Here is a 288358-nt window from a genome sequence, read left to right as displayed (position 1 = left end):
ATATGAATGGAAAATTATTAAAGAGTAAAAGAATACGGCAGAAAAACTATATCAATTTGTTTTTTCTCCAAATTAAAAAAAATGTCTAATTTTGCGTAACAGACTTGTAGTGACCAGGGAATATTCGGTTTATGTACGTGTGTTCCTTTGGTTTTGCATGTAACCTTGGGCTAGAAACATACTTTTAAAGCTAGATTTATACAGTTGGTTGTGCGACTCGTCAGTTAGGTACCCAAACAAACATCTTTGAGGTAAGAACGAAAAACTGTTAATATAAGATACCATAACCAGCACAGAAAATTATGAATCTCGATAAAATAAGAAAATAATTTGTTACCTGGTATTTTATTTATATTTTCACGTATAAATAAGTCGAGTTATTTCCTATCGCTTTTTTATGGTTTTATAGTTCATTCAGATTAAATTTTCATTTCCTAAATTAAATTAATTTTAAATTAAAATTTCTTTAAGTATTCTTTTTCTTGCCAGGCAGCACACATCGAGACACTTTGTATCTTTCCACATAAAATGGATATTTTGGACTGGAAATTGTGCTGCCATCTAGTGAGGACTATGTAACAATAAATAAGACACATAAGAAATATTTAAATCAAAATAAAAATATAAAGTTGTTTAATTGCTTCCTATTTTTGAAAACAAAATGCATGTTAATTTTTTTAATTCCTTGTAGTTCAATTATTGTAGGAAACTTTAAATAAAATTGTTTGTACCAGACAACTAATTTAAACTAGAAATTGTTACAAATTCAACACATAATGTGATAAAGAATAGAAGTATATACAGTCCCAGAACCATAAACAAATAATTTATAGTAAACATATAAAGCAAAGGTACAGTTCGGCCTTCTACAATACTAAACACGTTTAAAGATAGATTCCAAATTAGTCTCTGAATCACCCATTTTGATAAGTTGTGAGGATGAACACCACAGATCCAAAATCTTCTCTTTAGCTTCCAGAATATTAACAATTGACGTAACCGGATTAGGGCGCTACACTCGCAATCTACGGTCCCAGGTTCGAATCTCGCAACCAAACATGCTAACTTTTTTAGTCTTTAGGGACATTATATGGTTATGGTCAATCCCACTATTTGTTGGTATAATAGTAACCCAAGAGTTGGAGGTGGGTGGAAATAGCTGCCTTCCCTCTAGTGTACTAGTGCTCAATTAAAAACAGCGGACCAAGATAGCCCTCGCGTAGCTTTGTGCAAAAATTAAACAAAAAATTCGCAATACTAAGCAAGAGCAAACCCTTGGTTTTGTTCTTTGTCAAACCTTTCGGAAGTCCCTTTCATGAATTGAGATATAAAAATATGTTCTTTGTCAAACCTTTCAGGAAGTCCCTTTCATGAATTGAGATATTATAATATTTCATCCTGTTGGCCTCATCTGGTGAATCCTCACTTGAAGTTGTCAAAGAACAGAGTCTTTGGTCTTTTGTTGTTGTTGTTTTTCACAGATTCTGCAGGGTATAACCTTTCTTTATCGTACCGAAATATTACAATAAGCTAGATTAAGGAACTATGACAAGAGTGTTCTTCTGATAATTTTCTCCACAGAACAGAAGGAAATACTTTTAGGTGGACTAATTCTGTCACTCAGGTCTTCTGACTGCCATCGCACCCTGCTGTTTTTTTGGTCAGAGTCTGATTAAGACCACGGCGGAACTTTAGATACTTAAAAGTGGAAGCCAGCTTTTAAAATGTAAGCCCTTTCATCGCACCTGACAATAATTGAAGAAAATATTATATCATGCACCAGAGGCCCACAGAACTGGTCGACCATTCCAGTGTGACAGCTACCAACATGTGTAAAACAAGTTGATTTTGATGTTATCATTCACTCTTTTGCTGGGAGCGGCATGGCCAGGGGTGGGTTAAGGCGTGCGACTCGTAATTTGAGGGTCGCGGGTTCGCATCCCGTCGCGCCAAACATGCTCGCCCCAGCCATGGGGCGTTATAATGTGACGGTCAATTCCACTATTCGTTGGTAAAAGAGCAGCCCAAGAGTTGGAGGTGGGTGGTGATGACTAGCTGCCTTCCCTCTAGTCTTACACTGCAAAATTAGGGACGGCTGGTGCAGATAGCCCTAGAGTAGCTTTGCGCGAAATTCAAAAAACAAACAAACAAACAAACTTTGCTGTGAAATCTTCAAAGATTTCAAAAGAAGTAATTAGGAAATCAGTCTTTTCTTCCATCGCTTTGATTTGTTTTTAAATAAATCTACTGCTTGCTTTGAATTTTCATTACTGCAAAGAAGGTCCAAAGAGATAAAAAATATAACAGATGAGGTAGTAAATGGTAAAAGGGATTGAAGGTAAAGTTAGTGATGGTGGTTGTGAAGCTAGTGGTGGGATAGGGATGAGGGTAGAGTGGAAAAACAGTAGTGTTAGAGTTGGAAAAACAGTAGGGTTAGAGTTGGAAAAAACAGTAGGGTTAGAGTTGGAAAAAACAGTAGGGTTAGAGTTGGAAAAACAGTAGTGTTAGAGGTGGAAAAAAACAGTAGTGTTAGAGTTGGAAAGAGTGAAAAATTGTGCCAAACTGTGGTCAGTAGGAGGCATCTGAGAGAGGCCTATTAAAAGAAGGTATAAAGATTGCAGACCCTAAGACACTGTGACCTCATTAGAAATTTCTTCCTTTCAATATATAACTTTAGATAATATATGTTGCTGTCCAGTACTAAGTTTTTTGTTTTGTTTTTTGCTGGTACTCAGAAACAAACATGTTTTTTTCCTGCTTTGTTTTTCATTAGTCATTTGCTGAAGGTTTCTTCATTTCAACATGTTTCTGGAGTGCCATAGCATGAACATTTCTTCTGGAGTGCCATAGCATGAACATTTCTAGATAAATAATGCTGTCTACTTGCGATAAATTTGTCCTGTTTGATGTCATTATATTTTTGAAGTTAAACTTTTGTTTTAGTGAAATGAAAGAAGAAAATGTCTGATTTTTTTTAACTTTTTCGACTAAGGTGTCAAATTCAACATTGATTATCAAATATTGAAACGATTTTAAAAGCGCAAATCAGCTGGAAAATACAGTCGTGGTGGAACGGAATTTATCGGAACTACATTTAAACATTTATTCAACGTATTATAGGAAGTTTCATACCAAAAAAAGTTACCGCTCTTGGGAACGGTATCTAACAGCCCTTCCTGATGCAAAATGCCCATATCATAAAGGTGTGTTCAGATTAGTGGTTTGGAAGTTAAAGGATGGAAATATCCTTTGCACTTAATGACTCTGGAAAACCAAAGAACTTAGTCGGCTTGGAGGACCATCCAGAAAGAGACATCTGCAACAAGTCGCAGTAAATATCTTGTAACTGAAGAAAAATCCATGAACACACAGGTCAGTGACTAAAGAGGGTCGCAGGTTCGCATTCCCTTCGCGCCAAATATGCTCACCCTTTCAGCCGTGGGGGCGTTATAATGTGACGGTCAATCCAACTATTCGTTGGTAAAAGGGAAGCCCAAGAGTTGGCGGTGGGTGGTGATGACTAGCTGCCTTCCCTCTAGTCTTACACTGCTAAATAAGGGACGGCTAGCACAGATAGCCCTCGAGTAGCTTTGTGCGACTTTAAAAAAAAAACACAAAAAAATAGTGACTAAATATGTCCACGTTGCTCAGGCAACAGTACGCAACATAATCATTAACAATATTTGTCTGGAATCAATACCAAAATTAGGCTTCCAAACATGCTCAGCAAGGATGTTTGTCTGGAATCATTACCAAGAGTAGGCTTCCAAACATAATCAGTAAGAATATTTGTCTGGAAATAAGACCAATACTAGGCTTCCCTTTATATCTCCAGTATAACGGTCGCTCACCTGTAATGGCTAAAGAGTGACACAGGTATTAATTTTGTTACATACCAAAACATATCGGTCAAGTGACTGGATGCAACGCCTGTACAATCAGACAATTGAAATGAACACTGGAAAACATTGCCCTCGCACACTAAATGTATTATGAAAACATGGAGTGGACGGAGCCTTTCCAATGAAAATTATGACGTAGGATTATTTTGACGATAATCGAATGTTGCGACATGGACAACGATATAATGAGGCTCCAAACTCATTGTCTTATAACGTACTTAGTCAGCCCTCTGTAAAAAAGTATTTGGTTTTTATGAAGTTAATATGCCAATATATTTTCAACGTTAGAATATACGTGAAATGACACATATTTAATATGTGTTTTATTTTACGAACTTACAAAACAGGGTTTAACCATTTCATAATGTACGTCGCCACTGTTACAGTGTTTCACATTCATTAAGTATGATTATATTTTCAATAACTTCCAAGCGTGCTTCAGGAAATAACATTCTTAATTAAAAGGGTAGCCTAAGAGCTGGCGGTGGGTGGTGATAACTAACTACCTTCCCTCTAGTTTTACACTGCTAAATTAGAGACGGCTAGCGCAGATAGCCCCTTGTGTAGCTTTGCGCGAAATTCAAAAATAAACAATCTTTTACTCAGTGTGAAATATGAGTTATTTTATTGTTGTGATGGTGTTATAAGCCTGAAATACAACGGAAGAGGCATCCACCAAAAATAATAATAAAAATAGATTTTTGGTGCGGTTTACTGAAGAGCACAAAAGACGTAAAATAATTTTTCTATTTATTATTAATTAAACACAATTTTCAAGTGTGTAAACCGTAACTCAAAACATTTCCCTTAGTTTGAGAGTAAGTATATCTCGTCAGCAGGTTTCAACTAGCCTCGCCACACTTCTTCCCCTGTCGCTCTAAACGTTATGTTTCTTGGTTACTTTTAGTGAATGTGATTGAAAGAATAATACTATATATATATATATATATATGTATGATAACAGACAAAACTACCCTGTTACAACATATTTTGCAACATTGTTACATCTTCATTTTATGCTGATATGACTATAAACAATATTATTCATCTATTGATAATATTCTGAAGTGACTATAAAATGATATCATTTATGTCTCAATTTTTATTTTACCAAAATATTTAGAAACTGTTAAAATAAAAAAAGGAAAAGGGATAGTAAAAAAAATAGAGAAACAGATGAATCAAAACCCGATTATTATATTTTTAGGCCTAATCTAGTGAGTATATTAAAAAAGTAACCAAACTAGGCTGGAAGACTTCATGTTTACAGTACTTATCAGCTTTAGCCGCTCAAAACAAAATCTCATATATTTTGTATTTATAGCCACGTAACTAAAACTTTTTAAATAGGTTATGGAGGTTCGCACCGTTTTATATAGTACACCTGTATAGGTTCTGGTGCAAAAAAAAAACTAGCTGATTTTGCTGTAGGCTTGTGAAGCAAAAATATGAATGATAATAAAAAAGGTAAAAGGTAATTATACTAAAATACACATTCACAATCCAGTGAAGTACGAAAACCAGTATAATAAATCAACACTCACAAGGGAAGAGAAAGTTACTATGGTAATCATCTGCTGTTAGAAATCTTACTGAAATAGTCGCAGAAAACCTTGTAGAGACAAAGTAGAATAGCGAACTCGAGAAATGATGAATCTTCAACTAACAGTTTCCAATTAATGTGCTATAAGTTGGACAATTCTTTTTTTTCAATTAATGCACATTTGTAAAACAATGGATATTTTTCAATGAAGGAAAATGAAGGACTTAGAAAAAATTCTCCGGACGAAAAAATGAAGGCGCTTGAATTAATTTTAAAACTACCTATAGTATACTCGATACTGTATTCATTATTATTGACTAGGTTTCAATAAAATATTCGTAGCCATTACTTTTGTTGGCTTTTAAAACTAAAATAAATAATAATAACAAAGCTGAGGACAGTGTTATAAATACAGATTGCTTACTCTTATAAAATAAAGCCTTTTCAACTAGTATAGCAGTGCTTAAATAACTTCTACATTTCTACGATGCTTAAATGGCTTCAAAGAGCTTATGTTGGTAGCGGAGAACTTAGAAAATTTTATAGGGTGGGAATTTCGGCTTTCAAGAATCAACTTAAAAGTAGTCCTACAACAGTTGCTGGACTTTGTTTAGTAGCTGTGCGTGAATTTTAGTGCACTATACCAAGCCGTTTTTGCTGTAGTCTTCGGTGTTTGAATCGCTTTGCAAAGAAACTTCGTCAGTAGTCAGTACAGGTGAAAAAAACAAAACTGATATAATTTCTCTTTCAAAAATCGACATAAAATAGTTCTGCCCAGGAGTTTTTTATTTCTTTTCAGTAGATTTAAATGAAATATTCACAGGAGTTTTTTATTTCTTTTCATTAGGTTTAGATGAAATATTCACAGGAGTTTTTTTTATTTCTTTTCAGTAGGTTTAGATGAAATATTCACAGGAGTTTTTTTTATTTCTTTTCAGTAGGTTTAGATGAAATATTCACAGGAGTTTTTTATTTCTTTTCAGTAGGTTTAGATGAAAATTTCACAGGAGTTTTTTCTATATTTTTGGGAAACAAGAATAATATGAAGAATAAATGGGTGAACATTGAATTTTATCTAACAATCGGAAATCACTTTTTTTTTTATTATCAGATTTTACCAGCTTTAGCCATCGAGGTCGAAGGTTTTTAGTGTTGGTTTCATGAACAAGTCTGTTTTTTAAGATGTTTTTGCTCTGTGTTTTGTTAGAATTTTTGCAAAATTTCTGGGCGAACGTTATTAGTGTTATAAACCAGTATGTGTATTTTGATAAAGTGTCTGTAAATTCATCTGGGGTCACTTCAACTGAATATAAGCACAGAAGATAAAAATATATTTATATAAACTGTCATTACAGTTGTAGTAAAGTTGATATTTAAAAGCGTTTCATTTATTATATTCCAAAAATCTGTCCCTTTATTTTAATTTTATGGTAAAATGAGGGTTGTATATTGAAAGAAAATTTTGGTCATAACCACATTCGTTTTTGTTTGAGATGCTAATATTTGAAAGTTGCTTAAATTTAACAGTTTGTGATGCCAATATATCTTCATTTAGACTTTCACGGCATGGTGTAATTCACATTTACGGAAGGCTGGGACCCAGATTGAAAATATTGAAGACGATTTTCGAAATGGGCTGAAGCTTATGTTATTGTTGGAGGTAATATCGGGGGAGACTCTTCCTAGACCAGATCGAGGCAAAATGCGTTTCCACAAAATTGCTAATGTGAATAAAGGCTTGGAATTCATCGAAAGGAAGGGTGTAAAGCTTGTTTCTATAGGAGCTGAGGGTAAGTTTGCTAAGATATTCCAAGTATACTTGATGGAAAATAAGACAAAATGCAACTGAATTTATTTTTCCTTTTTAAAAATTGTTGTTCACAATTTAATAAATTGCTCCCATGGAGACTACAACCGCAACAAAACTTGTATTTCTAGGTTCTAAATTTTAATTTGTCAAAATTTAGAAATAATCCTGTATAGTGCCACTACTTTTCCACAAGCTATTCAGTAACAACACACTTCCTGTGCAGAGTAAAATCTGACATTTCAGGTTTTTTTTAAAGTTGTTCATTCTGGAAGGAAAAGGGAGTTTCTGTGCTGTTGGAAATTATAGTTAATATTTTTATTAGGATCATGACAAAATTATATACTGTTTGTTTTGTGTTTTTCTCAAGATAACATGCTTAAATTTAAAAATAATTAAAACATCTTTGTTCACACACATGGTCAACAAAGTAGTATAGTTTGTTGTGAAACGCTTTTACATTATAATTGTTTTACTACAGAAATCACGATAAATTATGATATACCTACAAAGGAAATGTTGTACTCATCTGTAATAACTTGAAATAGAGAATTTTTGCTATCCTTTGGATTTCATTTGTGTCCATGTTTGGCTAAAGTATATGAAGGTTATAAGAACATTTAATTAGATTGTTGTTTAGATTTGTAAAAGTATGTGTTTTGTTTTGCAGTATATGATATTCGTTATTTTAATAGTAAATGTCAGTCAGCAAAAATAATTTTAGTCTGAAAAAGACGTGTAAATATATTCTTTTGTATATTATTGATTATTAATTTTTGACAAGTATGGTGTCTGTGGATATATTTCAAAAGCAAATTACACAGTAGAAAATCAGTGTTGTTTAACACCCAACATGATGTTATAACTCTGAAAATATTTACGTGTGAGGTGGATGAGGTATGATTTTGTTATTTCCAGTTATTGGGACTTCTTTTGTTACTTTTATGTAATATTAAATGTGAAAATTATGTTTTCCTGATGAGTATAGATTGAACTGCATATATATATCAAAATATTGCTATTGTAAAATTATTTACAATTAAGAATATAAAGATTGGTGTTTCTACATATCCATGTTGCAAGCTGGAATATTAAGTTAAGTATTACATTTGATTTGGAAATTTAAAAAAAAAAATCTATTTTCAGAAATTGTGGATGGAAATGTAAAGATGACTTTAGGTCTTATCTGGACCATCATTCTTCGATTTGCCATTCAAGATATTTCTGTGGAAGGTAAATGGTCATTTTTTCTTTTAAAACCTAACACTTGGATGTATTGACAAAGATGAAGAGTGTGTGTCATTTACTAGCTTATTTTAAAACATCTTAATTTATTGAATAATTTGATTTACAGATTTATAAATCCAAAAGAAACATCCACATACGTTATATAATTTATGTAGTGTATATTGGTGTTTAGAAGATGTTTTAAAACTACTAATAAACGACCTTATAATACCAAATTTTTTTATTTTTCTATAATTGGACATCTAACGTTTCACTTCTACAGTTTCTTCAGGAGCATTCTACTAAAACAACTTCTGGTGATAAAACTTCCAGTATAAATAATTCTGAATTTAATCTTACCTCAGGATAATCAAGAAAACGTGATTGAGTAGTAGTTGTTTTAAAGATTAAAAAAAATAAATCAAAGGAACTGTTTTATACTAATTAAGGTAGTGACTTCTGTGTGAATGAGAGATTAAAAGGAACTTTTTTTTAAAACAGTGTTTCCAGTATGAAAAAACTTTGAACGTGTTGTTTATACATCAAGTTGTATTAACTTATGTTTCCATTATAATCCAATAGAGAAGTATGTGCTAAGTTGATAAAATAATTTGAAAATATAAAATCAAAGTGCTGATTATCAGCTGATTTTTTGTTAACAAAAAGCTAAATGGGAAAAACGTATAATTATCACCTAGCTTTGCTCGCTTAGAATAAATTATTTTTCTTTAAGGAAGGTTTATTTTCATTATATCACTTTTTTATTCAGAAAGGACTCCAAGGGAGAAATTTAACTTCAAGATAATCTTCAAAGGAGAGTTGTATGTTGTATATTAAAATTATTTTGAATATGCAAATTATTAGCTCATCTGACTATCACAACTGATATACAATCATAGTGGAACAGATATATCAGAACTACATTGTTTGGCATTATGTAGGTAGTGTAATGCCACTGAAAATTTGTTACTTTTGTAACAGTTCTCCAGTGTAAAATATTCATACAATAAGATAATAAAGCTGTGTCCAGATTGAGGGTTTAGAATTTTGAAGACAAATGTATCCTTGTGCTTAATACTATGGATCAACTTTAGTCACCATGGTAATGCATGCAGAAAGAGACATGCAACAAGTTATTTTCCAGCCATGGTAATTAAATTGCAGTGTGTTGTAAGAGGTGAAAATCTATAAATGCAAAGGTCAGTGTCAAAAGCAGTTACATGTCTCAGAATGAACTGTCTTTGGAAATGAGGTCAACAGGATACAGTTTCACTAAGAAAAGCCATTCATTCTTTATATCTTGCTTGCTGTTGTGTATAGCTCAAGCAGCTGAAGAATGAAACAGGCAATGGGAAACCACAATCCTCATACACTAAGAAAGATTATAGAAACTCAGCAGGGAGCAGTACAGTGCTTTGGGCATGACAGCTCTAAGACGGAACTTTTGCAAATAAAACTGTGCTATTAAGTTATTATCAGTAATGGACAGTAATGATATAATGAAAGTTTGAGGAAGAATTTTAATATCACATTCATCTTCACGCATATAACATATTCATCTTCTTTGTGTGAAGAGATGACTCTTAAGGAGAAATTGATGTAATTCTTTATATGTTTGTATTTCTTCAGAGATGACTGCTAAAGAAGGCTTACTTCTCTGGTGTCAACGAAAACTGCTCCATACAAAATGTTAATGTTCAAAATTTCCATCTCAGGTATGAAAAAATTTCATTTTGGTGAACGAGTTTGATAATCCTCTAATGTGATCTATATTATAAAAGTTCTTAGAGTTCTGCTAAGTTAATATTGTTTATATGCTTTATATTTTATTATTAGTAGTAGTTTCATAATTTGACAGTTTCTCAAAAATGAAACCAAAGTCTTGTAAAACTTTCATAATTTTTTTTTAATATGATTTGGACTCAATGTTTTCATTTTGATACTTAACTATGTAAAAAAATAAATCTGTGATACTTTACTATTTTGTTTCACAAGTGTAATTACATTCCATACAGTGGTATTTTTAAATTATTATAAAAACATTTGTTACATACATAATTAAGAATGCTAACAGAAGGTACATTTAAAGAGTCATAAAAAACATATGACTCTTGAATAAGTATTTGATTTTGAGAACAAAAAAAAAAGATTTTGATCACCTCTTTGTGAAAATTTTAGAGATCGAGAAGAATATTTTTGAAATATTCAAATATAAATTTTTCTGCAGAGCTATAATGTACAAAGGTCTCTGATTGGTTGATTAGTCATGTCCACTTTATTCTGTAATAATCAGTATTATCTGCTGATTAGTTGATTGGTTAAAACACGTTTTGTAATCACCAGTATTACGTTTTGAAATATTAATGAATAAAACATACATGGTTTTTTATAAACTCTTCTATCAAGTTTTGATTGATAAAATATGATATCTTACAAATTGTTTGTCTTATTTACTGGTTGAATTTAGCTGGAAGGATGGGTTAGCCTTCTGTGCTCTAATTCACCGTCATCGACCAGATCTACTAGATTATGGAAAGCTATCTAAGGTATTTAGTTATAAAAGTTTATGTATTGTAATTTTTGTTTTCTAAAGCTATGAAGATCAAAAACTGTACTTAATAATTCTGAAAGTTATTTTTCTAATATAATGCAGATATTTCTTAAATTATACATTAAAATTGACAAAACTGTCATTCTTCAGTGGTGGTAGGAGCCAGGATTTAACCCTTGGTATTCTTGCTGAAAGGACTGTGTGCCATCCATTCAGGTTACTAACCACAGTGGCAACTGATGTCCATAAAATATTTTTGCATTAATGAAATTTGCTTTCATGAAACAAAACCAGAAAACCACTATATTTTCAACTGATGTTTTAAAATCTAAAAAAAAACAGGTCTTAATGAGAAACTTGTGTTACTTTGTTAATTTTATTTAGAATTACTATTTATTTTGCTTTGCTATTTTTGTTATTGACTTGGCATGAATGTTTAAAACAAAACAGTGCTCTGTAAATATAAATTCATTGTATTTTGTCTTTTTTTAACCATCAATTCCAACATATTTTTTTTAGTTTTAAAATGCCTTTGAATCAAATATCTATTGAGTTGTGTACTGCTTAGGTGGAAATAGTTCTGAAACAAATATTTTATTATTTTTTGTTTCATTAAATATTCAAACTTTCCTGTTCATAGGACAACCCCATTGAGAACTTGAATTTGGCATTTGATATTGCTGAGAAATATCTGAACATCCCAAGAATGTTGGATGCTGAAGGTAAGAGTATTGTTACATCACCATGGTTTGATCAAAAGATAAGTTTTTCTCTACTATGGTTATAGATTGGTGAAAACATGAGAAGATAATTATCATGTTTCATATTACCATGACTACACTTTGAACCTAAGTAATCTTGCATATTAGCATGGTTACAGATTAAAAACATTGAAGAATAGTGTGTCCTTTGATCAAGGTCTCATGATGGTTATTATTTGAATTTAATTAATAGAATTTCCTGACATTAGAAATGAATCAAAACGTTTTTTTGTTGTTGTTTTTTTTGTGAAACAATATTCTAAGTTTACTTTCTACATATGGAGTAATTGTGATACACTATCCTTCTATAGCCCTTAACACGACTTTCTGTAACATTCGATACTCACTCTCGATTGGTTGTGCAGTCACAAAAACATAACTTTAATTTTTTATATATAGAAGTGCTTGAACTTAACGTACCTTAATGTTGAATATTGTTTTTCAAATTAAACACAGTTTTTCCAAATCTATATAAAACAAACTTTTATGTACAGATGCAAAAACTAACCATAAGTATGATATTTATATATACATACAAAATACTGGGCATGTTTTCTAGATATGGTGAATACACCTAAACCTGATGAAAGGGCTGTGATGACATATGTCTCCTGTTATTACCATGCTTTCCAAGGAGCTCAACAGGTATTGTACACATGTTAATTACTGTGTTTTATGTTACTCCTACACTTTCTAAAGAGTTCAACAGTATTGTACTTATCTTAATAATTGTGTATTACTTGTGCCACTCTAACACCTTCCAGAAATCCAGTAGATATCATATATGTTAATGGAATGCCGTATGGGTACTTTAAATAATCCTTTTGCTCGATATGTAAGAACTGTATACAGTTTGGTTCAGATAAAAAACGGTAGAACTTCTGTAATACTTCACAGACAAAATGCGCAGCATGTTCTCACTTTATCATAAGTTGTATGTATGCTTTTCATGTGTTAATTAAAACTTTTGTCTATGGTTAACAAAATGTAGACAATTGGTAGTTAAAGATACTAAAGAGAAGTAATGCAGTAAAACCCCAAAGTGAAGCATAAATGTGTATAAAGGTAAGTTTAATTATTACCACACATAAATTAGTTGTGGGTACATTTAATTCTGCATGCAGAGTTAACCACAATCTAAGGAACCCCTATTTAACATTAAATGAGTAAGGTTAGATCAGACTTATTAAAACAGCTTCGTAAGAATAATTAGCTTGTCTACCTCAAATACATAAAATCAATGGCACTCATCTGACATCTTTCCATTAGTAAACTTACTGACACCAGCAGATATTGTCATTTTCTAGGTCCTTTAATGAACATACTGTTATTAACTGACAAACTTACAAACAACAGCAGAGATACAATAGTGAATTTCTTAGACCATTGAAAGAACATACTGTTATTGACTGACAAACTTACAGACACCAGCAGAGAGACATTAGTGAATTTTTAGACCCTTGAGTGAACATTTTGTTATTGTTTGTCAGAGATACAGACACCAGCAGAGAGACGTTAATGAATTTTTATTTTAGACCCTTGAGTGAACATTTTGTTATTGTTTGTCAGAGATACAGACACCAGCAGAGAGACGTTAGTAAATTTTTAGACCCTTGAGTGAACATTTTGTTATTGTTTGTCACCTTTGCTTTTAAGAAGATGCTACTAACAGCATGCTTGCATTGCAGATGAAATTGGGAGATGTTTTGATTTCCATACACTCTTCGGTTGTGTCTAACATACTTCCTTGTGATGAGAAAGGGTGAGAACAATAATCAGTTTCATAACCATGTGAATGAACTACACAGGTAATATATATGTATATATATAGATAGATAGATAAATAGTTAGATGTAATGATTGATACTCAATATAGAAGAATTTTTCAGTGTTCACATTTACATTATAACAAAGGTTTCCCATAAATCTTGTTAAATTATTAAATATTGCAATAACAGTTTGTTTATGAAAGTTATTACACTTTAGAAAATATAATAATTCAACATGTTTAAAAACATTATTAAAAATTTCATTTTATGATAATTTACCTGCAAGTCCATACGTATAGTTTTTGTATGTTTAAAACGTGCACCACCAATGTTTTCACTCACCAGTAGGTTTCTGTTTATTTTTTCTGTTATTTTGAGTTTAATGTATGTAATATTCAGCACATGTACCTGTTACTTTGGTTTTAATCAGGCCGAAACAGCTGCAAACCGCATCTGTAAAGTACTGAAAGTCAACCAAGAGAATGAACGTCTCATGGAAGAGTATGAACGTCTTGCTAGTGATGTAAGTTGACAGAACTGTTATCCTTTGTGCAGCAATGGAAACATAGCTGTGTACGTCATTTTGGAAATAAGAAACCAATTGCTGTCATCTTTATGACTTTTTTAAAGTAATAGAAAACAAGCTATAATCAGTGCTACTTTATATTTTATACCTGAAATATAATACTGTTGTCTAATCTTGTTGTACAACCAACTGAAAGTAAAAGTACAGATCAGAAATTATTATGTTTCTTAATAATACTCTCTAAACATAATCCATAAACCAATACAACATAGTTAGCCATATTTCATAATAATAATCTGCATTTGGTAATGGAGTGGCTTTCGTTGAGGTGTAAGTGTCGACTACGTGAGTGATACATTGCAATATCACAGTAGTCTTACTTACGACTGGAAGTTATATCACAACCCTTTCCAACTGAAATGATATTTATATTGTGAAATAGTCCAAAATGCAAATTCTAGAACACACGAGGGCATAGGTCTAAGGGTAGCATGTATCTGGAATATTTTATATAGAACAATTAGTTATCTGCCTGTGCGATTCAAATACCGAATTAAATTTGTTTCTGTAAGTCTTTACAGTAACAGTTTAAGTATTACGCTGGTGTTTCATAAAATTGTTCTCTGTATATACCTCATACATCTTTAGCATATAAAATACTTTGAAATATAAAAGGCTGTTAAATAAATCAAGTTAATCCAGTATCTGCCAATCTTCAGTATTTAAAATTTAAATTTTGTGATAATTACTGAAATTGAACATTTAGTTGTCACTCATCACTAAATTAAAACATATATTTCTATTTATCCCATATGCTGACAAGTGAATAGTTATCTTTTCTTGGTCAAGATAATGTGTCTGCAAACACAACAGTTTTATCTTTATTTTACATTCTGTGTTTACTTATTGTAGCTTCTCGGTGGATTCGACGAACTACCCCTGGTTGGAAAACAGAACCACAGATAACACATTGAATGGAGTACTGAAAAACTGAATGAATTCCGCACCTACAGAAGGTCACACAAACCTCCTCGTAGAGCAGAAGGCTAAGCTAGAAACCAGTTTCAACACGCTTCAGACTAAGCTTCGACTCAGCAACCGCCTGCATACTTGCCATCAGAAGGAAAGATGGTCTCGGTAAGGCTCAGTAAGAAAAAAGAGTAATTTTGAGGAGGACAGATGGTTTCTGTAAGGGTCAATAACATAAAAGTAATATTGAGAAGGACAGATGGTTTCTGTGAGGGTCAGTAACATCAAAGTAACATTGAGGAGGACAGATGGTTTCCGTGAGGGTCAATAACATAAAAGTAATATTGAGGAGGACAGATGGTTTATGAGGGTCAGTAACATTGAGGGGGACAGATGGTCTCCATGAGGATCAGTAATATTGAGGAGGGCAGATGGTTTCCATGAGGATCAGTAATATTGAGGAGGGCAGATGGTCTCCGTGAGGGTCAGTAACATTGAGGAGGGCAGATTGTCTCCTTGAGGGTCAGTAACATAAAAGTAATATTGAGGAGAGCAGGTGGTGTCTGTGACAGTCAGTAATATTGAGGAAAGCAGATGGTCTCCTTAAGGGTCAGTAACATTGAGAAGGACATGTGGTCCCCATGAGGGTCAGTAATATTGATGAGGGCAGATGGTCTCTGTAAGGGTCGGTAATATTGAGGAGGGCACGTGGTTTCAGTGAGGGTCAGTAATATTGAGGAGGGCAGATGGTCTCCGGTAAAGTCAGTAACATAAAAGTAACATTGAGGAGGACAGATGGTCTCCTTGAGGGTCAGTAACATAAAAGTAATATTGCAGAGGACAGATGGTCTCTGTGAGGGTCAGTAACATGAAAGTAACATTAAGGAGGGCAGATGGTCTCCTTGAGGGTCAGTAACATAAAAGTAATATTGAGGAGAACAGATGGTCTCCGTGGGGGTCGGTAATATTGAGGAGGGCAGATGGTCTCCTTAAGGGTCAGTAACATAAAAGTAATATTGAGGAGGGCAGATGGTCTCCTTAAGGGTCAGTAACATAAAAGTAATATTGAGGAGAGCAGATGGTTCCGTAAGGGTCAGTAACATTGAGGAAGGCAGATGGTCTCCTTAAGGGTCAGTAACATTGAGAAGGACAGATGGTCTCCATGAGGGTCAGTAATATTGATGAGGGCAGATGGTCTCCGTGAAGGGTCGGTAATATTGAGGAGGGCAGATGGTCTCCTTAAGGGTCAGTAACATAAAAGTAATATTGAGGAGAGCAGATGGTCTCCGTAAGGGTCAGTAACATTGAGGAAGGCAGATGGTCTCCTTAAGGGTCAGTAACATTGAGAAGGACAGATGGTCTCCATGAGGGTCAGTAATATTGATGAGTGCAGATGGTCTCCGTAAGGGTCGGTAATATTGAGGAGGGCAGATGGTTTTCATGAGGATCAGTAATATTGAGGAGGGCAGATGGTCTCCGTGAGGGTCAGTAACATTGAGGAGGGCAGATTGTCTCCTTGAGGGTCAGTAACATAAAAGTAATATTGAGGAGAGCAGGTGGTGTCTGTGACAGTCAGTAATATTGAGGAGGGCAGATGGTCTCCGGGAGGGTCAGTAACAAAAGTGATATTGGAAACATTATAAGTGGTTTTAAGCTGAAGTATTAAGAAAGTTTGCTTGTGAAAAGGTTTACAAATCTGGATACATGAAATGTAAAATCAGTTGTTTTTTTTAACAGAGAAAACGAAAACCTTCTAATTAAGACAATAATATAAATATTCCTTTTCATTAAGTAAAATTGTGAATAAATATTTGTTTGTACTTTCTTTCTTAACAGTTTTTTGTGTTGTTTTCCAGTGGGTCAGCTGTAAATTCATGGACTTTCAATGCTAATATTCAGAGTTTGATTTCCCATAGTGGATGGAATGGAGATAATCAATTATATAATGTTGCACTACAAAAAAACCCTAAAAGGATAAACAAATTCTTTTGTTGTTGTTTTCCCTTTTCATATGTAATTCATGTGGTAACTCCTTTTGAAATATCTGTTAACTAACAACCTTTTCTTATGATCATTAGGACATTGCCAACGCATGGAAAGGACTGGAGACTGCTGAAAAAGGCTTTGAAGAATGGCTGCTTTCTGAAATGATGAGGTTAATCCTGTTTTGTTTATACAATGCACTGTTAAGACAAAAACAAGATTAAACACTCTCCAACTGATTACATAGCACTTTCAGTTGGCACACTGAAATTAATTTTATATAACTTCCAAAAAGAACGTTTTGATTTAACTGAAATAATTCTTTGCCTGGTATTATTTGTAGGTGGAGACAGTAATATTTGTTCCACATTTTGAAATGTTAATTTACTCACACTGTGGTCTTTGTTTTGTTCTGTTAGCAACAAGGAAACAAAAAACTTCTTGTGATTTCTTAAGAAAAAGAGATAGATATTCTGTAATAGGATTAAAGTAAAGTCAATCATGATGTTGTATTTCCTCAGGCTGGAACGTCTCGACCATCTTGCCCAGAAGTTCAAACACAAAGCTGATATCCATGAAGATTGGACAAAGGGAAAAGAGGAAATGCTGCAAAGTCAAGACTTTAGGAAGTGCAAGCTCTATGAACTTAAGGTATGAACTCAGTTTGCCACGTATAAAAGTCAAAGTTTTTGTGAAATTTTTCTGACTATATTTTATTTTGTTAATATATTTTATATTCAGTAAAAACAAAAGTGCCAGATTTACACGTATTTGTATTCATATCATTTTTATTTGCCAGCCAAAACATATTAATATAACAACATTCACATAATTCCTCCTAAACTACTGGTTGTACTGACTTCTAAGTGGTACCAAACGAATTGTCTTGGTCTTGAGGTTTCAACAAAGGTAAAGTTTATAACTCACCCCTTAGGGAACCTAGGGATTTTCTGAATAAGCTTTTAGGGGGATTCCTTGAAAGTGGATCCCAAATTTGGCATTGATTTATATTAGGGCACATAAGTAGGCCTACTAATTACTGTTTGTGACTTGGAAAACATTAAATTTGCATTATAGTGGTCACATAACTGTGGGCTATATCGGCTAAAACGGGTTTGCTTATAACATAACAACATGAAACTCAGTGTCTGTTTGTGTATAATGTGTCATGTATCTTCTCCTGAACTGCTGGACTCGCCAACTTCTAAGTAGTACAAAAGGAATCTTGTCAGCCCCAAGATTTGCACTTAGGTAAATTTTTCACCCAAACCCTTAGAGAAGCCAGGTATTTCATAAAGACACTTTTACAAGGATTCCCCAGAAGTGGCATTAAAGCATGTAAACAAGTAGGCCTACTAATTACCATTTGTAACATGGTTAAATAAATTACATTTGCATTACAACAACCCTGTAGGTGTGACCATAGTGACTAAATAATGGGTATACTATGATATGAAACTTTAGGCAGAGTACATATGGTGGGTTTTAGAATATTAACAAACTGTAACAGCCTGTTTAAAAAGAAAAAAAAGAAAAAGAAATTAAATATCGTTTCTATATCAAGGCCTTTTTCAGGCCTCAGTATAGACACTGAAACATTGTCTACTTTCCTTTCAACAGGCAGTTGCAGTCCATTAAAGTTCCCAAACATACTATGATGCAAGTGCGATTCCAAACTTAGGTCTCATGTGTTTTCAAATTTTCAGGCCCTCAAGAAAAAGCATGAAGCATTTGAAAGTGATTTGGCTGCTCACCAAGATCGTGTGGAACAGATAGCTGCTATTGCTCAGGAACTGAAGTAAGTCTCAACTTGTTAATGGGTTCTATCCATGTGATATTTCTGAAGAAGGTATATAATGGTATAATGTTAACATGGTGATGTTTTTTTCATTTGGTCCTTCGAGGCTGTCCTTGCCTATTCATGTATGACAAAAGTAAACAGTTTATACCAACCCTTTACTATTTAATAAACTAATTGTATAAATCAGTCACTCTGTTAAAAAAAAACAACAACAACAAATCTATCTGAACTGGAACCTGACCTATCACTTTCCAAGTATTAAAGTTGTGACCTCTCACCCTGTTATCTTCAGAATATAGCACACAGAAGCTTTATTCAGTTGACTGACTGTATGAGTGGTTTTGTCAAATTTCTGTAATTGTCTTAAAACACAGCACAACCAAATTATTTTGGAAGCATGGGACTACTGAATTTTTCTCCTTAGGGTGGTTGTATTTATGTACATAATGTTTGTGGTGTATGTCTCTGTATGTAATGTAATATATAGCAGAGTATGGACAGTGCATTTGTCTGTCTGTTAGTGGATCTTAAGATTTGTATCTAAATATTGGAATTAACAAAGAAGTATTCTGAAGAACAGTTTAAATGGAGCAGGAGGCAGCAAAGGTTTTACTCCAGGCCCCTTTAGGCCTAGTTAAACACTGATGTATGTGTGTGTGTAAAGTACTTAATGCTTATTGGTGTCTGTATATATAACGTTATTAATTAAAAATCCTCATCTTGACTTGCAGTGCTCTGAACTACCATGATGTAGCTAACATTAACTCTCGCTGCCAGAGAATATGTGATCAGTGGGATAGAAAGGTTTTACTCCAGGCCCCTTTAGGCCTAGTTAAACACTGATGTATGTGTGTGTAAAGTACTTAATGTTTATTGGTGTCTGTATATATAACGTTATTAATTAAAAATCCTCATCTTGACTTGCAGTGCTCTGAACTACCATGATGTAGCTAACATTAACTCTCGCTGCCAGAGAATATGTGATCAGTGGGATAGAAAGGTTTTACTCCAGGCCCCTTTAGGCCTAGTTAAACACTGATGTATGTGTGTAAAAGTACTTAATGTTTATTGGTGTCTGTATATATAATGTCATTAATTAAAAATCCTCATCTTGACTTGCAGTGCTCTGAACTACCATGATGTAGCTAACATTAACTCTCGCTGCCAGAGAATATGTGATCAGTGGGATAGAAAGGTTTTACTCCAGGCCCCTTTAGGCCTAGTTAAACACTGATGTATGTGTGTGTAAAGTACTTAATGTTTATTGGTGTCTGTATATATAATGTCATTAATTAAAAATCCTCATCTTGACTTGCAGTGCTCTGAACTACCATGATGTAGCTAACATTAACTCTCGCTGCCAGAGAATATGTGATCAGTGGGATAGAAAGGTTTTACTCCAGGCCCCTTTAGGCCTAGTTAAACACTGATGTATGTGTGTGTAAAGTACTTAATGTTTATTGGTGTCTGTATATATAATGTTATTAATTAAAAATCCTCATCTTGACTTGCAGTGCTCTGAACTACCATGATGTAGCTAACATTAACTCTCGCTGCCAGAGAATATGTGATCAGTGGGATAGAAAGATTTTACTCCAGGCCCCTTTAGGCCTAGTTAAACACTGATGTATGTGTGTGTAAAGTACTTAATGTTTATTGGTGTCTGTATATATAATGTTATTAATTAAAATCCTCATCTTGACTTGCAGTGCTCTGAACTACCATGATGTAGCTAACATTAACTCTCGCTGCCAGAGAATATGTGATCAGTGGGATAGAAAGGTTTTACTCCAGGCCCCTTTAGGCCTAGTTAAACACTGATGTATGTGTGTGTAAAGTACTTAATGTTTATTGGTGTCTGTATATATAATGTCATTAATTAAAAATCCTCATCTTGACTTGCAGTGCTCTGAACTACCATGATGTAGCTAACATTAACTCTCGCTGCCAGAGAATATGTGATCAGTGGGATAGAAAGGTTTTACCCAGGCCCCTTTAGGCCTAGTTAAACACTGATGTATGTGTGTGTAAAGTACTTAATGTTTATTGGTGTCTGTATATATAATGTCATTAATTAAAATCCTCATCTTGACTTGCAGTGCTCTGAACTACCATGATGTAGCTAACATTAACTCGCTGCCAGAGAATATGTGATCAGTGGGATAGAAAGGTTTTACTCCAGGCCCCTTTAGGCCTAGTTAAACACTGATGTATGTGTGTGTAAAGTACTTAATGTTTATTGGTGTCTGTATATATAACGTTATTAATTAAAATCCTCATCTTGACTTGCAGTGCTCTGAACTACCATGATGTAGCTAACATTAACTCTGCTGCCAGAGAATATGTGATCAGTGGGATAGAAAGGTTTTACTCCAGGCCCCTTTAGGCCTAGTTAAACACTGATGTATGTGTGTGTAAAGTACTTAATGTTTATTGGTGTCTGTATATATAATGTTATTAATTAAAAATCCTCATCTTGACTTGCAGTGCTCTGAACTACCATGATGTAGCTAACATTAACTCTCGCTGCCAGAGAATATGTGATCAGTGGGATAGAAAGGTTTTACTCCAGGCCCCTTTAGGCCTAGTTAAACACTGATGTATGTGTGTAAAGTACTTAATGTTTATTGGTGTCTGTATATATAATGTCATTAATTAAAATCCTCATCTTGACTTGCAGTGCTCTGAACTACCATGATGTAGCTAACATTAACTCTCGCTGCCAGAGAATATGTGATCAGTGGGATAGAAAGGTTTTACTCCAGGCCCCTTTAGGCCTAGTTAAACACTGATGTATGTGTGTGTAAAGTACTTAATGTTTATTGGTGTCTGTATATATAACGCTATTAATTAAAAATCCTCATCTTGACTTGCAGTGCTCTGAACTACCATGATGTAGCTAACATTAACTCTCGCTGCTAGAGAATATGTGATCAGTGGGATAGAAAGGTTTTACTCCAGGCCCCTTTAGGCCTAGTTAAACACTGATGTATGTGTGTGTAAAGTACTTAATGTTTATTGGTGTCTGTATATATAATGTTATTAATTAAAATCCTCATCTTGACTTGCAGTGCTCTGAACTACCATGATGTAGCTAACATTAACTCTCGCTGCCAGAGAATATGTGATCAGTGGGATAGAAAGGTTTTACTCCAGGCCCCTTTAGGCCTAGTTAAACACTGATGTATGTGTGTGTAAAGTACTTAATGTTTATTGGTGTCTGTATATATAACGTTATTAATTAAAATCCTCATCTTGACTTGCAGTGCTCTGAACTACCATGATGTAGCTAACATTAACTCTCGCTGCCAGAGAATATGTGATCAGTGGGATAGAAAGGTTTTACTCCAGGCCCCTTTAGGCCTAGTTAAACACTGATGTATGTGTGTGTAAAGTACTTAATGTTTATTGGTGTCTGTATATATAACGTTATTAATTAAAATCCTCATCTTGACTTGCAGTGCTCTGAACTACCATGATGTAGCTAACATTAACTCTCGCTGCCAGAGAATATGTGATCAGTGGGATAGAAAGGTTTTACTCCAGGCCCCTTTAGGCCTAGTTAAACACTGATGTATGTGTGTGTGTAAAGTACTTAATGTTTATTGGTGTCTGTATATATAATGTTATTAATTAAAATCCTCATCTTGACTTGCAGTGCTCTGAACTACCATGATGTAGCTAACATTAACTCTCGCTGCCAGAGAATATGTGATCAGTGGGATAGAAAGGTTTTACTCCAGGCCCCTTTAGGCCTAGTTAAACACTGATGTATGTGTGTGTAAAGTACTTAATGTTTATTGGTGTCTGTATATATAACGTTATTAATTAAAATTCTCATCTTGACTTGCAGTGCTCTGAACTACCATGATGTAGCTAACATTAACTCTCGCTGCCAGAGAATATGTGATCAGTGGGATAGAAAGGTTTTACTCCAGGCCCCTTTAGGCCTAGTTAAACACTGATGTATGTGTGTGTAAAGTACTTAATGTTTATTGGTGTCTGTATATATAACGTTATTAATTAAAAATCCTCATCTTGACTTGCAGTGCTCTGAACTACCATGATGTAGCTAACATTAACTCTCGCTGCCAGAGAATATGTGATCAGTGGGATAGAAAGGTTTTACTCCAGGCCCCTTTAGGCCTAGTTAAACACTGATGTATGTGTGTGTAAAGTACTTAATGTTTATTGGTGTCTGTATATATAACGTTATTAATTAAAAATCCTCATCTTGACTTGCAGTGCTCTGAACTACCATGATGTAGCTAACATTAACTCTCGCTGCCAGAGAATATGTGATCAGTGGGATAGACTCGGAACTCTGACCCAGAAACGTCGCACTGCACTAGAGGTGGTTTCTGACATGTCTATTTCTGAATTTAAAACATTCTGTGTAGTTTTTAAAAATTTCTTCAGTTAGGTGTAGCACATGTGCAAAATTGAAAGTAACATAATTATTTACTATATTGTTGTAAGCATTGATTTGATATACATATTGAAATAACTGTGAATAAATCAAACTGTTTAGTACTTGTACACGTGAAAATAATGAAGGATGTTGTGTATACTGTTGGTAACATCTATTACAAGTATTGAAGTGTGCATCAACAAACTAAGTTGTTATATTTGGATATCACAAAAATTTTAAAATGGGAATTGTTTATAAAACTGTTTTCAAAATCTTTGTTGAAGCAAATTTTGCACTTGTACCTTTTATCTGTAAAGTTCTTAAAGAACATTTTTTGGATTAATCTATAATTGGATTTAAAATAATTAATTTATTAATAGGAAAAAGCTTAGAAGTATTCTACTTTCACTCCAGTTTAATATTGTGTTTGTTTCCTGTAGGAGGCTGAGCGTGTGTTGGAGAACATCGATCATTTGCATCTGGAGTTTGCTAAACGAGCAGCGGTCAGTAAATGTTATAATAAACTTTTATTATTATCAAGTGACCCTACAGGAAAGATTTAGTTATTTAAATATTTAATATTCAAAGAAAAAACTGTTTAGTTAGTTAAAGCATACTTGTTTACATACAAAATCTTTGAGAATAAATATCTGTGTTAATACTGTGCAACATGTAATTAAGAACTACAGTCACACCGAGTAGGTTTCTGAACTTTTAAATTTTCTTCTAGCCCTTTAACAACTGGCTGGATGGAGCACGTGAAGACCTGGTGGACATGTTTATTGTTCATACTATGGAGGAAATTCAGGTAAAAATTCAAACTGTTTTGTGTCACATAAGTTTGTATAATATAATCCAAAATGTTAACATCGTTTGATGGGTACTCTCTTCTTCAGCTTCAGATACTGTTTGAACCCATTTCTGCATTATGTAAAGTTTTATTTACTGTTATTTCACTTCTAAGTGTCATATATAAATAAAGATTTTACTGTTCAAATTTCCAATTGTAACTTTAATCAGTTAGTTCACCATTAAAGTATCAAAATATTTTGAGGAAAATATCAAAGTTAGTCTTAAATGAGTTCCTCAATGTATCACTTTTGCATTATACTACAATGTTACAGAAGCTTTAACAAAATTTTGTGTTTTATCTTTATAGTTAAAAATTGTTAAAATATTAACACACAAGCACACATTTTTAACCTGTTAACTTATAGTATACTATTAAGAACCATGATCAATGCAACACTGAAAGCTTGTTGTAAATGTTATCCTTTTTTTCACTAACATCATATTTTGTCAAACTATTCGAACTTATCCAATGACCAGAGAATCGGGGGCAGTCCCACTCCTTTGGAGAGCTCTGCTTCCCCAATATGAGAAATAATCTATTTTTAAAATTACCCAGATCATGATATTCACTGACAAGAAAAGGAGTAATTTTTCTGCTTCTTCCCCCAATAAAAAAACCCTAAAAGTACCACTGAATGAATTATAGGAATATTTACTGAGTAATCAAGGATGATGGCCCCCCTCCCTTCAAGAGTTTTTGGGCTGTTTGGTTTCTTTAACTGTGTCTGATTATTTTTAATCCAACACGTTTTCAGTTGTCATTTAAGCTAAATCATTCTTAAGCCTAAAAAGAATTATTTACCTCATGTTAGAGTAAGAACCATTTAGATAACTTTATTTCTTATAATTGTAGGCTTTAATCGACGCTCACGAACAGTTTAAACAAACACTCGGTGAAGCTGACAAGGAACACAAGGCTATCATTGCCTTGACACAGGAGGTTCAGACCATTGCTACACAATATCAAATCCCAGGTGGCATCGAGAACCCATACACAACCATCACTTCAACCGTAAGTAACCAATTAAATAACTTCCAATTTATCTTGCATGAAATGCTGATATGGAATAAAATAACTGAAAAGTTCCATGTTGCTTGTAAATAATATTATAATTAACCAGAAATATTCATATTTTATTAAATTACTTTTGTATGGGTGTGGCCCAGTAGTTAGCTTGCCTGAACTGTAGATCCATGGGTCTGCCATTTTTGTTCTGTTTTTACAAAATTAAGGCTGCACCTGAGGAGCTTTGTGTGCATCATAAGAGTTACAGTCAAACCCCAAAGTAGCCTAAGAATCAGCAGTGGGTGCTGTCGACTAATAACAATCTTACCCTAGTCCAGCAATTCAAAAGTTGATATGAAGGTATGGGTCACCTCAAGTCAGGACAGTTATTACTGTCCTAAACTAACAAGTCATCAAACCATAGTGAGTCTTGAGGTTCAGAAAGATTTAAAGCATTGCTCTAGTCTGTCACTTCAAAATTACAGATAGCAAATAGTCTCGAGTTAGATTTGCACAAATATTTAAAACAAACCTTACCATCTTTTTTCCTGCAGTATTGTATCCTAAACATGCAATTAATTGATTATTCTAATAAGAAAGTTTTGGAAAGTTAAACACACACTCAGTTTCTTTAATGTATCTTTTGACATACGTTTTTTTATAAATATTAAGAATTTCAAAAAGTTTCTAATCATTTTAAAATTTCACTGTTATTCCAGACGATTACCAATAAATGGGGAGAAGTTAAACAGCTGGTTCCTAAACGAGACCAAGTTCTCCAGACGGAGATGATGCGTCAACAATGTATCCTTTTGTGTTACGATTAATTACGTCTTGAAAGGCTGAATGACACCATAAATGAAATGAATAACCATATCTTACATACACAGTGGACCAAAAGATGTTACTTAATTCTTCAGAGTGCTACAATTATAGCTTACATAAATAAGTGACGTATAAAATATTACCTATACATTGCTGTTATCAGTGGCATAGCTACAAGAAATACCCCCCCTACATTCATTTCTCTATAATTGTAGTTATGATTTAGGCTCCTGATGAGCTTGGATATACTTACGTCACTGGCTGTTTCTAATATATCATGGTGACAGGTTCCAGATTTAAAAAGATAAATAATATACCTAATGTTTCATACCTGAGCATAGATAAAAGCTCTGTTACATACAAGATTTTTGTTGACTTCAGCGTTGTTTATCATTTCTGATGATTAAACGTGTACATGTCACGTGTTAGCTTAGAACTTTCATTCTTTAATATCTATCATTTCATTTATTCACCCACTACACTAGTTTTATTTACACAACTGTTAAATATCCAATAATACTTCTATCTACAAAGTACTGGATGTCATCTGTAATTTCAATAATACTTTTATCTACAAAATACCTGATGTCATCTGTAATATAATTTCGAACTTTATGAAATTATTTATAAGTACAGTTGTTTCAGTCCTCATAGATTATGAGTGTGTTTTAATGTCGGTAAAGGCTAAACCCAAAGTTAGTTATTCACAATAATGTTAGCATGATTACGTTCAGAAAACAGTTACAATTAGTTTCAGTGTAAATTGTCTTATGTCACTACACACTGGGAGCATCTAAATTGTTTACTTACAAGTGTATATGCATATGCTTCCAAGGTTTTCCATCTTTGTACTGTACAAATGACTCTTTGCTATTACTTTGGTTCCTTAATTTGAACTTAGCTAACGAACGTTTGCGACGCAAGTTTGCCGAGAAGGCTAACGTTGTTGGACCTTGGATAGAACACCAGATTGACGCTGTTTTAGCAGCTGGAATGGGTATGCAAGGTACACTAGAAGATCAGCTGAACAAACTTAAACAGATGGAACAGAGTGTAGTACAATACCGTTCACACATTGATGAACTTGAGAAGTTCAACCAGGTGATATTAAGTTCCTTTTTTAAACCAGTTTAACATGGTAGTTGTTTAAATAAAATAAATGATAATTATAGATACAGGAAGACATTCACTTTTCATTTTGACTTAATTTACAGGAGAAGTTCATTCTACCTTTTCATATAGAAACTGAATTTTGTAATACATCGTGTCCATTATTTTGTAAAGAATTTTCTTTCTTCCACTTTAAATATGTCAAACAACGTAATAGTCTCTTGTCATTGAGTTTTATGTTTTCGAGCTGAACTTGTCATGATTTATATTTGTATTTAATCATAACTCTGTCCTGCTTTCTTTACAGGAGGTGCAAGAAGCCATGATTTATGAAAATCGCTACACTCAGTACAGTATGGAGGTAGGAGATTACACTTAAAAATAAACTGTGACAACTCATTCTCTCAACAGTTCCCTTCCTGTGAGCTGTAATGACTATACATGTATAACTGGCTTTGTAAATTTAATTGATGCTTCTAACTGTTTTATTCCGCTGTATTTCATGTTTCTTTAGTCTCTATCATACATTACACCTTTTTCAAATAGTCTAACTGTTAATTTTGTTTCTAACAGACGTTAAGAGTAGGTTGGGAACAGCTGCTGACGTCCATTCATCGTACAACAAATGAAATTGAGAACCAGGTGAGAATTAAACTCTGAAGTTTTATTCCTGTAACATACGAGTTACATGAAGATCTCAAAGTTCACTTTGACCACAGTATTTCTGTTCCATCCTAAGCTTCTAAGTCACATTTTGTTTTGTTTTTCATCATACTACTCATGGGATGTTGGAGTTATTTTAAAATATCACAGGTCTTCCTAGCAACATTACTTAAATATCATTGTTGACGTTTGTGTCAGTTCATTTAGCACTTTTTTCTACACAACTATTTAATTATTTATTAACAAGTTGGACAATAATATTAAAAATTGTAAGCCTAACGAAAGTTTAGTAACAGTAATATCCAAGATAGTTGTATCTTTAACTTAAAGTAATATATCTTAACTAGTAATGTTACATCATATCACACACCCCACTGTTTCATAACCAGTTTTCACTATCCATAATCAGAGCTTAAATTAACATGTGGTAAAACCAATATGCTAAAGTTATTTACTTTCACTCCAAACATATCAAGGAATCAAAATAAGGATGTGAACATTTATGATACTTGTAAAAGTTTTCAAGTTGTAATCTGTACCAAGAATACTGTTGGATTTTAAACAGAACTGAATGAATTTTGTATTAAATTTGTTGTAACGAAAGAAACTTAATTATGAAAAATGTAAGTTTAGAAGGTCTATCACTAAGATATTTCGATAATGATGGACTAAATTGTAGCAGACATTTAAGGCCAAGCACTCTTAAAGTTGTAGACTAAAAATCAGTTTAATGAAGTAAGTGTAACTCAGAATTTATGAGGAACAAATGATCTTTGTTACCAAAAAACACCCACAAAGCTATCAGAATGTTACATTCTGATAGCAGTAAGGGAGGTTCCATCCATTGAACCCCTGCACTCTAGAAGCAAAATATCTCAAAACTTGGTTAATAGTAATTAACTGGTAACACACTTTGTTATATGAAAGACATAATTGTATACCATTTTTTCTGCTTCAGATCCTCACCCGAGATTCTAAAGGAATCACACAAGAACAGCTGAATGAGTGTCGTACTTCGTTCAACCACTTTGACAAGACTAGATCAGGACGGTTGACTCCGGAAGAGTTCAAATCTTGTCTTGTCAGCTTAGGATTTAACATCAGAAATGACAGACAGGTAAATTCAGAGAACTATCACATTCTGTGGAGAGTATCATAATTTATTACAGGAAGTAATGTGATACAGTAACTTGTGTATGATTTTGAAATTTCCATTAAAATGTAAAAAGGAATGTTAAAAATATAGTCTCACATTATTACTGTTTTCAGATTAACTGTTAGTATTCTACTGTTTAATAATTTAATGAATATATTAGCATATAAATTAATTTATATATATTCTAAACAAATGGTGTATTAGGTAAATAAAATGAGTAGCGGTCAGCTTGTAGAAGCTTCTGAGTGTAAGCATGGCCACACTCTCTAGAATCAAACTGACTCAAAAGCGCGCTTGTTATTTATTAAGTATGGCATCGATTCCAGGTTCAATAGTTCTTCCATTGTGTACACTTTTTTCCTTTCTTCCCTTAAGAATTTTCTCAACATTGAATATTAAAATTCCTTCTGAACAAAGGTTTTTGAAAGTAAACTGTCTGATTTTTTGTGTGACCAATATTCAAGAAAATAGACATACCCCTAATGTTAACATAATTACCAGTTTAATAAATATTGAACTAGTGCATCCGTTACTGTAAATTAAAAATTCTGTGGTAAATGTAATAAAACATTCATACACTTCATAGAAAACGTTCTATATACCCTATAATATGTTTCCTAGAGAATGTTCTGTACTTTTAGGGAGAAGCAGAGTTCCGTAGGATTATGAATATCGTGGATCCCAATAACACAAGCATGGTCCAGTTTGAAGTGTTTTTGGACTTCATGACAAAAGAAAGCTCTGATACTGACACAGCAGAACAAATTATTGAATCCTTCCGTATCTTGGCTGGAGACAAGGTTAGAAATGTTTCAGGATTGTTAAACAGACTTTCTTAACTCGGTTGTGTATGATACAATATATGAACCAGTAACCCTCCTATTTCTGTATAGTACCTACCTGTGTTTTCAATAACCTCCTTTTTTTCCAGCCTTACATCATGCCTGACGAACTAAAGAGGGAACTTCCACCGGATCAAGCTGATTACTGTATCCAGAGAATGCCACCTTACAAAGGACCTGGGGCTGCACCTGGAGCCTTGGATTACATGTCTTTCTCAACCTCACTTTATGGGGAAAGTGACCTGTAATTCATTCTGCACCACCACCATAGCTGGGCAGTCACAGTAGTAGCTTCTTTGTTATGGTTCATGAACAAGTCTTTTCCTTCCCCATGGTGGCAGCTTGAATCTCACTGCTGGCATTAATATGTTGTGATTTTTTTTTTCTCCCTGTTTTTGTCTTTTGTTCTGTGTGTTCCTCAACAGGTGAGGATTAATGTGTCAGACTACAAGTGTCATAGGAAGTGCTCTCTCTAGTGTTGTAAGTAAAGTCTAATTGCCTCATAACAAGTTTATGCAGTTGATAATTTTTGTTGCTTTTTGATGTATTTTTGTCCATTTGGGATAGGGGAGTCAGTTCATAATAATGTAGACAAAAACTACTTAACGTGCAGACCCTTGTCACAAGAAGTGATGTTTTGATTGAAATGACTGGTTGGTTTATAGTGTCGTTATTCAGCTTCACAAAGATACCAAAATAAATACTTCCTCCCAGTTGAGTGTAGCACTATTTTTTTGCTTGTAATGTTCAGAGTATAACTGTATTTATATATCTAGGACAGCTATAAGTTGGTATAAGGAATATTCAATGATCAGATATTAAAGAATTAGCAATTAATAAATAGAGTTCTTTGGAAATCTTGCATATAGGTTTAGCTTTTACTGAGACATCATCTTGTTCTTAAAAGTACAAAACCTTAACCAGTTTTAGTTCAGCAGAATACTGTAGATCTAGTAATATTAACAATATTTCATTTAAAAACTGGGTAGTTGGTAGTCAATTTTTTTCTGCAAGTTTTTATTTGCTCTTTTTCACATCAAAATAACACTTCAAATTACACAAAGTTCATTTTAAATAACTGACCAGAAATGGAGTTGATGTTTATTAACATAGAAAAAGATACTGAAAATTAAGATGAAAACATTTACACTGTTCCAGACAAAATGGAAAACTGAAAATATTCCCCATCTCTAGTCCATCACCCCCTTGTACAAAACTGTTTAAACAATCCTACAGATTAAACTTATTCATAATAAAAGTTTTGTCATGATGGATTTCAACATATTTCAATATCAAGAACCACATGGTTGTTACTTTTTACAAATCTGTAACATATTATTTGTTAATCATTTTACCCCATCACTTGATTTATAAAAACACATTTTCCAACAACTGATTGAAAACAATGAAGTCACTATGCTCAAAACTACAAGACTGCATAATTCAACAAGTACATATACATTGTGTGAGATTTTCTTTAACAAACATACCACAGTAACAATCAACAGAAGGACCTGAATTTTGTTTTTGTGTGTAACAATAGACTTAGTGCACGTTCACATTAAGAACTGTAAATAAACCAAAAACAGACTGCCTTTAGTAAATCACTGTAATCTAGTACACTAAACACGCCCAGTTGTTACTTCAACACTCACACTGTTATTTAGTAGCATTATTTCACACAAAGGTTGTTAAACATCCTTTAACCGATTAAGAATACACAGAACTGATTGCAGCTATTATAAACATAATACAAGATCACATTACGTTTTGTAACATTTACAACTTGGTTTCTCTGTGAGCTGTTTTCTCAGACACTGGAAGTATTGTTTAAACTATTATCTCAATTTTACTGTCCTCAAATACTCTAATCGGACTAAATACTCTAAAGGAGAAATCGGACTAATCCATCAGCTGATATTTTAAAAATTTTGATAAATTACAACAAACCTTCCACCACTTCAACACATTTGTCTGGAACTATTTATTTTTCTTGCTGGTCATTATAGGGTTAAACTTCCAGTTTCTATGGTACAAACATACTGTGAACTGCTTAAAGTATGTTATTGCTTTTGAAAAGAAACACCTATATATATATATATATATTACAAGTTCTTTGATAAAACTACATAACAACTAACTTTTAATATTTTATTTAAAAGGTCACAAAGCCCAGTCACAGTTCAAATTACAAAAACATAGAACATCATAATTAGTCAAATGGTAAATGTTAAAAAGCTTGATGACACATGAAACGAAATCTATTTCAACAAAAGAACATTATAAAACTCACGTCGACTTTGTTCTTACAACCATTAACAGTCATCATCTACCTATGATATAAAAAATTCAAACTCTTGCAGAGTTCAAAATGAGAGGTTAATATCAACATTCTACCCAACCACAAACAAAGATCAACTTTGTTTTTAAAGATGTAATGTATATACACAAACTTATCTTGTTAAAGTAACCATAACATGTTGGAGATATCTCTGTTTAAATAAAAGTTGGCAAATACTATGTTAACTGTGTTTCAGAAAACTTCTAAAGAACATTTAAAACTATGAATTAGAACTATTTGACAGTAACATATGGTTGAGTTTTTATTTCTTCAGAGACAACCTCATCATTGTCTTTTTGAACTAATAACATTACACAGAGTTTACTTCATGTGTTTGTCCATCTAGAATGATGAAGCACGCTAATGTCTATTCTGTTAAAACTTAAAAACTTAAGTAATATGAAAAACTAACTCAAAATTAGTAAATCTAAAAATACTGAAGAGACTTGTAAATTCATCAAGAATGTTTTGTTGGTTACTTCAACACTTCTGAAGAAAAGCATTTATTTATATATATATATAAACATCAAATCATATTCCAAAATTACCATATATAAAAAATGAAAGTTACATAGCTTCGACATGGTAAAATGTTAAAATAAATAATAAACCAAAAGCCACAAGAAACACAGAACACTTCACTGTAACATCTTTTTTCTTTCAATTTTTAAACCTTTGAATCAGTTCGTATTTTCAGACTTCCTAAGTAAACAAAATGGGAATGTTTTGGTACAATATTGGATGTGGAATGTTTCACAAGTTGTACAAATAAAATATATTACCCAATACAGAGAAAATACTTCACACAAAAGCCATGAGTTATAAAACAATGCTGTTACTAGAAAAATTATCTTTAAGTAACAACTGTGAACTACATGGACATAAATCTATAGAAAGGGTTCTAGAAAAAAACTGGAATGCTTCAGATCAGATCTCGAGTTTCAGGATATGGAATGTCACTGACAAAATCTAAATTATTTTCATAAGGCAGAAGGTTTCATAGTTCAAACGTCAATAAGTCAAAAGGAAAAATTTGGACTTTTTAAAGTTTTTTTTTAATTGCCATGTTTTTCATTTGTTCAGTCATCACAGAATCAGGACAATAAATGTGTATGTGTTTAAAGTTTAGTAATAAATCATATTACAAGAGTGTGCGACATGCAATAAGTGAATACTGATAAAGTTATGCTAATTCTCAATAGATGGCAGCAGTTTGTTCTAACTGTATCTAAAATTTGGAGAATCCTCCTATTTTCTTCTTCCTTCATTATTAATGAAGATCAAAACATACCAGTCTAACTGTAACTACCACATGACCTTAAAAGATCCAAAATACTGTTTCACTTTCCAGTTTTTTTTCTTTTAAACCATTATTCTTGATGCCATAAAACACTCGTCTGTGTCTTTTCTTTATAAGAACTTTCTTAAGCCTGCTTTTCAAATAAATCTCAAACATGCAAAAACAGCATGGGAATAAAATAACTTACTTAGTCTCCTGAAAATTAAAAATTCTTTGGTAGGAAAGATGCAAGCTCAAATGTTCGATAACCCAAGTACAAGAAACATAAGAAATGCATATTTAGAACAGGAACAGCAGACTAGGTAACTTCAAGAAATATAACACTCAAGTTCTGGAATAATTATCAAACATTATATTAATTATTTAAAATGGTTTGTATTAAATATATATTTTTTTCTGCTAAGTACAAGAAAAAACATACATCATAAAGTATATTATTTCAGCAAGTATATAAAAGGAAACTTGAATAACCACACTATGACAGGTGCAATTAAATTATATATACATGATTAACACTCAGAAGTGTTATTGGTAAAATGTGTTGGTTGTATAACATAACCCTGAACACCAATTATTTAATTTAAGCAACACACACACATATGGAAATGTATAGGAAAAATTTCATACAAAAATCATTTGAAACTAACTAAAATTACTTGTATGTAACATGACCTGGCTTCACAAGTTTTTAGCAAGGGCCTTATATGATATCCATTCAAACGTGCGTCAACTTTTCACGAGGACTTTACACGGTATCCATTCAAACGTGCGTCAACTTTCTACGAGGACTTTACACGGTATCCATTCAAACGTGCGTCAACTTTCTACGAGGACTTTACACGGTATCCATTCAAACGTGCGTCAACTTTACACGGTATCCATTCAAACGTGCGTCAACTTTCCACGAGGACTTTACACGGTATCCATTCAAACGTGCGTCAACTTTCCACGAGGACTTTACACGATATCCATTCGAACATGGGTCAACTTTCCACGAGGACTTTACACGATATCCATTCGAACATGGGTCAACTTTCCACGAGGACTTTACACGATATCCATTCGAACATGGGTCAACTTTCCACGAGGACTTTACACGATATCCATTCGAACGTGGGTCAACTTTCCACGAGGACTTTACACGGTATCCATTCAAACGTGGGTCAACTTTCCACGAGGACTTTACACGGTATCCATTCAAACGTGCGTCAACTTTTCACGAGGACTTTACACGGTATCCATTCAAACGTGTGTCAACTTTCCACGAGGACTTTACACGGTATCCATTCAAACGTGCGTCAACTTTCCACGAGGACTTTACACGGTATCCATTCAAACGTGCGTCAACTTTTCACGAGGACTTTACACGATATCCATTCAAACGTGCGTCAACTTTTCACGAGGACTTTACACGATATCCATTCGAACATGTGTCAACTGACACATAAAGAGTTTACATGGTATCCATTTACACGTGTCAACGGACATATGAGAACTTTACATGACCTATATTCCAGTATATGTCAACTCCCACAAGAACTTCAGGTGGCTTAAATTTAAGTGTGTACCAACTAACGTACAAGTTTTTTGTCAACTGAAATATGAAATTACAGTTTGTGAAGTACCTGGTCTTACATTAAACATTGTGAAATATTTTTCAATTTGCACACAGCACATACTGTTTAATGAAATTATAATAGCAGCCAAGTAACTAAACATTGTAAGACTTAATATAAAAAGTTACTTTGAAATAATAATAAAACAAACACTGAAAAATAAAAAAATAAATAGTCCTAGGATATTTCTCAGTATAAAGATTGATTTATGTTTCACTAGATTTTGTCTGTTGGAAATATGAGAATAGCACACTTCACAAACACGTATACATTACTAATCGATGTGTTCAGAGAAAAACTAAGACACTGTTTGTTTATTTAAAGATGGAAGTAGATAATGGTTTGGAATCCTAAAGATTCCATCTTCAGAAACTGGAATAGAATATAGATATTACTATAAAAACCTTGTATGTCACTAAAATTACCTTGTTACATTTAATAACAATTAAATGTATGTAAAGTTAATACAAGGAGAATCTAGAATAAGAAAACCACAAAAATTAGAAGACTTGTCACTATTATTTCACGTATCAAAAAATGTGCAAGTTACGTGAAGATTGTGCAATATTATTCAGGGTTTCATAAAATCGATAATTGTATATCAACACTGGCCTTGCAGAGGATAGTGAAATTAGCTGTGCCGAGTTGTCCGATCTCTTAACTATACTGGCACACAGGGGTTACTAGAATTCCCAAACATTCACTCGCTTTAACACATTTGGATTTGCCAAAAGAAGAGCCCCCACAGTCTGAATGCATAAAAACATACAAGATAAGAACTACAAGGAACTCGGAGGAAGTCCTTTGTAATGAAGGAATCTTGTATGTGCGAAATCAATTTGATAGTAGCAACTTCCTCTATGTACCACCACAGTGAAGAACCAGTTCAACACAACTTCCTCTATGTACTGCCACAGTGAAGAACCAGTTCAACACAACTTCCTCTATGTACCGCCACAGTGAAGAACCAGTTCAACACAACTTCCTCTATGTACCACCACAGTGAAGAACCAGCACAACACAACTTCCTCTATGTACCACCACAGTGAAGAACCAGTACAACACAACTTCCTCTATGTACCACCACAGTGAAGAACCAGTACAACACAACTTCCTCTATGTACAGCCACAGTGAAGAACCAGTACAACACAACTTCCTCTATGTACAGCCACAGTGAAGAACCAGTACAACACAACTTCCTCTATGTACCGCCACAGTGAAGAACCAGTACAACACAACTTCCTCTATGTACCACCACAGTGAAGAACCAGTACAACACAACTTCCTCTATGTACCGCCACAGTGAAGAACCAGTACAACACAACTTCCTCTATGTACCGCCACAGTGAAGAACCAGTACAACACAACTTCCTCTATGTACCGCCACAGTGAAGAACCAGTACAACACAACTTCCTCTATGTACCGCCACAGTGAAGAACCAGTACAACACAACTTCCTCTATGTACCGCCACAGTGAAGAACCAGTTCAACATAACTTCCTCTATGTACCACCACAGTGAAGAACCAGTACAACACAACTTCCTCTATGTACCGCCACAGTGAAGAACCAGTACAACACAACTTCCTCTATGTACCACCACAGTGAAGAACCAGTACAACACAACTTCCTCTATGTACCACCACAGTGAAGAATCAGTACAACACAACTTCCTCTATGTACCACCACAGTGAAGAACCAGTACAACACAACTTCCTCTATGTACCACCACAGTGAAGAACCAGTACAACACAATTTCCTCTATGTACCACCACAGTGAAGAACCAGTACAACACAACTTCCTCTATGTACCACCACAGTGAAGAACCAGTACAACAGAGCAAATTTCATCATCCTCTGCACAAAACTCTCCATATTAGTGTATGCTCCAATCCTGAAATAAATACAGTATTAATGAATGTTCTCTTATTCTAGTTTCTCTTCTTGTTCACTTTCTATAATTTTCTTTCAGCCTAGTTGTTGTTGTTAAATGTAGTAATATGCTTTTTCATTCTACTGATGTCCATGGATTGAAGTAACTTTTCTATACTGTGCCTCAGAGACTGAAAGTGGAATCTACAGAAATCCAGAAAGTGTATCTGCACTCATTTTTAAACAAATAAAGAATGGTTTTCACCATAAGTGTCCTAATTCTCTGGTGAACTTGAGTATCTAAAGACCATGCAAATACAAATGCCATATTAGTAAACATTAAACATTCAGTTATAGTTCAGAATATCAAAACCCTTTAGAAACTTTCTCCACTCTGGAAATCATAGTGGAAAAAAATTAATGTGTTTTCAACTTATCAAAAGGTTTATTTACTTACATACATTATGTACCTCCTAGAAAGTTAATAAAATAAAGTTTTATTTCTTAAGTTAGAATGACAGAGTCTTAGACAAGCATTCTCTTTGATGTTATAGAAATAAACAAACTAGAATCTAACCTACTTCTAAATATGCTTCTTATATATATACGTGTGTGTATATATATATTAAAAAGTTACCTAAGTATTTCTGGTTTTCAGGTTTTGGAACATGAATTTAAATAATACCCAAGTGTAATAGAACTTATAAACAAAATGTGTATCATTTTCTCTATCAACACAGTTCGTTTTGAAGGTTATAACACTTAAACTGAGGATATATACGTATAATGCACAGTAGTTTTAAAAAGCCACAATGCATCATGATCTAACTCAACACGGTAAACACATAGTTAATCAATTGAATGTTTCCATGTAATACTGTAAAAAATGACAACAAAATTACTTGCATGTTGTGATGAATAAAAATACATTTTAGCTTTTTGTTTCTTATTTGCATAACCAAGCACTCTTCCAGCATATTTAACCACAGGCATAGCTCATTACGATTCATATGTATACAAGACAACACCTCCTATTCACTAGTATAAAAAAAAAAAAAACCACTTATTTTTAGCTTTAATACTTACTTAAGGTATAAGCTACATTATCACATCTAACAGACTATAAATGACAACATACATAATATACATCGAGTTACACACACCCATACTCAAACCAGATAGAACTATCAGTATTATGTCCTGAAGCCGTCTCTGGAACGGCATTCTCCGAGTCTTTACCAGGTTTAGAGCGATGCAGCTTAGACAATTCATAGTTCCTGTTACGGACCTTAGCAATGTCAACAGAGCTTCTCAACGCTGACCCAGGATCCCTGCTGCCAGACGAGTAGGGGTGAGGTAGTGTCTGCCGCAGTGCAGATCTTTCTAACTTCACAGGACTACCTGTATTAGATGGAGAAGACTGTTTGGATTCAGGTGATCCCAAGTTAGTTATAACATTAACAGTTGTGTGGTTCTGGATGGTAGTTTGGTGGGAAGATTTGGATGTAGCTGGTTGGTTTGACGATGGGGATTGTCCATCGAGTTCCTGACGATAATAAAAACATGGTTTAAAAATGAAAATCTTATTCTTTAAGCACAACATTCTGTTTCACATGCTCATAGAAACAACAATACTGTGTCCATTCAAGAGGATTCAATGTGTTTCAAAGACACAACTAATCTTTATCTAAACCATTTTTTCACAAGAAACTGAACGATAAAAGAGGTATTTAACCTTGAAAGTCTTTCTCGTTTGTCATAGATCATTCATAACATCTGACTCACCTATTTCTCTTAAAGACATATAAATACACACACATCAACCAACCTGATTCGTGCAGGGTGACTGTGGGGTGCTGGGTTGAGACTGAGACAACTTAAGGAACGGTCCAACATCTCGAACTGGAAAATCATCATCCCAACTCGAGGTCCGTTTTTGTAGGCCAGAGTCTAACACATTTAACAAAAAGAATTCACACACAGTAGAATTTGAAACAAAAATCTATAAACTAATAACACTATATAACACAAATTGTGTTTCTAGATAGTATATGTTATTTCTTAATTACTTATGTTGTAAAAATACAGAAAACAGCCATTATTCCCTTCAAACTTTGCTTCTGTGACCTGGATAATGAAGTTTAGAAATTAACCTATTTTTTATGTAAAAACAGGAAAATTTACACATTTTCATTTACATAAGGTCTGAATAAAATAACATATGAATCAAGATTTACATGTATTTATACTAAAGTTATACAAAAATGTTTAGAAGTGAGTAGTTTTTCGAGATTTGCGACTGTAATGTAAATCACTTTCACGTATCAGCCCCCAAATATAGTCTCCCTTCATGTTTTAGTTATAAGCTCCCAGGTCACAAAAGCAAAGTTTGAATAGAAAAAATGGGTCTTTTCCATTTACTTTAGGCATAAACAACTGGGAAATAACACACGCTGCCCAGGAACAAGAAAAAGTAAGAATTTTGTTACATAGTGTTGTATACAGCTAATAAATGACCAAAATAAATTAAAACAGTACAATAGAAACAACAACAGGCAGGAATAAACCTTATACCAACCAAGACCTACAAAATAAACAAAAGTACAGGTTACAGCCCATCAAAAGAGCTGCTATTCGAGAATTTCATCTACCAGTTTAGATACATTCAAGGGAGATCTGGCTGTAAGGTTACAGTTTCTCAAAACATTAGTCACCTGGCATAGTTCAGGAGAAAGTCATCTATGCACTGAAGTGGTAACCATTGATAAATTTATATGCAAAAACGGCTCGTTTGGGTTGAGAAAATATTTTACATAGAAGAGCGAACAACGTTTCGACCTTCTTCGGTCATCGTCAGGTTCACAAAGAAAGAGGTAACTGACCGGAAGCTGACCACATATTTGAAAGTTGTTGTGTAACTGTGTGTCGAAATGTAGAGGGCGGTATTAGATGTTTGAATATATAATTTTATTTTATTATATTAATATAGGTACGTACCTACGTAAAACCGACTCACACACACCGCAAATATACGGCATCCCCAAACCTCATAAACCAGATTGTCCATTACGACCAATAATGTCCACATATGAATCGTTTAATTACAATCTTGGCAAATACATAGCATGGGCATTCTCCAAATATGCAACATCAGCCAGCTCATTCATCAAAGACTCTTTTAATTTCAAGTCTAATCTAAATCAACTTAATCATAAAGCCTTAATGGCTAGTTTCGATGTTATATCCCTCTTTACAGAAGTTCCAACCACTGAAGCCTGCAAGATAGCCTTAGAACTCTATATCCGAGACCCTAACCCAACTATAGAAATTCCCAGTAACCAGTTAGCAACCCTCATAGAATTCACCACAATAAAGACAAACTTCATGTTTAACAACCAAAACTATATACAAACAAATGGCCTAAGCATGGGCAACCCAGTATCACCAGTCCTAGCCAATATTTTTATGACACAAGTTGAAACACAAGCAATTAACACAGCATTACATCCACCACTATACTGGTACAGATATGTAGATGACACGGTTGCGGGATTCAAATCTACAGAACACATACTTAATTTTTTCAATCACATTTTCTATTTTCCGAGCAACTAAGACAAATGTAATATAAACAGTTCATCTTTCATAACAATCTTTTTATCAGGATTGTTAATTATTACATAGGTTTCATTAAACTTACATGTATGGACAAGGGCCAAAACGTACTGTGTCACGACCTTTTAAAAACTATATTAAATATTCTATTAAAAATACATAAACTTTTGTTGATAAACTTGACATGAAAATGTAGTTTGTAGTTCAAGTTGTAATAAAAGTAAAATGTAGTTTGTAGTTCAAGTTGTAATAAAAGTAAAATGTAGTTTGTAGTTCAAGTTGTAATAAAAGTAAAATGTAGTTTGTAGTTCAAGTTGTAATAAAAGTTCTAATTTTTAATTCAAAATATTCCAATAACTTTTTATCACGTGATATTTCTTTGCTCCAAATTATCTTTCTTCCCTATATAAAATTGAAATTTAAAGTGAACATCAATTATTCAATACAAGGTTGGTCCCTCCATACCCTAGTGATAACAAGAACAGACAAGTTCTATCCTTACTCTCTGCATTGCAATCAGTATGTAACCATTAAAGTAACCATGAAAGTCACACTATAAATTTTGATAATTTAAGCATACATTCACAAAGTTTTTGAAAATTATCAGTAAACACTACAAGGATTAATTCTGAGACATGATGACGCTTAATTAACATAGCTATATAAATAGGTATCTATGGGCAATATTCCTCACAAAGCATGTACTGGCTCTCTCGTAAACATTTCTGTAGCTTTGAAAAAAATTCAGTTAGTGTTCTGAACAATTTTTATAAATTTAATAAGTGTTAAACTTTTTAAAGAAAATCTTTCATTAATAACCGAATAATAATAAAACACCATACTGGTTCCACAGTTACGTACCACACACATACAAAGACAAAATATACAGTCAATTTTCACACCATACGTGCAACTAAAAAATTATTTGTAAATTTTCACAAATCATCAACATTTGAATAGTATGAAGAGTTTCAACATCTTAAAACAATTTCACTACAAATATTTTAATGATTAGATAATAAAAGGTCAGCATTAGTAGCTCGACATGCTAACTTCTCACGTTACAATGAACTGAGTAACTACAAATCCATAACTTCCCTTATATATCACGATGTTCAGCAATTAAATCTTACTCTTATGAGAAATACTGAAATGAAACAACTGGTTTCAATCCAGCCAACATTAAAAACGTGTGTATATAATTAACAGTAATAAGCTAAAAACCACCTGGTGGCTGACTTCCTCAATACAGATAAAGCTGTTGTTTTGTTTACCACAAATCATGATATTGTAAAACATAAAAAAAGAATTCACTATTAGTTGAAATATCCTTAACTTATTCATGAAGCTAAAAACATACCACCTCTAAGATTACTGCCTACTAGTCCACTGCCTTCAAAAATGTCACACGGATTACGGCTGCTGTTGTTAAAGGTTATCTCCAGGTTTGCACTTCTTACTTTACCCTTATCCTGGTAGGATCGACCCTTCAAAAAGATTAGTAGTATACTTTTGTAGCACAAAGCATGGTCAAGGAAAAAACCAGTTAAGTCTACTTAAACAGAGTTTGACTCTCAGGTTACAAGGTATATCTTATTTGTTACGTCTTTTCACACCTTTTTTAATGCTTTGCAGCCTGGAAATTATGGGGGAGGGGAGTTACTGATGACAATGGCATAATTTTTAAAGTATCTCCAGAGGTTTTCTCCCAGATAGGTTTAAGAAATGTGTAGATTTTAAATTTCCTTTTGTTATAAGTTTTATTAACAGTTGTTTTTCATGAAGTAATTAGAAAAAGTTGAAATGATAGCCCTAACTGTTGATATTTGACTTTCCGTTCCATTGAAATCATTATTCAAATGGTCAAAGTTATTAACTTTCAAGCCTGCACATGTACAACTTGTTCCTGAATTAATCTTCATTTGTACATTCACTGGAGGCTTTATTTTGACTCAAATAGTTTAAAAACAGTAATTTATACAGCTAAGAATGTTATGAACTAACATCCAGATGTTGTTGTTGTTTGTTGTTTTACATTTTCATGTTTTTGAAACATACAAAATTGTAAATAATATCCTCTGGAAATCTGTAATGATTTACTTTATTGGCAGCCTATTCATCCAACAACTTCCTTAAGTGGTTTCAAAATGTACAACTCCTTATGACTTTCAACTTGCCTGAATGAGTTTTTAAGGATAAGTGAGACAATTGTCAATTAGTTACATTATTTGTAATCTGTAGAAATGAAACAAATTAATTTAACGAGTTTCTATCCATGTTTGTTTATTTTACTAAAGTAATTGTTTTGCAATTAATTTTGTGTTCACAACTTAAGTTTTATAACTTGATGCCTATATTAACACTATGACCATATTTTGCCCTCAGGTGAAAGGTATGAGAGACAGCACTTTTTTTTTTTATCTAAATTAGTAGAAGGAAAACATGGGTGAGTTTTACATATGAAATAGAGTGAGGTAAATACTATCTATTAAACAGTATCTTCCCTCAGATCACTGGACACATGAAGTAAGCACATCATTGTAACAGGTATATTCTGTCGGGATTCGATGGAATTACAAATAAAAAACTGGAAAAACACATATTTTACAGTTATTATGCCATGAACTTCTGGGTATCTGTTTCAGAATTGGTGATGTTTATTAATGCCAAGTCAAAATTGTTGTAATAAAGAATACAGGTTTTAAACTTAGTGTTAGTGTCATGACTGTTGTTACTTCAGTTTTACAGTTACCTGATGTGTTAGAGTATCATGAATGTTATCACTTCAGTTTTACAGTTACCTGATGTGTTAGAGTATCATGAATGTTATCACTTCAGTTTTACGGTTACCTGATGTGTTAGAGTATCTTGACTGTTGTTACTTCAGTTTTACAGTTACCTGATGTGTTAGAGTATCTTGACTGTTGTTACTTCAGTTTTACAGTTACTTTATGTGTTAGGGTGTCATGACTGTTGTTACTTTAGGGCAGGTTTTCCATTATTTGTTAAATTACACTTCAGGATTATAGTATATTAAAAATAACTAGAAAATACCAAACTGTTTTGGAATATTACGTATCTCAATTTTCCATAGAATGTATTTTCAAAGAAGATTTCTTTGTTCTAATTAACTACATTCAGTTTGAAATGTTTCTCTCTGTAACAGATCCTGTTAAGGATCTAAATGATTGTTTCATGAAAGTTACATTGTATCCTACTTTATAATCTGTACATAGACTGGTCATTGCCACACTAAATATATAACTTTACTGTGTCTGTTTTCTGATTGGTCAGCGAATAAAGTTAAAGTACATTAAAGTTGATCTATTTTTACTTCAATAAGAAGCCCAAATATATATTAGAGGCCTCATGTTTCAGCATTCTGCCTATCACATGCTATCCTATACTTCTAACACAACAACCCTACCAGTAACATATCAACTATATTTTGAATTATTTATAACTTAATGGTGCCTACTTTAACAGTCACTTCAAAAGTGTTTCGACTCTTTCGCTCCACCTGTGACAAACAATTATATTCATCGTTTCACATGCTAGATCATCAATCTTCTCCTTTCTGAAGAGGTCGTGTAGTTGTTCTAAACTAAATGTAACCTCCTGATTATATTATTGTAATAACAGGTTCAGACTACTGATCATTCCTAAACAAAATCCTCATTGATAATGTTTGATTAATACCAGTTGGAGTACAATACAATAACATAATTTGTGAAGAACACGTAAACCAGAAGACAATATTAAATCTGGGAAACACTTTGGCTGCTCTTTTCTAACCAGCTGAGTTTTTTATTTGGTTCACAAATTAACATATATAAAACAAATTGTATGATTTTTATCAGCTGTGATAAAGTATTAAAAACAGCAAGGGTATTCAAATGATGAATTATTGCACTCTAATCATTACATGGTTTTCTTATTCAATACTGAACATTCCCATTTAGACCAGTGTAATAAATTATCTACACTACATGCCGGAAAAAACTTTGGTTTGATACACCTGGATAGATAGCTCTGATCGGAAATTATAACAATTTCAGTTCTGTAAGTATATTGATAAACAGTGTCAAATTTTGTTGCTATATCACTCTTTTCCAATTAACCTACAATAAAACTTTGATTAAAGTACAGAAATACAAGATTAAATTCTGCACACAAACTTGTCCAGAGGTGTAAGGTTTGTTTTATATCGGCACAAGAACAGCGAAGAACAAAACATTAACTTACCCTCTGGAACCTGGACAATTGTTCAGATCTTGTTCTTCTCATAACAGGAGTAAATGCAACAGTTCTGTTAACTCTGTTGATGAAATTATACAGTAAAACAATTACCTGGTATAAAATTTAAACACCTTACATTATTTGTACCAACATAAGTTATGGACAATAGTTTTATTCCACAAGGTTTTTAACACACTACTTACTACCATAAAAATAATAAAAAGGCACTGATTCTCATGCTGATGAAAACATATTTTGAAACATCTGATGTTAATACATTAGTGGAATTTCAGAATATCTGAGGAAAATAAAATGATAAAACTATAGTGTATTAGTTGTAAAAAATTATAAAATTATTTTTTCAATAAATTCTCAAAACTTTTGATGAGAGGAAGTGCATACAACTTTGGAATAATTCTACAGCAGGCAAAAAAAAAACACGAACCTTTTATCAATGTCGTTAAGTTCTTGTTGAAGTCTTGAGACCAATTTGTCTCCTTTCTTTTTCTCTTGTGTTAACACATAAAGTCTTCTTCCTCTGCAATCAATAATACACACATTCAGGTTTACAGTAATGATTTTCTTTTATTCATTTGTTTTATACAATTGTTTCATAGTTTTACTCAGATGTACGATTCATAAAATGCCATTAGTTGAACACTTTCACCACAGAAAGAAATGGAACTTGAACAGATGTAAACTCCATCTTTAATAATTACAACATATGCTGACTGTTACAGAAGACATGTATTTTAGAACTGCTGGTATAGGTATTAACACTTTTACTGATAAGTAGCAAACAACATTTCGACCTTCCCAGGTCATCTTTAGGTCAACAAAGATTACAGAAGACAATTATTACAAATGCTAATTATTACAGATAACTATTATTAATGGTATTAAGTACAGGTGATAAATATTAGATATTATACCTATTACAGGTCACAAGTAGTACGTATGACACCTATTAGAGATCATAATTATCCCAGATGCTTATTTGTTAAAATTCATTTCTCAACAGTAACTGGACAATAACAAAATGTGAAAAGAATTATTTGATTTTCAACACAGTCACATCAGATTAGTTTTGGATAATGGGCATCCATATTTATTTACACATACACTGTTTAAAACATTCGAATATTATTATTACTAACATCCTAGTAAAACATAAAAATGTAATAAAAATCCAAAACCAGGATTTCCACTGGAACGAAACAAATAGAAGATACTAAAACATTAATTTAATATATAAACAAAAGTATATAAACCTCAAATGTTGAAGAACAGATAAAAAAACAACTCACAATTCTGTTTCTGTGACAGATGGAAATGAGTCCCCGCTCATTGAAACTAAGTAATTCTGATAGTCAGCAAGAAGACTGAAAATTTGGTCTACAAGAGTTCCTTGTTCATTTTCAATACCATTAGCCTGAAACAAGGCCTAGAAAAGAAACAGAAGTTTCACTTATAATACAACCAAACTGAGAATTAGAAATTAAGTGTTCATTTTTCATACCAGTAACCTGACACAAGGCCTAGAAAAGAACTAAGTATTCACTTTCAAGATACTAAACATAATAAATAAACCAATTTTTCAACTCAATTGAGAAACTGCAAATACTTCAAGTGTGGTGAAGTGTACGAAATATTCTAAACGTACTTTACAATACCCGATGAGCTTTGAAACCTGGATGTCCAAAGTAGCAGCTTGATCTTGAAACTCTACAAGATCTCCTTTAAGCCTAGTGTTTTCTAGCTTCAAGTTGCTGTCCTCTGTTCTGAGAGACTTATGGGCTGCTTGCAATTTTTTATGTTCCACCTGCAGACTGTCAAAACTTTCCTTCAAGCTGTTCCACTCTTCCTGCTCAAATCACAATAGTTGGTGTAATAACAACAATTTATTTTATGATAATGTTGATTAATAAGCAGAGATCAGAGATGAACTTCAATATATACACACACACACACACACACACACACCCATGGTATTATTTCCATAAAACTTTATACAGTCACTTAAGTTCCAACACCTTTATTTCTTTTTATTACCTATATTCTTCTGCACTAGCAATACCAAGCATGTGACAAGCACATGCCTGATTTGTTATTACTCATTAAGATTTCTACTAGCTTTACTCTCAAGTTAAAATTCTTTCAGACAAGATTAGAATAAATTAATCTATGAGACCTTGGGCATGGTCAAATACATCAATAAAAAGTGATATGATCTCCTGAGTCCAAAGCTGTAATCAGATCTCAAATTGGTCAAGAGATGGAGCTACAAACTGAAAGTTATACTTGAAAAAAACAAAAAAAAACAGAGATGTTCTGTGAGCCACTGTGCTGTGGCTAGAAACATAGGAGAACAATAAATATTAGAAAAAAAAAGGCATTACTCAATTAATGTATTATTAAATAATCTAGAATATTTTTAAAGTAATAGATTCAAACTAGGAAATTACTCTTTATGGACAAGTAATGTCTGTAAAAAATCTCAAAACTGTTGTTAATCCACTTCTTACATATCCTTATTCCATGAAGCTGTTTTTAGTAATAAATAAATGTACAAGTCCTCAATACTATAATTTAACATAATTAATCAACTACCCCCAAATTACCTCCAAAGTAATTTATCCGTTTTGAATCAATTCAAACTCAATAAAGGTTTAGTTTATTTAATTTTAGTCTATTTAGAACTAAATACAAGTTACAGTTTGCAGAAATTAACAAAACTTTACCTATGAAAAATACATTTAACGTGCCTAATCAACTGTAAAAGAAAGTGCTGTTAATATATTTCATGCCAACAGTTTTAACATGTTGAAAAATTTGAAATAACCTGCAAAAGACAAACTTAATTTAAATTAGAGGTTATAAACAGCTGCTTAATGTCCTAACAAGAATATAAAACGATATAATTCAACCCGATTATTTACATGTTTGTTTTTAACATTACTTACTTTCTTAAGTAGATATTACTTTCTAATTTATACATACTTGGATAGTTTCTAAACACATACTAGGAATGTTTCACATGTACAAATTCAGTTCATTAACCTTTTAACCTGAATATCAACCATTAACTCTACACCAGTTGTGCATCACTCACTTTCAGCTCACAATATTTACACTGCAGGTCAACAAAACTTTGCTTGTCTACAAGATGTTTTTCCTGGTCCAGTATCTCTCTCAGCTTCTCTAGTTCTTCTTGTGAAAATATTTCTTTCTCTGATCTTTCCTGTTAAGAAACATTTGTTACACATCTGAAGACAACCAAACAATTCCTATCTACCCTTGTTACATTATTTAACTTTCCAACCTGCTTCAACTTTTCCACTCCAAAGTAATTTATCCATTTTGAATCAATTCAAACTCAATAAAGGTTTGGTTTATTTAATTTTAGTCTATTTAGAACTAAATACAAGTTACAGTTTGCAGAAATTAACAAAACTTTACCTATGAAAAATACATTTAAAAGTAGCTTTCTCTGATTTCAAATTTCTGTGAAAAGCCCAAAATAATAAACCTTTAGATCAGTTACCAAGGGCTTTAGGTTTCTGTGAAAAAACAAACAAACAAAATAACAAACCTTTAGAGCAGCTAAATCAGATTTCAAGCTTCTGTGACTAGATTTCAGAGCATTGTATTCTGAAGAGAGATTTTCATATTCTGTTGTTAACTGATCATGAAGCTTCTGAAGAGCCTCGTGGTCCGAAGAGATGCTGTCATGGATTGACTGGAGGTCTTTTTTTTCTTGTTGTAACTATAAAATTAATAGAGTCCCTACTGTAACATGCCAACAGAAACTGGTAAGAAAACCTAAGAAGTACATGGTAAGCTTAATTTCTAAAATTAATCAAAACTTAAACTCAGAAAACAATTTCTCTATAGTACAGATTTTGTAATATAATACTGATTACATCTATGTACAATTTTTAATTTACTAATGTCTGACGTTACCAAAAGTTTAAAATAAATACTCTTTACATGGATCACAATACATTCCTAAACATACTAGTTCTCAATAAGCAAGATTTTTTATATTCCTATTCAACAATTTTATATCCTGTTCTACTAACTTATCACTTAAGTATAAATCAAATAAAGTACTTTTTTATTCCACTAAAATATAAAAAAAACTGAAAGACCAAAAACCAGGAATACTTAAGTTAAAATATACAAGTTAAAGATTTCTATTCAAGGTTAAAAGTTTAAATTTAATACTTTTTAAATACTTGCTATAATAAAACAGATAAACAGCTTATGATTAAAAACACTGAGTGAGAGCTGCAATCCAACTATCCAGTATGCTAATGAGCCTTCCCAAATTTATTGAAGTAACTCCTGGTATTTTCAAGAATGTGTTAACCAGATTTACACCCAACATGGTGTTATTGAAATGCCTTAAGTATATACTTCTCACACTGCGAATACTGCATAAAATATTTTAAACAAAGTGATTAAACTTTATTAAAGCTAATAGAAAACTGTTTGTACTGAGAGTTAACAGCTTTCTAGTTGGATGATGTTGATGCAGTTAGATTCACATACAAGTAAAATAAGTGTTCATAACATAAGATAACGCTTTTAAAAATAAAGCTATTCATGTGCACATTTACAGTCTGGTCCAATTAAGATAACGCTTTTAAAAATAAAGCTATTCATGTGCACATTTACAGTCTGGTCCAATTAAGATAACGCTTTTAAAAATAAAGCTATTCATGTGCACATTTACAGTCTGATCCAACTAGTGTTCATAAGGTAAGATAACACTGTTTAATGGAATGGTTTAAATCATTTTTACTGTAACAAAATAAATCATAAGTTAAAAAATATGTAGGAAAAGCTTCATGACTACAAACCATATTACTGGACCTATCTTTGAAGAAGCATTTCAATCATCCACTTGAAAAATATTTTAAAACATTTATCTATCACTGCTAGAAGCTGCTTAATGTTAATCTTTTATCACCTTTTCCTTTTCATCCTCTGCAGTGTTTAGTTGTGCTTGTAAGGTATTAACCTGAACACATGCGGATTCCTTCTGAAGTTTCAGTAGACAATGTTCGACTTCCAAACGTGCATACTGGGATTGGAGCGTGGTATGCTGACCATTTAAACGACTCATGCTTTCTTCCACAGATACCAATTTGGACTGTAAACTAGCATTACTTTCTTTCAAGAAACTTCCTTCAGTACGCAAGCTTGCATTTTCCTCCACAAGAGTTGAGTTCTGTAACGATACACCACTGAGAATTATTTCAATCGTCTCTGTCAAGAAACAGTACTTTTTTACTTACCTGTAAAGAATCCATCTACATAAAATATTAATAAACCACGTTCCTTACCTGTAAAGAATCCATCTACATAAAATATTAATAAACCACGTTCCTTACCTGTAAAGAATCCATCTACATAAAATATTAATAAACCTCGTTCCTTATAACTGATTCACCAAGTTGACAAAAAAAAGAAAAAACAAGTCAGAGAACCTGATACACCAAAAGCTTACATTCCAACCAACTCCTAATAAAATAAGTCAAAGGTGCTTCAATAGTTTTTTAAATTTTAGACTTATTTTTGATAATAACAATAAAAATAATTAATGTTTTTTCATAAACAATGTTAACATTTAACAAAATGTACGTCTTTTAGATACCTCTTCTCTAACAGTTTTCCCAATTCAGTGCTGCCCTCTATATGCAAAGTTTTTCGTTTGCCACTGGCCTCAAGGTTCCCACCAAAACACGTTTCCAGTGACATTGCAGAGTATTTGCATGCAAATGAGCATGTGACAGCCTTCTACAAACAATAATGCAAAATATCCTCCTGGTGCAACTGAGTGTTCAATCACTATTTTAAGATGAGGCATGAAACAAATATACCAAAAATTGGGGAAGACAAGTGAAAAGTTTGAGAAGAGGTAATTATTGGAAATACATTTTTAGTGATGGAAAATGTTAACTTCTGTACAATACATAACCTCTTCTCACATACAGCTAGAAACCCACATCAAAGTGGAGGAGAGATAAGTGCAAAATTTCCTAAATGATTCCTATTTTGGTAAGACCCCAAATGGAAACTCATGAGAGTGCAACATCCCATTCTATGGAACCATATAAGAGCAAACATGTTAAAGACCACACTTCACCTGTAGCAGGGTACACTCTTTGCTAAAAAAAAATATGTTTCTAAGTCAGTACAAGTTACAGTCCAGATTTATATCAGTATCACAGGTGTGCCAATTCATGTAGTGTGATTAGGACACATCAGATTGTATGTAGTGGCTCAAATTCAATCCAAAACTACAAGCACCAGGTATTGTCCATTCAGTTCATGGTAAGAGGAAGATACCTACCATCTTCACCTACATCCCAGTGAAGTAGAGCTTAGAAGCGACGTATTTCCCGTAAACTGAGTAATAGGTTATGTTGGCTAGTTCTGCACCATTCCAACACTAGACCATCCAGGAACCAACACGTAAGGAAGTAGAGGGTTAGTAGAAAGCCAACTGTAAGGATGAACTGAATTATACCAACAGAATACATCTGCTCTATTCTCTACTGCCACATTCAGGAGGAATACTCCATGGTCCACTACCCCAACAACTAGGGAATGTTGAGAGGCAAATACTCCCTTGCTCCACTAGAAGAAAAGGGGGTGAAAAAATTTTAGGAAGTCGGGAAAAAAGCAACATCAGAAAGTAGCTGAAAGAAAGCAAGATGCTTTATTTGATGGGAAACCAACTAGAAGTTTTGACGAGTATCCCCATTCAATGACAAACAGTTGAAGTGATAATTTCATCTAGTAAGGTTAATGGGAGAAATATCAGAGGTGTAAGAGTGATTCCAAGTAATGTATCGATGGGAATGGGAACCACAAAAATAAAGAGCAGTGTGGGCAAAATATCAACAGATCATACAGTCAGGACAGAATAGATGATCAGGATCTGAGCAGAAATAACAATGAGAAATAGAGAGGAGAATGCACTGTTACCCTCACATGCTGCAGACATTTTAGGGAGAAAAACTCGATCAGAATAAAGAAGGATATAGAAATGAAAGAAAAAAAAAACGAGTGAAGGGTTAATGGGATACCTGTGAAAACAATGTTGCCCAAAGGCAAAAATAGAAAGTAGGTGTTAACAGAGAGAACAAACAAGTAACAGAAAGTAAAAGATACAAATGGAAGGAAAGTAAAGATCATGGAGAACAAAATTCAGGTCCCTACCTGAAAAACAAGATGGACAGGAATAATGGTGGTGGTGGTGCACAGCAAGGATGACAAAAACTAGACAATAACTGGAAAACTAGAAAGTGTGAAAAAGAATACTGTGTAGTAACCAGCAAAGGTTGATACCAATAAATCCTGAGCAAAAAGCCATTTGAAGAATTCAGAGAGAGATGGTGAACAGAGGGATCTCATACGTCACAGGAGCTGATAAACAAGAATGGAGAATAGGTAAACAGAAAGGAACATTCTGCAAGGGACTTGACATATCTCATGCACAGAAACTAGAGTGACAATTAAGTCTGAATGGAAGAGAGAGGAACTAGAATGAAGAATAAGAAAATAATAGGATGAAAGGGGGAACTGTAGAAGACTGGACAGAGGAAACAACTATTGAGCTGGCCATTAGGGTGCTCCAAACAATTACCCTGAATGAGGGAGAGAACAAGAGGGTGAAGACAAATAGGAGGTAAGCATAGAAAAAAATGTCAGACTAGTCCTGACTGGATGTGTCCACTTCTAGATCTAATAGATGCAAAAAAGGAAACCAAAAAAGGGGAAGCTTGGTGGGAAAAAAAATGATGAGAAGGGTGTCCAAATAAGAGAATTTCATCCAGAACATGACAAAGCACCAGTCAGATCTGTTCATCCAAAACATGACAAAGCACCAGTCATATCTGTTCATCCAAAACATGACAAAGCATCAGTCAGATCTGTGTAAAGAATAGATCAACAAGGTGAGGTTGAGAGAGTGGAAACTGAGAGAATAAACCTTTTGGTAAAAGGATACAGTAAACCACAGTTGGGTTGTTCATATATAACATAACTAAAGCAACCATGCACAACCACAAGTCTGACTAAATGCCAAGAGTTCCAAGAAAGTAATATTAAAAGTCATTTCATCTAGAAAATAGACCTAAAACAACCAGAGTTGAAACTAGTGATCCAACCCTTCAAAAAAGCATCTGTAAAAAGGAGGAGATGCAGACACGAGGGAGAAAGAGGAAGACAATTCCATGGTGCTGGTGCTGTTGAGTCACAAGGTAATATTAGTGTGCAGTGAAGAAAGATAAGGGAAGCCAGGAGATCCTGAGAGAGGTCACAATAAATATGCAGAGTCCATAGCAAATGGAGCATAAGAACAAGGGGATAAGAGATTTCAAGGAAGCTGAAGTCCCAAAAAGACCAAGAGCCTCCCATGCAGGGAAAGAAAGAGATGTGGGAATAAAGGAAGCTAAATGCACCATGTTCCTCAAATGAAAAGAAGGTTGGATCCTACTGTAATGAAAACTAGAAACATTCCCCAAAAGAACCAAATATGGAATGGGTACGAGATGATACTTCTCCAACTTTACAAACCAACCAAAATGAGATGCCTCCTGAAGGAGGAGAAATGTATAGCTACAGGAAGCCTGATGGAACAGATGCTAAAAGAAGCCAGTAGTCCATATAATGTTGGAACCACAATCCCAAGTCATAACTGTGAATATACAAGGCTGAAAAAAGAAGATCATGGAATTGATAAACCTGAGTTTGACAAACAAACTGAAGGTAAGGCAGAGGAGATATGAAATTGAAAATAAACACCTGAGACCTCCATCTTTGTCATCCAAAGACTCAAAGCAAAAGACCACTGTAGGGTCTAAAAAGGCTCCATGGGAAATCAAGGTAGGTCAAGAAACTGATTAGGATGTGAAAGAACTAAAACTAGATGCCAATCCCCAGTTTTCTTGGTAATGAGCAAAAGACAGGAACAAAATCCTAAAGAAAGATATGAATCCAGTAAAAAAGCAACTTTGGCCAACAGATCCAATGATACCACTGACATACACAAGTGAAAAAATGGATTCCTTGGACAGCAAATAAAACGAACAGGAAACAAGGAAGGGAGCAACAGAATAAAGGGTAAGGCCCTCTAACAAAACCTAAATCATCCAATGATCAGCTAAGGCCCTCTAACAAAACCTGAATCATCCAATGATCAGCTAAGGCCCTCTAACAAAACCCGAATCATCCAATGATCAGCTAAGGCCCTCTAACAAAACCCGAATCATCCAATGATCAGCTGAGGCCCTCTAACAAAACCCGAATCATCCAATGATCAGCTGAGGCCCTCTAACAAAACCCGAATCATCCAATGATCAGCTGAGGCCCTCTAACAAAACCCGAATCATCCAATGATCAGCTGAGGCCCTCTAACAAAACCCGAATCATCCAATGATCAGCTAAGGCCCTCTAACAAAACCTAAATCATCCAATGATCAGCTACAAATAGACTCCAAATACTTGCAAACTGAGCTAAATGGTTCCTATTGCTGCTGAGCAATGTTAAGATAAAAATAATCCAATACAGACATAAATACCTGGAGAAGAGAGAAAAATATAAAAGTCAGAAGCAAGGAAGAAAGAGGTGCAGGAGAGAAAAAGAGCGAAAAAGTAATGTACCTGAGAAACCATGCTGCAAAATGACAAAAAAAAAACTGTCAAAATCTCCTTCATCATAAAGGGGAAACACAGGAGGTATATCATATACAGAAGAATGTCCAGGTCGCATGAAAGACTTCATTTCTATTACACAATGGCTGTCACGACCTCAACAAAGACAAATATGATGCCATTTTAGTTGTTAGTGCAATGCATACAATGTCTTGTTCCACTCCAGACAAAGTGGAACTTACCATCATTTATGAATTAAATGTAGAAAGAAAAGACCACAAAATGTAAAGGAATGGAAAACAAAAATCCAAATTTAACACCATTACAACAGTAAGTGTTTTAATTGATACTTTCACACACAAAAAATACCTATATCTCAAATGCAAGAAAAAACAAAAACAACAACATACTTTTACTCATGAGTGTCAAATTGAGAAGTAATAATTTTGGACAATTAGAATAAAGGGAATCACAGCTGTACTAGGATAGTATGTGATACTTCTACTAGCAGAGGACTGTCACATGCTAATTTGATCACAAAAAAACATCAATACCACATGGAAATATATAAATTTAGGTGGAAGGCTCAAGACTAGTGGCAAGCAAAAATATCTGTATATAGAGGGCAGCACAGAATTGGGAAGGTTTTATGTGAGTGGAGGTTACATATTGTACTGGAATTTCAGTTTGATTACCAAGGTTATCAATAACAGATAAGATAATTTATGCAGAAAACTAATGCTTACCTTAAAAAAAAACAAAATAAAATTCTGATAGAACAAAAATTTAAAACTCAAGAAAAGCTTTCACATTCACCTAAACCCTAGATTCCAATTAACTCACCTGCTTCTCTAAGTTGCATATACTGATTTTGAGCTCTGATATTTCTTTTGTCAAATACCTTGTGGATTCATCTTCTTCATTCCTACAGAAGCTGATTATAAATAAAAAATAATCTAACCTGTACATACGAAACTACAAATTTCAAAATAACATTTATTATGACTGACCATTTTTCTGGTTCACGAAGTGCAAGTACGTGACCAAACATTGTTACCAAATGTTTCTCTTTGCAAATATTTTTCTTAAACATTAAAGATCTATGAAGAGGATAAAACAAAGACAATGAACAGATGCTACACTTGATAAGCAAATAACGCTAATTTTCATCTCCATTTCACTTACATTCCACTGTCAGATTCTGTTAGGTCATCGTTCTGTTGATACATTGCTTGTTTTTCTAAATTACTGGTTATCTGATGACTGCGGATTTTTTCAGACACCAAGTCCTAAACAGATAAATATTTATGATTTTCAACAACATATTTAAGCCTATCACTAACACTTTCACACTTAGTAACTATGTATCACCTGACTGTTCATCGGTCAACTTTGGTGTTTATGTTGAATGTCTTAATATTCATGGTGATTAGTTAGAAAGGTTTGTTTTTATCTTTTTTTTAATAACTTAGGTAATATAACAGTAAATTAGTTTAATGGCATTAAGTTGTGGCCAATAGCAAAACAAAATTAGCTAGTTAAGTTTTACCTTTTGTATACGTATTAGGCCTAATGCTTAAATTACACTACCAGTAGGCCTACTGTGACTAACATTATGAGTCAGTGTTTAGAACATTTTAAGTTGTAAATAAATTTTAATTAATAAATATTCTTTTAGTATTACATGTGTTATCTACTTGACCTTAAAACATAGAGAAAATTAAACATTCATTACTACCAATTATTTCTTATTCTTTGTATTGTTGAAAGAGTTGAAAATCTGTGTTGGAATGTCCTCACTGTTTTCTACTTCCTATCCTAAAATATAGTGAAAATGCTCGAGAATGCTAGATAAATCTCTTTCAGAATGCACACACATTTTTGTTCATGATAACATTTCATTTTTCTGCATATTTTTACTCAAAAATGTAGTGATTAAAGAATTACTTTGTGACTGATGAAATAAGTGAAGAGTAGGTGTATTTTAGAGGACAAAGTTGTTTAAGTTATAGATAGAACAACTTTTATAGTAGTATTTAATTTTACCTATACAAAACAACTCACTGGGTTTCCATATTCTAACTTTTGATACACATTATGATGGTATGTCTGAAGGTAATGACTTAAACCTTTTCAACATCAACCAAACACAAATATCCAACTGTACAACAAAAATATTATTTTACCAAACAATAAAAGTATAATGTATAATAAATATATAATTTTTACAAGTTCTTTCCAAGATAGCATGAAGTCACTTCTCTAAAGATAACAGTTCAAAGTTACTGTACTTCAACAGATTACAGTTTAGTCACTAAACCGTCAATAGATTACAGTTTTGTCACTAAACCTTCAATAGATTACAGTTTTGTCACTAAACCTTCAATAGATTACAGTTTAATCGATCAAATTTCAATAAATCAGTTTAAAAGATCATTACAAATTTCAACATAAGAGAGTTTAAAGTCACATCTAACAGCTTTTACAGAACTGATTATATAATGGCTGTCCAAAAACCTGTTACCATTAAGTATTTTAAACATTATTGGTATAAATGAACCAAATTATCTCTTTATAAATGATGACAGTGATCTTCAAGGGATTCAGTAAAAATCACATCTTATGGCTAATAGGTTACTGACTTCACTTCATAGGTTTCCACTTATCTTCAAATTAAAGTGAAAATCACATCTCATTACTAATAGGTTACCGACTTCTCTTCATAGGTTCTATTTATCCTCAAATTAAAGTAAAAATCACATTTCATGGCTAATAGCTTATCAAATAACCTCTGTGAGACTAAAATAAGTTATCTCTTCAGAATAGCCAGTAAAAGTCAGCCATGACTACTGGCTCACATAGGTGAAAGTGTCCAATGATAACTTTGAATGAAATAAATCTATCAGCTGGTTGTTTGGTGGCATAGGTAGTCCCCATAAACTCTAGAGCTGTACATGTTCTCAGATGCATTCAGGGTTGTTTCAGACATTTTTTTAAAAATCAAATTTTAAATTGAGTTTGTTGATAAAAGAAATTCATAAATCACTTACAACTCATCATGTTACCAAATGGATCAACCTGATAATCACGAGTTTTTAAATGTTACGTCTCACACTTTCTACATGCATGCTTAATTAACTCTACAACGATTAGGCCATTTTTAAAACCATTTCTGTGTACGTTACAAAGTTAATTAAACCACTTTACTTTCAATGTAATTATATTATTATTATAAAATACACTATATTATCTAAGATTTTATCCCTTTATATCAAAAGAAACCTCTAAAACATTAGTTAAAACTTGTGTTATCGTATGACATGCTTTTAGTTATAGATCTCAACATCAAGAGGTGGCATAGAAGAAACTGTGAGAGTATAATAATATAATGTAGATGATTCTGTGCAGGCATTCAATGTACACTATACAGGTTATTGACTAATAACTAGAGTACATTTCAAGAACTTAGTCTCACAGAAATCTGTTGTAAAAACTCCTTGGTTCAAGATAAGCTATGCCCACTTGCAGTGTAGAAGCTGTGTTGCTAAGTGACAGTTTTAAGATTACATGTTGTAATGAGTCAGTGTATGCATTGTATTAAGAAAGGAAAGTGAACTATTAGTCCATGGTCACCAGCACTTGGCTACTTTCTTATTTATCTTATTACACATTAATCTGATAGGCAGTTAAATTACATTTAGGTTTTACTTTTACATCTTAGCTAAATACATATTATTTTTGTTTTAAAATTTAAATCTGAAAGATTTATTGATTTGATAATAACTGAAACAATTGTTTACAAACTTATGAATAAACCATCTCTGCTGATGTTAGTATTATACCAACAACAGCATGACAAGAGAGAAGAAAGGTGGGTGGGGGGGCTACAGTCCTGGGGCCCCGGGAAATATGGGATAAAGAATAATGCATTTTCATTTTCGTAATATACTTCAGGAAATGTTGCAGTACTGCAGGAAATTGCTTTCCCTCAAAAAATGTAAATTCTCAACACATTTGGTTTCTACCCACCAGAAAACAATTTCATACGCCCATGAATGTACCACGAATTTATGAAGACTTCAAAAGAGGTCCGGGGATATAACTGACCCCAGACCCTACCTAACTTTCGACACCCCTGCATCAACCACAAACACCTACTGATCTGTGTTGATATAAACACAGGTAAAGAACAAGAATGTAGATTAAGTGAAAAGATATGAAATCAGGCACATGATCAAAAAGTTATTTCAATATTATCAAACAGTTAAAATGAATATTACTTATTTCTATTTGTCAATTTTAAACATTTCGTTGCACTATTCATCAATGATAACTAGAGTTAGTTATAAGGTAGGGAAATTAAAGCTCTATCTACAAACAATTTTGATATTGATTTAAAACATCTTAGAGAATATGCAAGTAAAATGTGAAAACTCTAAAGTTATGAATAGTACTTTTATACTCAAAATAAAAATCACCCGAACTGTTCAGAGTCTGAGTGCAAATAACTACATTAAATAATTAATTATTTATTAGAAATAACAGAAAAAAAAACAAAGTATCTTTCTCAAATTACCAACTTTTATGAAAGTTCCTGCAAGTTTTAAACAATTCTATCCACTAGTTTTATTAATGGAAATGAAATTTAAGAGTTACATAACAGAGAATTACTGAAAAATGGTAAATAGATTAGACAGTAGAAAAGAAACTGAGAACAAGTGTCACAACACTCATACTAGGAGAGATCTGATTTATTAAATATGTTTTGATGCCTTGTTTATTTGTATATAATGACAATAAAATAGTTCTGTATCTCAGAACAGCTGGTATGGGTATTAACACTTTTTTGTTAACCTGGAGATGACCTCGGAAGGTCAAAACGTTGTTCCATGCTTCATTAGTAAAAGTGTTAATACCCATAACAGCCGTTCCGAGATACATTTTTACTTCAAATGGGTTTCTTGTCAGATAGAATAAAGTAGTTCTATCACATTTACATGTAACTCTCTAAAACAAAGTCATGACATGTACCCCCGAACCTACCTGGTGAACTACTTGTAGCAAGAGGAGTTTCTGTTGTTGTTTTATTTAATGCAAAGCTACATGAGGGTTATCTGCACTAGCCATCCTTAATTTAGTGTAAATTAAGGACAAGAGAGAAGGCAGCTAGTCAGCACCACCCACCACCAACTATTAAGCTACTCTTTTACCAACAATGAGTAAGACTGACTGTCACATTATAAAGCCCCATGGATGAAAGGGCAAGCATGTTTCTTGTGACGAGTCACATTATGTGTCAAGCATCCTAGCCAGGCCTAGCAAGAGGAGAAATTAACTTTAAACTGTGCTTGATAATTTCAATCATCTCATTGCAATTAGTTATTCATAGTAACACTGTGTCCACTTTATTATTAGTTCCTTGGAATTTGAGACTTACATTAACACATTTTAATGGAACACAGTACATACACATAACATACTGTAGAAGTGTGCACATGTATTGTGAAAGTATTTTTATAAAGACATGGACGTCTAAACCAGTAATACAGCTTTGAGTGTAGGAAGATTAATTGTGACTACCATATTACCAACTATCCTCCGTGAGCTTCATCAATTTTTAGATTAATATAATCTAATATCTTATAGCTACTAGTTTACTGACTTTCCTTTGTGAAACTGGTAAGAATAATCTTTAGACTAAAGTTAAAAAGCACACCTCATGGTGACTTGTTCACTGACTTTCCTTTGTGAAACTGGCAAGAGTAATCTTTAGACTGAAGTTAAAAACCACACCTCATGGCGACTTGTTTACTGACTTTCCTTTGTGAAACTGGTAAGAGTAATCTTTAGACTAAAGTTAAAAAGCACACCTCATGGTGACTTGTTTACTAACATTATGAAATTGGAAAGATTAAAGTCACACTCATGGTGAGTTAGTAAATAGCTCACCTCTGTGAGACTGATCAAAGTGCTCTTCTGATTAGCAGCCTGTTGTGATAAATCTTTATTTACTAACTCACCTCTGTGAGACTGATCAAAGTGCTCTTCTGATTAGCAGCCTGTTGTGATAAATCTTTATTTATCAACTCACCTCTGTGAGACTGATCAAAGTGCTCTTCTGATTAGCAGCCTGTTGTGATAAATCTTTATTTACCAACTCACCTCTGTGAGACTGATCAAAGTGCTCTTCTGATTAGCAGCCTGTTGTGATAAATCTTTATTTACTAACTTACCTCTGTGAGACTGATCAAAGTGCTCTTCTGATTAGCAGCCTGTTGTGATAAATCTTTATTTACTAACTCACCTCTGTGAGACTGATCAAAGTGCTCTTCTGATTAACAGCCTGTTGTGATAAATCTTTATTTACTAACTCACCTCTGTGAGACTGATCAAAGTGCTCTTCTGATTAGCAGCCTGTTGTGATAAATCTTTATTTTCCCGTTCCAGCTTCTTCACACGACGTGATATATGATACCAGTTCTCCATCTCCTTTTGAAAATGCTTGTTCTCTCTTTCTAAGGTAGAAATCTTTGTAGAGCACTCATCTATATGTTTGTCTTTGAACTAAATTAAAAAAAATATATATCTACATATTGTTCTTGACCTTTAATAAAAGTCTCAGTCACATGTAAAAATACACAAGGAAAGTACTCATTTTCTGCTTGTTTGCTATAAAGCACAAAGCTATACTATGGGCTACCTTGTGCTGTGCCCATCATAAGTTCTAAAACTCAGCTTTTGGTGAAAGCCCTCACACACTTACCATTTGAGCCATAAAAGCATCAAGAACAGAATATTCACTTAGATTTTTAACTAACTTTCATGTCATCTTATTAAAAAGTAAAAATTGTTAACAAGTCAATATTTTTTTCACACACGTGCGTATGTTTTATGATTTACAAGATGGTCCACGTTTCATTAGATCCAGTTTTACACTTTAAAACAAATTTATTTAGAAATATAGTAATTTCTTAAACAAGTTTCAAACACTATATAATAAATGATCAAAATGAACTTACCATACACTAATTTTAATATTCCCATTTCTACATACAGCTGTAACAAATTCTTAAAATTTAATAGCTTAACAAGTAAGACCACAACTAACTTCAATAGAATTCTTCAGTCTCAGAATTTCTTTTTCCAGCCCTTTCTTTTCCTGTTCCAGTTTATAATTTTTTGCTTCTAATTCTGTGACCTCTAGTGTAAAGTCCTGAAGCTTGCTGGTACAGGTCCTCAATTCAGCTAATGTCTCCTTCATTCTCTGATTTTCATTCTCAGCCAAGTCAAGGTTATTCTGACATTCCTGAACTTTCAGTCGCTGTGCTTCAAGGGTTCTGTGCAAACGTTGATTCTCAGAATTCAGCGATATGGAGGAGATCTTTAAATCTTCACAACTACTGTGCTCTTTCTGAAAACCAAAACTAAGAATAAACTTTAAAACTCTTGTATATAGTACTGCGCTCTAGATCCACTTTGCTCTAAACCCACATTTCCAAACCTCAACCAATAACTGATTAATCATTTATTTTTTTATGTAAAAAATAACAAACAGACTAATTCCAGTATTTCATAAACTAACGGTACAAAAACAATAGAGTCCAACAAAAAAGAATTTAAGGACTTGAGAACGTTATGTCAATCATGTTAAACATTTCTTGATATTTCCACTCATATAGATTTCAGCTAGTCCTTTATAAGGTCTACCTGGTGTTAGAATCAGAAGCAATGAAAGCAACATTTACATTTGAGTCTCAATATGTTTATCTCACCTCCAAAGTACTTAGCTGCTCCTTCTGATGTTGTAACTGAGCACAAAGTCTTTGTTTCTCCGACATTACTTCATCAAGCTTTGACTTAGATTTTTGTAACTCCTCAATAGTTGACTTCAACTGATGAACCTCAGATTTCATTTTTTGGTTCTGACGTTCTAATTTTATAGTCTTTTCTTCCTGCAATAAGAAAGACCAAACAATTTACAGAATACCTCTCTGGTGCTCATCAGCAGTACCGATGTAATTTTTTTAAATTGATGTTTCATGTACTAAACTAAAAGTTTATTAACAACACAAACTGGATTGAAAATATTAATACATAAACACTGAATCTCATTAAAATTCAGCCATGAGAATTAAACAGTCAAGGCTTGATTTTGTACATTTTAACATTGTTTCATGTATTGATTGGCATACACTACAAAGGTCACATGGCATTCCTCTCATAATTATTTTTTAAATTAACATTGTAAAGTAAAATCATGCAAATGTGTAGCATGTGAAAATGGAAAAAAATGTACTATAACCATATTAGCTTTTCTGATAATTTTGTTCTGAAATACAGGCAGGCTTCATGTATACATAGACATGTAACCACAATCCTCACCTCCAAAAGACTGGAAGAAAGAGAAGATGTTTTGTAACCATCTAAGAGTCCCTGTAACCTCTGATTTTCCAACTCCAGCTGGAGTGCTCTGGTCTGAGCATCTGTGTTTAGTTGTTCATGAAGACTGTTTTCTAATGCTAAATGAGAAAGGAACGAACATGTTCTTTTGTGAGAAAATGTAGTTGATTTTAGTTTCCATATTTTTCATTTCAATTTAAGTAACAAATTTAGAAACCAAAAAGCTATATTTTACAACATTAGTGCTAAACAATACATTGTGAGAGAATATATTAAGTTAATAAATTAAGTTATATTGTTAATTCACTTTCATTTGTGAGGCAGCCAGATCGAAACAAACATTCACAACTGAGGACAAGAAACGTTTTTTTTAGTCAATAACATTTGAATGTAGTAGCGAGACTATTAATGGTCAAATATTACACATTAATGCACATTTGATAAGGTACAATAATGTTACCAAGTAACAATTACTTATACGTAGACAAACATGTTCACATGATAATACAGTGACATCATGTAAAGACTATCTATTAACACACCCACATGTTTGACATGTTAATATAATGGTATTTTCAGGAATCACTTCAGACTTTCATAACAAGCAAAAGTGAAATTTCTCTCCAGGTGCCAAGAGAAATATGTTTATGAAAATAAGGAGGCTTCAGATTTCTACATCAAGTGCATTCACGATTGAACAAAATTTTTTATTTTAATATATGTGTGTGTGTGTGTGTGTGTGTGTGTGTGTGCACGCACTAGTATGATTTGTCTACTCTGCTACAAACTAGTGCTTTACCACTATAATAAGGGTTGGAATGACAACTTCAGGAGGCACATTTATCTTGCTTACCCCCACGTGGTGGTACCTTATTTTAGGTTATGTTTTTCTTCTTCTTTAACTTAGACAGCAGTCACCTTCTCACAACTGTCTGCAAGCAGTGAAAAGCGATATAGGTGTAGGACATTGTGGGCTTGAGCACCCACATTTTACTCTCCTAATTTCTAGTTCTTTTGATTATTTTATTATTATTATTTATTTTTATGAATTTCTTCATGTGAGACTGGTGTACAGAGGTTAAGACTGATAGACGGTGTCTAGGTTTCCGCTAGCCATTAGCCACATCGCCTTTGGTGAAAAGAAACAGCCTGTGGCTAAAAAATCTAGTGTTGGTTTCGCCACAGTGGTGAAAGATAATAATTTTTTGGTCTTGGATGAATTTCCTTGATATATTCTGCTCAAGTTTCGGTCTTGAACAGCTTTCGTGGTTTTTAATCACTATCCATGCCATTAATGATGACAAATGGCCAGAGGCACCCCCCAGCAAGTTGAAGAGACAAGAAACGTCTTTAAAAACTACCACTGACTGTAATATATATTTTCTTCATATATGTATTTTTATGATTTCAGGGATATGACAACTAACAAATTAAATTTTAAAAAAATATATTATTCAGCTGTGCTAATGATTTCTTTTATTTTCATTTCTTATGCTACATGTCTGATTCTGCCCGTGGTACACAAACAGTAATCAGAGAAAACCTGACTTTCGTCAAACCAACATATGGTCTGTATCAAAGTGGAAATCCCAAGTTTCGTTTGACATGTGTTTGAATTGAGATCATGACAACTCCTAGATCAGATAAAAAGACGTCTACACAATTAGATACATAAAGTTTTTTTTCAAAAGAAGGTTGAAGCAACAACATCAACTGATGATGGGAAATCCACTTCCAGAAAAAAAGACAGCTCTGAAGAAACTGAAGCTTGCAGCAGTGATCAGACTGTCGGTGTGAAAAAAAAATATAGCCACGATTTTCACAGAGTTGTTAAAGAAACTTGGTTTTCACAGTTTCCTTGGCTGGAACGTGTTTCCTCAACAAAAATACATTTCATTGCAAATTATGCAGGGACAACAAGAAGACAAATATTTATGCTACCACTGGGAAAACTGCTACTAAGCCTAGAAAAGACAACTTGGTGAAGCATGCACGGTCAGAAGATCATCGCAATGCAGTAGCATCACAAGTTTTGAAGAAGGACATGTCAACTTCTGCTGTGAATGTGTATGTGGGGTGTAAAGGTGACATTCAGGCACAGATGACCACATTACTTGTACAAACAAAGGAAGCCATCGTGAAGTTTCATTCCCTCCTTTCATTACAAGTATTCAATGTAAGAATATTCTTCATTCTAGTATTAATAAGATACTCTGTTTTCTACAATATTTCCTTAAAACAAAAGGCAATTTGACAATTTTCTAAAAGTGAAACATTTTGAAAATATCTATCAAAAATTAAGTAGCTAGCCAACTCTTTAAAATATCTTTGTTTATTACTTTAATTGGTGGTCTTATTTCAAAACACAAGTTCTTATATATTTTTTAACAGAGAGTGGCCTCTCTAAAGAAACTACAGACTCAGTCACAAAGTGGAACAGAGAGCTTCATATACACCCACAGCCAGTCTCTGGATTATATTTACAGTGCCCTAAATCATGTAGTTCAGGATGAAATGCAGGCAGACTTTTGGGCATTGCCTTTCCCATTATTTGATCTTGAAGCAGATGAAGTAACTGATGCAGGAAACACCTCTATACTGATATACCTCTATATCAGGTATCTTTCATCATTAGGTGAGGTTACAAGTCAATTCCTTGCTGTGCATGAGCTGACCAACACTGGGGCTGATTCTATCTACAACACAATGTGATCAGTCATGGCAGATCGAGGATTGTTTGGACTTGCAACTGATGGTGCAAATGTCATGGTGGGAATAAAAACAGGTGTTGCTACAAAATTTAAGGAGGAATGCCCATGGATAATAACAAGTCATTGTTTGGCACACAGATTACAGTTGGCAGCTGAAAAGGCAGCAAACCAGGTGCCATACCTTGTGAAGTACATTTTAGTTTTAAACCAGTTTGCAAAAAGCCTGAAATATTTTCCCAAGTTGTGTCAGGTTCTGGAAGAGAGCAAAGCACTGCATGGAGAGAAAAGTAACAAAATCAAGCAAGTGTTTTTCACACGATGTCTCTCTTTTAATGATTCCGTCCAAGCACTAGTCAACTGTATTGCATCTGTGATAAGCTACCTGCAGGTCGTAGCAATAGAACGTGGTACTCCAGGCCAAGCCTTGCTACATGGTCTAGTCCAGCAAATGTCATGTTACAGCTTTGTTATGATGACACATGACACTGTTGGCATTCTTGGACTTTTGACAAGATCTCTACAGAGAGCTGATTTATCTTATGATCAGGCTACAGCAATTATTGATGGGTCAATTCTGTCACTGGTACACATCCCTGGTCCTAACACACAGACTACACTGAAGGAACTCCCACAAGCTCCTGATGCCAGTGGTTACACTTCTTACAGAGGCCATGACAAAGATATTGATAAACAATGTGAAAAGTAGAGATCAACTGCTGAGTCATTTGTTGAAGAGGTGGTCACAAGACTACAAGTAGCATTCCCAGACACTAACATCATGTCATTTTTTTCAATATTTAGCCCATGTCACAACAGATCAGTATCTGATAAGGATGATCTGAAGAAACTCATCCAGCACTTCTTTCCTTTCATCAATGAGAATGAGGCACTGATTGAATGGCTACTACTGAGGAACATAATGGAACAGGATGCTCACAAAAACAGAAACATGAAGAGCTTCTGCAAGAAATACATCCACCAGACCCATCAAACTTTTCCAAATCTGTCTGAGCTTGCAGCAATTGGATTAACAATTCCAGTTACATCTGTTGACTGTGAGTGGGGAATTAGCAGGTACAACAGCATCAAAACAGGTGCCAGGAGCAGCCTGTCTGTGGCCAAGACAGAAATGTTACTGAACTTATCCATGAAGTCCAAACCTTTACATCATTTTACCTTTGTCTTTGTGAGTGACTCAGTATCTGAATGCAGAGTCAGACATGGGTACCATTTCCTTTTGAAGAAATGTGCTTCGGACCTCAAGTATCAACTTCTACCACATCTTCTGTTGAGATGATTTGGCTGAAGAGCTGCCATTGGATTTATCTACTTACTAGTCATGCTACTGTATTCTAGTTTTAAGTCATTTTTTGTTTCTGTGTTATTTTGAGAAATGTACCTCTTTATTTTCCTCTTTATCATGTTTATTTTATTTTGTTTTTTTTAGGCAGGGAAAATTGCTGGAGAATAAAAAGATAGTACAAAACTTAAGGTCTTGTAGACTTTCACATAATTACAACTATTTTTTACTGGATAGAATTAATGCGTATTAAAAGCCACGCACTACACAGTTTTTGGCGACCTAAAATTGTGGCTAAACAACTGTCACTGTGGCTAAAAGAAAATTACTTTGTTTAGCCACAGTGGCTAAGAGAGTTATTTTTCTAGTGGAAGCCCAGGGTGTATCCCCACTGCAATGTATGTTCTACCTCCACAGTCATCTCCAAAACCTAGGGTACATTTTATATCTCACATAATCTGTACCTTTTGATTTCTTTTTGGGCTTATTTTTTGTTTATTACAATACACACACACACACAGTTTGAAGCATTATTTTTTTAAACATATTTAGCAATGAAAAGAAACAGATTTGGTAAATATATACAAACATAAAAGTCACCTTGTAAGTATATATCATTTTATGACAAAAAGTGTTTTCCACTCAATAACCCCTTGTAAATAAAGGCCATACACTACAGTAACCAGTCTACTTGGAATATTTACTAGCAAGAGTGTTGGATACACAAGACTTCTTAGCTTAACAGTTTAGTTTATTTAGTGATTATTTAGTTTTCATACTAACCGTTAAAAGAATACTTTCAAAGAAATAGGTGTGAGAAGTTTTATTACATAACTCTGTATGAATCATATGTTGTGTACACAGCTTCACTGTTGTTCTAGGCTATTGTAATATTTTTGGCATCATCTTACTTGAACTTCCCAAATTTTTCCCATGAATACTGTTGTCATTAGAGGGTTAGATATTTCTAGAGTTTTCTTTGATACATCATAAATACATGCAGACTTTGTATTCTAAAGTAATAACACATGCTTGTGTAAACTTAGTGCTCTAAAGTAATTAAATCCCCTGTGTAGAGTTCTGAAGTAATTAAACCTACCTGTGTAGACTATACTGAAAAGGAAATAATTCAAAGTTCTGAACACAACTGTAGTAACCAACAGGGTAACGTAATTGAATTTACTGCAAACTCTTTAGTTGGAAACAGAGTAGAGAAAAATTATTCCCCTTGACAATTGGGTTCCAAAGGAAATGAACCAAACTATGTGGGGTTTTGATAAGAAAATAGAATTATTATATATTTAAATATAACTGTGACATCCTATAGTATACAGAGTTTTTGACCTGTTTTGAATATATATTATTTTAAAACAAGTGGATTGCAGGCTGTTCATTTATTGTTCAAATTGATCACCAACAAGTCACAGACACCTACCGTAAAAGAATCCCAGCCATATAAAAAATCTGATAGGGATACACATTTATACCACAAACCATAAACAATATCAATACTTCTCTCTAACAATGTTATTGATCACCCTTATAACTAATAGAAAAGGCAAACTGTATACTGTCGCATCTAGTCCAAAGTTCAGTTCAGGATGAAGGTAGGTTACCTGTCAGGGCTTTAAATAAAACAGAACATAAAAAACTTTTCAAAATAAATATGTAAAAGAATAATGAAGTATGCCATAGTGTCAGAGCATTCACCAAGGACAGGAACACTACTGTCCCACAAGCAATGTGATGTGTTGGCAAGGTGTACTACAAGATCAGCAAAGGTGGCTAAAGAAGAGAACTTGGAAACTAAGGATAGTAATGTAGAATGTTAGTGCAATGACTGGAAGGAGCAAAGAACTAGTAGATGCACTAAAAAAAGAAGAGTGAAGATTGCATTTATTTGAGAGACCAAATGGAAAGAACAAAGTACTAAAGAGATAGGTATGAGCTACATATAGTTCTATTCAAAATAAAGGAATGGAACTGAAATTGTATTAAATAAAAAATTTAAGAGGAACATGACTGAAGTATAAAACACATTGGACCAACTAATTTGTGTGAAGGTAAAAAATGAGGAAGTGTTGCTGAATACAGTGTGTAACAGATTTAGTATTATGTATTTATTTTATTATCAATGTTTATTTTAGTTAAAATTCCCACCAATTCTATAAATTTGAAGAAGATTCTCAAGTGTAAGAATCAATAATAATGTTTTACAAAAACAATAATGTATCTTCAAATACTGTTGCCAAATGAACATTCGAAAATCTCACCCTAAAAATTTATAAATTGAAGCACCAAGAGACAGTTGTATATTGTTGGTTAGTTAGTATAGTTAGTATACTATAAACCTTGTAAGCTACAATGGTGATTAATGCTTATCAATTGGGAAACTACAAATATTTGACCAGAAGCATTTACAGATTTCATTCATCACAAACCATTTAACTTCATTGAATTAACTTTGGATATTAGTATTTATACAAAGACATCAGATATTTTTTGTCAGAAAAACTCGCATGTGAAGAAGCAAGCTAGCTTCCTGTCAAATGAAGCATGCCTGTGAATCAACACATAATTAATTTGCTCATTGTGAACTGTTGATAAAATATTCACTTCCAGACCAGATAGAAGACTCAGTATTGTTTGTAAGTTTGAAAACTTTTGCTTATAAATAATTAGTCATTATTACAAACTGTACGGTTGTTTTTATATTGAAATATATCTGTGTTAAGTATGCAGATAGTGTAATGTTAGACAAACTAATCTGGAAATGTTGCAGTGGATTGACCTGGATAATTATGAGATGCAACTGATTGATTTACAAAGCAGCTCAATCCGGAGGCAAAAATTTGTCGACTTTAGAGCAGAACTAGAAAATATTGAAAGAGATCAGTTAGTGACTGGAATAACACAGAATATTAGGTTCTGAAACTGTGGTATTCTGTTCCTGAAACTTTTAACTGTCTGAAAAACCTTGCCTTGGCAGTATTAACAGTTTTTTCATTAACATGTTTATATGAGTCATTATTTTCAGTGATGAACTTTTTAAAGTTTAATTATAGGGACAGACTTGCTGATGAAACTAGTGTTGCATGTATAGCTCTCAAAACAACCAAATACAAGCCTCATATATAATATGTCATCGTTGGTGCAGCAGCAAAAGTCTCACTGAGAGTAAAATATGATTATTTTCCTTTCCTTGTTTTTATTTTTATGTGACATTATATGAACCAAAGCCTATCATTTCACAAAATGCTTTCTGTTAATAATAAAACAACAAATAAACATAAATAAGCAAGAGGACTCTTTCCATTTCCTTTAAAAATAAAAAACAACAACAACCAGGATTTACTTTCACGCGTATGATGCACCTGGAAGTGTGAAACATATTAGGCAATATCATGTCCCAAATCAGAGACCCCAAGATCTCTAATCCAAGATGTTAGGCTATGCTTGGGTCTTTAATATTGTTAAAAGCATCATTTTAACACAACAAAGACTAAAAATATTTTGAATGGTTTATAATCTTAAACTTCAAAAGAATAGTTTCACAGATATTGTTTTTTTTTTTAATATAATATTATGATTTAACTCACATGGGGAATCCGATAAACTGTGGTTCTTCATTCTTTCTTCGACTTCACTCACTTCATCAAATGCTAGTTTCTTTTCCATCTGCAGTGTTGCATTTTCCTCCATTAACTCATGAAGTTTTATTCTGTGTGCATCTCTCTCCTGCATATTAGTAAATGTAGATTAATACATGTATGAGTTTTCCTAGATGTACCCTGAGGTTTTTCTGGTAGTGTACCAAGAACAAATTTTTATGTCTGTTATTAGAGTTTTCCTAGATGTACCCTGAGGTTTTACTGCTAGTGTACCAAGAACAAATTTTTATGTCTGTTATTATTTTATCTTTGTAACAATCACATTCACTTATACAGTGAACAAAATGTTAAAAACATCTGAATAAAGTGCTACAAAGTTACTGAAGTTTCTTATAAACATTTTCCCATTAGTACAGGTTAAAGTATAAAACGGTTGTACCATCTGTGAGCACCATGTAGTGACAACATACAAAGACAAACAATTTAGATAAATGATAAGGTTAACCTTAACAAGTGACAAAAAATTTCACGTCCATGCAAAAGAGACAGTCACTGCCATGGTAACTATTAGAAAGAGATTAGAAAATGTGGCAATAGTTTTGATGATTCAATAGAGAGAGAGAAAATATTACTATTTATTAAAATTCCCCACCTGTTACTTCAGTATTGAGAGAAGTGAAGCAAATACTTCTATTTTCTCAGATTTTTAATAACAAACACTATATATTAAATAGAAAGTCTTTCATGTTAACATTTAAGTACGTTATTTGTTGTATAATTGTCATGTAAGAACCAACATCGATTTCAGACACTGTTTCAGATGTTTTCATTATTTCCAAATTAATAATAAATGTTTACCTCACATAGTTCATCAATACGTGCTAGATATTTCAAGACGTCACTTTCAAGTTCCACAACTCTCTCTGCCCTCTTTCGGCTGGTGTCCAGTTGCTCTTCCAATAAGTCTTTAGTGTCATGAAGAATTCTGTTATCTTCCCGAAGCTCCTACACAGAAAAATCTCAGTTCATCCAAACAAACATTTACTAACTTAATACTGACCATTTGCAGGTAACTCCTCTGTTAACTGACTTACAATACTTCACTAATTACTCAACAAAATGCATTTCGTTTTTCACTCAACACAATTTCTTGTTTCTCAAAATCACAAAGGACCTTAACAATTGTTTCAGAAAAATATGATAAGAAATAATAGTTTTTTCTTCATTTATATATTTTCACCCGAGAATAATTTTGTTTTATCTTTAAATTACTCAGTACAGAATAGGATTACACTATGTAACAAAATTTTTACTTTTCCTTGTTCGTGAGCAGAAAGTGTTATTTCCCAATTGTTTATGCCTAAAGTACTTTCTGTACTTTTACAACATAAGCAATTAAGAAATAACACATATTATCCAGGAACAAAATTTGTGTTGCACAATGTTATTTGTTACACATTACGTTACACCACATAAAGTCCCACATGTTAACGTTCCAATGTTGTTTAGTTCTCAGTTTTAAGATGGCAACTTTATTAATTTTGTGACAGATCTGTAATATTATCATATGAAAAAGCTAGAATTTTAAAAGGACTAAGGAAGACCAAATGGCACATGAAATAGTTTCCAAACTTTTATAGAAAATATAAGAGGTATGGCAACTGACTTTAGTTAAAGTAAAAGAAATCCACCAGTCTCACAGTATAGAACTTTCTTTCATGAAGGAAAGTAAAACTAAAAATATGAAATATTAACTGATACCCAGAAGAGTATAGTTAGAGATAAAAGTATTTTTACTATCAAAGTTATACAAAAGCACTACTTCACAAACAAGCATGAATAATACACCATTTTCCACTCAAAGATTGATTCATAACCTTTTAATTATATGTTTAAAAAAACAAAAACACTATCACATTCTCTCATCCAATATCAAAAGTGTGATTAACACAATTTATTCTGGTTTAAAAAGCAAAATAATAATATAGCAAATGGATCTACAGAGGATCATGCAAGTAAAAATGGCTGGTACGGATAGAGAAAGCACCATGTAGAAGAGAGGACAACGTGTCAACCTTCTTTAGTCATTGTCAGGTTCACAAAGAAGGAAAGGGTTACTCAATGATAGCTGACCACATGTTTGAAGGGGGTTGTGTAATTGAGTGTAGGAATGTAGAGGGCATGCTTAGATGTTGGATATATTTATTAATATAGGTATAAAGGTGTTTCTTTGTATTGGTTTATTTTGGGCTTCAGCTGTTGTATAAGTGAGGCTTCTTTAATTTTGCATTTGTTTATACCTATATTAATAAATATATCCAACATCTAAACACGCCCTCTACATTCCTACACTCAATAACACAACTGCCTTCAAATACACAGTCAGCTATCGGTCAGTAACCTTTTCTTTCTTTGTGAACCTGACGACGACCGAAAAAGGTCGAAATGTTGTTCGCTCCTCTATATAGTGCTTTCTCTACCCATACCAGCCGTTTTTACGTATATAATTTTCTCTGCAAATGGGTTTTCTTGTCATCACATATCTACAGAAAAGTATTATAGCGAGCAGAGGTATTGCGTATATAGGCACATAAAAATGTGAATTTAAACTAGGAAATCATACTCCATAAAGCCTAAAACCTACAACAATCTTCAATTACATCAACATGAAAAATCTATCTTGGACAAAAAAAATGTTGAACATTCCAAATAATTCAAATTCAATCTACTTAAACATTAATGTTTTTAGAACACTGCAAAAGAGGGGTGAAAAACTTAATGGGACAATTGTCAGGCCAAAAGTTAATAGATCAAGAATTAAGAAGTTTGTTAAGATAGGATCAATGAATAATGTAGTGCAACCTTAGTTTTCACAGTAATATTTACTTCATTGTTTAGTTTAAATAAGCAGGAAATCTTGTTGAAATTGAGCTGCTTTCCAAAACTGTTAACCTTAGCAAGAAGATAAAAAATGTCAAACTGTAACTACTCATGTTAAAAAAGTATAAATGTACCTCAACTCTCGACTTATAGAACTCCAGTTCCGTAATTTTGTCACGATATCTCTGGACCTCATTTTCAAGCTGGTCTAATTTCTGTGTCTGGAAAAAAAAAAAAAAAACTTTGGAAAATACATCTTTCCCCAATAGCACAATATTCTGGTGGAAATACCGATATATTTAACCTTTCAACATCGAACAGCACATTATCAAAACACCATTCGTGACTTTGAACAAATAAGACTAGAGGAAATGAAACTAGTCAATGATACCAACACTTTATTAATGCATTTATTACCCCAAAGTACAAAATTCCTTTTTGAGTTAATAGTGAAAGACTCATGAATCTTTGTATTCAGTCTGGATATGCTAATTACTGAGCCACACCTAGCCAATGTTTTTAATATTTTGCATGCATTTTGATTAAGTGTCTCAAATTATGAAATAATTTTCAAATAAATTTGTGTGTAGAACTGTGTTTGTATTTCAGTATCTTTTTTAATGGTTGTTACTGTCAGGTGATTTATTTTTAGTTACTGAAAAATCAGGTCCCAGAAAGTCTTGAAGATAATTGTGATCACCTGTATTTTAATTAAAAATTATATATATACACACACACTAAAAGTTTAATTAACTAAGAATAAACAAAAAATGTTAAATATTGTAACTCTTTTATCCTTAGCCATACAATTATGGGCACCCCTGTACTATATATGTCATGAAATTTTATTTTGTAAATTCAAAGCAACTAAGCACCTTTAGTGTAAATTTAAATTAATAAAATCAGAAATGTACATTACTGTTTAAAGTTTTATATTATTTAAGTTTTAATTTCTTTATTTCACAAGAAACCAGAAAAAAAATCTCAAACTTTAGTTTCGTACACAATTTCAAAACATTTTAACTTGAAAATGACCTGACTATACTAAACCTTTTGTACATAGAAAGAATCTAGGTTGTGTGCCTTGTTTTCACATTCTTCACATGGTTCTTACGGGATGTTGGGAAAAAATAAATTTTTTGGAACTCCTGACAGGTGACATACCCACTTTCTCTACACATAGTTGCAATTTTTTAGCTACTTATACTTAGTTGAATAAGATGTCTGTAACCAGTAGAAAGACCACATACTGAAATTTCATCCAACAGTTAGTTTAAAACTGGTATGAATAATTTCACAAAGAACTTATCAAACTGTCTTAACATTGTTTCTGCTTTGCCCTCCTAGTGCTTCAGCATTGTTTCTCACCTATAAATATGCTAGTTAGATTGACAATTAAATTTCATTTAGGTTTTAGTTTTATATTTTTACTTAATTGTGTGTTAGTTATACTTCAAAATGTATATTAGAAAAGTTTAATATTTTTTTTAAAACATAAGCTAAACTGCTTCAGTTTATTTAGGTTAGCATAGTAGGCAAATGTCTCAATGTTCTGAGAAAGGCTAAAGTTTCACTGTCAAGAACACCCCAAGAATGTCTATTGATGTGTGTGTCACAATAAGCAATAATGCTGAAGAATAAGAAAGGAAATGAACAGTCAAAAATGAACTGTGTGTTAAAAAGTAAAAACTTAACACATTAACTCCCAAGCCTATTTTGCCAATACTTTCCAGGATTCCTCTAGTCATTTTACAATTACTTTTTTAGGAAGAGTGTATATGTGGCCGTTGTGATCCAGCCACTAAGTGGTCCTTTAAAAAAAAATATAGAGCATGACTCTTCAATGGGTCTTACTGGAAGATTATCATGACCCACTGGTGGGTGTCATGTGGGAGCCAACATTTAATAATTAAAAATATAACCAAAGAAAACTTTCAGGATCATTTAACAAAAAATCAAGAAGTTGTGTAAATTTTGTCTGTTTTTAACTTTAAACATTTCACTACACAATGCATTGATAATAATACTCCAAACACCCAGTCTGAGTGCAAAGAACCAGAATAAAAAAATAACAAATCTTTAATTAAAATTCTTAAATAAAACAATCTCAGTCTTTGTGTACAAAATACTTGTAATCTTTAACAAAATCTTACCAACTGTTGTGAAGATCTTAAAGTTCAGAGTTGTTCTTAAGTATTATTGAAATGTATTGTTCTCCACAAGGCAAATGGTTTCAAACCATAAACATACAAGTTAACAACAACATTATAAAAATAGCTACTATACTGAAAAACAAACAACAAATAAATGTGCAAGAACTGTATCATTGTTTTCTTTTAATAAAATCATGAATTATGCTGTTTGAAAGTTTGACATAAAGTTACCTTTTCTTTCAGAATATCAATTTCATCTTTGTAAGCCTTGGCTGCTCTGGCACTTTGTAATAGTTCCACATTCTGTAAAATCATACAATAAACAGGAACAAAAATGAATCATATAAAACCATTAGGGAAATTGTACAGGTTACTAAAACTGCATAGCTAGGCTGCTGTAAATATCAGCACAGATGTTGATGAAGTTCTGCCATACATCAGTCCCTCCTTTTCTAGTTAGAATACTGAATAACTAGGTTGTCATAAACATCAGTGAAAACACTGAGTTAGGTACTGAACAACTACACTGTTGTACATGTCAGCCCAGTCACCGAGCCAGTTCTTCCGTACATGTCAGCCCAGTCACCAAGCCAGTTCTTCCGTACATGTCAGCCCAGTCACCGAGCCAGTTCTTCCGTACATGTCAGCCCAGTCACCGAGCCAGTTCTTCCGTACATGTCAGCCCAGTCACCGAGCCAGTTCTTCCGTACATGTCAGCCCAGTCACCGAGCCAGTTCTTCCGTACATGTCAGCCCAGTCACCAAGCCAGTTCTTCCGTACATGTCAGCCCAGTCACCAAGCCAGTTCTTCCGTACATGTCAGCCCAGTCACCGAGTCAGTTCTTCCGTACATGTCAGCCCAGTCACCGAGTCAGTTCTTCCGTACATGTCAGCCCAGTCACCGAGTCAGTTCTTCCGTACATGTCAGCCCAGTCACCGAGTCAGTTCTTCCGTACATGTCAGCCCAGTCACAGAACCAGTTCTTCTGTACATGTCAGTCCAGATGTTGAGTGAATTACATTACTAAATAACTAATACATGTCAGTCCAGATGTTGAGTGAATTACATTACTAAATAACTAATACATGTCAGTCCAGATGTTGAGTGAATTACATTACTAAATAACTAATACATGTCAGTCCAGATGTTGAGTGAACTACATTACTAAATAACTAATACATGTCAATCCAGATGTTGAGTGAATTACATTACTAAATAACTAATACATGTCAGGCCAGATGTTCAATGAATTACATTACTAATACATGTCAGTCCAGATGTTGAGTGAATTACATTACTAAGTAACTAATACATGTCAGTCCAGATGTTGAGTGAATTACATTACTAAGTAACTAATACATGTCAGTCAAAATGTTGAGTGAATTACAATACTAAATAACTAATACATGTCAGGCCAGATGTTGAATGTATTACATTACTAAATAACTAATACATGTCAGTCCAGATGTTGAAGGAATTACATTACTAAATAACTAATATATACCAGTCCAGATGCTGAACGAATTACATTACTAAATAACTAATATATGTCAGGCCAGATGTTGAATGAATTACATTACTAAATAACTAATATATGTCAGGCCAGATGTTGAGTGAATTACATTACTAAGTAACTAATACATGTCAGTCCAGATGTTGAGTGAATTACATTACTAAGTAACTAATACATGTCAGTCCAGATGTTGAGTGAATTACATTACTAAGTAACTAATACATGTCAGTCCAGATGTTGAGTGAATTACATTACTAAGTAACTAATACATGTCAGTCCAGATGTTGAGTGAATTACATTACTAAATAACTAATACATGTCAGTCCAGGTTCTGAGTGACTTACTATTTTAAGAAAACAAAACTGTTAGAAAAAGAATGGTATGTTATTACATTATAACTGTATACTTCAACTTATAATTGCACAACATTGCTGTGGCAGTTCCTTTATCACAAGTATAGATTTCTTCAAGGTAATGCATAATTACATATAAAACTGATTTGGTTTGAAATCAGGAAACTAAATAACCAGATGTCAGTTCACTACCTCATGTTTTGATTTCTCTAAAGCTTCTTTAGTCTCTTGTAAGTCTTCCTTCAGTTCATTGACACATTCAGTCTTCTCCACACTGTAGAATTAAATATAAATATCCCATGAGCCAAACCTGTGTCTGTTGCAAAAACATTCTTATGACTAGTACTGCATAAAAATCACAAGAAAACTAAATCATCTAACTCTCTCAAAGTTTCTGTTTGTAACCTAAATCAAAATTTAGTCTATAAGTCAATAATGTATAAATCATCAATAACGAAACAATGAGAAAACCACAACAGAGCTACAAATTAAACAAATCTATACTTCTGTTTTAGAAGCCATACCATTCTTGTTGAAGCTTCCTTAGACGAGACTTGACTTCTGCTAGTTCAACTACGAGGTGAGATTTTTCAGACTTGATGACAGATGCGCTGTTAATATGAGCCTCTTGTTCCAGGACTAGATTAATAACCCTCTAGAAGACATTAGAAATTATTATCTGTTAACTCTATTGAGTCTGGTGGATCAAAGTCTACCTTTCAGAAAGTTATATTCAAAATTCAGTTGAACACCTTTATTATCTATTTATATCAATAAATTGGCATCAAGGTGTAGTTCATATTTCAACATAAGTTTCATCTTTTTATTATCAAAATGAAACAGGATAGCCTCTCATTCTTCACTTCTTTGTTTCTAATTGTCCATTTTAAATTTCTACCACTTTATGATATTCTCAATCTGCCACTAATTACATGTTTATACTATAACTATTTGTGTAAGGAAGAAGGTTACACTAACATAATAGTAAATTGACACAACTAACAACCACAATGAAGTTATTTCAGCCTGTCGAATCTTTAGTGTGTTCACCATAGACAGATCACTTAATTAAGTTTATAAATCACAGTTTAACAGTTTTACTACTGTATATTTTGCTAAGCCATAATATAAAGTTATATCTTCCAACCTTCATACTTTACTGTGATATAAACACGTGATATAAAGCCAAACCCACATGCTTCTCTTATCCTACTCTGGGTTACCAAAAAATGACATTTGCTACTGTATTATTCATAAACTATACTGCTGTTCACTAGCTTCCTTAAGAGGTTAATTTGTTCAGGCATCAGGTTAGAAAAGTTTAGCCTCACTTTCAACACTTCCCTTTGTGACACTTCACTTTCAACACTTCCCTCTGTGACACTTCACTTTCAACACTTCCCTCTGTGACACTTCACTTTCAACACTTCCCTCTGTGACACTTCACTTTCAACACTTCCCTCTGTGACACTTCACTTTCAACACTTCCCTCTGTGACACTTCACTTTCAACACTTCCCTCTGTGACACTTCACTTTCAACACTTCCCTCTGTGACACTTCACTTTCAACACTTCCCTTTGTGACACTTCACTTTCAACACTTCCCTTGTGACACTTCACTTTCAACACTTCCCTTTGTGACACTTCACTTTCAACACTTCCCTTTGTGACACTTCACTCAACCAACTAAAATATTTTTTACCCTGTTTACTGCTTAGTTAAGAAGACAATTAAATTACAATAGTTTTAAAACATTCTAATCTTTGTGAGTGATATCTTTGTTATAAATTGCATATTTAAAATAAAATTAATTATATTTTTACCAACAACACTACCAAAAGGTAGGCCCACAGTGTTCCATCATGCATCACACGTCCAGACATACGTATTACATTTTATGTACGTATACGTCTTATATTTATTGCCATGAAATGAAATGTAGAATCTATAAATTTATAAAGGTAAGAAAACTCATCAGAAAAATGTATTAAATACTAAAATTTATTGTAATACTCAATGTCTTAGTACAAGCACGTAATGTTGTGTTAATATAATTAATTGTCGGGAGTACACTGGAGTACGTATCTCAATCATTTATTTACACAAAGCTGTTTAATTATGATAAGTGGCTTTTCTAGATAGTCCGAGAAAGTCCTAATGTAACTGTAAAGCAACGAAACTAAATAAACCTGGATTGGAAAAGTCCATTAGCTTTAACATTAAATATAAATACTATATTACAATATGTAAACATGTTATAAAGATAAATATCATTTTAAAATTTTTCCAAGTTTTCATTTTACACAACATTACTAAAGTTACTAGTTAGAATAAAGAAAATAATATTACATAAGTTTTGTTGAGAAAAAAACAGCATTTGATATTTATTTAAATGTTTGTAGGGTTTGTGCAAATGAAATATGAAACAGTATTTTTATTCTTAAGATGAAAATCTTTATACTGATCCAGCAGGGGCTTTGTAAATCCACAGATATATCTGTAAGAGTAACTCATTAAAGAATTTGAGTTTTTGGGTACAACAAATTCATAATGGTCACTAAAGGCTTACTCACTTTTGTGAAGATATATTAAGTATATTCAGTTAAACAAAATATCGTTTCACAGTTACAAATTTAGTCAAAATGTCTGAACCACTTGTTGTACATTTACCATGTGCCCATTGTTCAAGGACTAGATTAATAACTCTATAGAAGAAAATGGAATTTTAGTATCTTTAGTAGTATTAATAACAACAACAAAACAACAATCACAATCCCAGTTTCTATCGCACTAAAAACAATGTCCTTTTTTACAACAGGGATACTCTGATTAAACATGTTTCTTAAGTTAATGAAAAATTTCATTTTTAAAAATAGGTTTTAAAATTAAATCTCTCAAAATTGACAGCTCGATATTAAACAATTAATACTGAAGCGTGCACATACAAATATGTATATTACAAAAAATATTTACTTTTAATAAGTAGAACTTCTATAACAGACACATGCAGTTAATATTACTTAGTCCTAACATTCACAATGTTTAAATCAATCATATTTAATAACTAAAAAATTGCACCGTAATTTCTCCATTGATCCACGTCTACTTTCATAACTACCTAATCTAAACACACATTCACTAAGGATATTGTTTACCTTTAATACAATACACAATATTTTGTACAACATAATAAATATACCTGTAGTAACTCATCTCGTTCTTTTGTTAGTCTCTGAATATGTTGTTCAAGCAACATTAAAACCTGTTCATCACCAGAATTTTTATCCAAGTCACTATCCAATGTCCAGACTGCCTCAGGATTGTCAGTAACCTAATTTATATAAATAAAAGTCAAGCGCCTCAGTGAAAACAAATTAAAATAATGTGCATTTGAAACAAATGTTGCTGAACGATTATGTGCTTCCATATATGAACATCTTCATAGCACCCTGTACTACATACCTGATTTTAATATGCTATACATTTAACTGATTTAAAACTTAAGAGAAATGCAATACTTATAGTCAAAGTGATCAAGTGTATTAGATTTTCATAAGTTATTCAACATGTCTTATCTTACACAAAAACTAGTGTGATGCTGTCATACACAACTGTCTTAAGTCTGTACCAGTCATTATTGACAAGAAATTGAAATCTACCCATTCTAAGTTTTTCATGCAAGTACATATTGGTAAATAATGGATGATTTTGTTTCTTTTGTCCAATACAGCTAGAAATGTTCTATTAAAATAACAAAAGGTAAGAGAATTAGCATCCTTTGATAGAATCCCAAAACACATTTTTGTATAGTGCTCGTTGTACTTTCAGAAAAATTGAAAAATATCTTAGCAGTTCACTGTAAAAGAAAAACTGTACAGGTACAAAGAAATCCAGTTTTATAATGTTAAATAAGGAATAAGAAATGTTACATATTTAAAAAAATCAATTCTCTGAAAAACTGAAATAAAACTACAAAAAAACCTGGTTCACAACACAACTAAGACAGGAATAGACAAATTTTCAAAAATGCTGTAAAAATGTTGCCTCTGGGGTAGAATAGCAGAAAGATAGCCCTTGTTCCACAAAGCTGTGAGAGACTATCTTTTACAAAAAAGAAAAGTATCTCTGGAACAGTAAGCACAAATACTTTTGATACTGTTTGGTTCCAACTAACATGTATACGTTCAGAGTCAATGACAGTTTACGAGACTTAAACATTTAGGAAATTATGTAAAAATTTGAAGAGCAAAATAAGTAAACGTGTTTCCACATTTCACAAGCCCAATGGAATTATGGGTCAAGAAATAGAACACTGTACATCAGTCCAACACGAGAAAAGTTGATTTGAAACAAGTTCACGTTTCAAACAGATAATGATTACAAATATACTTCTAAGAAAGGTTGGGTTTATAGGGTAAAGAAAAAAATAAGACAAGGAGACATCCAATGAATGGATTCATCACCCCAAGGACAAGACCTTAACTATGTAGAACAAATCTGATATCTGTTGGACTATACGTCTCAAACAGAATATTCACTGACACAGCTTTGCAAACACAGGAATCCAAGGACTCCAGAATAAATATAAACACAAAGAGGAACATTAAATATCAGAAGCAAAGAATGGTACATTACAATAAAATTTCTAATCATTTCCTGTAAGATTAAATCTCTATATTTAAAAGATGCTTTCTATAGCAAATAAAGTTCATAAAATGTTTTCATAAATTTGACAACTGTGTGTATATTTCTTCATACATTCCTGTAACACATGTGCGAAAAATCGACTGAAGTACAGATATGCATGCTGAGTTTGAGATCTCCCATAAAATAATTTTACTATGTCTAACCAAATAATGCTGTAAGTGTCAGTCCATCTGTTGAGTGGGATACTAGCTAGTACTACTAAACTAGACTACTGTATGTGTAAGTACCAGTTGAGAGAGATACTAACTAGTACTACTAAAGTAGACTACTGTATGTGTAAGTACCAGTTGAGAAGGATACTAACTGGTACTATTAAAGTAGACTACTGTATGTGTAAGTACCAGTTGAGAGGAATACTAACTTACCAATAGTATTAAACTAGTCTGCTGTACATGTCAGTCAACCTGTTAAGAGGAATAACTTGCCTACTAGTACTACTAAACTAATCTACTGTATGAATCAGTCAATCTGTTGAGAGGGATACTAATGTTACCTACCTGCTGAACAAACTAAACTACAAGGTTACCTACCTGTTGTACAAACTAAACTACAAGGTTACCTACCTGTTGTACAAACTAAACTACAAGGTTACCTACCTGTTGTACAAACTAAACTACAAGGTTACCTACCTGCTGAACAAACTAAACTACAAGGTTACCTACCTGCTGTACAAACTAAAGCACAAGGTTACCTACCTGTTGAACAAACTAAACTACAAGGTTACCTACCTGTTGAACAAACTAAACTACAAGGTTACCTACCTGTTGAACAAACTAAACTACAAGGTTACCTACCTGTTGAACAAACTAAACTACAAGGTTACATACCTGTTGAACAAACTAAACTACAAGGTTACCTACCTGTTGAACAAACTAAACTATAAGGTTACCTACCTGTTGAGCAAACTAAACTATAAGGTTACCTACCTGTTGAACAAACTAAACTATAAGGTTACCTACCTGTTGAACAAACTAAACTATAAGGTTACCTACCTGTTGAACAAACTAAACTATAAGGTTGCCTACCTGTTGAATGTACTGAACCATTGCATGCTGAGCATCAAGGTCCAAAGTTTTGATTGCCTCTATGAAGTTTTCCTTCTGTTCACATTGGACTGCAGCACCCAAAATTAGTAATATTAACTGTTTCATGGCCACAACACTTTGTTCTGCAAATTTAAAAGTATCATTGTTAATCTCCAGTAGTTTTTAATGAAAGAAAAAACAGATTTTATATAAAATGTATAAAACAGTTGGAATAAAATTATTCAGATAAGTTATAACAAAGAAAACTAATTAAAAATGGTCATATGACAAACTTTCTGGAAGAATCATGAATCAGCAATCCCTGTTGAGGGTAAGTAGTTCTTCAAACCACATATTAGTTTATGCAATGTCAAACTTGGTAATAAGACATGTAAAACGCTAAGCAGAAAAGAAAAGCATAACATTTTGAGGCTATCTTATCCTACACTTGGTGTTTATGCCAATCTGTGGGAAGTAGCAACTTTCTCTCTCTGACATATCAAACCAAAACTGAAACCATTACAACCAGCAAATATTTATTACGCACTGTGTTAAAAATAGACTTACATGAGAATCATTCAGGAGAGTACAAAATGGAAAGTTAGTCTATAATCCTTATTACTATGTACAAATAACCAGTAGAACTTTCTCAGCTGTTACGTGCAGATAATTTTGGTTTCCCACAAAACATATACTTTACAAAACAATTCAACACCTATCTCACAGTTAAAAATAAATAATACACACTAAAGTTTTAGTTCTTGAAATAAAATTTGTGAAAGTTATCTTATTCAAACATGAATGAATGTTTTTTTTAAATACTTCTCTCCTTGATGTACCATTTCAGTAAACTTTTCATCTAAACTATACATAATAATGAAATAGCCTCTGCACTACTACCGTGAACAAAAACACGATAACATTCCAATAACGCACTATTTCTTACCAACATTTGGGTTCTTCACAATAGACAGTATGTCTGGGAGAGGCATTAGGAGTAACTGTCCCAGTACACTCTGAAATAAAACCAACTATGTCTTTAAACATTATTTAACTAAAAACAGCATACTGAAAATCAAAGTTCAAGAGAAGTAATACTTCAATTATGAAATTATTCTTTTTAATGGCAATAAGAAATAGATTAATAGCAACATCTTTACAATATCAATGAACAGGTTTTCTGTTTTATTGTGCCATACATGTAATATGCAGTTCTCTTGAATTAACTCAACAATAAACAAGTCCTAATGATCATGGAACACCTTATTTTGTTATGAAAGTTTTATTCCTGTTACACCTTCAAATGATAACCACACATGGTTTACACAGATTCTGTTTAAACTGTTGCAATACAACACTGGCCTTTACTGAGCAGAACTTATTTAAGTATATTAGAGATATTTCTTGACTTTATGAAAATAAGTTAATTTATAGACAATGCTTCATTCTTTAATAATTATTACGTACTTAAACACATTTCCTCAAAGTGTATATACTGAAAAAATTTAATGTATTTTTTTTTCACTACACTATAAGAACACCAATAATATTCAGTGGTCACATTTATGCAAAACTTTGTATCCTACACCCAAAGTAAATCGATAAAATAAAGCTCGTTCCCTATTCATGGAACTTATAAAAATGATAAGTGGGTACAATAATAATGTAAAATAATGAGTCTTAACCCATTTCACACTGGGAGGATGACAGTGATAATCTTAGAATTGTTTCATTCTGCTAGTAAATCAAATTATATTAAGTTTAAAACCAACTTACTAAATACTTAACTGCATTTTAGTTCTGACTTATAAATTTATCTGTACATATAAAGCAGAAACATCTGTGTGTTTCTCTGTTCATTATCTAACTACTTCTATGTTACTTGGCCAATCTAAACCAAACTTTGTGAGATAATACTTTGGAACAAGGAGGCATGCTAACTCATCCAATATGGAATCAGTCAATTTGACCAACCATGTAACCTCCTTGCGTTTGTTCAGTTTTTATGGATCTGACACCACTAACTTTTAATACAGTGTGTATATCCTCATGAAAGTTGACAGTGTTTCAGTAAATACAAGTCTTTTTATTTCAAACTGATCCTGACAAAAAATAGTACAGTTGATAAAATTAAAATACCTTGACACTGAGCACTTACTTTTTATTCAAACCTGAATTCAATTTAGAAAATAAACCTATGTTATAAGAATTGAAAATATTCTAAGAAAACCAGTTCTACAACTTATAAAACTGATAGAAGTTTAAGTTAGACTTAAAGTAATACTCTTCAAAAACAATAAAACTATCAACATAATTTTCATGAAAATAACAGTTCTATAAATTAAATCAAAGTAAACTTAATTATACATATATCCTTCTATTGTTTTATGATAAGCTATGTAAGAAATTATCAGCCTTGGGTTAGATGCAGTGTAAATTTATATTATTTATAATACTAATGAAGTTGACATTTCTTAAAATCAACATTTTTAAGGTTTAACTGTAAAAAATAAAGAAAAATTGCACACGTAGATTTACTTGTTATTGTTCAAAAACTTACAAATATATGAATGACTGGCATACATTATTGAAGAACATGTTTCATAGAATCAGTGATGTCGAGAAAACCCACTTGTAGAGAAAAATATGTAGACGTAAAAACAGCTCGTTTGGGTTGAGAAAATATTTTACGTTGTTCACTCCTCTACGTAAAATATCTTCTCAACCAAAACGAGCCATTTTTACATATATATGTTTCACAGAATGATCCTAACCAATATATGGTTTAGGAAAACCTCATTTTGACAACCAGAAGATTTGAGCCAAAAGGTCACGAAGTTGCATATAGTCACAGTCTACATAATGAAAAGTGATTGTCACAACAAAATTGACATAATTCTGTTCATACTGTGCAGATGAAAATCTGAATGCAGCTCCTGAAAGATGGAATATAAATATCTGGCATCCACATTTTGCAGTGCATGCAAAAAACAAAACAACCCTAATACAACCACTGATATTTATAAAGAATAAATATTTCAATGTGTTGTTTCTTTAGACTTACATGAAAGCTTTTCAACACTTAAATCAACCACAGTAAATTAAAGAAATGGCCTTTAACATTTTTGTGGTTTATGATATCCCAATGTCAGACCTTACTATTTGTTATTGAAGTGCTCCAAATTCAAAATACACTATTCATTTTATCAATTTGAACATCCTGCGTGTATGTAATACACCAATGTACAAACTTAGTCACATTCTATAATTGAACCTGTAAAAAATTTTATGATCTTCAATATTTTCATTTAATTAATATACCATTTATTACACTTTGTAATATTCTAACCTAAATAACAGATAATGATAAATGACTAAATTACCACTAAACACAAATAAACTAGGAAGTCTCAAGTGTGTGTTTACTCTTATGTTAGTTTATATGTTCACAAAGAAACTGTTGAATAAAAGAGTTCAAACATCATGTTGATTTATAGTTATTGATTGTTGGCCATTAAATCCTATATTAGTTTCTGACAGAGCTTAGGAGTGTGAAAGTCTCACAGGTTCATCCATACATTACACTAGTTAGATCAATTCTTCCATATGGATACCAAAGTTGGTGCAACAATGAATATGTGTAAAACTCAAAAAGGAATAAACATAGTTCTAAGAAGAACTCTGAGTTAAACTTATCAACTGTGTATGTTCATATGTGTTCAGCATATGAGAGAAGTTACACAATAACCCTGGACTGATGATTTTATGAAGAGGTCTCAAAGAACACCAATTGGACACGTTGTGCAGATGAACAGCAAAAAAGTGAAGTAAACAGTTAAATTGAGACCTCATGAAGCTCAAAGAAAAGAGAGACCAAGACCAACCTGGTCTGGTACTATGAAAAAGGTTTGTTTGTTTGGTTGGTTTTAAAATTTGGACAATCTACATGAGGGATATCTGTGCTGGTCATTCCTAACTTATCAGAGAAATAATACAGGAAAAGCAATCAGTCATCACAGCCCACAACCAAACTCTGGCTACTCTTTTACCAATGCATAGTTAGATTAGCCTTGACATTATAATGTCCCCCATAGCTAATAAGGCAAACATGTTTCATGGGACAGGGGTTTGAACACGACCCTCAGAATGTGAGTCGAGCACCCTAACCATCTGGCTATGTCAGGCCCTACAAAAAGGGAAGCTACAGATCGGTGAATTGATGGCATGGATTCAGCTTGGGGTTAAAATGACTGGACTGAGTTGTCACTAGATAAGGAGAGCCATAACCCTTTAGCAATAGGTCAAAAGTCAAAGACCATATCATCACGTTTGTTGACTAGCATTCAAAATTTTATTGAACTACTATGTTAGGAAATTATGCCAATAAATTTGGAATCAAATTGTACATTATAATTCAAACTTTAGTATTATGAGAGTTAATTTCTTAATTCAAAAGTAAATATTAAAAGAACACATAAATATAGATTTTAGTGATTCACATGGTATGTTGAATGTAGCACTGTTTAAAATCAGATGTTTCTGATGTCAAAATACTAGTTCTATAATTTCATACAAATTAGAAACTGAAATTACTAATACTGACAAGTTAGAATATAAAATAAGAACCTTGTATCTTTTTATTTTGCCGAGATACAGCTTATGTACTGAATCAAACATGGTGGCCCCGTTCAACTCTTCTTGTTGTTTGAAAGAATTCCTTCTATACACTTGCTTCATGTAAATAACCAATCAACAGCTTAGAATGTCCCCTTGTGGTGTTTTCTGTGTAAAGGCCACCATGTTCTTTTGAACCAAGATTTAAAGAAGGTAGGTTGTGTCTTTAGTCTCCTCAAAGTTTCGTATTTTTCAAAATCTAAAATCTTAGTTAGTAAGCTTAATAAATTATAGTGGAAATCTACGGTATCAGTGTAGTTATTGATAATTTTGTTGGTTATTCAACTATGTATATTAAACAAACAAAAAACATTTTTGTTTGATATTCTCCAAGTGCAAAATTTTAAAGGGCTAAGCAACCACGTCCAGCATCAACCGAGTACAAAGGTCATAGTGAGAAGCAATAATTGTTTGCTTTATTTCTTGTTCTATATTTTAAGTAAAATAAGTTTAATAATTTATTTCTAAATAGTAATTATATATAATGTATAATAATTGAAATGTGACTGTATATTACAAACTACTAATGCACTGAAACACAGCCAAGACAGGGAAGACTAATGGTCAGTTTCATATTATTGGACATGTAACATTAATGCATGTGCAATGCATCAATGTAAGCTATGTACTTTTAGCTAGGCATGACTGGAAGGTCAATATAATAATAAATATAAATGTTCATATATAGGGTTATAAGACTTAAGCTACTTAGACTAAACATCTGTATTTTTGTGTTATAACATGTAGTTATTCTAGTGTGAAAAAAAGCATATTTTATATTTACTTCCCATTTTCTATGATGGTTACGAGGTTGGTCAAATGACAGGCCCCACATAGTTATAGAAAATAACAAAATATAAAGTCTTACTGAAAACATATGTTTGAAATGTATTTAGGAGGTTTTAATGATTACATAAATAATATTTGAGATTGTTGTGATGGAGAATAATTTTTTATTCAAAACTAAGACTTGCACTTAAACAGACTATTTTCAAAAACAAATCTTTAGTAAAAATTTATTAATAAAAAATATTTTTCTTGTGCAAAAAGCTTGTAATTTTTGCTAAAAATCTACCTAATTTTGTAAAGACACACAAACTTTATCAAAAGTTATAATGCAAATAATTAATGTGTGCAAGTGTGTAGACAAACTTGTGTACATTATATCAAGCCAGTTGTGAAAGAATTAAGTAAGTAAATTGGTTAACTAAGTATTAATATACAAGTAGTTATGTTCAGGCCTTACTGTGCAAAAATCTTCTTTCAAAGGTTAAAGAATAAAAATTTGTGAATTTCAGCAAGTTGAATCTTTTTTTGCACTAACTGAATAATATGTATACCTCATAATAATTCCTTATATTATTGATTAGGCAACTGTAGTTGCGAAGACGAACACATATGTCCGTAGAACCAGTGGTTACTTCTCCAACTGCTGATAGAGGATCTCTAAAAACAATAGAACAAAAAACTCTAAATGACGTGATAGCCAATACCTTGTAGAAACATGTTTAAAATAATATAATAGTGTTAACATTTACTAGTACTGAAACATTTAACTTTTAATAAGAATAAGTTCTGATAAATTCTTTACCACTGTATATCAGAGCTTTTTCTCAAATATAACTAACTGTTCTAACATATATCTTCTCAATTATTATAGGTAAAGTCTATTTAATGTCAGAGAAAAACACTTAAAATACACATGAAATGCACTATTGAATTTAAACAATAAAAAACAGTTTAAAAAGTCATAAAAAACTTTGGACTTCAGCCAGTCTAGGTTGACTTAACCCACTATTTAATGGCATCATCTTAACCTGGAACTACTTAAAGCCGTCTTAATTCAGAATTGGTTTAATCTAATTTTAAAACATCTTTTCACACAGTCTAATGTTCAAAGTACAAGTTATTTGGTTTAACAATAGAGACTTACATTTGCTGCCAAACACCCAGGAGCAATAAACCCTCACATAGTTGTTCATAGTCTACGTGCTTTTCTCCTGCAATCACTTTGACCTCAAGTAGAAGAAACAAATGTAATTACATAGAGAACAGTAAAACCTCCCATCACTTAATCAACCAAGAATACAGTGAGAACCAACATAATTTACATTTTATAACTACTAAATACTTTGTCACACAAGTCTGAACTCTTTACATTTCCAGAATCCTCCAAACTTCCATCTGTCAAACAATATATAATTTATAAGAAACAAAACATACTTCTCTATTAACTTACAGAAACTCATATAAAAATGTAACTTCAAAAATAAGTTTTGATTTTTCTAATTTAAACATTATGTAAACAAACTGTCAAAATACAGAGTGGTAAGATGGAAGATCCAATTTAATAAGAAGTTATAAGATTTATTTTCAATACTAAAATTCAGAATTCTTAGAGAAACAAAATTTGCTCTTTCAAATCTTCACAATTATACATACCCACAAAACAAGAGGGCTCTCCATCAATGAAAATGGTGAACAGTTTTCTTCCATGACTTTGTATAGTGGTATCATACAATACTACTCTCTGGACTTCCACACCAGGAGACCCACACAGTTTAACAATGTTCAACTTGTACATCTTCTTCACAGCACCATTCCACTGTCTCTAGACAGTGCTACAAACAACAAAACAACATTTACTGTAAACATACAGCACCATTCCACTGTCTCTAGACAGTGCTACAAACATCAAAACAACATTTACTGTAAACATACAGCATCATTCCACTGTCTCTAGACAGTGCTACAAACAACAAAACAACATCTACTGTAAACATACAGCACCATTCTACTGTCTCTAGACAGTGCTACAAACAACAAAACAACATTTACTGTAAACATACAGCACCATTCCACTGTCTCTAGACAGTGCTACAAACAACAAAACAACATTTACTGTAAACATATAGCACCATTCCACTGTCTCTAGACAGTGCTACAAACAACAAAACAACATTTACTGTAAACATATAGCACCATTCCACTGTCTCTAGACAGTGCTACAAACAACAAAACAACATTTACTGTAAACATACAGCACCATTCCACTGTCTCTAGACAGTGCTACAAACAACAAAACAACATTTACTGTAAACATACAGCACCATTCCACTGTCTCTAGACAGTGCTACAAACAACAAAACAACATTTACTGTAAACATACAGCACCATTCCACTGTCTCTAGACAGTGCTACAAACAACAAAACAACATTTACTGTAAACATACAGCACCATTCCACTGTCTCTAGACAGTGCTACAAACAACAAAACAACATTTACTGTAAACATACAGCACCATTCCACTGTCTCTAGACAGTGCTACAAACAACAAAACAACATTTACTGTAAACATACAGCACCATTCCACTGTCTCTAGACAGTGCTACAAACAACAAAACAACATCTACTGTAAACATACAGCACCATTCTACTGTCTCTAGACAGTGCTACAAACAACAAAACAACATTTACTGTAAACATACAGCATCATTCAACTGTCTCTAGATAATGCTATAAACAACAAAACAATATTTAATGTAAACATATAGTGCCATCTTACTGTCTCTAGACAGTGATATAAACAACAAAACAATATTTAATGTAAACATACAGCATTATTCCACTGTCTCTAGATAATGCTATAAACAACATTTAATGTAAACATACAGTACCACCATCACTAGATCATAAAAACAATGTTTTTTTTGGTTTTTTATAATTATGTTACAAACACTAAAACTATACTTAACTAGATGGAATACCTCTGCCAAAGTAACAGTTAGAATAACATATAGCACCATTCATCTGTCTAAACAGTGTTATACACAACAAAACAATACTGAGTGTAAACATACAGAGCTATTCATCTATTTCTAGACAGTGTCATAAATAACACTTAATGTAAACATACAGCACAATTCTAATATTTAATTCCATGTTATTCCCTATAAAGATTATAACCAATAAAACCATAATTTAACAATATTCACAACTCCATTCCACTGGCTCTACAGACTACAAACAATAAAACAGCTTTAGAACACCAAATCAACTTCTGCTTTTGTACCGTCTTCAAACGGTTTCATATATAATAATGTGCACTATATGAGATTCATATGTACGACACTATTAGTAAAATTCACAGGCAAGTCTTTCTTGATGACGAGAAACCAACTTGAAATAAAAATGTATCTTAGAACAGCTGGTATGGATGTTAACACTTTTACTACAAAGCACAGAACAATATTTTGTGGATATGTGCCCACCAATGGTCAGTTGCAAACTCTCTTTGTTTACCTGAAGATGACAACATCGTTCTGTGCTTCATTAGTAAAAGAGTTAATACCAATACCAACCATTCTGAGATACATTTTCACATGCAGGTTTATGCCACATTTTATCACTCTGTGAGAATAAAACAGAGAACTTCCTCTTCAATGTATTTTTCAACTCAATTCTATCTTGTTCAAAAACCTTTCAAATCAATCTTAGATCTTCAATCCCATGTGATCTTCCTTGATCTACAGTACAGAAATTTGTTTTATCCAAAATATTTGTTTTATCCAAAATATTTGGTTTCACCAAAACTAAAAGCATTGAATTTACAATTCTAGAAAACCTTTATATACCAAGTCACCACTATTCCTATACACATCAATGTTCTTACAATTCTCCAAATGATACAGTATCATCTCTTTAGGTGAATGAAAACAGACTGCCCAGTTAGAACACACTAACAAAAACAAACCTGTGATCAGAGAATTTCCTGCTGCTGTTTATTTTATTTTGATTTTAAATGGACAAAGTAGACATACTGGCTTTTCTATGTCAACACTTTCAATCAATAAATAATAATATATTTTCAATGTCCAATTCAAAAATCAATAACTGATACTGTGATAAAATATTCCTATAACGGTGATATTGTAGTTGGAAATTTCCAACTCTAATTAGCCAAAGCTGATAAACAATTATTTAATATTTCTTCTTACCTTCCCATAACTGATGATAAACCTTTTAACAAGTTCACAAACTCAACTTCTTTACACTATAAAGATGGCCCACTTAAGAGAAATTCTACCTCTCTACGTTTGTAACCTTGGTCAATTTTGACTTTGACTGTCTGTTTACTATATTCTCCTCAAGATTCATAAACCTAACAGACCAGTAAGAGCAACTTTTACAACGTGTAACTGCTCAAATGCTCTTAAGTACTTTCTTTACACATGAATCATAACAAACCCTTCAACTGATACTATCCTGCAACTTATAGAACTTGTATCTCAATACTTTCAGTTTTTTAAAGGCATTCTGCATCACCATGGGCTCTAAGATAAGCACTTCATAGGCTAATTTATTTGTAGATTATCCAAAACACTAATGTTCTTCAAAGTTCTCTCAATTTCTCAGGAAAAAAAAAGAAGCAACTTGTGTTTTGATTCCTTTTCCAATTTATGTTCCAACCCCAATTCTGAGTATTATATGGTTTGATTAGTGATACTTGTTAACTGATCAACTGACAGGATTAATACACACATAAGTGTGCACTGGTTTTGTAACATTTTCAAAAGCAAAATATTTCATCACAAATTATTTCTCAAGAAAACCAGGATGTTTCCTAAATACCACCACATGGTTACCATTGTGTTTGTTTTTAAAGGTATGTAGTCATCTCACACTGATCTTCTGTAAAATAAATAGAAACATGTTTTATCATCACCATTAATAATAAGTGTTTACTAAAAATGTACCATGATTGCAGTTAGAAACAATTAAATTGTCAATTTATTTATATACATTGTTTGAATAGGATGAAAATTTTAGTTAGTTAAAATGTGAGTCACCAGAATATCTTGGTTGACAAATGGGTCAAGTGAACAAGTTGACTAAATACAACCATATTATTGTCATTATGTTTGTTATTAAGATACGTTGTAATCTCAGTCAACTTTGTTTGTTTATTCTCTGAATTTCATGTAAAGCTACTAGGGAGCTATATTTAGCAGTGTAAGACTAGAGGGAAGGCAACTAGTCATCACTACCCACTGACAACTCTTGGGCTACTCTTTTACCAATGACTAGTGGGGTTGACCATCACATAATAATGTCCCCACGGCTGAAAGGGCGAGCATGTTTGGTGAGATGGGGATTCGAACCCGCATCCCTCAGATTACGAGTCCAGCACCTTAACCCACCTGGCCATGCTGGGCCCAATGAACTTTGTAAGTTAAAAGTGAAAATGTTGTTTCACTATCACTGATAAAGGTAATATTATTTGAAACATATCACAATTCCAATTAAAAATAGTTACACAGTCAGACAATTTATTTATGTTCACTGTTTGAATAAGATAAACTTGAAAATAATATTCAGTATAGACCTGATCATCAGAATACTTTATGGTTCTCTACCATACTCAGTAAATAGTAAACTTAACTAACCCTACTTGATGTCTTATTTCATTTACAGAAAACAATAGAAAAAAAACTCATGTTTACAAACACTGCAACTCAATAAAACCAGAGTTTATTCATTAAAAATTAAAAATACTATATTGAAGCAAAGAACCAAACAAGATATTATTATTAGGTATTAAACCAGCATTTCCTAAAGTGTGGAGGTAACTCCTCCTCAAAGGTGCAAGTGATTAGAGACAATAGTGCAGTAATGCAGTAGTACATTTTCTATTAATAAAAATAAGTAATTACTAGAACACACAGTATTTTAATGTGTGTTCAAATTTCTTTGTTATCCATTCAACCCATCTCTAAACTGTACAAGTTTAGCTTTCCACAGATTATCTGATGTTTTCTTATTAAACAGATATCAGACAGATATTATCTAATAAACAAATGCTCACACAATTCCCAATGAAAAGGAACTGAAAATTTACAAAAACTATATATATGTATATATAGTTATTTATTTAAATCTATAAATTTACTCAGTGGTAAAAACTGCCAGTACTCACTGGTACCAAATACCAACACTTATTTGAGTTTCTCTGTAGTTTTTTTTTGTTTACATCAGCATTTTTTTAAAACAGATCCACTTCACCCAGCTGTGTGCCTTTACATTATATGAGAATTTCACCCATACATTTACTCTACTATTTTTCAAAAATTTAATTTCAGCTCTCTGCAATCATTTTCAAACTACCAGTCATCTTATTAGTAATGTCCAAAAATTTAATACAGGAAGTGCATCATCATTTCTGTCTTTATAGAAGGCTTTAAAGACTAAACTATGTAGTAGGACGTGTATAAAAATGTTCAGACAAATAAAAGAAACTAACCCAACTCCACTTTTTCAAATCATTAAATAAATAACTTCTTACAAAGATAGATGTGTCTGAGAAGCACATTAGGCTTATAATGCTTTATGAGGTTAAACAAGACAACAGTGTAGCAGAAACTACACAAAACATTCATGGTGTTTATGGTGCAGTCTCTCTCAGATGAAAGAAAATGTTAAAGGTGGTTTCAAAAGTTCAGATCAGGTGACTACAGCTTAAGTGATTTGCCATGTTTAGGTCATCCTGTTGAGTTTAATGATGACTTGCTGCTGGCTATATTTGATGAAGATTGTACTGTAACAGTTGAATAACTAGCACAGAAGCTTAATTCAATCATTCAATAGTTCACTGTCATTTGCAACAGCTTGGAAAGGTGTCAAAACTTGGAAAATGGGTCACCCCATGACTTGACAGAAGCCAACCTTAGAGCAAGAGTGGACATTTGCATTTCTCTACATTCTTGTGAATGTAACTCACCTTTTTTTTTTTGACAGTTTAGGGATTGGAGACAAAAAATGGATATATTATAAAAATATTAAGTGCTGCAGACAATGGTTCAATGCAGGTAAACTGGCTAAAGCACAGCCCAAAATGGATCTCCATTCTAGGAAAGTAGTTTTAAGCATTTGGTGGGATATTGTTGGTGTGACCCACTTTGAATTGCAACCACTCAATGTGACGATCACATCAGACTCCTATTATCAACAGTTACGGTGCTTGAATGTTGCACTGAAAGAAAATAGGCCTGCTCTAATCAGTCATAAAGGTGTTGTGTTACACCAGGATAATGTATGGCCCCATAGAACAAGGATCAAATTTGTAAAGACTGAAGAGCTGGACTGGGATAAACTTCCACATCTTTCTCATTCTCCAGACCTTTTCCCATCTGATTATCATCTATTATGAAATTTGCAGAACTATCTTGATGGAAAAGAGCTTGGAACACATGAAGATGTCAAAGCTACCCTCTCTACATTCTTTTCCTCCAAACCCCAAGAATTTTATAGAAGTGACATTCAGAAGCTTGTGAATCATTGGCAGGAAGTAATTAATAATAATAGAACATATATTATTGACTAAATAACATTAAAAACATTTAAAATCCCTTCTCTTTTTCTGAACCTAAAATCAGACATTACTTGAGGGATGACCTGTTATATATAAACATTTTCATTGCTGTGTTTCTTAAGTAACCAGCCCATCACTTAACTTGTCACCATAACAAGGTGAACTGGGGGAAAACACTTGTAAATCAACAAATGATATTAGGTTCTTAGCTAAAAAAGTTATTTTTGTAAGATAAACAAAACATATATCCACAAGTGAATTGTTTTTAAGGCAACACTCTATGCAGCTGTGCACAAATGAAAATGAGTTGTTTTTTCTTCATGCATTATAATAAAAATTAATGTCACAGAATGACAAAATATCAATTATATAATATTATGGACTTAAAAAAACACATCTGATTAATTTGTTTTAGCCATCTGTAACAACCATGTTCACCATGACAATCCTTCTGGTTCCTTCCTTTTAAAATACTCTGTGTAGCATGCCACCACATGAACAACCGAACTTTATTATTAGTTATACGTTTTTCACATTAATATTCCTTTTACCTACACATCCAATTTGTTGTTTACCATTTCATTTGAAATCTCTTTCACCTACTACATGTTTGTAAACTAGGTTACAAAACTAGCAACAGAGTTTATGTGAAAGAAAAGATATATAAACAGTTCCTAAACAACAAACTAGATATGTGACATCTTACAATGGCTGTTCCTACTTATCACTGTCAGTGTGAAGGTGACGAATACTAGCTCACACTTTAAAGACCCTTTTGTTGTCTAGCTTAAATGAAACATTTTCATTTCTGTAACATTTATTTCATACTTATGCATTTATATCTGTAGTATGCCTCATTTATTAATCATTATTAATAATTTCTATGGTATATATTTGTATTTGAAAATTTTATCTACAAATGTATGCGTTCATTTTTAAATTAGACTTCATCTAATTATTTTCTTAGGTCATTCAAAGCAGTGTGTTACTGCTAGTGTTAGTGCAAATAGGATTTTAAGTTGTATCAACAGAAATACTGAATACAATCCTAAAGTGTTTGTAATGTCATCGTACAAGTTAGTGGTTAGATTACCTATCGAATATTTTATTTAGTCTTGGTTGCCTCAAGAAACACATTGAATTGTTGAAAAGAAATCATAGGATGGCTAATATTATGATATCTAGGATAGAAAGATTGTCATATGTAAACAGGTTAAGATCTCTGATACTGTATTCTCTTGTAAAAAGGAAGTTGGAGGAGATCTGACTGAGGTGTTTAACACTGTTAAGGGAACTAAGTGTTGATGCATCAGCTATTGTTTTTGTACTTCATGGTGAGGGCAAAATGTGTAAGCAACACAAGTGTTTGCAGGGTAGAAGTCATCTTCAAGACAGCTTATTTTGTTAATAGGATGATTGACCTTTGGAATATGTATGGTTCATGCTGTAAATTTAAGGGAACATAAAGAAAGGTTTGTTGAGAATTTGAAAGACAAGGGTTGGTTTTCAGTTATTTTTAATAGTGGATAGGAAAGTGATAGAAGGATCAACATAGCTATCTTTCTACTTTTTACATATTGCTATTTCTTTTATAACAATGAGTTTAACCATCGCAGCACCTCTTATCATGTTTCATGTCAGGTACAGGCAAACAATTATACTCATTTAAATATTTCTCTAATATACTACCAATATCAATTATGTAAACCTTAACTTGTTAAATAAATTAACTTTTAAAGGACATTTTTTTCTACTGTTACCATCTCTCAAATTTGTAACTATCTTTGGTATTTTTTTTTCAGTTTGACATACACAAAAAATAACTTCTTCAATGTAATACAGTGTACTACAAACAAAGAAACATTCAACCATCTAAACAAACATATCACTGTTAATTGTTGAAATACAGTGGTACAAAAAATATCTAAATATTCCATAAAATATACAAAAACATATTTTAAAACTGTTCACATCATAATACCAATATTTCTAAACCATATTACAAACAATACAATAAGTATTTAGCAAAACTGTTCAAATACGCATCACTATTTCTAAGCCATTTTACATATAACACAAAATGGATTTAGCAAATCTGTTCTCATAATCTTATCACTGCTACTAAACAGGCTATGAACAATAACATGACACTACACTAAAACTGTTCTCATAAAGATATCACTATTTATAGACATACTGTAAACAACACAATACCACACTAAAAATGTTTTCATGAAGATATAACTGTTTCTAGACATACTGTGAACAATAACATGATACTACACTAAAACTGTTTTTATGACAATATCATTCATGAACTGTTGTAGAATGTATGGCATCTCCTGTTGTGGAGACATGTATAAAGGACAACATTTCGAAAGTCTTCCACCTTTCATCTTCACTGACCTGAAGAGACAGAACACTTTCAAAATGTCATTCTCTACACTTGTGTCTCCACAGCAGGCAGTTACCGTACATTCTACAAAGTTTTATCATGAATACTCTGCCCAAACAATCTATCAAAGACAATATCATTGTTTCTAAAGATAATGTAAACAATAACACAATACTACACTAAACTGTTCTCATTAGAATATCACTATTTCTCATACTGTAAACAATAACAACAAATTTAAAATTGTATTCATTACAATATTACTGTTCTCATTACAATATCACTATTTTTCATACTGTAAACAATAATCCAGCAAATTTAAAATTGTATTCACTGCAATATTACTGCTACTAAACACGTTAAAAACTAAAACTGTTCTCATTAGAATATCACTATTTTTCATACTGTAAACAATAATACAGCAAATTTAAAATTGTATTCATTACAATATTACTGCTACTAAACACGATAAAAACTACAACTGTTCTCATTATGATATCACTATTTTTCATACTGTAAACAATAATACAGCAAATTTAAAATTGTATTCACTGCAATATTACTGCTACTAAACACGTTAAAAACTAAAACTGTTCTCATTACCGTAACACTGTTGTCAAACAATATTCAAGTTCAGTTACAAATGACACTACATTACACACATGGCCTCTTAATACCTGAAACACAAATAAATCCAAAAGTGAGAAAATGGTTATCCTGTCAACCCTGATCCTATCAATTTACATATTCTTTACAGCAATCTTAGACAGTATAACAGACCTATAACAAAAAGCTGACTGTATAGTTCAATATATATTCCAATAGTACTTCTAAGATATACAGAAAAGATACCGATGTACCGTTTGTAGGGATATAAAAAATTACAAAGTACACAGGTAATAAACACGCAACAAGTTGGTTTTCATGTGTACACGCTCCTAGATAAAAGAAGGTCAGTTTATTATGAGTTTTAAATGTGATGTATGCATTTAGAAATGTAAAAATCCTTGTACTAAAACAGGTCATGTAAACACAAATATATATACATGCATGGATTATTATTTGTTCTAGGACATTACATCATATCTAAAATTAAACATACTTGTTACATTTACAGAGTTAACAACACCAGTCAAGCAAGTTTGGGGCATTTATAAACATACTCAAACTGAACTTTTGCTGCTGCTAACCTAGCCTCTGTAACAAAAACACAGATATATGACATCATACTGAACACAAAACATGGAAAAAGGATTAGCTAAGTACACTAAATAATTCATTCTCTTTAAAAGACTTGAGTTTTTTTATACACAGAATTAATTTTCCCAGCTATAATAGGTTACATGGATAAGATAGTAAAACACTCAAACTGATATAGGGTACTTGAATAACAATGTTTTAAGACATATCAGAGCCACATATATCTCAAAATACACAAAGATGCCCTAATCTTTCACTGCCAGCAGTTACAGTTCTACAACATTTTTAACACACAACAAATTAAAATATGTATAACAAATTTTAGATGCCACTTTTATAAAGGAAAACCTTGAATAATATTAGGTAACAGACAAGGAATGTGTATCTAATTTTTTTCACTTATATTACAGAAATAAAGTTTATAATCCACATACTATGAACACGTATACTATAATGTGTATCAAGATAAAAATTGATTCCATTTTTCACACACAAAAAAGAACATATGCACAGTTGTAACATAAAACCATAATTTATTTCCTATAGTTTACCAAAAAGTAGCTGTTTTTACAAAGTATATTTCTTACTATAAATGAAATAATAACAGTATGTGTATACATACATGAATACTTGAAAGTATTTAGAGATAAAAAAATAAAACTTATTACCTTTGTTATTTTTAAGTACAAATAAACAAAAACTGGATGCTTAAAAGTGTTAAAACATGAGCATTATAACTATCACTCTTTATATATGAGTGTCTTTTCAAATAATTTCCTGTTAGCTGTTGTTTTTTTTTACACAAGAACAGTTGTCAAGTTTAACACTAAACTGTACAAGTTTTTGTAATAAGTTATCATGATATTTGTAGACTGGTTTGTAACATTAACCCAGTGCCCTGATCTCTTTATGATGAGTGGATTTTTCAGCTCCCAACAATGGTAAACCTTTCACGATCTCATTAGTTTCACAAGTACTTCAGCTACTTATGGTAAAGATAAATCATTTTTTTATTTAAGTTAAAGATACTTTGTGATTTACTGAATGTAATTAAAAGACAAACAATGAAACATACTTTAATTAGTTATCTGTAAAGTTCTTAACTAATGAGTACCTAAAATATATTACTTTTAAAAAAGAACTTTTTAACACAGTTGTAGATACAGCAGTATATAATTATGACAATACTAAAATATTTGTAGACTTTCTTCAGATAAGGAGTACCATAAGGACAATATATACATTACAAAACCATGATTACCAACTGATACTTAGTGGTATATATTAAGTCAGTTAGTTGTTCCTATACAGCTATGATCTGTTGCAAATATACTTTTATCATAGTGGGTATATATTCTGATAGAGTTAAGAATGCAATACATACTACAGAACTGCTATATATAATAGCAACCATCCACTACAATTAGAAATCTAACTTGTTTGTATATACTATACATATACCTCAGTAGGATATAAGAATATTTTTAGTATTTAGTCTCAAACATTTTCCATAAAAATATGCTTATCTTATTTAAGCTTACACTTGACTATCAGAAAGTTATAACTTTATGACATCAATATTAAACCTACAAGAAACATCTGAGTTAATACAGGACATCAATTATAAGATATATTGAAATGACAGGAAACAGCTGAGGTCTCAAAATGGTCGATCAAAATCACTGATTACCACATACAGCTGAATGAATGAGTTTTGAAAAATACAAAGGCAGACACTATCAGAAGAGCACTCATAAGAACCATGTTGGGAAAGAGGTCATAATGATAACTAGTGTGATAACCGAGCAGAACAATAACTGTTTAAGTGGTAAAAAAGAAGCTAAATCAGATAGGTTACCTAAATGCAACATGAAGTAAAACACCTTGTCTCAGTCTTTTAGTACAACTGTCTCCCTGTAAAGTGGAGAAAATACAGACCAGATAAATTTCAGCTGATCTATTGAACAAAACAAACAGAGAAAGCAGGTCTGATGCTAACATGTTACACACTAACTAGCAATTTTAAACAAAGACAGCTACTTTGAGGTCAGACTAGAGAAACACAGAAACTAACACTATACATGTAACGAATCATAAACTACACTAATCAGTTTACAGATGTGAAACCAAATTACAACTTTTATTTGTATTTATTTCAAACATACTGTTAGCTGATGTGACTACTCAATACAAATATAGTGTTAACTAGACTGACTATTTATTACAAATATAATGTTAGCTGTTCCAATTATTTATTCTAAATACGGTGTAAGCTAGTCTAATTAGTCATTCTAAACACATAGTTAGTTAGTCTACTTATTCATTCTAAATAGAATTAGCCTAAATATAATGTTAGCTGGACTGACTGACTATTCATTCTAGATAGTGTCAACTTATATGATTATTTATTCTAAATACAGTGTTAACTGGTCTAATTATTTTAAAAGCAGTGCTGTTCTGATTATTCATTCTAAGTAGTTTTAGCTGGTCTGATTGTTCATACAAATATAATGTTCTTTGGTCTAAAAGATGACTAATGGGTTGAACATTACATGTACAATGGAGTTAATTACTAAATGCAACAGTTGTTGGTCTGAGACTAAAATCATTTTCCATTTAAAACTAGGATAATACTACAGTATCTTGAAAACATTATAATTAAACTTTATCCTGAATCATAAATATGTAACTTTAGTCAATGTAAAACAAACTATGTAAGAAAAAATTTTGTTAACAGAGGGTATCTAAATAATTAAACAATGTATGGTACAAGTAAAAACATAATAACAGAACTTATCTAGATGTAGTCGTTACTAGTTTGATTTTCATTTTTAACCTATGTGAATAACTGATCAAAAATTACTAGGTTACTGAGAGCCTTTTACAAATAGCAGCAACCAGCAACTGATATCTCTTTAATTAATTAATGTATAATTATATTATTACAAGCTTTATTTAGTTAATTCACACTTCAGTGTGTATTCCTGTGCAGCACACAACTCCAAGAGCTTTAATACACATTTAACTATTTTTCTTCACATTGAAAACTAAGATAATTTGCTACGTTGGTTAGTTCATATTTGAATATTTATTAACAAACATTTAAATTAATTCATCCTATAACAGTTTAAGGTTAGTTAGCTTTCCAGCCCAATTTAAACCTCACCATTTTTGCCTCTCAATGTTGCACATTCTTAAATGACAGAGTATAATAACTTTAACCATTACAACTGGCGGATATCCTTGATCTAGCAGTCTAACTTAAGTAAATTATTGTTGTTAATTTAGGCTTACTGTCTATCGGCAACCGAAGGCTTATTACTTAAGCTCTGTACATTAAAACATCATTCTAAAAATGTAATTGATATTAACTTTCGATTTGATTAAGTTAAATACCTAAACAAGTTAAGAGTTGGAAAAAAACAAAATTAGAAATCAACCTGGTTCATGGCTAACAATGAGTTTACACGAACGATTATACGTTTCACTTGAATTTGAAATTCGAAATGAAACACGCAAATACCTATTGGAAACTGATTATTAATAAAGAGAGAATAAAATTATAACGTTAAACATAATTAACAAATTTTTAGCACCGAAGGATAAAACCATAAAATACGACACAATAAAACTTAAAAGATAATTGTAAACTTACGGAGGAGGTCTAACAACAGACAATCTTCTTCCCCTTTCAGACTCAGTTCGTTGTTCTGGTCCACTGACGTTAGCGACCTACGTTAGCGTGGAGACTGCGTCGATTGGCGTTGTCGTTAGGGGGACGTAACCGTGCCAAGCGAATGCGGTAACTATGGGTAGCGCAAAGCCGGCTTCTGTTAAAATTCTTCACATAAGATTCAATAATTAAAATGTTTTCAACAGTCAATGACAAAAAACACAGTAACTTACCGAGTAAATACTTCTGCTATTTTTAAACATTCCACTCTACATTAATATATGGAATAAACACGTTTAATTTGTTTCGTGGAAAGAAAAATGCCTTTCATGAAGTAATCCGGGTGGTAAAACTTCTTGGTCATAAAATAGAAGAGTTCTCTCTTAAAATTACACAATGTCTGAGAAGTTAATGTCTATATAAAAAAAACGTAACAGAATCGTTATACCACCTGCTTTGATCGTGTGTTCTCAGTAACGCGTGATTTCTTTGTTGTTAGGGTTTCACTCGCGTACAGCGACCTCTTTTACTGTTTGTTTAACGTTCAACTTTGATAGATTTTATACGAGTGTAATGTAAGTATTATATACGTATCTAAATCGTTTATAAATATCACCCGTGTTATGTAATCGAGGTACATTAATCTGAAACGTTTTGTTATTTGAAAACTCATTTATGTATTATAAATAAAGTTCATGTGAATGTTTTAAAATGTCTCGTAATTCAAGTGATAAGCCTATTTTCAAACTTACATTATCGATTTCCATAAATCAAAAAATTGTCTCCCACGGGATGTGCAAACGAAGCAAAAGAGATTCAACAACACCTCAACAGTGAGCAGCAGCTGATGTTCCGAGTTGAATATTAGCTGTTTTTAAAAATAAAGAAACATAAAGCTCTGTCCAACAAGAGAATGATGTCCTGAATTTCAACATTACAAGCTTGTAAACTTACGGATGAACCGAGGAATCACTAAGCGCTTAAAAGATACGGGTTCGGGCACATAGATTAATAACTTTTCGGCGTGTCATTATGATATTGATCATAGTTTTATATTCTTATTTTTCCAGACATCAACTTAGGATTCGGAACACTGTCAAATAGAACTGGGGCAATCTGTGATGACGAGAAAACCCACTTGTAGAGAAAATTATGTAAAAAACGGCTGGTATGAGTAGAAAATGCACTATGTAGAGAAGCGAACAAAACAAAATATCAACATACTAAGAAACACAGCCATAAAACTATGCTCACCAGATAAAATTAACGACGAATTAGACAAAATAAAACAATACTTCAACAACATCAATAAGTTTTCTCCACAAACCGTAGAAAACATTATATGCACACACCCAGACAAAAAGCAAAATCAACTAACAATAGTAAATATACCCTACGATTTAAAAAATCACGAAACCATATACTGCTGCATACCATATATTTCTACATAGTTCTTTCTCTACCCATACCAGCCGTTTTTTACATAAAGACCCGGGGCTCTCATGTGCCAGTGCCAGGCCTAGAAACGCCTCTGCTGTTGACCCGACAAAGGACGTTGAATGTCAGAAAAAGAAAATTATCAAAAGCCACGCCAAGATTTTTACCTCATATATTTATTATTTTATCTAACGAGAGATAAATGCTCTTCAAAAAACAAAGCAGTCAAAAGTTGTAAATCTCGCTAACTTCTCCTATTTGAATTTCTTTTGCTTTTGTTTGTTTGTAATCAAGTATAAAGCTACACAATGGGCTATCTATGTTCTTCCCACCACGGGTATCGAAACCCAATTTCTTGCGTTGTAAGTCTGCAGACTTATCGCTGTACCATTGGGGCGAATTCCTTTTCCTGTACTTCGATCTTTCATGATTAAAATCCATATGATGAAAATAAACAGACTTTCCACATTTTTATATTTTACTTTTGTTTCGTTGAATTTTGTCACATTGAGACAAGATTTTAGACATTATTGTAATGTTTTCTATCGTTGAGCGAGTTATTTTCTTCTTTCTCTGATGTTCTGGTAAAAATAATACCAAGTTCAGTACACACAATAATAACAAATTGATTTATTTTATCAATAAAATTTGCTACAGACTACGTTTACTTTGACACAACTTCTAGGCCTAAGTACACAAACTTTTGTGTACCTAATAGGTTCGACAGAAATTTCTTTGATTGAAAACAAATGCTAACTAACTTAATGACATTACTAAATAATTCTTTTCTTATTATTCACACATTGAGTACTTCACCAATTTTTAATTATTTCTCAATAAATACTTCATGAACTTCTTATTAAGTACTTCAAACTTAAACTTAGTGAAGTAACTGAACTAGACTCATATTTATAATTAATTTACCCACGTATAGACATTAGAGAAAGTTTACTAATCTTACTATTATACACTATCTCTTCATTTCAGTACTGAGTAGCTGATAGAGAATTTTCTCGAACTTACAAGAATTTTCTAGAATGGTGTAGAACTTTTTCCCTGGCTCATTCGGTGCGCCTAAAAGAGAAATACAGCAGCGTTAAGACCTGGCTAGAAGCCTTGAAGTATAATGAGTATGGCTGGGAGGTTATTGGAGACTTCAAAATATTGGCATTCCTGATGGATCTCCAAAGAGGCTCTACCATGTTTCCCTGTTATCTTTGCCTTTGGGACAGCAGGGACACCACAGTGCACTACAACAGAAAATATTGGCCACAATGGACCGAGTTCTCTGTGGGGAGGCACAATGTGAAGTGTGAGCCACTAGTGGACCTCCAGAAGGTGTTGTTCCCACCATTGCACATAAAATTGGGTCTTGTGAAACAATTTGTCACAACTCTTGATAAGGAGTCTGCAGCCTTCAAGTACCTTCGATACGTTTTTCCTAAGCTGTATGAGGCAAAGGCCAAAGCTAGTGTCTTCGTTGAACCACAAATAAAGAAAATATTGGAGTGCACAGAACTCCCCAAGAAGCTCAGTAAAAAGGGTAAAAAGTTTGGGGCAGCTTTGTCGCAGTGGTTCGGGGTTTCTTGGACAATCACAAGGCCAAAAATTATGTGGAACTGGTTGAGGCTCTGATGAAGAACTACGGCAAAATGGGCTGCAGGATGTCCCTGAAAGTCCATACCCTTAACGCTCATCCTGATAAATTCAAGGAGAACATGGGAGCATACTCAGAGGAGCAAGGCGAGCGCTTCCACCAAGATATAGTGGACATTGAACGCCGCTACCAAGGAATGTTAACAAAAACATGATGGAGACTATACCTAGAAGGTGATACGTGAAAGTGATTTACATTACAATGGCAAATCTCGAAAAACTACTCACTTCTAAACATTTTTATATAACTTTAGTATAAATACATGTAAGTCTAGATTCATATGTTGTTTTATTCAGACCTTATATAAATGGAAATGTGCAAATTTGCCCGTTTTTACATATATTAAATAGGTTAATTTTTAAATTTCATTATCCAGGTTACAAAAGCAAAGTTTAAAGGGAATAATGGCAATTTTCTGTATTTTTATGACATAAGCAATTAAGAAATAACACATACTATCCAGGAACAAAATTTGTGTTACATAGTGTTATTGGACTGTATGGAGAAACTGTTTGTCATTAGGTTATTTCTGCATTATTGTTGAGTTATACAATAATTGATTTTAAACTCGTATCTTTTGTCCGAGTACGTTCCAGTTGAGTGTTGGTCTACATAAGTTCTTCATCATCACTGGTAGATACCACACTTTGAAATATTCCATGATGACGAGAAACCCGCTTGAAGTTAAAATGTATCCTCAAGACGACTGGTATGGGTATTAAAACTTCAATTAAAATAAAGTACAGAACAACGTTTCGATCTTTTTAGGTTATCTTTAGGTTAACAAAAAGAGTTTGCAACTGACCGTTGCCTGGCACATCTTACAAACATTGATTTTGAACACTGCAAATCAAATAAACACAACATAACTATACAAAACACTCAAATATTAAGTAGGGAAACAAATATAAAGAAATGCGAAATTAAATAAGCCCTATTTATACAGTAACTTAAACCAAAATTAAACCAACATAAGGGTACATCTTTATACCTATACTAATTAATAAATTAACATCAAACTGCAACGCCCCCTAGAATCACGTTTACTCACGTCCCGAAGACACGTGACTAGCAACAGTCAGTTGTAAACTCTCTTTGTTAACCTGAAGATGACCCAAGAAGGTCGAAACGTAATTCTGTAATTTATTTTAATAAAGTTTTAATACCCATACCAGCCTTCTTGAGAATACATAGTTGTATGTTGTTTTCTATTCTCGTAACAAAATGGCTTTCACTTGAAAATCACTGACATTTTCTATTAAAATGAGTGGGTTTTCCAAAGTTGGGTACGATAATACAAGAGTAGGGGGTCAATACCTTCTTCGCTTGTTGAATCCTTGCTCAAAACCAGCTGTCTAAAAAAAATTTTTTTTCGTGTAATTTCTGTATAACTTGTCAGAGAAAGAGTTAACACAATAAGAGCAAAGTGCAAAACGTCCTATTATCTCACACAGGTTCTTTAACGTTGGCTAATTCTGGACTGAACCAATATCTGATGAATCTGTAGATATAACTTCTCTGCTGTTTGTGTTCTAGGAAACTCTTTGTTGATGGAGTAACTCACACTTCTTTGGATTTAGATTCTGTTTCCTACCCAAGTCCTTCACAAGCATTATCAAAGGTCTTTCCATATGTGTAATTATGCCATCCAAGTAGATGTTGATGATGCCTGAGAGTATTTCAAACAGAGCATTTTCCATAATTGTTGAAATGTAGCAGAAGTTTTACCTAATACAAATGATAACACAACAAATTGCCACAATTCATTACATGTGGTAAACGGTGTTTTCTGTCTGCTTGTTTTGTCAACTTCCACTTGCCAATATCCACTCTTAAGATCCAATGATGAAAACCACTTTGTGCCATATGGAACATTCAGTATTCTGAAAACTGACAGAGTTCTTTATAAAACTGGACTTAAAGGGAAATAGAAAAAGAATTTAATTAAGGTCAGAAGCGTCAGAATCTCACGCAATGTTCAGTAGATTGTGTATTTTGGCAATCATAGTCCTGTATTGTTATTGGTTCATAAACCGCTTGTCAAAGACGGGGAGAAAATAGTAAATTATTTTGTCAAAAAAAAAAATCGATTCAAAATTTTATGATATTATATTGGCACAAAGGTCTATCTGTGCTCGGGCCACCCTAGACATCTCATAAAGGGGCACCATTACAAATATCGAAATATGAATTATATGTTCTTCACTTCCCATTCTTTGTTCTCTTAAACTTCATATTACACGCAGTCAAGCAAAACTTTGTGAATTATTATGCTCCAAAACATCTATAGAAAGGTCCCGTTCTTCAGGTAATTACACGGAATCATGAACTGTTACTTTAAATCCATGGGAACTCTTCTCATCTGAGAATCAGGTGATCAGCCGATGCATAAATGAACAAACGTGTAAAACTTCCTATAACGTGATAGTTTTTAACACACTACTTAACGACTACGTCATGTTACTTTAATAGCATCTTCTCAGAAAAACTGACATGGATAATCAATCAAACATACTGTTGATGTGAACGTGTTTTGTAGAGAAAAACCTACACACTGGACAGGTGAAGTGACGAAAACGTTTTATTGGCTGCTATACAGTTCTTCACATTATACAGCAGGTATAAACTTAATGTTCCTATAGCTGTTTAATTTTGTAGTCTACGTTAAACATAGACTTCGATATTAAACGGTTTTCTGAATAGTAAGTAAACGTATTATGCATAATCAATATTTATAGTTCTGTAAAGTTTACTGTTAACTGTGTTTATTTGATTGACACAACACCGTTTCACTTAGGGTGAATACAATTTCTCAATACTTGTCACTGGATTAATATTGTTGTCCCTTTTCTCTGTTAAATAAAGATTTTCATTCGATCTATAGCAAAACAATAATACACACGACGTAATAGTCTGTTTGTTTGGAATTTCGCACAAAGCTACTCGAGGGCTATCTGTGCTAGCCGTCCCTAATTTAGCAGTGTAAGACTAGAGGGAAGGCAGCTAGTCATCACCACCCACCGCCAACTCTTGGGCTACTCTTTTACCAACGAATAGTGGGATTAACCGTCACATTATAACGCCTCCACGGCTAGGAGGGCGAGCATGTTTAGCGCGACGCGGGCGCGAACCCGCGATCCTTGGATTACGAGTCGCACGCCTTACGCGCTTGGCCATGCCAGGCCAACGACGTAATAGTCAATACTGCTCTTTACCGCGCATGTGCAGTGAACGAAGCTTCTGTCGCTTCGAAGGATCACCGTTAGCTGTCAGTGTTGGGTGTATTTCTGGTAGATATATTTCTTATTTGTCATTAAAAAAAAAATTCTAAATGGAGGAGGCGGAAGGCGCATTCTTTGGTGTGTTTGTGTATATATATTAGTTTGTTATAAACCAAAAATAAGCTGAAACAAAAATAAACTAAAATAAAACGCTGCACTAATATAAAAGAATCCCATGCTACAAGCTATAATGTGGGATATAAAGTGTACTCTAGGTTTTGGAGGTGACTGAGGAATTAGGATTCACATTGCGGTGGGGATACACCGTCTATCAATCTTAATCTCCATTCGTCAGTCTCACATAAAGAAATAAAATAACGTAGAGGAATAGCAATATAAATTAAAGATATAAAAATAGAAATTAGGAGATAGAAATGTGGGTGCACGAGCCCACAACGTTCCACATCTATATCACCCTTCACTGTCTGCAGATAGTTGTGGGAAGTTGATTGCTTTCCAAAGTAAAGAAGAAGAAAAAACAATTGAAAAATCGAATAAGAAAAATAATGTACTAAGTAAGTTAAGTAAACTTACCTCTTAAAGTTAGCATTTCAGCTCCCATTATGGTAGAAAGGCTTGTTTTGTTTGTTTTGGAATTTCGCACAAAGTTACTCGAGGGCTATCTGTGCTAGCCGTCCCTAATTTAGCAGTGTAAGACTAGAGGGAAGGCAACTAGTCATCACCACCCACCGCCAACTCTTGGGCTACTCTTTTACCAACGAATAGTGGGATTGACCGTAACATTATACACCCCCACGGCTGGGAGGGCGAGCATGTTTAGCGCGACGCGGGCGCGAACTCGCGACCCTCGGATTACGAGTCGCACGCCTTACACGCTCGGCCATGCCAGGCCATGGTAGAAAGGCACTAACTGGTAGCCCAGTAAACGAATTATAATTGTATGAATTATTCTGGTAGTGCAGTGTTCTTATTTTAATTTATTTTTGTTTCGGTTTGTACTTGATTTTTAAAAACTAATATAAGTAGTCAAAGGTTTGGATTTGTTGTTTTTAACGCAGTCCTTCCTTTTAATTTTTTTAAATATAATTTACTTAACTGTATCAGTATTAATTTTCTCTTTAAAAATACACACACACACATATATATATGAATATAAATATGTGTATGTGTGTTGTCTTATAGCAAAGCCATATCAGGCTATCTGCTGAGCCCACCGAAGGGAATGAAACCTCTGATTTTAGCGTTGTAAATCCGTAGACTTACCGGTGTACTAGCGGAGGGCAAATATAGATATACACACGCCCATGATTATTAGTATTACTAGTGCACCCAAGCGGTCGTACGAAGTACTATCGTGATAATTTGTGTTGTATTTTTTGCTCCTTTAAAAACATTTTTGAAAAATTTTCGAATCAATCTATAAATATAGATTGTTGCATGTATTCGCGCAAAGTCACACAAGGGCTGTCTACTTTTTCTATCGTAACCATTCCTTACTTTAAACATAGACTAGAGTAAAGGCAACTAATAAACAGCACTCAGAGCCATATCTTCGCTCCTTCTTATTCGGATAGTAGGATTTGGCTGTTACTCTTATAACGTGCTCGAGGTCCCACATTGCAAAATGAGTGTTGTTTGTTTCTCTTCTGGCAACGGTACGTGATTCGTTGAGTCTCAAATCCATAGGCGGATATGCTAATGATTAGGTCACGCTTCACTCTATTAAAAGATAAAAAAACAACTTATAACATGCCTTTCTTATAAGACACTGTCAGGAACTGACACCGTAAGAAAGTAATTTATTTTGTTCTTGTCGCTTTTTGTTGTTGTCGTTGGCAGAGAAGAAACAATGACTTAGAACTGTTTTTATCGGAACAGCATAAACGATGCTAGGCCTAAAATGATTTATAGGCTAACTCGATGCGTTACTACACGTAACAAAACGATAGTGAAACGTAACTACCTGAGTGTAAAAGTTTAACTAGGACTTATCACATCACCATGATAATGTACGTGACTAAGACATGGAAGCCAACATACTACGTAGGGACTGGCAAACCACGACTTTCGAACAAATTGTACATGTATGCTCATATATATATTTTTTTATTTCTTTCCATTTCTCTCCCATTTAAGAACAGAACCAGTCCGCTGACAAGGTAACTGTCCTGTAACTAAATGAGGTCGTAACGATTAAAAGAAAAAATCGTTAGCGGAAGAACGAGAGAAAGATTTACAAACCAAGTTTGGTGAAGCATGACTAACAACGAAACTTACCAACAGATATGCTTTCACTGGCCTTGGATGCACACCAGCCCTTAGGTATAACCCGGGGTGGTTTAAAGGCCATGATAAACACTTTTGTCACGCGTATATACAGGTAAAGGAAAATGTGTAATCTTGAAGTTACGTTACTTTACATCAGGTTGGGCTGTGTTTAGTTCCATACAGCATATTCAGAGAAATTAAGCTCAAAAAGCACCGTCAGTACGTTTCTCAACGCGAGATTTGGTATTCTAAATATGGACTTAAACTTTTAAACAGAAAAGATAACGCAATAAAACTGTATACGTTTTATGTTTCGGTATGAGAGAGTGGTATCATAAGTTAATCCCACTATGAATAAAAAAAATTCAAGGGTCTCGTAAAATTATTATATTGGTTTCTGGGATCAACAACCCTTTACCTAGTGACGTCATAAAATATTTCTCTCGTGCTACCCGAAGAATCACGACACCGTCTTAAGTGAATGAGGTCACGTGATGAGCAAGACACAATCCGCTAACTTGAAAACAAGCCCACCCCGTGCAACTTGATACAACCTCTCAGTATATGTACAACTAATGTTCTTATCGTGAGCGGGAGGTCAGCACGTTTTCTGTTTCACGTAAATCAGATATAATTTCATACCGGATATTGTATGTCATTGTTAAACACTACATACAATAAACTAGTTGAAGGTTTAACAAGCCAAATAATAAAATCACAGTTTTTGGTTTCGCGATATTAAAGTATAAATTATTAGATGACAAAACATAACATTCTCACACATTGTATGTCTTTCGATAAGAAAAAAAACAACGAAAATATTATGGTAAGTTTTCAAAATGAAACCATTGATTGTGTTGTGGTCAACGCTATAATTTTAGCATCATGAGCCTTGAAGCTCAAATTGCGACATCGCCGGGGAAGTGGTGAGATCAACCCCGGATTAAGGTATGAGCTAACGGGACTGAAGCCCAGGGCCTCAAGCTATAACTATAAATGTATTGCACGTAGAGGTTCTGTCTCGAGAGGGCCTCTATAAGTTGAAAAGCCTAGGGCCAATAAAACCCTTAATCCAGCCTTGGGTAAAGAGGTTTTGAAATGATTTGTTGTTCGTTTGTTTTGAATTTTCGTCCAAAGTTACACGAGAGCTATATGCGCCAGCCGTCCGTAATTTAGCAGTGTAAGACTAGATGGAAGGCAGTTAGTCATCACCACCCATTGTCAACTCTTGAGCCACTCTTTTACTAACGAAGAGTGGGATTAACCGTCACATTATAACGCCCTCACAGCTGAAAGGGCGAGTATGTTTGGTATATCGAGGATTTGGACCCACTAACCACCTGGTCAAGCCGGGCTTCTGAAATGGTAAAATACCTTAGAGTAATAAACTAACACTTTACTATCCTACCATGTTTAAGATAGCAATCCGAGGGTCGCGGGTTCGAATCTCCGTCATACCAAACATGCTCACCCTTTCAGCCGAGGGGGTGTTATAGTGTGACGGTCAATCCCACTATTCGGTGGTAAAAGAGTAGCCCAAGAGTTGGCGGTGGGTGGTGATGACTAGCTGCCTTCCATCTAGTCTTACACTACTAAATTAGGGACGGCTAGCACAGATAGCCCTCGAGTAGCTTTGTGCGAAATTAAAAAAAACAAACAAAACCCTCGGGAGGTCAGAGATGAACTATCTTTCTTAAGACCATCATTTATAAACCAGAACCAAGGAAACTTGTACAATAAACTTGCAGTTGCCGCAATTCCATGGTCAGTATTAGAGACATAGTGTTATCAAGTATTGGTGTCACAATACTCTCTTGAGTATATTTATTTTAGGATTTTATTGTTCTGAGATAATAATTCTAATAACTAAATATATAGTACTTGTAATAAAATTCTGCTTTAGACTTTATATGTTTGAATTTTTAAAATTTCTCTCAACGCTACATAAAGGTTATTTGCGCTAGCTGTCCCTAATTTTGCAGTTAATCAAGTTGCCACCGCTTGGGCTACTCTTTTACCAACGAATAGTGGGATGGAGTGCAGTTTTGTAACACCCATAGGGTTAAAAGGGGCGAGCATGTTTGGTGTTACAGGGATTCGAACCTGCGACCCCCAGATTACCAGTCTACCGCCCTAACCAGCTGGCAATGCCGGGGAACTAAATATATAATAAATAAAACTGGGAACAGTATTACTCGTCTGAGAATTGTCCTTGGAAGTCAGAAACATATGGTCACAGAACTTTAGTCAGTTAACAAGTCAAGAACCGGAACATCTTCACTGAAGCACGACAACCTAATATGGCTGAAAGTTTCAACTTCAATGCTTACAGCACTAATTCAACCTAAAAACCGTAGTGCGCAACTCCATCCTTCAACCTTATCACACAGAATGGTTGCAGACAAAGAAACAAATAACAATAACTTATATGATACAGACATCTTCACCTTTGGAACATTTAACAGATACATACACTTGCATGGTCGGTTAAATGAAGATAAACATAATTAATTATCAGTAAGTTAGGATCTTTTCAGTTTGTTTACATGTGAAAATTAAGCCTGAAAATAAATGTAGCAAAAACTTCCTTTTATCACGTTTTTTTGTTAGTTTCAGCGTGTTTAAACATCTTCAACCTAATCAATATTTCAACCCTAAGTCTCCCCTGTGAACACACTTTAATAGGCTCTTTTAAGTTCGATAGCTTCGTTAATATAGTATACTGGTTGAATAATCACGGCCACACTAGTTAATGCCCTCTTACAATGAGATTTAGTGCTTTTTGATTGGACGACATTGTTCTCTTATAGCGAGGCTAAATGGATTATAATATCCCGAACGTATAGCCATTCTCTAGGATAGGGATGGGCAACTCCATGGCCACTGGCTACATGTGGCCAGTGAATAGCACAATTGTGGCCAGCTTGAGTTTAGGAATCAACTTTTTCCATCATTTATTTTTTTATTCCAAATTTGGTAATCAGCAACTGTACTGCCTCACGTCATCGCTAATGTCGCACGCTTCATCACTGCTATAGACTCTGGTTTAGATGTTTGTTATCGAGTGTGCGTTGTTTTGCATGCGCTTGCAAACATATTTTTATTGTGCAACTTTCAAGTGTTTAAATATAATTTATTTTAATCCCACAGTATGGATAAGTAGATAATTGGAAAAAAATGAATCCAGATGATGGTGAACAATCAGAAAATAAAGACAGTTTAATTGATTCTGGCATTACTGACGAAAAGGGAATGGCGCGTGACTGGAAAAACGTGAATTTAATGAAAGTTGTGAGTTGAAATTTGTAATGATTGAAGCAAATAATAAACCAGTGTGTGTTTCGTGTAACAAAGTTTTTAGGAATAATAAAGTGTACAACCTTAAGCAACCTTTAACAAATTTTCACAACGAATTTGATGTAAAATTTCTAGCTGATAGCAAAAATCACATGAATGAAATTCGCTGTCTGAAAGCACAACTTTATGAACAAAATGCAGGCGTGAAAAGATTTTTATCGTCGATAGAACTAGTTACGTTAGCTAGTTATAAAATAGCTTGGATTCTAGCTATAAAAAGAAGTCATTTTCTGATGCTGAACTAATAAAAGAAATATTAATTGTAATCATTGAAACTCTGCTGGGGAATTATGATTCAAAAATAAAATATGATACTCTTCAAATAATTTGCAATTAAGTCGAAGAACAATTGTCTGCAGAATTCTGGAGTTAGTAAAAGACATAGAAAATCAGTTGCTTGAACAACTAAAGGACTGTTTGTATTTTTCTTTAGCACTAGATAAGTCAACAGATGTTGGTGACACTGCACAGTTGATATTTTGGGTTTGATATGTAACTTCAGATCTTCAAGTGAGATAAGAAATGCTTGACCCTTGTGGATTACGTGATCGAGCATGTGGAAAAAACATCATTGAAACATTTCTTGAAATGGCAAAAAAATTCCATCTGCATTTTAAAAAAACTGGTTTCTGTCACAACGAAAGGTGCTCCCGCCAGGACTGGGATGAAATTGGGATTTGTTTCTCTTTTGAAGAAGTATTTAATTACAAATAATGTGAAGTCCACGCTGTCATCTTTCCATTGCATTTTACGTCAAAAATATTTATGTGCTCAGATGTCTAAAAGTGATGAATTGACAAATCTAATGGACATTGTAGTAAAATTGTGAATTATATTAGAAATGGAAGCTCTCTCATCCGTCGACAGTTTATTGAGTCTTTGAAGAAAAGCAGTGATCTTGCAAAGGTAAGATGGTTAAGTAAAGGAAAAGTCTTGAACGATTTACTTCCTTATTTCTTCAAATAAAAGACTATCTTGTTGTAAAATATAATATTGAAAATTTCCCTGAAATTGAAACTTTGTCACATGATGACAGTATAATTTACACTTTCTGTGCCACATGATGGCTCACTTGCATAATTTGAATGCAAAGCTTCAGGGAAGAGGTAAAATAATAATCAAGCAATCATAGTCTATTCATGAATTTCAATTAAAGCTAAACCTATTTGTGGAACAATTATAAAAGAATGATTTGACACATTTTGTGAAGTTGAATAGTTTTTTTAGAAAATAATAAGGACTGTGATTTCTCTGATGCTAAAGATGATCTCCGTGTAAACTGGATCAAATATCTTTCTCAAAAACTTGAATCACGTTTCTCCGAATTTGAAAAATTGAAATTGATATTGGAATTTTTGTATAATCCATTTTAATTTGAGTTAGGAAATTTCAGAGTAGAAATTATATCTTTTTTATCTTTGAAGACGAGTTGTTTACCCTGAAAGTGTAGAACACATAAAAGGTTGTTTTGTTTTGAATTTCGCGCAAAGCTACACGAGGGCTATTTGCACTAGCCGTCCATAATTTAGCAATGTAAAACTAGAGGGAAAGCAGCTAGTCATCACCACCCACCGCCAACTCTTGGGCTACTCTTTTACCAACAAATAGTGGGATTGACTGTCACGTTATAACGACCCCACGGATAAAAGGGCGAGCCTGTTTGGTGGAACCGGTATTCAAAGCCGTGACTCTCGGATTACGAGTCGTGTGCCTTAACCATTTGGCCATGCCGGACCTACATAAAAGGTAAACAAAAATGTTCTATCATAAAGATGTTACTCACTTTTCTGATAAATGAGAGTCTTCCAAATTTAAAGATAGCAATTTCAAAATTATTTCTCATGTTTGGATCCACATGGGCGTGTGAGTCAACATTTGTTTCGCTAGATTTTCTCAAGTCTAGATACAGATCTCTCTGACATAAATTTAGAGGCAGAGCTAAGATGTTCATTGAACATAGATATTAACCCAAATTTCACGAAACTTGTTGATGAAACCCCAATCATTTTTCACATCGAAGGTTAGTTGAAATGCAATTATTTTGATTAAAATACCATCTTTCTTTGTTTCTTTTTTTTTAATAGTGTGCCAACTTTGTTTTCATTAGCCACAGTGGTGGCCACTATGAAAAATCAGTTGCCCACCCCTGTTCTAGGAATTAAAATATGTAGGTTTAGTTTCGTATTTTCTACCTGTTGTTGTATTTGGGAGAATCACCGGCTACCTTAATTATTTTCATGTTTGTGTCTTAGACAAGCATTTAAATAACAAAAGAGTTAACACAAGAGTTAATACGTAACTTTTATTTAAAGAACAAATGTTCTCATGATAATTCGAACTTAGCCTAAGGTTTTTGGGTTAAAGTGATCTTTCTGTTGTGATATAAATGTCCAGTTTGTACGTCATTACAGCAAAAATCAAATTTCGTTTGATATTTTTCCATCACTAATTTCAAAATTAAACACTATGGTGTTTAAAATTCTACAAATTCCTCTAAGATAATTGAATTTTGTATGTCAGACTAGCGCCTCATTAGCCAAAGACTAAACCCACAGCTAGCTACTAATATTCCTAGAAAGACACTTTTAAAAAATGACAGTTCCACATATATCAAAAATACTTATCCAGCAAAGGATAACTCTACCTGAATCATATGATATTGTAGTATGTGAGTGTGTGTGGATAATATGTTAATCTCTTTTATACATAAAGAATATTTATATCACATAATGGTAGTACAATGTTTAGTTTAGAAGAACTTTACATCAAGACAGAATATGTGAATTTCCATTAAACATATACAATAAACCCAATGTTAATAAAGCATATCTAGTTCATGACAATTCTATAGCAGACATAAATGCATTAATATCTATATCACATAAACATAAGCTGCATACTAATTATATCAACTATTTTAATAGTTTATTTTTAGTGTGTGAAACCACATTACTTTCTTGGTTTTGATTTATATTCTCCAAGAACAAAGAAATTTTTGTTTGTTAATATAAGGTTTTCAAATGTATTGTTAACATGCACGCAAAAATTATTGACTCACTGTGGAAAATTCATTGATATGTTGGTAGAAAGATAGAATACTGTTGGTAGATCAGAAGTAATGTTGACAGGAGAATATAACTTACATTTTTGATGAAATTCATTTGCTAGTTAAAAGGCCCATGATTTTGAGATAGGCCAAGAACGTCTAAATATGGGATTATTATGTCAAGAGATAAAAAAAATTGAATAGAAATAACGAAGTTGATAAGAAGATAGCCAAATTATTCAGCGTGAATTTGTGAAGGATTTGTATCTGTATTAGATATAATATTTATTAATTTGCTTTTTACAAATAAGTTGAGATTACGTTAATCCTTGTATTGCCATTAGTTTGAACATAAATTTTAACGTAGGCCTACACAACTTTACGACAGTGAGTGTTAAAACTTGTAGAAATGTTAAAGAAGAATATAATCTCATATGTGATTATTTCGTGAGATTGACACCGAAGAAAGTTTTCATCAAATAACTTAAAAGAATCGGCCACAAAAGATCAACATTACAAGAATATGTTGGTAGAAAGTTACTAAATATCAGAAACATATCTGTTATGCACTGATAAAAAAGGGCTACATACTGTTAGAAAATCAGTTATATATTGATAGCAACTTCCAGGCAAATCTTACATGACTTATTTCTGGCCTCAGTCTGTGAATGAAAAAGGTCTGTTTGAAACTCAAGCTCTGTGTATTCTTTGCACTTGCTAAAATTTTAAAGTGATTAGAATGGGCAGCTAGTTCGCATTCTCCAAGGGCATATTCAAGTACATTCGACTTGGTAGGGTTCTGAATTCATGTTTTTTTTTGTTTTTTTTATATCAGCTTAATTTTTTGTGAGCCTAATATAGTTATTATGGCAGCAAGGAAACGTAAATTTATAAAATACACTTAATGACATTAATGCTGAAATATAATCTTTCATTCTTATAAGAAATGCAGTCGATAATTTGGTTTACAAACACACATCTCAACTGTATTTGCTGTTATACCTTTCAACGTACGTTTCTTAACTGGATTTTAAAAATCAATAAATATTTGCTCATATATAGTAAAATAATGAAACAAGACATTTCGGAACTTCAAATGTAGCTCATTTATTTTGTCAACAGCAAGTATTCTGCTCTTGACATACATGGGAAAACTACTTATAAACATTAATTCTTTACTATATGTTAGTATATGCTAACATTTTAATGACGTGATTTAAATGTTAGCTAAAATACCTGCGGCTCTCAGTGATGACGTTATGATAAGAAAGTTTAACGACATAGGCCTAGAACACGTAGAAAATTCTAAAAATAAGACATAAAAAGTTGTAATAGATTCGAAACTAGATAACTGTGAAGTGGTTGTTTTTCTGGAGCAAAGTCACAGTTGACCAGGGATTTCCAAACTTTTTAGACCTGCGGAACTTCACATCACAAAGAAAAAACATTCCGGAGCCTTAATAAAAAAAAATACACTAAAAATAGAAACAATCGGTTAGATAAACTTTACTTAAAGGTTTTAGAATACAAATTTATGAAAAATATCAATATTTAAAGAAAAACTATTTCTACTTACTTATTCAAAAATTTATATCAGTAAAAGAACAGTGTACTTATTTATTTATTAGTGGCTTGGATGGACTCGCTTTTGTTCACAAAGTAGTTCAATATTTGGAGTTATGGTTGTTACCGAGAAGTACAAATCATCTTCAATATTTAATCCGTTTCTATATTTGGTTTCTGAAGCTGTATACAGTGAAAATATTTGCTCACAAAGATACGTTTTTGGAAAGCGTATCAAAATTTCCAAAGCTCTGTAACTTATTTCAGGGTAATTCCATGGCAATTTGAATCCAAAAATTATGTAATTTTTTCCTGTTGAAATTTTGTTTTTAAGGTATATAGAAAGGCAAATCATTGGTATTTGCAAAGTCAACAAAAATATTTTAAATTCGCAGTAATCTTTCTTAATGAGGATGGAAGTACTTAGTCCCTAATAGTTATACACATACCAAAAATGTGCCTGAAACATTTGCATCTTCACTTAAGGAAATTTCATTTATAAGTTAAAAAAAAAACACTGAGATTTTTGAAGTAATCATGTTCTTCCATAAGTATACATTCACCACAAAGTTTTAGTTTACGGTGATGCGCTTCCATTTTACTCTGAGCTTTGAAGTATGTTACTCTGGTACCCTGTATTGCAGCATTCACCTCATTTAGACAGGAAAATACGTCCGAAAGGTAAGCCACTTTCTGTATCCAGCATTTGTCCTTTAATTTGTATGCAAGTTCAAAATGACATTCAGATAAAAAGCAGCCTATCTCCTCATGCAATTCGTAAAGCCGAGCAAGCATTTTCCCCGAGAAAGCCATCGGACTTCAGTACGAAGTAACAAGTTTTTATGTAAACTTCTCGTATCCCCACAGAGTAAACTGAAGATCTTCGCATTGAGTAGTCTTGTTTTTATAAAATTAACTATTTTTATGACATCACCCAAGACCTCTTTTAAGTATTCTGGCATTCGTTTCATTACAAGTGCATGACGATGAAGACAACAGTGCAGGGGCGTAGATTTTTTTACACCCGATGGGGGGATGATTTTTGCAACCACTTATGTGGACTGCTCAATTTGCAAATTAGTAATCTGTGATTACGTGAACCTGAAAGCTGTAAACATACAGTCACAGAGTAATCTTGTTGCCACGATACTCGCATGTATACTTAGGCCTACTGATTGATACTTACGAACTATCGCTTAGATCGAAAAGCTTAGAAGCACGCATATATTAAAGATGTACATTTCGGCTACTGAAAAAGCTTACACCTAGGCATAATTATGTAATTCGATTGGAAAAAACACGAGAATCACAAGAACAAACACACAATTTGTAGGCCTGTGATGCAATAAAACAATTCAACAGACCAAACTGTAGGGGGGGATGATTGTATGCACCATACCCCCACCTAAAATGAAGGGGCGATGTATACCCTCCATCCCCCCCCAGGATCTACGCCCCTGCAACAGTGGATACTCTTTGAAGTCCGAGTATTTCTTTTTTATGTGTGTTACTGCGCATGAAAATTTTTCAATTATAGCAGCAGCCCCATCAGTGGAAATACTTGAGTAAAGCTGCCATTGAATCTCATGTCCTTCCATAAATAAATCGATCAATTTAAATATTTCTTCGATTGTTGTTTGAATGGTCAAAGGTTTGCAAATTAACATGTCTTCTTCAAAACTAGCTTTGTGAATATAGAGAACAAACGCAAGCAACGTCGCATAACCCGCGACATCTGTTGATTCATCCATCTGAATTGTTTGTTTGTTTGTTTTTGGAATTTCGCACAAAGCTACTCGAGGGCTATCTGTGCTAGCCATCCCTAATTTTGCAGTGTAAGACTAAAGGGAAGGCAGCTAGTCATCACCACCCACCGCCAACTTTTGAGCTACTCTTTTACCAACGAATAGTGGGATTGACCGTCACATTATACGCCCCCACGGCTGGGAGGGCGAGCATGTTTAGCGCGACGCGGGCGCGAACCCGCGACCCTCGGAATACGAGTCGCACGCCTTACGCGCTTGGCCATGCCAGGTCCTCATCCATCTGAAGCGAAAAAGTTGGACTCATTTTTATTTATCCTATTAACTCCGTTAAGCAATTTGCTGACTTATCATTGATTCTTCGAAAAATCGAGTTATCAGAAAGAGGCACAGAGTCAATGTTTTCATGAAATTTCTCACCAATTGAGCACTGTACCAAATATTTTGCGCATTGTTTTAACAAATCTTCTGCAATTGTATGAACTTCACTTTCTTTTGCAATACGGTAGCTAACACGATATGAAGCAATAAGAGCACTGATATTGTCCTGATGGACAAACGAACGTAACGTAGCTTTCCTTGCATTTAAATGCGAACACTTTCTTTTGAAGTACTTGGAAGTTGGATTTTTTAATTTGGAGTGTTTGGTTTCTAGATGCCGTTTTAACTTTCTTGGATGCAAATTGCTATTACTCAACACTGTTCCACATTCAACACACAACCCACTAGATCCATCTTCATTACCTGTCCATGTAAAACCATATTAAATAAAACTTTCATAATACTTCCTTTTTTTTTTCTTGTTTCGCTACTTCTTGCATCTTCCTGTGTTTCTGAAGTGCTTGCACACGACGATAATGCCGACGAATTCATATTAAGTCTAGACCTAGGAAGACTTTTACTCGTATCAGATTTATTATTGATATTTAGCCACTTATCCGTTATAAGGGGGACAACTAATTATTAATTTGTCTAAAAACATATTCTTATTTCTTTGGCACTTCAAAAGTATTTTCACGAACACAAAATAACTTCTTAATGAAAACTCGCTCAAGCACTTGAGTTTTATTTTCATACTAATCTAAACCAGTGTTGCTATAACAAAGTCAGAAATAAAGATTTGTGGAAAAAAGGCTAGGCCGGTAGAATAATATATTTTTCTAAAGAAACAGCCAAGCTATTATTTTTTAAAATTTCGTTCTTGCTTTTTAACAGAAATTTTAAAGCCAAATAACAAAATATTATGTTAGATCTGACGTGCGTCTAAATCTCGAACGAAACGAAACAAAATGAAACATGGCATCAGACGGGCGTATGCCGCATAGAGCTCGTTGGTATCAAGTTTGTCTAATTAAACTACAACGAATCTAACCTAACGTAACAATTACCAGTTATAATTGTCAGAAATATAATTATACTTCGTATAAATATACTTTGAAATTGAAACAATTGATATTGCATCTATTTGCATCACAATATTTCAAATTTGTACAAGTTTCAGCTATGACGTCATGTTTCATTTCGCTCAAGATTTAGCCGCTAATCCAAATCTGGCTTTTAAAAGACAGTTGGCATCACTATCCAAAGTTGACCGATGTTTCATACGAAAATTACTCGGCTATCTTGCATCTCCAATGACGCATTCGATCTTGAGATGATATCATATCTACAAACTACCAGTAATGCCACCGTCGAAGTTAATTGAAATTGTATTAATACTTTCACTGCGAGAACTTCCCTTAAGCTAAATAAAATCGTCTGGGGTTAGGCATAATAAAATATTAAAATGCCCAATACCCAATAAACGTATTATATTAAAGATATATTTCACTTTTTACTTATTATTTGTATGGCGCATTCTGATTCAATTTTATAATTTTAGGAAAAAATATTAACATTCTAAAATTTCTTCGCTGAGCCCCAGATAACTATGGCACAGCCCAAGGGCTTCGCGGAGCATAGCTTGAAAAACATGTTCGAAGACAGGTTAGAATATAAATAAGATAGTCGTAAAGTATGCAGTTTTCAGGATAGAGAGTTGAATCAGTCAGTTTATTTTCGTGATGTTAATGGATCTGTGTTTAATATTAAACGTAGGTTTGCAAAAATTTACAGCAGTGTACAAGTGTTCAAGTTTATAGAAACTTTAAAGAAGAAAACACACTAATTAGTTTTAGTTTACGTGGACTGGAGTTTGAATCATTTATTTGCTTGTTTGTTGTTTTTTATGTCTGCTAAATGAAAACTATTAAAAACAGCACAGGAATTTATAATTCCTACTAAGTCGAGTGGACTGGAATATATCCTTAAAGAATGCGATGTAATATTCCATTCTAATGAGTTTAATATAACATAGTGTTTAGGGACAACAAGGGATCTATTAGTCTTAACCTAAATTTAAAATATTAAATTAATTAATTAACAAATCTTAAAGCCAGCAATTATCATTCATATAGTTATAAACATTTCTCTTAAACTCACTTCAATTCACTGCCACCACAACGTCCAAAGCGACCCTTTCCAAAAGTCAACTATCCTTTTAAAATAATAAAAACGCAAAAACTGTCTTAGTTAAAGATAACTCCTACCTTGCCAAAATGTACATTTGTGTCCTCTAGTCCTACCATTCTCACCATTAAGTATGGAAAAGATGATACATCAACAATTTTAATTCCTTCTACAACCTAAAACACGTCAATCAGTTTTCCTCTAATTTCTGTTTTGAAGAGAAAACAATTTCAGATATCTTAATCTCTCCTTGTATGACAACCCCCTTCCAAAGCACCATTCTAGTAACCTTCCTCTGAACTCTTTCCAACAATTCAGTGTCCTTCCTGAGTAAAGGAGACTAAAAATGAACACAACACTCCAATGTGTCCTAAACAGTGACATGTAGAAGGAAATTTATAACCTTTTTAGATTCGTATTCAATACTTCTCGGCCCGACATGGCCAGGTGGATAAGGCACTCGATGCGTAATCCGAGGGTCGCGGGTTCGAATCTCCGTCATACCAAACATGCTCACCCTTTCAGCCGAGGGGTTGTTATAGTGTGACGGTCAATCCCACTATTCGGTGGTAAAAGAGTAGCCCAAGAGTTGGCGGTGATGACTAGCTGCCTTCCCTCTAGTTTTACACTGCTAAATTAGGAACGGCTAGAGCAGATAGCCCTCGAGTAGCTTTGCGCGAAATTCAAAACAAACAAACAAAAACAATATTTCTGTAGATACAACCTCAATTCCTATTTTCCCTACTGTCACCCACTAGAACAACGGTAAGTCTCCGGATTTAAAATGCTAAAATCATGGGTTCGATTCCCCTCAGTGGACTCTGCAGATAGCCTGATGTGGCTTTGCTATAAGAAACCACACACAAATTTTCCCTATCAACAGCACACTGATTAATAGTTTTAGGGACCAATGAATCACTTCCCAAATATCCCTTTCTTTTGACACTGGTAAAGTTATTCCCATCCAATTTATACTAATAATTCAAATTATGATAACTCTCATCCATTATCTTTATTATAATGAAAACACACCTGACACTTATTTGCCTCCCCCATTAAATGATCTAAATCCTGTAGTAAACCAGCAGCATCTTCTTCAGAGCCAGCAACACCCAATACCCTTGATGTCCTCAGTAAATTTAAGTAATTTATTGACCATTTCTTTATCTACGTCATTAATGTAAATAAAAAGGTGTGAAGGTCCTAAGACTGAGACACACCACTTGAGACATTAATCCAGTTTGATTGAATTCCGTTTACAACAACTCTCTGTATTTTTTCATTTTTCCACCCAGCCACTCTTCTATCCAATTAGCTAACTTATCCCCACGCCTATAAAGACATTTTAGTACCTTTTCAAATGCTTCTTTAAAATCCAGGTACATCAAATGTACACATTTATCCTCAGCTCCAAAAGCAGTAACCTTTGGAAAGAGTGCAAAAGATTTTCTCGTAGCGAATGTTGACTCTAATAAAATTCTAAACTTTATTAAATGGCTTTGCAAACATCTTCTATCATACTTTCCAAAGCATTTCCCACAACCTGTGTACGATCAATAGGACAATTTTTATCACCTCCCTTGCAAATAGTTTGAAATCTTAGCAAGAGGCATTGATAAACAAAGCTTTTATAATAAGTGAACTTGTTAATTCACAGACTAATTTGGTTTGAAGTTCGTGCAAAGTTACACGTGGATTTTAGTGTTAATTAACCCTAATTTATAGAGGACGCAGCTACTAAACTCTATACACTGCCAGCAAATAGTGCGATGGGGATTCAAACCCGCGACCATCGGATTACGAGTCGAGTGCCTTAACCACCTGGCCAATAAGTGTATTATTAATTGAAACAACTTGAAACACACCTTCCAGGGGAAGACTGAAAAGTGAATTTGTATTCTATGGCCAGATGGAAGAAACACGTGTTGAAGAAGATTGATAGAAAAAAATTAGGTTTTCAACCTTCCTTCCTGATCACGTTACATGTACTGTACACATACACTTCCATACTAATGTTTTTTTCTATTGAATTTTTTTTACGAGCTGTCATAACAGATTGAAGAATACAGTAAGAAACTTCACGTCCAACTATTATAAATGACCAAAGTACTAAGTTTGTTTTTCTTACTGTTCTTCCAGCATTTTTTTTTTTTTTTTTCCGGTGGTGGCCAATAAACACTATGTAACACAAATTTTGTTGCTGGATAGTGTGCGTTTTTTCTTAATTGCTTATGTTGTAAAAGTACAGAAAATGGCCAGTATTCTCTTCAAACTTTGCTTTTGTGATCTGGATAATGAAATTTAAAAACCTATTTAATATATGTAAAACGGGCAAATTTGCACATTTTCATTTACATAAGGTCTGAATAAAACATATGAATAAAGAATTACATGTATTGATACTAAAGTTATACAAAAATGTTTAGAAGTGAGTAGTTTTTCGAAATTTGCGACTGTAGTGTAAATCACTTTCACGTATCAGACCCCAAATATAGTCTCCCATCATGTTTTCGTTATACGCTCCCAGGTCACAAAAGCAAAGTTTGAAGAGAAAAATAGGTCTTTTTCATTTACTTTAGTCATAAGCAATTGGGAAATAATACTTTCTGCCCAGGAACAAGAAAAAGTAAACATTTTGTTACATAGTGTAAATATTATGAGGTGTTGTGGAACTCTGTACTGGCACAACCAACCTTTCATGTGAATTCAAAATCTTTACTGAGAAAATGAAAATTTACCAGTTATGAGAGAGATGACAAAACTCTACAACTACATGATTCTTACATTAACATCTCTGTAACATTATTACGGAAGTTTTAAAGTAGTAAATCGATTGAAAACTGACAAACAGAAATAAAAAGTAATAAATATATACAACAAGGAAATCCGGTAACCAATTTAACCATTTAGAATAACAGATTATTTCAAATTAATTTAAATCACACAAAATTTACGTTATATATGGCAACAATTTTCAAGGTTTTGTGAATAATTTAAAACTACACAGCATGTGTAACGGAAACTAACAGAAAAGCGACACCTAACTTTGGCAAATCAGTAAGTTTCTTGCTAATAATTTTAAACTTAAGAGAGCGCTGCTTACACACTGGTTTTCTAAATTCTTGAAAAGTTTACTGAATAACTCATTAGGGTTTGGGGAAAGCATTTAACAGTTGCACAGAAATTCCTTGTTTAGAAAATACTAAGAACAAGTACAGTAAACATTTTCTAGTGAAGAACTCTACAGTTGCTATAATCAATATTGAGTTTTAATTTGTAAAAGATTTGAATATTACACAATGTTTCAAGATAAAAGTGTCATTATAGTGTCTCCAAACAGATGTGTTTAAATGTAAAGAAATAGACATTTCAAATTCTCGGTCACATGAAGAAAATCACAATTTATTGTTGGTTTTTCAGAAAGCTATGACTGAGCACAATCCATGTATCTACTTTTGAAACAACTAGTTTGTCACAGTAACAAACTGTTTAACAGGAAACAAATTAAAAATATAATTAAGACCTAATATGAATAGCTACATATGAACGTATTAAGTTATAGTGAAAATGAAACTGCACACATCCACAAGACTGTTTTTACCACAACTTGCTGCTTCTAAATGTTTTTTGATCTGACTCAACATAAGAATCAAGGGTTCATTGCAGTAACACTGAAATGCACATTTGTAAACAGACTTTTGTTTCATTTTTAAATACTAACACAAGAATTCTGTGCACAACAGCAGCAGTGACACTTAGCTAACTTTAGTTTCAGAGCTCTGAATAATTCTTTAAAGAAAACTTCTGACTAGACAGCGTAGTTGTGGCATTCTACATGTGACAGTTCATTGAAATTTCATATTGGTAAAGATGATAATGTTAGAAATAAATAAAATGATCATGATCTGAGCTGACTAGTTAAATTATAACACTGTTAAATTATAACACTTTCATTGTTCAAATCTTTCTTGCTTCCAGCTCTTATTAATTCAACAAACATACACTTATTAAGACATACACTAAAAATGAAAGCTGAGAAGGTGACATCACTTCTCAATGCTGTAGCCAGCAAAATCTAACAAAGACAATCATGTACACGATTTATCTGGCTATGTTTTCTAAGGTCAAATAATTTAAAAATTATAAAAAAACTTAACATTAAAGAGCTAATAACCAACATATGTGATTTATATTATATTGTGTTAACAAGCACATTTTACAAAATTTGCTATATAATTCAATAAGTCACTTTCCAGACCACACTTTCACTTAAAACTATATAAATACGTAGATTGCTTGTTTTTATTCGCTCTTCCACGTCTCTTAAGACCTATGAGATTCTTCTTATTAAAACAAACTGGATTTCTTCCTCAGTGAATAATAACAAAACAAAACAATTTAAGTTCCATTTACAACAAAAATACCCCATGAAGTACATGCCAATTAATGAACCCCAAATACTATTCTTCCAACTCTCTTTTCATATTTAGTCTGAACTCCACATAATTTATGATAATACTTAAGAAGTAATCAAAAAAGAAGGGCCTTAAATGAATAATGGCATGTTTTAAGTAGGTAGGGCAACACATACAAAGGACTTGTGACACAACATTTTGGAATTTCCAGAAGATTGTACGGTTTCTGAGAACTGTATGGATGACTAAAAAGTTACACCAATATTTTTTTCTTGCCACAGGGACATAAGATTAAATGGAAATGCATAATGAGGCAGGTTCTCAATTTGTCTGGATGATGACCAGCTGACCTAATGCCTCCACTGCTATGTAGCAGGACCCTCTACCATGTTTCTGTTTGGACAGTAATCTTCATTCACTACAGAGAATCCTCGGAATTCTTCCTGATTGATAGTGCGGATTACATCAGGATTTACTGGGGTCAACACCGGATCTTCTTTGGTGAAGTCCTGATCAAAGTTGTTCACATCGCGCTTGGTTTTCTGTTGAAGAAATGATGTTATAGATGTAAGTTCCTCTGAAGCACAAAACACTGTAAGCATGATGTTCAAATTCACAACACCTTACAGAGATTCAGGTAAAAACCTTCCAAAGAACTAATCATCATTCAATGACTGAAAGACAATTCTTGCTTGATACATACACATAAGAGTCTAGTGTGTTCTGTAAACTAGATAACAGATTACCGATTAAATTCAAACTGAATTTTTATCACTTGCTAACAAGTAATCAAATATCAACAGAATTTATGTTTAATAGGTAAAAATTACAGATTAACATGAAATTATGTTTTACTCAAGAGAAATGACAAGTTTTGATTCATTGGTTGGTCTAACAACTCTCTCTCAAAACTGACATTTGAAATACCAGTTAGAACAATGTAACCATTTAATCAGAAAAATATTCAATGGAAAAATCTTTAATTGTACACATTTGCTGAGGCTATTGTTTAAAGGATAAAATATTATACAATGTTCTCCTTTGCTGTGATTAAATCTACAGTTTGTGCTGAAGCAAAATTAGTTTTTTTGTTTTTGCCCAAGTTTTTTTTTATACAGATTACATTAACCCACAACATTTACATTGTATTTATTATTGTTGTTTAAATAGACTTCTTAAGACAAGCACCAAACACAGGAAATTAACACATTGTTAAGAATATTGTTAATAATTAAACACATTGTCACATGGATTACACAGGTGGGAAAGTGTGAAGTCAAAAGTAACAGTAAAATCACACGACACTCTCATTTTGAGCTAACTTATGTAAAATGAGCTGTTGCTAGTGTAATGGCAAACAGGATTTTAGGCTGTATATAAAGAAATATTGAATACAAGTCTGAAGAGGTTATTTCATTTTACAGGTTACTGGTTAAGTCACATTTGGAATATTGTGTTTATTCCTTGGCTCCTTACCTCAGGAGAGATTTTATATTGTTAAAAAGGGTTCAGAGGAATGTTACTAAAGTGGTACCTGGGACGGAGAGGTTGTCATATGAGGAGAGATAAAGATCCTTATAACTGTTTTCTCTTATAAATAGAAGTGTTAGAGGGGGTCTTATTGAAGTATTTAAATTGTAAAAGGAATTGATAATGTTGATGTACCAACATTTTTATTACTTAACAGCAAGAATTATAGAACTAGGAGACACTAATATAGATTTAGGCAAGGCAGAAGTCATCTTTAGCTAGGACATTTTTATTTTCCAATTAGAGTGGGTGGCCTATGGAAAGGGTTGTGGCGACATGAAACCTGAGTGAATTTAGACGAAAACTTGACAGATATTTTAGTGATAAGAGTTGGTTTTAATTTTATTAGACTTAGAGGATGGAACAGCCAAGATGGACCAGCAGGTCTGTTGTTAACATTATGCTACGTTATTTGGCAATCACTGATGTCAACTAAACACTACCATGCAGTCAACATTATGTTTTATTTATAAAACATGCAGTAATCCTACACTGATCCCCTGTAAATCAAATAAAGCAGTCATTAAATAATGAAAACACATTTCATATAATTTATACTTGAAACTGGTGGAACTCTAATTACAGAATTGTAGGAAAAGACAATAATTATATAACGGGTGATTAAGTAGTTCAGTGAATGATGGAATAAGTAATTTGTTTTTTATAAACAATAGACACATACATGATCAGTCCCCCTCAAAGTACTCTCCTACACATATGATCTAAAATACGAACTCTGAATGGTTCATGATCTAGAATATTATCTCTGATTACCTCATGTCTAAGAATAAAACAATACTTTTGAACATTTTATTATTTACAACATTACTATTGAATGTTTTATGCTATGAGGAACATTATAAAACATTACACTAAGCTTTCAATTAACCCTTTCACAACAGGTCATAAGTCAAAGGCCAGCCATCAAATTTGTTAATTTGCATTCAAAATTTTATTGAACTACAATTTGACAAATTTATGTCCGTAAGTTTGGAATCAAATTGTAGATTATAATTCAAACTTTAACATTATATATGAGTTAATTTCTTAATTTAAAAGTAAATATTAATTAATGTTTGCTCTACTTCTTGCACCACATCATTTCAAGTTATGTAATGTTAGTTAGGCATGACTGGAAGGCCAATATAATAATAAATATAAATGTTCATATATAGGGTTATAAGACTTAAGCTACTCACACTAAACATCTGTATTTTTGTGTTATAACATGTAGTTATTCTAGTGTGAAAAAAACATTTATTTCCCATTTTTTATGATGGTTACGAGGTTGGTCAAATGACAGGCCCCACACAGTTATAGAAAATAACATAATACAGTCTTACTGAAAACATATGTTTGAAATGTATTTAGGAGGTTTTAAAGATTACATAAATAATATTTAAGATTTTTTGATGGAGAATATTATTTTTAATCATAACTTGAAAGCACTTTACACTCAGACAAAAAACAAAACAGACTATTTTCACAAACAAGTCTTTTGTAAAAATATTTCAATAAAAAAATTGATTTTTTGTATACAAAATGCTTGTAATCTTTACCACAGGTCTACCAAATTTTGTGAAGATGCACATGATGTATCAAACGTTATAGGGCAAATACTTAATGTGTGAAAGTGTGCAGATAAACTTGTGTACATTCTACTGAGCCTGTAGAAAAAGGGTTAAATGTATACATACTTTTTTACATGATGAAGGAAAGTAACAGTTATAAAGACAAGTTTTTACATGTTTGTTTGTTATGAGTTTAGCACTAAACTACACAATGAGCTATCTGTGCTCTGCCCACAACAGGCATTAAAACCTAGTTTTTAGCATTGTATGTCTGCAGACATACTGCTGTGCCACTGGGCAAGTTTCTACTTTTATTTTAGTTGAAAACTCTAAATACTAACAGCATATACTCACAATTTTTGGTCTAAAAGGTGGTTTAACTTTTCGACTTTCTAAAGCATCCCAATCAATTTCCTTGAAAAATATATGGTTTAATATTGCCTGTTCCAGACCCTGAGAAGGTACACACCCTAATCGTTTAGCAGGATTCTTGGTCATGAACTGAAATAATAAAAAAACTTTTATTCTTTCCACTATAATTAATACTTCAAGTGAAATTTTATAAATATTAGGAAAAAATGAGATGAATGACATAAATTACAGAATTATTTCTACTTAACTTGCAGTAATTTATAAAATGAAAGTTACAAATTCCTGACATAAAAATGTATCTCAGATGATGACCTAGGAAGGTCAAAATGTTGTTCTCTGCTTTATTAGTAAAAGTGTTTATACCAATACCAGCTGCTTCGAGATGCATGTTTATTTCAAGTGGGTTTCTCATCAAGAAATTCTTGACAGTTCATTAAGAAATCAGTACAGTTATTTTTCTAATGAAAACATTCCAATAAAAATGTAGTAATTCCAATTTTTTAATTTCTAAGAACACTTTCTTTTATTCATAACAGTTGCAAATATATTTAGTGCTTTAGTACAAAATGTGTAAATAATTATATTTTTGCAGATAAAAGTTCCTACAAACATTTGTTTACTGGTATCACATTCTTAATCACATTTTTACTTTTACTGATACTTCTACATATATTTTACTTTTTTTTATTGATACTGTTCCATACATTTTATTTTTTATTGGTACTGTTCCATACATTTTACTTTTTTTATTGGTACTGTTCCATACATTTTACTTTTTATTGGTACTGTTCCATACATTTTACTTTTTATTGGTACTGTTCCATACATTTTACTTTTTATTGGTACTGTTCCATACATTATATTTTTTTTGGGTAATTGTTCCATACATTTTACTTTTTATTGGTACTGTTCCATACATTTTACTTTTTATTGGTACTGTTCCATACATTTTACTTTTTATTGGTACTGTTCCATACATTATATTTTTTATTGGTACTGTTCCATACATTATATTTTTTATTGGTACTGTTCCATACATTATATTTTTTATTGGTACTGTTCCATACATTATATTTTTTATTGGTACTGTTCCATACATTATATTTTTTATTGGTACTGTTCCATACATTATACTTTTTTTACTGATATTACTACATACAATTTACTTCTTATTCTACTTTTACATACATTTTAGTTTTTACTGGTACTGTTTTACATACATTTTAGTTTTTACTGGTGCTGTTTTCCATAAATGTTTAGTTTTTATTGGTATTGCTACCAACATTGTAAGTTCTGTAAATGTTTGACACATTTCAGTAACTGTTTTATTCACAAAGTTTCCACAATCAACTTACCCCTTTGAGAACAGAAACTGCTTCCTTGCTTAACCAAACAGGATAAACAACATCTTCATGTAGGATAGATTCAAAGAGGTCATCTTCATTGTCAGCTTCAAAAGGTGGCTGTCCTGCCATCATCTCATACATCAGTACCCCCAGAGCCCACCAGTCGACAGAAGGACCATATTCTAACTCTTGTAGGATCTGGAACAAGAAAGGTTGTGTTGGAATCTTCTTCACACAACAATCAAGTGGTTGATGAATATTTTGTGAAGAGCATCATATCAGTTTACCATATCATAATAAAAAGTACAACTGGACTTTAAATTATTTTATTCAAATCAATAATTGTATGAAGGATTTAAATATATGTTGTGTAAGTACCACGTAACTAATGGGTTAATAAGTAGTAGATACTTAAAACCAGCTGGAAACCCTTGGGTGCAAAATAAGAGACTAAGGATAAAACTTGTTTCAAGTGATATAAAAGTGCTACAGATAAAAATTATAAACACTAGTTTGATTACAGTGAAATAACATACCTGAGTAAGGTGTAGTTTAACTGATAACAGAGAAACGGATAAGTGGTCCTGTCATTTTATGTTAGGTTAGCAATATTACACTTTTAATTTTCTACAAATCTAATGCAGTACCTCAGGTGCAATATAATCAGGAGTACCACAGAATGTTGTAGTTGTAGCACCACCAGCAATTCCTTCTTTACACATTCCAAAATCTGCAATCTTGCAATGTCCTTCACTATCTAACAAGATGTTGTCCAACTTGAGATCCCTAGAGGATGTTTTACACTTCATTTACCATATAAACAAGTAAAAAACAACAATTCTCTGACTAAGTCTCACCTTGGACCTTGAATAACAATCCAACTAGTTTATGGAACACTTTAACACTGTAATTACTGGTTTAAAATATAAACATCAAATTTATTTCACATAGAGTATTTATACCATATTAAAAGTTTACATTAAACTTGAAACACAAGAGAAATACTGACAGTACACTGTTTACATCAACCTACAAATTCTGATTAAATTATTAACACTAAACCTCTTGTTCAGAAAATTATTAATATCACATTCACTTAACAACAATTAGTCATTTACTTTGTAGTTTTAAATGTTTAGATAAGTGATTCTGAAAACTTAAATCTCCTGTAAATTATCCAAACCAGACCTATATCTTCAGATTTAACTGTTTACACTAGATCCAAATATTTAAGACCATTGTTTAAAACTGACCTACATTTTTAAATTCAGCTCTTGACACAAGATCTAAATATTCAGAATCCACTGTTTACTTCAGACTAATGCTAACAGTCACTTGCTGACAAAAAATCCACATTTTTAGTCTCAACTGTTTGCAGACTTAAATATTCAGTTGACTGTTTATCTGAGATCACTACATTAGCCACTTACTTACAACAGAAGTACATGTTAGAGAGAACACACTTCTAACCTGTATATCACTCCATGTCGATGTAAGAACATTAAGGCAAGAGTAACTTCTGCTGCATAGAATCTTGCCCTTGCTTCATCAAATTTCCTGGCTTTCTGAATTTGAAACATGAGATCACCTCCATTTACGTACTCCATGACAAAAAACAGACGATCCTTTATTGGAATAAAAAATGGAACACATCCAGTTAAAATTTAGATGTTACACATTTTGTGATGGTCATAATATCTAAATATCAGCCAGAGAAAGTAAGCTTGTTACCAGCATAGTAAAGATTAATTTTTTAGCCTTTAACCGAAAACTGTTACACAAAAATAAGACAGATATAAACACATGCAACATTTGAAAGTTTTGGATAAATAGAAATTATTTCTACTTTATAACACTTCTTTCATATCTTAAAAAAATGTGAAATGTGTATGTATTCATAGGACAGAAATGGAAAACAAAATAAATTTGAATTTTTTAAAAATAGGCTACAGAAAAGGTATTTTAATCATGAACTAATGCTCAACCAGATGACTGTTCACATATAAAAGCATATAGATAAATTAAGTAGGGGCGTTAAAAGGAAAATAGTGTTAAATGGTACAAACTGTATGTTAATTTAATAATGCACCTCTGTTTGGAAAGAGCAGTAGAGAGCTGTGAGAAAAGGATGTTTGGCTGATAAAGTAAGGATCCGTTTCTCAGTCATTGTACAGTCCACATCATCGTCTTGAAGAATAACATCTTTTCTTAAAACTTTGATGGCGTACACTTCATCAGTTCCTTTACGTTCTCCTAACATAACCTAAATTATACAAAACAACACACCCCATAGCATTCGTTTTATCATATACAACATATAATAATTTAACAACTTCTAAAGATTAGGAAACAAATTATATAAAAATACTTTAAAATATAAAAAATTCTACTGAAAAATTCAATAAATCAAAATTGAAATAATCAATTAAAAGCTTTGCATAAGGATTTGCACACAGATACAATACAGTGTGAACTTTCCTAAATGAATTGTAACTAATAAAAAGTACAATAGTGTAAAACTCATACAATAGACTTCCTTTGCTTCTATGCTACCTATTATGGAATAATACAGGGTGTCCCAAAATAACGTTTACAGTCAAAGAGTGTAAACTTCAGATTTGACTTGTGTCCAAGGATAGCGGATAATCAGCTTACAATCGAGCACAAAATATTCATTCTTAAAACTTTTTGGAAAGTCGAAAACAAAGCTGAAGTGCAAAGACGTTTTACTAGAAAGTTCCATATGGATGCGCCATCTCGCCCTAGCATTTCACGCATCATTGCCAAGTTTGATGAACACGGAACTCTCCACCATATGAGAAAGGGTCGCTCTGGTCGAAAAAGATCATCAACAAGCCCAACAAGAGAGCAAGAGGTCATTGATAATGTTCTGAATTCTCCAAGAAAATCAGTGCACCAACTGTCTCGTGAAACAGGTATCCCCCTAAATCCAGCGTTCATCGCATTTTGAAGCGTTCCCAATTCAAATGTTTCATCCCATCGCTTGTTCATGCTCTGAATGAAGATGACCCTGATCGAAGGGTTGAGTTCTGTGAATGGTATCTTGCTAGATGTGCAGGCGATGATGAATTTCTACTCAAAATCATTTGGAGTGACGAAGTAACGTTTAAGCTGAATGGCTCAATAAATCGACACAACTGCACCTACTGGGCAATAGAAAATCCACATGTTACAGAGGAACATCACTTGAATTTGCCTGGAGTGATTGTGTGGTGTGGTCTGTCCGCTAGGGGACTCATCGGACCATTCTTTTTCCAAGACACCGTAACAGGATTGAATTATCTTAACATGCTACAAGAGTTTGCCATGCCATCCAAGAACAATTTGGAGAAGAAGAGTGTTTCTTCCAGCAGGATGGCGCTCCTCCCACTTCCATCGTGACGTGAGAGCTTATCTGGATGCATCTATGCCAGACAGATGGATTGGACGAAGAGGAAGTGTAGAATTTCCTGCTAAATCACCAGATTTGACATCCATAGATTTCTTTTTGTGAGGGTTTCTGAAAGACAAAGTTTACAGCACAAAAAGGGCAACAATTGACAAATTGAGAGTTGCAATTGAAGAACAATGTGCTTTAATACCAGATGAGATGGTGTTTGATGTGTGCACTTCCATTTCTTCCCATTATGAGATGTGTCTGGAGCAGAACGGATTTCAGTTTGAACACCTGAAGTGAAGCAAGCAAATTCTGACATTTTACAATTTCAACCAAGGAGAGTTTTCCTTCGGAAGAACTTTGTTATTTTTCTCTTGATTTCAGTATTAAATCTTTAAATAAATCCTTTGGCTATCATATGTATCTTGTTTCATTGTTAAAATCAATAAACAAGGAAAGTTATAATGATCCAAAGAGTGTAAATGTTATTTTGGGACACCCTGTATGTCCCTCATAGGAAGAAAATCAAAACAGTTTTGTTCCAAACATCACCAATTTCTACCCTGTGACTTCAATACAAGTTGTCAAGTTTAGCCAATCACAATTTTTAAAATTAAATTGTCATTGTGTGACATACTTGTCAATACCTCAGCTTTGAGAAGTTTCAGCGTAACAAAAGTGCTTCTACTGTTCTTTATATATAAGCTAAGTTTAGCAAAAACTGTATTCAGATTAAAACAGTTGAGCATAGTGACATATTGCAAGAATAAAGTAGGTTTGTTACAAGATTATACCACAATTAGAGACCTTCTTTTCAAAAATTGCTTCATCATTGTATAGTGCATTTGGATTTGGAAGTTTCAGCATAACTGGAAAGGTTCTGTCCAGAACAAGATTAGGTAGGCCTAGGTAGATATACTTTTCCTGGACCACATTAAATGCTTAAATGTCAAGGCCACTATTTGTTAAGTGTTTACATTAGGCCATAATTTGGCAAAAAATAATCCAGAAAATATCTGTGATGATGAGAAAACCCACTTGTAGAGAAAATTATATATTTAAAAATGGCTGGTATGGGTAGAGAAAATTATATATTTAAAAACAGCTGGTATGGGTAGAGAAAGCACTATGTAGAGGGACAAACAACGTTTCGATCTTCTTTGGTGAACCTGATGATGATCAAAGAAGGTTGAAACATTGTTCGCTCCTCTATTAGTGCTTTCTCTACCCATACCAGCCTTTTTAAATATATACTCTAGAAAAAGTACATACATAAATGAATATCAACTGGCTTTAAACTTTATAGCACAAATCAAATAAAGCAGTTTCATTAATAAAATTTAAAAAATCATTTTACCAACAATTTTGGTGTTCTACAAAAGCTATTTTATTTACACAATATGTCACAGATCATTAAGACAGTGTTGTGTAGTGAGGAACCTATTGAACTGAATAATGACATCACTAGAACAGCAACTTTTACAACAAGCAGGTTTTGATAATTACAACAGTATCAAGTCATCATTTGGTAAGAGTTAAAGCAAACCATACATGTGCATCAGACACATCCAGTTCATAAGTTGTCACTAGCAAAAGTAGATGTTTGACCTCTCTTACAACTGTAACTTGCAGAATGCAACAAACATCTAGCTTTCATTTTACAACTGTAACTAGGAGAACGTAGAAAACTTCTGAACTTTATCTCACAACTGTAACTAGGAGAACGTAGAAAACTTCTGAACTTTATCTTATGACTGTAACTAGGAGAATGTAGGAAACTTCTGAACTTTATATTACAACTGTAACTAGGAGAATGTAGGAAACTTCTGAACTTTACCTCACAACTGTAACTAGGAGAATGTAGGAAACTTCTGAACTTTATATTACAACTGTAACTAGGAGGACGTAGAAAACTTCTGAACTTTATATTACAACTGTAACTAGGAGGACGTAGACAACTTCTGAACTTTATCTCACAACTGTAACTAGGAGAATGTAGAAAACTTCTGAACTTTATCTCACAACTGTAACTAGAAGAATGTAGGAAACTTCTGAACTTTATCTCACGACTGTAACTAGGAGAATGTAGGAAACTTCTGAACTTTATCTCACGACTGTAACTAGGAGAGTGTAGAAAACTTCTGAACTTTATCTTACGACTGTAACTAGAAGAATGTAGGAAACTTCTGAACTTTATCTCACGACTGTAACTAGGAGAGTGTAGAAAACTTCTGAACTTTATCTTACGACTGTAACTAGGAGAATGTAGGAAACTTCTGAACTTTATCTCACAACTGTAACTAGAAGAATGTAGGAAACTTCTGAACTTTATCTTACGATTGTAATTAGGAGAATGTAGGAAACTTCTGAACTTTATCTCACAACTGTAACTAGGAGAATGTAGGAAACTTCTGAACTTTATCTCACAACTGTGACTAGGAGAATGTAGGAAACTTCTGAACTTTATCTCACAACTGTAACTAGGAGAATGTAGGAAACTTCTGAACTTTATCTCACAACTGTAACTAGGAGAATGTAGGAAACTTCTGAACTTTATCTCATCTTTATAGGATGCTGTTTATTTTCTGTACTTTATTATTCTGTGTTCTTGGATGAATTACTTAAGTAAAAATTATTTAGTGTAGTAGTACCATCATTACAAAAAAGTAGGCTTAAATTTTATTAGCAACTGATAGGAAAAAAACAAGTGGTCAAAGATAAGTACTATATTTCTTGTTCATGTATATTCATTAGTTATTGTTTTAAAAGTAACTAAAATGTAAAAGTTACAAACTTACTAGGTTAGATAAAGACTGATTTAGTAAAATACTGAAGACAACCAATTCTTCACAAGATATGCTTGGAAACAGCTTGTGTAGTATTCTTCAATACAGTAAGGTTAGTTACACCTCTGCCAAGTGATATTCAATTTGCATGGGGGAGTCTAAGTTAGACATGGTTCAAAGGTCAATAAAACTAAATAAAAACAGATGTAGCTATTATGAAATACAATTGTAGTTTTTTGGAGGATAATAATCTGCAGTTATTCCATAGAGGATAATTTAGATTTATTCCATATTTTTTTTAATGACAGTTAAAAGGTCAGTCAAATAAACCTGTCCATAGTTAGGGTAGCAAAAATAAGAGTAAAAAATATGTTTTTATGAAAAAAAAGAAACTAAACAAAATTCTATTTTTTATTTAGGAGGTTTAAAGTTATGTAAATAATTTTTGAAAATTGTAATAATAATTTTGTTTGTTTACTTTACGATTATGAGGTAGGTCATCAAATGGACCCATGTGGAAAGAGTCACATGGACTTGAAAAACCTGTTAAGTTCATATAATCCTCAGTTACATTAGCTTGATTTTTTTATTTTTTTAATCTGATCACATCTTTTACATGAGAAATGACAATAATGTATTTTTCCACTATACCTTTCCAAAACTGCCTTTTCCTAGAACTTTAATGAAAGTGAAATCACTCAATCCAAACTTCTTTGAATCCCATTCTTCTGTTCTATATGATTGTTCAAATATTACATCACTAGTGCTAGATCCACCTATGGGAGACCTATCGACAGGAAGAATCCCTCCCTGTGGTAATTGGAGACACAACCTTTTAAATTCTTCAGCAGCTGCTTGAACCTCGAGACGTGTAGCATTGTGGTTACCTGAAACACAGTACTTGGTTTAAACAAATGCTTTCATTAATTATTTACATTTTCTGATATCTTTTTGTCAGATATTAGTGCAACCACAACACATTATTTACATTGAAAGAGTTTACTGTTATTATGATTTGATTATTTATTAAAGCTTATTAAAATTGGATGTATTAATTATGTTCATTCAACATGGTATTACATATTTCATGCCAGGGTTATCAACTGTTTCTTTTACCTTATAATGTTGATTTGATTAGTGGTTGAGGAAGGTGAATACCAGGTATAATATATACTGGTACTGAAAAATACTTAATGTGCATTTTGGAGGTTCTAGTGGTTATTTAAATGCAATATATAAATTGTATGTTGGATGAAAGTAGTTTTACATGAACATTATCTTGCATTCTGACTTACAGTACAAACACTTTTGTACTACACTTGGTTTAGAGAGTACAAAAATCTGTTATACCATACTAAAAGCTTGCCACATTCCTTCTCCAATAAAGAGTTTGACCAACAGATTTTACCCATGAACATTTGGTGAAATTGAAAGAATACAAATAGTTATTAAACTGTTAAATCTTTTCATTATATTACTGTTTAACATTTGACTCTAATATGTGACTGTGAAGTTTTAGAGCTCACAGTAACACAAGCAGGACAGCAACTGGCTGAAAGTGACGATATGAAAGTTATGATGTTTGCCATTAAACTAATTGCAATCTGAGAGTCTTATCGGCTGTTACAAAACCAAGAAGAAACACATGCACAGCTAGTATTTAAGTGGTTAATGGAGTCATAATGTCACTAAATATGAAGCTAAATGTAAGTGATTTTGACATAGTACTTACACTATATGAAATATGAGAAAGTATACTTAAGACACAATAAACTGTTTTGCATCATATGTTTAGCAATTATTTTATTCCTAATAGTAAAAAAACAATTTTCCACCTGTGTGGTTGAGACTAAATTTCATGTGATGAGAACATAATGTGTTTGTAATTAGTTACAAAAAAATCTGACCAAAATGTAAGCATTTAACATAATAATGTCAGCTAATAAAGTAGTTTACAAAAGATGTTATTATGATCACAATTTAAAAAACAAATAACTCGAGCACTTTTAAAAAGTAGAACTTCCTTAAGGTAGGGTACTGAGCATAGTGAAAAGTTGAAATACCCTGTGTAGTTTGCATTATATTAATTAACAGCTCTAACTGGACAATTATACTAAACTCTTATTAAATTCCATGAAAGTAAAATGTTGAAAATGAATACACAAGCAGTTTATCTTGAGCATACCACATAAACACTACACAGATACTTCACCTGTTTGTGGTATTTATTATCTATTCTTTACTCTAGCACAATTGTAAACACCTAAATTTTAATGGTCCTTACAGCATGACTATCTGCATCTTAAAACATTTGTTTTACCAGAAAGATCCTGTTCTTCACATGTTCCTGGTAAAGGTGTCGTCAAAGATCTTTCTGTGATTGGATGCAATAATTTGTTGCAAGATTCAGTAATGGAGGTCTGAAAAACACAATGTTATGCACACACTGGGTTAAAATGTACCAACAAAACCATGTTGCATTGTGTTTACATGAATCAACACTGGAAGAAGGTGCCTATATTTGGGCACCATCATCTAGATAACAGAACCATATTACAAAGTTATAAAAGATAAACATTAAGTATAAATTAAGTAAGACAAACAAGGCAAGTTAAAATATATAAAAAGTTAATTACATGACTAATTTTGGATGTACCACATGCATCATTTTCAAAATGACACACATGGAACATCAAACAAACCAGGTAATCAACTTCATATTTTTGTAAATTTGTTTTGTTTTCCTTATTTAACCTGTGCTTATACAGCTAACTGTTAATCTTTATAACGTTTCCAGGTAGAAAAGTACAACATAATTTGATCATATTAAAGTGCTTTAGACGTTAAAGCAATGCCAATAAAGCAAATTCAAAACATGGTAAAACTGATTGCTCAGTACAACTCAAACACAGTGTTAATGCTCTGATGTTTGTTAGCAGTAACCTAGAATACTCCTGAAGTCGAAAGTTACAAAGATACATAGTATTGGTACACAATTTCTGGTTCACACTTAGCAAGCTGTGACAATTTCATGTACATCTTACACACTGTAATCTTCATTTAATTACATATCATATAGAGGTTACATTACTAGCATTGCTTAAAAGCAATGCAAAGCACTTCACAGAGCTAATAATAATAATTAATGGGGGTTCACATAATGTGTATTTGATTCTGTCCAATTAGCAGCTGATTTCAACAAACATTGTTACAACATAAGTTACCACCACTTTTATTTACAACTAATAAACCTAGATTACCAGGGTAACACCACTTCATACACACAAGGGTGAGAATGTATATCCAACACAGACAACTTCACAATTTTTCACTTGTTTTGTTGTCTTAGGACAACTGAGCATTGGAAACTTCTATAAAAATAATTTATATCAGATTTGGCCCAGTTTTCTAAACATTTTCTTCATGAGAGCAGCCACAGGTCTAGAGCCAATACACAATCTATCAAGTATAAATAATTATGTTTGTCTAACACAAAGCTTTCGTGTGCTGCAATGTACAACAGTTGTTTATTAGATATATGTTTACACACAGACCTAGAGATAATTATAAGAACTTATGAGTGACAGCAAGAATATGCCAATCACACTATCTACCATTTCCAGTGCTGACAACATATTTTGCCAATACCAGATCTGATCAGGCTTTCACACATTTCTATGCTCAGAAGTAGCACGTGTTGCAGGTATGTTGTTTGTATGAAATAACATGTTTTATGTCATGTTTTTTGTGTCGTCCAAAGAACTAGTAGATAAAAGTAAATAGTACAAAAACTCTAAAAAAGGCCACCAAGATGACTTTAGAGCTCATAAAGGAACCCTGATGTTAATACTCTGAACACAGAGACTAATAGACTAATACATTGTTTAAACAATTCAATAAGTTAGTTAATAAAATAAATATTGAAACACAGTGAAACTAATAATGCTAAAAGAGGGCTGCATTTCACAATAATCTAGTGTTCTATACAGAGTGAAAAGTGACATTCAAATTATCACATAGAAAACGTCACGATAGACTAATAATCTCAGTATGTTTACAATTAGCATGTGTTCATTCTATATGATGAGAAACCCACTTGCAGTAAAAATGTATCTCATAACAACTGGTACGGGTATTAACACTTTTACTAATAAAGCAGAGAACAACGTTTCGACCTTCCTAGATCATAACCTGAAGATGATCTAGAAAGGTTGAAACGTTATTCTCTGCTTTACTAGTAAAAGTGTTAATACCCGTACCAGTTGTTCTGAGATACATGTTCATTCTATAATATAGAAAACAGTGGAACACACAGTAAAATCCTCAATCTGAAAAAACAACAACAAAATATCGTAAATCAGAGTAATAACTCAGACCTGAAATGGTTTGACATGTTTACTTGCTTTACATTAGCTCCTATTTGTCAAGTCCAAAAATATCTATTTTTCTCTATCACATACAGATTTTTCACAGAATTTCATATGTATTTTTACATAAGTGAATCACTTTTGTTGATATTGGGTCATATTTTGTTTTGCTTAAACTGTTATCAACCACTGGCTATAGATTTCTCTAGATCCAATCGTGATGCGAGTTTTATTGATTGTTCGATAATCCAAATGTAATAAACATTTTCTTTGTGATAAACAAATAATAATTTGATCTAAGTAAAAGTTTCTTTGTTCTGCTCAATATGCAAATAATCTTCAAGATAGAAAAAAATTATTATTTTTTTCAAAATCTACAGAGCTGAATTATGAAAATTCTGTCATTAAAACCAAAACAACTTTTAGGGAGTTTAAAGTTGCAGGACTGTGTAATCTAAGTGTGTAAAAAATTAACAAATTCATCCAATCATTTGCAAATTGCAGGACAAACAGCAAAATCCACAACAATGCACAGAAAAATGCTGAAAAAGTGATTGTTACATTTTTTTATTTAATTAACTATTTCTGTGATACCTTGCTTCAGTTTCACAAGTAACACAATACTGTAAATAATCATTTTTTCACACTTGTTACATTTCTTTTAAAGACATCCTCAGGTTTCAATATTTTTTAAGTATCACCAGGAATAAAATCAGAATAGTTAACTATAAATACAAAAACCAAACTTATAAAATAAAGTACCTTCTTCTTCCTCTTTGTCAACTTGTCACCAGAGAATCCCATGGCATTCAGTATTTCAGCCATCTGTTTTGGATTAACTCCACAGTTATTGGCTACATTTCTTTGGCACCTCTTGTGCACATTCATTTTACAAGCTGTATAAAAAACAGAATATTATAAGTAGTTCATATTTTATACACACACAAAGTAACAAATATTACTTTTGAAATAATAGTGTCACAAAGTCTTAGTTACTGATATTAGAGCACTACAGTATTGTCACAGGGTTTCAACTACTGGTTCTGGTTAGTTTGGTGTTTTATGGTGCAAAGTAACTAGGCTATCTGAGCCAAACATCTGGTAAAAAGTTAAAGTAAAATTATTAATATTCATAAAAGGAAATTAAAGTAAAACAAGGCAAAGTTTAATTTTCAATTAAAACCATAAATAGCATTAAATCCAAATTTTACATCTAGTCTACAGAGGTAAGAGAAAAACTACAGTAATAAAAGTTGTAATGGACTTTCTGTACATAACTGTAATTATCACAACTCACCAGGAAGACTAAGAGGTAAGTTCAATAACCACCATTAGTCACCTGAAGTTGGCCTTTCCAGTGCTAGTTTCAAGTTACTTGACATTATAACAATTTTCAGAAAGTAAAGTAATAAAAGTTTTAAAAGACTTGTATCAAAATTTTATTCATAACTCTCAAGGATAACTAACAGGTAGTTCAAATGGCAGCGTGAGTCACCTGAAGTTGGCCTTTCCAGTCATGGTTTTCAGTCACTTGATATAACTGCAATTTTCTAATTTCAAACTGAACTACATGGACTTTGATTCTTAAAAGGGAATCACATTAAAAAAGTCTAATGTATAAATTAAAAAAACTTAAACAGCATTAAAAAAAATATTGGCCTTTAAAAAATTAAAAATATTTCCAAGGTGAAGAGTGTTACCATCACCAATAACACTGTCTAACGTTATGGATAAACCATGGGACAAAACATGTTTAAAATGGTGCCGTCACTGAGAGTCGTAACAACAATAAGACAGTAAATTGTGGCTCACTGGGACCAGAGTCTTACACAGACAACACACTGGTGCATCAGTCCCAAATAAAAGAAAATGATGAGTTAAAAACCGTGACCAATGTGGGGTCTAGTTAGAACAACTTCCTCTTTCCAATCCTTATGGAAGCAAGATAGCCAAAATCCAATAGAGGGTTTTATTTGGGAAAAATTGTTTTCACATTGCTCACTTCAAGTCGACTGCCAACTGGTATGGAGCTGAGTCTTGAATACATGACCATAGTCCATATATGGAACAGGCACAGCAGTGATAGTGCCAAAGCAGATAGGTTTAGCTGTGGTGTCGGCGAGCTTGTTTCTACAAATACCAAAGTGGCCTGGTATCTAAAAAACTGGACAGAAATAGATGTTAAGGAGAAATGGGCCACTCAGTTTTGAATATCGGCAAGAACAAGATGTGAACTAACATGATGTAATTTCAAGGCCAGTCGAGAACTAAGTGAGTCAGCATAAATACTGCAATTTGAGTACTGCTTAGCTTCCATGTGATCCAGAGCAAGAGAAATGGCATACAGTTCAGCAATGAACACAGAAACTGTAGAAGGGATTCTGTAAGCAACCACCGAACTACAACAAACCATGGCAGAGCCCATACAGTCACCTGATTTCAAACCATCTGTATAAATAAGAATGGAAGGATGGTTCAAAAGATGTTCAACAAGTAACAGACAGTATTTCCAATTGGGAGTGTCTGCTTTTCTCAGATGATTTAAAGATAGGTCACATTTGGGGATTGTAAAAAGCCATGGTGGGATGGGCTGACCAGTGGATACAGCAATGTTATCCAAGGACAGACCCAATTCATCCAACTGTACCTGGATACGAAGGCCAAAAGGAGCAATAGCAGATTGTCTGTTTTGAAAGAGTATGGCCCACTGAGGGAGGAAAACACAATCCCAGGTGGAATGCTTTGGTGAGGAACAAAGTTTTGAAGCATATAGTAAAGACAGTTGCAAATGGCTGAGGTGCAAAGAATGTTCAAGAGACTATGTATGAGCTCTGAACTGGGGAGGTGCAGAAAGCCCCAGTGCAGAGCCAAAGTCCTTGATGATGAAAGGGGTCCAGCATCTTTAAGGCTGAGGTTTTGGCAGAGCCATAGACCAGTGATCCACAGTCCAGTTTGATTGAATAAGAGCATGATATATCTTTAGCACTAATCATCCATCTGATACAAGATGTTGTCATTTGAGAAAGGCTTCTCTGATTGACATGTCAAGTCAAATTAGGTGGTCCAGGGTGGAGAGCTGTCGTTGGAACCCAGAATCGATGGGCAAGAGGACATTGTTTGATTTGATGAACCAAACAAGATGAGCATTGACCATCCTCTCTAAGGTCTTACAGAGACAGCTGGTCAAAGCAATTAGATGGTAGGTTGAAGGAATCTTTCACAGGCTTAGAGAAAGGTAGGACAATAGCCTGGCACCAGGCATCAGAAAAACATTCTCCTGCCAGATCAGGTTAAAAACAATTAGAAGAATATCAAGAGAAGCAGGAGAGAGATGGCACAGCATATTATAGTGTTCATCATCTGATCCAACCGATTTACTGCCAAACCGATGAAGGGCCACTTTCAATTCAACCAGTGTAAAGGGATGATTATAGTCATAGAGACAATCAACTTGAAAGGAAAGAGGTGATTGCTCTGCCCGAGTCTTGATGGCTAGGAAGGTGGAAGAAGAAGCAGAAGTGCCAGATACCCAGCAAGAGCTTTCACCTAGAATATCGGCAATGCTCTGGGTATCAGCCACTTCCTGGCCATCAGAGAGCAAGATTGAGAGGGGGACAGAGTTATATTGCCCACTGACCTTTCGAATCTTGTCCCATATGACTCTGGAACTGGTGGTAGAAGATATGCCAGTTGTGAACTTAATCAAAGATTCCTTCTGGTTTTGACGTCTTATCCACCGAGCACGTGCACAAGCCTGCTGGAAAGCGAATGTAGTTTGAGAGTGTGGGATATCTACGGAAAGTATCCCAAGCCCGTTTTTGAACCTTCCGTGCCATGTGGCAGGCAGGATTCCACCATAGACGAGGATATATTGGAAAACGTGTCGAGGTTTCAGGAATACATTGAGCAGTTGATTGCATAATACAGTCAGTTACTGCTGCTACAGTCGTCTATTGATGGCTGACAGACAATGGCATGATCAAGTTCTGTGAAAGTGGGACAGTCTGCCAAATCCAGCTTCCACCGGGGCACGTGGGTTGGGTGACATCGACCACGGCCAGTCTCTCTCAAAATTATAGGAAAATGATCACTGCCTCTTGGATTATTATCAACCCTCCATGAAAAATGGGAGAATAATGAAGGGGAGCAAACTGAGAGATCAATAGCAGTAAGGGACTGACTAGGTGCATGAAAATAAGTAGAAGAACCAGTATTGAAAAGAGAAAGGTTGTGATCAGAGAGCATATGCTCTACAGAGCGACCCCTCCCCTCATTAACAGAACTTCCACAGAGGGGATGATGTCCATTAAAGTCCCCTCGGATTAAAAAGGGAGAAGGCAACTGTTCAATGAGAGCATCAAGGTCGGATTGATCATATATCTCTCAAGGTGACAGGTAGAGAGAATAAACAGTGATGGTATGACCCAAGGAAACACGGATGGCCACAGCCTACAAGGGTGTGTTAAGTGACAAAGACAGGGTGGGCACATGCTGATCAACCAACAGTGTCACCCCTCTATGCACTCGTCCATCACACAGCCTGACATTTCTGTACAAAGAAAACTGCTGAAAAATGACTGTATCAGCAGGTTTTAGAAATGTTTCCTGTAAGGAAAGACATACAGGATGGTAGGAAGCAATCAGTGTTTTGATGGCATCCAGATTAGAACATAAACCTCAACAATTCAATTGTATCAAGGTGGCCATTTTTAATGACGTGTAGGTAAATTGGCTGGAGAACCCTTCTTTTTCTTTACTGTCCTTATACGAGGGAGGTCTATCGACCATCATGGATCCTGCCCTGGGTAAGTCTTTGTTGTTAGAAGGGGATTCCAGTGACTGAGGACGCAAATGAATGACTGTTTTGTATCTTAGGGTGGGAGATGTATCTGAAGAAATGCCTGTACCTGGAACCAAAGGATGTGGATCTTGGTGTTTGTTGGAATGTATGGGAGAGACAGATGGGTGTAGAAGTTGATTCATCAACTTTTTTAACCATGGATGTTAAAAGGTTTTTCATATGTTTTGAGAACGATTCTCTTGGAGGCACAGAGGGATCTGTCTGCACTCCCACTATAGTTGTGGAACAAAGTGCAGCAGCATACGTCCGAGATGAAGTGGTGGACAGCAATTTTCGAGCCTCAGGATAAGTAATGTTATAAAATGTTTTCAACTGCTGCATCTCTATTTCTTCCAACTATTTAGAGCAAGAATGAAAGTTGGATGGGTAAGAGCCATTGACACCATGTGTGTCCGTTTCACACTCATAGGCATCATGGTCCTTGCCATCACAATGAGCACATGTCAGGGAACCACAACATGACGTCTTTGAGTGACTGAACCTCTGACAATGTTTTGGAATGTACGGCCATATCTTGCAATTAAGATAACCTGCCTTGATGGTGGCAGGTGCACATGGTAATGCAAATGTCAGTATGAGGATATTGGTCAGCAATGCAACTCCATCTCTGCCTCACTGCAGAAACTCTTTGAGTGGAGAAACCAGTGAGAATCTCTGACTCAAGAATATTCTTCAAATCCCTCTAAACAATAACTTCTCATGATGAATTCAAAGCAGCATGAGATGTAATCTGGATAGGTATATCTCCAATTGCCTTTGAAATCAAGAGGAGCTCACTGTGTTGAGATGTGGATGTTTCCACCAATGTCACAAAAGCAAAGCTTCTTTACTGACTTTGAAGAGCCAGCAAGACCCTCTAGTCCCTCCTGAATGAGATAAGGGAGATATCTGCCCTAAAGGATTTGTATGAATGAGAATGTAGTATAAGAAAATGAGATATAGGTGTTATAGATGTAGAAGACTGTTGCTCAGAATTTTCAAGACATGGTTGTTTACCTATGGACTGTTTTTTTACTATTTTATTTAAGTTTTAATTTAAAGGATCCATAAAAAAAGGAATATTTCAGTTCCCACTGACCCCACCCACCATGGAGCCCTACGAGGGGATGCACTACAATGTCAAACAAGGACACTGCAGCAATGTCAGGGTTTCGTGAGTACTATAACCAAACACCAGCATCAGATACAATGTCCGCAACACCTGTTAAAATCATCCAACACTGGTACTTGGTTGACCCTAGACCAAGTGGACCCACTAAGTGATCTGTCTACAGGAAGTCAAGGCCATAGTGGTATGTTGGGGTTGGACTCAACCACCAGGATCCTCTCCTCCCCTTCACAGGTCACCATGCATGGCAAACACGTGGGCAGATGTTTAGATCCCAGAGAAGGTAAACTGAAAGAACAGAACATTCCCTATAAGGTTCCCTCACCACCTACAGGAAAATTGGTTCTGGAGCACTTGAGTGCTGTCATATGGTTTCAACTACTGGTTTTGGAGCACTCATGTGCTGTCACAGGGTCTCACTTCTGTGTTTGGAGCACTAAAGTAGTGATACGAGATTTACTGTTGTGTTGTTTGAGGACTACAGTGAATTATTACAGGACAGATTATTACACTAAATTATGAGTGTGTCAGTGAATGTAGTTTACTTATATCAAATCTGCACTTTGTTGTATATTAAACAGTATACTGCTTATAAAAACACAGTTGTAAAAGCTTACCATTTCAAATTAAGAAATACTAACCTTCACATTGAAGCCCTTGTCTTATGAGACCATACAGCATTGACCCACAATGGTCACAAAATGTGGGCCTCTTGTAATTATGTACCATAAATCGATGTGGGATGTTGATGTTGAAACGACTACCACCAATCTTTAATGTAGAAAAAGTAAATCTAAGAATAGCTTGCAAAGATATATCAATACTTACACATCTGTATTACATTATATGAACATGTTTTACACTTTTCTTTTTTCTAATGCGTATATTTATATCCAAGCTATGTTTAATTTCATAAATAGGTAAAGATAAATATCAAAGTTATATCAATACTTACACATCTGTATTACATTATATAAACATATTTTACACTTTTTTCTAATGCGTATATTTATATCCAAGCTATGTTTCATTTCATAAATAGGTAAAGATAAATACACCTACATTGTGAACAAAGTATCAGACCTTACAGGTTCAATAACTTTAGAAAAAAAAAGAATGAAATAACCTTTGCTTCTGGTACCACATAATGTTGGAAGGACATTAATGGGCATTTAAAAATGCAAATATTTTCATTTCTCTGATCAATTTTCTTACCATCTTATTTACACATTATATTTTATCCCCTGAGTGAGTAACATGTAAAGTTTCACATCAACTGCTCTATTATAAAGACAATAAGAGCCAATAAAATATACAAAATAAATTAGTTGTCACTAAAAGAGAAAAAAACATTATTTCTCACCTCATCATTGGTTGTATCTTTCATTCCTGTACACTTAGTCACAACAAACTCATGGCATCTTTTGTGGACTACACATGTGCAGACTGTCAAAGGAATGTAACAACGGTTTACATGTTTATACATCACATTAAAATTATTCAAATACAATTAACTGTATTACTGGTAGAGGTACAGTTAATTTTGTTTTTATTCTTAAAAACTGCACTGAAAAAAATTAAAATTTCCATTTTTTTTCCTCAAACTTTTCCAAAGCAACTATGTAACCGACCTAATTATAAATGCACATATGTAACCGACCTAATTATAAATGCACATATGTAACCGACCTAATTATAAATGCATATATGTAACCGACCTAATTATAAATGTATATATGTAACCGACCTAATTATAAATGTATATATGTACCTAACCAAATTATAAATGTATATAATTAGGCCTATGTATACTTTTTAAATATAATAAATTTAAAACTACTTGTCAGTGTTGCACCTGTTACAGTTTCATATAATATCCATGATTAAATATCAACCGATTAATTTCTATCACTGATTAAAATTTCCCCCATCAGTGAAGTCATGGTTTTAACAATTGTAACAAATAGTAACTGATTTACTGCTGTCACTGATAAAAACAACCTCTCACAGGAGTCATGGTCACAACTATATGGTATCAGTGGTTAAATAATAACTGCTTAATTACTGTCTCTGATAAAAACTACCTCTCAGAGAGTCATGATTACAACTCTATATAGTATTATAGGTAAAAAAATAACTGATTATTTATTGTTGCTACCTTTCAGTGAAGTCTTGGGAATAGGGTGTGTGTATTATTTAATATCATCCACTCCACCATCAAATAAACAGGATTTGAGCCATTGCATGGTAGAACTTATGGTAAAAAAGGTTTATATATGAGCTTGTTATAATGGTTTGTCCAAATTCCACATGGATATTATAATGCATCTATATGAAATGGGGTGATCCACACTAGACTCCACAAACACTCTTGTATGAAATTAGGTGATCCACACTAGACTCCACAAACACTCTTGTATGAAATGGGGTGATCCACACTAGACTCCACAAACACTCTTGTAATGAAATTAGGTGATCCACACTAGACTCCACAAACACTCTTGTATGAAATGGGGTGATCCACACTAGACTCCACAAACACTCTTGTATGAAATGGGGTGATCCACACTAGACTCTATAAACACTCTTGTATGAAATGGGGTGATTCACACTAAACTCTATAAACACTCTTGTATGAAATGGGGTGATCCACACTAGACTCCATAAACACTCCTGTATGAAATGGGGTGATCCACACTAGACTCCATAAACACTTGTATGAAATGGGGTGATCCACACTAGACTCTTGTCCCAGTTCTCACTGTATAGGGACACATGCTTTATCTCCTAATGTTTAGGTGCCAACTGATGAGGATTCTTCATGGTCACCACCTCATTGAGTTACAGATGGTAAGTGGACAGGGTTTCAAAGTTCTCCATCTGAAGAAGATTCACGTAAGTAAGAACATAGATAATTGTCTAGAATTCCACTGGGTTCCTGCCAGAAAGATCTTTCACTGGAGACATTGTAATTGGTAACCATGAAACTATTTTTAAAGCCAGCAAGTGCTAGTTGTAGAAGCAAACACAAGCATAACTCTGGTACTGAATTTTTTTCCATGATACTCTATGGAAGGGGTACAGTCTGGATCAGGATACTGAATGTGATATAATAATACCACAAGTAAAATGCCAGTGGTCTTATGAAACACCCCATCTCATAGTAAGCACTGACTAACCAGGACAGATGGTAAGAATGCTTTCCATTATCCTGTCTCATTGAGATTGTAAATAAGTAGTAAATATGGCCAATCATCAACTTCTATTTGAAGGAATGAATATCGTGTGTTAAAATGTTGGTTTTTCTATACTTCACAACTGATTACACAAACAGGTTTGGTGAAAATATCAAATTACACAAAATAGACTGTTCTTATACATCAGAATTATGTTAAAATTACCATAATTATCTATACTAACAGCTGATGATGTCTTCAGTTGTCATTTATATTGAAAGCAATTGATGAGGTGTGCTAACAGTTACTAATTTTGTGTGACAATAATGAGATTACCTTGACATTGATATCCTTGTTTACCTAGGCCCCTGTAAGAAACAATGATTCATTAAACAACAGTGGATAAACCACAAACTTGGAGATTTGTTTTTAAAACTAGAGTACATTAGTTAAAACTATGGCTACTTCTACAAAATAACAACTATATTGCTGGATCGATAACTAATAGTCTGGTTATTTTAATATCTACTAATTTGCAAGTTTTTATGTACAATTTGTACATAAATTGTACAACTTAAATTTGTTTTGACTGCCTTGGAACTAATAACAGAAATACTCTCATAGCATATACAATGCTATACTTTGTGTCTAGAATAACTTGATGGTCCAATATTTAATACTATGAAGAATACAATAACAGAAAAGAGAAGGTAAGTTTTGTATTTTATTGTTGTTTTACAATTTAGAGTCTAAATAAAAATTCAGTGAAAATAAATCACTAATTAACAAGAATTAAGCTAATTAAATATTTTGCAGAATTATATTTTTAATTTCGTTTGATGTAGTCAGGTTAATTATTTAAATTCTGATTTCCATTGTCCAGCCATTATATTTATCTCTAAATCTCGTCACATTTTCCTCAAAACACGAAGTTATTAATTTTAGTAATGTGACTAAATTAAGCTTCTAGTACAAGCTTTAACCCAACTCTGTATCAAATAGGTTTGTAATATCTTTCTTGCATATTCTAGTATAACAAACATATTTATATTTGGACACTCAGAAAAATGGATAAAAAGTGCAAAAACTGAGTATTTTATTATAACTTTATTAACAAAAATAATTCTTGCAAAGTTATAGATGTAGAATATTAAAACAAATTATTTAAACGTAATTAGCCAATCAAATACATGTATTAATCAAACAAAATTCAGTTTACATTACAGTATGACCAACACAGATGTACACACCAGCTACTGCTTTTGGGATCTACCTTCACCTGATAAGCTTTATTTGATTAAACTAATAAATTAACAGTTACATTTGTAAGCATAATATACTTACTGTAGAGAACATGTACATGTTTTGACAGTACTTTTGTCCGTCTTTTTCAGGTTTTACACAAAACCAAAAATAAAAGATTTATAGATGAAAATAGTGTTGCCACACGGTGTTGAAAATTAACTTATGGAAATTGTTAAGGCTGGTCAGGCATACAAAAATTGAAAGAATAAACTTAGCTAAAGTTTAATAATTTTACCAAGACCACAGTTAAAAGATAAAATCTAACTCATCTGCTTCTTTTATAATTTCTGTTGTTTTTAAAATGTCACCTTTTAAAATATTTTTTTGGAGTTCATGTAGGAGAGAAATTTGATTCCAAAAGTATCATATGCTACAACAGATTTTAGAAATACTCCTACAAATATCTAACTTGGATTTAAAAAGAATGAAAGGTTTGTTTGACACATTCACTACATTCACAAAATATACTATATACGCTTTGTTTTCATTCCCTCTGTAGTACTATTTTAACTTATATGATAAGATGCTTATATTTTGTGAAGGTTTAAATATGACTTTAAAATCAATTTTTAATTAACCATTTGAATAGATTATTTCACCAGCAATTTCAGACACAAAAGCATATGAAAAGAAATAATGTCTTCAATTACTTATGACTGGAAAGTTTCATTATCTTATGTTTATTAAAAAGTCTATTACATTAGAGATAATGTTACATTTTTAAAGACTGGGTAACTTGGAGTGCAAGTGATGACCATTGTTCAGTCAGGTTTGATGTTTTGATGCATATGAAGATAAAAAAAATAATACTAAAGTTTTGGTTACAAGTTCAAAAAAGCAAATCTTGGACAGATATGACAGGAATAGTGCAGCAAGACTGACAACTGAATTAATTGGAAATACTGATCACAGATGGAAACATTTCTTAAATATTCAATGTAAACATATTCCTTATAGAGAAAAGGGGTGGTAAAAAGTCAGATTGGCTTATAAACTGTATAATGGAAGAAGTAGAAACGTGTTATGATTTTAAGCAGTTTAAATTCACTACTATGATCAGAGTTGGTGAAACAAGATACACGAAACTGAAACAAGTGTATGATAAAAGTTTGGCAGAATATGTAAAAATTAATAGTAAGGATTTATTTAAATATAGTCAAGGTAAGCTAAATGTTAGGATCTCAATAGGGTCATTCCATGTCAAATCATCCAGGGTGCTGCAGGTGACCACCTCAGAATGCCTTAAAAAAATTCACACATGTTCATCTACCCATATAATGAAAAACTACCAAAGATTAGATCAATATCTCTAATAGTTTCTGGTTTACAGCCCTGTAAAATGTAGTTAATTTTTTGTTATTTTTGGCAAATTCATTTTTGGGCAACTTTGGCTGCTTAAAGCTGCAAGAGTAATGGTGGTAGAAAGCTGAAATTCACTACACTGACTGAATTAATCTCACAGAATTCAAAAATGGTCTCAAACCAAGTTTATCACTCTTAGGATTTTCATAGTGAGGCTGTAAAATTACCTGAAATATGGGTAGATGAACACATGTGAATTTTTTTAAGGCATTCTGAAGTGGTCACCTGAAAAATTTTCCAAAATCTGGATGATTTGACATGGAATGACCCAATAGGATTTTTTTAGAATTGACACATAAAGGTAAATTTCTGATGATAATGAGATGGTTAGGTTCTTAAAGTTCTACTTTTTCTTCAGTTTTTACTAATGAAGTTTCAAGGTAATAATCTTCATCCTAAAGAGATGCCAGATGAAAATGACACTGAAAAAGATAATTATAAGTTTGTAAAGAAACAATTGTAAAGTTTATGGGCCACATATTTCCTCAAAGGGTTTTAAAGGAGTTTAAGTATTGGGTATGCGAGTCACTTATCACTTTCTGTAATTCCTTGAATACTGAAAATGTTTCAGAAGATTGATAGTTGGTTAATATTATACCTTTTTTAAGAGAGGTGATAATATGATTAAAAGATTATTAAGTCTTACATGGTTATTGGTAATTTTTGCAGGTATAATGAAAATATGCATTGCAAGGACATTTAACAAGAAAGTTTTAATATTTTGTTGGACAGTCAGCTTGTTTTATAAGTAGAAAATCTTGCCTTACCAACTGTTTGACATTATTTGAAGAGGTTACTTATCATTTAGATGAGAATATAGGTGTATATTTGGATTTTAGGAATGCATTTGATAAAGTGCCATATAAAACATTTGTACAAAAAACATGTACAAAAGTCAAATTGCCAATGTGTGTGTTTTGCAGGGTAGTTGGATATCACTGTCCTCAGCCTTTATCCAACTTTCCTGTTGTTCAAATGTTGTTTTATTGGGTTTTTACATTTCTATTGCATCCAACAAAAAACATTTTATACATGATGCCAAATTTAAAAGGATATTTTGTGCAACGAACAGATTGGGAATCATGCGGCCTGTAAACAGTATATAGTGAGTGAGGCAAATGTGAAAATCAAGCTGTTTTCTTGTAAGAAAAGTACAAAGTAATTCTCTAGCCCACGAGAAACAAGACATCCTGAAATTGATGCCACCACTTTAATACATTTCAGAGAGTTACAAAACAAAGGACTGTCTGTAACAAGAGAAGTCTTGACGTTAAAAACAAAAGAATATGCAGTAAATAGCAGTATTTCCTTCAAGGCTAGTCATGGCTGGTGTGAGATGTTTATGAAAAGAGAAATTAATCAAGACAAAGGAAAACAAGTGATCAAAAATTGCCATCAGATTTTGAAGATGGAATGCAAGATGGCATTCTTTGGGACAACAGTGAATTGAGTGATGAAAATGCTTCAACTTCAGAATTATAACAGTGAGTCGAAAAACATTGTAGTAGTATTCTGATTAAATAAAGGATGCAAAAATAAACATTACTGAAATGAAAATTTTAAACTTTTGTATGTTTTATATATATATTTCATTTTAAATACATAATTAACATTTTTGATTCATTAATAAACTTTTTTAAAACATATTTACTCCTTTCCAATAATAGTCCAATTTTTTTCTCTCTAAAAATCCCTTTTTAAAAATGGAATGCATCTTAAAATCAAACTAATATGGTATTTAAGATTTGTTTACAGTATTAAAATTTTGGGTGTTACTGGCTGTGGAAAGGATTCTGGTGCTTTACAAAATACAGTGTGTTCAGAAAGTCACTGTGCATTTATATATTTATCAACAAACATGTTTCAATATAGAATACAGGAGGTAAATATGAATGACAATTATAAACAATGTTGAAAGTGACTCCCGTTGGCATCAATACAGGTGTGGATCCTTATTTTGTTTCTAAACACTGCTATCAGTTGCTGGCTTGAAACAGACTGAATAAAATATGGTTACAAAACTGCACAGTGACTTTCTGAACACCCTGTACATAGAATATTTAAAGAGTTGGATAAATAAACAGCAGATTATTTATAATTATTAAAAAAAAATGCAAGATTATGCATGTGTCTTATGATTAGAGAATAACTTTAACATTGTTATGAAAGAAAAGGATCTCGGTGTTCTGGCTGACATTCTCTTGATACATCCAAACAATATATTATTGATAGTGGTACAGGAAAGAGGATTTTAAGTTGTATCTACAGAAATACTGAATGCATGTTGTAATGGATTTATTATTACATATTTATTTAAATATCAAATGTTGGTTTTAATTAAATATATATTTAGGAATGCATGTAACACGTAATGTTAAACGTGTTACAGAATTCCTGCCCATTCTCTAAATTTGTTGAAGACTTAAGCATAGGAACCAACAACACATTTTACATCACTGCCAACTGAACTTTTGAAAACCTTTTGTTTAAGCTTAAAAAAAAATGTAACCAACAAACGTGGAGAGACAGTTTCATATTAGTGGTTTTCTACAGTTGATATACTATAAACCTTGGAAGCTATAACTGATAAATACTTATTAATCAGAAAACTACAGATATTTGACTAGGAACATTTATAGATTTCAAACATTAAAAATTGTTTAACTTTGAACACTAGTATTTCCACAAGGACATCAGATATCTTCATTGGAAAAAAGTCAGCTGGTAAACTGCATGAGGCCAGCCAAGAAGAGAAGTAGATATTTTATCAACTCAAAGTTAATTTGATCATTATGAACCATTGAAAAAATATTCAATTACAAACCAGACAGAAGACTTAATATTGTTTATAAGTTTGTAAAACTTTTGTACACGAATCATTATTTGTTATAACTATTGCTAATAACCATTTTTATAAATTATATTGTAATTTGTATATTAAAATATAGTGGTATTATGAAAGAAAACTGTGTATCAATCTTATTGGCAAATATAAATTTGATACATATCGATAATTAACTTCTAAATTAAAATTAAAATTTCAGGCTACTTCAAATCGTAATACATAACATAATAAATCAAAAACTCCTCCGAGATAAATTGATACATGACATAATAAACTGGAGGCTTGTCCAGAATAAGCTATAATGTGCAACAATGTCTAAAGGTATTAATAACATCACTGTATAGGTTACTTGCTAGGCTATAACTGGAGTACAGTGATACTCCATTTAGTGCTTAGGGAGAGCTCCTGAGAAAAGAGCTCTAAACAGCATTATTTTAACATTGCATATATGTACATATGTAACTGAAGGCATTGTTTCTAACCTGTGAAAGATGTTTGTGTACTTTATTTATGTACTAGTACATTTAACATATTACTACAAGTCACTGGAAAAGAACAAAGTTTAAATAAACTCCAATCTTGTTTGGTTACAGAGCTATGAAATAGAAAATCAGATTCCTCCTGACATGCCCACGTCTCTTTCGTGATTTGTAAATCATGCAGTTCTCTCATTTTTATGACTATATTAATTATAACCAACAGATAAGCAACATTCCATCTATCAAATGATATACTATCTGTACAGAAATTTGTAGATCACTTCCTAAGAAAATATTTTTTTCCCACAGTAACAATATTGTGTCGAAGGATGACATATTAACAGTTCAAATTGTACTGCTAGTTGTACCAGAAAAATTGTGATAGTTACAGGACATTGTCTGTTTTTTGCATATTATTATTATTATTATTATATGTTATCTGTCGAATTATTTAATTAATAAAAGCTAAGTGCATCCTACCATTAACATAAAAGTGTTCAGTGAGCTACAGATTTTCATTTTTTTTGCTCTCATGAAATAAAATCTCAAACAGTTCTATAACAAATCAGCTTAAAATGGAGTGTAACTGTATTGCATTCTAGCCTTTAAAAAGGATACTGAATAGTAAGACAGGGTTCAGAGGAGAGCTACAAGTTAGGATGACACTTATGACAGAAAGGTTGCCCTGAGAATACAGGTTAAGATCTCTAAACTTGTTTTCTCTTGAAAAAATACAGACAGGATCTAACTGAAGTGTTTTAAGATTGTTGTAGAAACCAATAGTGCTCTTGCATCTTTTTTTTTAAACAAACTTAATGGTGAGAATGGTAAGAGGAAAGGAAATAGATACATTTTGACAATTTTAGAGTCACCTCAGCTGAGACAGTTTTGTTTTTCTAACAGGATGGTTGGCCTGTGGAATGGGTTGCCTTCACATGTGGTAGAAATGGTAAATTTATGTACACTCAAATAAACAACTCAAATATTGGACTGACTCAGTGTGTTTTAAGTTAAACAGATGGGATGACTTTGGTGGACCAAGAGTTCTCTGTCTTTCCACTTAATTACATGAAAATTTTTGTGAATAATTTAGTTTTTTGTCAATACTCTTTTTGACTACCGAAACATACAAGTCAGTCTGCTGTGGTAAAGTTGATTTAATCCTCAGCATGAAAACACCATAACGCTTGTCTTTCTGCACAAGAGATATCTTTATCACATACTCTTTTTACAGTGACAGAAAAGGAAAACACCTTATAGATTATATTTTTAAGTGAAAATTAGGAAATTTGGTTTCCTGTTACTTAATAATTTAACAAATTGCTTCCATGTGGCTGTTCACGTGTTATAACCAAACTTCCGTTGTTTGATATGTGGACATTTAGCAAAGAGGTATTTTGGAAAAACAGATATGTAGAGAATATTAAGCAGAAATGAAAGTGCTCATTGCTAAGCAACTATTTTGTTTATAAAACTAGCCAAACAAAAATAGATGTCACTTATAGAGCATTTTGTTAAGTTAAATAAGTGCCATACATAATCAGATAAAGTACACAAACATTTTTTAACATGTTTACATTACTTTTTTATGACTGCACAACAGCATCAGGTTTGGAAAATGGTTGGATAAAAGCATAATTGCTGGAACAAAAACTTAGTATCTTGAGCAAATAAGGTTTATGCTGAAAAGTTTTTATTTCGTAACTAAATGTGCTGTTACTAAATATAAATGAATTTACCATATAAACTCCCTACAATGAGAACAAAATGTTGGCTGTCGAAGAATTGTGGCCATAAACTTATGTCCGTTAACTTGATGTACACGTCTTCGCATTGCACCCCGTCGACGGTTAAGTCCAGGCCTTTCCTTAAACTCCGTGGTTTTTGTGCGGCATTTTCTGTATAAATAATAACTAATTTTATATATTAAAACGTTAAATTCAATGAATTAATCATTGTGCACATTATATTATTTGATCTATTTTAGACATAAATTAGAATATTAAAATCCATAAATGGAAACCATTTCATAATACACAATTACAAACTATATTTAAACTGATAAATGGTTGTAAAAGATAAAATGAACCTAATAAAGAAAACAGCTATATATAAAGTTTGTTAAACATGTGATTGTGCATATGCTGGACAAACTTAATGTTCTGAATAAGTGAACACAGAGAAATGTTAACAACAAAAGTGAGAACTCTGCATTATATGAACATGTAAATTATTCTGGACACATTATCCAGTGGGATGACTATTCTAGCTCAACTGAATAATATGACTGCTTGAAATATTAAAGAAACCATTGTAATAATGAAACACAACAAAAACAGCTTGGTCTGAAATAATAATGAAGGATTAGAAAATCAAAGTATGTTAATGGCATGATCTTTTTTAAATTGTACACTAGTGTCACATGACCATAGTTTTTGTACTCACATCGTACACAGTAACTATTTTACACATACTCAAGATGATGTGAAACATGGTGAGTGACTTTAACAACTGTCAATTGGTTTAAATAAAGATTTTTATCTGTGTGTTATAAAACACTTAGTTTGTGGATTTTAATATTCTAATTTTTTGTCTAAAATAAATGACAGAATACCACACACATAATACTAACTTAATAACATCATGATAAGGTCAAATATTTCACTAACAAAGAATGTTAAAGTTGGTCATATAATGTTGTAAATAATGATACATTTTGAAACATGAGGGAAAATTTCCTGTCATTAATAAATAATTAATTCTGATATACAATTAAATAGATTAGCACAGTTAAAATTACAGCTACAAAGACAGCCATCAGAAATCTAGCCTCTTTGAGAAAATCATTTTTTAATAATTTATCAGTAATATTTATTTTTAAATTAATTTGGTTTGTGACAGCACTACAGCAAGAAAACCTGACTGGAGTGTTTAATTATGATAAAAAAAATATAAATTTTGAATATGTTAGAGACAAACTTTAAACTTAAAAGCTAGAGAACTTTGACATCCAACACGGCCACCACTAGTAACATATGGCAAAACTGCTATTGATTTGTGATGAATTGGTGCTTTCCTTTTGTAACCTATTTTTTTAACATAATTAAATCAATAAATAACTGAAAACATTGGGTATATTTTTAACTATATATATCAATAAAAAATTAATTTTTTTGTCTTGTAGTGAAACTGCCAACATTCTCTACAATTTTGGTTAGTATAAAAAACTGTTGGACACCACAGCTGTAGAAAAATCAGTGTTTGTTTCCTGCGACATACACACCACTGTAAATGACATAAAGGCACACACATGATAATGCAATCACTTATCACTTGTTGCTGACTCACTCCAGGGTCTAGAAATGCTCAGTGCTATCAAAATGTCACAGGCACAGGGTATATCCCCCAGTAAGATATGCATCTTGATCCAACTACTACTTGTAAAGCACTGCTGGATTTATACATTTAATAACTTCTCAATGAAATACAATCCAAGTAACTTGTTTAGAGCATAAAACAGCATCAGTAATTTGCACATGCGAACCTGCATTTCTATTTTTTAATTCAGGGGAAATATGGATATGTAATTAGTTTGAGAATCAGAAATTTTCATAATTTTTATCTTTTGTATTTGAACAGTAATGAGAGAAAAAATTTGAAATTCTTTGCAATTTCACATCTTTTTAATCACAAACTTATTGCAGACAAAATTTTAACAGTCAGATTCTAAATTTAAAATTTAATGAAATATTTTCTGATCCTTTGCAATACCAATCAATTTTTTTCCTCACTCAAATCACTCAAATGTTACAGTAACTCATTATGATTTTTAAATGTGCAAGTTTTCCTGCAATGTAATTTAAAAAATAAGTGTGAAGGGTAACTTAGAGTTCTCAGTGATTTTCTGAAATAAATGAAGTAATTTAACAAAATATTGATTGCTCTTGCAAAGGATCAGAAAATATTTCATTAAATTTTAAATTTAGAATCTGACTGTTAAAATTTTGTCTGCAATAAGTTTGTGATTAAAAAGATGTGAAATTGCAAAGAATTTCAAATTTTTTCTCTCATTACTGTTCAAATACAAAAGATAAAATTATGAAAATTTCTGATTCTCAAACTAATTACATATCCATATTTCCCCTGAATTAAAAAACTAGAAATGCAGGTTTTTCTACAGTTGGTGATTTCCATTGTAAAGCAAATGGAACATCAGACAACGACTGAAAATGTGCATACTTGTACAGACTCTAATTTGTAATTTGTTTTCAATAAATATAATATTGTACACTTACTAGATTCTATCCTCTATAAACAAAGTAATATTTAAACAGAATAAATGAAATAATGCCACACCATTTTTTCTTGCCCAAATCTTCAGTTGGCCTTACTCAAGAAGATGGTAAGATGGGCTCCTACCTCTTAACAATACTACACTTACATTGTCCAATGATAATCTCAGCATACCAGATAGTTTTTCAAGTGGTCATTGCGTTATAAAACTTGGATAGCATATCGTTCATATTGAAGACCTCCTTCTATTAACTTTACACATAATCATGACCATGCTGTTATGCAATTTAAGTACCATACTGTTTTCAATGAAATTTTGTTTTCAGACCAGGTTGGTTCATATTCCACTGAAAATCTTCAATCATTCCAAAAAACTCATCAAGCAGGTTTTAAAAGCAAAATATATTAAATGTTTTTCACATACTGATTTAGTCCTTGTCATGAATTACGTGCATTTTATGCAGTACCAAATATTACAATGCCTACAAATAAATGCTAAAAATAAAAACAAAATCACATATGAGTAAGCAATAAAATATTTAGTGAGGTAACTTCAGTAAAGTATCACAATATTAAACTGTAATAAATACACATGGAATTCTCTGAATACAAAAAACTAAACCAAAATGGTCAGAGTAGTGTCTTGATGTAATTTTTACCTTCAGAACCAACTGATTCGAAAGCTAAAAAATATTTCACAGTTTCAGTGCACCTGCAGCTGAAGTGCTACAGAATTTGATGTTTTCTGATGGAAAGATGCATCAGTATGCTACCTGTGTAAGCAGTGGATGTTGTGTTTTCTTCTGTTTCAGATATATTAAACTTGACAACTGAAATTCAGTTCCACCACAGCTGGCTGAGTAGTAAAGTAGCGTATGATGATGAAAACAGAGCTGTGGGTCACAAACATTCAAGATGGTCTACACTGTACTCTATACAGAAAACAAGTGTTTTAATACCATAAAAAGGTATGTAATTATGATGCCACCAAGATGCTTCATTCAGAAATATTTACTGATCCCACTAACACTCAACAACATCAAAATGCCATATTCACTCAACTGTTGCAACAGGTATCACGCTTTCAAAAGGCATTTATGATCATTTACTTGTTGAAGAGAAACTGGTAAAGACAAAAACCTTAATTCTCTGACTTAGGAATTTCTAAAACATTCCAAACTTAGATCACAAAATGCATTGAAAAAAACTTTTAGCCATAGATTAGGTAAAGCAGTTGAGGATACAATAAATGATCTAATAAGAGTCTGGTCATTTTGGAATTATGGTGGATGAAGTATTTGACATTTATGTGTATGAACAAATTATAATGTTTGTTAAGTTCTATAATAAATGTGATAATGAAGTGAAAACAATTTTGTCTGTTGAAATCTGTTCGTATATTCAACTTCAGAAGAGTGCAAGACAATTACGGACAAAACTAGAAGCATGTTGCAAGATTCTGACCTTGAAGCAGGTACACCATCTTTTGACTCTGATGGTGCAAGTGTAATGACTGAAGTTTCTACAAGACTTAGAAGCAAAACTGAAGTCACACTTTATAAAACGTACAGTGTATCTGTCACAGGACTTGTTCCTGCTTGCACAGACACTTTTGAGAATGCAAAATACTTTAAACAGGCACAGCTGTTGTTGGTTCAGCTTTGGAAGGTCTTTAGAAATTCTCTCATACACTTGGTCCATGATTGAAGACAAGTAGCAATGAAAGGACTGCACTTAACAAACAAGGAGAATTACACTACTGCAAGTAGATGATTAAAGAAGACCAGTGAGACTAGACAGCTGTCTTTTGATAACTCCATATAGGCAATCAATTTTTAAAAGGTGTCCAAAACAGGTTACAAATCCTAAACAAGTTATAGAACATACATACTGTCATTCTAGGTCTATAAGATCAGGTTTTACATTTCTGTGAACAGTACAAATCTTGAGTGAAATATTACCAGTTTAAACATACCAAGTAAGATCTTCCAAAGGAGCTGGTGACTTATTCCAAGTCATTCCAGTAACCACACAAATGTTGATGCTTTTCCTAAACTGAAAATGGATTTCCAATAATAACTTACCTCCACTGACACTACAGCTAGTTTTCAAACTCCAAGGTTTCCACTCTTCGCCCCTTCACTTCAGTCTTTTGTAACTTATTCAAACACCTTTGACAAATTAGCACATTTCTCCACCAACTTCAACACACGTAGTGTATATAAGCACCTCATCCTGATAATGTAATCACTTTTTCAAAATACAAACCAACTTTTAGTAGAGAAGTAGGATGAGAGAGCATTAGGTGGGAAGAATTTTTAGAAATACATCTTCTGTTCATAAAAATATTAACTTATCAAAACATACTTATCATTTGCTTACAATATAGCTAGAATTCCACATTGAGAAGGTGGAGGGACCATTTCAGGCATAATCTATACAGAAAGTGTCTGTGTAGAACAAAAAAAATGTACAAGAATGGGAAAAACACTACATTCATAACAGGTATGCTCTTCACCTGGAACCAAGTTCCTATATCAAAGGTGGAACAGAATATGAGTAGTCATCAATACAGGTGTGCCCCAACTAGAAAGCTGTAGGTCCACAACTTTAGGTTATAATTAAGGAGTTGTGGTATATCACACAATGATGAATAGGGATACTGGACTGCAATTTGTGAAATATGAAATGAAATTACAAATATGCTGCCACAGAGGCTGGTGCTACACCTACCAATGTCTGGGCAAAAAAAATCCAGGGACCCAAGCACGAGAACCCCAAACTTTACTTTCTTCTCCAAGAGTAGTGGAACACATTCAAACATTCTGAAAGAAAAGCATCTGCCCACTACCCCAGCAACTGGAAACTAGAAGCAGTAAGGAATCCTGCACTCCACTAGTTGAGTCTCAGGGGGTAAAACAAGTTGGAAAATCCCAAGGAACAGTGTTCTGGAAAATGTGTAACAAGTGAATCAAGTACCCCACATTTTTAAAAGCAAACCAATACCAACTTGTTCAACTTGAAAGTCACTAAGGAGGAGCAAAATCCCCTTTAGATTCACTCATGATTGTCCATGAGTGGTAGTCAATAAAAAGGTAATACCATCCAGATGGCATCTAAATTGTCTGACAGAACACTCTATTTTGAAAGAGCCTCATGCAACCTGTAGTAATTACAGTGAAAAGTGGTTGCTAATACAGAATTGAGAAAACACACCTGACTGGGCAATAACCACCACAGAATGGGATCTTGTGAAAAATAAAGGGATCGTGGAAATAAAAGAGTATATGATTGAGGAAAATACTCACCTCTGGTTAAAGTCTAACAGAAGTGTAAAAAATAAGTATAGGAGGTAGTCTAAAACCCTCAAAAGAGGAAACTACCAGATCATGTCAGTAAAGTGATATGAATGTATTAGTAGTAGTCCATATACTATCCTGCACAATGTCTTCCAGAAAATAATTCAACAGAGCAGCTAATGACATAGAAATATGATAAATTTGGTGAGATGCGACATCAAAAAGAATCCTTTCCTATAATGATAATTCATTACAGGTCATGTCAATTTGTGAAGGTAATAGGATATAAATCACAGGAAACAGAAGGATCCCAATGAATGAACGATTTGGTTCCATGTGGTGGCCCTTTCCATGGTTTGAAACCTGAGAGGGGTTGGTTGAGTGCAACTTAAATGAATATTCGAAAACACCTAAATGGACAAGACATTACATCAGTAATAACACGCATTTCTCCAATCTGACAAGAAAGTCTTTTTTTTCTTATGAAACAACATTCTGTGAGTTTTGTTCTACTAACTGACTGGACGAAACCAGAAGGAGTCAGTCGTCCATATAATGAATGCAGATGAGAAAAAGTTTAAACAACTCTGCAGAAGAAATAAGATGTTGATGCAAGACCAAAGGAAGAGCCTGGAACTGTAGCAACTGATCCTTGTGTACAAACCTGAGAAACCTCTGTGAAGATTCTGCTATGGAAATAAGCACTGATAACATCAAACCTGTTCATCCAGAGCACTGGTACAAAGTATCATCACAAGGTGAAAAAAGATTCGATTGTGAAGCAAGAAGGATCTAAACATTACTTAAGATGAAACAGATTGGTCATTGAACACTAATCTCCTGTTTTCTTGGGTATCACAAATAAATAGGAATAAAACTAAACTCTCTTATGGCCTGGAAATGAAGCTCCACTCACTGTGGATCTGTTGCAGATGAAAAGGAAATAAACTGAGCAAACAATGGTGAAAGTAATGTAAATTGAATGACAAACCATGAAACCAGAACCTGGAGTACCCATGGATCCCTGGTGAGAGAGCTCCAAATTTTGAGTAAGTGATGTAATTGTGCTCCCACTGCTCTTCTGCCCCTGGAATACTTACTGACTGTTGTAATTGGTCTGCCTAAACAGAAGTTCATCAAGAGCACAGATGGACCCAATTAGAGGAACCAACAGACCTGATAATTGAAGGAAGGGGTTAGAAAATACTATGGACTGATATTCCCAAATTAGAGCCAGAAAGACAAGAAGCCACTGACCATAAAGAAGAATGGAAATGGGAAAAATAATTCATGATTTAATATCTCTTGAACTCCAGCAAATAGTATGGAATGGAGAAAAGGAGCTCTTGCAATTCCTTAACCCTTAAACAGTGGGAATTTTGCAGGTAGCATCATCATTTGATGATGGCTGCCATTTAATGGTTAATGGCAGAAGACAGTAAACAAGTCCTTTCTAACAAAGTGTCTACCAAACAAGTCCCAACAATAAACCAGCCAGAACATGAAAGAAAGAATGGAAGAAGACAACCTGACTGAAGCAGACATAAGCAAAATCCTCAACTCATCTTCAGCTTCCTGAGGGGAATGTCGACAAGCTTCAGACAAAACCTGGATTGAAAATAAGTACCTTAGGATAGTTGTGACTGGTTGGTTGGTTGATTTGGTGTTTTATGGCACAAAGCAACTGGGCTATCTGTGCCAAACAGCTGGTAAAAAGTTAAAATTAAATTTAGTAAAATTAATGAAAAAAATTAAGGTAAAACAAAACGAAGTTTAAAAAATACATAAGAGCAAAAAACCAATGTTTACATCTTGTCTATAGTAGTAAGAGAAAATTACAGTAATACAAGTTGTAAAGGACTTTCTGTCGCATAATTATAATAATCATAACTCGACAGAAAGACTAACAGGTAAGTACAAAAACCACTATCAGTCCATTTCCAGTCCTGGTTCCAAGTTACTTGATGACATGGCCATTTTCAAAAAGTAAAGTAATAAAAGTTTTAAAAGACTTGTAGCAAAATTTTAATAATTAGCTGCCAGGATGACTAATGGGTAGTTCAAACAGTAGCATTAGTCACCTTAAGTTGGCCTTTAATGTCCTGGTTGAGTATTTTGATGTTACAGCCATTTCCTAATTTCAAATCGAACTAGATGGACTGTGATTCTTAAAAAGGAATCACATTAAAAAAGTCTAATGTATAATTTAAAAACTTAAATGGCATTAAAAAGATTAATGGTCTTTAAAAAACTAAAACTATTTCCAAGGTGGACAGTGTCACCATCACCAATAACACTGTCTAACGTTATGGACAAACCTTGGGACAGAACATGTTTAAAATGATGCTGTCATTGAGAGTCGTAACGATGGCAAGAAAGTAAAATGTGGCTCATTGTAACCGATCTTTCCAGGGCTAAGAGAAAGGTGTCACACAAACTACACACTGGTGCATCAGTTCCAGATAAAAGAAAATGACGAGTTAAACTGTGACCAATGCAGCATCTAGTTAGAACAACTAGTAGGCACAAGCCTACTGGAAAGCGATGTGGTTTGAAAGTGTGGGATATCTATGGAAAGTATCCCAGGCCCGTTTTTGAGCCTTCCATGCCACGTGGCAGGCAGGATTCCACCACAGACAAAAATACAGTAGAAAACATGTCGAGGTTTTAGGAATACATTGAGCAGCTGCTTGTGTAATACAGTCAGTTACTGCTACCACACAGTCGTCTATTGATGGCTGACAGACAATGGCAGGATCAAGTTCCGCGAGAGAAGTGAAAGTGGGCCAGTCTGCCTGATCCAGCTACCACCAGGTCAAGCGGGTTGGGTGGCATCAACCACGGCCAGTCTCTCTCAAAATTATAGGAAAATGATCACTGCCTCGTGATCAACCCTCCATGAAAAATGGGAGAATAATGAAGGGGAGCAAACTGAGAGATCAACAGCAGTAAAGGACTGACTAGGTGCATGAAAATAAGTAGAAGAACCAGTATTAAAAAGAGAAAGGTTGTGATCAGAGACCATACATTCTACAGAGCAACCCCTCCATTGACCTCAATGGATCCTGCCCTGGGTCAACTGGGCAGGTCTTTCTTGTTGGAAGGAGATTCCAGTGACTGAGGATGCAAACAAATGATTGTTCTGCATCTTGGGGTGGGAGAAAAAGATGTATCCGAAGAAATGCCTGTACCTGGAACCAAATGATAAGGATCTTAGGGTTTATTGGAGTGTATGGAAGGGACAGAGATGTGTATAAAAGTTGATGAATCAATTTTTTTTTACCATGAAGGTCAAAAGGCTTTTCATAAGTTTTGAGAACAATTCTTTTGGAGGCACAGAGAGATCTGTCTGCACTCCCACTGTAGTTGTGGAATGAAGTGCAGCATAAACACAACAATCATATAGGTGGATGTTTAGATTCCAGAGGAGGTAAACTGAAAGAATAGAACCTTCCATGGGAGGTCCCCTCACTACATACAGGGATCCACACTAAGGAGAAACAATTGTGAAAGTTGTCTGTGGAATAATCTGTTTCCAAGATGGAGGTGGACCAAGAGTATCTCTCTTGAGGTTCTGTGACATCTGTTTAAAGTGATCACAGGTCCAAAAGGAAGTCCATCCATTAAGAATTTAAATAAGCCTCCTCCTGGTGATAAACTAAAGTATGGTGATCTGATAAATATGGAGGAACAAAACATTGCTATCCCATCAAGTAATTGAGTAACAAATTTCCCAGCATGAAAAGCAATATCAGGATAATTCAAGAAAACCAAGTAGTCATTTGCAGTACTTTCCACTAACAAGGAAGTAATAGTGTCAAATGCAATAGGAAAGACCTCCAAAACCTCACAAACCCAAGTAACCAACTCAGAGGTGCAAGAAAAAAGATCTGGTTGGTCTATGCAGTAGAAAAAAACTCAGGAATTCATACCCATCAGAGTTTTGTGTTTTTAGTTTTGGTTAAGTGATGTATAATTGTAAACAAAAAGATGACTGTACAAACATCAACCTTATTCAAATTCACATGTAAATAATAAATAATCACAACACTCCTGTTAATAAAAACCCACAATATATGCTTTGTGTGACAATGTTATTGGGATGAGGTGCTTACATACAGTTCCTAGATAAAGAGCTCATTGAAGTTGGAGATGTTTGCAAATTAAAATTTGCCTAAGGCATTTTATTGGAGTATAAAAAACTGGAACATGTGTTCTCAGAGTTTACATGATCAAAGAATGGAAATACTGGATATTAAGAACTAGGTACAGCGTAAGCAGACGGTAAGTATATCTTGGAAGATAAATTAGGTGACCAAAAAATGTTACCAGTGTAAAACTATGCTCAGATATTGGTGACAGAAAGAGGTTGCATATGTATGAAGATTCTGCACCAGAAAACAAAATAGAAAAGGTGAAAGACCTAATTCTTAAAACTCTAGCTAGAACATTCTCATAACAACATAAGCAAGACTGAGGTACTTTAAATTTCACTTCAATGTCAAATACATGGTCAAAGCATGATGCAAGCACTGTTATAAAGATCAAAACACAACCCAGGTAAAGTTTAAAGAATGTAATGTTGTAGGACCTGCTGGAACACTTAATGGGCTAGAACAAGGAATGGATAAGGTAAAATCTATAATAAGATGCCAAAAAAAATATTTGGTCTGGATACACACATCAAAATTCAAAGCCATCTGCTGGTGCGAGTAACCACCTTCTCACTGATTTGTGAGACACCATTAAGATTAGAACTGTAAAGAAGGTCATACTTGAAAACATTTGATTTGACCCAGTTGCAACTGATGATTCATATTATGACAGTGAATTTTAAAATGCTGATAAAACAAGAATATTCACAGAACTTAGTAAGTCATGAATTAAAGAACTTTGTAATATTGTCTTGACAGCTTCTTTTGACCATAATTTCGTTTTTCATTTTACTATGAATGTTCGCATACAGTAACTCTTAAAACCAAAGCTCATAAGCCAATGCATTAACATGTCAAAAAATCACTGTAATCTGAATTCTAAATTAAGTCTGCACTCTGATGCAATTCATGTTTCTTTTTAACTCTTGAATGACTTGGGATGAATGAACTACTTGAGATATGTGAATAAAACAATCAATCAATATTAGTATTTCACTCATAAAAAAATGTTGAATCATAATGAACATTTCTGAAATAATGTTGATGAATAATGTTATTATGGGAAAAAACAAAAACATTACTGAGAAATGCAGACATAACTGACAAAATAATTTTCCTATCCTTTGTTGAAGGAATACAATATTTGTTAATACATTATAAAGAGTTGATATTTTTACTAATGCATTATAAGGTTTCACGTGTATGAATTTCATAAATGAACAACTTGTTTCCATAACTTCAGATCACCTGAATGGAATTTTGTAATAAAAATAACACATTTTACAGTTTATAGTCATATTTTTGTTACGACTTATTGTTTCACATGTATGACAAATATTGGACACTAACAAGTAAAAAGGTTTATTTACCTGATCCTATATTCACTACTATAGCAATAATAACATGTCCAATAAAGCATACAAGAGTTTCATATAAATTAAAGTCACACTCTTAAGGTTGTAAATTACAGCAATGCTCAATACCAACAAAAAGTGTAATTACATACATTCTCTTGTCACATATTCTCTTTTTTAAGATATTAATATATGAAATTTAAAACAACAATCAATATGGTGTTTTCTAAATATTTTAAAATTAAATTAAAAGTAACTATATTGAAGTTAACACACTAAGGTCTCTATCCATTTTCTTTTATTTGACAAACCTCACCTTGAGATTGCAGTTCAACAATGACATGGATCTTTCCTTCTGGTTCTAAGTCCACCTAACAGGGAAAAAAAAAAATATTATACCCACTGCAAACACTTACCTAATATCTGAGTAAGTCATTACACTACATGTGAAATCTCAACATTGACATATGACACAAATGAAAGTATAAACACAGATAACTTAATTCATTATTTTGATTAGTCAGACTTTCTGCAGTTTACAAGAACCTGTGCAGGTCTACAACAACAATGAATTGACATCTTTATGTTAAAATTCCTTCTCTCATACAACTTGCTTACTGTAAACCATAATGTATACCTTAATTTAGCACTTCTGACATAAGAACTACCAGGTGTCACGTAAACACCATGGTTTGGTGTGCAAAAACTGTGAAGAACATTAAACACTGCATAAGCAATTACATATTGTACATACAACACTGTGGTATTTGATGGTGTACAAGATTATATAATATTATAGAAACATCTGTGTTATTGAAAGGAGTATAAACACAATTACATATTGTACAAACAACACTGTGTGGTATTTAATGGTGTATAACATTATATAATATTGTAGAAACATCTGTGTTATTGAAAGGTATATAAACAACACTTTTTGGTACTGGATGGTGTATCAACACAACTGCATGTCTTATTAACATTCTTTGTTATATCTCAAATGTAAACACCAGAACTATAAGATTAGAGGAGTTTAATAATTGACTACTGGGCTCATTAACCAAAAACAGTCATAATCAGAAATAACTTTGATTAGATGATTATTTCTGTGACATTAATCAAGTAATTCATAATTTCATTATCTGATTATTTCATGAGACACAACTAAATATAACTGGATTTCACAGGTGACTAGTTGATCAATTTAACCATTCTTCTTTAATAAGCATCACTAAGTGAGTGTAAGATTTGGAAAATAGTGTAAAAACTAACATTAGCCAGTGAACAAGAAACAGTTTAGTCCTAGGATATATGTGCATGCATACAGATATGAAAGAAATAAACATATAAAAACATCCTTCACATTTAGAAAATCACAGATTACATTATTAAACTCCTGTAAGGTGTCAGCCCTCCAGTAATACCAATGACACCTTGTTTCATAACCTAATAACTCAGTAAGGAAAATAAAACTGTCTTAACTGAAACCTAGCTTTTCCTTTATAAATCTCAGACTTCCATCCTATTACCTTTAAAATAAAGCACAAACATCCAATACTTTTATCCTCTCAATGGCATGGATAATCTTTTAAATGTGAACAAAAATGCTCCTTAACACATTTTTAAATCCTTTCCTAAATTATAACCCTTTCATACCTAAAAACCTCCCCCTCTTTGAATCCTTTCCAAAATATGAATATCCTTCTGAATAAGGCCTAAGTAGTGATTTATATAAATAGACAGTTACTCTGACTTGCAGTTAGCACATGGATAAATATCTATCCTGAAATTCTACCCTACCACAAGCAACCACTACCTTAATGATTATCCATTATAATTACACATGTGATCCACACATTATGATAACCTATTACCTTGCACTTACTGCAGTTAAAGGCCATTTACCAACTATCTGTGCAACTTGCCAACTGATCTATGTTGTTCTATTGGACCTCACTATAGAGAAATATTAAAGAGCTTGTTGTCAATTATCAAACTATTATTTTAAGAATCATGCTCGTATCAATGTCATTATAGACTCGTGGATAATGCATCAGTATATAAGGATAGTTAATAAAATAAAAAAAAAACACAATGTATTATTACAAGTGAAGAGTTTATCAGCTCTTCTAAATGATATATCAATACATGCATGTATGAATGAATGATACTTAACTAAAATTACCAACTTAACACATTCATTGTTAGTGAGGTTTATATTCTGCACATTACTGAGTAATTCATTGTTTACCTATTACAATATTCAGTGCAAATAACAGACAAAAGTTAAATGAAATCACTAATTTTCTGGACAAAATACTTAGCAGTAATTAGTAGCATTAGTTTAATTTCTGACAGTATTTTTATTAAGATTTTTGTAAATGACTTGAATGGTATTAGTGATCTTGTAACCAAGAATCGTGAACTTCCAAGTTGTTTGTTAAAATACTTTAGAAGACATTTAAAAATATAATGGGATCTTCATACAGTCTACTGATAATTCTATGATTAAACAGTACTAAGTGGTGTCTAAGCTTGACTAAAAAATGTACTCCAATCTAATAAATAAAAACTCCACACAACAGACAATGTGTGTTTTATATCATGCATTTTACAAATTAAAACCATCACTTGTTTGGACTATTGCACCTTGTAGCTGAGCCTTAGATTTGTGAAGTTGACATTACAGTCAAAATCATTAGAGGTTATTCTCTTATTTTTTAAAAGTTTGTGTAATATATTAATTCTTTCAAAATGGTTACTTCCAGAAACTGTTCATTTTGTCTGAATATTTATCTGATGTTTTACTAAATAAACTTTTGCTGAAATGAAAACAATTTTTGTACATGGTATGAGATGAATGTAGTCCAATAACAACTTACATTTTAACATATGATTAAATATTTAAACCTCACGATTTAGTAAATCACTTTGAAATTTACCTTTAATAACTTTAATGTTTCTGTATGAGTTTGTATAACATCTCATAGTAAGAGGATTAAGGATTGTTGCCCTTAATATATTATTATTAAGGTCATTAGTTAGAGCAACTCAAATACATTATATATGTAAATGTTTAAAAAAATTCTCCACAAAAGTCATAAGTCAAAATAACTGAGTAAAATACATAATTTATAGTTGAATGTCTTATCTCAGTATAGTACAAACTGGTGAAACAAACATTTTGTAATTAAGTGTATAATAAATGATAAAATATTTACAACTTTTAACATGTTTAACTGGTTAGCAATGAAACAGAACATATACATTTTCACAAAAATCTTGAAACTGTCCAATGGTTAAAGAAATTTGTCAGATTTGAAAGTATATCTTGATATCCAAATGTTAGAAATTAGAATTTTCAATTCAATAATTAGGTTTCTGACTTCAACAAGTAATTCACAAAACATCTTTAAATTATTATGAATTGTTTCTGAAGTAAAGTAAGATACATAATTCTTTTTTTCTTTAATAATATATAGAAATCTACCTTTGAGTTTCTACTCTTTTGTAGGTATAACAACTCTGTAAAATATATCAATTACTAAAAATTTTTCAAAGAATAAACTACAAGTACTTGCCCATATATCTGATTCATTAGAATTGGCTTCCTTTGATGATGTCAGTATTTCTTCAAAGGATATCGTACAATTGGCTACAAAATCATCAGGAGGAATAGCTGCATCATGAAACACCGTCAATCCTAGATTCTGTCCATTGTGAACTTCAGATGTAAAAAACTCATTCCAGATAGGCTTGAAAGTTTTTTGTTTAGTTGATGAACGGTCAACATGAACTTCATCAATATCAATAGAAACATAGGGGTCAATAGCTAGCTGTTGCTTACCCACAACATTTGCATGCCTTGTAGCATATTCAGTGGGTTTTAAATCAACTGCTTCACACAACTTAAGTTTCAGGGTTCCACTAAAATTTGGCATGGCTGCAAGCTTTTCTGATCACATATGAGTACACAAAACTAACTGGCAGAATTATATGAGTAGTGTACCCACACTTATTTAACCTAAGACAAGTCTCTCCACAGAAAGGTTAAGCTAATGCATCAGATATTTAATATTCACTGCAGTATTAAACTAACAGGGATACTGAAATATATCAATTATTTTTTGTTTATTAACCAACTAGTGCTTCTTAAAAACTACAATTTGATCTTAAAGTTAAGCCCATTAATTCACCGCAGGTACATTCCAAAAATGTTATGTAAAGATGCATAAGTAAAACACATGGGCCTAAATAAACCATTAAATGTAAAATAAATATTATTTAAATATTGATCCTGAACCTAAATAACAATGTTAGTATAACGACACAAAATTATAATTATTTTAGGCCAATTATTAGTAGTAAAAGTATTATTTTTGTGCTGTTCAGCAGATGAATTACTATTCAAATTTAACCTAAGGTTTATTTTGTAGTATTTCTTTTCACCTATTTTTTATCTTGTTTTACTTTCTTCTCGTATTAACAAAAATCACACATCGACACAGCTTAAAGTTATTTCAAGTCTAGGGTACAACGTAAATTGCTACTCTTAACACTGTATCTTAGTCTAGTATTAGTAGAATTAATGATGGCAAAAAAATTTAAAGAGTGGAGCTCTTTAAATTTAATATCGAAACTGACGATAATGAGTACAGTACAAGCTTTTCCCAAGTCTTACTAAAGTCAGTGGTAATAGTACTAATACGTACACTTTCAAATGTCATCCCTTATCGTGATTTGGAAGAAAAATGTTTAAGGTCATTATCGTAATAAAATTCACTTTATTTTCAAAGCAATGAGTTATACCTAAAATCTCTCCAAAATCCCAATAAAGTTAATATAACCTCAAACGTTAAGCCTAAGTTAGATCTGTAAATGGCCTAATTATTATTCAGGGTCGATTCTCGGTATCCCGAAGGTCCTTGTGTAATTGCGCATGCGCAGTTTTTCTATTTAAATTTGTAGTTAAAAAATATTATTAAGAAAATATTATATAAGTTTGTTTCTTTAAAAATAATATACTTTGATAGTGGTAATAAAACTCAGTAATAAGGTGAAAATGGGTTAAAAATGAGAAAGAGAACGAGATATTCACAGTAACTCATAAATAAAAGTTCACACAGTAAAAAGACATAGAAATTTGAAAGATAATCCATTCTACGGGTAAGAATTAAAAATAATTAATATATCTAAAAATAAAGGGACATTGTTAAGCCGAATATCAATATCATATTTCAAAACGAATGTAGTCTAAAAGTCCTAAGGAAGCAAAACAAAAGTATCGACCTTTTACATGCTCAGTTTTAAATGTATAGCTTTCAAAAGTCGATAAACTGTTGAAGTGTTGAAAGAAGACTTGCAAAATTGCTGATATTATTATTATAGTATTCTTCTGCGGTATGACAATAAATATATAGAATGTTATTTTTCATAATATTTCTGTGTATTTTAAATGTCACTACTGTTAAATATGTTTGTTTGTTTTTTGTCTGAAGCTCTACAAACCATTATGGGTGCGTTTGTGTATTAATTTGTAGCAGGCACTATTTGCCTAGAGAGTACTGTCAGGATAACCCCAATCCACTTTCTCTATTATTCATTTGCATCCAACAAGAGAATAAAAATGACAGCATAAAATTTTGTACCAGGAGCAAATCTGTTATACTGAACTGTTTTTAATTTTCTAAATCTCTCTACATGCCTTTATCTGAGGCCCGACATGGCCAGGTGGTTAAGGTGCTCAAATCCTAATCTGATTATTATGGGTTCGAATCCCACTCGTACTAAACATGCTCTCCCTTTCCATCGTGGGGGTGTTGTAATGTTACGGTCAATCCCACTACTCGCTGATAAAAGAATAACCCCAGAGTTGACTGTGGTAGTGATGACCAGCTGCCTTCTCTCTAATCTTATACTGCTAAATTAGGGACGGCTAACGCAGATAGCTCTCGAGTAGCTTTACACAAAATTTTAAAAAATCATCTGACGAATTTTTAATTTTTGTTTTTCACAGTTTGTCAGTTTAATTTATGAAACATAAAGGAATGATTCCTGAATGCACTTTGTCATAAGGGAATTCGAACTAATTCTCTCTGCAATCGGTTTACTCAGATTAATTACTTATAAAAATTATAAGTAATTTTATAAAATTAGACCAGAACAAAAAAAAAAGAATGATTCGTTACTAAAAAAATAAATCAGTGTGGAGATATGCTACTAAATTGGATATAAAACTGAGTGAAGAACAGAAAGCAAAGAGTAGTAACAAATGAGTTAGATCTGACTGGATGATAGTTACAAGCGGTGTGCCTCAGTACTCTGTGCTGGGTCCACTACTGTGAAAATTTGCAGATGACATTAAGACTTAGTACGAGGGTCGCGTGTTTGAATCCTCGTCGCACCAAACATGTTCACCCTTTCAGTTGTGGGGGCATTATAATGATACAGTCAATTCCACTATTTTAAAAACAAACAAACATTAAGACTTTTGGGGTGAGATTTAGAGCACTTAATGCATTGAGTCAGTAAGTGGCAAATGATGTTTAACTATTTAAAATGTAAGATGTTGCATGTAGATTTTAACAATTTAAATGGGAATACATTAAATATCGTGTTTAAAGAAAGAGATCTTGGTGTTGGGATCGAAAAAATAACTAATAAAAAATAAACAGTGTATTTTAGCTAGCAATAAGGCTAATAGGAGTTTGAGTAGCATTTTTAGAAATAATAAATACAAGGCAAGGGAAATTATTGTTTCTCTATACAGATTACTTTTGAAGCCTCATTTAGAGCTCTCTTCCTTAAGAAGGACATTGAATTGTTGAAAAAGGCTCAAAGAAGAGCCACTAGGATGATACCTCGTATAGTGGGATTGTTCTATGACGAGAGACTAAAATCTTTGAATCTGATTGAAGTGTTTAATGTTGTTAAGAGTTTTGATAATATAGATCCATCAAACGTTTTTGTGTTTAGCAGTGAAAAGAATAGGACAAAAGAGCATAAATTCAAGTTTTGTCAGCGTAGAAGTTGTCTGCAGTTTAGACGGTATTACTTTTTAAATAGGGTGGTTGGTTTTTGGAATGAGCTACCTTCTAGTGTGGTGAAGGCAGAAATGTTAGATTGAAACGTTGTTCTCTCCTTATCAATAAGTATTAATACCCATACCAGTCGTTCTGAGACACATTTTTATTTCAAGTGGATTTCTCGTCATCAAGAATGAGTTAAGAAAAGATTGGATGAACACATGAGTAGTAATGGGTGATTATAGTTGGGAGTTGGGAGGGGCATTCTTAATGGGCAAATAAGCTTCTTTGTGTCCCTTTAAAATTTTATGAAATTTCTATGAATTAATGAAATAAAAAAGTAAAAATCAAAGTTATTAACTCTGAATCTAATTCTTTCCAGATTGAATATTCCTCTAAACGTTTATCATGGTGATTTTAGTTATATTTTTTCCACCACTGAGAGTTGAACATTCTTTCCAAAAGGTTATGATGGATTTTAGCGGAGGAAATTATAACATTTAAATTACTAGAGTCAGCAAGTCGCATTTCTTGAGTAATAACTATCAATACATAAAGGCATCTTCTTTGTTTATTTAAATATTTTATATAAAATTATTATTATTATTTATAGGCATCTCATGATTCAGTAGTAGGTTTAAGGGCTTGTAACGCTAATAAGCGGTATTCTATTATTGCTTTGGGTACAATGCAAATAGCCTACAGGTCAGTTTTTCGAACAAATATAAACAGTTTTTTTTCTCCTATGATTATTAGCAATTGCGTGTAATAATTAATTATTATTATAACTAGATCATTAATTATTACAATTTGTTTCATACGATGTTTCTGTTCCTGATTGCCCCCAGTGGCTCAGCGGTATGTTTGCGGACTTACAACGCTAAAAACTAGGTTTCGATACCCGTGGTGAGCAGAGCACAGATAGCCCATTGTGTAGCTTTGTGCTTAATTCAAAACAACAACTGTTGATGATCAGTTATCATCTTCACAAAAGTTCTAAAGATGTTTTCTTTGTTAATAGTGATACTTGAAACTCTTGATAAATGCTGAGTGAATTATCCACTCTAGTGGATTGCATTATTCGTACTGTTGTTATCAGTTATATTTTAAAATTGTAACTTAAATGTCAGCTGGAAGGAAATGTGGATATTAATGACGACGTTAAGTTCAGAAGGTTTAAAAGATAGAGCTAGCACATTCAGACCCTCGGCATGGCCAGGTGGTTAAGGCGCTCGAGTTATAATCCGAGGATTGTGGGTTCGAATCCCCGTCGCCCCAAATATGTTCATCCCTTTCAACCGTGGTGGCGTTATAAGGTGACCGTCAATCCCACTATTTGTTGCTAAAATAATAGCTCAAGAGTTGGCCGTGGGTGGTGATGACTAGTTACCTTCCCTCTAGTCTTACACTGCTAAATTAAGGACGGCTAGCGCAGATTCCCCTCAAGAAGCTTTACGCGAAATTCAAAACAAACAAACAGAAAATTTTAAGAATGTGACCTAAAATATTTTAGCACATTTGAAAATAAATTATAAATACAAAATAGTTGTGAAGTGCGGGGAGTGATTTTAACACAGACTGAACCAGTCAGTGTGTTAGCCATCGTAATTATTTTGTATAAGTAAGTTGATTTGTTTTACGTTAATTCAGGGTAGACCTACAATCAATTATGACACTGTGTAAGTGTTCAAGCTTATGATAACATTAAAAGAGCGAAAAAACTAATCTGTGATTACACTATGTAACACAAGTTTTGTTCCTGGATAGTATGTGTTATTTCTTAATTGCTTATGTTGTAAAAGTACAGAAAATAACAATTATTCCCTTTAAACTTTGTTTTTGTGACCTGGATAATAAAATTTAAAAATTAACGTATTTTCTATGTAAAAACAGGAAAATGTGCATATTTTAATTTTCAAAAGATCTGATGAATAAAACAACATATGAATCAAGATTTACATGTATTTATACTAAAGTTATACAAAAATGTTTAGAATTAAGTAGTTTTTCGAGATTTGTGACTGTAGTGTAAATCACTTTCACGTATCAGCCCCCAAATATAATTTCCCATCATGTTTTCGTTATACATTCCTAAATAGTGGCGTTCAAAGTCCAGTATATCTTGGTGGAAGCGCTGGCCTTGCTCCTCTGAGTATGCTCCCATGTTCTCCTTGAATTTATCAAGATGAGTGTCAAGGATATGAACTTTCAGGGACATCCTGCAGCCCATTTTATCGTAGTTCTTCACCATAGCCTCAACCAGTTTCACATAATATTCGACCTTGTGATTGCCCAAGAAACCCTGAACCACTGCGACTAAGCTGCCCCAAACTTTTTGTCCTTTCTATTGAGCTTCTTGGGAGTTCTGTGCACTCCAGGATCTTCTTTATTTGTGGTCCAACGAAGACACCAGCTTTGACCTTTGTCTCAGACAGCTCAGGGAAGAAGTCTGGATGGTACTTGGAGGCTGCAGACTCCTTATCAAGAGTTGTGACAAATTGTTTCACAAGACCCAATTTTATGTGCTATGGTGGGAACAACACCTTCTAAAGTCCACTAGTGGCTCACACTTCACATTGTGCCTCCCCACAGAGAACTCGATTCGTTGTGGCTAGTGTATCCTGTTGTAGTGCGCTGTAGTGTTCCTGCTGTCGCAAAGGAAAAGATAACAGGGAAACTTGGTAAAGCTTCCTTGGAGACCTATCAGGAATGCTAACATTTTGAAGTCTCCGATAACCTCCCAGCCATACTCAACATACTTCAAAGCTTCTAGCCAGGTCTGGACACTGTTGTATTCCTCTTTTAGGTGCATCAAATGAGCTAGGGGAAGAGACGGATACTTATTCCCGTTATAGAGCAGCACAGCTTTAAGGCTCCTGGATGAATTATCAATGAGAAGGCCCAGTCGTTCGAGTTACAGGCAATTCCAACTGCCTCGCACGGACCGGATACATTGTGGCAGAAGCAGGGCCCATCTTGACGAGTGAAGAAACTTGAAAAATGTCGGTGACGCTTTCTCTGACTTGTGACTTGCAAGTTCTAAAACATTCTAGAAAGTTCTTGAAAATTCTTTTAAGTTCAAAAAATTCTCTATAAGCTACTCAGCACCGAATCTACCTGGAATGTTGTAGAAAATGGGTAAAGTTAAAAATTTCATTTCTCAGGACACAAAAGCAAAGTTTGAAGAGAAAAATAGATCTTTTCCATTTACTTAAGGCATAAGCAATTGAGAAATAACACTTTCTGCCCAGGAACAAGAAAAAGTAAAAACATTGTTACATAGTGTCGTTATGTGGACTGAAGGTTGGATTGTTTTCACCAGCTAATTTAAAAGAATCGTCCAACAAAAGAACATACACAACATTGCTTTGAAAAAAACGGGGTTATTTGGTGAAAGTAAAATATAATTCGGATTAAACTTCAGTTGATGAAAATGATTACCACAAGACTGAGAGTTCTTGAAATTATTAAAACAAGATTTAGTGGAAAGAAACAGAAAATTGAAAGCAGACTAGAAAGAATGAAACAGAAAATTAAGATAAGACCAGGAAGAACATTACATAATATAAAGAAAGAAACTGAATTAAAGAGTGATACTATTTAAAGAAGACTCTAAATAAAAATGAAGACAAACTTGGTGTAGTTACTGGAAATATAGAGAAAGCTTAGAACAGCAAGTTTGAAGAAATATAGAAGGACATCAAATAAGTACAGAGAAGCTGTAATGACAAAATTGAAGAAGTGAATAAATACATCAACAAAGGAGAAGAAGCATCACTGAAATAGAAAATAACATAATTTCAAAATTAAATCATCTTTAAAATGAATTATTAATTAAATATGAAGTTTAAACCAAATACATCTCATTCTACGTCAGCTCAGAAGTTACAGCCTGGAACGCCATTTGCTACAAAATCCAGAATAGGAGGGCTTATTTGGTGTAAAAATTACAACAACTGCTGTTCTATTTGTTACTTGTTTGTTTGTTTTTTGAATTTCGCACAAAGCTACTCGAGGGCTATCTGTGCTAGCCGTCCCTAATTTAGCAGTGTAAGACCAGAGAGAAGGCAGCTAGTCATCACCACCCACTGCCAACTCTTGGGCTACTCTTTTACCAACGAATAGTGGGATTGACCGTCACATTATAATACCCCACGGCTGAAAGGGCGAGCATGTTTGGCGCGATGGGGATGCGAACCCGCGACCCTCGGATTACGAGTCGCTCGCCTTAACACGCTTGGCCATGCCGGGCCCTATCTGTTACTAACTTTTTAAACTATCTCATCTATGGCATTATTACCAAATCCAGTTCTAGACACTTGCTAGCTATTTCAACACTGGTCAATAAAGAAACCAACAGATTACAACGAGAAGACGGGTTCGAATCCTGGTCATATCAAACATGCTCGCCCTTTCAGGCGTGGGGGCGTTATAATGTAACGGTTAATCCCAAGTCGTTGGTAAAAGAGTAGCCCAAGAGTTGGCAGTGGATGTTGATGACTAGCTGCCTTCCCTCTAGTCTTACACTGCTAAATTAGGGACAGCTAGTGCAGATAGCCCTCGAGTAGCTTTGTGCGAAATTCAAAACAAACAAATTCAAAACAAAAACGACGAGGAGATAACATGTAAGTTATAACAAACTCAGTTTGAAATTATTTCCAGAGTGATTAGGTGGAATAGTGAACAATAAGTCATTTCTCTTGTTGACCACCTAAAAGTACCAACTATAAAACATTAAGTAATTTTCCAGCTAAGAAATATTTGGTATAAAGAAATAAGATGAAGCAATATCTATAACAAGTGGACATAAGGTTGCAACAACAGAAAGTTTAGCAATTAACCTTTTGTAGAAATATTATCATTGCCTTATGATGTGTGGGTAATTATGTGGTAACACAGATTTTAGGTTAGGCTAGCTTCAAATAACTTCACTGTCTACATCTAGGATATCACTGTCTACTACATAAAAATTGGTAAACAAGAAATTGGACTCCCTATGACAACCAGGATGGCAGTTGTTACACCACCAAGACGTGAAGTATTCACACCAAGATTTGTCAAAATTAAAGTTACTTCTAGTCATTAGGCTATAATAGAACCAAACACTATAGCCGTGAAAACAAATAATAAAATTAGTCAAACCTGCATGGTACATTGTAAGACGTGAGACTATATAAGTGGTAATACAACTTTAAGGAACATCAGAAGCAGTCACTCCTGAGGAAAGATGTAAGAAGTCTGATGTAAAACTATTACATGAAAACAGCTTACAACCTCACAAAAGCTTTATGACTGGAGTTGTGAAAGCCTTACAACTGATTATTGCTAACAGTTCTGTAACTTGTTTAAGTAATATCAATTCACGTTTTTTCCAGTAGACCTTATCTTCGACCAAACACAAGCATCTCACAAGATTGAATATGAAGATGCAGCTCTTATGTGCCAGTAGATCATATGGCTTCCACTTGCAAAACAGGCTGAAGATCTTAAAGAGATAGAAGCCATAAAGCAACAAAGAGTGACAAAACCAAGTGCTATTTCATAAGTATAATCTATTGTATTCGTGAAGAAGGATGAAGCCCTAAGGCTCTGCATCGACCATTATAAAGTAAATGAAGTTAGAAAGAAGGATACATACCCCTACCAAGGATTGACTTGACTTTGAATGCTTTATTTGGATCTAACTGGTTCTTAGCATTGAATCTATGAGTGGATACCAACAAGAGAAAGTCGTCAAAGTACACAGATGAAAGACAGCCTTTATTACAGGAAATGGATCATAGCAACTTATTGTATTACCATTTGGATCATTTAATATTCCTGTTACACTTTAATGGTTAATTGAGTGTGATTGTCTGAACTTCTCTGGAACATTGTATAAATCTACCTTGATGACATAGTTACATATGGTAAGATCTTCGATAGTGCTTATGAAGGGCTAAAGAAAGTTCTGGATTGGTTAAGAAAAGAAAATGTTTAGTTGATTCCCAAAAACCTTGAATTATTTCATCAAGAGACGAGTTTTCTTGAACGTATAGTTAGCAGAGAAGGAGTGGTTACAGATCTCTCAAAAACTAAGTCCATCAAGAAATGGCCAACACCTGAAAGCCTGAGTGACGGAGGAGCAGTTTGTGGATGGTACTGGTATACCCAGCTCTGGAAGATCTACTCATTTTTAAATACAGAATCCAGTGATTTTGCAATTGTCACAAATATAACATGGACAAATGACTGCCTACTTTAGCAAAAAAATAACTGCCACTGAAAGAAGGTAGTGTACAACTTGAAAGGAGCTACTAAGTATTGTTTGACCCTTGAATCACTTCCATCATGATCTGTAAGGGCAAACGTTTGTGCTCCAGAAAGACCATGTAGCTCTAGAGGCTGGTAAAGTTTCGTATTCCAAAAACAAAATAGTAAGACAGCTCCAAAATTCCTTGAAAAGAACTTTAACATCAAACATTACCACTGAGGAAACCATGGAAGTGTTGTCACATTATTCCAAAATTATGTACTAATGAAAAGTGTGAACACTGTGGAAAAAGAGAAGTAAAGGATAAAAAATAACAACAACCAACATATAGTGCAGTGAACTGTAATTTCAAGATGTGGCAATCACATGTGATAATGAATAACCGATGTGGTACAACACTCAATTAGAAGCTGCTCGAGCAAAAGAAACGAATTTAAAACCAATTATTGAGTAACTCAAGAACTGTGTATGAAGACTATAATAGCAAGGTTGCTCTAGATAGTCTCAAAATAAAGATATATTAGGCACAGTGTAAATTTTTATGCTTACAAGAGAACTTATTATTTTGGAAATGGGAAGATACCAGTGAACAAGAACAATGACTACAACTACTGTTTTCACTGTCTTACATTATAAAGCATTTCATCATATATAAAATATTCAAATTGTTAAACACTGGAATGAGTAAAAAATGCTTGTATTGGGTTGGGAACTTGGATATATCATAAACTGATGTGAAATATGTGAACTTTGCTGTGATCAAAAAGGGCCACAAAAGAAACAGAATGAACAACTAAAGTAGTATTGTGTTGGAACGCCATTGGAGAAAGTTACTGTTAATGCACTTGGTCGTGCTTTCTTCCACAAAGCAACAGTGGGAATAAATACATCATGAACGTGATGTCTATTTTACCAAATGGATTAAAGTATATGCAGTTTGTTGTTGTTGTTGAATTAAGCACAAAGTTACACAATGTTACAAATCTGTGCTCTGCCCACCACGGGTATCGAAACCCGGTTTTTAGCGTTGTAAGTCAGCAGACATACCGCTGAGCCACTGGGGAGCATATGCAGTTTATAACCAAGAAGAAAAAAACTCTTGTATTGAAACGCGTCAATGAATTTGTCTGATTATTTAATACATGCCTAAGGAGCATCGCTCAAATCAGGAAGAGAACTTTGAATCAGATGTGTTCACACAAATATGTCAGACTACAACTCTTCATCCATCCATCTTCTGACAGCATGTTGGAGAGATGCAGTCATATATTATTAACCCATCCATTCTATAACAGGTTGCTTTTGGAAATGAGCTAAAAATGTCAGGATTCGTATTTTGTTTTTGGTGGCCTTACTTATGTATTAATGAAACAAAAGAAATTTTATAATTTATTATTATATTTTGCACAAAATATACATAATAAATATATTTTACACATACTACGTGGCCAAAAGTATGTGGACACCCCTTCTAATTAGTGGGTTTGGCTATTTCAGCCATATCCATTGCTAACAGGTGCATAAAATCAAGCATACAGCAATGCAATCTCCATAGACAAACATTGACAGTAGAATGGGTCATACTGAAGAGCTCAGTGACTTTCAACGTGACACTACCATAGGATGCCACCTTTCTAACAAGTAAGTTCGTCAAATTTCTACCCTGCTAGAGCTCCCCAGTCAACTGTAAGTGCTGTTATTATGAAGTGGAAACGTTTAGAAGCAACAACAATGTTAGGTGATACAAGCTCAAAAAACAGGACCGCCAAATGCTGAAGTGCGTAAAAATCGTCTGTCCACAGTTGCAACACTCACTACCGAGTTCCAAACTGCTTCTGGAAGCATCGTCAGCACACGAACTGTTCTTCAGGAGCTTTATGAAACGGGTTTCCATGGCCGAGAAACCGCACACATGCCTAAGACCACCATGTGCAATGCTAAGCACCAGATGGAGTGGTGTAAAGTACACCACCATTGGACTCTGGAGCAATGAAAATGCGTTCTCTGGAGTGATGAATCACGCTTCACTATCTGGCAGCCTGCTGGACAAATCTGGGTTTGGCGGATGCTAGGAGAACACCATCATAGTGCTAACTGTAAAGTTTTGTAGAGGAGGAACAATGGTTTGAAGCTGTTTTTCATGGAAGGGAAACCTTGATGCTACAGCATACAATGACATTCTCGAGAATTGTGTGCTTCCAACTTTGTGGCAACAGTTTGGGAAAGGCCCTTTTTGTTTCAGCATGACAATGTCCCCATGCACAAAGTGAGGTCCATAAACACATGGTTTGCCAAAGTTGGTGGAAAGAACTTGACTGTCCTGCACAGTGCTCTGACCTTAAGCTCATCAAACACTTTTGGGATGAACTGGAACGTCGACTGCAAGCCGGGCCTTCTCGTCAGACATCAGTGCCTGACCTCACTAATGCTCTTGTGGCTGAATAGGAGCGAATTCCCGCAGCCATGTTCCAAAATCTAGTGAAAAGCCTTGCAAGTAGAGTGGAGGCTGTTATAGCAGCAAAAGGGGAGACCAACTCCATATTAATGTTTATAGTTTTGGAATGAGATGTTCAACTGGCACATATGGGTGTGATAGTCGGGTGTTCACAAACTTTTGGCCGTGTATCTGTATTCATAGCTGTTGTGTATTACTTCAGCAAAACTACAGTAGACAATAGGAATGTTTTTATTCAGTGTTTACGATACATGATTCAGAATAAATCCAAGCACTGATTGTAATACGATAAATGCCAATAAATTCATGCAAATAATTACAAATAAGGTAAGAAGTGATTTGTCTGAATTAACTAAGGCAAATAGTTTTTGAAACACAAAAGTTGCAAGAAAAGTGATAAACTAATTAGTCATATATATTTGGATTAACAAAAGAGAACATAAAATGAATATCTTCCACTGTTACTGACGAGTTAACGTACAGCAGCATATGAAGCCACTGGTAACACTTCATCATCGTTGTTGTTTATGAGAAGACTGAAAGTGTTATCAGATATTTTCTACCCTTATCCAGAGAACAGTCACTCAAAAGAGTCCTGCACAAGATATGTAAAGAAATTAAGAAATACTGTCAATGACTGTTAACACACTTTTACTTGAGAAATTATAAAATAAGAAAGTGATATAATTAGTAGTTGCTAAGAGTTAATGCTGATAAGACTGAATTTCATCGAGGTGACATCGTATAGCTATACAATCTTCATCACAATAAATGATGAACCCCAAACGTATGTAGTTGTTGTTAAGGGCCATATGTTGTAATAAGAAGAATGTTGTGGTTTGCGGATTTCAGAGGACAAACAATCCAAGTCAAATATTATCCATCATGATACTCTTTAGAATATATCAACAGGAGAATAGCCAACTGTGTAATTTTCTATATGAACTAATTAGCAGAACCTTAACCTGCAGAAAACACAGAATTTCTGCTGAAAGTACTTCTAGAGGATCATCAAGGTTGGATCCACCACAGGATTCAATTGATCTTCTACCGTGAGAAGAACTCTCTCAATGGCAGAGAAATTCCATCTATTTACCAGACCATGGTCCTCAAAGAGAATTAAAAATTTGATATATAGCATTTGGATTTTGTATTAGAATTTTAAGAGTTCACTATTAAAGAAGAGGCAGTGTTGTAAGCTATATTTTAAATGCTATCTCTAGAGAGTTACCAGCATTTATAACAACTTTAAGGTAAGAGGGTTTAATAGGATGATTGCCCACTTATTGTTACACCAGTCCATGAACCAGTCCATAATCGCTTTCTGTTTCTGATACAGCAAAAAAATCAAATTATAATCCATATCCAAAGTGTGCAATGAAATAGAAAAGACTTGATCACGGGATACTTGTTTACTGTGTTAAATCCAAAATGCTATGGAAGATCTATATCCTTCTGGTAAAAAGTAACCTCGTCAATGAACTCACCAGTTCTAGTTGTTTGTCTATAAACATAATGGCAGTTTTAATCAATAAAGACAATGGGTTTATGTAAATATTGACGTCAGCTCATCTTCTACAGATACCACTTTCATTGATTTCCATTTTTGACTTAATTTAATTTAGGTGTTTTCACACATGAAAACTGATTTTAAGTGTATGCGCGACCTTTGAAAATTGCTATATTTTAAAGCCAAGCATGGCCAGGTGAATAAAACACTAAATTCGTTATCTGAGGGTCGCGGGTTCAAATTCCTGTCGCACCAAACATGCTCGTCCTTTCGGCAGTAAGAGCGTTATTTGTTGGTAAAAGAGTAGCCCAAGTGTTGGCGGTGGGTGGTGATAACTAACTGTCTTCCCTCTAGTCTTACGCTGCAACATTAGGGACAGCTAGAGCAGATAGCCCTCGTGTAGCTTTGTGGGATATTAAATTCAAACAAAAAAGTTATATTTTAAATAAAAATCACAGTTTTGTTTAATTATTTGAGAAGTTCCTTTAAAATCAAATTTTACACATTGACCTGTAGTTACTGACATTTCATGACTTTCGTGTGTTAACTGTTGTATAAAACGCAACAAAACAAAAATAAATATATTTAAACTCATTTTATAATTGATATTAATTTTGAGCACATAACCCTAATGGGAACAATATTGTATTTTATATCAATGATGAAAAAGCAATGAATTACCAGTTTTATTCAAAATTACTATGAATTTCATTAAATATTTTTATTAGAATTAACCTTAAACTTGTAAGTATATCCTTTTCAGCCCTGCCCTACTGTCGCTCATCAGTTCATTCGAGTGGCTTATAATGAAAAAAGTTCTTGTGTTTTTTGTTGTTTTTTTTGGAATTTCGCACAAAGCTACTCGAGGGCTATCTGTGCTAGCCGTCCCTAATTTAGCAGTGTAAAACTAGAGGGAAGGCAGCTAGTCATCACCACCCACCGCCAACTCTTGGGCTACTCTTTTACCAACGAACAGTGGGATTGACGGTCACATTATAACGCCCCCACGGGGGACAGGGCGAGCATGGTTGGCGCGACTCGGGCGCGAACCCGCAACCCTCAGATTACGAAGCGCACGCCTTAACGCGTTAGGCCATGCCAGGCCACTATAATGAAAAAAAAAAACTGAGCTTAGATATCAATACCAGACACAACACAGTTGTATAAATTTAGGCTTAACAACAAAAAAATCAATTATGGTGGCTACAGTCTTGTATTGTAAGCCTTATCAAGAGTACTAGCTTGCTGAGTTATCAGTTTTTCTGAATAATGAGCAAGTTAATTTTGGAAAACAATGGTAATTAATAACATATAGTGTTAAGAAAAGTAATAGTTTTTCGTCTAAGAAATCAACAATGAAAGTAAAGGATAAACTGTCACAATGTGACCCCTCGCTCAATACCAGGGTTCAACTGTCAGGGTGTGCATCAGACTAATCAAATGAACTGCAATTATAATTTTTTCAAGTTAGTTACAGAGTAGCTTATTAGAAAATAAATAAATAATAACGTAGGATTATTTTATTTATGTTAACACAATTATTTATTACTACTTCATTTGAATTTTTTTCTTCACTTATCATTTACACGAACCGGTAAATTAGCAATCTTCAACCTAAATACAACAAGGTAGTGTGACATATGATTTTACCCTCTTCTTTGCTTTCACTCAGTGGTTTTTATTAATAAGAGAAGTTTATTATTATTATTATCAGATACTACTTATGATTGAAATAATATCATATACCAAGAGAACTACCAAGGAGTTTATTATCATAATAACTTTCTTGTTTGTAGTTAAGCACAAAGCTACACAATGGATCATCTGTGCTCTGCCCACGATATCGAAACCCTGTTTCTAGCGGTATAAGTCTACAGCCACATCTCTGTGCCACTAGGAGCTGTTGTTATCAGATAATATTTATGATTGAAAGGATATACAGTTGTAGATGAAAATATCATTACATAATTCAGTAATGTTCAGTGTTAAAACCAGATACACGAGATTAATATGGTATTTTATCTATTTTTGTACATCCATCGATTTGTTTAAACTTTCCGCTTCACAGAGCAAGTTGTAATGGTTCAATGTCAAATAATAATACATTTGTTTCTATCTGTTTTATGATTCAACATTATTAAAGGTTTTTGATACAGAGTTATTTCAAACATAGTTTTACTGGTTTTGTTTTGAATTTCAGGTGAAGCTAGATGAGGGCTATCTGTACTAGTCATCCCTAATGGAACAGTAAAAGAATAAACGGAAGGAAACTAGTCATCACCTATTCTTGTCTTCCTATTTTACTAACATATAGCAGGATTGGCATCACATTACAACACCCTCACGGCTGAATGGGCGAACATGATTGATGGTATGGGAAATCAAACCCGCAAACTGGGAATCAAGTGCCCTAACCATAAGGCTAAGCCATCTTGTTTAAAATAATCTACATTTATCTAACGAAAGAAATTTCAACACGGTACAAACATTTTATTTCTTTTTATCTAAATGTAAAAATATTTCAGATTATAATGGATAACCTGGATTTCATTATCTGTCACAAAACATCACTTTAATATGTTTCGAGTTTACAGACTATAGCCTGAGACGCCATCTACAATTTATGTAAATTTCCTTCTGAATGTGATATTGACATATCTTTTTTTTTTTTTTTTTTTAATTTACTTGTGAGTAACACAACCTAAGAAATAGGCAAGTAATGAAATATGACACAATTTTCCAAAATTAATATGCATAAATTTTACATTATTGGACTTAATAGGCAATGCTTGTAAATTATACGAATAATATGAAAACTTTTCTAATTCTTTCCATGTCTGAAGTATTATTTATCAAAACTGTTGTAGTTACTATAAAGTGAAGATCACTTTGGTAACAAATTTCATTGATATCAACGTTCCCAATATTTTCAAGTTATACCCTAAAAGTATATAAAAAAATATTGAATTCCTTTCTGCAAAAAAAGTCCTTGTTATAAAAATATTCTAAATTTGAACGCAAAAATTGAAACTCCATCATGCTTAATTAAGTCTGTGGTGTCAAAGTAGTTTTAAATGCCTCAATTTGAATGTGATTTTCTCCAAATGAAGATTACTAAATAGCTATTGTTATCGGTATCTTTAAATAATACGCCAAGTCTCTGGTAAAGTGAACATCTGTGAAATACTCAATAATGTCTCAAGTTATGTAAAAATAGTAGTGATATACAGAAACTCAAATCTAACCCATTTTAAAACCCACGTAAAAACAGTAGCGAAATGGAGACCAAAACCAGACACACTTTACACTCTAATTGAAAGTAGTGGCAATATACAGAAACCTAAATCTCATCTACATATAAGCTCCAGAAATAAGCAATGCAATGAAATTCAATGTCATTGCCCGAAATCGGTTACTTTTAGTAATTAATTTCTCCATAGAAAACCACTTGCAGTTAACATCAATTTCCAATTGATACCACAATGCTTTTAAAATGAATTAACGTACATAATTTTCTTAAAAGAAACACGTGTTTGTAATTGTATGATTCATTTTCTTTGTTGTTTTAAAGAAACGTGTTTGGTTTGGTATCTTCAAGTTCACATATTATTAAATAAGCACTAGTTTCAACAAAGCAACTTTGTTAGTTAGGTTGGTTTAATCACAACACTATAAAATCGACCATTTGTTCCACGTTCACCACAAAACAAAACCCTGAATTTTTATAAGCCCTCAAACTTATCACTGAGCCATTTTCGTCAAGTAGAATTATAATAAAACAGGCTTCCATATTGTTTCTTTAATAACATCAAGATCAATAATTCATTCAAATTTGATTTTGACGACGTTTCTGTAAAGTTATTATTTTGTACAGTTATAACATTTGGCTCAACATTCTTGATTTTTAAAATGAATAATACAGCTTGACAAATGTGAATATCATTCTATCACCTCTTTTATGGACTGTGGTTTTATTTTAATGTTTTCATTCCTTCCATTGTTCTCATATATGTAACGTTCAAGACTTGTGTACCAACGTATATGTTTTACAAATAATGAAACGAGATAAACAAATGCAAAAATTATAAAGTTATGACCATTTTTATACTGAAAATGTATTTTCTCTAAATACTTTCTCTCTTTCACAAGATTAGCTATTCTTCCTTAGTGCTGCCCTCTATATGAATCTTTCACAATACATGCCACAAGCCTTCTGATTCCCCTGCCTTATTGGAATCCAATGACTCTAACATCTCTTTTATGTCAATGATCACGAGCCACTTCTCCACTAATAAGCGTGACATACAGTTCTGACTCACTTTACACGCCTCGACCAAATTATTACTTCGAGGTTTGGCAGAAAACGTAATAACCGGAGAAAACTGTGAAAGAAGGATGGGAAGTGTGGGAGGAGGAAAGTACCCATCGGAAATATATTTTCAGTATAATAAAATTATAATTTTCGATACAGTATTTTCCTCTTGACAAAAATTATCTAAAATAACAACATGCATTAGGTGGCAGTACTGGTGCGGGGAGATAACAGAAGTACCCCTTAAAAGCGTCCAAAGGATACTCCTGGAAATGAGAGAAAGTCAGATACAAAGATCTGATGTGGAAAATCTTCGGACTTCTGAACTCGGTATACTTTACGCCGATCCGTGAAATGTGTAGTAGGTGAAGCCAGGGGTAAAAGGGAGGAGGAACGTCCAAGAGGTGAAGAATTGTGTCAGGATGGTAATCCTAATATAACTCAAGTATGGACTTATCTTGTCAAAGTCGCACTGAAGCCTGAGGAACGGCCACAGATGGAAAACAAAAACTTGATGAAGGCGAGATGCGGGAGAAAAGGTGAGATGTCGAATCTGACGAAAAAATAACAAACAAATTCCAGTAGGAAGAAGCCAATCGAATCAAAAGTCGAACCCAATTATTGAGGGGGAAGGGGAAATATCACGAACAGAAGAAGACTCCCATGGGATAAAGAGTCAGGAACAGGTACCTTAGAAGGGAGCCATGTGAGCAACATAACAGATACCTTAGAAGGAAGCCATGTGAACAACATGACAACAGGTACCTTAGAAGGAAGTCATGTGAGCAACATAACAGATACCTTAGAAGGAAGCCATGTTAACAACATGACAACAGGTACCTTAGAAGGAAGTCATGTGAACAACATGACAACAGGTACCTTAGAAGGAAGTCATGTGAACAACATGACAACAGGTACCTTAGAAGGAAGCCATGTGAGCAACACGAGAAAGTTCGAACCAAACGTAGACGTCTATCCAGATCAGGAAGATAGAAGAGATGAGAAATAGAAGTAAGAGGAACAAGCGAATTTATCCTTCCAAGCCACTGAAGTATTTGGGAAGAAGGAGTGATTTCAGTAAAGAACATAGGTATGGTACACTGAAGTATTTGGGAAGAGGGAGTGATCACAGTAAAGAACATAGGTATGATGATAAAGAGTATGTGAAATTTCAAAGACAAACAAATCAGATCATCAACGTCTACAATCAAAGAGGAAAAGCGGATACGTTTTCAGGAAAAGATGAAACATATGGAAAGTGGTTCAACTAGAATTAAAGTGAGGGAATGGAGGTTCATATAAATATCCCAGTCTGGAAGAGTAAGCCATCTTGGGGAATGTCGAATCCAGAAAGAATGCACTAACATGGCATGGACAGGAGAAGCAAAAACTCAATCTGGAAAAACGAAAGATATGGAATAAGGTAGCTCGATAACCCAAGAGTGAGAAGACTGAAGATCTCTGATCAAAAAGCCAGTTAATATGGAATTCACGAGTTACAGACCAATTACAGAACATTTTTTACTTGTATTGATACATCTCAATTAAAGAAAGATATGGAATGAGCTAAAAGGAAAGTTATTTGACAGGAAAAACCTGCTCTCCTTCACAAGGAATGGATAAAAGCAAAGTGTGAAGATGAAGGACATGAATGGTCAAATGTAAAATTAGTGACCAAAGTTGATGAAGAGAATAAGATAAAAGTAGTACTGGAAGGAAAATACAAATTCGTTGTAATTATGGAAACCATGGTTAAGTTGTCCAATAAGGAGCAGTAGGAAGGACTAAGTAAGGAGTAAAGTGATAGGAAAATAAAAGGCTTTGTGAGATCAAACCTCTCTGAAAGCATTGACAGAAAGAGCCCAAAATGAAGTACTAGGAACCAAAGGTGGGGGACTTGTGACTGAGGAATGTGACAAAAGCATCTATGTGGGGAAAACCCCACTGACTGCAATGTCACTGGAAAATAAGAGAATTTAAAAACCATTCCATTAGATATATTTGGTCGAGGTAGAATGGATTATCTGCTATGATTGTAATAACCTGGAATGTGACACACGATGAGAATAATATGGAGCATGTAAACCCAATATAGCAAATCATGATTTTAATCACCAAGAGGACTACCCAATGTGCTACCATAGTAGAATGGTTAGAATGAATTATTACCAGATGTCTGGCGAGAAGAAGAAAGTGGTCCAAAGCTCGATAGACTTTGAGAAGCTTGAGAAAGAAGATGTGCAAAAAATTTCATTATTGAAGACCACATCCCCAAAAGTGATAGAACCTCTCGATCAGAAAGGGAGTGGCAAACTGATAGTTCTATAGAACAAAGTTATAAAGGAAAATATTGTGAACCCGACTGAAATGAGTGCCAAAAAAGGCACCTAAATGGACAAGATACTGGGAAGGATGGAAAAGCGCTTAACCAATTTGATTAACCAGCCCAGTTAAGCAGCTACTAGGAGTTGAAGAGTATGGCTCTTCAGTCGTCTATATACTGGTGGAATCACAACCCCAGAGCAGGATATTGGTAAGCAAAATCTCTAACCATCCAGCAGAAAATATCAGGTTGAAGCAAACCTGAAGAGTGTGGTGAGAAATTGATAAACCACCTTGTGATAGACAAACTGAAGATCCAGATGAGGCTGTGGTGATACTGAAGATCCAGATGAGGCTGTGGTGATACTGAAGATCCAGATGAGGCTGTGGTGATACTGAAGATCCAGATGAGGTTGTGGTGATACTGAAGATCCAGATGAGGCTGTGGTGATACTGAAGATCCAGATGAGGCTGTGGTGATACTGAGATCCAGATGAGCTGTGGTGATACTGAAGATCCAGATAGGCTGTGGTGATAGAAGATCCAGATGAGGCTATGGTGATACTGATCCAGATGAGGCTATGATACTGAAGATCCAGATGAGGCTATGGTGATACTGAAGATCCAGATGAGGCTATGGTGATACTGAAGATCCAGATGAGGCTATGGTGATACTGAAGATCCAGATGAGGCTATGGTGATACTGAAGATCCAGATGAGGCTGTGGTGATATAAGGATGAAGAAATAAGTATTGGCAATGCCACTGGCCTGGAAAAAATGCCTACTGTAGGATGAGAAATGCCTACTGTAGGATGAGAAATGACTTTACGGTAAAACAGGACAGTTGAACAAAGTGACTGAGGCAAGACAAATCGATAATAGATTTTTAGTCTCCAGTATTCCTGGGAACAATAAAGAATCTGGAATAAAAGTCTGGTAAAGGATGTAGATCAGGTTCGATGGCCTACTAAGATAGTAGCTTCTGATCAGCATTTCATAGATGCTGGTTATTCATGAGATTCCAGGAAAGGAACAGGCACAAAAAAAAACAAAAAAAAACACTGGAAAACTTGATCACAAATCCTTCCAACAAAACTTGAAGAATTCATTAACCATTGATGATAGGACACCAATGATGGAGAAAATCGCCAAGCCAAGCCTCCCCCCCCGGTAGTCACAGATACTATTGGTAAAGTGATGTACATCATTGTAGAAAACAATGAAACAAAGCGTGTGTGTGTGTGTTTTTCATATAGCAAAGCCACAAAGGGCTATCTGCTCAGCCCACCGAGGGGAATCGAACCACTAATTTTAGCGTTAGAAATCCAAAGACATCCTGCTGTACTAGCGGGGGGCTGAAACAAAGCATTTGGAGAAGAAGGGGCAAAAATTCAGGGAAGAATGAGAAATGTTAACAGGTGCCATATTAGGTTCTAACTAAGATAAATGGACAAGGTTGGAAAAAAAGACTGTTTTACTGATACAACTCATAAATTCCAACTGAAGATAAGATGAGGGTAGACAGATGAGTTTTAAAAGTTGCATCATGATGTAGAAGGTTCCAACAGAGAACAAAATGGATGTAAAGCCGAAGAGAACAAATGAGCCAACGTGGATGAAAAAAGAAAGAGGATGTCCCCAAAAAACCCTTCAGGATTTTGGTGGAGAGCCTCAGAAAGTAGATGAATGTAGGGTAATAGCATAATAGAGTAAGAGGGTAAGACAAAAGTGGAAAAACTGGGCATGGGCCAGACGTACAGGAGATTTGGGGGCCACAACCAAACAGCCAAACTGGAACCTCACAACTGGTGGTCCCAAAAAGGACAGTCTGCAGGACGATATTGATTCAAAACTCATGGGATGCAAAGCATGCTAGTCCCATCACTTATTTATGCGGCAAATTGGTCAGCATGTACTCGAACATCTGGGGAGAGGGAAAACACCAAATAGGGGTGGGAAGATTAGTGTGTAATAAGACTACAGTTCATAAGAAATAGGGATAATATGTCATACCTAAATTAAATTCGAAAAGGCTGTATTAGGTGTAAATGGCTCCCCATGTGGAGCATAAGAATGCACAGCAAAATCAGGAGGTGTAAACAGACAATCCAATCCTGGCCTGCCTGAACAGGCTCAGCTTTTTTGGGAGGAAGTGTGGCAAGGTCCTGACAGAGGTTAATCCACATACTGTTCGATCTTCTGACAAATAAACGTGGGTAAATCATCTGGCAGGTCGTTCGCACCTGACGTCTAATACATAGTACCAGTTGCAGGTGTGATACACAAAGTGGGAACACAAACTTTGGAATTCATAATGAGGTTGAATTAACCATTAATATAAAAAACAATGCAACTGTAATAACCTAGAATTAAAGTGAAGTTAGAAAACTGTCTTATTAGAAATAAGATGCGAGAAAAAAATGATAACTTTGTGTGCACATTAAAGATGAATTTGAAACTTTAAACTAACAAAAATGAATACATTTAAACATATGCACTGCCAAATAATATGACAGTTTAGCAGAAGGCTTGTGGCATGTGTAATGAATAAATTTGCATATAGAGGACAGCACTGATCTTGTGAGTTTGTTTTTTTGTTTTTGAAAGCTACACGAGGGTTATCTGCACTAGCCGTCCCTAATTTTGCAGTGTACGACTAGAGGAAAGGTAGCTAGTCATCACCACCCATTGCCAACTCTTGGGCTACTCTGTTACCAACAAATAGTGGGATTGGCCATCACATTATAAATGCCCCACAGCTGAATGGGTGAGCATGTTTGGTGTGATGGGGATTTAAACCAGCAACCCTCAGATTACAAGTCGAATGCCTTAACCCACCTGGCCATGTTGGGCCGGTCTTTTGAGATGAGGAAAGTACCTCATTGGAAGACCCATTTAAGCTGCAATTTCACAAAAAAAATGTCTCTCTTAAAATATAATACAGTGAGTATAATGGCTTTCTTCACAGGTATTTTATGTTTCACTATGTGAAATCCATAGGTTGACTCTTGCTAGGATAACAAATGTAGCTTAATCAAGAGTATATTCACTGAGAAATATCTAAATATTTTTATTATATATTTTACTTCAAAACTGTTCTCAACATCACTTTCAGGTGACTTTGTGGATTCAGGTTTATGCTTACAGTCTTTATAGTAAATAATGTTACTATTTATTCTGAAGAGACATTACACTGATTAGTCCAATTTCACAGTTTTTAACAGCACTAATGGTGTCTAAATGAAGGCCACTACAATAACTTACACTCAATCTCTTCTGGAAGCACCAAAACAACAACAGTCAAGGAAGATCATTAATACCCAATCATTTAACAAATTAGTTACAAATAACAAGTTATTTCCAGATTTTCCAAGCAAATTCTTTTAATAACCACATTTAAATTTAACAACAAATATCTTAAACAAATTGAAATAAAATCACAAATGTCCTGCATCAACTTCTAATATGAAAATAAGTAATAAACAAGCAAAGTTTACAGAAGGTACTGTTAGGAATAGAAATTACCAGTATAACCAATTGCAACATTCCACTTTTTTACATAATTTCAAAAAATGTGTTAAGGATATAACTTACTACCCATCAAAACCAGCAAGGTCACAATGTAAATTAGCCATTTTGCAATAAACTGCTTTCAGTAAAGTATTTAGTGGTCACCCTCTCTCATTTACAACAAATATCATTACATGACATCTGGACTTTATTAACATCTTTTTATCATTTATTCCTTCTTTATTCTTGCACTATGAACATAAAGAAAACCCATTCAATAATCAGGGTGTTCAGTAGAACATTATAATCTGTGGCTGAATTGTAATTACTTGACAAAGAAACCTCCACATATATAATGAAAGATGTACATTCTAAACCGATACTCATATATATATGAATTTAATTACATCACAGATTAGTTACTAACTAGCTTGAAACTGACACAGATATTAAAGTAAAAAATTACAAAGTTACAACTGAAACTATATGTATTGCCACTAAGAGTAAGGTCCTCAAGTAAAGCTGTATTGTTAAAGTTTCCTTCTGCATGATTTTCTTAACCAGAATTTTTCTTTTTAAACAAATCAAGCACTGAATACAATCAACAACTGGAAGGCACAGGTTAAATCCATCAGTAGACAGTCTGATTAAGCTGACATCTTTTCACGATGACCACTCAATGCTAACATGAACAATTTGTTTCTATTGGTTCACAACTAAATTTTATTAACGCATTCTCCGCCATACATACTACAAGACCTTTGTTCTAGGCTTGAAATGTTCAATGTTACCCACATGGAAGATTGGAATTTTGCAAAACCATGAAGAAAGGATATTCCTCTTGAAAGTTTTAATATACAGTTTATTAGTTTTACATTTTTGATATGTGATAAAATATTGCAATACTTGTCCTCTTCTCCTTTACTGCATACCTAAAAATACTTTACACTGGGGAATTATCTGTAAAAATGACAGTGAAAGAGTTATGAATACTTAATAAAGTCTGATGGAAAGTATGCATTTTGGAGAAACTATAAAAATTGTAAAAAAAAAAACATTATTCAGCACATACATAGATACTTCATCGTATGCAAGTTATATTGATTATATTTGACGCAGAGCAAACCGGAAAGAAACGTTATAAAAGTAAACTGTCGTGGATCAAGAACTCTTTTTGGAATTTGTTTTATCATAAAAATATTTTATCACTTTTGTTAAGAGAATAACAACATTTAGAAAAATATATATGACTATTTGTATATAAAAATTTAATAAAATCTGTAAACATATTCATATTGGTACTTGTATATATCATAAAATAACATTTATATACAATTATACTTATAGTTTACCATTTACAGCCATAAAGACATTCTATACACACATTTATAACCATGTGTAACATACCTTCAGTTTTAATACAAGATGGCAGGAAAGTAACTGATTATATATATATACACACACTATATGGCCAAAAGTATGTGGACACCCCTTCTAATTAGTGGGTTTGGCTATTTCAGCTATATCCATTGCTAACAGGTGCATAAAATCAAGCATACAGCAATGCAATTTCCACAGACAAACATTGACAGTAGAATGGGTCATACTGAAGAGCTCAGTGACTTTCACCGTGACACTGTCATAGGATACCACCTTTATAACAAGTCAGTTCAAATTTCTTCCCTGCTAGAGCTCTCACACTCAACTGTAAGTGCTGTTATTGTGAAGTGGAAACATGTAGGAGCAACAACAGCTCAGCCACAAAAGCAGTAGGCCACACAAGCTCATAGAACAGGAGTGCCAAGTGCTGAAGCATGTAAAAATCACCTGTTCACAGTTGCAACACTCACTACCGAGTTCTAAACTGCCTCTGGAAGTAATGTCAGCACAAGAACTGTTCGTCGGGAGCTTCATGAAATGGGTTTCCATGGCTGAGCAACTGCACACATGCCTAAGACCACCATGTGCAATGCCAAGCACCAGATGGAGTGGTATAAAGCACACCACCATTGGACTCTGGAGCAGTGAAAATGCGTTCTCTGGAGTGATGAATCACGCTTCACTATCTGACAGCCTGCTGGACAAATCTGGGTTTGGCGGATGCTAGGAGAACACTATCATAGTGCTAGCTGTAAAGTTTTGTAGAGGAGGAACAATGGTTTGAAGCTGTTTTTCATGGTTCTTTAGTTCCAGTGAAGGGAAACCTTGATGCTACAGCATACAATGACAGTTCTAGAGAATTGTGTGCTTCCAACTTTGTGGCAACAGTTTGGGAAAGGCCCTTTTTGTTTCAGCATGACAATGTCCCCATGCACAAAGTGAGGTCCATAAACACATGGTTTGCCAAAGTTGGTGTGAAAGAACTTCAGTAGCCTGCACAGAGCCCTGACCTCAACCCCATCAAACACTTTTGGGACGAACTGGAACTTCGACTGTGAGTCACCTTCTCGCTTGACTTCACTGAGGTTCTTGTGGCTGAATAGGAGTGAATCTCCACAACCATAATCTTCCAAAATCTAGTGAAAAGCCTTCCTAAAAGAGTGGAGACTGTTATAGCATCAAAGGCAAAACCAACTCCATATTAATGCTCATGGTTTTGGAATGAGATGTTCAACAAGCACATATGGGTGTGATGGCCAGGTGTCCACATACTTTTGGCCATGTAGTGTACCTAGACTTCATATAAAATAAAGGCTTTTATTTTCATTATGTTTGTTAGGCTTAATGAGTTTCTTTGGTTATACCTTAAAGTATCTGTATACAGACAAGTTTCATACAGGAACAGATGTTTTTACAAGTAACATCTTTATAAAAATTCAGAGTAAATCAATTTCTTAGAAGTAAAATTAAGCATATCATAATATGAACATCAAGTTCACCAAATTTTGTTTTAGCAGTGTAGAAGCACAAATATATCCCACAATGTGATACACATATATAATGACTAATGGCAAAATAACAAATATATTACTTAAATTGTTAGTCCTTTTATTTTGTCATGTTACTTTTCTTGTATTTTATTTTCTCTTTGTTTTATTTACTTGTCTCTGTTCTATTATTGTTTCATGTGTCCTGAACAGTCGTATATATGGGACAGAAAAAGACAAGAAACAAGAACAGGGTTTATCCTTCAGTGGACATTCCTTCTTCCACGTTCTCTCTCTTCCTTTCTGACAATGGCCCCTATGTACCAATAACAAAGTATGATCATTTTAAAAATAAATGATTAATTAGTATGAAAAACTAAGGTAGTTTAAATCTTATCCACACCTAAAACAGGTAACATATAGCTCGAACTACATACATAATTATTTAAGTTTGTTTGTAAGGATGTACTGAAAACTAGATAAATTACAATAAAAAGTACACATTTTGATGTTTTTATAAATGGCAAACTTCTATTTTTCAAGATGAGTGGAAACCTCTGGAAAAAGAAAAATCTCAAGTAATTTGTTGAAACAGATATCTGTCATTTCTGTGTGTGTAATTTCTTAGTGATAGTAAAAAGTTACTGACTGTTTGTAAAATAAGTCTCTACCTTCATGTTTATCAAAACATCTGCAGAAAATCCTAAGGCACCTAGTGCTTCAGCCAACAGTTTTAGATTCACTCCACAGTTATTGGCTACGTTTTTCTTGCACCTTCTATGTGCATTCATTTTACAGGCTGAAAAGAAAAGAAACAAGAAAACAAAAATAAAAAATCATATTTTCATTCTGCCAATCAGAAAAGGGTATCTTTGTGAACCAAATTATTTTCATATTCCCAGTTTATTACCTTATAAAAACAATTATGTATTCAATTTACACAGTACATTACTTTAAGAACAAACTGGAAATGTAATAAATTATGTTAAAATTATTCATGAAAAACTTTCATTCAGTCAGTGTTCAAGGCACTGTTTTCAACAAACTACAGCAAGCTTAAGTAATTCAGTAAATGTCCCTTGAATAAATGAAATAAATATCAGATTTCCCAACACAGTGTACAACAAACCTCTTACACCACAACTTCAAAGAAGTTGTAAACCAAAAAAGTATATGCTAATGTCTAGGTTAAAATAGATTGTATAAAAACTCCAGGAGAGTCTGAGACCCACACTGAAATCTACAAGACTCCTGATTCAGAGCACACAGGATAAAAACCTGAATTTACCTGGCATTTTTGTTCCCCAAACATACCTTGCCAATGGAAAGTACAACAGTCTTGAGTCTTGCAAGGCACAAGGTTCATATTAGATAATATTAAATATAATCCAACTTCAATTTTTTTACTTTGATAATTATCATGTGGAAAGAGGGTATCTTATTAAAACTGAAATCTTGACACTTTACCAGAATCACAACTTAGAAAAAGCTGTTTTTTTGAGAACTCATTTTAGATTTATTGTTATTACTTGAAATCCTGAAACATCTGTAGATAACAATAAAACTTGTATACTTCAGTTCTGAAGTCCTGTTGAGCCAAGACCACTGTAAACATTTTTCCTCAATGTACTTATGTTTTTTCTTGGTCACTTAAAAAAACAAAAAAACTTAAACATTTCTCATCAAGAAACTGGACTATCTGGTGAGAGTTGATACTGCACAGTGCAAGTTTTATTGTTATCTACAGAATTTCCAGGATTTGAATAAAACTTGCACTGTGCAGTTTCAACTCTCACCAGATAGTCCAGTTTCTTGATAAGAATTGTTTAAATAAGTTTGTTTTTTTTAAGTGACCAAGAAGAAATATAACTACATTAAGAAAAAATGTTTACAGTGGCCTTGGTTCAGCAGGACTTCAGAACTGAAGTATATCATTATCATATTTAAAGTTAATAGAGACAGCTTACAAATTCATAGTGGAAATTACGATCACTTCTATTATTAGACACTGACCTTCACAATGAATACCTTGATGAAAGCAACCATAGATCAAGGAACCACAGTGGTTACAAAATGTTGGTTTTTTGTAGGTATACAACTTAAATCGATGTGGAATATTGATGCTGAAACTACTACCAACAATCTGTGATTGCAAAAAAAATTAAATAAGTTATCTATTCATAAAAGTTGCATATACTGTACTGAATTTCAATTATTCTTTTTACATACCACTTAAATTAAAAAAACACAAACTTTTATTTTGGATTGACATAAATGGTTAATGGTTAGCACATGACTCACAATTTACAGATTGCAAATCACACTGCACCATCAAAAACTTACTAACATCATAATTTAGATACAGCCTCTAACACTTTAGACTCAGGAAAACAGTTTGTAAATTATAGCTGCTCAACTCTGCACTTGTATATAACAACATTACTAAAATTTTACCAGTAAAGCTAATGTGTAATAGTTAGCTCCAAAATAGCAAAAAAACTCATGGTGAAAATATGATACCTTAACATTCTTTTATTTCTATAGCTCATGATCAAAATTTAATAAAACAGTTACACAAGTGGATGGCTAGGAATTGTCAATACAGATTAGTAAAATGTAGGAATGGCTACCTACAGTATTACTTCCATTATATTAAACCAATTATAAGGGACAGCATAAAAAAACTGTATATTAGCAGAGATGTTAACTATATCATTTGCACATGATACAAAGTCAACAAATAGGCTTAAAACACAAAATATTGGTTCTTTTTTTTATCATCTAGTATAGGAATGTATGAGTTGTAGTGTCTAGTTGCATCTCAAGGATGGCTGATAAGGAAGTTAAATAGAAGTAAGAAGATCAGGAAAAATAACTGGCCCATTACTGCTGTCGAAACTTTGTATAACAAAGAGCAACTGCCTGTTGTGGAAACACAAGTGTAGAGGATATTGTTTGGAAAGTTTTCTGTCTTTAATCTTCAGGTGGAAGACTTTCAAAAAGATGTTGTACTCTACATTTGCATCTCCACAACAGTCAGTTGCCATCCATTTTACAAAGTTTTACCACAAATACTTTGCCTTATTTCCAAGCACAAAATAAAATTTAATAACAAGTTGAAAATAACATATGAAATTTTTTATTGAATAACAGCTTAAATGTCTTACATAAACTTTTAACTTGTACATCAGCTGTAAAAAAACATTACAAAATCCAACACAGATAACAATCATTGGTCACTTGGAATTTTTTTGGCAGAATTATACAAAGTTTTCCTTTGACTGGTGAAGCAATTAACCAAGAAATTAGCAACAGAAAACTAGTTTTAATTTCCAAAACAGCAACTGGCATTAATTTATTAACGAGTTCAATAAAGTTTGTAACGTTATTAGTTTGTGTTGCTGAACATACACTCTTGCAAATATATAAAAACTTAGATATATAAGAAGGTTTTCTTTACTAAAAAAGAAGTGTAAATCCATGTAGTGATGAACTGGTGTTTTTTTTTTGTACTTTGAGTAACAGTGAATTTTATACAGTAAAACCTGTCTAAGCCAGAAACTGCATAGGATGGAAACCTGTATAAGCTATGGAGGATTAGAACCTGAGTAAGACAGAAAAATGTTTTGAATAAATATTAATTTCTTATTTAATCAATAATTTCTTTAAATATTAATAAATTCTTGGATTGATTGATTTAGTGTTTTATGGCACAAAGCAGCTAGGCTATCTGCACCAAACGTCCAGTAAAAGGTAAAAATAAATTAAATGCAGTAAAATACATAAAAGGCAAATAAAGGTAAAACAAAACATCATTGAAAAACAGAAAATGCATAAAACCAATGTTGACACCTAGTCTACAATGTTAAGAGAGAAAGCAGAGTAAGAGAAGTTGTAAAGTACTTACTCTAGCAAAATGGTAATGATCAGAACCCACCAGGAAGACTAACAGGTAAGTACAAGAACCATCGTCAGTCACCTGAAGTTGGCCTTTCCAGTCCTGGTGTCAAGTTATTTAAAGTTCTGACCATTTTCCACTGTCAAATTGAACTAGAAAAATTGAGACTCTGATAAGGTAACCACAATTAAAAAGGTGTAATGAATAAATATCAAACACTTTAATGAGGTTAAAAATATTAATGGCCATTAAAAAACTAAAAACTTTATCAAGGTGGACAGTGTCACCATCACCAATAACACTGTCCAATGTTACAGACAAACCCTGGGACAGAACATGTTTAAAATAGTGCCATCGTTGAGAGTCGTAACAATGGCAGGAAAGTAAAATGTGGCTTACAGTGATTTGAGTGTTACACAAACTACACACTGGTGCATCAGTTCCAGATAAAAGAAAAAAGATGAGTTAAAAAACTGTGACCAATGTGTAGTCTAGTTAAAACAACTTCCTCCTTCTGAACCTTACGGAAGCTAGACGGCCAAAGTCCAATATAGGGTTTTATTTGAAAAAGTTTGTTGTCACGTTGCTCACTCCAAGTGGACTGCCAGCTGGCACGGAGCCGAGCCTTGAATACAGGACCATAGTCCATGTACAGAATAGGCGCAGTGGTGATAGTGCCAGAGCAGATAGATTTAGCTGACATGCCTACAAGCGCATTCATGCAAATATCAATGTGGCCTGGTATCCAGAAAAACTGGATAGAAGTAAATGTTAATGAGAAATGGGCCAGTCGGTTTTGAATATCAGTGAGAACAGGGTGTGAGCCAACGTGAAGTGATTACAAGGCCAGCAGAGAACTAAGCAAGTCAGTATAAATAATGCAGTCGGAGTACTACTCAGCTTCAATATGATCCAGGGCAAGAGGTATGGTGTACAGTTCAGTAGTGAACACAGAAGCTGTAGAGGGGATTCTGCGTGCAACCACCAAACCGCAACAAACCATGACAGAGACCACAGAGTCACCTGATTTGGAACCATCCATATAAATTGGAATGGAATGATTGTTTAAAAGATGTTCAGTAAAAAAAGAAGGTAACAAATGGGGGCTGTAATAAGCCATGGGAGGATGGGCTGACCAGTGGATTCTGCAATGTTATCCAAGGACAGACCCAATTAATCCAATTGCGCCTGGATGTGAAGGCTAAAAGGAGCAATGGCAGATTGTCTGTTTTGAAAATGTAAGGCCCAATGAAAAAGGAAAACACATCCCCAAGTGGAATGCTTTGGTAAGGAGCGAAGTTTGGAAGAATACAGTAAAGACAGTTGCAAATGGCGAAGGTGCAGAGAATTTTGTGAGATTCCACGTATAAGCCACGTGCAGAAAGCCCCAGTGCAGAGTTGAAGTCCTTGATGATGAATGGGGTCCAGCATCTTTAAGGCCGAGGGTCTAGCAGAGCCATAGACCAGTGATCCATAGTCGAGTTTTGAACAAACATCGATCTGCTCCCCAACTGGTGGTAGAGAGGACACGGAGGATGTTCAGTGCTCTTGTGCATTTAACCCATAGCTGTTTTAAGTGTGGTATAAAGGTCAGCTTATGGTCAAAGATAAGCACCAAGAACTTGGTCTGAGGGACCACTGGCAGCAAAACTTCACTGATACAGAGTTCAGGTGGATACCCCATTGGTGGCAAAAGTGCATGCAAACGGTTTTAGAGAGAGAAAAATTAAAGCCGTTCGCCGTATTCCACTTCAGTACACGATTGAGGGCAGTTTGTAGTTGCCGCTCAATATATCTCATGTTCGACGACTGACACGAGATGTAAAGTCGTCGACATAGAGCCCATTTGCAACTTTATACTGAAAAGTGTGACACTCAAAACACAGCCCTGAGGGACCCCAAGTTCCTATACAAAAGAACGGGAAAGTGTCGAACCCACACGAACTTGAAATCTCCTGTCCATTAAAAAAAAAGCTTTTTAATGCTTTTAATAAACATGGGTAAATGGCCACGTAACCCATATATATGAAGGTCTCACAAAATGTCACATCTCCATGTTGTGTCATAAGCCTTTTCAATGTCAAAGAATATTGAAACAAGATGTTGGTGTTTTAGAAAGGCTTCTCTGATTGATATTTCAAGTTGAATTAGGTGGTCCGTGGTGGAATGCTGTTGTTGGAACCCACATTGGGTGGGCGAGAGGAGGTTGTTTGATTTGAGGAACCAAACAAGATGAGCATTAACCATCCTCTCTAAGGTCTTACATAGACAGCTCGTCAAAGCAATTGGACGGTAGTTTGAAGGAATCGTGGGATCTTTCCCAGGTTTAGAGAAAGGTAAGATAATAGCCTGGTGCTAGGCATCAGGAAAAACATTCTCCTGCCAGATCCGGTTAAAAACAACTGGAAGAATACCAAGAGAAGCAGGAGAGAGATAGCACAGCATGTCATAGTGTACATCATCTGGTCCAACTGATGTACTGCTAGACCGATGAAGGGCCATTTTCAGTTCCACCAGTGTAAAGGGACAATTATAGTAAAAGAGACAGTCAGTTCGAAAGGAAAGAGGTGAACGCTCTGCCCGAGTCTTGATGGCCAAGAAGGTGAAGGAACAAGCAGAAGTGCTAGATACCTGGCAAAAGCTTTCACGTAGAGTATCTGCGATGCACCGGACATCAGCTACCTCTTGGCCATCAGAGAGTAAGATGGAGAGGGGAACAGAATTGTAGTGCCCACTGACCTTTCTAATTCTGTCCCATATCACCTTGGAACTGGTGGTATAAGATATGCTAGTTGTGAACTTAATCCTAGATTCCTTCTGGCTTTGACGTCTTACCCATCTAGCATGTGCACGGGCCTGTTGGAAAGCGATGCAGTTCAAAAGCGTGGGATATCTATGGAAAGTATCCCAGGCCCGTTTTTGAGCCTTCCGTGCAAAGTGGCAAGCAGGATTCCACCACAGAAGAGGATATCATGGAAAATGTGTCGAGGTTTTAGGAATACACTGAGCAGGTACTTGTATAATACAGTCAGTTACTGCTGCCACACAGTCATGTATTGATGACTGATTCATGATGGCAGGATCAAGTTCTGTGAGAGCAGTGAAAGTGGACCAGTCTGCCTGATCCAGCTTCCACAGGGGCACACGGTTAGGGTGGCATCAACCACGGCCAGTCTCTCTCAAAAGTATAGGAAAATGATCACAGCCTAGTGGATTACTAAAATGGGAGAATAATGAAGGGGAGCAAACTGAGAGATCAATAGCAGTAAAAGACTGACTAGGTGCATGAAAACAAGTGGAAGAACCAGTATTGAAAAGAGAAAGATTGTGATCAGAATGCATACGCTCTACAGAGCGACCCCTCCTATTGATAACAGCACTTCCCCAGAGGGGATGATGTTTATTAAAGTCCCCCAGGATTAGAAATGGAGACGGCAACTGTTCAACGAGAGCATCAAGGTCTGATAGATCATATGTCTCTTCAGGGGACAGGTACAGAGAACAAACAGTGATGGTATGACCCAAAGAAACACAGATGGCTACAGCCTCCAAGGGTGTGTTGAGTGACAAAGACAGGGTGGGCACATGCTGATCAACCAATAGTGCCACCCCTCCATGTACTCGTCCACCACACAGCCTGTCATTTCTGTATAGAGAAACTGCTGAATGGTGACTATATCAGCAGGTTTTAGAAATGTTTCTTGTAAGGAAAGACATACAGGATGGTAGGATGGCAGGTGCACGTGGTGATGTAAATGGCCAAACAAGGATATTTGTCAGCAGTGTAACTCCGTCTTTGCGAGTGGAGATGCTCCTCACTGCAGAAACTCCTTGAGTGGAGAGACCAGCGAGAATCTCTGACTCGGGGACGTTCTTCAAATCCCTCTCAACAATAACTCCTCATGATGAATTCAAGGTAGCATGAGGGTAACCCTCAATAGGTACATCCCCAATTGCCTCTGAATTCAAGAGGAGTTCACTGTGTTGGGATGTGGATGTTTCAACCAATATGTCTCAAAGCTTCTTTATTGACTTTGGAGAGCCATTAAGTCCTTCTAGTCCCTTCTGAATAAAAAAAGAAGACATTTGCCCTAAAGGTTTTTCTGAAAGAGAATGTAATATAAGAAAAAGGGGTACAGGTGTTACAGATGTTGAAGATTGCTGCTCAGAGTCTTCAAGATGTGGCCGTTTACCTATTGACTGTTTTTTCACTATTTTATTTAAATTTTTTGTTGGAGGACCCATAGGAAAAAAGGAAAATTTTGGTACCCACTGACCCCACCCACCATGGAGCCCTATGAGGGGATGCACTACAATCTCATGCAAGAACATTGCAGCAACACCAGGGTTTTGTGAGCACTATACCCAAACACCAGCATCAGACACAATGTCCACAACACCTGTTGAGAACTTCCAACACTGGTGCTTGATTGACTCTAGCCCAAGTGGACCAGCCGACTGACCCAAGGGGAGCCACCCAAAAGCCACCCATCTACAGGAATTCAAGGCCAAAGTGGTGTGTTAGGGTTGGACCCCTCAATCACCAGGATCCTCTCCTCCCATTCACAGGTCGCCACGCACGGCAAACATGTGGGTGGATGTTTAGATCCCAGAGGAGGTAAACTGAAAGAACAGAACCTTCCCTGGGAGGTCCCCTCACCACGTACAGGAATTCACACCAAGGGAAAATTCTTGGACTTCTTGTTACAGTAAGTATTAGTTAAATATATTCTGTTCGTTTTTCTGCTGTCATTATTCCAGAGGTCACTATTCAAAAGAATGATTGACTGTACTTATGTTCGTATTTGCTGATGGAAAACTAGAGAAACCATGGGTAAAAGGTAAAAGTGAAAATCCGAGCTTTTTCAAAAATTTAAGTAAGAATCAACTTCCTGTGGATGTGGAAAGCGAATAATAAAGCATAGATAAGAAGTGCTATATTTATGGAAGTTTTGAACAAATTAAACAAGAAAATAGGAATATTCTACTTTTCCGAGATGATGTAACTTGTCACAAAAGTTCAACTTCCAAATGTTCATTTAGTCTACCTCCATGTACAACATCAGTTCTACCAGATAATGGAATTATACAGTGTATAAAATTGAAATACAGAAAACTGATGCTTCAGTATATTATTGCAAGCATGGACGACTGTAAAAGAGCATCTGAAATGACCAGGAAAACTATCGTGTTAGATGCAATTGCATTTTTAAGTCATTCAATCAAATGTGTAAAAGATGAATGCGTAATAAAGTGCTTTCAAAACTGTGGATTTATTCTTGATAATGGTGGAGATTGTGGAGAAGTTGCTTGTTATGATGATTCTAGTGAAATCCAAACTCTGAGAAGATTGATTCAGATGATTCTGTGAATGCGAAAAGTTTTGTGAACGTTAACAAGAATGTTTTGACAGAAACTGATGTAATTGATTTAAAATCTATAATAGAATTGCAAGATGATAACAGTGTAAGAGATTCAGAAGAAGATTCAGAAATGGAAAAGATAGTGGTTTGGTTTGTTTTGAATTTCATGCAAAGCTACTCAAGGGCAAAATGCACTAGCCGTCCCTAATTTAAGATTAGAGGAAAGGTAGCTAGTCATCACAACCAACCACCAACTCTTTTAACAAGGAAAATTGGGATTGACCATCACATTATAACACCCCCACGGGTGAAAGGGCAAGCATGTTTGGTGTGGTGGGGATTCAAACCCGCGACCCTCGGATTACGAGTCGAGCAACTTAACCACCTGGCCATCAGGGCCAAAAAAAAAAGACAATGAGGAAATAGAAATTCCTACTTCATCTCAAGTGTTGAGTTATATTAATGCTATCAAATCATATGCCTAAATGAAGGGGTAAAATGAACTTCATGAAAAGGCTGTAGAATTGGCATTCTCTTTTAACCACATGAGAAAGTCCATTGAAAAAATGAAACAGTTGAAACTGGACACTTTCTTCAAATAAATTTGATTAAGATTTTGTGTACTTGTGTATATTTTGACTGTCTAATTTTGTTCTTATTCTAATAAATATAGCATAAACAGTAAAATAACTTTATTCACAAATGTCTTACTTCCCCTGAGCCAAGCAAGTATAATGTTCCACTGGAAAATTATATTCAATTAAGGAAATGCATGTTCATTGTCTAAGCAAGAAAACCTGCTTAAGCCAGAAATTTTACTTAGTCTCATGCAAATTCACCTGACAGGTGTTACTGTATAATTAAGTTTTACTAATCATAACAACAATGAGATCATTTTTGTGAATTATAACTATATATTTATCTTTTTTACCACAATGATAAGGCCAAACTAGGCCTCCAGGACTAGTTGAACATCATGTGATATTATCAAGTATATCATTAATAGTTGGACATCATTCTAAGTTTAATTTGGTCATTTATTGAGTAATGAATGTAACACTTACATACCATGTCCATGAAAATAATCTACAGTACAGAGATAATGTACTAATACAACACCATGAAAATGTTTCATTTACACCCTGATCTAGATACTTCAGAGCTTTAATAATTTATCAAAATTTTGTTACACAGGATTGTTTATGTTAAAATACACACTAGCTGTTTATTACACTCTCGACTGCAATTCTTACTTCAGAATTTTATCAGTTCTTCTGATAGAAGTTTCTATATCATTGGGTGCATAAAATAAAAAGCTGAAATGCATGAAGAACTCACATTAGATTAAAACTGAAACTGTTTCACTTATCACTCACCTCATCACTGGTTGTATCTTTAACTCCTGTACACTTAGTCACGACAGATTTGTGGCATCTTTTGTGGACTACACAGCTGCAGACTGTAAGATGAATTAAGGACAGTTGAAAAGTGTTAAAAGTCTACATGTGAGTGAATAACACCAAACAAAATATTTCAAACATACTACAAAAATAATATTTGTTCAGTAAGTGGAATCCTTTGCAAATTCCCTTAATTCAACCATGCACAACTAAGCCTTTCACATTGGGATTCATATACGATAAATGAATTCACATGCACATTAGCACACATTAGATATTTACCTATAACTTTTAATGCAGTGTGTGCATATCTTCACAAATGTTGGTAGGTGTTTAGTAAACATTACAAGTGTTTGTACACAAACATTTTTTTTCAAGTATTTTTACAAAAGATTTGTTTGTAATGAAAATACAGTGTGTATCATTACTAGTCCAAGTGCAAAGTGTTTCTCATGTTATGATTAAAATCTATTCTTCATGACAAAAATCCCAACTACCATTTGTTTAATCTCTGAAACCTCCTAAATTCATTTCAAATGCTGGTCTTATTGGTGGAGAGTTGTTGCATAATAATATACAAAGTGGATATTTGGAAGTGGGAGGTGGAAATCTAGAGTCAAGCATTGAAAATTCAAGGTAAGATATACCAGAAAGATGTTCACTTAATATAATTAGAAACCTAATGTAAATAATAAAAGATGATAACAGGTGATTTTTAAAATATCCATGAAATTAAACAAAAAGTAAAAGTCTTATGTACCAGATATTTGGAGTTATGTTGAAATCAACTTTCTTCATGCAATGAAAGCTGCCTGTATTTCTATATAATACATTAAGTAATTAGACCATCAGTACAGAGCTGAGAGATTCACTATTTAATATACTAACTCATACTGAAGATTTATAAATGAAGATATTATATAAGATTTCTCAATAGCAAAACATTACCTTCACACTGATACCCCTGTTTTCCTAGGCCCCTGCAACAAACAATAATAATTATAATTAGACACACACACAAAAATAAATTAAAATCTTAAGATAAATAATTCAACGTTATTACAAACTTTTCTCACACAGTGTTCCAGAACTACATTACAGACACCACTAAACACTTTCTGAGGAACAAAGTGTTTAGAACAGTGGTTCTCAACCTTTTCTGATTTGCAGCACACTACGACAATCTGAAACTTTTACGTGGCACACCTGGAAAGCCTTAACGATTTTTTTAGGTACACGTCATATGGCAAGAATTAAAAGCCTGAGAATGAAAATCACAGCTAAAGCAAGCGATATTAATGTCATCTGCACACTGACAATACTATCCCATGCTTTGGCCGTGAGTGTTGTTTTAAGGCTTTTTAACGATTTTGTGGTATAGCCTACAGCAAGCGACAGGAAGCAATGTTTTAATGCAGACTGTAGGTCGCTTAACATGTTCAAAATTTTAGGGACAATTTTCTTTTTCGATGGACATTCGTTAACAGAAGGAAAACAATCAAGGACTCCTATTCTTCCACACCATCACCTTTTCATCGAGGGCTTTCAGTTTAAATGTTGCATAATAATGCTTTCAGATGGTCCTTGAAGACATAAGTTCAGAGAATTTAATTTGTCAAACAAGTCGGAGAGAAATTGAACCTTCAGCCACCAGATCTCGTCATGAAAGCAAAATTCAAAACCTGCTTCCTCAACCTCCAAGAAAGAAATTACTTCAGTTTTTAGTTGGACAAGATGCTTTAACACCTTTCCTTCTGAAAGCCATTGAACTTCAGTATGATACAGTAGCTTTTTGTAGTCTGAATTCATTGCCTCACAGAGAAGAGAGAAAAGTTTAGATTGAAGTGGTTGAGACTTGTTGAAATTCACCAGTTGAATAACTTGATTCATAACAGACTGCAAATCTTTCAGCAAAGATTTGGAAGCAAGCACCTCTCTGTGAATCATGCAGTGAACAATCCTAATGTTTGGATTTTGTTGGTGCACCAGAGTGATGAATCCTTTCTTTTTTCCTTGCATTTAAGGACATCCATTGGTGCAAATGCTGACAATTATTCCAATGTAATTTGAAGAGCAAAATGTTTTCATTCACTAACTCAAAAATGTCTTGGCCTTTCACTTTACTTTTTAAATGTTTGCAAAATAATTATTTGTTTACGATTTTTCCATATTTTATGAATCAAACAGAAGCCAGAACTTGAGCTTTTCCACTAACGTCAGTAGAATCATCAACTTGAAGAGACCATAGCAGAGACAATTCATCTTCAGGCACTTCGAAGTGTTCGCAAACTTAATCCTTCAAATCCGTAGACAAGTCTACAATTCTGTGCAAAATTGTGTCCTTGGACAGTGGAACTTGCTTAACCTTTTTGGCAGCATCCGTTCCAAGCATAGTTTCAACAATGATTGCTAATGCTGGTGCAATGACTGATTCTGCCTCTGTACGCGCTTTCTTGCATTTTGCCAACAATTGAGTAACCTTATAGCTTGCAATCAATCCTTTTTTGGGCAGCTTCATGTAGTTCACAATCTTCCTCGATTGTTCATGTTGTTGAGCCATAAGATTCTCGAAGTATTCTCAGAGATGCCAACCATTATTATTTGAGTGTAATCATTATGATTTTGGTGTATACATTACAACTATACACTCCCACAGACAAATATTACGACTTGTTGCAACTCCCAAATTATTATATATTATATAGGCCTATACAGTAAAGTGATAAATTGTTCCTCTAGGGCTTGAAAGGGGTGAAAAGAAAATTTCTAGTGAGATACAAATAAATTTTGATAATAAATAAAAGACATGGTCCAAATGGCTACTTGCGATAATCATGTTTGTGCTTGAAATAATAAAATATTTGTCTCCAACATCTACCAATAATTTGAGTGCAGTGCTTCTCCATACTGGATATGTGGGGGAATCCATAGTTACATCAACAGTGCTTGTCAGCCAATCAGGGCTCGCATAGATGGGTATTTCTCATTTTCTAAGCGGCATAGAAACACCAATGCGATCATTCACAAGATGGAAAAAAAGAGGCCTCGTTCACCAGATTGTCTTGTTTCTGGCAAATCTAAAAGTGTGAATCAAAATTTAGGAAAGAGTATAGTGCAAAATATCCGGTCATTGCATCAAAAGTCAGTGACAGTCATGCATTTTGTACAGTTTGTCACATCAATTTTTCTATGGTGCATGGCAGGATAAATGATTGTTCCAGACATACAAAATTGGCATCTCACCAACAAAAGGCTGAGGCAAAGACAAAAACGATGCAGATAATGACATTTATGAGTAAGAATTCAGAATATAAAAAAATCTAAAGAATTTTTTAAAAATTTATTTATTAAATACACAAAACACAGTCATAAATGAGCAATCTATTGCAGTAATAAATAATAATAGTTATAATAATAATAATATAATAATAAACAGCTTAGAGACATTGGTCAGGCCTAGTAGCCGCAAATGATAAAGGGTTCTGTCTACAATCATTACGCTCAGTCATTTGAAATAGTTGGCATCTCTGTATTCTTTTGGTTTAGCCTTTACAGTTGAATATTTTGTTTTCAACTGTCTCTTTAGTTTGATAGGAACAAGTGCCTTGATCGATAAAGCTGCATTGCAGAGTAGGCAGAATGGTAATTGAGAATGTTCCAATTGCAAAGAAATAAAACCGTATTCGATGTATTCGTTTTTGTACTTTCATTTAATTCCTTGCTTTTGATTCAACACATTCTCCTTTGCAGCACCAGACTTACTTAAATATTTTTCCATGGATAAATGATAAAGCTAATTCATACACGATAAACACAAAGTTTTGCAGTTGATATAAAATTCCTACCTACAGCGTAGTAGCTGTAGCTTACCACAGAATGAGAACGTGTTCCAGAAAGCAGTGTGATTGTTTGATGCATCATTTATGACGTACAAAGCATTTGTTGCACCATAATTAAACTAACAGTCGAACCATTGCAGTCGAGAATGAAATTTAAGTATGAACTTCTCAGTGCTAGAGTTCAATGAAACCATTGAATGTCTTGGAAGGTTTCAAACTGTCTCTATAGTAGCTTTTATTAACTGATGTGTTCGACTTGCTTGTAAAATCCCAAGAAAGTTGAATGTGTTTCAAAAACACTGTGGGACACCTGCCAATTTCTTGCGCACACAGATTGAGAATCACTGGTATAGAACTATGTTATAGATGCCATTAAACACTTTCTGAAGAACCAAGTGTTCTAGAACTGCTATGGATGCCACTAAACATGTTCTGAGGAACAAAGTGTTCTAGAACTATGTTATGTACACCATTAAACACTTTCTGAGGAACATAGTTTTGTAGAACTAGGTTATAGACATCAGTAAACATATTTAATATGTTATAAAACTAAGGGTTTTGCTATTAAATACAATCAAGTTCTTTTTGTATTTATGAAAACTTAAGAATATTTATTCAGAAGTTTTTATTTCATAATGCTGAGTTAACCTTGTAATTAATTCATTAAATATTTTAACTTCAATGATATCTTGGAAGAAAAAAGCTCATATGTTATTAATTGTTGCTTGCTTTAAATAATTAATTTTCTTGTATAACACTATCATTACTTACTACTTTCTAGGTAGTTACAGGAAGATCAGAAAATCACTGGAAACAAGACAAATTATAAAAACACTGAGGAAAACTGAACTGTATTATCACTGCTCGAATCAAATAGCCTTAACAGGTTCCCCAACAGGTTGTCTGATGAATTACTGACCATGCATTGTTATGGTTTAAACTTTTATTTATTTATTTTTATTAATATGTGATAAATCTTGCTCTTCTGATGCAAATGATTTGATTATTGAAAAAACGTAATATCATGTTTTAATGACAAGTTCATGTTCTAGATATAGAACATTATTTTACAAAGTTTTAAACCTTTGGTTTACATGATGAAATACCAGTAAAATGTTTAATGCTGGTTAGGTTTAATTTTGATAAAATTATAAAACAATGATAAAAGGTAACATTTGCAGGTGAATAGTTTTCCATCATGTAATCCCAGTATCACCAATTTTGACAACAGAAAAACTGTAAACTGTCTATATCAATACTTGGGACCTGCACCGAATATATCTCTGTACCAAATCTCATGCAAGTTTGGATGACATACACATGAACACCTCATAAACTGTACTTTCCTCAAAAATTGAGTACAAAACAAAATTTCCAAAATTGTAAATATCTGTTTGAAACTTCCAAAGAATATATTTATACCAAATTCTATGCATATTGGTTGAAATAAGGCTAAGTTACTGACAAAAACTCCTAAAATTATGGGTTTATATGACCATTCCACTGCCCGAAAAAAAATGACAAAAAATTAAAATATCCCATATTTTTGTATGTATGTTTACGAAACCTGTAAAATATTATATTTGTACTAAATCTCACGTAAACTGGCTGAAATATGGTAAAGTAATTGCCAGAAAAACCTTAAAAATTATTCTTTTTGTGGCATCTTGACCCATCTATTATTATTATTATTATTATTATTATTATTATGAGAAACTTCACCAATTTGTGTGAGATCAGTAGGAAATAATGTGTATACAAAATTCCATATAAAGTGGTAAAACTAAGGCTGAACAATTTACCAAAAAAACCCCAAAATTATTCTTTTTTGGTTATCTTTGACTCCCCTGAGAAAATTAGAAGGACTCAATGTTGATGTGTTATGCACATAAAACTATATATACATGTTTCAACTTTCATCTTGATCACAGAGGAGCCACAAATTTATACTTTTTTGGATAATTTGACCTTTCACCACAACGAAAAATATGAAAATGTACACATTACTCCTATATATAAAACTACCAAGTGTCAATTCACGAAGAAATGACACTCAAGTGAAAAGTGTCTGAAAGAAGAAAAATTCGGAAAATTACAACACAGTCCGTGTCTCTGCAGAGATACAGATATAATAAACATAACAAATGAAACTTTTAAAAGAATCAGAATTTCATAGCAAGCTGTTTAAATTACAACACAGTCCGTGTCTCTGCAGAGACATAGATATAATAAACATAACAAATGAAACTTTTAAAACAATCAGAATTTCATAGCAAGCTGTTTAAATTACAACACAGTCCGTGTCTCTGCAGAGACATAGATATAATAAACATAACAAATGAAACTTTTAAAACAATCAGAATTTCATAGCAAGCTGTTTAAATTACAACACAGTCCGTGTCTCTGCAGAGACATAGATATAATAAACATAACAAATGAAACTTTTAAAACAATCAGAATTTCATAGCAAGCTGTTTAAATTACAACACAGTCCGTGTCTCTGCAGAGACATAGATATAATAAACATAACAAATGAAACTTTTAAAACAATCAGAATTTCATAGCAAGCTGTTTAAATTACAACACAGTCCGTGTCTCTGCAGAGACATAGATATAATAAACATAACAAATGAAACTTTTAAAAGAATCAGAATTTCATAGCAAGCTGTTTAAATTACAACACAGTCCGTGTCTCTGCAGAGACATAGATATAATAAACATAACAAATGAAACTTTTAAAACAATCAGAATTTCATAGCAAGCTGTTTAAATTACAACACAGTCCGTGTCTCTGCAGAGACATAGATATAATAAACATAACAAATGAAACTTTTAAAAGAATCAGAATTTCATAGCAAGCTGTTTAAATTACAACACAGTCCGTGTCTCTGCAGAGACATAGATATAATAAACATAACAAATGAAACTTTTAAAACAATCAGAATTTCATAGCAAGCTGTTTAAATTACAACACAGTTCGTGTCTCTGCAGAGACATAGATATAATAAACATAACAAATGAAACTTTTAAAAGAATCAGAATTTCATAGCAAGCTGTTTAAATTACAACACAGTCCGTGTCTCTGCAGAGACATAGATATAATAAACATAACAAATGAAACTTTTAAAACAATCAGAATTTCATAGCAAGCTGTTTAAATTACAACACAGTCCGTGTCTCTGCAGAGACATAGATATAATAAACATAACAAATGAAACTTTTAAAACAATCAGAATTTCATAGCAAGCTGTTTAAATTACAACACAGTCCGTGTCTCTGCAGAGACATAGATATAATAAACATAACAAATGAAACTTTTAAAACAATCAGAATTTCATAGCAAGCTGTTTAAATTACAACACAGTCCGTGTCTCTGCAGAGACATAGATATAATAAACATAAGAAATGAAACTTTTAAAAGAATCAGAATTTCATAGCAAGCTGTTTATAAATTTTTTTATATTAATTTCAAATCATTTTACTTGCCCAAACTGTAAATATCATTATAGAAAGAAATAATTTAAAGTTTTTATTTTTGGAATAATAGTGATAAATATTTTAAAATACAACAATGTAAATACAAACATTTTTACACGTTTTTATATATCCAAATGAAACTGAAATGCAAAAAAGATAAAATATTACAATGCTTACTGTACACATATTAATATAACATGCTGCCTTCCAATCTACAATATACATACAGAATTGTAACTCTCTCACAAACACACACACACAAACTGTTATAACCACAAACCTACCATATAAAGTTTCTACAATGAGAACAAAACGTTGGTTGTCTAAAGAAGGTAGCCACAAAACTGTGGCCACTGACGTGATGCTCATGTTGACTCATTGTGTAACTTCAGCAATTATTCCTCGACTTTATCTAGCACCTTTAAGAACCTGAAACCATTACATAAGATATCAGTTGTTTCTATGCTATTACAGTGAGCATACAACATTATCTTAATAAACATCAACAAATTGCACATCTTTAATTAACTTGAGACTATTCTTAACACACTGAGGGAACTACTGAACAGAAGACAGGCATTTTTCACATTTATAACAGGCTGAGAGTTCAGGGGTATTTCATCTCAAACCTCAGACTTCTTAACCTGCAGCCTGGAATACTAGCCACAAGGTCATGTTCAGCTAATACTTAAGAGATGGTAATAATGCTTTCACCAAAAATATTACATCAAATTATTTGACAGTTATACTGAGTTTCTTTTGTACATCAACATATGGTATGAAGAAGCAGAAATTCCAAACAGACTGCTAGCTCCTGCAAGACATTCGAGCCAAGTAAGAGCAGCATTGGCATTTTGTACTGGATTCCTTATTTAGAATTATCCAAAAGTGGAATTTCCAGTTACAAAACATTGTTTTGAACTGTGATTTTATTAACAATTCAAAATGATATAAAAATGTTTTGAGATGAAGTGTTAAAATAGGCATTATGATTAGTATAGTTTGGAAAAGTTCAGGACAAAGATGACTAGTGAGATACCAGAAACCAAATTTTAATTTTTAAGACCTTTGTTGAAAGCAATACAAGGTATGAAGTATGTTACTTAGCTAGAAATCTCTCTCTAGGCTTAAAAAGTAATAAAAATATGTAGGAAATGTATTTAAATAATGAAAGGACTACAGCAATTCACTTGGGATACAGAGATAAATGTAGACATAATGATAGAAAACAGGTGATTATATAAACATATGTCTTCAGAAATGTTTGTCTGTGTGAACTATAGATAAATGAATTTTGTAGTTGTTTCAGAATTTTCATGCAGAACTACACATAGGGTTATCTATGCATAGCCCTCTCTATTTTTAAAATTACAGATCAGATAAACAACAACAGCACCAAGTACCACCTCGTGTCTGACCAAGTAGTGGTACATGTTCAGCAGCACCAACTACCACCTCGTGTCTGACCAAGTAGTGGTACATGTTCAGCAGCACCAACTACCACCTCGTGTCTGACCAAGTAGTGGTACATGTTCAGCAGCACTAACTACCACCTCGTGTCTGACCAAGTAGTGGTACATGTTCAGCAGCACCAAACCACCTCGTGTCTGACCAAGTAGTGGTACATGTTCAGCAGCACCAAGTACCACCTCGTGTCTGACCAAGTAGTGGTACATGTTCAGCAGCACCAAGTACCACCTCGTGTCTGACCAAGTAGTGGTACATGTTCAGCAGCACCAAGTACCACCTCGTGTCTGACCAAGTAGTGGTACATGTTCAGCAGCACCAAGTACCACCTCGTGTCTGACCAAGTAGTGGTACATGTTCATCTTACTTATGGTGCACCAATGGACAGAAACGAAATCCTGAGATACAGTCCAAAAATGATAATCATTAGACTAAATACAACCTGGTTGGTTATTTATCCATGCTACAGAAATTCTTAAAAGAACATCTGGAGTACTGTGTCCAATACTGATCCCCTCTACCTGATGGTAGAATTTAAAAGTCAACACATTATAATTTTAGTGTGCTATTTAGGAGTAATGGTGTGACCACTATAAAAGTAAAGATCAAATAATAGCCTTCTGTTATTTCTTTCTTTTTTTTGTTAAGGGACATTTCAAACTGAGAACTTTATATATACAGGATAATGGACTATGGAAGGATCTACCTAAACACCAAGTTAAAAATGAAATATCGCAGAATTTCACTAAAGTAACTTAGCATCATCAGAAACTCTGATTACCAGTAATTAACTCAGTTATGCATAGCTAATTTAACATGTTGTTCTGACTAACAGTACACCAAGTTAATTCAATAAAAAAGAATGTTGATTAGAATCAATTGTTTCATCATTTGGGTACCCATGTTGTTAATATTTACAGCACTGATTCCAATCATGTGTTCAGCCAACTCGGTTACTCCTAAACCACAGAACTAAGTTAACACTGTAAAATAGTCACATGAATGTATAATATACAGTAAAAAAAATTATTAAATCATAAAAGTGAGAGTTGATTACAGAGAAATTGTCAAGTTTTAATGGCAGCTATAACAAGGGAATCTATCAGAACACTTTCTCATATAAAACTGTCAATAAATTTAAGGTTCTATCTATTGCTACAATAGAAATGTAATAAAACATCCACAATTTGCTTTGTATACTTAGAAACAACAATAAGGTAACAGATCCTTTCTCATACTCTTTATAGATTGTATTTTTAAACCTATACTGTGAATGATAATGCATACCTACTAGAAACACAGAGTTTCAATGGTATATGTTATTAATTCTTTGTTGTTTTTTTAAAGGCATAAATAAGAATTGTTTCCTGTTTTAATTCATTTTCAGTATCTTTAAATATGATTTTTGAAATAAAACGGTCAAAAAGCTAAGTCTTAAATTTTACTCTTATAAAACTAGAAAAGAGCATTTAAAAGTGCAGTCACCATGAGAACAATCATACCCTCAGCATAGTCCCCAATTCCCATTTTAACATTCTGCGTATGTTTAAATTTTGATGATAAAACAGTTTCAACATTATCAATCAGCAGTTTATCTTGTGTCCTTCTGTACTTCTTACTTTCTTTTTTAATACAAGCATAAGCCTTCCTATAGATCTGTATATAACCTAAACTATCTTTCAATTTAAACTAAATTGTATTCACTCCTGATTTTATCTTTTAAACAGGTTTTCTCTATTTGGATTTTCAAAAAGTATTTGACAAAGTGCCACATAAAAGGCTTGTAAACAAAATTATCTAAAGGTGTGGAGGGTAAGTGAGCAAACTGAATAAAAGAATAGCTGGATAGAATAAAACAATATAGTTCAGTCAAAATGGATTAATGTCACAAGTGGGGCACCTCATGGCATAGATTTACAACCATTGCTGTTTCTTTGATTTATATCAATGACATAAATAAAATAATGGTTAATAGATTAGTAAAACCTGCAGATATTAAGATCTTGGGATTTGATGCTGATTTTGCTCATTTAGTGAGTTGCACAAATAAATGGCAGATGAGTTTTAATTACAACATATGCAAGATACTGCAAGTGGGTTATCATGATTTAAGTTATAACTTGGATGGGAATAACCTTAAGAGTGTCACTAAAGAAAGAGATATTGGTGTAATATCTGATCAGTCATTAAAGGCATACAATCTGTGTGCTGTTGCTAGTGATAAGGCAAATAGAATTTTAGGTTATATCTACAAAAATACTAAATACAAGTCTAAAGAGGTTATAATTTTCCTTCTATAGGTCACTGGGTTAGGCTACATTTGGAGTATTGTGTTCATTCTTAGACTCCTTGTCTTAGAAAAGACATTGAATTGTTGGAAAAGGTCTATAAAAGGGTTACTACAATGGTGCTTTGGATAGCAGGGTTGTCATATGAGGAGAGACTAAGATCCCCGAAATTATTTTCTCCAGGAAAAAAGAAAAGTTAAGAGGGGATCTGATTAAGATTGTAAAGGAAATTGGTAATATTGATACATTATCTTTTATCAGATTTAGTGGTGAGTAATAGGACTAGCAAATACAAATACAAATTTTGGCAAGGAAGGCATCATTTTCAGCTAAGACAGTTTTATTTTTCTAACAGGGTGGTTAACCTCTGGAATGATTTGCCTTTGGATTTAGGTGAGTTTAAGAGAATGATTGATACTTGAAAAAATTATAAGGATTGGCTTTAACATTTAAAAAAATAAATAGTTTTAGTTTTGTGAATGGAATACCCAAACTAGACCAATCAGTCCCTTCTTGTCCCTAAACATTGTGTTATCCTTTTCCTGTCCTGAATTTGAAACAATTTTATTTGACATTTTTTTCCCATGTGATCTTTTAAACAATTATTCCAATTCACTAATGGTTAATCTAGGTTCACAACCTCAAATATGGCTTCCTGAAAATTAGGGATCCTCACTAGTTTTCAAAATTGGGGAATGAAATACACTTGGGTGTCAATTTATGAGGACAGTTTTGAAATCTAAGGGGGATTATTTATAATATTACAAAACTAGTTATCCCCACTGTTGCTTTCTGTAATAATTATAGCCTGCTTTTAAATCAGTTCAATACGTAAATGTGCATGTGTACTGATGTTTGCAATTATACATGTGTGTAGAAAAGAAACAAACTATGGCATTATGATATACTTTGATGAATTCTCACTTCAAAAATGGTAAAAGTAATAAATGTTTTACTATTTTAAAACAATTATTTCTGTGATCATCTTGAAATAATTATAAATCAGAGTAGATATTATTTAGTACTGACAATGAAGCTGACTTCTGATTACTGTTCATCTTCAAAGGTGTAACAAGTAATAGTTCATGCTCAATTAGCAATCAACTTAAAGACAAATTGCTTGATAATCTGATAAAAATTGTTTTGGTTTTAGATGCAAGCCATTCAGATGTGAAGGCCAGACTAATTGAAAATCACAAATTAACAAGTCACCTGTTTAACAGACCACCTAAAAATCAATGAGTACTTTCCTATTTCACTGACAGTTTTGTGAAGAAAGCCTATTCAGACATAAAAACATGTAACATCCATGGGATCATTTAACTGTTTACATGGATCAAACCACTCTGTAATTTATAATACATAAATGATCTAAACTTAATTAACACTGGTATTTACTCTGAAGTCAGTAAAAGCACAAGAACAAAGAAATTAATGGATTTGTTTACTTTTACCATGTGTGTGAACTAACATTTCTCTGTGTGTGAACTACTCAGAGTTCCACATTATGGAGAATCCTGTAAAACTGCTTTTATCGAATACTCATGCAGTAAAACATCGAAGCTAATTACACAACTTTCCTCAAATGTTTCCCTATTTCTTATATTTTACTTGATGTTCAAAAAGAAATCTAAAATGTCATCTGTACTGGTTGTCTCTTTGAGCATTTGATTTCAAAAATCATTTATTTGACTATACAAACCCAGTCATCGTATAAAATTAAAGTCTTCCATAATTAGTGTATCAACACTGATCTCAGTGACTATTTTTATAACCACATGGTCCATATGATAAGCTCCAATTAATAGCTTGCTACCCTTGAAATACCTGACTGTAAAAAATATAGATTCAACTGTTTGCCTCCCACCTGTCTTCAGGTTGATAGAAATTTTGTTGTTGTTTTTTTTTATCTCGCAAGTCCCACAGAGGCTAGACACAATGCATCCCTACCCATAAAATTAAGACAAAGGCTACAGTTCATCCCTCATCTACACAGCTACTTCATAACCCCTCTTTAAAATTTATAGCTCTGAATTTCAAAATTATCAACATTCTCCAAATCTAGCCAAATTTCAAAACATATAATTATAATTATCTTATTTTTCAAACAAAACTAAGCTTATTTTTAATTCTACCTCATTTATCTTTAAATCTTGTAGACTTAACTTTGAGACAGTTTTTTTTTTAACTTGTCATGCAAGTTTCTTAATTTCAGGTTACAGCCATGTGTTTCTTCAAATTACCCAGTATTAAATGATAAAACCTCACCCTGAGAAGATCACACGGTAGCTGCCTCAGCTTACATGATTGGTTACATTTGACTATCAAACCATTTTTGCTTCAAAGGACCATATATAGATCATTATAATTATTATTCAAAATAATAAGCATCAATATGTATTTAAAAACAGCTGGTATGAGTTGAGAAAATTCTAGGTTGAGGAGCGAACAACATCATCAGGTTCACAACTGAAGAAGGTCGAAACGTTGTTTGCTCTTCTACCTAGAATTTTCTCAACCCATACCAGCCATTTTTAAATATATATATTTCTCTATAAGTGGGTTTTCTTGTCATCAAGGATTAATAATCATCAATAATATCAGCAATAAAATTTAACTCATTATTAAATCTAAAAATATTAAATAATAAAAATGAATAAATAGCACACTATTCTTCAATTATTACATGTAATCAAGCACAAATAATTAACACACTTCTCACACTACACATAAATCTATCAAACACACTTGTTGCTCTGGGCATACCCTTTGTAATCTTTCATTTAAGCCTTGGATCCTAAGGAACACTCCTAAAAGGGACACACATCTATTCCTATTCCTATTCCAAAACCTCATGAGGATATTTATTAATCAGCTTTTCTAATATCATTTGATCCTACATGCACGACAAAAAGACAATTTTGGTACAAACAACCAAACTCGCATCACGTTCTATAATATCCTGTACTTGAGCACCAAGCAGCAAATTCTGTTCCAGAGTGCTTCTGTGCTCCCAACTACAAGTAATTTTATTAGTACACCTAACAAAATTTGCTCATTAGGTAACCCTCTTGGTCAACTCATTTTCCATTGCCAGTGGTCAAATCTATTTGAGACTGGTACCTAAATGCTAACAAATTACAGTTGTTTTCATAGATGCAACTCTTCAACTACCTTACAATCTTGTAAATGCATCAGCACTCTCATTCATACCCTCCATAAAAGCAGTCTCTAGTTCTACTCTATTCCTGCCCAGTTCCTTCAGTTTATTCTCCTAATATACTATTTTCTCCTTTAATACTAATTGCAAAATGTTCTCAAAAGATATTTCCAACTGACTGCCATATGTTACTGCTTCATTATAGTCATGAAGTTGGATGGTACAGATAATACAACAAAAACAAAGCATAATCAAATTAACTTTGTGGTAACTCAATAACATTTTTGCTATTTCACTCCTTTTAACTTTGTTTTATTGCAGAGTTAGCTTGGCTCAAAATTTAGGTTCTTGTTTTCTTTAAATTTATTTTTGTTATATATCTAGTCCATTTCATTTTCTAAATGTATCATTTAAAAAAAAATCAAACAATATATTTCAATACAGGCATAGAAGAAACTATTAGTGTTAACAGTAAAATATAATTCAAATTCTACTTTTAGATCAAGTAAGCAAAGAACACTATGTTGTCTGTAAGTACAGCATCAAAAGCAGATTTAGTCATGATTTTGGATTTATCACTTCCTGACATACCCTGATGATGAGAAACCCATTTGAAGTAAAAATGTATCTCATCTGGCTGGTATGGATATTAAAATGTTTATTTCAATAAAATAGAGACACATTTTCTGACATAGCACAAAAATAAATACTAACAAATAAGAAAAATATATGATCACCTAAACCAGAACAAAAACAAATTAATATAGGTTATTATTTTATGTGTTAATATACACATTTGGCACATTTTCACGATCACATTGAATTAATATCGCCATTAATTATGGTTAAGAATCAGAAATAATGTTTATGTAATAAACAGTAAAACAAACAAACAGTATTTACGACTTGTAATATAAACAACGTTTGGGCCAATACTATGCCATTACAATCCCAACCGACCTGACAAACTTTAAAACTGGACGAAACACCTCGTCAGCAATAGAATAGCGGATGTGGTATACGTACTAATTTAGTGTACGTTCAGACATTATGATTATAATTTATGTTCTTCTTTGCTTTTTCTCCGAATTAAAATTCATTTCTTGAACTTAAATAAATCTGTACAACAAAACCTGATAAATGGACATTAAAAATAATAATAAGTATTTAATTACAAATTTACAAACAATGAACTTACAAATTACAGACGATGAATGCAATTATATAAACTAGCCGCTAGGGACAATTCTAATTTCTAAATCGCCATTTTCTCTTTCACTCTTTTTTTAAAATCATTACATCGAGAAAAAGTAAAACTTAATTTACTTTTAACTAAACAGTTTTAAAAGAAGATTGTTCAATAAGCTTTTGAAAACATACAACTTTCAAATATAACAATAATTTGTAACAGTTGTTAAATTTAATAGTACTACTACTAATATAAATTGGAACGATCTTACCTAAATCCTGCTGCTGTTATCAATATCCGGATCAAAGTACACCTAAACTATTTCGAAAAAGTCATGCTGTGCGTAACAATCCTGAAAATACACAAAACTACTACTATCAATTCAAAACGCCTTATTACAGAAATTTCGAACACTGTTCCTGTGTTATTACTTTTAAAATTTATTCTGTTAAATTTTATATCTAAATATGGAAAAATTTAATTTAAAACAAATTGGAAAAATTACGAAAATTGTTAAATCGTGCTTACTAAATTGAGTTGTTTATCACAATAGTCTATTTAATTTTATTTTGCATTAATAGAAAAGGATTTCAATAAAAATGTGACATGTATTTAAAAAAATAAAACAACACAATTTCAATAGGTTTAAAAAGTGGCTTGCGAAGAAAAATGTGAATTAAAGTATAAATAAAACTTCTCGGTACTAATTGCAACGCCCTCAGTGGCATAGCAGTATGTCTGCGGACCGCTAAAAACCGGATTTCGATACGTATAGCAAGCAGTATACAGATAGCCAATTGTGATCTTTGTGCTTAATTACAAACAAATTACAACCGTAATTTTGTTTGCGTGAAACTTCAATCTTTATTTTAATTTAAAACAGTTTCCATTGTTGTAAATTACAGTTACAATGTCTTAGTGTAAATGATTTGCAGAGATTGTGACATTAAGATTGACAAGTTCACGAGAGTTAAGAATCGAGAAATTTTACGTACTACGTAGCAACAAGAGTAGATATAATTACAAGTATGAATAGTTAGTAATAACAAACTGAAGATTCACGAATAATAATTATTGTGTCTATTCAGTTATTTGGTGAGTTAACAACGCTTAATAATCATTTGAAGCTAAATAAATTACGTACATGTAACATTAGTCTTGAACTTCTGTTAAATATTATATTTGAAGTTAGGTCTACAATAGATGCAGATTTGATGTGAAAATGTATTTGTAAGATTAGATATACAAACGAACGTAACTATAAAAAGTTTTAATTGAAGAAATAGAATATTTTTATCATTTTATAGATTAAATTTAAAACTATTCTTCCTAAATTCTTCAAAATAACCTCTTATTGTTGTCAAAATTGGATTATTTTATAAAAAATAAAATAGAACTTAAATAAATTTCAACATTTTCACCAGAGCAGGAAGTAAAATCGAAACGTTTCTGGAGTTGATGGAATAATTAAAAGAAATCCAAGAAGTAAAATACAGAAAATGAAAAGAACAAAAAGGAGAAATAGACAAAATAGGATAGTTTAATTTTTTTTTTGAATTTCGCACAAAGATATTCGAGGGCTATATGCAGTGGGAAAGCAGTTTTAGTCCTCACCACCCACCGCCAACTCTTGAGCTACTCTTTTACCAACGAATAGTGGGATTGACCGTAACATTATAACGCCTCCACAGCTGAAAGGACAAGCATGTTTGTCGCCACGGGGATGCGAACCTGCGACTCTCAGATTAGGAGCCGCACGCCTTAACACGCTTGTCTATGCCGGGCCGAAATGGCGTAGTAAACTGGAAGAAGTTCAAGAAAAATGAAATTGAAAATGAAACAGAAATATTTTTTTAAATCAAGTAAAATAAAAAATTCGAAGAAGACTTAAAATCTACAGCAAATTGAGCTATGATAAGCAACATAATTACAGAAATATAAAATAAGAACTAATAATGGTATTTATATAATAATTAAAACTAAAAATATATCTGATTGAAGACAATTGTGAAATGTGTATAGTTTCTTAAGATAGATTATTGAACCAGTCAGTGTGTTTACACGAAGTATTTGGATCTGTGTCTGCTATCATACTTACTGAGTTACTTTATGTAAATACGTTGATTTGTTTTACATTTCTTAGCGCCATTGGTAAGTACACCTACAGCACTTTATGACAATATAAAAATGATCAAGTTTATAGAAACATATTTTGTTCCCGCTTACACGAAGCGGGCTTTGAATTGTTTTTATAGAATAATTTTAAAGAATCCACTAATGAAAGAACAATAATAACCTTCCAGTTGAGAGGTACATAAACTGTCGAGCATTAGTAGCTGTCTTATTTAGTAGGTTCAGCATGACACGCCAGAAGAAACTATCTAGAATAAGTTATGGACGAAAGAAAAGACACTAACTGAACTTGTGGAAGAGCGAAAAAGACTTGCTCTTTTAACTTACCTGGATGACCCATGTGAAATGGTGAACTCGTTGGTACATGACCTATTTATTCGTGCCATAAAAGAAAACGATATGATAATTAGACTCAAACAAAGGAGGTGTGCTATCATTTTCACCAGTATCGCTAACGTACAAACCTTCTAGGTGAAATGACACTCTTCTTGCACAATATTCCCTGCAATGATGACGAGAAAACCCACTTGTAGAGAAAAATACATATGTAAAAAACGGCTGGTTTTACATATGTAATATTTCCTGCATTTACGCTAGGTGCTTTAATGGAAGTTCATCTCACCAATCCCTTCTTGTACATAATAGCGTCTGATTATACATCATGCACCACACTAATTCTCATATTCCCAAAAGCCAAGCTCATCTCGATGTCCACGCTTGCATTCAGTTTCATTTCAAAGGTGGTGTATGAAGAATACTACAACAAGTCATATGTCATGGAAACACTATTTATGACGAAAAATATTCGTTGTACATAGTTTTCCTGTTAAAACACCTGTTACAGATTTTATATAATGTATTTTAACAACAGAAGCGCCACATCTTTGACTTTGAACACAGATTCGTTGGTTGTCCTGATGACTATTGGTTAGACTTGCTCCCATTAGAACAGCTGGTGTTCCTGTTACCACCTTGAAAAGGAACAGTCATTTGGCTTAATAAACTAGGAATGAAAGATAAATAGTACCTATCAAGTGTATCTGGCTTCAGATGTCTTTTGTAAAACAGAAAACTACTGAACTAATTTAAAAAATGTTCTTCAAACACATTTACTAATTTAAGGATGATTGCAGCTGAGTTTTAAAAGATACGACTACGGTGAAAAATAATCTAAAACAAATCTAGTAAAATAGACTAGGCGCCAAGGAAATTGAAAATACAAATGTTAAACAGTTTAAGTATAAAGTATACCTTATATATACTATACTTTAAGTAAAGTTTAAGTATACAACTCAATAGTCTTGGTGGACAATAGTTTTCACACGATTAGTCTGGGGTGATTAGCTCTTTACTTCGAAGAAAAAAGAAAAGAAAGAAAACGAGAATTCGCAAATAATACACTTGGAGCCCCTATCTGCGAAAAATTCTTTGTTTTCTTCAATGAGAAACCACGAAATTTTGATACAAATGGAATTGGTGCTTATCTTAAGACATATGAAAATATTTAGCTATGACAAAGTAGCAACAATGTAGAACTTTTTCAAGACAATTAATACCTTTAATACAGAGTAGTGTGTAGGAGTAACTGATATTCTGTATATAATGTTAAAATTTTGAGTGTATTCAAGTCATTGTAGATATCGAATATCTGTATATCTCTTATACATAAATCAAAATGAAATATCGAAATCCATACTCTAAATTTCTACCTCTTAAACTGTTTAAATGCAGTAGGAATAAATGTTTTGTAAAATTGTATAATTTTAAAAATCTTCAAGGCCTGTATACACAGGAGTGTCACCCATATAAATTCGTTTTGCATTGTTTTCCTTCTCATTAATTGCAATCATACATTTTTAGGGTCTCTATAATTTCTTTTACGAAATGTTTTATTTATATATCTGTCTCCTGCTATTGTTATATTGTATAAACATTCTCTGATATAACTCATCCTCTACACAAATTACTTTACAATTGTTTTCAAGGATAATTCAGATGACAGTTATTTGACAGTGAGAACAGTGTTATCACAACTACAACATGGTAAAGAATATATAATTGTCCAGTATACCAAGGCAATGAATGCTACAGAAAGGTTTGTTTGATTTGAATTTCGCACAAAGCTACTCGAGGGGTATCTGCGCTAGTCGAACCTAATTTAGCAGTGTAAGATTACAGGGAAGGCGGGTAGTCATCACCACCTCCTGTCAACTCTTGGGCTACTCTTTTACCAACGAATAGTGGAATTGACCGTCACATTATAACGCTCCCACGGCCGAAAGGGCTATCACGTTTGGTGTTACGGATATTCGAACCCACGATCCTCAGATTACGAGTCGTGTGCCCTAACCCCCTGATCATGCCGGGCCACTACAGAGAAGAAGTTGTACAATTCTGAAAGAGTTACTAAGTGTTGTTCAAGTACAACATTAGTTTCTTGATTACATACGAGTTTATGGAGTTTATGGAAATTATGATTATGAGTTAATAAAGAATGTAAACATCGTGAAAAAAGAGTAGCTTGAAATAGTAAAAACAACATACCTAAAGCACAACAGAATCTAGTAAAATATGAGAAATCCACGAGTGAAAATAAAGAATTATTATTGTGGTCCAACAATCAACTGAAACATTATCAAACAAAAGCACAAGGTTGAAGACAGTTATTGAATGGATTAAGAGCAGTGCAGGAAAAACCTCTCGGCAAACAACTGCACTATACTGATGGAACAGAAAGACGTAGAAGACACAATATGCTTAATTGGATATATAAGAGAGCTTATTACATTGAAAATGGGATGCTTCCAGTGAACAAAACAACGACTAAGTTTGGCAGTTCTAGAGATGATGGAAGAACTATGTTCCTACCAACAGCTCAATACTTAGGTGCTGAGAAGACACCGAAAGAAGTGTTTCTAATGAGGTGGGTGCTGGAATGTATAGAGAATTGATGTTACTTGCTAGTGAAAAGGTTCACTAAAGTAACGACATGAGGATATACAACAGTATTAGTTTGGAGCACAACGTGAGAGAGTTGCTGCTGATGTGCTTGGTCTTTTGTAACAGAATAAATATTCTAAAAATAAACAGAAACATATGTTGTTTTTAATCGGGAAGTAGAGACTCCAGCAATGAAATTTGACGACAAATTAATTTCAACATTTGGAATGCTTAAAAAAATCCAATATGATCAACAGTGAAGCTTTTGACTTAGCTTTGTTACTGGAATGTATCGAATGTTTGGATTACAAAAGACGATGACAACAGCACTTCAACCAACTTATGGTGTCATAATGGAGAGATATAACGATAGCATTTAAAAATAATTAGTCATTTTATGTGGATGAACATCTCAAATATAGGATCAACAACATTCGCTTCTCCTTATTAGCTATTAAACAGCAGTACACATGAAGATACAGACAACTCACCATCATCAGTGATATTTGGAGAAGAATGTAAAATACCACTGGATATTATGTACTCATATCCAACGAATTGTCACTTAGTAGACTTGAAAGAACATGTAGAGAGATCAAGAAACACTATTGATATCGCATAATGATTTTGCCTGGGAAAAACTTGAATAAGCGAGTGATAAAATGAAAAGTTGATATGAGATTAATTTTGACAAGACTGGACTTTACTGAAATGACATGATATGCTGGTATAATCATCATTAAACAAAGACAAACATCAAAGTTAAACAGGAAGACCCGCATATTATACTAAAAAAATAATTGATGGGGGTAAGGATCCAGAAGAATAGGTGGTTACAGCAGTAGTTGATCTACCATGATCGTCTTTGGATATAGGTTAGTTTGGTTTGTTTAGAAATTTGCCCAACGTTACTCGAGGGTTATCTGTGGTAGCTCTCCCTAATTTATAATTTAGGAGTGTAAGACTAGAGGGAAAGAAATTAGTCATCACCACCAACCGCTAACTCTTGGGCTCCTCTTTTATCAACGAATAGTGGAATTAGCCGTCAAATTATAATGCCCTATAACACAAAGGGCGAGGATGTTTGGTGTGACGGGGATTCGAACCCGCGAACCTTAGATTACGAGTCGAGTGCCTTAACCATCTGGCCATCTTATATGATATAAGAGTTTGCCTGCAGGAAGTCTGTGGGAAGAGCCAAGAGACTGCTTTCAAGCTACAGCCAAAGATAGAGCCATCAGGGGACTCACCCAACTTTCTACCTAGGGATAACTCTCCCGGTAAAAGGACAACAAGTCCCGGTTAACTTACTGTTTCATCTCTGTATTAGAGTTGTTAAAGGAACCTCCCAATCTAGGTTATGAACTATGCTTTCAATGTTTTAATTTAGATGTTTTCTAGAGGGCGCTTGACATAAAGATAAAAAAATCATGAAAGTTTAAAATCAAGAAGTTTCTTGTAATTAATTACAATAAATGAGGGCTCCAGTTCAGTGTTAGAGTTAGTGTTGTTGTTTTTCTTTACGAGATTAAGATGAGTAAATTAGACATTTATATCAAAATTTCTGTTGAAACTAGGCCTGTATTTGTTTTGAAGATTATTCATAAAATCGGACCTACAAGTGAATTTGGCACTAATATTTTTTTATTGAAGAAATAAATAAATTTATTGTTACACAGACTGTACTTTATATTATTTTTATCAAATAGTTTAAAATAACCTACTCAATGAAAGAATACGTCACAACATTATTAAAGTCAATTTATTTTCAAATATATATGTATATTATTCACGACATTATTATTCAGTAAATTAAAACAGAAATTACAACAGTGTTTAAAGATGTTACTCGTAAATCAAAATATTTACATATATACACTTTCATATGACTGTTATTCAACAAATGAAAAATAAATAAATTCCAATAACAGCCGTAACATTTGCGTTTATTTGTTTGAGATTTTTCTTAACAAGAGGAAGAGATCCGAGGATCGTGGGTTCGAATCCCTGTCACACCAAACATGCTCGCTCTTTCAGCTATGGGGGCGTTATAATGTGACGTTCAATTCCACTATTCTTTGATAAAAAGTAGACCAACAGTTGGCGGTGGGTGGTGATGATTAGCTGCCATCCCTCTAGCCTTACACTGTTAAATTAGGGACAGCTAGCGCTTGTGAAGGTTTGCGCGAAATTCAAAACAAAACAAACCAAAATAAGGGGAAGAGTTTAGCCCTCTGGCAGAACTTCAGAGCTGGCGAGATGGATCCGAATCTTTACTATACCACAAAATATGTTCATATTTTATTCTGTGGTTGTGTTATAAGAATGGCAGTAAATCTCTTTAACGTGGATGGTGGGTGATGTCTGACAGCTTTCTCTCTGGTCAATAGTTCCAAATTAGGGGTAGCTACAGACAACTTTAGTAACTTGTCATCATAAATACAAATATCTTTATATAAGAATCCATTTTAGGAACACATGGTGACCATTTTTGTCCCTTACAATTCATAACAACACTGCATAGTTATTTTTAAAACTGATACCAAAAAGGTGTTTAATTATCTGTTGTTACTTCTTTATATTGCTGAACAAGCGTCCAAACAGTGTTTGATAATTGAAAATAAACATAATTTTTTAGTAGTTTCAGAAATCTTGGAAATTGCAAGGCACTCATTATAGAGTATTAAGAGAGGATATATAACTATAATTCAAAAGAAGTAATCACATCACTGTTTTTATTATTGGGAAACTCACCTAGACTTTTATTTCTCTACTTTTCACAACTATCATCAACCGACTCATCTATAAGAGCGAGTTCTTTCATAATAAAATGGTTAAACTTCTTGGATCTATATTTAAGCATTCGTCTTGTCATACACCAACATTGGATTATCAAACTGAAATCTCTGTTTAACTTCACACCTATGTTTTTTGGGAGAATTATCCAGCAAATGGCTAGATAGTCATCGTCGTGGTTTATATTTTAATCATTTATTTTTAGGCCTATCAATGTGGACTTTACTAAGATACCTAGATACAATTTGTTCAGAGTCAAATTTTCACACCGTCTTGTTTTACGAATACTATAGTATAGGATGGTGTTATGCGTCTGCTACCACTTTAATTACGATGTATTTTTTTTCAAAATTATTAAGTTTTGAGTTTCCAGTTTAGATAAAGAAATTCACTAAAGTAGACGTTTTAATCTTCTTTGTTTTGAGAGCATAAACATACTGGATAATTAACTGATGATTAGCCATCTATCGTACAGATAAGATAATACATAAAGTTCAAAAATAGAAGACTTTTTTTGGCAGCAGTATGGATAAAGGTCGGTGTTATGCCCTAGGTCTCGACTCACAGTGAACGCAAATAAGGGATGTGAGATATAGTAATGTACAAACTTATCTTTGTTATGTTACTTTTTATGTAAAGTGTTGGATCCACAAACTGTTTGAAAGATGAAAAATATTTTAAATGTAGAACTTAATGTTAGAAAAATCAACAAAATCTAGGCCTAGGTTATCATAACGACATCTCGCCATTGACACCTTTTGTTTTTATAAATTTCAGTGTTAAATATTTTGTACAGTAGCACGAAATTTAATAATTGTATCGCAGCAAAGTTTATTTCTTGCTCACTAAATTATATTGTAAAACGTAATTACCCCTAAACTCTATTATAACTTTTAAATGTCACTTATAAAATTCATAACAGTCCTAGATCCGTTCCAGAATATTTCATTGATTTCTTTTCATCAGCGAATATAATGCACGTATAATTAATGAACATGTCTCTACGGTCCTCTTGCTTTGCAATATTTAAACTATTCTATAAGATGTGCATATTATGATGTTAACGGTTACACGAGAATCTTTTCATTATTAACACCTATTCAAAATTTGTTTTATATTTCATATAACTGTTAGTTTTGGTTGGGTTCAAACCCCCATTTCATTTCTTTAAATGTTTCTATCGATTCTCTTATGTTTTATTGATGGTAAAAGTTTGTTGCAACAATTATTTTTGATTTATCGAAATGTATTTTGCGTTTGGTTGTGTGAAGGTGTAATTCTAAAACTGATTTATGATGACCCCAGCCTCTATCTTTCTCTACTCTCTGGGTATTATTTTATTTGACCCAAACGTGCACGATTATACGAACAAGTAATGTTATAACTGGGTTTTTCTGGTTTTCAAAAGCCTTCTGTTCATTACTTGTCACGTAGGTACCGTGTAACTCAAATATCGGGAAAAAAAAAGAAAAGAAAAAGGTATACGGACCTGACGTTGGTATATGGATCGTACAGTCTGAATGAACCGAAATTAATATTTCGTAAAACTGTTCGTTGTCCTTAGGAAATAGCTTAGCGTGTCATCCGCATAAATTTAATAAACAACAAAAAACACGTCCACTGGAAACAGAGTTATTCTATTTGTAGTTGTGTTTGGTAAAAAAAAAAGCAATTTCTTCCAATTGTATTAAAGGAAGATGAAGAACAGGATATACTACTACGTATTCACACAACCAACCAGAAGATTAGTTTCACTAATCCAACATTATTGCTGAAACCAAATTCTTTCATCAACGCAACACAAGAAAATTGGCACTAAAAAATAAAGGGCAAAGTTCAACCACATGGTTATTATTTGTATGCGAAATTTCTTATCACATATTCTACGTCTTTCACCCTGCGTTTTGTTCCAATATATAAAATATTTGAATGCAAACTTCGCCCATTTTGGACCACGTTTAAAGTTTGTTTGGTGAGGCTGAAGATCTATAATGCAGTGGTCTGATATGCGGTATAAAAATATAGTCGTTACGTATTATCGATAATTTAAAGTCTATTACTATTTTATCACACGTATAATTATATACATAATTATATGATGTTTGTACGGTATTAGTATAGTTAGCCACTTTTGCAATGATATTATCTTCTTCTAACTTCAAGGAGGAATTGTTTTTGTTCTTTCTTTGTTATGATGGGATTATACTCTTCAATAAGGGTTATACATCTTGCAGCATTGTTATCGAACACATTCAAGTGTATAACTATCTGCATCGTGTCTTGAGCTATCATGAGCCGGTGTCATTCATAATCCACGTGAAACTTTGAGGCACTTGAAGAAGTTTGTTGTATTCTTTGTGGCGAAGTTTTCAATTAACATGTACTCAGATTTTCTTGTATTCAGCTTGACTCATCTTGGCGGTTCATCCATGCCTTCTTTTCTGCATGATACTTGTTGTTTTGAATTAAGCACAAAGCCACACAATGAGCTATCTGTGCTCTGCCCACCACGGGTATCGAAACCCGGTTTTTAGCGTGTTAAGTCTGCAGACATACCGCTGAGCCACTGGGGGGCTCCATATGATACCTTTACTATTGCTCATTTTATCTCTGTACATACACCTTAATTAAAGAGTGCCAAATCAGCGAGTTCTTCATTAACATACTAAAGATGTCCAGGAAAATTCTAACAGATAGATTTTGAGAAAACCCATTTCACATTTTTACGCTTAACAAGACATTGTAAGAAGTTAAGATACTTCGAGGAGCAGAAATGACATCAGGAACAATGAACCACATCCTACGATAAACTAAAACAACAAAGATGTAACTGCCAGAGTCCTCTTTTCTTATGACTATTAAGCTTAAACTGTACTATAAACATCTAGATCTTGAGAGCATATAATATAATGTTGGCAGGTTTTATATAGGACCACAATTCTTTGCAGTAGGTGCTTGTCACTTGTTGACGATAAATTTCCACAATAAACAGACAACACACAACCCATTTGTTTGAAAATAATATATTATAAAAAATGTCAAACGTACATACAAAACTTCGTTACACTGTTGGTTATAATAGCCTGTTTAGAGCTTTAAATAATTGTCTCCTTAACGCTTAAGTACACACAGGCGGGTTTAGATACTTTAGAATTATCTTTAAAAAATATATTATTCTTTCTCTCTGTTATCACAATACAAACTTTGAAACTCACTTTAAAAATCGCCCGTTATGGCTAAACTCGCACGCACTCTAACTTCACTTTTCTTTCATTTTCAATAACTTACCTTCTTTCTGTATATTCATGTATTTATAACACGCGACTGAAAAATACTGACCCTTTAGTAGCAACAGTATTACATGCAAGAAAAACTTCAAAGGCTTTGAGTAAGATGACACCAACAATGTTATAAAAGCCGAGTACAAAAATTACACTGCATACACAACGTATGACTGGTATAGTTCCGTAACGAAACCTGCCCACTCATCGCTTCAAAATAAACCTTTAACACTCTTGTTATGAATACTAAATAATCATTAAAACACTACATAAGTAGTAACTCTTAAACGGAACAGTCTTGTACGCCCAGTAGAAGCACAGGCCATTCATCATGCATGATGCACTGCTCCAGGCGTCATAAATTGCACCACATCAGGAGGGACTCCACCAAGAAGGGTTACGATTAGTTCTAAGAAGCTCTTTGTAATCATCTGTACGTTGGCTGACCTAAAGCATTTTTGTAGTAAACTTAATACGTCCTTATCTTCCTCTATGGTTTCTGCTACTTCACCATGATCAGCTGCAGTATCAAACGTAGACTCTTTCCATGCGTTTCCAAAGTTGCCTGAATTTATTGAAAATTGTAGTGTCTCGACCACGGGAAAGCCCCATTACATACTTTGAAAACATATGCTAGGAGAGGTTCCGAGATATGATACTAACTTGCCATATAACCAAGTTGTTTGTTTAATCTTTGTTCTAACAGCACACGAACTCCCTTTCTGTGACTATTGTCACTTGGCTGTGTTGAAGCAAATTGTCTTTATACGGTCGATGACTTCACATTCTTCTAGCAAATGTGCAACAGTAGAAACTTAAGCCTCGTCGGTGGTACAAATCGACTTTTTTGAAATATTTTGAAACATTCTAGAATACGTAGATTCAATGCGAATTACAAAGTAAAGTTTAAAAACTGCCTGGAGCACCACCTAAAAGTTACTTAACATAGGTAAAACTTGATGTGAATTACTTATAGATTGGAGCAAAATGAGTGTTGTAATGTAAATCCAGACTTAAAAAATAAGAACCACACTAGTGTTCAATAACAAAATTGTATCCGAATGAGTATTGGATTTAGTAGGGGTACAACCCATGCAAATTACATGTGTGTCTCAATTTTGAATCACCCTTGGAAGGGGTTCTTCAGCATTGAACAAGAACTTCATTTGGTGTTAAATCCAGCCCCGATTGGAACTCGACTTTCTTAGAGTGGACGTTGGTCCAAATGGACAAGTTTAAATACGAACGAGCCACATACTTAAGCTACAAATAATACTGGTCTCCCGAAACCAATCAGGTTTAACCATTAGTACAATGCAATTTGTTTTTAACAGGTATATATTATTTCACCACATAAATATAATAATTACGTAAGCTCATTTAAGTTGTTCACCTAATTTCTTTTTAAGTTTTCGCTTTCCCTCATACCGTCGCGTGCTTGATGTTAGTTTCTAAGACATTTTTGCTAGAGATCTAACAATATTCGAACTTTAAACACAAAACAGCGTGTTATTATACGTTTATGGTTAAGTTAGGCACTCGATGTATTATGCGAATCGTCACAGTTGGCTCCGTTTCAGCTTAATTACATACTTGTATGTTACTTTGTGTACTAATTACTTTGAAATAACATACATACATAATTATATACACACACCAAAAACTTATGACAAAGCCAAAACAGCAGTATTTATTGTTCACAAATTTCGCAGAAGATTTTAACAATTGCAACAAATTAACTTCTACATTCACAACTCGATCTGAAACAGTTAACTGTTTTAGAGATTTTCTCAAACATCATAAAACATTTCAGAGCAACTGACAAACGTGCCTTACTAGCTTGTGATTAAGAGCAACTAATAAGATGTACACACACACACACCGATATAATTATTAATACGTTACCTTGTGAATGTAACTTAAATTTTTGAAATGTTTTCTACGCAAATTCATTTAATGTACAAAGTTTTAGGCTTAAGAATTTTAACGAGTAGTCTATTAAAATGTGGACAGCTTTTATACAATAATAGATATTTACTATTTAACCTACTGTGAAGTCTACTTATAAGGTGCGTTACACTAGCTAACCAAAAATAATTACGAAATTTAACTGTTTTTATTATTTAAAAAAAAAATTATTTTAATGAGTAAATATAAAAAGCAGCAAAAGCCTCAGCGTAATAAATTTTAAACATCTCAAACGCTCACGAATGTTTTATTTTATGCCAGTTTAAATCGACTAGCCAGATGATATCCATACGTTTGGAAACGCTAAATAAACTAATTTTTCGACTAACATTTAGTTTATCATATTTACAGACAAACCATTCCTCACACCAGTTATTAAGGAACAGATATTTTGATACAAGGTTTGTGATAAATAACAGTTTATGCACACGAGTCTGAAGGCACCATACAACATAATTCACACGTAATGTGATGCTACGTGCATCAACGTTACTTCTAAACACGTATTAAGTGCATGGCCGTCTTCTGCTCTAAAGTACAAGATCTAAGGTGAGAGGGTCCGGAGTAATATACGGATCTAAGGGTGCTGAGCTGCTCATCGAATGTCTGGACTTCAGCGTCGAGTCCAACGATCGTTTGGAGTCATTGAGATTTCTCCGGTGATTTCCATATATCACATCTCTATCATTTTCTTTAAGTCCACCCTCTAGGCAAGATTCCCAATCTTTCTCGTAACCTTTCTGTAACCCATATTTCTGGGCTGTTTTCGTGATCTTCTCAGCTTTGGGCTTTGATCTAATTTTCTCACCGCCGAAGTCGTTAAACTTTTTATCTGTTACAACTTCAGAGCCCGGACACTGATTTGTTGTTCTGTTGGTCTCTGTACCTGGACTATGGACGTGGGTATGAATAGAATCCGTTTCCTCCGCACATAAAACGAGATCGGACGAAACACTAACGTCAGTGGTCCAAGGTCCGGTTTGCTGTTCATTTGTAAATTTATCTTCACCAAACCCCTTTGGAAAATTACCGTTTTCTTTAGTAGGTCGTATTTGACACGGAAGGATAATTCGACCGTAGGTTTTCATTCGTCTGAAGGCATCATCTGGCTCAAATACAAGGTCCAACCCAGACCCTGCCATTTTCTCCTTGTATACAGTCTCGAACTCCTGATTTTGTTCATCTGTGAAGTAGTTCTTCCAATCTCCAATGATCCCTGGAAAGAACAAAATATTTTTAATTATAAAAAAAAATATTACTTTAGGTGTCGCATCTTCAACGTGTTATTGGTATAGCCAATAAAACGTTTATTGAAAGTGTTTTTGACTTTCCTAATTATAAAATGTTACACGGGTCACTGCTTGTTCTTAAGCCTTAATCAGACTCGATGCTCACCATTTTATTCGATATGTGATGTGGAACAATTTATCACTTTATAGGCCTATATAATATATAATAATTTGGGAGTTGCAACAAGTCGTAATATTTGTCTGTATGAACGTATAGTCGTAATGTATACACCAAAATCGTAATGGTTGGCATCTCTTGTAACAACAAGAATGTGTTAAAGAACCATGACGTGATGTCTTCGAGTGACAGAACTGCCGACACTGTAAACGTCTGAGGAGGTTGGGAATGTATGGCCGCAATTTAAAGTTCTGATAACTTGCTTTGACTTTGACAGGCGGACGTTGCGATGTAAACATCAATATCTGAACATTAGTAAGCATCATAATTCTGTCTTTGCGAGGGGAGATTCGACACTGCAGAAACGCCTTGGCTGGACAAAACAGCGAATATCTCAAACTCGGGAATGTTCTTTAAATCTTTCTCAACTATAACTACTCTTGAAGAATTAAAAAGTTGCATGAGGATAACCTCGATGAGCACATCTCCAATGGCCTTTGATTTCAAAAGGAGTTTGGTTTGAAGATGTTTCCATCCAAATGTCTCCAGAATACAACTTCCTTACTGACTTGGGAACAGCAAGCTCTTTTAATCCCTTTTAAATAAAAGATGGAGACATCTATCCTACAAATTTTTCAGAAAAGTAATGCATAATTAGAAATCGAAGTACAGGAGTTGTCTGTGTGTGATTGTTTTCCAATAATCTGGTTTTTCATTTTTATTTATTTTTTGTTGAATGAGGGTATCCATAATAAAGACTTTACATTTCAGTACTCACTCACCCCACCCACCAATGCCAAACAATGATAATGCAGCAATGCCAGGGTTTCATGAGTACTATACCCGAATACCAGCAGACACAACGTCCACAATACCCATTGAAAACGTTCAACACTGGTACGCAGTTGATCCTAGCTCAAGAGGGCCAGCCGACTAACCATGAGGAAGGGGGGGGGGCACCCAAAGCCGCTCGTCTGCAGGAATTCAAGGCCAAAGTGGTGTGTTAGGGGTTACCTCAACCAGCAGGATCCTTCCTCCCTTTCATGGGAGGCCACGCACGGCAAATACGTGGGTCAATGTTTAGATCCAAGAGAAGGTAAACTAAAAGTACAGAACCTTCTCTCTGGGAGGTCGGACTTACCACGTACAGGAATCCACATCGAAAGGTATAATTTTGGAACAGATGGTAGATGTTAGTTGTGAATTTAATACGAGATTCCTTCTGGATTATCTACCAAGCATGGGTGTAAGCCCGCTGTAGAGCAATGCATTTTAAAAGTGAACTACCTACATATCTCAGGACCGTTTTTGAACCTTCTCTCTCATCTGGCAGACAAAACTCCACCACAGATAAGAATACTGTGGAACACATGTCGAGATTTTAATAGAATGAACAGCCACCTGAACAATACAATTCCTGCTGCCATGCAATTATCTATCGATATCATGTAGACAATGCACGATCAAGTTCTGAAAAAGCAATGACCAAGGGCCAGTTGGCCTGGTATAACATCCACTTCCCTCAAAATGACAGCAAAATAATCACTGCTCTGTAGGTCACTGTTAACCCTCCAAGAGAAATGAGAGAAGAGTGAAGGAGAGCAGGTAGAAAGATCAATAGCAGTAAAAGACTAGTGATTAGGTGAATGAATGTAAGAACTAGTATTGAAGAGAGAAAGGTTGCGATCCGAGAGCATACGTTCTTCAGAATGAACCCTTTCATCAATATAAAGCACCATTCAACAGGGGATTATGTCCATTGATGTACCCCAGGCCTAAAAAGGAAGACGGTAGCTGTTCGATAGGAACATGAAGGTCTAATTGGTCATAGAATTCTCCAGGAGACAGGTAGAGAGAATAGTGATGGTACAACCCAAGGAAACACGGATGGCTATGGCCTCCAAGAGTGTGTCGAGTGGCAAAGACAGGGTGAGTACATGCTGATCAATCACCAGTGCCACCCCTCCATCGCACAGTCTGTTGTTCAGGTATAAAGCAAAATGCATAAATGTTTTTTTATTTTTTTTTTTAATTTCGCACAAAGCTACTCGAGGGCTATCTTATCTGTGCTAGCCGTCCCTAATTTAGTAGTGTAAGACTAGAGGGAAGGCAGCTAGTCATCACCACCCACCGTCAACTCTTGGACTACTCTTTTACCAACGAATAGAGTGATTAACTGTCACATTATAATGCCCCCACGGCTGAAAGGGCGAGCATGTTTGGCGCGACGGGAATGCGAAACCGCGGCCCTCAGATTACGAGTCACATGCCTTAACACGCTTGGCCATGCCGGGCCTACATAAATGTGACTGTATCGATAGGTTTCAGAAATGTTTCCTCAAAAGGAAAGACACAGAATCATGGGAATCAATTAAGTCCTTAATGTCATCTAGATTAGAATGCCAACCTAGACAGCTCCATTGTATTAGTGTGGCTATTTGAAGGAAGGAAATGTGGGTGGAGAATGTTTTGCTATATGACCACACCATTTTTTTGTTTTATTAGAATGAGGTCATTTGACCACCATAGATTCTGCCCTGGATCAAGTTGGAAGGTCTGTCTGTAGATGCTGATTACAGTGACTAGGGCAAGAATGAATGATCATTCCACATCTTGGGACCAAAGATAGATCTAAGCATACATCAGAAATCAGGGCTGAAGGAAGCGGAACCGAGCAATCACTGAAGGGAGTAGTGGGAAAAGAGACATGAGCAGGCAGGAACTTGTCATTATGCTTATCCAAAGAGGGCAAAAGACTGCATATAATTTAAAAACGACCCTTGTTGGAGACAAAGAAAAATCTTTATGCACTCATATTGAAGCAGTGTAACGTAGTGCAATAGCATATGTTCGATACAGAGAGGAGGACAATAACTTCTGAGCCTCAGGATAAATGTTGTGTATATTACCTCTTTTCCTTGGCCCACTTAACACAAGAACGAAAGTAAGAGAAGTGACATCAACTACAATTAACACAATGAAGGTCAAGTTTGCACTTGTAGGCATTAGGCATCATCGTCTTTGCCACTGCAACCAGCATATATCAAAGAGCCACAACATGACGGTCTTTGAGTGACCAAAACCACTGACTGAAAATATCCGAGATGTTTGGGAATATATAGCCGTACTTTACAGTTCAGATAACCCCCTTGATAGCAGCGGGTGGACGTAGTGGCGTAAACGTTAAAATTAGAACATTGGTGGGCAGCATAATTCTGTTCTTGCGAGGGAAGATACGCCTTATCGCAAAAACTCCTTTGTTGGAGAAACCAAGGAAGATCTCTAACTCAGTGATGTTCTTCAAAATACCTCTTAACATTACCTTCTTGTGACGAATACAAAGTAACATGGGGTGTAGTCTCAATGGGTGTGCCCCTAATGGGTGTCGAACGAAAGATGAGTTCATTGTACTTTAGCATTGATGTTTCCACCACGACGTCCCCAGAACATAGCATTTTGTTGGGCTTGGGAGAACCAGCAAATACCTCTATTCTCTTCTGAATAACTGCTGTTCAATCTTAAAGAGATGATCATTTACCAATGAGTAGTTTTTATCATTGGTACTTGGACTTGAGGAATCAATAGTCAAAGAAGAAAGATTTAGTGCTTACTGATCCCATACATCATGGAGCCCTAAACGTGGACATACTGCTGTGTCAAACAAGGACACTGAACCAATGTCAAGGTTTTAGGAGCATTATATCCAAACACCAGCATCATACAATGTCCACAACAACCACTGAAAACGTCCAACAGTGGTACTCAGGTGATCCTAGTCCAACAGAACTAGCCAACTGACACTGGGGAGGGGAATCGCAAGACCGCCCATTTGTAGGAACTCAAGGTCAAAGTGGCATTTTGGAGTTAGACCCCTCAACCACTAGGATCTTCCTCTCCCCATCAGGGGTTGCCACGCACGGCAAATACGTGGGAAGATGAATAGATCCCTGAAGATGTAAACTGAAAGTACAGAACTTTTTCTGATAGGTCCTCTCACCACATACAGGAATCCACTTGGGACTTCATGTGGAAAAAACAAACAGTAGCATCCCGTGTCACATCAGAGTTCAGCACTTGACACCATCTACAAATATATCAATCTTTATTTGGAACAGTAAACAATAACATTCAATGTCACATTACACTTCAGCACTAGGCATCAAGACAACACACATCAGGATCCACTTCGAACAACAAACAGTAACATCACATGCAACTTTAAACCTCGGAACAAAGCATAAAATGAAAATATATCAGGATTCACTTGGAACAAAAAAGAAAAACATCCTATGTCACATTAGCCTTCATCGCTTGGCATAAAATTAAAAAACAAGCCTTAGTTGGAACAACTAACAGTAACATTCAATGTGACATAAGACACCATCTGAAAATATATCAGGCTTCAATTAAAACAGCAAAGAATAACTTTCACTGTCATATTACACTTCATCACTAGCCATCATCTGAAAACATAGTAGGCTCACTTGGAACAAGAAAAAGTAACATCCAATGCCATATTAGACCTAAGCACTAGACATAAAACCCACTTCAACTTTCACTCCAACAAAACAGTAACATCCAATGTTACATTAGACCTGAGCACTGGACATAAAAACACACTTCAAGTTTCACTGCGACAAAACAGTAACATTCAATGTTACATTAGACCTCAGCGCAAGACACTATCTGCAACTAAATCAGGCTTCAATTGGATCAACAAGGCATAACGTACAAATATATCAGGCTTCACTTAGAATAAACAGTAACGTTCAATGTCGCATTAGACTTCAGCACTAGAAATCATGTGCAAGCACATCAGACTTCAGTTGAAATAACAAAGAATAACAATGTCTGATACGAATCGGCACTCTAGGCACAGTGTGAAAATGTATCGGGTTCCACTTGGAACTACAAACAATATCCCGGGCCACATTAGATTTGGGCACTAGACACTGGCTGAAATATAGCAGGCTTTACATGAAACAACAAATAGGAACATTTAATATCACATTACAGTTCAACACAAGATACCATCTGAAAGCATATCAGGCTGCAACTGGTAGAACAAAGGATAACATCCCTTGTCACGAGACTTCAGCACTACGCACAGCATGAAAATATATATCGGGCTTCACTTGAAACAGTCAAGAATATCATTCAGTGTCACATTAGGCCTCAACACTGGGCATCTCGTGAAAATATACAATGCTTTACTTGGAAGAATAAACAGTAACACTGAACATCACATTGACTTCAACAATAGAAATAATCTGAAAATATAACAGGCTTCACTTGGAACAACAAACAGTAATATTCAATATCACGTTGACTTCAACAGTAGACGTAATTTGAAGTCCTCCGCTGTTACAACAGTAAGTCAATGAATTTACAACGCTAAAATCAGGGGTTCGATTTCCCTGGGTGGACTCAGGATATAGCCCGATGTGGCTTTGCTATTGAAAAAAAAAAACACAACCACATACATACAATCTGAAAATATATCAGCCTTCACTTGGAACAACAAAGAGCAACATTTTGGTGTGCAACTTTTTATTTAGGTGATGTGGATGTGTTATTGATGCAAGTTCACTGAATACAGTTAAATACAGACATTTCAAGCAACGAATTTCATTCTTTTAATGCTAAGCAAAATACAAAATCACGAATCCCACAACAGCCTTTGATATTTGTGTCTCGTGGCAATTCGATCGCTTTTACCGTGAGTCAGGTGGAACTCCGACTGACTGTGCCAGATACGCCATTTTTCGAGTATCCCGACAAAAATACATGTTTATGTGTATCACGTTATTTCCCAAACGCCGACCAAAAACTGTTTACGCGTGGATCACTTCACTTCCTGTACAGCGAAGTCCTCAATTTCTATACGACCCACGTCATTTCCTTTATGGTGAGAACTTCTGATTAGTTGATTGGGTTTTGTCATTTTACCTTCTCCTGACAAGCAGTAAACAGCGAACAACGCGAGAATAAGTCGACCTTTACGTTAACAACGTTCGAGTTGGTTGAATGTTCTTACCTTTCCGCATGAACTTTGACTGAGACATGTCAAAGAAATCGGTGACAGGGAGTTGTTCCCTGTTCACCATGTTGTTGTTCTTCATCTGGTCGAAGGAACAGTGGCTAGCAATCGTTCTGATGGTCTCAGCAGGCAGAGGGTGGTCCAAAAAGGTAGCGATCCTTTCGACCATCTTTTCCAAATCCTGAAATATTAGAATTAACGAGTCTGTGAATAAAATTCCAACGAAATATCCTAATTCATTTACCTTATTTTTATGAATAAGATAGTTGGATTTAAATCACAAATCAAGTGTTAATATAGAAAGCTTGCGAGGACAGTTTCACTATCGCGACTTGACTACTGGTGGGATTTCGTCCTCGAACAATTACAGTTAGAAGAGGTTCTCGGCCAGTAGCAACACGAGTGGGAAGTTATACAATACGAACGCAATTTGAGTTATCTACTACATGAGAATTACTTTGAAATACAAGAATTGTTGAGCATTACCAGGTTCTAAGTCTGCATCACGGTCTCAGAAATAATGATAAAATTTGCATTATGAAAATTCTCACATGTACAATACCACTGGACATACCCTTCCAAATCTCCCGGTATTGAACACCCTCATCTACATCTCCCAGTACTGAACTCACTCTTTCAAATCTGCAAACAATGAACACCCTCTTCTCTTTCATATTTCCCAGTACTAGACCTCCCCCTTTCTTCTACACCTCAAAGTATTATACCATCTCTTCTATACTTTCCAATGGACATGGTTTCCAAGTAATTACAAAAAAAACAAACATTAGAATGCCAGGAGTTCGTTAACACAAAAGGCCAGTTTTTCAAGCATCATAAGGAAAGCTTTTTGGGTGTTTTGTTTTGTTTTTTTCCGATGAGGGTTTGAGGAGGCTACAGATTGTTTCTGGTACCATAGGAAGAAATAGATTCTATTTTATTCTTATTCAACTGATCTTAAACATTTTTATGATGTAAAACTATAAATGAATTATTTTGTACTATAAAGCTATACAAGTCCCTACGTTTCATTCATTTTAATCGTGATGTTTATCTTGTTTCTTGTAATAACTCGCAGCAAGCACGGCGTGAAATCAGGACTACCTTTTTGTAGTTGTAGAGAAATTTTATGACAGAGAACAAAGGTCACTTAGGGAGTATCAGGGCAGCTTAACCCCCACATACACGTCGCTGTGCTTTCCAAATGTTTTACCATTACGTTAAATATTGATGCTTAACCCTTCCAAAGACACAAAGAAACTTGTTGTTTTGAATTAAGCACAAACCTACACAATGGGCTATCTGTGTTCTGCCCACCAGGGGTATTGAAACCCGGTTTTTAGCGTTGGAAGTCCGCAGACATACCGCTGAGCCACTGGGGGCGCTAAGAAATTTGTCAAGCGAAGAGCAATTGTAAATAAAGTTTGGCCCCACCGACAATGGCCTTACTATAAAGATCGTATTCCCCTGGACATTATATATTACATAATTATGGAATTCGTTTGTCCCCCTCTTCCACCAAACGTACACAGACTAAGCAAGTCCACGTTCCACGCTTTTCGCCACCAAGCTAAAGGCTCTGTCGGTCCAAACACTTATTGTCTAACAACGTAAAAAAAAAAACAAAACGACTGGACAATAAACAGTAGAGGCAATATAAATGACTTACTGGTTACGATATCCAAAACTTACAGGAACTTTAAGGGCGCGCCACTGAATGAAGCTATAAAGATCGAAATGTTTCCGTCACACTTGATCTTATCTTTATTTTGACGCAGTAATGTCTACAAGTTTAGTAATGCAGTGCTTTTACTGTAGGTTCTTAGGAGGTACGACATTTAACAGTCCTGCTTCGAAACGAGTGATATACGCGGCCTACCAGTTTCTATATGAAAAAATAATGTAGAAAAAAATGCAATCACCGGATATTCCTGTGTGGTCACCCTCCCAAGTACTATCTTCGGGGATCGACGAGGACGACTTCCCCACCCCTTTATTATACCCTCTTCTTGTAGCTGAGGTATGAACCGACGTTTTCAGGTTAACACAACATTGTCTGTTACCGTTTAAATTACTTGTAGACATTATTTTACTACTTCGATATACCATTTTGTTTGTGCGATTGTATCACAGAAAGACACAACGACAGGAATTGACAAATTACAGCAAACTGATAAACGTCTTAGACAACCTCAAATCCCCCAAACTGGTAAAACATTCAAATTGTGATAATTGTACGAGTTTTGTGAAAAATTGGGTCTTTGAAACTAACACTCGTTTGAAATTAGCCGGGTGATACACTCCGAAAAACAATATTTCCAGAACACTATGGTAACTCTGATTAGCTCTCTTCGTAACAGCTTCATTGATGTAAGTTACAGAGAAGGAAGGATGCCTTTTTTTTTTATATATATAATTAACTGGGGATTGCATCCATTTACATTTAATATAATCGTACTGCATCATGGGGCTTATTTCAGCAAAGCATGTACACAAACCTTCACCAATCTTAACGTCCACCGCCATGACACTTTAGAACCAAGTTAGGCTTACGTTAATTTAACACTATCTTCAGTGTAACATTGTTGTTCTCGAGACGAGAGTTTACGAACACATTAAAGACTATTCTTATTCACCGCTTTTCTAGCAATTTATTATACATCTTAACTGAATAAGTAAAGATATTGTCTATATTAAACGTTTCACTAATTTCGTAAAGAACATAAGATGATTTGTTATTTCACTTTATGAAGTTATCGAAACTAAATTATGTTTTGGGTTGAAGTTATTTAGTAGATCAAGGTTTCTATATATTTGACGATTTTATTTCTGTATGATAAGTCTTCATGTGATAATTCTTAGTACCTTTAAGATTAACCACTTTAGGCTAAACTAACAAAAAAAAAAAAAAAGTTTGACTAATACGGCCAGATCACGTGACATGAGTTACCAAGTAGATAAACAGGTGACACTTAAGTAACACCAGTCTGTTTGTTTTAATTCATTTTCGGAACTTTGTTCGATATCGTATTTTTTTTTCTAACCTTAATACAGTATGAAAAACAAAACACTCACAATTTTCAGCTCTTCATAGGAAATAAAAAGAACTTTATCGGGATGATCCAGGTGAAATTTCCAGTAGGTCAGAACATGGTCAAACCACGAGCCATACACCACTATCCACAAAGGGAAATGCATGTTTAGAAATTTCAAACACGTGGACTTTCTTACAGACAAATATAACTAGCAAACACACATTTCGAACTGTTAAGACAAATCATACAGATTGCAATACGTTTTAAAAGAACTTAAAACTATACCTGTTGTTTGACTGCCTTTAATTCCAACTTAAGTGTAAAATTATCTTTAATATATTAGCGACTTACAGAATATTCAGCATTAAAACTGTTTAATTGCAATAGAAAACTACAAAATAATATGAAATACCTACTTAAAAAGTTAAGTTTTACCGTTGTTATATCTAACAGTAGATTTACTATCTACGTTACAAAAACCTGAACTACAGCTACTAGTGGTTTGTTTCACATTTTGTACTCAATATTCAACACGAGGGGCTATATGTTACAGGATAACACCACCACCTCCTGGGTTAAAAATTAAAATATTTTAACTTCTCTGTGTGTACCGGACACGGGTCAACTAATTGATCAGTGAGCGTGTCTTCTTGCAGGAAGAAAACTTGGCAGGTATTTCGGTTTAAATATATGTTCCCGGTGCTTAGGAACAGATGTAACTGTGGATGATCGGAAAATCTCTTTTCACCCTGTACTCGAGACTTGATTCACGCTACCCAAAAAAAACCCAAAAAAACCATGCGAACCCAGACAAACGATGAGTGTAAGCATCACAAGATTAACGCCCGCTAAGATCCATCAGGGCGGCAGGGATCCGTAGATCCCATGCCAATTTTTGATGTGGAAAAAGCGGGAAAACCAACTTTTACTAGATGGCGCCAATGATTCTTGCAGTATACCCAACGCGACTTCATTCGTAACGTTCCGGGACGGACGGTTGCCTCTCCAGTTGCAAAACATGCAACGGCACGAGACGTTTTCATTTCTAAACCCAAATAGTGTTGTTGCAGGTCACGTGCTCGAGGTGCTTTCTCTGTACAGCCCGACTTTGTGAATGTATGGTATTTTTGTATTTAAAGGTCAGGTTCCCTCGATAAGCAGATTTGAAATTTGGATAATAGTTCTGGTGTTCTGTTGAAATTGTAGCTTTAACTCAGAGTTTTAATATTAATATACAATTTAATTTTTATCTTGCATGATGAAGTATCTCACACTGAATTGGTGAAGGGGAAACCATTAAAAGGTCTATGCCAACTCACTCCCTTGTCAGTTTCACAAACACCATAATTTTACGTGCTCCTCAGTGGCAAAGTGGTGTTTCCGGACGTATGCCACAAGAAAGTGGGTGTCGCTACCCGTGGTGGGCAGAGGGCAGAAAGCCCTTTGATAGCATACAAGAATATTTAATAACGGAATAATATAAACAAACAAAACCGTGTTGTTTTTGTTTGTTATTTGGTACAAAGCTACACGAAGGTCAAGGAGACATAAGCTCACACTCGACAACGCGATACTATTCTGACCTAATCAGCTAGATAACAGGACTAACTGTTATTGTCTGATTCTTATAACACACCTACGGCCTTAAAGTGCGATGGATGTTTTTGCAGCAATAAAAAAAAAAAATTGGGGTTACAGCCCGAACACGCTGTTTGAATAAGTTTCGAATTTTAATGGAAAATATTTTAACAAGAAATTCATGGTTTTCGAAATGAATAGCAGCTTTGAAGACAGTTTTTACCAATAATAATAAAAAACCCAAAAAACTAAGGTTATATATGCAAACCAATGTTAATATGTTCATATACCAGCGTTGTGAATATGACACCTTCAAATATATAACAATAACAAATCTTGGTTGACGATTCTAAATATTCACCTTTTAATTATTTGGATGAAATATTACTTTGTTAAGGATACCACCACTAGGTGGTGTACGATCTCCGTACATGAAGTCTCAGCTTTGATTGCAGAATTAATGGCACCCATTACCATATCAGTACTATTTGCTTCTAATGTTACATTGTTCAGGTCGAACTTGAAAACCACATCACCTTTATCCCTGTTGGTGAATAAAACTTAGAATGACATGATCTGTGTTTAGAAAGTCCGGATTCCTGTGAGGTTTGTGGTTTTAACGTCGATAAGGATATAGTACGCTTTATACCGTAACTGATTAAATATTAAAACTATAGGTGGTCAAAATAGTTTATGGTTGGCGAACTCGGATTACGAATCCCAATACTTACGATTAACAGCCCAGTTTCGTAAAAACACACTCCGCACTTTTGGCCGTGCATGTGTTACAACAATTACGGTCAGTCGTTCAGAGAAGAGTAGCTCAAGAGCCAGCAGAGGGTACTACCGACCACATTACTTCCATTCTGGAGTCACGTGCTAGACAGGTACATGCAATTTTGCGCAAAAATTCCCAATCGATTAGTGAGTAGGTTTTCATAATACGTTTAAAACAACAGTCAACTATACTCTAATACAACAGTTTCCACTAAACATCGAAATGATGAACTATATTGTTCTCTCATATTATTATAACTACTACTACTACTACTTCGTGGTTTAATTGAAAGGATTGGCGTTAACACCTAAACACCGCTTTAGGCTTAACGTAACACTTAAACGCGTACTTTAAAGTTGTCACATTATTGTACCTTACGGAAAATGAGTGGGTATTCAGAACAATAGCTTCAACATACGTTGGACATATTGAATGATAAATATTACAGCATACATTCCTATCATAATAAAAGCATTTCATAAAGAAGCTTCGATATCATTAATAAATGTGCATTTTACAGACACACTGACACACTTTGGTATGCAGGACTATAAATGGAGCATCTAATAATATAAAAATTAAGTATTTCGAGAAATATATATATACAGGGTGTTCGGAAAGTCACTTTACACTTATACATTTATTTATTAACAGACATGTTTCAATATAGAATACAGGAGGTAAATATGAATGACAATTATAAACAATGTTGAAAGTGACCCCATTGGCATCAATACAGGCTTGGATCCTTCTTATTTTGTTTCTAAACACCGCTATCAATTGCTCGCTTGAAACAGACTGAATAAAATATGATTACAAAACTGCACAGTGACTTTCCGAACACCCTGTAGAATGTCAAAAACAAACATCTTAATGAAGTAACTCAATTATGATAATATAAAATTTTTTTTTTTTCTGTGACATTGAGAAACCACAGTTTAATAAGTTATCCATTGTTCAGAATTTACTGCGTTTGCATGTTTTACAATATACGTCAGAGTTAAACACAGTAACCAAAGCCCATTTTATGAAATCTTACTTCAATGGATGGTCCTTGTCGCTTAGCTTTCCAAACAGCGCTATGGCAATTAGAAGAATCTACACGTATCAGTAACATATGTTAGTTGTTGCTAACACACCTGCCATGATAAACATTGAGGTATATCATTGGTTGTAAGAAAAGTAAAATTCTATGTTAGAAAATATTTACCAAATCGTTGAGAGAAATAATTATAATTTATCGGATAAGTTATGTATCTCTCTTTGTGAGGAACGTGACATACTAATGTTATAAAACATCGGTTTATCACAACGCGTGATATATCACCTAACATTTTATGTTATACAACATCGTAATATATCAGTCGTTGCAAGAAACCTAACATATAGTGTGGTTCATATAACGCGTTCTTTGCTTTCGCAAGTTCTCGGTAGTGCTATGTTATAAAATGGCATAATACGTACAGTGTCCTTTAAGAAACAACGTGAGGAACTCGTCCCATGGTCCTCTGTAGTTGCCCAGAAACGTAGACATCCTGTGGTGGTGATAATACGAGACCGCGTTATCTTTAGGGTTCCGCACGACGTATATTATCTAGACAGTGAGAAAATTCTACTTAAGATATTTAAAAAACGGTACCAGTAACTTCTGGCCACAAATCATTTATCAAACCGAACTGTGTTCACGTAACACTTAATATCCACACACACACAGACACACAGAGAGAGATAAATATGTTACATGGAATAAACTTCGATAATTTAAAAAAATGTATGACAAAACAAATGACGGCGAAATACCAAGTAACTTAATTAACGAACACGAAAACGTTCCAGATAACAGCCCAATAAAGGGCCGTTATCCGAAACGTTAATTTAATTTGGTGTTTCACCGTTATTTTCGTATAAACGTGTATTTCTAAGCATTGTGAATAAACCATTCTCTCTAATATTCCCAACTATACACTCACGCTGTAAACCATGTATAGTAGAACCCCTCCTTCGATTTCCCACCCACGACAAGCCAAGCATACACAAATGTTATCCGCTACTATATGTAACCATTCCGATCTTTAAAAAAAATAAATAAATTCTATACCAACAAAATTACACACATTTGAAAAGAACTTTAAACTTAAGTAACAAGATTTTTGTTTAAAATGCTAATAATTTTTCATAAAATAAATATCAAAATATTTTAAAGCTTTGTACTATAAAGAAAAGTTGACATAGGTTGACGAAGTTTTTTTTTGTGTGTGTGCAAATGTTTACAAAACTTTACTTTTAACTTACTTTACATCGAGATTGCCGTAACTGACGAGGAATACAGTTCAGTGGTAGGTGGGTAGCCATGAGCCGGGGTGATTTAACTTTTCGGAGGAAACGGAAGTGTCCTATTGGTCGCCCGACTTCCAAATGATGAACTCTATAGAACAATAATTTATTCTGGACTTTTTTGGTATCTCCGTCATTAAAAATCAAAGAAACTATTTCTTCCGTCCATGTTGTACCTGCAACAAATATCCATAAATACAATACAACAAATCAGTTTATTCCGAACCCTTATGCCAGTTATAAAACATGTTTTTCTATTGTTTCGCCATCTTCCGGCGTTAAACATGCAATATTAAATTGTTTGTATTGAAAAATAAATCAACCAGCCAGAAATGTAAATACAATCAAAAGCTAAGCATATAGAATCCAAAAGACATTAATTAATAAGGCGAAACTGTCTAGAATACCATTATCCAAAAATTTCTGTCATAGTTTACATAATTCGTCAAATATATCGTGAAGTCAATCCCACAGGTTAAGCCTCAACCCCATGATCAAAGAATAAATCAAACATAATAAGATATAGTTCCACCTAAATATAATTATAAATACTGAGAAAGTGTTTACATGTTAATTTACGTTTATAATAAAAACTTTAATAACAATTATATATTTCTGCATTACAGTTTTTTTTAAACTAGTTTTTCTTGGCGAGAATAGCTTAAACAAATAAAACGGTTAAACAAGACATAACTTCTGCGAGGTTTATTGTCTGTATATTATCAAAGATTACAAACCTGACTTCGGGTAGGTGATGATAAATACGTCGTCAGGTTTTACTTCAAAATCTTCTAGGCCTTGCAAAATAGACGGAGGTACAAAATATCCCTGAAGTAACACATCTTTATAAAACTGTGCTTTAGGGATGGAACGAATGTACGCCACTTTAACAGGGTCGTTGTCGAGAAAGGGATATTTTTCTGCCGGTATCACTTGGTTTTCCTTCTCAGTCTTAGCCTTGCTTCGTGTAGCGTTAATAATACTGCTCAGTGGAGTGTTATACAAGAATTTCACAGACAGCATGGCTTCCAGCTGAAAATATTTCACCTGTCGTTTTACAGAAAAAACAAAATACAAACAATAAATGAATGAATAGTTTAGATACAGCGCGTTAATTTACCATGACTTTTTTTTTTTCAAAGACACTGAATGTTGTAGAGCAAAGTTAATTAGTTACCGACAAGAAAGAAAGCTTTACTAACATTAATACAAAAACACATCACTTATAAACATGTTTTAGACATTAAGAAATCTGTATAACATACGCTTTCACTAATACTTAAAAACTGTATGAAACGTCATCTGATCTATTTTCTGTCCTAACTGGCAGCTTGAAAGGTGGTGGAAAGATTGTACATTTAATGTAAGTTTCCCCAAATTTCTTCAGTCCAATTCTCTCAAAATCCAACGAGTCCAAAACAACCTTCTTGCATAAACCCGTGACCTCAACCTGGAAACACAGTTCTAGCCATAGAAACGCTGCTTGAACGTCGGAATTTACTATCATATGGCTTGCTCATAGTGAAGTGCCATTATTATAGAGAACAGCAGTCCTTTTTTTTTTATATAACTACCAGTTCTTCACACAATAAGATTTAATCTCATTTGATAAACGGCAAAATGAGACCAAATCTCATCGAAAAGTTCCAGATTGACTGCTCCCAATTCAAGTCCTAAATTTTAACTTTTCAAACTAACACACCACGAGGCAGGTTGGTAATATTTCAGTGTTTTATTTGTTGGACTTCGCCCGTCAGTCGAGAGTCATTCCCAATTTACTAAAAGGTAAGGCGTCTAGTCAACAACGCTCACCGCCAATTCGTGGTTCGACTAATGAAAACTGACCGTCACTGTTACAACGCACTCACGGTCCCGAAATACAGAACTCGACTTTTGTTTTGCCAGTAACAGGGCTTGAACCTCGGGTCTAAAGAACGCCACGTTAATCACTAACCCACGCTCATTTAAGTAATTTCATTGGATGGCACCTATCACACTTAGTTAGAAATTGTATAACCGCGTTAACGTTCAAAAGAAAAAGAAAAATCAACCAGAACCGTCTCGACTAACACAGCGAAACAAAACAAAAACTAGGTGGAATTTAAACCGGAAAGCATTTTATACCTTATTTTCCACCATTTATTTGTTTTTTTTTTTTTTTTACATTTATGTAACAAAACCTTTTAGAATTAATGATGCAAAGTATTCCAAGACAAACGAAATTCTTGCGCGTCTCTGGTTTTGTATATGAACAAGAATATAACCGAGGGATACTGCAAACTGCAACGGGCATCAAAGATAACGTTAACAGAGTGTCACAAGCACCTGGTGGCGTTGTTGTTGCTTTTTCCAACGATCGTAGGAGGCTAGAAGTTGTACATTATCTTTAAATTATAATGCTTAGAAAGGCTGAGAATCACATATATACATGTTTAGTAATTTGTGTAATATTATATCATGAATAATTATGGTAATTATATCTTTTCTTACTGGCCTATGATGTTTCCAATAACAATGGTGTTAAATAACCTTTTCACCAGTTCACGCTGGCAACTAGGCCTATCGCACAAAAACCGAGGTTACTTTCAGGACGCAACACAAAGCCTCAGTTGAAACTATACGTATAAATAATTTATTGGAATTATACACTTTTCTTACTGGAAGACCAAACTATTTCAGTTAATACTGCAATATTACATAACCAATTATAAACAAAATGCATCAGTAGCGTATTTGTTATATTATCAACGAAGTAACGAATCAAGTACCTTTTCTAACAATAATAACGCAACAATAATATATTCGTTAGAAATTATATCACAAACTACAGACGAAGCATTAACCAAATATTAAGACACCATTAATACTTGTGAAATAACGTAGTTTTATGTGTGAACTGACAGTGCATATTTTCCAACGCTGTATTTGTAATACACTTGAAATGGTAAGTAGGAACATTTTTTTTCTAATAACACAACAATGGTGTATTTTAAATGTCAGAACTTGTTGCATGTATATGCAAGTGAAAATTTAATATTAACAGAACAACGATCATCTGTTCCTTCGTCCCCTAACAACACGTTCTATTCTTTCATGTTACTTTATCTACTAAAACTACATGCAGTACAGACATGAACGACAGTGTAAACATCACCATTCAAGATTAGGATAACAATTTTTGATATGATTTTCCTCTCTTAATACTACTGGTATATTTCGTTTATTCAACCTCTGTAAAGTGCCCAATGTGGTCACCAGCGTCTGCCAAACAGAACACCATATTTACTTTTATTTGAATTTAGAAAAGGAGTGTTATTCCTGTTACTAGTTCACACAAAGTCTTATTTACACCAACAGGACACGTGCCATTCTCAATAACACTTGTAAAAAAAAAAAAAAACAATATTCCCCTCCATTAGTATTGTATATATTTTCCACACGGCATTAAGACAGTGCAGATTAAGACAATTTTGAAACGACTGAGATGCTGTGCACCTAGTGAACAAATTAGGTCCTTCGAAAGTGCTTTGTTAATTCGTTTTCAGCGCCAGCCACGTAGGTGGCTATTTGAACTATATACACGAAATATTATATGCGTTCTTTCCTCTCAAATAATACATGTTGTGATATCACGAGCGACTTGCTAGCAGTTTCTTTAAAGTTAAACCCGTTTTCCCATTTCGTGGGGAGCAAAAATGGATAGGTAAAGAAAGAAAGACAGACAAACAGTTAAGCAGGGATAAACAGATAAACAATAACAGAACTCACTTTAATCGTGATGTCCATGTAAAGTCTGTTTGCTAACATTTCATTCACAATGTTTTTTACAAAAATGAGTGAATTTCTCACCGCATATTTATCTATTTACCTTTACACCGTCTACCAGAAAGTCACTGTTCTGTGTGTGGATTTTTAATGCTAAGTTTTGAGGTTTGATCCCCATTTTATACATAGTGCATACAACCCATTATGTAGGTTTGCCTTAAGAAGACAACAACACTAAGATGCCTTTGTATCTACGCCGGATAAACCTTTATACGAAAATAAGTATCAAAATAATTCAACAAAAAAGAGGATCTGTCAGCAGCTGTTAAGAGAGAAAATCAAAATTTGCTTGTATTTTATCACAAACATTAAAAAAGAAAGAAAAACAATACAACAAAACTTAGAATAGCACGTTATTCGCCAGAGAGCGCAGTGAGTGTTTTATACGAACAGTATAGAGCGGGTAATTATTCGGAATCGATAGTATTACCATCGAGACTAAATCAATAAAATGTCCTCATCTCACTAGCTGTGGTAACCCCTCACTTACTGGATATTAGCGTTTGAAACTGTCTTTGGTAGTTTAATCATACCAAATTCACTCCACATACAAAGACAATTGGCGCTGTATCGCAGAGCAAATAAATTCTTTAAAAAATGAATTAAGGGTAGAGAACACCAGTTACAAATGCGTTACATGTAATGGATTATTTATAAAATAACAAAAACAATAAATACATAGAATAATACGATCGGAAAAAAAAACAACCTATTGAAAATTTTATGTAATGTAAATATATCATACGTAACTAAGAGATTACAATTAATCTTAACATTAATTACTTCCATATGACTACAAGTCTCCAACAGGACCTAACTTCATCACCTCTGTACAAATGATAAGTTACTGTCTTCACAAATCTGTACTACGTTATATATACCAGAGATTTATATACAGTCTCTGCTAGGTCCCAAACAAAAATTGTTAAATCATTAGTATTTGTTGTTTTAGTTCAGTTTTATTTACAGTTAACCAAAAATATTTTAAAAACTAAAATAAAAACATTGCGATATGAAAGGCTTCTCTCCAAGTTCTTCAGTTCAAACAATTTTTTTTTTTTTGTTAAGGCTACAATAATGGACCATCTAGCTGGCATCGAAACAAGATTTTTAGAGTTACAATCCTTTAATACTTACTACCGAGTCACCGTCATCCACTCTCACAATCGTAAAGTTACAATAAAAACTACAATAAAGCCCAATACAAGCACTTGTTCGCGGCTATTTCCGATGGAATACATATCCAGTCAATACAGAATATAGACTGTTCTTATCTCGCGTGACTCAATAAGGTCGGGTATTGTGAAGTCACTGAGAGACTTAAAACTGCAACCTCATCGTTATCACGATGATTCCTGTATGCCCTTCTATACCTGTACAGTTTTCTCTGCAAGTGTTCAACTAAAAGTAGGCTTTATTTGACTCGAAATGACACGTGCAGAAGAAGACATTAAAACGAATGTATGAAACTGTAGATTGCTATTTCTTCCTGGCTGTTACTATACCAGCTGTATGTAGTACAGGTTTGTTTTATCGTTTGTTTGTTTTTTTTGTCTCACGTAACAACACTCATGGAAGGAATCCTCAATAGTCGAAGTTGTAATTATATCTCAAATCGGTGAAGAGATAGGGATACGAGCTAAAAGTTTGTACTTGAAAAACAAACAAAGGAACAACAGTTCAGAGTCGTCTTATGAGCCACTACGCCGCGGCTACAAAATACGAGAGAGTAAAAGTAAAATAATAGTCACCAGTCGGTGTTACTAAACCACTTGTTGAAAGGCACGAGGTTAATAAATATTCAGTGCATGTGTCAAGTTTATAACAGGTACATTAGCGTGAAGTATACCATGTTGCTATAGCAACAAAAATATTGAATGCCAACGTTTACGATTGGCTTTCTTCATCACTAATTGTTTCCTAACTTTTTAATACAAAACAGTACAATAAAATTCATTACTGCTTTTTTAGTAAACAATTAGTACGACCGCGTAGTGTTAAGTTATAGATGAATTTATTACTGAAAACTGTTCTTTCTTAATAATCGAAAACTTCGGGCCTAAATTCCCAAACCACGCCCCCTGCTCTATTTCTGAAGAAGTCAACTTTACAAGCATTTTATCAAAATTAAAACACTGAAAATAATTTGGGTTGATAAATTGGTTTATCAAATACTGTACCTAGTGAAACCTAGCGAGGACTAAAAATAATAGTGACGGTTAAACCGCGATATCCTACCACGTTCTGGTTCAATAAAATTTCAAATATTTCCTTAACTAAGGTTAAATATTTAGGTTTAACCTTTCACAAACCGAGATATTACTGGCTGTAGGAAAGAAATGGGACTGAAGTCCAGCAACCAATTAATTTTGGGAAGGGGAGACTGATTCTTCTGCATTGTATTTCAAAACTGAGTAAGCACCCCTTCAAAAACAACCAAATTTAATGTTTTACATTTTACCCTGTCACTGGCTTGCCAGTGACCACCAAAACCTACGCAATTGAACTACACATTTGATAAACATGTGTTATCATTACTTAGGTTACACAACAAACATTTTTAAATAATGTAAAACTGATTAAGGACAGCACATGTCAGTAACGCACCACATTTCGTCTGCTCAAAATAGACAATCAACCAATTAGAGAGCTTACAGAACAACGCACGTGAATACGCTACGAGTTTGAACTGGCATGTTTCCCAACTCTTCACGACAGCAACTGTAATAGAAACATTTTACGTGGAATGTTGTATAATATTGAGTTCAAACTCGAGTGTCTAAAGTACTGTATTATGTGCATAATTAAAGGTAAAGTGTACAGTAACTAATATCTGCATTAGGAAACTTAAAGTTTGTAACACACCGTGTTGTGTTTGTCACTCCCGATGCATCACTTACTAAACTGTTTTACCACAAAGCTAAACGCAGAAGTACAAGCGCGGTATTCGACCCCAGATTTAAGCTGACCCACTAGTGACAGAGAACTCGGAGCTTAGCGTAAATTGAGTATGGGGCTCCGGAGCGTGTAGTTCATCTTTTATTCGTCTTTCCTCTTTACCAAAATTTTCCTTGAATAAACTACTAATATAATAAAGAAACACTGAATAATAAACACGAATTATGTGAACGAAGGATGAACACAGGCTTTTTTATTTCTATTTATCTACTTTAAGCCATGGGCATTGATGGGCACGTGTCCCAGATGTATTTCACACCGTCCTAAACCTATATTACATTGCAATTGTGTTTCGATTATTTTGAATATCAGCTTCTTCTTGGGGCCCAAGCCTCGAATCTTTTTGACGCCTCTGCTTTCGGATATGAACTATTCTGTAGTCGTAGGTTTCAGTTTCGATGACACAGAGCACCACGTGAATGTGTTTACACTTGTACCGATTTAAACCGTAACCAGATTTGACGAGAAAAATGGTTTTGTTACACGCATTATTTCGCGCATTTTAAGCTATTTAATCAATAAAAATGGGCAGAAAAAATAATACTGTACACCGATAGACAAAAAGGCTGGAAACTCGTGTGTCTAAACATGTCGGCGTGCTTGCACTGAGATGCATCGCATTCTCAGATTTCCCATTAAGTAGTTGGGTGGAAACTGTAAAACAAAAAGGCCAAAGAAAGTATTGTCGAGGACAAACCGAATTAATCTGAAGTAAGTTCCGACTGAGGTTGACGTACAGAACAAGACCGGAAAAAAGTTTAAACATTGAAATATCCCTAACAAGTAAATATTGTAGTACGTAGCACCTTTAATAAGAGAAGAACTGTGTATGTCTGATTTTCAAATTTAAAAATTTTAATTCGCTTTATTTTAGACTAAAAAAGTATGGCATTATGTATTGAAATCAACAGAACAATCCTTCTAAAATCGCAGTTGCTACCTGTGCATCTGATTATTACTAACTTCCATACAAAGGAAGGTGTATTTCCTAGATCGACGGCCCGGCATGGCCAGTTGGTTAAGGCACTCGACTCGTAATCCCAGGGCCGCGGGTTCGAATCCCCGTCACACCATACATGCTCGCCCTTTCAGAGGTGGGGGCGTTATAATGTAAAGGGCACTCCCACTATTCGTTAATAAAAGTAGCCCATGAGAAGGCCGGTGGGTGGTGATGACTAGTTGCCTTCCCTCTAGTCTTACACTGCTAAATAAGGGACGGCTAGCGCAGATAGCCCTCGCCGTGTAGCTTTGCACGAAATTCAAAACAAACCAAAGCCAAACTTAGATCATCACCTGACTTATCAATTGAATATATCACTGTCGATTTCTAAATAGTAGGTCTGCGTTACAGCAGTCATCCCCACGAGAAAGGGCATGTGACACCCGAGCTGAAAGACTTAGGTCCGTGAATAACTAAGGTGCCATGAACGTTAGTTGCTCTCTTGACCCACATTCTATAGTAAAACTAATTACTCAATGCATAGAGAACTTTTAATACATAAGCTAGGAGTGGATTGATACGAAAAACATGGTACGCCTGCATATCAAATGTGTAGTAGTTGAATGTTTGCACGCGTTACAATATTATGCCTTTCTTGCACTGTTTCTGTGATTTATCTGTTACAGATGCTCTTCTTACTTACTCGTAGTTTAATTGCTCTACTATTACCACTAAAAAACAGGCTTAGGTATAACTGAGTCTATGAGGATGTGTACTCAAAGTTTTACCTTGTCGCTGTTATCCTTCGTACAAGCTTGTTATAATGGAAAATGCGTCGTCGGAAAAATGGTGCATAATCATGGTCGCCAAAATATATATAAGAAACGGTGGAGGACATAGTTTGAAGGGTTGAATGGGTCATGTAAGAGTTTTTCTAAAGTCAGTTTACTTTTAACAGTAACATTCGATATATAATGGTCAACCGGTAAAATTTACTCGAATTTCACAAACATATTTATATCAGTTCATACATCAATTTATATTCGCTTCAATAAATTTTGTTCTTTTGTTTCTTTCCCACTTCATTTGCACCTAAGAGTCCTCCCGTGGATCAGTGGTAATTTTATGGACTCATAAGGCAAGAGCCTGAGGTTCGATTCCTTGCGATTAACAGAGTGCAGATAACTATTGTTTACATTTGCGAGAAAACTACTACAAATAAACGGCACCTGAGAAAATAACTGGTAATACGTGGAGTTGTATCGCTGAAAAGCCTTGGTACATGTCCCTGACCTCGTAAACCCTGGTAAGTCAGGTTCTAAACCCACTGCGCTTCACTTTTTCAAAACAAATATACATCAACTTCAATGGGCGATAAATCGCTGTTAAAAATGTGTACAAAACAAATGTAACTAGTTTATATTATTAATGTAAAAGGTGAACTCATTTTCTTTAATTTTGTTTACATTGACTCAAAACCAATATGCTGACGTCATCATTTCCATAGTTAAATTCAAATATGGCGTATTCTTGTAGCAGTTCAACGAACATGATTCAGCAACCGACGTCACATGACTCTATGGTTGCACCTTGTAGACTAATCCCCCCTTCATTTATTAATATACGAAACAGTTAAAAGCTAATGATGACCAGGTACGTTGAATCCAGGTGCTTACAAAATGCACGTTCGAGGTCGCTTTGCTAGTTTTATCAACGACAATGTCGAGATAAAAAACGTTATATCAGATAGTGTAGGGGCAGTGATTTACTGTTTGTGACATCATCCGGAAAAAAAAAAACAGCTTTTACTTATTTCATACATAGATTTAACAAACAGCAAACTTATCAAAGTCTTTTTTTGGCGGTCTATATCAAACATTGGTTTGATTGGTTAGGAGGGGGGGGTTTCGAAAACGCCCGGGTTATGTTGTACCCTACCTCGGTGTTAACTTGATTTCTTGAACCTTCATTTGTTTGTTTGTTTTTTACCTCACGGATTAACTAATTATATCGTTCGAGATTGCGTTGGTCGCGTCAATAGTACGTACGACTCCAACTATCTTCGACCAGCGTATTTCAAGATGTAATAGAATGATTCACATGTTTATCCTTTGCTCGCCCCCCCCCCCTGTACACGTTATCAACACCAAGTCAATTAAATACATATTTTATTCCCCTGTACTTGCTTTGTATATATTCATGTATTTTAACCAAGAAACACTAAACATTTATGTCGTGCTCCTAGTACTTTTTGTGCACGTATTTCTGCACGAGTGAGAAGACACGGTGGTCAGTTCTCTACAATTCATATGCAAAAACGGCTCGTTTGGGTTGAGAAGATATTTTACATAAAATATTTTCTCAACCCAAACTAGCCGTTTTTGCATATAAATTTCTCAACAAGTGGGTTTCTCGACATCACTGATTATCTCTCTACAATTCATTCATGATGACGAGAAACCCACGTCAAGTAAAAATGGGTTCTCAAAACTTGTATTAAAATAAAATAGAGAACAAAGTTTCGACCTTCTTAGGTCATCTTCGGGTTAATAAAGAGAGTTTGCAAGTGACCATTGCCGCGCATATACCTTAAGGACGAGAGTATAAACGGGTACAGGATTGTAGGGGCGCTGCAGTACATGTTATGTTATTAATTAATATAGGTTTAAAGGTGTACCTTTATATTGGTTTAATTTTGGTTTTAGTTGTATAAATAGGACTTTGATTTTGCGTTTGTTTATATTTGTTTCCCCACTTAGTATCTTGGTGTTTTCTATGGTTATGTTGTATTTATCTGATTTACGGTGTTCAAAAAACGTGTGAAGGTGACTTGTGTTCTTTGAATCTGGTTTCCATTTTTCCACTTGTTTCTCCAATATAGAAGTCGTGGAAGTTATCACATTGAATTTTATAAATAATGTTGGTATGGTGTTTGTCAGTGTAGTTTTTACATACTATGGACTTTAGTTTTGTTCATGGTTTTGAATACATTTGGTGTTTTCTGGAATGGTTGTGTTTTGTTTTAAGTTTGTTTTTTTATATACATGTTTGTTATTTCTTCGGTGATATCGGGAATACATTGCAAACAACAATGTAAGGTTTTGTAGTTGTTGTATCTTGGGATTTATTGTTAATTATTAATAGATCAATCCGACAATTAAGCAATGAAAATGACTCAACTTTGCAGGAACACTTCGAAATATCCCATCTATCGAAATCAAAGCTCGTCTTGAAGACTGTTAGAAAACAAGTGACCCATTTTACAAAAACCGAAAGCACCAACAAAAGAACGGGAAACAACTACCAAAACGAAGACATGTTCGACAACAAATCCATCGACAACCAAAAAATTATCTTTCCAGGTCGAACTGGAAACATTTCAAAACAATATCTTAAAATAACTTGTTTTTTAAAGACGTTTCACACAAAACCATCAGCATAATTTCACAGAAAACTAAAAAAAAGAACCTCACACAAAGATATTACTTCTATCAGCAACCTAAAACAAGACAACAACGTCGAAATTCTAAAAGCAGATAAAGGCAATGCTACAGTTATAATGAACACATTCAAACAAATGACCAACATTTTATCAGATACAAACAAATTGAAACTAATGCACACAAATCCAATAAAAAACACGCGAAAACCAATTAACCAAAATACTACTACAAATGAAAAAAAAATCTCGGAAAAATTCTCACCTACGGAAAACCGATTCACACACCCCACAACTATACGCCACCCCCAAATATCACAAACCCGATTGTCCACTACGACCCATAATACTGACCAGCAAATAATTCAACTACAACCTCGGTAAATACACAGCATGGACATTTTTTAAATATGTAACATCAGTCGGCTCTGTTTTCAAAAACGTTTAACTTTTATTCCTAATCAACTAAACCATAGCCTTAATTGGTCAGTTTTGATGTAATCTCCCTCTGGGTGTCCCAACACCGAAGCCAAGAAGATACCTTTAGAACTTTAGAACCAAGACCCCAACCCATTGACACACCCTCAATAACCAATTAGCAACCTTTATAGAATTCACTACCACCAAAATTGCCTAAGTATGGGAAATCCGGTGTCACCAGTTCTAACCAACATCTTTATGGCACATATTGAATCTCAAGCGATCAATTCAGTCTTACACCCACCACTATACTGGTACAGTTATGTTGATGATGCAATTGGTGAATTCATATCCACAGGACAGTATTTTCAGCTACGTTAAAACTATCCACCTCAACATTTAGTATTTTCCTGTTCACAGGTGAACTTGTCTCAAGATCACTAGAACTTATACACAATTCAAAACAAATCCACAGAAAAATCACCCATACTGGATTATACGTTCCCTGGAACTCAGCACGTGAAACAAAGCAAAAACTCAACATATTAAGAAATCAAATAAACACAAAATTACTTTCACCTGCTAAAATTAACGATGAAATCAACAAAATAAAACACTTAATCAACATAATTTCTTCAAAAACCGTTGAGAAACATACACACATCTAAATCAAAAATAAAGAAAACCATAAATTCCAAGATACAAACTACAAAACTTTGCACTTTTACATACCATATGTTCCTGATTTCAGAGAAAAATAACCAACGTTTGGAAAAAAAAAAAGCAACTTAAAACACAACATTCCAGTAAACACCAAATGTATTCACAAAACAGATACAAAACTAAATGTAAAAACCTACATTGACAAACACTAAACATGATTCATAAAACACTGCCACAACTTCTATATTGGAGAAACAAGCAGAAGAATGAAAACCAGATTGAGAGAACACAAAAACACCACACGTTTTTAAACACTGCAAATCAAACACAAACAACATAACCACAAAAAACACCCAGATATTAAGTAGGGAAACAAATATAAACAAACGCAAAATCAAAGTCCTACTTATACAGCAACTAAAACCAAAATTAAACCAATATGAAAGAACACCTTTATACCTATACTAATTAATCACCTAACATCCAACTGCAACGCCACCTACAATCCCGTAACAGTTTACATTCTCGTTAGTTGCAAACTCTCTCTTTGGTTGGCTTGATGTTTTATAGCGCAAAGCAACCACGCTATCTGTGCCGAACTTCCGGTAAAAATTAAAAAAAAAAGTATTGAAATTCATAAAAAGAAATTAAAGTAAAACAAAACAAAGTTTAATTATTGAATTAAAAATATAAATAACATTAAATACAATTTTTATATCTAGTTTACAACAGTAAGAGAAAAACTACAGTAATACAAGTTAAGAACTTTCTGTATCATAACTGTAATTATCATAACTCACCAGGAAGGCTAACGAGTAGTTCAATAACCACCATTAGTCACCTGAAGTTAACCTTTCCAATCCATGTTTCCAGTTATTTGAAGTTACGGCCATTTTCTAATTTCAAATCGAATACCTTGATTCTCAAAAGGGAATCATTAAAAAAGGTCTACTGTATATACTAGAAAATGTAAATAGCATTGAAAAGATTAAAGGCCCTTAAAAAACTAAAAACATTTCCACAGTGGACAGTGTCACCATTACCAATAACACTAACGGTATGGACAAACCCTGGGACATAATATGGTGAAAATGGTGCCGTCATTGAGTCATAACGACGGCAAGAAAGTAAAATGTGGTTTATTGTGATCCGAGTATTACACAAACTATACACTGGTGCATCACTTCCAGATAAAAGAAAACGATGAGTTAAAAAACTGTGACCAATGCGTGGTCTAGTTAGAACAACTTCCTCTTTCCAATCCTTGTGGAAGCAAGACAACCAAAATCCAATAGAGGGTTTTTATTTGGAAAAAAATGTTTTCACGTTGCTCACTCCAAGTCAACTGCCAACTGTCATGGAGCCACACCTTGAACACAGGACCATAGTCCATGTATGGAACAGGCACAGCAGTGATAGTACCAGAGCAGATAGATTTAGCTGTGGTGTCGGCGAGCTTGTTCCTGCAAATACCAAAGTGGCCTGGTATCTAAAAACTAGATAGAAATATATGTTAAAGAGAAATGGGCCAGTCGGTTTCGAATATCGACTAGAACAGGGTGAGAACTAACGTGAAGCGATTCCAGGGCCAGTAAAGAGCTAAGCGAATCAGTATAAATAGTGCAGTTTGAATACTGCTCAGCTTCTATGTGATCCAGGCCAAGAGAAATGGCATACAGTTCAGCAGTGAACACAGAAGCTGTAGAAGGGATTCTGTAAGCAACCACCGAACCACAACAAACCATGGCAGAGCCCACACAGCCACCTGATTTTGAACCATCTGTATAAATAGGAATGGAAGGATGGTTCAAAAGATGTTCAGCAAATAACAAACAGTATTTCCAATCAGGATTGTCTGCTTTTCTTAGATTACTTAAAGATAGGTCACATTTGGGGACTGTAATAAGCCATGGTGGGATGGGCTGACCAGTAGATAAAGCAATGTTATCCAAGGACAGACCCAATTCATTTAACTGCGCCCTGATACGAAGGCCAAAAGAAGCAATGGCAGACTGTTTGGTCTGAAAAAGGATGGCCCATCGAGAAAGGAAAACACAACCCCAGGTGGGTAAGGAACGAAGTTTCGAAGCATACAGTAAAGACAGTTGTAAACGGCAGAGGTGCAAAGAATGTTCATGAGACTATGTATAAGCTCTGAACTGGGAAGTGCAGAAAGCTCTGGTGCAGAGCCAAAGTCCTTGATGATGAACAGGGTTCAGCATCTTTAACGCAGACGTCTGGCAGAGCCATAGACCAGTGATCCATAGTCTAGTTTCGACTGAGTAAGAGCATGATATATCTTTAGCATAGAACACTGTGTTACTCCCAAAGAAGTGGAAGAGAGAACACGGAGGGTGTTCAGTACTCTTGTACATTTGACCCATAGCTGCTTGATATGTGGTATAAAGGTCAGCTTACAGTCAAACATAAGCACCAAGAACTTTGTCTCAGGGACCACAGGCAGCGCAACTTCACCAATACGAAGTTAAGGATCAGGGTGAATACCCCATTGGCGACAAAAGTGCATGCAACCGGTTTTAGAGAGAAGTTAAAGCCGTCTGCTGTGGTCCACTTCAATAAACGATTGAGGGCAGTCTGTAGCTGCCGCTCAATATACCTCATGTTCGACGACTGAAATGAGATGTGAAAGTCGTCGACAGAGCCCGTTAGCAACAGTAAGAGGGAGTTGTTCAGTGATGGCATGAATTTTTATACTAAAATGCGTGACACTCAGAACACAGCCCTGAGGGATCCAAGTTCCTGTAGAAAAGAACAGGAAAGTATCAATCTCAAACGAAGTCAGAATTTCCTGTCCATTAAAACTTTCTAATAAAAATGGGCAAATGGCCACGCAACCCATATAAATGGAGGTCTCCCAAGATGTCATACCTCCATGTTGTATCATACGCCTTCTCAATGTCAAAGAATATGGAGATAAGATGTCATTTGAGAAAGGCTTCTCTGATTGACGTTTAGTCAAATCACATGGTCCATGGTGGAGTGCTGTCGTCAGAACCCACACTGAATAAGCGACAGGAGGTAGTTTGATTCGAGGAACCAAACAAGACGAGAATTAACCATTCTCTCTTCCGTCTCACAAAGAAAACTCGTCAAAGTAATTGGACGGTAATTTGAAGGAATCTTGGGATCCTTCCCAGGCTTAGAGAAATGGTGCTAGACATCAGGAAAAACATTCTCCTGCCAAATCCGGTTAAAAACAATCAGAAAACTAGCAATAGAAGCAGAAGATAGGTAGCACAACATTTCATAGCATACATCATCAGGTCCGACCAATGTACACTCAGACCTATGAAGAACCAGTTTGAGTTCCACCAGTGTAGAGGGACGATTATAGTCATAGAGACAATCAGCTCGAAAGGAAAGAGGTGATCGCTCTGCCCAAGTCGTGATGACTAAGAAGGTGGAGGAAAAAGCAGAAGTGCTAGATACCTAACAAATGCTATCACCTAGAGTATCGGCGATGCTCCGGGTATAAGCTACTTCTTGGCCATCAGAGAGCAAGATCGAGAAAAGAACAGAATCATATTACCCACTGACCTTTATAATCTTGTCCCATATGACTTTGGAACTGGTGGTAGAATATATGCTGGTTGTGAACTTAATCCAAAGATCCTTCTGGCTTTGGCGTCTTACACACAGAGTACATGCACAGGCTTGCTGGAAAGCGATACGGTGCGAGATTGTGAAATACCTACGAAAAGGCCCATTTCTGAAGCTTCCTTGCCATGTGTCAGGCAGAATTCCACCATGGACGAGGATATCGTGGAAAACGTGTCGAGGTTTTAGAAATACATTGAGCAGCTGCTTGTATAATACAGTCAGTTACTGCTGTCACACAGTCGTCTATTAATGGCTTACAGACGATGGCAGAATCAAATTCTGCGAGAGCAGTTAAAGAAGACCAGTTTGCTTGATCCATCTTTCCCCCTGAGTATGCAGATCTAGTGGTATCGACCACAGCTAGTCTCTCTCGAAATAAGAAAATGATCACCGCCTCGTGGGTTACTGTCAACCCTCCAAGAAAAATGGGAGAATAATGAAGGGAAGCAAACAGAGATTAGTTTGGAGACAGATCCGTCTGCATTACTACTGTAGTAGTGGAACGAAGTGCAGCAGCACACGTCCAAGATGAAGTGGTGGACAGCAACTTTCAAGCCTCAGAATAAGTAATGTTATGAATCGTTTTCAAATGCTGCACCTCTTTTCTTCCAACCATTTAGGGCAAGAACAAAAGTGGTGGTGAGAGCAATTCCAACTGATGCAATGTGGGTCCGTTTCACACCCATAGGCATTGTGATCGTTGCCATCGGAACGAGCACATGTCAAGAAACCACGACATGACGTCCTCAAGTGACCGAACTGCTGACACTGGAAACATCTGAGAGGGCTTGGAATGTATGGCCGTACTGTGCAATTAAGATAACTTAGCTTAATGGTGGCAGGTCGAAGTGATGATGCAAGTGTCAGAATGAGGACATTGGTCGGCATCATAATTCCATCTTTGTGGGTGGAGATGCACCTCACTCCAGAAACTCCTTGGGTGGAGAAACCAGTGAGAATCTCTGACTTGGGGATGTTCTTCAAATCCCTCTCAACAATAACTCGTCGTGACTAATTCAAAGCAGCATGAGGTGTAACCTCAATAGGTATATCCCCAATCACCTTTGAATGCAAGAGGAGTTCACTGTGTTGAAATGTTGATGTTTCCACCAATATATCACCAGAGCAAAGCTTCTTTATTGACTTTGGAGAGCCAGAAAGTCCCTCTCGTCCCTTCTGAATGAAAAAAGGAGACATCTGCCCTAAAGGTTTATCTGAAAAAAAATGTAGGATAAGAAAATGAGGTATAGGTGTTACAGATGTTGAAGATTGCTGCTCAGAATCTTCAAAACGTGGTTGTTTACCTATGGACTGTTTATTCACTACTTTATTTAAATTTTTATATCGAGGATACACAATAAAAAAGAATATTTCGGTGCTCACTGACCCCACCCATCATGGAGCCCTACGAGGGGACGCACTGTAGTGCCAAGCAAGGACACCATTGCAACGTCACGGTTTCGGGATCACTATACGACGACGTTTTATTTCAACATTTATCCTGCACAGTTTTTTTCCTACTCCCTGTAGAAACTTTGGCATTCCTCACTGGTAAACTGCAAGATATTCTGCTTTCATGTACACTTCGTAAAAAATTACCTTGGTACGTAACTGCACACCTAACTCGTTCAGTTCTTGGCATTCTTGAAAGCATCAAGCGGCTGTACATCTGATTCGTATAGTCTGAAAAATACTAGGCAGACAACAGCTGTACAGCTAAATCTTAACACTTTGGCGATGAATAAGTTTATTACTTATCTTTTACGGTTGAAACATGTTGTACAAAAGACACGTGACTTTCTTCCCAGGACTTCAGAATTATCAGGCGATATTCTCGACTAGTGATTAACTTACCCTGTTTAAAGATTACTTAATCTCGCCCTCAACGCCTCACTGGCTAGTGCAGAAAGCTATTGGGTGATTGCACAAAATTCAAAAAAACGAATAATGAAACGACCAATTATCTCAACTAGGCCTAAAATCCCTTCAGTAGTGGAAAGACGAATGTAACAGATTGTATGGTTTCCATAATGAACAAAATTTGTACAGAAGATGGTAAAAGAAAGATACGTCACTCTTCATAACGGATACCTTGTACACTTGATACAGGAAATAAAAACGAAGAAATAGATGAAAAAAAATTACAGACATATCCACCTATGTCAAAGGTCTTTTCTGAAATATACAGAGGATATGGAAGCAATATAAAGTTCAAACAAAATTCGGTAGCCCCAACATAATATAGTCGTTGTTACTATAGGCCAAACTCTCTAGAGAGACAACTCTAATAAGAAAAAAAACAAACAAGAAGACTATTTACATTATTCCATTACATATATTGATTCTAGTACATTGGAAAAACAAAAGGACCAGTAAGAGTCGGATTTCAGGAACATAACAGAAATTAGACTCGGTAATAACGAACGTTCTGTGTGAAAACAAAACTAAAATACTAAACAAAAATAATGGGATTTGAACCCCGCGTACGACAGATGAAGACAAAAGAAACTTCCCACGTACATTTAACCAACAACACTGGGAAACCTTGGATGGGAGCCAAAAGATTACGGATACCCCAGTTGAAACCATTCTTGTTGATTGAAACGATACAGACGAGTGGATGGTATATGAGAAAATAGTCATGGGATTGAACCACAGACTTTTTCAAGACTTCCTTAAAAGATGCCAGCAGGTATGGGATATACGGTAATTAATGTCTAGTAATACAAGGAGCATTTAATTAATGGAAGTTTATAAAACCACCTTCAATATAACAATTAACTATTTGACGTTCAAGGAGTATGATACAGATTCACAAAACAAAAAAAGATAGAGCACGAAAACATTAGGTTTGACAACGTGTTTCAGCACACGTCAAAATGACCAAAATTAATTTCATGTTGTAACTTCGAAGGATGTATTATAGTTTTTATCCTGTTCCTGCTACTGATATATTCGACCATTTTTCCCGTTTCGTTTATTTTCTGAAATACGGTAGTTAGTAGGGCAGTAAATATTAGACTACGCAAACGTTCCAACGCTAAGACCACCTAATAATAGGAAAGCTAGTAATATGGCTAATCGGGTAGGTTGATTACAAAAGCATTTAAAACAAACAATTAAAAAAAAAAACACAGCAAGACAAGCCAAATAATGTCTGTTGTAAAAACATGCATAACTCAAAAAAAGATCACTGACGAACTTCCTAAAGTTCATGTTCACAATTTTAATATACAACAAAATGGCGCGCACAAGCCTAACAACGAACTAAAGAACCGTTTTTCCGTCGTTCGATCTATGCAAACGTCAAATAGCCTTTGCGACACTCATAGCGAAAGATTTAAAAATTCTTATCAAGAATTAGAGTTGCCAACTGAAAACGTTTGCACGAAGAATTTGATGGTCAGTTATCCACTTCTAATAATTTGTACATGAATCAGTTCACTGAAATGTAATTAAAAATACTAAACGAAATAGAAGGGTTATATCTTTCAAGATTGAACACCAACATACGTGAATATTAGGCCTACTGGCCAAACATTTACCTGTTCTTCGAGACGCGATTCCACCTTTTAAAAATGTGCCCTCATAGCATCTGCTTTGTTTGTTGGATCGAAGGCATGTGAACTTGTAGTCTTTATTTTAAAGAAATAAATATGTTGCCGTCGAAGTGGTAGGACTCGAGGAGAAGAAAACTTGTTAATTTAAGATGGAAAAATACCGTTTAACTTTTTTCATTTTCTTTTTGAAGTGTTTTGAACAAGTCGTACTGAGAGTTTGTCACCAAAAATATTTTTCTAAAGTTTAACATGATAAATTATGTTTTATACTTTTGCTAAGTATGAAAGCAATCGAAAGGTATGAGTAGTTCATATGTTTGTTTTTTTAAATTCCATTTACTCCGCGATTGTCCACGTAATTACATCAGTAAAATATTACCGTAAACATCAAACCTTCCTCCTAGAAAAGCAAATGGTTCTGATGAAAGCGTGTATGAAGTCATTGCCCATGCGCAGATCGCTATTAAATATCCCATATTTGGGCGATTCCAAATTTTACAAATGTGCCAAATTATGACGAAAGGGACAATATTATTATTTCGTTAAGATAAATGATGCAACATTTTTCAGTATTTGAATACTGAGTTTTAATCATCGAGTGCCTTCATCGGAGAGGTTGCTTTCTTGGTAGACTTTCATATTTTTTTTACTGGAAAATGTTGTTAACAGATAACTCAATTCTTGTTTTCCAAGAGGAGTACTTGTTTTCGCAATGTACAAATTTGTATCTAATGAAATATTTCTAGTTGCAATAGTTACAAATAAAAATAAGGCTCTCTACTATTTCACAGTAGTTTTAAAACAACCTCGAAAGCTTTTGAGGAATTACTGTAATCTTACACCTGGAAAAAGCATTTAGTTTCAAGAGTTAATAATTTCGTTTTGTGTCTGCTTACTGATTTACTTATTCTATTACAAATTACAGCTTTTACAGTAATGACGATTATTTTTTTAGAACAGCAAAATGTTTTCGATCACTTGTGTGGTTATTCAAGTGTAGATAAAAATGAACGTACCAGTTATCGAAACGTCGTACCTGTTCCAGAAACAAGTAAATATTCTTTACTGTAAAAGCTATAATTTATAATAAAATAATTTCTTTAATAGTGCTAGTCGCGTTCAAATAAAACAACGAAGAAACTCAACATCTTAACATAAAATTAACTGTACTGAGGTCGTGAGTATTCGCAGATTTATAAGCTAGATGGCAGGAAGTTTGTTAATTTGAAAATATTTTTTCTTCGTTTTGGCTCCACCTTTCTGATTATGTAACTCACATCACGATACAGGCAACGGGAACCTATCTTTACAAATACGTTAAAAAACAAAACAAAAGTGTCTGTGGAACAAACAAACAAATTACATACATTCCTAAACAGTTTTAAAACATTAAACAGTGGTAAAAGTTATTGTTTTTTTTACAACTATAGTAATAAAAACATACTGCAATAAATAATATTTTGAATTATAAACAATTGGAAAATAAAATAAGTTATTTTGGAAAACTAGTCTAAAACCAAAAGAAGTAAAAGAAAATAAAGTTAAAATTGTTTAACTAACCTGTCTTTAAAAAACAGTCTCGTATTTAAAGACTACTGCTCATTAGTTGCCTGAATTATATTGGATAGCTGCTTTAAAACTGGACTAAACTGGTGCAACCAACTTCGAGACTCATTTCTTCCTGTGACATATGTTCTAGGTAAGCTTGCTACCTCGCCAAGTACACGCAGGTAAATAACTCATGATCGTGATATCGCTACTCGCCCTCACGTGTACAGGTGACTAAAACCTCTAGCTCTGATCCTACCCCAGTGACGTAGAAAGTGCGTGATTCCAACCATTGGCAGTGCCATTCTTTCCCACTTAGGCACACGAGCTAAAATATCACTTTATTGAAGCTGATTGGACGAACGGAACACTCGCGGAATTATCTTGCTGGACTTTGATCATACTAAGTATCCCATTGCGACATACAAAAAGTAAACAGATTATTGGTGTTAACTGCACATAGATGCAGAGAGTAAAACTTTAATTTAAACGTTTTATTACATGAAACTTAATTTTAAATGTCTTTCTCATTAACAAGAGTTATTGTGTTTATAAACTTTGCTACCCCCCTCTTATTCAACTGAAGCTGAAACATAACCCATCTGACCCGGAATGTTTAAACTTAATTAACACAATGCAAGTTTCACAGCAATAATATAATTCACGAACACGAGTTTTATCTCAAAATTGTAAATTTACAGCGTAGCTTCTCCATAAACAACACTTACAGTTTGCTTTTCATCTACCAACAAATAAATAGCTCAAGATGATCCTATCCTTGACACCTTACATCTCACTAACCACGATAAAAAAAAAAAAAAAATATTGTTTGAGAAAGAATCCAGAAACCTTCTTACTTTGAATCCAGTTAGAATATTCAACATTTTGTAAAGACTTAGTTTGACTGACGTGGGAGTAATTACAAAGATTCAGAAATAGGGTTAAGTTGAATTTTGACTTCCATAGGACATTCCCCATAGCTCATGGTACTCACATTCACATTTTGGTTGAGATTGACCCAATAGGTTCGGAGGGGTTAGGGTTCAAACAAACACATTTCGTTTTGATATGTCATATCACTAAAACACCGTCAAATTCTCATCCTTATATTAATTTACTTCGGTAACATTTTAACTAACTCATCTTAGTGTTTATAATAGTATATTTATGAAAAATATGATGCTCTTTATCTAGAAAGATATTACTATATTTTCGTAAACTGTGGTTTAAACATATGTCTTTATTTTAAATAAGATTTGAAGCTTAACGATTGTTTCGTTTACGTAATTGTTTTACATAAGTTTTAAACATTACTAGAAATCAAGCCCTGAATTTTAACATATTAAGTCTTCCAGGCTTAAATACAATTTGTTTACAAAAGAACCGATTGTTATCTCGTTTGAATATTTCAGTAGACAAATTAAAATAATACCTGGTCTTACGACAAAAAATAAATTGTTGGTTGATGGTTGTCGTTAAGCGTAAGGCTACACGCAATGTGTTATCTGGGCTCTATCCACCAAGGCTATGAAAACGGTCACTTATTATTAAATGTTCTCTTGTATTTAACGTATACGCTACAAACAATGTACTGAACTGACTTACTAATTAATAATTAAGAGGAACCTTCTGGTGCTTTTATACTATCACGATATCTCTCCCCCTCCTCGAAACGTCAGACAATGAGGAAATTTCACTCGCGTATCATCATTACGTCATGCCAAAAATATAACGAAGGGTAACAAAACATAGTTCACAACAATACAGTTAGTGTTAGCTTTTTAAGTCTACTTAAACCGGTCTTTTAAACACAATTTAACTTTATGGAATTTGTGGCAGCAAATAATTTTACCGACAAAAATGAAACAAGGTAAATAAGAATTGTTTTCCACTGTCAGAAATAGATCTGATAATTATGTTCATGAGATAGCGAGCGTTTAGCTCACGTAGATAACGTGACAGAATAGATCAAAATACACATACTGTAGTTTAATTAGCATTGCAAATAACGCTTACGTGAAACTAAGCATACATATCTTATAACACCAGAACTTTTAGACAAATGTATCAAGACTAATAGAAGCAGACACTTTACGTATATTCGTTGACTTCAGTTAAACTGTTTTTGTTGGGTTTTTTTTGCGTATATTTTAACAATAGTGCAAGACAGTACTGTCCATAAACAACTAGTTTTATTGTATATTTCCTGACATAACACGAAAGGTTGTACTTACGTTCGTTCAAATCATTGTATGTATACAGGGTGTCCCAAAAATATGTCTGCACACTTTGAATGATTATAACGTAATCAAACTTTCTTTTTTTTACAGGTGCAACTGATTTGAAGTAATGGCAGAAGCAAGACTAAGCTTTGAGAAAAGGAAATTTATTTTAAAGTACTACTGGAAGTGCGAGAACGTAGCTGACGTGCAAAGACGGTTTAAAAGGGAGTTTCAAACAGATCCACCAACGCAACTCACTATTACTCGCATCAGAGATAAGTTTGAAACAAATGAAACTGTTCAAGACGTCCATAAAGGGCGTTCTGGAAGACCGCGGTCGTCCACCAGTCCACGCGTGAAATAGAGCTGTTGGAAAGTCTCCACCGATCTCCAAGAAAATCTGTTCGGCAAACAGCCCGTGAGACAGGAATCCCAAAATCGAGAGTACATCGCATGTTGAAGCGCGTTCATTGGAAAAGTTCTATTCCAGCATTAATTCACGCCCTCGATGAAGATGATCCTGACCGGAGAGTTGAATTTTGTGAGTGACACCTGGCAAAATCTGCGAAGGATGCAGTTTCCAAACAAGATTGTCTGGAGCGATGAGGCCACATTTAAGTTAAATGGCTCAGTTAATCGTCACAATTGCATGTACTGGGCACCTCAGAACCCGCATGAGACGGTTGAACACCACGTAAGCTGACCAGGGGTTACAGCGTGGTGTGGATTATCAGCGTTGGGCGTAATTGGACCATTCTTTTTCGAAAACACAATCACCGGTCTCGTTTATCTTAACTTGTTACATCTACCATCGTAATGTGAGGACCTATCTTGACGAAAAGATGGATTGGGCGAAGAGATAGTGGTGAATTTCCCCCAGGTTCACCAGACATTACACCTCTGGACTCCTTTTTATGGATATACGTCAAAGATAAAGTTTGTAGCAACAATCAATGAGCTGAGAGCAGCAATTGAGAGAGAATGCACCCTAATACCAAGTGAAATAATTTGTGAAGTTTGCAATTCCATCTGTACGCGTTATCAGCAGTGCCTGGATCAGAACTGTCATCAGTTCGATAGCTCAAAATATTCTACATTTGTCTTCATAAACTGGGATTATAAAATCTAGATATATCTTAATAAACATTGTATTTGTAATCATTAAAAGTGTGTACACATTTTTGAGAACCTCTTATTTGTACACGTGAGTGGAACAACGTCTAGTTTCTGCAAGTCCATTGTTTTCACGTATATTTGTTGACACGAGTGGAACAAGGTCTAGTTTCTGCAAGTCCACTGTTTTACGTGTATCTGTTGACACCAGTGGAACAAGGACTAGTTTCTGCAAGTCCACTGTTTTTTCATGTATCTGATGACACGAGTGGAACAAAGCCTAGTTTTTGCAAGTCCACTGTTTTTTCATGTATCTGTTGACACGAGTGGAACAAAGTCTAGTTTCTGCAAGTCCACTGTTTTACGTGTATCTGTTGACACGAGTGGAACAAAGTCTAGTTTCTGCAAGTCCACTGTTTTACGTGTATCTGTTGACACGAGTGGAACAAAGTCTAGTTTCTGCAAGTCCACTGTTTTACGTGTATCTGTTGACACGAGTGGAACAAAGTCTAGTTTCTGCAAGTACACTGTTTTACGTGTATCTGCTGACACGAGTGGAACAAAGTCTAGTTTCTGCAAATCCACTGTTTTACGTGTATCTGTTGACACGAGTGAACAAAGTCTAGTTTCTGCAAGTACACTGTTTTACGTGTATCTGTTGACACGAATGAACAAAGTCGAGTTTCTGCAAATCCACTGTTTTACGTGTATCTGCTGACACGAGTGAACAAAGTCTAGTTTCAGCAAGTCCACTATATTCACGTATATTTGTGATAAAAATCAAGGGTTGTTTTAATGCTTGTTATCCTTTTGTAAGAAGATTTTATGAAATGCCAGTAATAATCAAATCATTTCTTTACCACTGTTTACCTCATCTTACATTTGATATAATTATGAGTCAATCTTCAAAATGTGTGTGTAAATTATTGCTTCAAAATCACAATTACCAATGGATTCATAGCAATCTTTTTATATCTACTGAAAAGATATTTCAGTAGTGTAATTAGTATTAAGGATCACCTTGAGTTTTATGTGTGTGTGTGTGTGATTAGGTTACCTTGTGTTGCGTGCACATTGTGCTTATGCTGCTACTTTTAACGTTTGTACGTCACTCTGTCTACGTTAATGGTTTCTTGTACGATGTTGAAAAGGGCGGTGTTTTATTGTCTTTAATTTTTCAAAGGGTTTCGGTTGTTTAAAAACCATGGAGTTCAAAGAGTCAATTCTGTTTTAATGTGAACTATTTTCACATGATTTTATCCTTGCATGATTTTGATTTAATCTATGTGAAATAATGTGTTTCTGCGAGTGTTTTTTTCTTTGGGAGAGTGTGTGCATTTAAAATTGGTCAAAAGATATACATAGCTTTAATTCAGTACTGTGGTTAATTATCCCCTTCTACAAAAGATATATATAGCTTTAATTCAGTACTGTGGTTAATTATCCCCTTCTACAAAAGTAGCTCAAACTTAAACCTATATTTTAACTTGTAATTATCGAGGGTTCTGAGGTAATTTACTTTGTTTTCTAAAGGATCATTTTTATGTATGTTTATGTAGGATCGTATTTAATACTGTGCTTCATTGGTTTATTTAACTATTACGCGAGATGATTTTTACTTGTATTGCTACAAAGTACAATTCATTGAGATTTGGTATTTCCATATTATAGGCTTTTGTATTATATAATGTTATATTTTAAAATACATCTTTCCGATCATATTTGTACAAGCATTGAATACCTTCTCTTTTGCTGTATTTTTTCTAAAGCTGCTTTTATTGTAACAAATCTTTGATACTGTTGTTTCTCAAATGATATATTGAGTCAGTTATGAGTTGTTTCATTTTCTTCTGAGTAATGCATGATTAAAGTTTGATTTATTTTAGAATTAGGGATGACAAAGTTAGTCTTGAAATAAAGAGGGAGGAAATGTGAGGCATAGAACAGATACCATATGTTTGATAACCCTTAGTTAATATGTATTTATTTTGTTTGCTAATTGGCCATTAACCATGTTCTCTTGCAAGAAAATTAGCTTATGACATCCCAGATTGGAAGGCTCTTTTCTGTCGGCAAATTGAATTGAGTAGTTAACTGGGGTTGGCCTGCCCTTGCATCTTAACTACAGTGGACAAGGATCAGTTACGAATACTTGTATCGTGGTCTGAGAAACCTTGTTTTGTGTTGGTATGTTAAAAATTAACATCCATGTTTTTCCCTGCTAAGTAGATTTTGTACTTAACAGATTTGGGAAATTCGTTTTCGCAATACTATTTTATTATGATTTTTATTTTGAGATATTCTATTTGACTTTGTTTAGCTTTAATTTTCATTCACTGTGTTTCAGTTTGACTTTGAGGGGTTGTTTTCCTTTTGTGGTTTAACATCTCATTTTTTCTTTAGCTATAGGAGAGGAAATAACACGGAATTGGCGAATGGTTAAAAACGACTATTCGTTACATACATGTTACAAACACTGATCCTTTATTTATCTTGTTTCATTGTGTTGACTTATCCTTTGTAAGAGTTCGGAAAGTGAGAGCTCAGTAGCCTGTCGAACCTCCTGTTAGTTTTAAAATCCGTTGTAGAATGATACTTATTTCAAAGTTAAATTCAAAATTAAAATTATTTTAAAATCGCATTTATAATTTGTTAACTTGTCAAGGGATTTAAAGGCACTGAAATTTATATTTATTTTACTTTGCAAAACTGTTTGCTTCAAAGGCCTCCCTGATGATTAATAGAGGTCCCGATGAAATCTCTTCACTGTCCTACCTATTTCTACAGCTACTCTTGTACCCTAACCCTAAACGTATGTCACGTTTGGTCCAGCTAGCTTGTTACTGGAGGATATTAACTCAGCTTCGAACGTCGCGTCCAGAAGATCCCAACGGGAGCAATGAAATCAAAGTAGTAAACCACATTCGGGTTCAGAACCCTGAAAACCCAATGAAATCAAAGTAGTACACCACATTCGGGTTCAGAACCCTGAAAACCCAATGAAATCAAAGTAGTAAACCACATTCGGGTTCACAACCCTGAAAACCAAAAAATACGATGCCATACTCAACTTAAGCGACCCTGAAAGGGTACTTTTAGAGCCCCATCCTGCCTGAGTGGCGTCCAGAGAGCTTTTCAGATTCCCTTGGTTGGAGAGGGGGGAGGTACTCCATATATATTAGAACACTCCCAGGCTACGCCAGCTTGAGAGGGGGGAGGAACTCCATATATATTAGAACACTTCCAGGCTATGCCAGCTTGAGAGGGGGAGGTACTCCATATAGATTAGAACACTCCCAGGCTCCGCCAGCTTGAGAGGGGGGAGGTACTCCATATAGATTAGAGCACTCCCAGGCAACGCCAGCTTCATCTACCAAGTTAGGTTCTGCTACCTACAAATCTGAGGGAGAACTCCGCAGACAAACAAACACACAACATAAACTAAATGGTCACTGAACAGAGTAGATTCGTCCTTCACGCAGCAATGATCAGGTGCGGCTCTCAAAAAAAAAAGTCCGTACTTTTTAACGGACACGAACATTTTTTTCAGGACAATGAAGAACAGTATTTCGCATGTATCCACCACGTTACATCAAAATCAGATCATTTTTGACCGAGTTATAGAGCAAAACCAGGGCTTTTTTTTTAGATTTTCGTGACATTGCTGAGACCTTGACCTTTTGCCCTCCAAAAACTAACCACTTCTAAGTTTATTCATATTCCAGGTGTACACCGACTTTCGTCAAAATACATTCAGTAGTTTTCGAGAAATTTTAATTACAAAAACAAACACACAAAGAGGGGGGTTAAAACAACTTCCGGTATCCTTGGTGGGCAGAGGTAATGAACAAAATAGAGAAACACGCCTCACTCTTCCCCCCCCCCTATACGGTAGGGAAAGAGTGGTTGAAAATTACACTTCCTCTTTTATGTTATAAACAGTAAAATAAAAAAACACACATGATATTATAATATGCCGCCAAAGGCAGCCAAGGTCACATGATCCGTATCTGATTTTTTTTCCTGCATCAATTTTTAAATTAATTCAGTAGTTTATATAAATATGACGTAGGCTCTTTCTTTTTAATAATAACCGTCGTTATGGTTAATGTAGTAATCCTTTATTTACGGAACGAAAGCTGTGTTTAAAATAAGCAGTATTTAAATTATATACATGTACTAGTGCAATTAAGCAGAGATCACATCTGGTACAGATAAAAATTTTGTTTGTTATTGTTTGATTTCGCACAAAGCTACTCGAGGGCTATCCGTGCTAGCCGTCCCTAATTTAGCAGTATAAGACTAGAGGGAAGGCAGCTAGTCATCACCACCCACCGCCAACTCTTGGGCTACTCTTTTACCAACAATAGTGGGACCATCACATTATAACGCCCCCACGGCTGAAAGGGCGAGCATGTTTGGCGCGACGGGGATGCGAACCCGCGACCCTCAGGTTACGAGTCGCACGCCTTAACGCGCTTGGCCATGCCGGGTCACAGGTAAAAATACACCCTCTCAATGAAGACTGAAAGTGACCTTCATTTTAGTGTCAGACTACAGGTCTGTTGTCAAACGCCTCGTTACTGGTTAAAAAGCAAAAACGTCCTGCAATTTGTAATTGTAAGTTCGTTAAAAAATGTGACAGTCAAATCACACTATTCGGTCAGACCAAAACAACCTAGCAGTTGGCGGTTTGTACTGTTAACTAGCTGCTTTCCCTCTCCCTTTAACCTACGAGTTCAAAATTACAGACAGCTCGCGCAGGTGGCTCTGGAGTAGCTTTATTCAAATATCCAAAAGTAAACTTAACCATCGGTGCGATACTGAAAGCGACAGTAACTAATGGGAACAACGCGTGAGCCTAATCATAGCGTTTAGAAACAAAATGCGTGGGTGTAGCTATCACTCACAACTATACTGTAAGCAAGCTTCGAATTGATTATATAAACCATTATCAGGGACACAGTTCAGATATCTACGATATATGTTTCTATGGTAACGTATCAACACACTGCATAATGAACACCCCATTCCAGGTCCTGTATCCATTAGTAACAGTTGATTGACTGCATGTAAAAGTGACGTAGTACTTCGAATGGTGCTAGAATATTGGTACTTTTTGCAAGATAACAATTAATATAACTACGAATGTAGTAAACAAAGGAAAGCCATTGCGTCTATCACAAAATTAAACAATATATCTCGAGTCGAATGGTGCTAGAATATTGGTACTTTTTGCAAGACAACAATTAATATAACTACGAATGTAGTAAACAAAGGAAAGCCATTGCGTCTATCACAAAATTAAACAATATATCTCGAGTCTTAAACCACTCGCTGTGCCATAAACATTACAACATTCAAGTAATTATTCAAAACTGGTAAAAATCTATGCTAATCAAACAAATCAGCTGTTTAACTTTATTTTTGCTTTTATTTTAATAAGTAGAAACATTTCGCAACGGTTTTCTATATGTTCGATTTAGTTGTAGTACACTTTGATCTGTAGGTAAAAGGAAAAAAAAAAACGTCTTGATTTAAACACCCTGCACCTTACACAACAATGTTAGACTTTGTTCTGCAGTTTTTGGTTTCCAATAAGTTTGAGCTGAGGCGACGAACGCTAGTACAAACTGGTTTCGTAATTTCGATTGACAGTTTGCAATATAAAAGACTGTCTCTGTTGAATGTATATACAAAAGTGTAGACTCATTGATTGCCGTATTTCAACTGTTTTTAATACTATTAATAGATTTAAAAACGTTACACACTAAACACAATAGTTATAACACTGCATCGCATATTCATTTGTTTTGCTTACGTTTGTTTGGGAGCAAAATCGCAGTAGGATATCCACTGTGTTCGTCGCGGGAATCGAACCCATATTTTAGTATTTCAAGTTCGTAGGCTTACCACTGGAATACTTCTGTACTACTACATACCAGCTGTCATGTCTACTACACGATATACCTGACATTATATTACAATACTGGTCTCCAAAGTAATATAAAACAAACTTATGTACTTCAACTTAGGGGATAAGCGAGATAAACTTAATTACTGACGTTTAGGCCGCGATGATATTATATGAAACGATACGATACGATATGATATATGTATATGCGTAGTGGTACCAATTAAGAGAGAGATGTGGGCGCCCAAGCCCATAAATTCCTACAACTGTATCGATCTTTCACTGTCTACAAACAGTTGTGGGAAGTTATAAGCTTGGGCGCCCACATCTCTCTCCTAACGTGTATCTCTTTTGATGATTTTACTTTTATGAATTTCTTCATTTGCGTCTGGCAATCGGAAGATTAATAAACGGTGAATTCCTACCTCAATGTTGGTCTACTTCCGCTCTCACACCTCCAACACCCAGGATACATTGTAGCTTGTATCCTAGGGATCCTTTTAGTTTATGCAGCGTTTTCAGTTTAGTTTTATTTATTGTAATGAGTTCTTACTTCCGCGGTCACATCCAAGTATATATATATATATATGTGTGTGTGTTTACATATATATATATATATATTACAGTTATTACATATCTATGTACATGAATACATACATTAGATGCTCTCCTGGTGGCTCTGCGATAAGTCTTGCACTTTATAACGCTAAAAGCTCTATGTTTACTTTTTGTTTCATGCCCTAAAATAAACTTTCAGTTGTCATCCAAGGAGGAATATCTTCGATAACACATTCTCAGTTACAATTTTTCTGGAAATTTTAAACATTTGACACCGTAACTCCATTTCCATGTTTGTTTTTTGTAGTGACTTTTCCGTTCACAAATTATAATAACAGGATCGTTTCACGTTTTTAAATCCGTTCTATATTAAGTCCGTGCCTCGTTTTGAATTAGTGCTTGCTTAGTTAACGAGAAGGAAAACACTCACTCAACATTACATAACACATTCTAAGACTTGGCATGTTGTTTGTGTTGTATTTTTAGTTGACTCAAAAATAATAGCGGCAAACAAAAAAAGCGTTTGTTCCATGAATAACACGGTAAGAACTGTATACTACAAAGCGCCAAGAACAGTCGAATGGAACCTACTGAACCTGATAATAGGAATTATTCTTTACCAAATAAAACTGCTTATTTTCTTCATTCATTAGATCACACTTGCGAGAGAAAATTATAAAATAAATTTCGTTAAATTAGGCAAAACAAAGTAAAAACGTTAAATTTTCGACGACATAAATGATGTGTTAGGAGTTAATACGCTGTTTTATTGT

At 34.0% G+C, this 288358-nt stretch overlaps 4 protein-coding genes and 1 pseudogene across 24 annotated transcripts in view; 1 reads left to right on the top strand and 4 right to left on the bottom strand.

Moving 5' to 3' along the window:
- The window catches only part of LOC143226705 (alpha-actinin-like), a 39742-nt pseudogene extending 9325 nt beyond the window's left edge, over window positions 1-30417 (top strand). Inside the window, exons 2-23 of the transcript XR_013014715.1 lie at window positions 7001-7235; window positions 8399-8485; window positions 10109-10194; window positions 10947-11025; window positions 11671-11752; window positions 12351-12436; window positions 13991-14087; window positions 14999-15223; window positions 17134-17210; window positions 17560-17689; window positions 18745-18836; window positions 23085-23193; window positions 23691-23753; window positions 23981-24058; window positions 24956-25114; window positions 25828-25912; window positions 26835-27034; window positions 27351-27404; window positions 27617-27685; window positions 28665-28823; window positions 29504-29662; window positions 29794-30417. The product of XR_013014715.1 is annotated as an alpha-actinin-like (transcript). The remainder of the gene's footprint in view (window positions 1-7000; window positions 7236-8398; window positions 8486-10108; window positions 10195-10946; window positions 11026-11670; window positions 11753-12350; window positions 12437-13990; window positions 14088-14998; window positions 15224-17133; window positions 17211-17559; window positions 17690-18744; window positions 18837-23084; window positions 23194-23690; window positions 23754-23980; window positions 24059-24955; window positions 25115-25827; window positions 25913-26834; window positions 27035-27350; window positions 27405-27616; window positions 27686-28664; window positions 28824-29503; window positions 29663-29793) is intronic.
- Window positions 30418-37895: 7478 nt separating this feature from the next.
- Window positions 37896-103420, bottom strand: LOC143226703 (uncharacterized). 7 transcript variants are annotated; one of them, XM_076458037.1, is made up of 29 exons: window positions 103302-103420; window positions 90125-90303; window positions 89616-89698; window positions 89023-89128; window positions 83955-84024; window positions 83009-83151; window positions 80476-80607; window positions 77801-77931; window positions 77469-77550; window positions 75643-75714; window positions 73393-73479; window positions 71237-71383; window positions 70367-70505; window positions 62739-62875; window positions 62129-62308; window positions 61465-61767; window positions 60732-60920; window positions 55542-55645; window positions 55200-55290; window positions 49663-49923; window positions 48280-48453; window positions 47800-47928; window positions 46351-46551; window positions 45995-46131; window positions 45133-45225; window positions 44694-44766; window positions 41809-41935; window positions 38662-38783; window positions 37896-38379 (listed from the first exon to the last, which is right to left on the bottom strand). In XM_076458037.1, exons 2-29 carry the CDS (start codon window positions 90197-90199, stop codon window positions 37987-37989), a joined length of 3981 nt encoding a protein of 1326 aa, XP_076314152.1. In that variant the 5' UTR covers window positions 90200-90303; window positions 103302-103420; the 3' UTR covers window positions 37896-37986. The 7 variants fall into 7 exon arrangements, with proteins under 7 accessions (XP_076314152.1, XP_076314156.1, XP_076314158.1 ...); XM_076458041.1 differs by having other exon boundaries at window positions 41812-41935; XM_076458043.1 differs by having other exon boundaries at window positions 55200-55281.
- Window positions 103421-127541: 24121 nt separating this feature from the next.
- LOC143226698 (calcium-independent protein kinase C-like) lies at window positions 127542-177092 on the bottom strand. The gene is given in 16 exon segments (XM_076458027.1): window positions 127542-129117; window positions 132031-132177; window positions 133404-133592; window positions 134042-134180; window positions 134865-135019; window positions 135484-135657; window positions 140229-140464; window positions 141898-141997; window positions 144707-144840; window positions 150555-150684; window positions 151277-151359; window positions 153426-153457; window positions 160820-160958; window positions 160961-160978; window positions 172498-172552; window positions 175763-177092. Coding segments are annotated over 16 exon segments (2268 nt in total). The 5' UTR covers window positions 176123-177092; the 3' UTR covers window positions 127542-128940.
- Window positions 177093-199113: 22021 nt separating this feature from the next.
- On the bottom strand, window positions 199114-228922 carry LOC143226699 (calcium-independent protein kinase C-like). 6 transcript variants are annotated; one of them, XM_076458029.1, is made up of 7 exons: window positions 228789-228922; window positions 220698-220842; window positions 214046-214077; window positions 213074-213156; window positions 204450-204579; window positions 203108-203235; window positions 199114-202752 (listed from the first exon to the last, which is right to left on the bottom strand). In XM_076458029.1, the coding sequence occupies exons 2-7, from the start codon at window positions 220790-220792 to the stop codon at window positions 202693-202695; spliced, it is 528 nt and encodes a 175-aa protein (XP_076314144.1). In that variant the 5' UTR covers window positions 220793-220842; window positions 228789-228922; the 3' UTR covers window positions 199114-202692. The 6 variants fall into 6 exon arrangements, with proteins under 6 accessions (XP_076314144.1, XP_076314145.1, XP_076314148.1 ...); XM_076458030.1 differs by lacking the exon at window positions 228789-228922 and adding an exon at window positions 228527-228662; XM_076458033.1 differs by lacking the exon at window positions 228789-228922 and adding an exon at window positions 228527-228662 and having other exon boundaries at window positions 199114-200529.
- A 12409-nt stretch (window positions 228923-241331) lies between these two features.
- On the bottom strand, window positions 241332-279373 carry LOC143226696 (sulfotransferase 1B1-like). 9 transcript variants are annotated; one of them, XM_076458020.1, is made up of 8 exons: window positions 261767-261979; window positions 259295-259419; window positions 257542-257851; window positions 256763-256980; window positions 255935-256064; window positions 252155-252255; window positions 249080-249263; window positions 241332-242851 (listed from the first exon to the last, which is right to left on the bottom strand). In XM_076458020.1, the coding sequence occupies exons 3-8, from the start codon at window positions 257825-257827 to the stop codon at window positions 242166-242168; spliced, it is 1605 nt and encodes a 534-aa protein (XP_076314135.1). In that variant the 5' UTR covers window positions 257828-257851; window positions 259295-259419; window positions 261767-261979; the 3' UTR covers window positions 241332-242165. The 9 variants fall into 9 exon arrangements, with proteins under 9 accessions (XP_076314135.1, XP_076314138.1, XP_076314133.1 ...); XM_076458023.1 differs by having other exon boundaries at window positions 257542-257836; XM_076458018.1 differs by lacking the exons at window positions 259295-259419; window positions 261767-261979 and adding an exon at window positions 279211-279373.
- Between the last annotated feature and the right edge of the window lie 8985 nt (window positions 279374-288358).

Source organism: Tachypleus tridentatus, chromosome 9 (assembly GCF_004210375.1).
Source record: "Tachypleus tridentatus isolate NWPU-2018 chromosome 9, ASM421037v1, whole genome shotgun sequence".
NCBI lineage: Eukaryota > Metazoa > Arthropoda > Merostomata > Xiphosura > Limulidae > Tachypleus > Tachypleus tridentatus.
The sequence above is the reverse complement of the archived record's forward strand: the minus strand, read 5'-3'. Positions and strand labels throughout refer to the sequence as shown.

Excerpts from the sequence above, each read along its gene's own strand:
- LOC143226703 (XM_076458037.1), bottom strand. The coding sequence starts at position 90,199 with ATGATACCACTATACAAAGTCATGGAAGAAAACTGTTCACCATTTTCA. Across the intron at positions 83,152-83,954 it reads TGTGAAGAACCCAAATGTTG|AACAAAGTGTTGTGGCCATG; the intron begins GTAAGAAATAGT and ends TTAAATTTGCAG. Across the intron at positions 62,309-62,738 it reads TTTCTTCCAGTCTTTTGGAG|GAAGAAAAGACTATAAAATT; the intron begins GTGAGGATTGTG and ends TTCTTATTGCAG.
- LOC143226696 (XM_076458018.1), bottom strand. The coding sequence starts at position 257,827 with ATGCTGTCTGTGAAATTCTTGTATAACACTCCACTGAGCAGTATTATT. Across the intron at positions 256,981-257,541 it reads CATCACCTACCCGAAGTCAG|GTACAACATGGACGGAAGAA; the intron begins GTTTGTAATCTT and ends TATTTGTTGCAG. Across the intron at positions 252,256-255,934 it reads GTTGTTTCTTAAAGGACACT|TGGTGTATGGCTCGTGGTTT; the intron begins GTACGTATTATG and ends CTTTGTGGATAG.
- LOC143226699 (XM_076458029.1), bottom strand. The coding sequence starts at position 220,792 with ATGAGTCAACATGAGCATCACGTCAGTGGCCACAGTTTTGTGGCTACC. Across the intron at positions 204,580-213,073 it reads AAGATACAACCAGTGATGAG|ATTGTTGGTAGTAGTTTCAG; the intron begins GTGAGTGATAAG and ends TTGCAATCACAG. Across the intron at positions 202,753-203,107 it reads ATGTTTTGATAAACATGAAG|GGGCCATTGTCAGAAAGGAA; the intron begins GTAGAGACTTAT and ends ATTGGTACATAG.